The sequence below is a fragment of the Eumetopias jubatus genome, unplaced genomic scaffold, assembly GCF_037043125.1.
Source record: "Eumetopias jubatus isolate StellerSeaLion01/CBP00866 unplaced genomic scaffold, mEumJub1_p1.0 scaffold_5, whole genome shotgun sequence".
Classification (NCBI taxonomy): domain Eukaryota; kingdom Metazoa; phylum Chordata; class Mammalia; order Carnivora; family Otariidae; genus Eumetopias; species Eumetopias jubatus.
Window position 1 is genome coordinate 29,513,636 of NW_028274811.1, and position 288,358 is coordinate 29,801,993.

General features: G+C 43.5%; 3 protein-coding genes across 6 annotated transcripts; 1 reads left to right on the forward strand and 2 right to left on the reverse strand.

Annotated features, from left to right (window-relative positions):
- Window positions 1-1,191: 1,191 nt before the first annotated feature.
- SMAD5 (SMAD family member 5) lies at window positions 1,192-59,630 on the forward strand. 4 transcript variants are annotated; one of them, XM_028103578.2, is made up of 9 exons: window positions 1,192-1,297; window positions 2,122-2,340; window positions 3,004-3,110; window positions 23,078-23,649; window positions 29,176-29,427; window positions 33,672-33,791; window positions 50,335-50,556; window positions 52,552-52,808; window positions 54,598-59,630. In XM_028103578.2, exons 4-9 carry the CDS (start codon window positions 23,247-23,249, stop codon window positions 54,739-54,741), a joined length of 1,398 nt encoding a protein of 465 aa, XP_027959379.1. In that variant the 5' UTR covers window positions 1,192-1,297; window positions 2,122-2,340; window positions 3,004-3,110; window positions 23,078-23,246; the 3' UTR covers window positions 54,742-59,630. The 4 variants fall into 4 exon arrangements, with proteins under 4 accessions (XP_027959379.1, XP_027959378.1, XP_027959376.1 ...); XM_028103577.2 differs by lacking the exon at window positions 3,004-3,110; XM_028103575.2 differs by lacking the exons at window positions 2,122-2,340; window positions 3,004-3,110.
- Window positions 59,631-68,494: 8,864 nt separating this feature from the next.
- SMIM32 (small integral membrane protein 32) lies at window positions 68,495-68,806 on the reverse strand. The gene has a single exon (XM_028103506.1). The coding sequence runs from the start codon at window positions 68,804-68,806 to the stop codon at window positions 68,495-68,497; it is 312 nt and encodes a 103-aa protein (XP_027959307.1).
- A 21,829-nt stretch (window positions 68,807-90,635) lies between these two features.
- TRPC7 (transient receptor potential cation channel subfamily C member 7) lies at window positions 90,636-228,403 on the reverse strand. Its single transcript, XM_028103442.2, has 11 exons — window positions 227,633-228,403; window positions 186,582-186,764; window positions 147,307-147,471; window positions 138,899-139,115; window positions 126,050-126,283; window positions 121,876-122,140; window positions 106,417-106,612; window positions 100,484-100,705; window positions 99,718-99,798; window positions 93,048-93,123; window positions 90,636-90,805 (listed from the first exon to the last, which is right to left on the reverse strand). The coding sequence occupies exons 1-11, from the start codon at window positions 228,383-228,385 to the stop codon at window positions 90,636-90,638; spliced, it is 2,562 nt and encodes an 853-aa protein (XP_027959243.2). The 5' UTR covers window positions 228,386-228,403.
- Between the last annotated feature and the right edge of the window lie 59,955 nt (window positions 228,404-288,358).

A 288,358-nucleotide genomic window follows, 5' to 3' on the forward strand; every position in this document is an offset into this window, starting at 1 on the left:
CCCACTGCACACCCTGGCCCACTGCACTTCCCCTGTCCCACTGGAAATGGCCACCTCTCATGCAGACACTTGTGCAACATCTACTTAGTCTTTTTTACTGTGGGAACAAACTGCTGGAGCCCCGAGCAAAAGAGCAGTTGTCCATTTGTGTGAGAGGACGCTGGCTCAGGCCGTGGTGGTGATAATAGAAAGCAGTGAGAAATCAGATTTGGCATATATTTTGAAGGTACATTTAATAAGATTTCATGATGGATAGAATTAGGCTATGAGGGAGAAGATTTGGAAATGTCTCCAATTTTGATTTTTACTTAGAGTAATTGACTGAAAAAGGAAACCTACCGTGGAGTACTGGAAAACCTGGGTTGAACTTTTAAAATGAGAACAAAATTATTTAAAAGTTTTCTTCACTAGTACTCTTCAAACTGGACACCCTACGTGGTGCCACTATCACGTTCTGGGAAATGCTGACGCTTTGGGGGAATTTAAGGAAAAGAGCAAGAAGATCCCCAAACACTAAGGAAGAGACTTAGGTTCTTGCCAGAGGAGGCGGAGTGGGGGATACCAGCCTACAGGTGAACTTTGGGCACCTCAGTGGCCTCACCTGTCCAGAAGGGTGTGTGTTATCTTGAACAATTGGGGTTGATCTCCCAATACATGGACAGTCGTAATTCGGGGAACTCCAAGTGCAGGCCCTGCCAGAGGGGTTGGTTGGGGAAGAGCAGAGACTCCAAGATTACCATACAGAAGGGGTTCTAGGATTGCTGCTCAGAAGTTTGTTTTGAAGCGAGTTTTCATAAAGAGAGGATTCTCTCAGAGTTATATAGTTACCCCAAAAAAATCAGTAAAAGTAGCAAACTTGTGTCTGAAGATTTTTCTACAGTTTTTATATGATTGAGAAAATGCGCAGTGGTCCCTATCAAGGGCAATAGTTTTACTTTCTTACAACGTGGGTTGGCTTTGGTTAGTGGACACTACTAGTGGCCATCGTGGCGGTGGGAGCTCACCGACTCCCACGCCTGGGCCTGGCCATTGCCACAAGTGCCTCTGGCAAATCGGAAGCTAGGCTTGGCCACACGGAGCCGAGCGCCAGGGCTTCCTTCCCACCGGCTCCGCAGCGGTCACTCGGCCTCTCGCGCGCATGCGCGGACTCCGGCAGCGTCCTCCCCGGCTCCTTCCCTCCCTCATCCGGGTCCTGGGCGAGCGGGCGCCGTGCGCGTGTCCCGCGGCCAAGCTGCTAATAAAGTTGCACTGAGGGGAAGCGCAGCGACGGCGCCGGGGGAGTGCGTCCAGCCGGCGGGTGAGTGAGTGTGGGGCCCCGGGGCGGGCGAGCCGGGCCGGGGGCTGCAGCTTCTTCCGGGACGCGGCTCGCCCTCAGGCCCCAGTGGCTGGAGTCGGGCCGAGTCGGGGGCGTTGGGCCGCGGGCGGAACGGAAACCGCCCGGGCCTGCGGGGCGGGAGGTAGGCCGAGTCCCGGCCTGCAGAGGTTCGAGCGGCCGAGGATGGGGCGTCCCGTCCGGCTGCGGAGGCCTTACTGCGGCCGGGGGCGTCCCGAGGCTGGCCTTGGTCCCTGCGCTGCAGTTGCCGCCCGGACTGTGGAGGGAGGCGCTCCGGACGCCCTCGGGGCGGGGGTGGGGTGGGGTGGGGGTGGGGGAGATTCCCGGCCCCGCTTGGGTCGGGAGGAGCGGTTTGTTGTACCTCATCTAAGCACCACCCTCAGTCACACCCCAGGTAGGATCGCCGTGCTGGGTCGAGCCGTCTGATCTGCTACCCTGCAAAGCTGTCCAGTGGCTTGATGAATCCGTGCCGCCGTCGCTTTGTGTTTCAGAGATAAGGATCCACGCTTATCGGTGGGAATTACACTCTGGGCACTTGTGCCTTGCTACTGCACTCAGCTGGTAGTTAGACCTGGTTTCTGCCACTTGCCGTGCTAGTTTTCACCATTGCAAAGATTTCTTGTTCTTTCTTGTAAACTTATGCATTGGTGCAAGGAGAATGCCAAGCCGTCCCTGTTTGCCTTCATCATATTGGGTCTCTGCCCGGTCTTTCACTTTAGTATCAGTACTCAAATTCATATTCCGGTCTTTCCCCTTCCCCCTCCCTTTTCCCTCTCTTCCCCTTTCAGCTGCTGTTATTACGTGGAGTTTGGAGCCTAAGCTTTGAAAACTCCCATGTGGCGCCTGTCTTAAGTTGGAGCATGCTCAGTAGCCAAAAACGGATTTCGGTTGCAAAAAGAACTGGGGCGAGGATAGCCCGGGTATTTGGACGTGTGCCCGATTCCTAACAAATGTTCCAATTCTGGTTTTGATGGCATTGAAGAATGGAGCTGTAGGCCATCCTGGAGGTGAGGAATGCCTGAACACCCTGGGCCAGATCACTATCTTGATTGCAGAGACATTGTTTCCTGACCAGCTGGAGGTCTAGAAGGGGGTGAAAAACATTCCTGGCTGCTTGTGCGTTTAAATGGGTGTGGTGCTAAGTATATCTTGTTTACCTTATCTTTCTGTGGAAAAAGTTTTGAAGTCTGGCTGGGTTTGTCACATCATGCGTGTTGCCTGGCACTACCAAAAGTGTTCTTATCTAGCAACAAATGCTGGGTAGGTGGAGGTTGTGGCTTGGCTTCACAGAAGTTGAGAGGAAAGGGTGCTTGAGTTGCTGTTTTAAAAATTCAATTTAAGTTCTTAAAAACCAGAGTACTTGCATTTCCTTAGAGTACCCGAATTGCCCAGAGTGAGTTTTGAATTTTAATTTGAAACCTAAAAGGCTCAAAAACCTTAGTCCTAGTAAATTTAGTGACATTGCAAGTAGGGGAAAGTTTCTGCTAGATGTCACTCTGGTAGTGGCTGTTGTAAGGAAAACAATACCTAGACACAATGTGACAGTTTCACACGTATTGATCAGAATACTCTTAGGAAATTTGTGTGTTCCAAATTTAGTAAGTAAGGGATTATTTACAAATTTGTACAAATTCTTTTTTTTTTTTTTTTTTACACACCTTCTTTGGTAGCTGTTTTTTCCCTGTGCGGTGAACCCTGAGATTGCAAGAACCCTGGGATTGCAAGAATACGGAACAACTCATAAGAGACAATTTAACAAAATTTAACCTTCACAAAGGTGGTACATAATACCTTTTAGGTTTTTAAAATTTAATTTTTGATTGTTTGCGTGGTTACATTCCCCTTTCTTTCCCTCTATATTGCGGATCCCTCAGTCAGCATGCCTTTTTCACATAGCTGTTTTTATTGAATAAATGTTACTGTGTATCTTGGTTAGAAAAATTCACTCATCATTTATCCTTCCATTTCTTTCGGATCTGAAATAGCTAAAATAGACAGTAAAAGTTAGGTGAACCTCCTCAGTTCGCTTTCCTCTTAGATTTTAAATGCATCCATATGATACAGTCTGGTAAAAAGGAGGAAAGCCAGCAGTGAACTGGGGAAAAGAGAAGAATAAAATATTTTTGTAGATTCTGTGCAGATTTGGTGGTATTATCTACTTGTCTGGTTCACCTAGGTAGGCGCCACAGAAATGGGTAGATTGATATGTGTTGCATTTCTTTTCCCCCTGGCAAAGTCAGCTATTAATTTCAGTGGGACACAGTGGCAGAATGTTGTTACTAATGAGGTTTGAATCAGATTGTTGTTTACTGTTGGTTATGTAACATGTTGCTGGAAGTATTATTAAAAGTTCCCTTCTACAGCAAGGTAGAGGCAAGTAAATTCTGCTTACTCTTTCTTCACTGCGTTTTAATTCTTGGCTGAACCTGAAGGCACATTACACTATAACCATAATTATACCTGGGCAGCCTGTTTCCTGTTTTCATCATGAACCCAAACATTATGATTTGCAGTGATGATCTTTTTTGTCCTTTGCCTTAAACAGAGGCAATATGTTTTCTCTGTCTACTGAAAACAGATTTGTGACTTGGTCAAATCAAAGATACTGGCTTCCTAGTGTTTTGAAGACTAGGCAGTAAAATACCAGTTTTTCATCTTAGTAATTTCAGTTGAAATACAAATACTATCTAAAAAAAATCTGTTTCACACATATTGTTTGATAGTATTTTATGTAAATTTTAATGTTACCAGTAGTTTCTAGAGTTTTTGAATTAAGAAAGCCCTTTTTGTTTATGACTTATCAGTGTTTATTATTACCAGATGTATATGTTGGTTTAGGCACTGAGCCACACATTTGGGTGAATTTCAGAGCCTGCTTTGAGTATACTTTAAGATATAGCCACCTTTATTCCTTTGGTTTATCATTCTACACTGTTTTCTTCTGGAGCGCCCGTGTTCCCTCTCGTGTGTGTGTGTGTGTGTGTGTGTGTGTGTGTGTGTGTGTGTGTGTGTGTGTGTGTGTGTGTGTGTGTGTGTGTGTGTGTGTGTGTGTTTCATACTAACCACAAAGAAGAAACCAAAATAGTTTATTTCTTCAGATGTTGCCACTGCCTTATCTCGTGTGTGTGTGTGTGTGTGTGTTTCATACTAACCACAAAGAAGAAGCCAAAATAGTTTATTTCTTCAGATGTTGCCACTGCCTTATATCCAGTGGATTAGCTGGTCTACTCATAAGGTCTTTTACTCATAAGGTCAAAGACGGTGAAGAAAATTTCCTTTTATAAAGGAAGTCGCAGCCTGATAGATGATTTTTATCTCTACCAGTCCGAATATTCTGGAGAAGAGAGTTATCTGGAAGGATAGGACTCAAGAAGGCTGCACAGAGGTAGGGTGCTTTCCCACCAAAAGAGATGATGCACGACCCCAGGAAGCCTGTCCATGTCTTCTCATACCTTGTTTTTATTCTTCCAAAGCTAATAGAATAATAGAACTGGAATTTTTAGTGCTAGATTATCCAGTTTATTGCCATTGTCTAGAACTGTGAATCTGAGAGGTATGTTTACTAGTTGGAAGTTTAAGATGTACAATTCTTTTTGAAGAATTGTTAAGATTTAGATTGTTAGGACATCTCCCATTTTCATATGTTACCTTCATATTCTAAAATTTTACTGTTTTACAAGTTTGAGAAGATGGTATAATTACATAGTAGGTTTTTCAGAAATAGTCATCTAGTTCCTAACTTTTTAGTTTTGGTGGTTTTTTTGTTTGTTTTGTTTTTGTTTTTTTCTTTTGTTTTGCTTTGGGCAGCTAGGTGAGAAAATTTTGGCCCTATCATAGTAGAGAGGTGGTTTCAGTGACTTTTCTTTCTGCTTTTATTGTAGTATTCCCTAACCTAGTTGTGATAGTATTTTAGAAGAAAGAATTTTTTTTTTAATGTTTTATTTATTTATTCATGAGAGTCAGAGAGAGAGAGAGAGAGAGAGGCAGAGGAGAGGGAGAAGCAGGCTCCCCGCCTAGCAGGGAGCCCGATGCGGGACTCGATCCCAGGACCCTGGGATCATGACCTGACCCGAAGGCAGACGCTCAACCATCTGAGCCACCCAGGCGCCCCAGAAAGAATTCTTTATTAGACAGTTCTATATGGGCAGTACTATAATTGTAATTGACTTTTGGAAGCTAGTGTTAAAGTACATTTTGTAAACAGATTTTGCTCTTGAATTCTGTGGTATACCAGTCTCTGTCTATAATGTATATACAGTTTACAGACTAGTATGCTCTATGAAAATTTGACAATGGTTTGATGTGTTATGAGATTCTAACTAGATTTTTCCTTTTGATTTCTGTGTATCTTTTGTTATTGCTGAAAATAACAGTAAGAAAAAAACTGGTGTCACCATCCCACCTTTCTCTGAGCGTAGCACCTGGGGTTCTGAGAAGTGTCTTACACTTTTCAAATTTAACTATGATCTCAGAATATGACTGATGCTTTCAAGGCAAGTTTTGTTTTGTTCAGTTCTGTTTTCATGATGTGTTAGGATATGTCTTGCATCCTATCTGGTAGGCTGTATAACTTGAGATCTAGTTATTCTGGTTTGTATGTTCCCAGGAACGGGGGTACTACAGAAATATTTCAAAGCTAGTCTTATCTTTCCCCTTATTTACATCTCTGTGCCCACTAAAGCGAGTGCCTGCTTAACTCACTGACTATTTCCACTTTTTTGAGGTGGAAGTGTGTAAATGAGTGACAACAGGAGCCAAAAAGGTACCCAGAGCCATATTTGCTCCCTTTTCTTCTATGTGACTTGAATTCTGGGGTGCACATGAGGTATCTTGAGAACATCTTCCTAAAGCATCGTATACACGGGTTAGTGCTTTGTGCTCCTGAGACCACTTTATAGTGTAATGATTTGGTATCTGCCCTTGACGATTTTATAATTTAAAGGAAAGCACTATAATGATTGACCAGCTCTGTGTCTATTCCTGTGCCTACAAGCCTGTACAAGTATACTCCAACACATCTGGTAGTAATATAGGAAATCTTGCAGGCTCTGTGGGGGTGAGTATACATCTAGATCAGGCTCTGCTTAATTAGAGGACTTAGAGGAGCAGGTGAAGTTTAAAGAGTGATTAAAAACTGGGAAACAAAAGTCTGGATGTGGGAGATAAAAAAAGAGAGACTTGTGTGGGCACAAAGAGAGACTATGTAAGATTATTCTGTGAGAAGTGTCAGGGAACATGAGTTCAGCTCCTGAATGGCTTTGAAATCCACTATGAGAACTTTTGATATCTTTGGAAATTGAGAGCCATGATTGGGAGAAGTGGAGATTGAAGTGTTTCTCTACTGAAAGTTGTTTTGGTGCCCATGTAATTGTAGTCCCTTTTCCTTATAGATGTTCCCATAAAGAATGGTATTTCTGAATCTAGGCAGGCTTGTAGGCAAACTTGCTCCTGGTTTCTCTTCTCTGCCTGCTGCCATGGATATGGCTTACATGTTTTAATAATTGTATGTCTGGATCCGGGATTGGTTTGACAGTAGTGGTGCTGATACTTGGTGACTACTATTGATATTAGAACCATAGGGAAGGATTTTTTTTTTAAGATTCTATTTATTTGAGAGAGAGAGAGAGAGAGCACATGAGAGGGGGGAAGGTCAGAGCGAGAAGCAGACTCCCTGCTGAGCAGGGAGCCCGATGCGGGACTCCATCCGAGGACTCCAGGATCATGACCTGAGCCGAAGGCAGTTGCTTAACCAACTGAGCCACCCAGGCGCCCCGGGAAGGATGTTTTTAAAGCTTTACCCCCACCAGCCACAAAAATGTTACCCTTGAAGATATATATATATATTGTATATATATATACATATATATATATATACAATATATATATGCAAGTGACTTTGTTCCATTGCAGGTGATCCTAAGGGCTTTGGTTCTCCAACCTGCTGCAGATCTGGGACTCTTTGTTAAAATGGTGGGAGGTAGAGCCCTAATCTCAAATCTAATGAATCTGAATTTTGTGAGATGGTTATGAGAAATTTCTTTCTTTAGAATCTCTATCCATAATTCTTTTCTACAGGTTTGGCTGAGATTATGGTGGGTTGTGACCCATATGGGCATTTATTTGTGTGGGTTGATATGCTCAGCAGGTTCTGTTTTGGCTAACAGTGTTGGGCGAGATTTTTGGATTGGTTGCTTGCCTTTTATTTTGGATTGAAGCAGTTAGGTGTTGGAGCAGAAAGTGAGGGAGCTGTTTCAGTGAATTGAAAAGTCAAGTCTGGACATGAGCCCTGTGTGTGTGTGTGTGTGTGTGTGTGTGTGTCTGGGGGTGAGTGTGGAAGGTGGTTTGTGTGTGTCTTTATGGGAGTTGGTTAAGAGGTCCTACTCAAGTAGCTTGAGGTAAGAACAGGATCTTTGGGTTTTTGATGTTAATATGATTTCATTTGAAATGGAAGCCTGGTAAAGCTTAATAACATTTCATTCATACATTTAATGTATGTAAAATGTAACACCTGATCTTCCTTTAGCTTTGCTATCAGCCTTCTCCCAAATCAGTTGATGGCAAATCCTGTTCTTCCAGTAGTCGGTGCTGACACCTTGGAATCATTGTTGACTCTTCTGTTCTCACATTCCCCCTATCTCTTCCATCAGGAAACTTACTATTCCCTGAAATGTACGTGAAGTTGTCTACTTCTCACCACCCAACTGCCATCACTCTGGTCTAAGCCATTATCATCTCTCACCTAGCTGACTGCAGCTCTGAATTGGTCTCCCACTTTTAAAACCCTTGCTGTTGATTCTCAGCACATCAGCCAGAGTAATTCTTTAATAGTGTTAGTCAGAAACTGTCATGTCTCCATCAGAGAGCTCTCAGATGGGTCATCATTTGACTTACAGCCAGTGCCCTTATATGCAGGTCTCTTACCTGTTTAACCCCATTTCTTATTTTCCCCTCCTTGTTCAAGGCTATACTGGTCTTGCAGTTCCCAGAGTGTCCCAGACATGCTCCCACCTTGGGACCTTTATATTGCCTGTTGCCTTTGCCTGCCATGATTTTCCACAGATATCTGCTTGGCTTGCTCCTATTTCCTTCAAGTTTTGACTCCGTTGGTGCTTACTCAAGTGAGGACCAGCATAGCCACCCTATTTAAAATCACACCTCTCCCACAGCACTTCCCGTTTACCTTCCTCTGCTTTATTTTTCTCCATAGCACTTTTCACCTAACAAACTATACTAATCACTTATTTGTCTTTTTTTCTATCTCCCTCCACTAGAATGTAATGCCACATGAGGATAAAGGTTTTGGTCCCCTTTATTTATGTGTGTATTCCCAGGTCCTAGAATGCTACTTCAAAAAATATACTTTTGAATGAATTACTTGAATAAATTTAACAAGTTCTCTGAATATGCTTAGTATTGTTTCTTAAAGATTACATTCTAGTGGGAGAGAAAAAATCAAGTAAGTCAAATAATTACACATTGGTTCATAGAGTGAAGGAAATGAACACAGTATTGGATTAGGGATTGGGGAAAATCTACTTTATATAGGATTATGGGTGATCAGGGAAGGTCTCTGGGATGACAGCTGAAGCTGAAGTTTGAATGATGAGAGAGCTTGGAAATTGGTGGTTGAGGCTTGAGGAAAGTGGCTCAGGCAGAGGATGGCATTTGTAAAATCTCTGAGGTACAAAAGACATTCCAGTATAGGAAGATAAATGCTTTTGAAAGATGAATTGGGAGCAGAAGGTGTTTGCCCCTAGTTTGTCATTGATTTTTCTTAAATTTCAGCCTCCAAATTTGTATAATCCTAATAAAGTAGAGAGAATTCTTTTGAAATATGAATGTCTCTTGAAATGTAAATCCCCTCTTTAGTAAGAATTTTAATATGGCTGAAGTGCAGCTGGACTTTGGTTTGAAATTTGTTTTTTCCCCTGACTATACAAGAAATACATTTGTTTTAAGAAGTACTGAATTGTATGAGGCAGAAAGTGAGAAGTACCCCAACCCTTCAGCTGAGATCCTTTCAAAAGCTTTTTAGTACATTTTCTTTCATTAATTAAAACAAATATTTCTTGAGCATATGTATCACAGGGCTTATAGCAATAAGTGAAAATAGGTATGGTTCCTCTCATTTATGGTCTTGTAGAATTTGCACTCTTTCGGGGCTGGACAGTTAAATGTAAAAAATTTAGGTATGTTAAGTGCTACAAAGTAGAGGTATGTGATGCATGCATTAATAATATATAATAGGGGGCGCCTGGGTGGCTCAGTTGGTTAAGCGGCTGCCTTCAGCTCAGGTCATGATCCTGGGGTCCTGGGATCGAGCCCCGCATTGGGCTCCCTGCTCGGTGGAGAGCCTGCTTCTCCCTCTCCCTCTGCCTGCCACTCTGCCTGCTTGTGCTCTCTCTCTCTCTGTCAAATAAAGAAATAAAATCTTTAAAAAAAAAAAAGAGTATATAATAAGGGGATTTTATCTACACAGCAGCGTCTAGGAAGGCTTCCCTGGAGAAGGGATGCTTGAGCTGAAATAGAATTTGTGTGTGTGTGTGTGTGTGTGTGTGTGTGTGTGTGTGTGTGTGTCTGTGTGTCTGTGTTTTGTAATGTGTTAGATCCTTTTGTAATGTATAATGTTTTCTTAATTTTACATTGTTTTCATTTATAGCTAGATAGCACTGCTTTTCTTTGTATTTGTTAAGTACTCTGCATTATTGTCTAATGGATAGTTTGCAGTTTCTCGAAAGAGTTTCAGGGAACTTAACACACAAGGATCTCTTGGTCTTATTGTTATCCTGGTTTTCTTTTCTAGCTCTGAGATCATTTCTCTAAGAAATGACAAAATATTTTAATTGAGAGGGTTATATAGTCAGGTCTTCATAAACCAGAGGTAGACTATTAAAGGCCAAGGTGATAGCAGACAGTAGGTTCATAGTTACATTCTTAAGTACCTCCAGGTTCTGATGTAAGAAGTAGCACACATTCCTGCCTGCTCAATTACTGGCCTTCTGTGCTTGCTGTATATGTATTTTACTCTTTTTAATTTAATTATTATTATTTTTTATTTTGAGAGAGAGCACACATGAGCTAGCGGGGGGCAGGGCGCAGAGGGAGAGAGAATCTGAAGCAGGCTCCAGGATGGAGCTCAACACAGGGTTCATTCGATCTCATGACCCTGAGATCATGACCTGAGCGGAAATCAAGAGTCGGATGCTTAACCGACTGAGCCACCCAGGCATCCCTTTTTTTTTCACTCTATTTTAATGCCCCATCTTTGTTGGTTATCATAAGGAAAGAAAATTAAGTGATGTGCTAAACTAGCATAAGAAGTTCTTTGTAGCACCTTCTCTTTTTTCCGTTATTCTTTAAGATCTTTGAGATTACAGATAGTGTTTTTTTCAGGCCGAGTTCCTGGCTTATTAGACCCAATAAATTGTGAATAAATGAAACATCTATTGTCATAGATTCACCTCACTTCTAGTCATATGATCCTCCAAATCTACATATTCTGTCTCGAGCTTTAATTTCACATCTCCTTGGAGGCATATCAGTGCTTTTACTCCCTTAAAGCCAGCCCTTCACCAACGCTTCTTGCCTCGTCTTGGCTATAACTAGAATTGCCTTTTTTTAGGTAAGTGATGTCTTTTTAGCTTTTAAACCTTTCCCTCTCTTGCTTGCCCTTGTTTCTCTTGTGGGTGGTCACCAAGTCCTATGGATTATTTGTAATGCCCATCACATCTCATCATTTTCTGTCTCTACTGCCGTTGCGGTAATGGTCTTTGTACCCCTGTACTGGTGTGTCTTTCCATCATAGTTGGATTTCTACTGTGTTTTCCCTCTACCTTCTCTGCCCCCCCCGCCCCGAATTAAGTCTCTTCCTTGGTTATTTCTGACTTTTCAGAATTCCTCTTAGAACATACCTTTCTGCTTAAAACTGCACTGCACATAGGGTTTCTTCTAGCAGCCTGACTCTAGCCTTATATTCATTCTTCCCTGTTTGGCATCCCTTCTGTGGTGGTGCCTTTCCCTTTTGTTTCACAGACTGGCTAAGTGTCTTCTTGCCTCATTTGGCTTAATGACACTTTTCCTTATTCTTGTCCTTTATAACCAACTGTATTGTGAATTATAGATTGTCATATTCCTATTTTGATCTTGTGATAATTGTTCCCAAAATTTGTGCCAAAATGATGAGCAGTTTTCCACACCTCATCCTTAAGGCTTTTCTTCACCTTAGTGCAGTGCCTATGGTTGGGGGGGGAAGGACCGTGAGCTAGGCAGAGCTCTGTTTTTTTGTATACTGGCTAAGCCTTCCACTTTGTCTGTCACTAGTCATTTGCAGCTCAGTTATTTTTTTCTTCAGCAATCTTATTAACAAGTATGTAATCTTTTCACCTTCTCCCCCTCACCCCCTATTTTCCAGTTATATTGGGATAATTCCTCTTCCTTTCTCTTATATTTATGATCTCCCTAAATCTCAGTTTCAAAGTGTTTGATCACTAGACTTAATTATATTCACTCAAACTGCAATATTGGTGAGAATTAACTGGCTCACTTTACACAGGTTGTCCTGTGTATTTCCCAATGGGATTTTAGGTTTTGGGGGCTTCTCTGGTTTTAAAGCTAGAAATAGAAATTCCCTGAAAGGTATCTTGGGCATGTTCAGGTTAGTTTCTATTTTTTGTTTTATTAACTTGGGTAGCCCACTCTGCATTACTGTAACAAGATGTGGCTTTTAAGGAAAAGGCTCATTTTGACACTTAGAATTGTAAAAGGTTGGTTTAGTATGGCCCTAGTAAGAGCAAAAAAAGAGAAAACATACTTTGTTTTCTGTCCCTGATTATGCTATTGAAATAAGGCTTTTTATACTTAAGTACTAAAATGTTAAAAATGTTAAATAAATGTTACATGTTCTAAATAGCTTTTTAGGGATGTTTATTGCAAAAGAAAATAATTCTCTGTTAAGTTCCTTGAAGTGTCCTTGTTTTCTTAGGAATTAAATGTATCACCTTCAAAAAATAACAAATATGTATTATTCCCAGTGGTGTATTTTAGGATAGCTTCAGGATTATCCCAATATAACTGGAAAACAGGGGGTGAGGGGGAGAAGGTGAAAAGATTACATGCTTGTTAATAAGATTGCTGAAGAAAAAAATAACTGGGCTGCAAATGGCAGTGTGTGAGATGGCCCAGGATGAGGCTGGCAGAGGCACAAATAGAATCTGCTTGGAAGCCAGGTTTTCATGTAGGGCACTGTCTCACATATCTGGATTGTCAAATGCATTTTCCTTTCTACTTAGAGGAGAGCACAGAGGGAAGCAGTGGAGAATGTGGGAGAAGCTATGCGGAATGAAGAAAGAGGAGGCAGAAGAGAAGAGTCAAATAAGAACAAAAGAGAAAGGAGGGCAACAGATAACTGGTGGGAAGTGATGGGGAGCATGAGAAGGGGCTTTGGGGAGGACAAAAGAAAAAGCTGCATTATTTCCTTATTTCTTCTAAGTCGTAGTTACAGTTTTTTCACCTTAGAACATCTCTGAAAGTGGAATCTGTCTTACATTCAGTGGTATTTGAGTGTTGGTTTTGGCCAGGTGATAGTTGTGATGTAGTTGTCATTGCGTGGGCATACACTCTTGTCTTTGTGTTTATGTTGCTGTCATTTCTCCCATTTACAACCTTTGGGAAGATGAAACAAACACGAGTATCAGAACTTTCAGGATGGGTATCTGGCTTGAATGACAGTCCTGGAGTAATATTGGAACACTCTTCAGACCTACAGTCTTGAGGGCAGAAGGATGATAATGTGAAGAAAAATTTTAAGCGATAAGCACTGATAGTTAATTTGCTGCTTGTTCTTTCTTCAAGTTTAATACAGTAATGGTACCATTTATGTAGATGGCTTTGTATATTTGTTGAAATAAAGTAGCTCAGCTATATTTTTTAAAATCCTTGGCCTGATAGCAAGATGTTCATGATTATTACAACAGTAGTAACTACGGTACAGAGTACGCACCATGCCAGGCATTAAGTTAAGTGTTTATCTCATTTAATTCTCAGAACTGATATTTATTATATAAAATAGAAAAAATAAAGTTAGGTGTAAATGTTAGATGCAAAATGTGATTAGACTTCAAGTCTGGTGTTTTTATGTGTTACAATGCATATATTATTATCCCTGTATAGATTAGCCTTATTGTATATTTCCAGCCAGTTTAATTCTACCGCCTATGTTCTCGCAAACTGAATTTAGTATTTTCTCATCCTGGTAGATAAAAACTCAGATTTTGTGTCTTTACCCACAATCGCTTTTATGCCTATGATAAAGCTGCTTCACCCATCTTGTCTCTCCCCCTCCTCCCTTGCCCAAAGGGCCATCCCCTGAATTTCTTTTAGCACTTTGTACACCCTTAGGACATCTGTCATTCTCCATTGTGTATTGTAGGTATGGGTATATTTTAATTATCAATTTGCCTGAGATGAACTTTAGCACTGGTTATGTATGTGCCTCAGTAGACTCTGAAAGCATTGAAGAAAGGGAGCACAGAGGAGGACCTTATTTATTTATTTATTTATTTATTTATTTATTTATTTATTTTTAAAAGATTTTATTTATTTGAGAGAGCGAGAATGAGAGAGAGAGAGCACATGAGAGGGGGGAGGGTCAGAGGGAGAAGCAGACTCCCCGCTGAGCAGGGAGCCCAATGTGGGACTCGATCCTGGGACTCCAGGATCATGACCTGAGCCGAAGGCAGTTGCTTAACCAACTGAGCCACCCAGGCGCCCGGACCATATTTAACTGCCCAGCAATATGTAACCTCTAAAGACTGAAGTTACTAAATACAGCCTTTTGGGACCTTTCTCTATACTAGGTTAAGTTTAGAGATACTATGGAAAGAATCATATGAATGGTATGTACACAGCTGACTGAACTGAGAATGGGTGTTCATTTTATATAGTGAAAGGCAAAACGGCTCTGAAAAATTGAACCAACTTTTTGGTAAGAGATTGAAAATGAAACCTTTTGGTCACTAGAAAACCTGTTTTCAAAGGTATTGCATGTTCTGTTGGAGTTCACATAACATATGCTAATATGTGCAAACTAGAAAAAGTATAGTATCTTACTGTTTTTTTGTATACATAATGAGAAATTCTTTCATAACCAAGGACTTAAGTGAAGATAGTGAAATGAATCTGTTGCTGTATCCCAAGCACTCTGATACTTTCATTTCAGTGTGGATCAAGGTGTCATTTTGAACCTGATATATTCTACAGGAAAGTTTACAGGAGAAAATTGATCTATCATATGGGCTCAATAAACAGTTTTAATCCCAATATAACAATTTTATTTAGAAATCTAAATGTTAAATATTAAGGAAGTGGATGCGTGAAATAGAGTTGGGCTCTTAAAAAGTGTGTGTATGGTGTATACATACATGCACACACACGCATACTGTGTTCTAGTGATTAGTGTGGCAGAAATGTCCTAATGAAAATTTAAAAAGCTTTGGGGTAAGGCTGCCATAATAAACATAAGTTTTTTTACAATAGTAGTAAACAGTTCATATCTATTGACTTATTTAGCTCAGTTGAGAGAAGAAAGGTTTAAAGTAGATGAAGATGTTAATGAGATATGTTAATGGTACAAAAAATCAATTTGAAAATGAACATATTGAACAGGATTATCCTTGGTCTCTGAAACTGTATAATCTTGTGATAACATAATGATTTGAATATTTTGGAGAAGTTAGAGATACGGGGAACAATAGAAAAGATCTTTAAGAGAAGAATAGCCCTTGGTGGGAGGCTTTCTTTGTAGGAGGCATTGTGTAGTGTTTAGGAGTGTAGGTGGAGCTGGACTGCTAGGGTTCAATTCCTGGCTCCATTTCTTATCTATAGAAATAAGCAAGTCACATTTAATTTCCCTTTGCCTGTTCTCTCGTCTGTGAAATGAGAATAATGTAATTTACCTGATATGGCTGTTTTGAGATTTTAATCATTTTTGGTCTCTCAGGGTAAGGTCCTTAACGGTGCTTGACATAGTGTTCAATAAATGTTAGTAGTTTATTACTATTACCATTATTATCATTGTCATCATCAAAGGAACTGATTTTGTAGAAAGGAAGCTGTTGGATTCCTTGAAATAGCTACATTCTTTTAAGAAAGTCAGATGTCTAAAAGTCTATAAGTAACTTTTCAAGATCATTTTTGTGCTTTTGTCTGTATAGTCGGGAACATGCAGACCATGTTCCGTGCTTTGTATAGAGAATTTCCAGCACAGCAGTGGAGAGGTTCATAAGGATAACTAAGTCATCAAGAGAAGCTCATGCCACATGTAGGTTTTCCTGAACTAATGATAATTGGTTCTAAAAAAGCCCATTTAAAATGAAACCATTTAGGGGCATCTGGGTGGCTCAGTTGATTAAGCAGCTGCTTTCGGCTTAGGTCATGATCTCAGGGTCCTGGGATTGAGTCCCTCGTCGGGCTCTCTGCTCAGTGGGGAGCCTGCTTCTCCCTCTCCCTCTGCCTCTCTTCCCGCTGGTTCTCTCTCTCTCTCTCTCTCTCTCTCTCGTATGCTCACTCTCCCTCTCTCTCTCAAATAAATAAAATCTTAAAAAAAGAAACCATTTAAAATTTGATCAATATTTTAAACTAAATTGTGAATAGAAGGTCTGGTTGGGACTTTATCTTCAAAAATTAAAATTTTAGAAAAACATTAGGTTATAATTGTAAACATGTATTCTTACAGTGAACAAAGAATGAATCAAGTTTGATGGATAGGCGTATTTTTAATTTTTTTTTTTTTTTTTTTTAAGAGAGAGTGCATGAGCCAGAGGTGGAGGGCGGGGTGAGGTGGGGGGGGGACAGAGGGAGAGAGAGAATCCTAAGCAGGCAGGCTTCACACACAGTGTGGTTGCTGACGCGGGGGTCGATCTCACGACCCGAAGATCATGACCTGAGCCAAAATTAAGAGTCAGATGCTCAACCAGCTGAACACCCAAGCGCCCCTAATAGGTGTAATTTTTTTCACAGTAATTTAATAGCGTGATAGGGCATCCTTTATGTTTGTCATTTGTGCTACTAAGATAAAGGGCATTTTAATTTTTTTTACAAAAATATCCATAAAAAATAAACATTGATTTTACTAAGGACCAGTGTTAATCCTTTGATAGTGAAGCTCTTCTCTTTTCACAGAGAGGCTTGCTTAATGTAATTGTAAAAGTGGTGAATTCCCCAAGCTCATTTTTCCTCATCAGAGCAAACTCACTGCAGGAGTACCATCCATCTTGGCCATATTTCATCAGTCCCGTGCCTGTGGGTCTCTCGGAGGCAAAGGGAACCGCAAGTCTGAGGCTTAGGCTGCTTGCTGTGCCATGAGTGATAAAGTCCTTTGTCTCTGGCTCACGAGTCTTGTGGCCTTTGTCAGAATCCATGAAACAGCAAATTAACTTGCTTGCTTGTGCGGCTGGTAGGGTAAAATTAAATCCCAGACCCTACATTTTTGGGCACTTTTAACAAACTTTGTGAAATCATACCATATTTTGCAAACTTTGCACTTTCACTGGTGGTTTTTAAGTCATTATGGTGAAGGAGATGGTAGTGAATGGGAACCAGTTTTTAAGTCATCAGTTCACCAACACGTTTTTTAAAGATTTTTGTATAAATCTTATGTGTATAGCTCAGTGAACTTTTACTTGTACATCTGTGTCATCATCACCCAAATCAAGTTATAGAATATTTCTTTCTCCCCGCAAGGCTCTCTCTTGTCCCCACTTAGTAACCTTCTTGTCTCTGATGACATAGGTTAGTTTTGCCTGTTTTTGAGAAGGAATGATATGTAATCTTTTATATCTGATTTCTTCATTATTATATCTCTGTGATATGTCTGTGTGATTCATCCATGTTTTTCATACGTTAGTTCTTTGACATTGCTGTGAAGTATTCTGTTCTTTGAATTTATTACTATGATTTATTGTGCCCCTCCACTGTTAATGGATATTTGGGTTATTTCCAGTTTGGGCCTAGTAAAAATAAAGTTACTCTGAACACGTACTTGTCTTTTGATGACAGTAGCACTTGTTTTTGTCGGATATATACCTAGGGATGGAATTGCTGGGTCATAGGGATTTATGTGTAAATATAGAGTGATATTTCAGTTTTCTTTAAAAATTTTTTTTCTGATAACTAATAATGTTGAGGCTGTTTTACCATCTAATAGCCACTGTGATATTTTCTTATGTGAAATACCTGATCAGTTCTTTTGCTTATTCATCAGTAAATTTTTATGATGAATTTTGTTACTTTTTTTTTTAACTTTGTGCGACTTAGATAATGAGTACTTGGATTGCTTGCTCATACCATTTATGCAGTTTGCAAAGTTATAAAATTTTTGGAAAGAATACCCTGAGAAGTTTCTGAAATTTTTAATCATTTAATATTTAAAGAGTTGAGTACATGGTTTGTCCCTACTCCTTTCCCAGTGCTAGTTTTAAGAAAACACTAATATTGAGTCTTAGGTTTTTGGAATCTGACACCCATTCTTTTTTCTGAAACCAGTCTCTTGAAGTTGAGCTAATGACATCCTCATTCACCAGTCATTGGCCTTTTCTTTGTTCTCATTCTTTTTAAACTCTGCCTTTTCTATGATATTCTGCAATACCAGTGTATCTGATTGTAAGCCTCTCCTTTTAATAATTCAGTGGTAACTTTTTCTCTTCCCTACCAGTGTTCCCTAATATGCAGGTGTTAACATGCCACCCTTTTCTTTCTGTTGAAAACCCACTTTTTATTACTGTTTCAGCTCTTTGTGCAAATCTTAAGTTTCTTTCTCATCTATTCCTTGCTAAACCTGTATCTCCAGTCATGACCTTTTTCCAGTAGAGTTTGCCATCTTCTCTACTGACTAAACTACTTTCTGAGTGTCCTTATTTCTGCAAATGGAATTATCATTATCTTAGTCACCTGGGTTAAAATTTGAAGTTATCTTTAATTTCAAGGTACAGTTGATAGAAAAATCAATGACCATTCATTAAATGCTCCTTTAATATGTGGTATGATAAATGGAATGGTGCCAGGTGCTGAAGACTTCCTCCTGGAAAGATTTTGTATTCCGTTTGGAAAGTTAAGATATGTTCTTATCACTGTTTTATTAATTTTTATGATATTCAGTGACCATAGCCTCTTTAGAATCAGGTGGTGAAGGAATTCTTCACCAGAGGGAGTGGCCTTGAGCTTATCATTAAGAATGACTTCAGATTTCTCTTGGATGGGCAAAAGTACAGGAATTTGGGCTGGATCAGAAAGTGTGTATGTATAGTGGTATAGTGGTATATGTTATGTTAGGTTGGTACTAGATCCAGCCTTTTTTTTTTTTTTTTTTTAAAGAAAGGGAGTGGGAGAGAAAGCGAGAATGTTAAGCAGGCTCCATGCCCAGTGTGGAGCCCGATGCAGGGCTTGATTCCACAACCCTGAGATCAGGACCTGAGCCAAAATCAAGAGCTGGGTGCTTAACCCACCCAGGTGCTCCAGATCCAGCCATTTTTTTGAGTCTTGAATCTTTTTCCTTTGAATACTAATGCCCATAATTCATGTTTGAATAGCACTTTTTAGTTTATAAAGCATCTATCGTGTGTGTGTTGACACATATGTGCACGTATATTTTATTATTTTTTAAAAGATTTTATTTATTTTAGAGTGAGAAAGAGGATGTGCATGTGAGCAGGTGGGATGGGGCAGAGGGAGAGGGAGAGAGAATCTTAAGTAGGCTCCGTGCTCAGTGTGGAGCCCGACCCGGGTCTCTATCTCATGACCCTGAGATCATGACCTGAGCTTTGAAACCAAGAGTTGGTTGTTTAACTGACTTAGCCACCCAGGCACCCCTAACATATTTTATTACTTCAGTTTTTTAGTCACTTAAGAACCATCACCCCTTTTTTACAGAAGAATTAGTAGACTTAAGAGTGATACCTGGTTTTGGTTTTATATCTTGTAAAGGACAGAATCTGATCATTTTCTGTTTTATCACACTACTTTTTAAAAATTAAAAATTTTGAATATTTTGAGTTATGAAATATTCTAACATAGAGAAGAAGAGAGAATATAACATCTGATGACTTGCCAATTTTTTTAAATCTGGTTTTAAAATAGCTGAAGCTTTTCCATTCTTCATCCTTCTTTCCTTTTAGCAGTTGAAACCAGTACTCATTGTCCTGAGATTGGTATGTATCATTTTTATCCATGCTTTTATTCTCTTACCATATCTGTGCATATCCATAAATACAATATTTTGTTTTAACTTTTATACTAGGTTGCTCTGGTAAAGGAATGTATATTTTTCCAAGTTGCTTTTCTTTAGTTCACTCATTCACTACTTCCTTGCTCACTCACTTAATAAATAGGCACTGTTCTCAGTCCAGGGGAATTTGATGATGGATAAGGAAGATGAAGCTACCTGCCTACTAACATGTCAGTGAGGAAGACCTATGATAAGTAAATAAAATTGATAGTTGATCAGGTTAGGATAAACACCATGAAAGAAAAGTGAGCAGGATCAGGGAGGAGAGAATGATGCGGGAGTGTGATGTATGCTATTTTAGATAAAGTGGCCAGGGAAGTACTTTTTCAAGAAGTGACATTTGAGCAGCTGAATTAATTGAAAGAGTAGCATGTTAAATAAGATCAGGGAGAATGCAGGGGAGGAAACATCAAGTGCAAAGGCCTTAAGGTAGAAATGACCTTGGAGCACTTGAGAAATGGAAAGGAGTGGTTAAGTGCAAAGTTAGGTAGGAGAATGGTAAGAAATGACTTTGATGGAAAGCCAAAGGCCAGCTCATGTAGGCCCTATAAAGTGATGTTAAGGAACTTAGATGTGAGTGTAATGGGAAACCACTGAATAATTTTTGAGCAGAGGAATGACATAGTTTGACATGCTTGTAAGATTGCTTTTATACTAGAATTCTGTGTAGTAGAAAAAAGAATGTGGAAGCACTTTCTATATTGGAATGGGAAGATCTTGAGCATATATGGTGCATATGTTTTTCTGTACCTTTTTCTTTTTAGAATACCACTATGTAAAAAAAGGTTTTATGTATATATTTGTATTTGTTTGTATTTGTGTTAAATTTGTCTGTAGGGACATGAAAGACAAATACAGAGGGATTACCTGTGAGAAGGGGAATTGATTGATGATGGGGAGAAAAATGGGAAGGAAACTGAGCACTCTATGCTTTTTTGTATATCCAGAAATTTTTTTAAAATCATACAGAAGTGTGAACACATCTTAAGTATCCCACCAGCTGGATTTTCACAAACTGAGCTCTCCCATATAATTACCCAGAGGAGAAGCAGGACTTTACCAGGATGGCAGAAACTCAGTTTTCCTTCTAGTTAATACCCTTCCTTTCAAAGGGAAACCACCATCCTGACCTCTAAGATAGCATACATTAGTCTTACCTCCTCATTGTACTGGCACTCATAACTCCGTTCTATTCACAATTTGTTTTAGGTTATTTACTATTTTTATTTTAGTATTATGCAAGTAATGCATTAATAGATTCCCTTTGTGAAAAGGTTAAAATAATACAGAAATATATAAAACAAATCACAGGACCCCTTTCTCTCGCCTTTCCCCCATTCCATGCCTCTCCCCCATTCCATGCCTCTCCCCAAAGGTAACTGCATGATGAATTTAGTATGTAGCCTTCTAGTCCTTGTTCTTTGTGTATACGCAGAAATAACTCCCCCCGCCTTTTTTTTTTGGTTAATGTATAATATGGTTAGTACTTGATGATGATGATGACGATGAGGATAGTGAGATTAATAGTTAACATTAAGCACTGTCTAGTGGTTAACTACCATCTAGTGTCTGGTCTTCAAGCTTCTCTCCTCTTGTCCCTTTCCTCAACTTAATCTCTCCATTGTTCATATATTCTCTCTCCCACACACATGCACTACCCCGTCTGGTCTCCATTATGTTCCAGTGCTCAGTTAGCCAGACCTATCTATTCTCTATTTTAGGAAATGCTCTATTCATGTCTGCCCACATATTTTGTTGTTGTTGTTTGTGTCCCTGTGCCTTTGAAATTTCTCTTGTCTTAGACAAGCCAGTGATATTTTGGTTTACTTTGTTACCTTTACTCTCTGGTCCATATGGCTTTTATCCTATGTCCTTGATGTAGCTACAGCTGAGCTCAGCTCTTTTAGCACATAACACTTCACAGTCTGTGACCTGTTACTGACAAATACACTTTCAGTCTTTACTTATTTTCTTTAGTTTAATGTAGCCAGTTTTGCCTACCTGACAAAAATTATCCCATGTAGCGTTGGAAATCCATCCACACAGAAGGAGTATTACTTTACTTCTGTGCACCTTTGCACCCTTGGTTCTAGGTTCTAACCATGGTTCATAGCAGTCTGGATAGCCAGAGCTGGTTGATCAGCATCCAGAACAGTGCTTGGCATTTACTAGGTCTCAGTAAGTGTATGTTGAATGAATGAATCAGTTGGCTCTTAACACGAAGCATCATTTGGTGTGACTTTTTTTTTTTTTTCAAGCACCATCATGACAGTTCACAATGTATGGCACATAGCAAGCAATTAATTCTTATTTGTTGAATTTAACTCAGTTTTATTTTAATTTATGTTTATCGGGGTTTTAACTGAACACAAGTATTCTTTTCTGGGAAGATGGATCCCAATCCAGAATGGTCTTGATGCCAGAGTTTGGTAGAAATTTGTCAAAGGCAGAGCTGCAGCATTATTTGCAATTTTAGGCCCAAGAAAAGAAGCCTCTTGGCTTCTAATTTGTTACTGACATCCTTTTTCCAAACATTACTCCTGCTGTTTCACTAGCCGCTCATTGTCTGTAGTTGGCTGTGTAGTGACCACAGGGAATTGTACCCGTTCTTATCAGTGCAGTGCCTCTGCACATCACTTCCTCTTGTCATCATCTCCAAGAGCTTTGTAAGGGTGCAGTGAGGTGGTCTGCCTAGAGCAGGTTCTTTAACTTAACATGCCTAAAATACCACAGAAGGCAATAGCAATTATAAAATTAAACTATCCTTTTCTGGGTTAAACTTTGAATTTATTCTCTTTAAATCTATTCAGCATTTTTAGTTTTACAAATAGATACTTCCCATTTTTCTGGCAGTTATGTGTGTTATGATTTATCTGAGGATTTGTTATCTCTTATGAAAAACCTAATATAAAATTTGATAAAATTTGCATCTACTAATGTGACTTAAATAGGACTATAGCTTTTGTCCAAACCTTGTAAGTCTGCGAAACACTTTACGGAGAATAATGACCTTAGGAAAGAGTTAGATTTCTCTGAAGACTGTTGACATTAGAGGACATACTGTGTTCAAAATTGACAGGGCATGTGACATGGGTTTCAGTGAAGAGAAGTACTTCAGAATCAAACCTTAGAAGGGCATTTGGGGGCTTATTGGCCTAAGGAAAGGAAATGAAAGTCTAGAGGCTTGTTAGGAAAGTACAGAGGAGGGGAGGTAGAGCAATCTGTTTTTGCTTTTGGTGGTTATTTGGCATTGCCAGTGAGTTACTTGTTCATGTTAGGAAGAAAGGAAGTAAGTGGTCACAGGACTTTAGGGAAAATTTCTCTTTCTAGACTTAGGTTTTTGTTTTACTTTGTAATACTTTTCTGCTCTTATTTAAAAATAACATACTTTCCAATTATATTTAGATGTATGTTAATTGCATTCATTTAAGTTAGGGGTCTTACCCTTTTCCCTCTTTCTCTTTCAGGACTTGAACCAATGAAAGAATCTTATGGCACTTATGAAGATAAATGTCACTCCTCCCTTTTTAATTGGAACTTCTGCTTAGAACCTGTATGTGACTTTTCATCTGTGAGCTGTTCTTTGAGTAGCCACTGACTTTGAGTTGCAGGAAGGTCTCTGAAGATTTATATCAAATGACGTCAATGGCCAGCTTGTTTTCCTTTACTAGTCCAGCAGTAAAGCGATTGTTGGGCTGGAAGCAAGGTGATGAAGAGGAGAAATGGGCCGAAAAGGCAGTCGATGCTTTGGTGAAAAAGCTAAAAAAGAAGAAGGGTGCCATGGAAGAACTGGAGAAAGCCTTGAGCAGTCCAGGACAGCCAAGCAAATGTGTCACTATTCCCAGATCTTTAGATGGACGCCTGCAGGTTTCCCACAGAAAAGGCTTACCCCATGTTATATATTGTCGCGTTTGGCGCTGGCCTGATTTGCAGAGTCATCATGAGCTAAAGCCATTGGATATTTGTGAATTTCCTTTTGGATCTAAGCAGAAAGAAGTTTGTATCAACCCATACCACTATAAGAGAGTGGAGAGTCCAGGTAGGTTTTACCTTGAGAAGAATTACAAAACCTTGTCTCTTCCTGATTTACATTTCAGTGGATTTAGTAATTAAAAGGCTGTATTAGCCTTGTGTTTCCTTCTTAAAGATTTTAATCTTGGAAAAAATAGTGGATTTTGAATTTAGCTTTTTATATAGCTCCCAAGTATCTAATTCTAATTCATGTTCACTGTAAGCAGTCAGTCCTATGTATATGAATCAGTCAGTGTCAGTCGTATGCATGCTCTGCCTTTCCCATGGATGACATGTCTCTGTTTTATCTAAAACCCAAGTTTCAGGGGCGCCTGCGTGGCTCAGTCGTTAAGCGCCTGCCTCCGGCTCGGGTCATGAACCCAGGGCCCTGGGATCGAGCCCCACGTTGGGCTCCCTGCTCAGCGGGAGGCCTGCTTCTCCCTCTCCCACTCCCCCTCACTGTGTCTCTCTCTGTCAAATAAGTAAATAAAATCTTAAAAAAAAAAAAATAAAACCTAAGCTCCATATGTGTGCTACATCCCACTCCTTTTTGTGTACTCAAGAACTTTGTTCCTACAGTTACCACCCCTCTCCCCAGGATTACATTTTCCCTCTCTCTTAGACTATTTCTGTCAGCACATAAGCATATCATGCTACTGCCCATCCTAAAACAGAAGTTAAAAAAGAATTCTGGTCCCGACTTCATTCACATCCCCTCATCCCCAGTCGGCTGTACTGTGTCTTTGAGTCCTTTTATAGGAGTCTCCATTTTTTTTGTCTCTGTGTTACTTTCCTCCTGTTCTTTCTGTACACCCCTCCTCTTAGTCTGTCTTCCCTACCCTTTGACTTGTCAAGATCACTGGCGACTGCCTTCTGGATGGAGTGGTCATTCTCAGTCCTCATTTCACTTGCCCTCTCACCGTCATTTGATACGCTTTCTTTCCCTCCCACTCACAACTTTTTCTTTATTGGCTTCTGAAACACGACACCCTTCTGGTTCTCCTATTTCACTGGCTCTTTTTGCTTAGTCTCTTCGTTGGCTTCTTTTCCTGTTTTCACGTGACTCAGTCCCTAGACCTTTTCTACATCCATATTTTACCTCTATGGGCTCTCATGCTGTCACATGTAAAACTAAGCTCATGCTCACATTTTGAACTCCAGAGTGAACTTCTCCTTTGAGTTTTAGACTTCTGTATTCAGTTGCTCACTTGACATCTTCATTTGAATGTCTCATAAACATACCAGATTCAACATGTCTAAATAGGGCTTTTGATTTTTTTTTTCCCCCACCAATTCCTTTTTACCTCCAGTTTTCCCTGTTGAGGTAAATGGCACCAGCATTCATGTAATTGCTACCTAGAAGTTATTTTTTATTTCTCTCTTTGAAGTCCTCATTTGAGCTATGAGCAAATGGTGTTTGCTGTACCTTCAAAATACTATCTTAATAATGTCCCCTTTTACCATCTCTAACACCACTATTGTAGGACAGACCATCATCATCTTCCGCCTTAAGCAGTGTTCTAATTGGTCTCTCTGCCTCTTTTCTTTCCCTCCAGCCCATTCTGTTTTCTGCACAGCAGCCAGAGCGCTCTTTAGAAAATAGCAAATCATGGGGTGCCTGGGTGGCTCAGTCAGTTAAGTATCCCAGCTCTTGGTTTCAGCTCAGGTCATGATCTCAGGGTCATGAAATTGAGCCCCGTGTCAGGCTCCGTGCTCAGTGGGGAGTCTGCTTGAGATTCTCTCTTTTTATCTAAAATAAATCAGTCTTTAAAAAAAGAATATACCAAATCATGTCTGTGCCTGCTCAAAACACTTAAGACTTTTATCACACTTAGAACAGATTTCTAAAGACCCTACATAACCTCTCTTCAGACTTCCTCTGTCCCATGGACTTGGCCTACTCCTGCATCTAGACTTACTCCCTTCCTTCCTTCCTTCCTTTCTTTTTTTTTATTTCTTCTACCTAACTCTCTCCCATGATCTTTTCATGGTACATTTTCTCACTCTGTTCAGTCCTTGCTCAAATACCCCCATCACTACTTGATGCTGTGTTCGATATTTATTTTTTTTTATTTTTTATTTTTTAAAGATTTTACTTACTTATTCATGAGAGACAGAGAGAGAGAGAGAGAAGCAGAGGGAGAAGCAGGCTCCCAAAGAGCAGGGAGCCCGATGCGGGACTCGATCCCAGGACTCTGGGATCATGACCTGAGCCGAAGGCAGACGCTTAACCATCTGAGCCACCCAGGCGCCCCTGTTCGATATTTATTTTATTTATTGACTCATGCAAGCAGGAACTTCCTCTGTCTCATTCTGTAGTGCATCACCAGTGCCTAGAATAGTAGTATGACCTGGCACTTAGTAGGTGGTACACAGTAAATATTTTTTTAATGAATGAATTATATAAGCTGAGATACTAGTTGGGTGCATTAGTTATCTTTTGCCGCATAACAGATTAAGTAAGTGGCTTAATACACATTTATTATTTCACAGTTTCTGTGGGACAGGAGTCCAGACGTGGCTTGAGTCCTCTGCTAGGCTATATTTAAGGTGTTGGTCAAGGCTTGGGTCTCATGTAAGGCTCAGCTGGGGAAGGATCTGCTTCCCAGCTCATGTGATTGTTGATGGGGTTCAGTTCCTTGTGGGCTGTTGGACTCTTCTTGCTGGTTGTTGACTAGAGGCTGCCTTCATTTGTTTGCCACCTTTTTCATAGTAGCTCACATTCATGGAAGCTTACTTCTTCAAAGACAGTAAGAAGAGAGAGGGTCTTCTTGATAGAAGGGCATTATATTCTTATATTGTATCATCACATAACATCCTATCACCTTTGCCATGTTCTATTGGTGAGCAGAAAGTCAGAGATAATACCTTGAGAGGGAGAGGATTATGCAGGGGTGTATACTGAGAAGCAGGAATCATGGTGGCCACCTTAGAGAATGTCTCCCATGCTGGATTTCACATGGAGATAATAAGAGCCTGGTATGGTAAAAAGGCTCTGGAAATAACATTGGGTATGGAGACTAGCTAAAAGAATGGCAGTGATGGTGCTATCAGGGATAAAAGACCCATGAATAAAATTTTAGTGTATCAGGGTTAAAAAAGATTCTGAAGGCTCCCAGAGAGAAAAGACAGGACATATAGAAAGGACTGGAAGTGAGAATGTTGAGTTTCTCAGAGCAGTTCTGGATTCTAGAAGACAGTGAAGCAGTGCCCCTAAAATTGAGAGAGGAAAAGTTTATTCTGGAATCTGTCTGCAGACAAACAAAAGACAAGATATTTTCATATATGCAAGGACTAAAAATTTATCTCTGACCCTTTTTTTTTTTTTTTTTTTAATTCTTATTTGAGAGGGAAGGAATCAGCAGGGGGATAGGCAGATAGAGAGGGAGAAGCAGGTTTCCCTCTAAGCAGGGAGCCCGATGCGGGGCTTGATCCCAGGACCCCGGGATCCATGACCCGAGTTGAAGGCAGATGCTTAACCTTCTGAGCCACCCAGGCGCCCCCTTCCTTTTACCCCTCTTAGGAAACTAATAGAGCATGAGGTCCAGGAAATGGGTTCCAACAGGAGAGAAGAGAAGGGAAGTCTAAGAACTTGAGATCTCTAGGAGACTTAAGGAGCTACCGGTCTGGATTATAGAAGAATGAAGGGCCCAGGGGAAAAAATGAGTTAATAGATTATTTATTTGTGGCATCTGGAAAATAGTATTGATAGGAATTTAACAAATCTGTTAGACTTCTGGAATTATTAGTTGTGTGTACTTAAGATTAAGCAAATGAAGTAACAAGTCAATAATCAGCTTTACTTAAAGCACTGTTCAAGAAAAAATATAATCATAGTACATACTTGGCTCAAGAATGAATAATATTTGTACATGTAATAAACATCAGATATTGATTTAACCAACATTTTTTATGTAACTTTTTTGAGGGGAATGGGAATGGGAGTGGGTAGAACGATGTAAGAAAGCTACTTCATTTGCCACAATAGCAAATCGGCAAATGATGTCTTGGCAAATTAATAATAGCAGTATAAGCATATTATCTAGCAATACACAAAGTAAGTGTTAGAAGAGGTGGCTAAGAGTTTAAATTTGTTGTTTCTGGAAGCAGTATGGGAGGAGGCTTAGAAATTGCTCTGTTATCTCTTGTAGCATCTGTCTTTTTAAACTATGTATTTTGGAGGAAAATAGTCTTTAAAAAGTGATGTGTATAGATAATAGACAAGAGAGAAGTCAGTGATTTTAGCTCTGCCTCTAAAAAAAAAAAATAAAGGAATTCTTAGCTGGATTGAATTCCTCATTAGTTATTTCATTTAGTCTTTCAGCTTGCTAGCCAGCTAAACATAGAAATTCTTATTGTCTCATGCCTTACTTTCCAATGGCAGCTGTCCCATCATTCTGTAAAGGGAACAGCAGTTGGTCATACACAGTAGAAGGAAACAATTGTAATCAGATGTTAACCACATAATTACAACACTGATTCAGTACAAAGAAAGACAAAAAAACAGTACAAATACTGACTTACAGAGCCTCTCATTCCTCAGGTACATCCCTAGTTCAGGCAGGGAAGTATGACCTAGTTAACTTAAAAACAGATTGATTTTGTTGCTGCTGAATGATGTGAGAGTCAAAGTGAGATTTTTGGAAGTAAAATTACATTGACAGATATGGGAAGGTTGTAAAAGAGCTGAACTGATACAGAGTTTAAAGAAATCACGTTGGCTTCGATTTCCTATAGGGAAGGGTAGTCAGACATTTCTATGTGATTGGTCATTTGGGAGATTGTCAATGTTTGAATAAAGTTAACCTTTTAAAAAATAGGTCTCAAAATATTTAGGCCTTGTTGGATATATTTTCATTATGATCATGTTTAGAAAACTGATTTTGAATGGAAGACTTCTACCTAGGAAATGTTATTTTTTTCACTAGGGAAAAGTTGACTGAAGAACATAAAATGTGAAATGTCTCACACTAAGGAAGATGAAATGTTCAAAATTGGAAACACAGAGGCTTTCAGGGCATCTTAGTAGCTGACCTCAGCGTCACACTCTAATATCAGCCCCTAGTTCAGTGCTTAGGCCAGCTGTGAATGTGCTTTCTTATCTCCCTCCTGGAGTCTCCCCATGTCCTTCTGTAGTATCCCTGCACCTGGCATTCCTTGTTCTTAAATGTCCAATCAGTTGTAATCTTTTCCAAAGTGTTTTGTTTGATTCTTGCTAGCTGGAAGTGCTCACCTCTGTTGAACTCTCACTACATTAAATTCTCTGTGTTATGATTGTGTTTAAATATGCCTTCTCTCCTACAGAACAGGAGTGGTATCTTTTCTGGATTTTCTATTTTCCAGAGCTCTTTACACAGGCCTAAATCCTTAGAGTGCTTTTGGTTTAGTTATTATGTATATATGCATTCAAGGTTCTACAAAGCCGCCCTTCCTGAAAGTAAATTGTTTTAATAGGTTTACAATTTTACTGAATCCTTTCTGTCTACCCTTTAATATGTATGGGATATTTGCTTTAGTCTTTGCTGACAGATGACTTTTGATTTTTGTCTTTCAGTCTTACCTCCAGTATTAGTGCCTCGTCACAATGAATTCAATCCACAACACAGCCTTTTGGTTCAGTTTAGAAACCTGAGCCACAACGAGCCACACATGCCACAAAATGCAACGTTTCCAGATTCTTTCCACCAGCCCAACAACACTCCTTTTCCCTTATCTCCAAATAGCCCTTATCCCCCTTCCCCTGCTAGCAGCACATATCCCAATTCCCCAGCAAGTTCTGGACCAGGAAGTCCATTTCAGCTCCCAGGTAAGAATTTATTTTATTGATTAAAGAAATGACCCTTGAGAATCAGCAGTTGTTATACTGCTGGCCCTCTGGGTGAATTGTTAAATGCTAAGAGGTAGCTATTTTTGACTCTGTGTTCTTTGGTAATTATTTGATTTCCAGAAGAGTTTTGGATTTTATTTTGCCATATACCATATGTTTTTTAAAAATGAAAGTAGCTGTATTTTTCCACAGCAATAGAAAAAACAATCCTAAAATTTGTAAACAACCATAAAAGACCCAAGAATAGCCAAAGCAATCTTGAGAAAGAAGAATCAAGCTGGAAGCATCACACTGCCTGATTTCAAACTGTATTACAAAGCTGTAGTAATTTTTTAAACAAATTTTTAAAAATTGAAGTATAATTAATTCATAGTTTTAAAGATACCATAGGTAAAACAGTGTGGGATTGGCATTAAAACAGACCTGTAGGGGCCCCTAGGGTGGCTCAGTTGCTGAGTGTCTGCCTTTGGCTCAGGTCACGATCCCAGAGTCCTGGGATCGAGCCCCACGTCGGGTTCCCTCCTCGGCAGGAAACCTGCTTCTCTCTCTCTCCCACTCCCCCTGCTTGTGTTCCTTCTCTCGCTGTCTCTCTGTCTGTCAAATAAATAAATAAAATCTTTAAAAAAAAAACAAAAACAGACCTATAGATAGTGGAGCAGAAGAGAGAGCCCAGAAATAAACCCACACTTAGATGGACAGTTAATTTATGACAGAGGAGCTAAGAATATACAATGGGGAAAGGAGAGTCTTGTCAATAAATGATGTTGGGAAAATTGGACAACCACATGCAGAAGAATGAAGCTGGGCCACTATCTGACACCATAGACAAAAATTAAGTCAAAAGGGATTAAAGACTTGAACATAAGACCTAAAACCGTAAAGCTCCTAGAAGAAAACATAGGCAGGCAGCTCCTTGACATTGGTCTTGGCGTTGATTTTTTGAATTGACCCCAAAAGCAAAAGAAGCAAAAAATAAACACGTTTCACTACATCAAACAAAAAAATTTCTGCACACAAAGGAAACCATTAATAAAATGAAAAGGCAACCTACTGAATGGGAGAAAATATTTGAAAATCATATATCTGATGAGGGGATAATATGCAAAATACATAAAGAACTCATACAGCTCAATATCAAAAGCAAACATTCCAATTAAAAAATGGGCAGAGGGGGCACCTGGGTGGCTCAGTTGTTAAGCTTCTGCCTTTGGCTCAGGTCATGATCCCAGGGTCCTGGGATCAAGCCCCACATCTGGCTCCCTGCTCCACAGGAAGCCTGCTTCTCCCTCTTCCACTCCCCCTGCTTGTGTTCCCTCTCTCCCTGTGTCTCTCTCTGTCAAATAAATAAATAAAATCTTTAAAAAATAAAATGGGCAGAGGACCTGAATAGGCCTTCTTCCCAGGAAGACATAATACACATGACCAACAGGTACATGAAAAGGTGCTCTCCATCATTAATCATCAGGGAAATACAAATTGAAACCACAATGAGTTATGTGTCACCTTATAATTGTTAGAGTAGCTATTATCAGAAAGACTAGAAATGACAAGTGTTGGCAAGGATGTGGAGAAAAGGAAATCCTCATGCGGTTGGTGGGAATGCAGATTGGTACAGCCACTGTGAAAAACAGTATGGAGTTTCCCAAACTGAGCGTTGCTGGTGGGGAGGGGGTTGAGGGGATGGGGTAAACTGGCTGATGGACATTGAGGAGGGCTCGTGATGTAAATGAGCACTGGGTATTCTATAAGGCTGATGAATCACTGACGTCTCCCTCTGGAACCAATAATATATGTTGAATAATTGAATTTAAATTAAAAAAAAAAGAAAGTATGGAATTTCCTCAGAAAATTAAAAATAGAAGTGCCACGTAATCCAGAAATTCCATTTTTTGGTAGTTATTTGAAGAAAACAAAAACACTAACTTGAAAACATATGCAGTCCCAGGTTCATTGCAGCATGATTTATAATAGGACACAGAAGCAACCTAAGTGTCTATCGATGGATGAATGGATAAAGAAATTGTGGCATATTCAGCCATAAAAAAGAATGAAATCTTGTCATTTGTGACAACATGGCTGACCTTGAGGGTATTAAGCTAAATGAAGTAAGCCAGGGAAAGAGGATTTTTCTTAAATGTGAAATCTAAAAAAAAAAAACCAAAAAAAACAAAAACCCTGATCATAGATACTGAGAACAGGTTAATAGTTGCCAGAGGCAAGGAGTAAGAGAAATGGATGAACTGGTTTTGTTTTGTTTTTTTTTTTTTTTAGTTGAAATTAATTGAATGTTGTGAAAAAAGCAAACAGTTTTGGAGAGATGATCCTTTAAGAATAATGAAAAAAAATTCACTTTCTCTTTTCATCCTTCTTTCTCTCACTGCTTGATTTTTCTTGATAGCCTATATTATAGTCCAACAGATTGTTTGTATTTATATTCTTTCTTTTCCTCCTCTCCCTATCTTGACTATAAACTCCATGAAAAAGGGAATTTTAGCCTCCTTTTTTTACTGCTACATCCCCAGTCCCTGTATCAGAGCCAAGCATACAGTAGACCCTCAAGAAAATTTGTGAAATGAATGGGTAAACTTATAGAAATCCACACATTTACAACTAGCTATGTAAAGTGGCTGCCACTGCAACTTGAGAGTGAAGCCAAATGGTGCTAACTGGAAAGGTTTCGTAGGGAGTCCTATATGCGTGAAAGGCAGAGTGTTCTAATAGGTTATCAAAAACCTGAAGCCAGAAAAAGACTATGTGTTTGATGACTATGACGTGGAGTATGTAATCTGAAAAACTGGAAGTGTATTTAGGTATCATTCGATCATTTATTGACCCAAAAAACTAAATTATGTATTTCCAGGCATTAAAAAAAGAAGCAGCCATATTTAACTTAAATATTTTCATATAATTTATAATACAAAGTACCATTTATTAAGTGCCTTTTGCATAACTGGTACTGTGATGAAAGATACTGCATTAAATTTAATCTTCAGAACAACCATGTGAGCTAGATAGTACTCTGATTATACAGGTGGAGAAAGAAATTGATACTCGCTTCAAGAGCTTAAGTACCTTGCCTGAGGTTTCCGACCTAGGTTTCTCTGACTCTAAAGTCTGTGCTTTTTTAACTTTACTTCTTGTTACATCATTATAGACTGGAAAGTTAAAAGGCACCCCAGTTATCTTTAATTAGGTAACTGATGACCTGGTTTGCCTGGAGAAAGTTCATAAGTAGATTTTATAAAGTACCCAGATTTCATTAATGGCATGTCATACATGGATGCATCATTATGTCAGTTTGTCAAGAAATATTTGAATGCCTACTGTTGTAGGTGGAGTCATATGTAAGTATATTGTTTCTGGTTTCTTTACGGCATCAGTTGATGTGTTTTTTAATTTTTTTTCAAGGAGAATTAAGTATCAGCTGTTTAACTTGCTGTTAGGTATTTGTTCCAAAACTAATTTTTATCCGTTGCCCTAGATTCAGTCTGATTACAGTTCTGTGTCACACTATATCTTGTACAAACCTTGGAGTGAAAGATACTATATTCGGTATTTATAATTACTGAGACAGGAATATAGCTGTAGCTTTTGCAAAGATTTTTAACTAGGAGTGCTGGAACTCAAAAGATTTTCTAGTTCACATTCAAATTTCCTAAGAATTAACCTAATCATTTAGTAGGGCATGACAGCCATTTTAGGATGTTGAAAAGAATTAGATGTCTAGCTGCTGTTCATGTTGGTACATTTTGTAGGAGTACAGTTTTAATTTCCAGTGTTAATTATCAACATACAGTGTGTGATGATCTTGATACTTTAAAAGTGTCTCTGTAGAGATATACTCAAACTAGGATAATCTGTGTCCTTCCGATTGGTTTGTAATTGTTGCAGTTTCTCCCAGCATATGACTGTAAGTACATAAAGACAAACTTCTTGATCTTGAATTCTATTTTAGTGAATTTTAGCACTGATCTTACTATCCTGGTTTGGACCGAATACATGCAGACCTTTAGCAGGTTTTCAGTAACTAATGGGTATGCTGTCTTTTCTACTTTTCTCTTGGCTCAGGTAGCATCCTACATTTTTCTTTGTCTGTAATGTTCAGTGACAAACCGTGCTGGTAATCTTAGGACCTTTTTAATGCTTTTAGAATACATTTAAGCAGGATGAAGATACCAACTATTCTTTTGGGACTTTAAGTTGTCTCATTTTCTTCTTCTTAGCTGATACTCCTCCTCCTGCCTATATGCCACCAGATGATCAAATGGGTCAAGATAATTCCCAGCCGATGGATACAAGCAATAATATGATTCCTCAGATTATGCCCAGTATATCCAGCAGAGGTAAGAGAGATTCTCATCACAATTTGTTGTTGCTGCTCTTTTGTGTTTAATTTCTTACCACTCTTTAAAATCAACTTTTTATTGAAAGAAAAAGAAGAAAATAGCTGAGGGGAAGAATGAAGGGGAGTAAGTCAGAGGGGGAGACGAACCATGAGAGACGATGGACCCTGAGAAACAAACTGAGGGTTCTAGAGGGGAGGGGGGTGGGGGGATGGGTTAGCCTGGTGATGGGTATTCAAGGGGGCACGTTCTGCATGGAGCACTGGGTGTTATGCACAAACAATGAATCATGGAACACTACATCAAAAACTAATGATGTAATATATGGTGATTAACATAACAATAAAAGAATGAAAAAAATCAACTTTTTATTGAAGTATAATTTATAAACCATAACATTTATCCATTACAAGTGTATGATTCAGTGATTTTTAGTAAATGTATAAAGTTTTGCACCATCACCACAATCTAGTTTTAGAACACTTTCATAATCCTTTAAAAAGATATGCTGTGTGTATTTGCAGCCTGTCCCTGCTGCTGTCCTCGGCTTCAGAGACCCTCTAATCTCTTGTCTGTCTGTATATATAGATTTACCTTTTCTGAACATTTCATGTAAGTAGAATCTCATAATGTGTAGTCTTTTGCATCTGGCTTCTTTCACTTAGCATAATGTGTTCAAGGTTCTTTCATGTTGAAACGTATCAGTAGTTTTTTCCTTTTTATTGCTGAACAGTTGTCCATTGTATGGATGTACCACAATTTTTTAGCCATTCACCAGTTGGTGTACATTTGAATTATTTCTAGCTTTTGGCTAGTATGACCACTACGGTTAGGAACATTTGCATATAACTCTTTGTGTGAGTTTTGTTTTTATTTTTCTTGGGTAAATACCTAAGAATAGAATTTCTGAGGCAATATGGTGAATTTAACTATTTAAGAAAAACTGCCAAATTTCTCCAAAGTAGCAGTGTTGTTTTATATTCTTACCACTAACATATGAGGGTTCCAGTTTCTCCACATGGCTCTTACTTATTTATTTATCTATCTATCTATTTATTTATTTATTTTTTTAAAGATTTTATTTATTTATTTGAGAGAGAGATAGAGAGCACGAGAGGGAAGAGGGTCAGAGGGAGAAGCAGACTCCCCGCCGAGCAGGGAGCCCGATGCGGGACTCGATCCCGGGACTCCAGGATCATGACCCGAGCCGAAGGCAGTCACTTAACCAACTGAGCCACCCAGGCGCCCCTTATTTATTTATTTTTTAAAGATTTTATTTGAGAGAGAGAGAGAGTGTGCACAAGCAGGGGAAGCAGCAGAGGGAGAGGGAGAAGGAGAAGTGAGGTGCTCCATTCTAGGACCCTGGAATCATGACCTGAGCTGAAGGCAGACACCTAACCGACTGAGCCACCAGGCACTCTGTCTCCACATGCTCTTGATACTTGTTATTGTCAGGCGTTTTGAATGTACCCATTTTAGTGGGTATGAGGTAGTGTCTTATTGTGGTTATAATTTGCATTTCCATTTAATTTGCATTTAATTTTCCATCATTCCCATAATGAGTAATGATGTTGAGCATTTTTCATGAACTTAACTAGCTGTTCATGTATCTTTTTTCATGAAATATTTAAATCTTTTGCCCATTTTTAATTGGGTTGTTTTACTATTGAGTTGTAAGAGTTCTTTATATATTCTGGATAGAAATCCTTTATTAGATGTGTGATTTGCAGATATTTTCTCTCAGTCTGGATTGTTGTTGCATACAGAAGTTTCTTTTTTTTTTTGGTACACTTTTATTTTCTCTTCAGTAAGTTGAAATCCTTGAGGGGTACAGTATCACAGATTCTGTTACAGATGGCTTTAGCAGGAAGGTTGCTTGGGAATTTGGCACAAACCATGCTACTGTTTCCATGAGCATGAGTTACTTTCCCCCAGATTACTCTGGTTTTGTACAGTTTGCCACCCAGCGTCAATGTATTGTTCTTTGCTTTGTACATAGAAGCCCATCTCTTGTCTAGATAAGAGTTCAGTTTCATTTCGAGCATAAACATCTTCAATTTAAAGAAGAGCTGTGTGCTGCTCCCTCTAATTCTGGAGACCTCCCTTAGAGCCAGCAAAAATGGCCCTGGACCACAGCCTTCCAGACATATTTGTCATTTTAGGAGTCCTGTTCCCAGCAGGCCTCTACAGGTTGCAAGATGACAGAAAGAGCTGAAAGTTTTTAATTTTGACGGAGTCTAGTTTATCACTTTTTTCTTCCCTTGTTTATGTTTTTGGTGTTGCATCTGAGAAATCTTCATCTATCCCGAAGTCATGAAAATTTTCTGTTTTGTCTTCTAGAAATACTGTAGCCTTAGCTTTTACATTTAGGTCTGTGATTTATTTTGAGTTAAGCTTTCTGTATGGTAAAGATCTAAATTTGTCTTTGTGTGTGTAGACCATCCATTTGGTTCTAGCCCTATTTTGTTGAAAAGAGTATCCACCATTTCTCCATTGAATTGCCTTGGCATGTTTTTCAGAAATCAATGGAATAAATATAAGAGTTTATTACAGGACTCTCAATTTGTTCATTTATTTGTATGTCTGTACTTCATAGTCTTAAGATACTTACTAAAGCTTCATAGGAAGTTTTGAAAACGAGAAGTGTTATTCCTCCAACTTTATTCTTTTTCATAGTTGTTTAGCACTTCTGCATTCTTTGCATTTGCGTTTCATTTTAGTATTGGTTTGTTAATTTCTGCCTCCCCAAAATGCCCTCCTTGGATTTTGATAGAGATCACGTTGAATCTCTAAATCAGTGCGGGATGTTTGCCATCTTCCAGTGCACAGGTGTGGTGTGTCTTTCCATTTATTTAGATCTTCCAGTACTCGATATAAATTGTTTTACTTTGCTGTTCCTAAGTGAATGGAATTTGGTTTCTTCTTAATTAAATAGATTGAAATGCAATTGATTTTCATATATTAATCTTGTAACCTGCAACTTTCCTGAATTCATTTATTAATTCTAGTAGGGACTTTTTGTGTGGGCGTGTGTTTATCTGGATTCCTTAGGGTCTTCGAAATACAAGAACATGTCAATAACAAACAGCATTTTTTTTTTCACTATCCAATCTGGATGCCTTTAATTTTTTTCTCTCTCTCATTATTAGAGGGCATGTATGAAAAACCTATAAAAATTTAAAAAAATTTTTTATTGTTATGTTAATCACCATACATTACATCATTAGTTTTTGATGTAGTGTTCCATGATTCATTGTTTGTGCATAACACCCAGTGCTCCATGCAGAACATGCCCTCTTTAATACGCATCACCGGGCTAACCCATCCCCCCACCCCCCTCCCCTCTAGAACCCTCAGTTTGTTTTTCAGAGTCCATAGTCTCTCATGGTTCATCTCCCACTCCAATTCCCCCGCTTCATTCTTCCCCCTCCTGCTATCTTCTTCTTTTATTTTTTTCTTAACATATATTGCATTATTTGTTTCAGAGGTACAGATCTGTGATTCAACAGTCTTGCACAATTCACAGCGCTCACCATAGCACATACCCTCCCCAATGTCTATCACCCAGCCATCCCATCCCCCCACCCCACTCCAGCAACGCTCAGTTTGTTTCCTGAGATTAAGAATTTCTCATATCAGCGAGGTCATATGATACATGTCTTTCTCTGATTGACTTATTTCGCTCAGCAGAACACCCTCCAGTTCCATCCACGTCGTTGCAAATGGCAAGATCTCATTCCTTTTGATGGCTGCATAATATTCCATTGTGTATATATACCACATCTTCTTTATCCATTTGTCTGTCGATGGACATCTTGGCTCTTTCCACAGTTTGGCTATTGTGGACATTGCTGCTGTAACCATTGGGGAGCACGTACCCCTTCGGATCCCTACATTTGTATCTTTGGGGTAAATACCCAGTAGTGCAATTGCTGGATCCTATGGTAGCTCTGTTTTCAACTTCTTGAGGAACCTCCATACTGTTTTCTGGAGTGGTATGCACCATCTTGCATTCCCACCACCAGTGTAGGAGGGTTCCCCTTTCTCCGCATCCCCGCCAACATCTGTCGTTTCCTGATTTGTTAATTTTAGCCATTCTGACGGGTGTGAGGTGGTATCTCATTGAGGTTTTGATTTGGCTTTCCCTGATGCCGAGCGATGTTGAGCACTTTTTCATGTGTCTGTTGGCCATTTGGATGTCTTCTTTGGAAAAATGTCTGTTCATGTCTTCTGCCCATTTCTTGATTGGATTCTTTGTTCTTTGGGTGTTGAGTTTGATAAGTTCTTTATAGATTTTGGATACTAGCCCTTTATCTAATATGTCATTTGCAAATACCTTCTCCCATTCTGTTGGATGTCTTTTGGTTTTGTGGACTGTTTCTTTTGCTGTGCAAAAGCTTTTTATCTTGATGAAATCCCAAGAGTTCATTTTTGCCCTTGCTTCCCTTGCCTTTGGCGATGTTTCTAGGAAGAAGTTGCTGCCGCTGAGGTCGAAGAGGTTGCAGCCTGTGTTCTCCTTTAGGATTTTGATGGACTCCTGTCTCACGTTTAGGTCTTTCAACCATTTGGAGTCTGTTTTTGTGTGTGGTGTAAGGAAATGGTCCAGTTTCATTCTTCTGCATGTGTCTGTCCAATATTCGCAACACCATTTGTTGAAGAGACTGTCTTTTTTCCATTGGACATTCTTTCCTGCTTTGTCAAAGCTGAGTTGACCATAGAGTTGAGGGTCCATTTCTGGGCTCTCTTTTCTGGGTTCTCTATTCTGTTCCATTGATCTATGTGTCTGCCATACTGCCTTGATGATGACAGCTTTGTAATAGAGCTGGAAGTCCGGAATTGTGATGCCGCCAGCTTTGCCTTTTTTTTTTTCAGCCTTCCTCTGGCTATTCAGGGTCTCTTCTGGTTCCATAGAAATTTTAGGATTCTTTGTTCCATTTCTTTGAAAAAAGTGGATGATATTTTGATGGGGATTGCATTGAATGTGTGATTGCTCCAGGTAGCATTGACATCTTCACAATGTTTGTTCTTCCAATCCATGAGCATGGAACGTTTTTCCATTTCTTTGTGTCTTCCTCAATTTCTTTCATGAGTATTTTGTAGTTACCTGAGTACAGATCCTTTGCCTCTTTGGTTAGATTTATTCCTAGGTATCTTATGGTTTTGGGTGCAATTGTAAATGGGATTGACTCCTTAATTTGTCTGTCTTCTGTCTTGTTGTTGGTGTATAGGAATGCCACTGATTTCTGTGCATTGATTTCATATCCTGCCACTTGACTGAATTCCTGTATGAGTTCTAGCAGTTTTGGGGTGGAGTCTTTTGGGTTTTCCACAGAGTGAGAGTTTGAGTTCCTCTTTGCCGATTTGGATGCCTTTGATTTCTTTTTGTTGTCTGATTGCTGTGGCTAGGACTTCTAATACTATGTTGAATAGCAGTGGTGAGAGTGGACATCCCTGCCGTGTTCCTGACCTTAGGGGGAAAGCTCTCAGCTTTTCCCCATTGAGAATGATATTCGCTGTAGGTTTTTCATAGATGGCTTTTATGATATTGAGGTATGTACCCTCTATCCCTATACTCTGAAGGGTTTTGATCAAGGATACTGTACTTTGTCAAATGCTTTTTCTGCATCTATTGAGAGGATCATATGATTCTTGTTCTTTTGTTAATGTATTGTATCACGTTGATTGATTTCTGGATGCTGATCCAACCTTGCAGCCCAGGGGTAAATCCCGCTTGGTTGTGGTGAATAATCCTTTTAATGTACTGTTGGATCCTGTTGGCTAGTATTTTCATGAGAATTTTTGCATCCATGTTCATCAAGGGTATTGGTCTGTAATTCTCCTTTTTGATGGGGTCTTTGGTTTGGGGATCAAGGTAATGGTGGCCTTATAAAATGAGTTTGGAAGTTTTCCTTCCATTTCTGTTTTTTGGAAAGTTTCAGAAGAGTAGGTATTAATTCTTTAAATGTTTGGTAGAATTCCCCTGGGAAGCCATCTGGCCCTGGGCTTTTGTTTGTTGGGAGATTTTTGATGACTTCTTCAATTTCCTTAGTGGTTAGAGGTCTGTTCAGGTTTTCTGTTTCTTCCTGGTTCAATTTTGGTGGTTGATACATCTCTAGGAATGCACCCATTTCTTCCAGGTTATCTAATTTGCTGGCATACAGTTGCTCATAATATGTTCTTAGAATTGTTTGTATTTCTTTGGTGTTGGTTGTGCTCTCTCCTCTTTCCTTCATGATTTTGTTGATTTGGGTTATTTCTCTCTTCTTTTTGATAAGTCTGGCCAGGGGTTTATCAATCCTGTTAATTCTTTCAAAGAACCAGCTCCTGGTTTCGTTGATCTGTTCTCCTGTTCTTTTGGTTTCTATTTCATTGATTTCTGCTCTGATCATTATTATTTCTCTTCTCCTCCTGGATTTAGGCTTCATTTGCTCTTTTTTCTCCAGCTCCTTTAGGTGTAGGGTTAGGTTGTGTATTTGAGACCTTTCTAGTTTCTTGAGAAAGGCTTGTATTGCTATATACTTTCCTCTTAGGACGCCTTTGCTGTATCCCAAAGATTTTGAACAGTTGTGTTTTCATTTTCATTGGTCTCCGTGAATTTTTTTAATTCTTCTTTAATTTCCTGGTTGACCCATTCATTCTTTAGTAGGATGCTCTTTAGCCTCCATGTATTTGAGTTCTTTCCGACTTTCCTCTTGTGATTGAGTTCTAGTTTCAAAGCATTGTGGTCTGAAAATATGCAGGGAATGATCCCAATCTTTTGGTACCGGTTGAGACCTGATTTGTGACCTAGGATGTGATCAATTCTGGAGAATATTCCATGGGCACTAGAGAAGAATGTGTATTCCGTTCCTTTGGGATGGAATGTTCTGAATATGTCTGTGAAGTCCATTTGGTCCAGTGTGTCATTTAAAGTCCTTATTTCCTTGTTGATCTTTTGCTTAGATGATCTGTCCATTTCAGTCAGGGGGGTGTTAAAGTCCCCCACTATTATTGTATTGTTGTCAATGTGTTTCTTCGCTTTTGTTAGTAATTGCCTTATAGAACTGGCTGCTCCCATGTTAGGGGCATAGATATTTACAATTGTTAGATCTTCTTGTTGGATAGACCCTTTAAATAGGATATAGTGTCCTTCCTCATCTCTTATTACAGTCTTTGTTTTAAAATCTAATTGGTCTGTTATAAGGATTGCCACCCCAGCTTTCTTTTGGCGTCCATTAGCATGGTAAATGGTTTTCCACCCCCTCACATTCAATGTGGGAATGTCTTTGGGTCTAAAATGAGTCTCTTGCAGACAGCATATTGATGGGTCTTGTTTTTTAATCCAATCTGATAGCCTGTGTCTTTTGATTGGGGCATTGAGCCCATTTACATTCAGGGTAACTATTGAAAGGTATGAATTTAGTGTCATTGTATTGCCTGTAAGGATGACTGTTACTGTCTATTGTCTGTGTTCCTTTCTGGTCTATGTTGCTTTTAGGCTCTCTCTTTGCTTAGAGGACTCCTTTCAGTATTTCTTGGAGGGCTGGTTTCGTGTTTGCAAATTCCTTTAGTTTTTGTTTGTCCTGGAAGCTTTTTATCTCTCCTTCTATTTTCAATGACAGCCTAGCTGGATATAGTATTCTTGGCTGCATATTTTTCTCGTTTAGAGCTCTGAAGATATCATGCCAGTCCTTTCTGGCCCACCAGTTCTCTGTGGACAGGTCTGTTGCCAATCTAATGTTTCTACCATTACAGGTTACATATCTCTTCTCCCGAGCTGCTTTCAAGATTTTCTCTTTGTCTCTGAGATTCGTAAGTTTTACTATTAGATGTCGGGGTGTTGACCTATTTTTATTGATTTTGAGAGGGGTTCTCTGGGCCTCCTGGATTTTGATGCCTGTTTCCTTCCCCACATTAGGGAAGTTCTCTGCTATAATTTGCTCCACTATACCTTCTGCCCCTCTCTCTCTTTCTTCTTCTTCTGGGATCCTAATTATTCTAATCTTGTTTCGTCTTACCGTATCGCTTATCTCTCGAATTCTGCCCTTGTGATCCAGTAGTTGTTTATCTCTTTTTCTCAGCTTCTTTATTTTCCATCATTTGGTCTTCTATGTCGGTAATTCTCTCTTCTGCCTCATTTATCCTAACAGTTAGTGCCCCCATTTTTGATTGTACCTCTTTGATTTCCACTTGGTTAGATTTTCGTTCTTTTATTTCTCCAGGAAGGGTTTCTCTAATAACTTCATTCTTTTTTCAAGCCCAGCCAGTATCTTTAAAATCATGGTTCTGAACTCTAGGTCCGACATCGTAGTAATGTCCGTATTGTGTAGGTCTCTGGCAGACGGTACTACCTCTTGTTCTTTTTGCTGAGGTAATTTTTTCCATCTTGTCATTTTGTCCAGAGGAGAATAGATGAATGAGAGAACGAAATGCTAACAGGTTAACACCATCCCCAGATAATATACTCTAAACAAATCAGAAAAGACCTGAAACCAGGGGAAAAGAAAGGGAAGGAAAGCAAAAAGAAAGAAAAAAAGAAAAAGATAAAAACAAAAACAGAACAAAACAAGAAAGACAGAATATGATCAAATATGAGCAGGCTAGTGCATAGATCAGTGCCACACACTAGATTTTGGGTGTATTTTGGTCTGTTAGAAGAAAGTGCCTCCTAAAATTTAAAAGAAAGAAAGACTTGTATATGTACAAAATAAGAGTTGACACAATGAAGACATGGAATATGACTGTAAAGATGAAAATTATAAAAGATTTTATAAAAGGAATTGATAAGATAAGTTGTTTGAAAAAAGAAAGAAGATTTAAAAAAAAGAATAAGGGAGAGAATGTGATCAGGCAGGAGACTAGAACAAAGCCATACACTAGTGATTTAGGGTATATTTTGATCTGTTAGAAGAAACTGTATCTCAAAATTTTAAAGAGAGAACAACTTATATATACATGCCAAAAATAAGGGTAACTACTATGAATGGATAGAATAGGACTCTAAAAATGAAAAATAAAATTTTTTTTATCAAAGGATTGATAACACGTTGCTTGAAAAAGAGAAAAAGAAAAATTGAAAAAATAAAACAGTTAAAAAAATTAACTTTGAAAGACTAATGAATCATTGTAAAAAAAAAAGCCATGAATTCTGTGTGCAGTATTCCCCTAGCGCTGGAGTTCTCCCTTTTTCCTTGATTGGTAAACTTGGTCTTGGCTTGCTGGCTGTTCCTGCTGATCTTCTGGGGGAGGGGCCTGTTGCCGTGGTTCCCAAATGTCTTTGTCGGAGGCGGAATTGCCCTGCCCTTGCCGGTCCGGGCTAAGCAATCTGCTCGGGTTTGCTCTTAGGAGCTTTTGTTCCCTGCAAGCTCTCAGTGCACCTTTGGAGGACGAGAGTGAAAATGGTGGCCTCCCAATCTCCTCCCGGAGGAGCCGAGAACTCGGGACCCCTCTCCTCAGTGCGCCGCCAGAGAAAAGCAGTCAGTCACTCCCGTCTCCCTGGTCTCCGGCCGCACTCAGTGCTCACCCAGCCTGTGACCGAGCGTTTCTATCTCTGGCACCCGACCCCGTGTGGAGTCTCCAAACCCAGCAGATCCCTGCGGTGCGCTCCCGCGCCGCTCCTCCCGGAGGAGGAATGGAAGTCTCCCCGGATCTTCTGCTTGTTGGGTCCCTGCTGGAGGAGCAGTGGCCCGACTGTGCCGCGGATCACGGTGTATGGCAACCGCGAGCTGAGAGCACGCTCCTTGGCCCCATCTCTGCAGCCGGCTTCCCCGCTCCGATACCTGGGAGCTCTGCCGCACTCAGGCACCCCTGTCTTTCTGTGACCCCCAGAGGGTCCTGAGACCACACTGTCCCGCGAGGGTTCCACCCCCCCGCTTAGCCCCTGGAGCAACGTCCCTCAGGGAGCCGACTTCTAAAAGTTCCGATTTTTTGCTCCGCGGCTCTAGCACTGGCCAGAAGCAGCGGAGGCCCCCTCCCCCGCCGTCTATCCTCCCGAATATTGCCTCGGATTCACTTCTCCGCAAGTCCTACCTTCCAGGAAGTGGTCGCTTTTCTGTTCAGAGAGTTGTTGCTATTCTTTTTTTCGATCTCCTGTTGAGTTCGTAGATGTTCAGAATGGTTTGATCCCTATTCAGCTGAATTCCTGAGACCAAACGAAATCCAGGTCTCCTACTCCTCCACCATCTTGCTCTGCCAGTTTCCTCTAGTTTCAATCCTATTTTGTGTGTTTTCTCTCTGTTTTATTTTGACAGAGAGGTGACAAAAGGGACATTAGAGTTAAACTGCAGCACCTTGAATTGCCGGTTGACAATATGTCCTTTGCCTTGAGTAGAGGCCGAGCTCTTTTTCTTTTCTCTGAACCAAAATTGTCTTTTTAGCTTTGCTTAGCAATTTTTTTCTTGACAAGCTTCTGCTCATTTTTGGCTCTAGCTTTCCTGACGCTATTCTTATAACTGCTTGCAACTCATTTGTATATGTCTTGGGTTGTGGGCCCCTCCCTGTTCCATCTTTTTATATAAGCTTCTTTATATTCTGAGCCCTTAGGACTTCTCTTTATGGGTCCACATTGTTTTATTTTTTTATGTTCCTCCTTATCTGAATTCTTTGCAATTGAATAATCAGAACTGAGTCTTAAAAGTTAACCAGTTATTTTGTACTGCTTACGTAGGCCACATAGCCACTTTTGAGGGTTTTTTGGACATTTTTAATTTCTGCCTTTTTTGAAAGGAAATTTGAGGGTTCTTGACTTTTCTTTCTGATTTCAGCCCCAAGAAAGATAATCTACCAGCGCTGGGTGAAAAATTTACATGTGTCCTTCCCATCCATTACATCCATTATGAATTGTTCAGTTTTACAATAAGAAGAGTTTGGCTGGTCGTTTATTTTGTGTATGTATCTTTTTCCATCGGCACTTCTGGCATTTAACATTAGAATGTATACCACCTTTTACCCAGAGTTCATGCTCACTTAGTTGTGTTTTTTTTCCTTTTGTGTCTTTTCTTTTTTTTAAACGGACTCTGTTTTTTATATGAGTTTTAGGTTCACAGCAAATAAGAGTGGAAAGTACAGAGATTTCCCACACACCCCTGCCTCCACACATGTACCCAGCTACCAAAACCCTATACTGGTACATTTATTACAGTCTTACCTATCTTGACATATCATTATCACCCCAAATCGATGGTTCACATTAGGTTTCATTTTTGGTGTTGTACGTTTTGTGGATTGGAACAAATGAATAATGACAGGTATGTACCTCTCTAGTACTGGTAGTATACAGAAGTATATCTACAGTATACAGAATAATTTCGCTGCCCTAAAAATCCTGTGTGCTCTGCCTGTTCATTCCTCACTCCTTCTAACCTGGAACCACTGATACTTTTACTGACTCCATAGTTTTGCCTTTTCCAGAATGGCATCTAGTTAGAATCATACAGTATGTAGCCTTGTCAGATTGGTTTCTTTCACTTAGTAACATGCATTTAAGTTCCCTCATCCCTTTTCATGCCTTGATAGCTCATTTCTTTGTAGAGCTGAATTAGTCCATCAACTGGAAATTATCACAGTTTATCCATTCACCTGCAAAAGGACATCTTGGTTGCTTTCAAGTTTTGGCAGTCATGGGTAAAGCTGCCATAAACATCTGTGTGTAGGTTTTATGTGGACATAAGTTTTTACCTCCTTTTTGTAAATACTGAGGAGCATTTTTGTGGATAATATGGTAAGAGTATGTTAAGTTTTGTAAGAAACCACCAAACTGTCTTCCAAAGTAGCTGTACCATTTTATATTCCCACTAGCAGTGAATGAGAATTCCTATTGTTGCACATCCTCACCAATTTTTGGTGTTCTCACACTTTTGGATTTTGGCCATTCTTATGGGTGTATAGTGGTATTTTATTGCTATCTTAATTTGTATTTACCAATGACACATGATGTGGAGCATGTTTTTATATGCTTATTTGTTATGTATATATCTTCTTTGATGAGGTGGCTGGTTATGTCTTTGACCCATTTTTTAAATTGGGTTACTTATTTTCTTGTTGAATTTTAAGAGTTCTTTGTATATTTTGGATAGTAGTCCTTTACCAGGTATGTCTTTTGTACATATTTTCTCCCAGGCTGTGGCTTGTCTTGTTATTCTGTTGATAGTGTCTTTTGCAGAGCAGAAACTTTGAATTTTTAATAAAGTCTGGCTTATCAGTTCTTTCATGGTTCATGCCTTGATGTTGTATCTAGAAAGTCATTACCATATTCATGGGTTATCTAGATTTTCTGCTATGTTATCTTCTAGAACCTCTTACGGTTTTGTGTTGTACGTTTAGGTCTTTGACTTTGAGGTAATTTTTGTGAAGGGTGTGACGTCTGTGTGTAGATTAATTTTTTTGCCTGTGGTTGTTCTTGTAGTATTTGTTGAAAAGACTATCTTTTCTCCATTATTGCCTTTGTTCCTTCATCAGAAATTGGTTAACTGTATTTATATGGGTCTTTTTCTGGGCTCTCTCTTCTGTTCCTTTGATCTGTTTGTTCTTTTGCCAGTACCATACTATCTTGATAACAGTAGCTTTATGGTAAGTTGAATAGTGTCAGTCTTCTGATTTTGTTCTTCTTCAGTATTGTGTTAGGTGTTCTGGGTCTTTTGCTGCCCCAAATAAACTTTAGGATCGGTTTGTTGATACTCACAAAATGATTTGCTGGGATTTTGATTGGGATTGCATTGATACCTATAGATCATGTTGGGAAGAACTGACTTCATGGCAGTATTAAGGCTTCCTTTCCATGAACATGGGCTCTCTCTGCATTTATTTAGTTCCTTTTTGATGTCTGTCTTTAGGGCTTTATAGTTTCTTCATATAGGTCTTGTACCTATTTTGATTTTTACCTAAGTATTTGTTCTTTTGAATGCTAATATAAATGGTCATGAATTTTTATTTTCAAATTTCACATGGTCATTGCTGGTATATAGCAAAGTGATTGACTTTGTATATTAACCTTGCATCTTGCAACCTTGCTGTAATAGCTTAATTAGTTCCAGGAGTTCTTTTTTTTTTCATTTTTTTTCAGGTTTTTTATGTAGACAGCCATGTCATTTGTGAACAAAGATGATTGTATTTCTTCCTTTCCAATTTGTATACCTTCTATTACCCTTTCTCTTAACTGTATTAGCTAGGACTTCTAGTACAGTGTTGGAAAAGGAATGGTGAGAACATACTTAACTTGTTACTGATCTTGGCAGGAAATCTTCTAGTTCCTCACCATTAAGTATGAAGTTAGGTATAAGTTTCCTGTAAATGTTCTTTATCAAATTGTAGGAGTTACCCTCTGTTCCTAGCTTGCTTGGTTTTTTAGTTCATATTTTTGCTTAGAATAATTTTACAAATGCTGGTATAATTAAGTATTTCAGGTTGCTGATACAGAGGCTTGTTTTACAAATTTAAACCTTGATTAGACTGTGCTAGAAAAACAATTTAAAATGTGAAAACACACTTGTTGAAAAACTTTGGGACACAGCAAAAGTAGTTCTAAGAGGGAAGTTTATAGTGGTGCAGGCCTACTTCAAGAAACAAGAAAAAACTGAAATAAACAGTCTAACCTTACACCTAAAGGATCTAGTAAAAGAAGAACAAACACAGCTCAGCGTTAGTAGAAGGAAGGAAATAATAAAGATCAGAGTGAAAATAAATGAAATAGAGACTTAAAAAGCAATAGGAAAGATCATTGAAACCAAGAGTTGGTTCTTTGAAAAGATAAGCGAAATTGACAAACACTTGGACTCATCAAGAAAAAAAGAGAAAAGGCCCAAATAAAATCAGAAACAAGAGAGAAGAGCTCAAACCATAGAAATAAAAAGGAATATAAGAGACTATGAAAAATGGTATGCCAACAAATTGGACAATGTTTCCAAAACTAAATCAGGAGGAAGTAGAAAATCTGAACAAACTGATTACTAGTAATGAAATTGAATCAGTAATCAAAAAACTCCCCCAACAAGCAAAAGCTCAAGGCCAGATGGCTTCAGAGGTGAATTCTATCAAACATTTAATGAAGAGTTCATATCTATTTTTCTCAAACTGTTACAAAAATAGAAGAGGAAGGAAAGCTTCCAGATTAATTCTGCAAGGCCAGCCTTTCCCTTACACCAAAACCAGATCGAGACACCACAAAAAAGACGACTATGGGTCAGTATCCCTGATGAACTTAGATGCACAAATCCTAAACAAAATATTAACAAACCAAATTGAACAGTAAGTTAAAAGGATCATTCACCACACAATCAAGTGGGATTTATTCCACGGGTGCAAGGGTGGTTTAGTATCTAAATCAACCAGTGTGATATATTACATTAGTAACTTATGAAGGATAAAAATGGTAATAATCATCTCAGTAGATACAGAAGCATTTGACAGAAATCATTATCTGTTTATGATAAAAACTCTCAACAAAGTGGATTTAGAGGAAACATACCTCAATATAGTAAAGACGATACATATGACAAACCCACAACTAACATCATACTCAATGGTGAAAAGCTCAGGAACAAGATAAGGATGGCCATTCTTGCCACTTATTTGTATTCAACATAGTACTGAAGTCCTAACTGCAGCAATCAGACAAGAAAAAGAAATAAAAGGCACCCATATTGGAAAGGAAGAAGTAAAACTATCATTATTTGCAAATTACGTGGTGTGTGTGTGTGTGTGTGTGTATAATCCTGAAGACTGCACCAAAAAAACTACTAGAACTAAGAAAGGAAATCAGTAAAGTTGCAGGATCAACTTTAGATCAATTGAACAGGATAGAGCGCCCAGAAATAAGCTCACACTTAATATGGTCAGGTAATCTGCGACACGGGAGGCAAGAATATACAGTGGGGAAAAGACAGTCTCTTCAGTAAATGCTGTTGGGGAAACTGGGCAGCTGCATGTGAACAAATGAAACTGGACCACTTTCTTACACCACACACTAAAAAAACTCAGACTAAGGACCTAATTGTGAGACCTGAAACCATAAAACTTCTCGAAAAACATAGGGCAGTGATCACTTGGACATCAGCCTTAACAACATATTTATGGGATATGTCTCCTCAGGCAAGGAAAATAGACAAAAGTTAACTATTAGGACTACAAAATAAAAAGCTTTGTAACAGTTAAGGAAACCTTCAACAAAAGGAAAAAGCAGTCTGCTGGATGTAAGAAGATATTTATAAATGATATATCTGATAAGGAGTAATATCCAAAATAAATAAGAGAACTTACACAACTCAACACCAAGAAAAAAACCCAAACCAAACAAACAATTTGGTTAGAAAAATGGGCAGAGACTCTGAATAGGCCTTTTTCCGAAGAAGACATACAGATGGTCAACTGACATATGAAAAGATGTTCAGCATCATTAATCATCAGGGAAATGCAATTCAAATCACAGTGAGATGCCACCTCACACCAGTCTGAATGGCTAGTATCAGAAGGACAAATAAGTATTGACAAGGATGTGGAGAAAAGAGAATTCTTGTGCACTGTTTGTGGTAGTATATGTTGGTGCAGCCACTGGGGAAAACAGTATGCAGATTTCCAAGAAAACTAAAAATAGAAATACCATATTATCCAGTAATTCCACTACTGGGTATTTACCCAGAGAAAGCAAAAACACTAATTTTTTTTTTTCAAAAACACTAATTTGAAAAGATATGTGCACCCCTGTGTTTGTTGTAGCATTATTTACGATAGCCAAGATATGGGAGTAAGCTAAGTATCCATCAATAGATATAAGTGATATATATACACAATGGAATATTATCCATCAATAGATATAAGGAGATATATACACAATGGAATATTATTCAATGATAAAAATGAATGAGATCTTGCCATTTTCCAACAAGATGGATGGACCTAGAGGGTATTATACTAAATGAAATAAGTCAGACAAAGAAAGACAAATACCATATGATTTCACACATATGTGGAATCTAAAAAACAAAGCAAATGAAAAAATAATAAACCACAAACAGACTCATAAATACAGAGAACAAACTGGTGGTTGCTGGAGGGGGCTGGTGTACAAAACAGGAGAAGAGGATTAAAAGATTCAAAATTCCAGTTACACATTAAATAAGTTTTGGAGATGAAAAGTACAGCATAGAGAATAATATAATAATATTGCATAGTGTTGTTTGGTAGATGGCAACTACGTTTATCGTGGTGAGTACTGAGTAATACACAGGATTATCTAGTCGCTGTGTTGTACACCTGAAACCATTATGGTATTGTGTGTCAACTCTACTTCAATAATAAAAAATTAAGAAGAAAAATAAAAAAATAAAATAAATGTGATACTGCCTATCCTTATACTTGTATTTGGATAAGTTTTAAAATATTCATTTTCAAGACATTACTGTTTTTCTTTTTTTTTGTAAGGTAATAGACTCAAAGCCAGGGAGGACAGTGATACTTAAGTGAAATATCTGAAAATATTTTTCATAGAGTGCTTGTGTTGGCTTAAAGGAAACAAAGAATCTGGGGTTTCTAATTCACTCATTAATCGTTTTTTTGTCTGGTTTGTTTACAGACGTTCAGCCCGTTGCCTATGAAGAGCCGAAACATTGGTGTTCAATTGTCTACTATGAATTAAACAATCGTGTTGGGGAGGCTTTTCATGCATCTTCTACTAGCGTGTTAGTAGATGGATTCACAGACCCTTCAAATAACAAAAGTAGATTCTGCTTGGGGTTGTTGTCAAATGTTAATCGTAATTCAACAATTGAAAACACTAGGCGACATATCGGAAAAGGTAATTTTGTCATTTCCCTGCGTTCAGTTGAAGTCAGTCATTTGTTGTGCTCACTGTGTACTGTGAGTTGTGTAAGGCGCTGGAGTATACCGCGAGCCTGAGGCGTGGGCTGTACCCTCAAGTTGCAGATGCTAGAGAATGTATTAAGTCAAGACCTAATCAGGCCTCTTTTCCTTATCGTGCTTAGTTTTTCGTCATAGTACTTAGGATCTGAAATCATACTATTTCTGTATCTATTTTTTGAGTGTCTTCCTGACTGGAATATAAGCTTTACAGAAATTTGCTTTGTTCACAGCATTATTTTCAGTTAGAACAGTGCCAGGCTCATAGTAAGTACACGGCAAATATTTGTGGAATATATGAATGCTGGTGAAGGATTAGAATTTTTTAATTACGGTATTTTGAGTTGAGGTGCCTTGTAAGAATTTCTGTTATGTTGGAGGAGCTGGGTTACAGGTAAGAAGTCCAGTTTGAATGATAACAAGTTTCCAGTGGCTTCACCACCACCCCTCCTGCCTTTTAAATTCAGGTAACTAGGTTTTATTTATATTTCATCTCACAAGACAGTTGCCACAACAAACAAGGAACTTCTCCCACCTCGGTGGAATGTCCGAGTCTCATGCATCAAGTGGTCAGGAAGGAAGCCTATCCCAGGTAGAGTGTATTGCCTGTCTTGTGAGTTCAGTTTTTACCACTAGCTCTGTTTTGCTTCTTGGACTTGAGGGAAGTCTTAGTCCAAGTTAGAACCAAAGGTACACTTACACCCTTTACCTATAAAAGGTAAACTATACTTGTACCTACAAAAGGTATAATTGTAATTGTAATCTCATTTCTTATAGAAGAGATTCAGCAAAATACTATGGCCAAAAATAAGTTGACAAGAAAGCTTCCATTCTCTTTTGACTGTTGCCAACGTGGCATTGATTTTGTAGGTGAAATGCCTCACTTCTGTGTATTGGTTTTCCCACTACCGTAGGATGATTTAAGAGAAATCTACCTGTGGAATTCTTAAATTCTAGACTGTTTTCCCATTTTTCCTAGTATCCAGTTCTGGGATCCCTTCCTCCATGGGTCATTTTATTTGCTCAGAAACAAAACATAGTTTTTCGTATCATAGCCTAATATAAGTCTTTGACTCACATGTGTATGAGGTATGAGTGTACAAGGATGGTCTTTTTAGCATTGTTTGTGGTGGTGAAAAGTTGGAAATAACTTCAGCTTTAGCTATATAATTTGAAGTTTTAATATTGAAAGTATATTCACATTATTTACATATATATTTTTAAAATACCAAAACCATTCTTTTCAAGGGAACTAAAATAAATCTGCCATTTAAAGTCTCTTCTTGTGACCTGAAATTACATATGTGACTTAGGGTCTTTTTTTTTTTCTAAAGATTTTATTTATTTATTTGAGAGAGAGAGAGCACACTCAGAGGGAGAAGCAGTCTCCCCACTGAGCAGGGAGCCCGATGTGGGACTCGATCCCGGGACTCCAGGATCATGACCTGAGCCGAAGGCGGTCGCTTAACTAACTGAGCCACCCAGGCGCCCTACTTAGGGTCTTTTTTAATGCTCCTGTACTCTCCATTAGTAAAAAAGAATGCAGAGCATTTTGCCAATTGACTGTTTGTGATAGTTAAATTAGCGCCAAATGTTCCTTTGAAAGGACTCATCATAGGTGTTTTTTTTCTTTTTGTCTTTGCTTTCTCTCATAGAGATAATAAATGATTGTTGGCAAAGAGAAAAGAACTTAAGAACTGATAAACCTAATAAGCTGCCAACCTGGGGCTTACATTTTAGTTATTTAAGGACCATTGTAGACCTCTTGATTATCTTCGGCAGTGTAAGGCCCTCTAGTGGTAGCTTCTGTCTACAGACTGTTGGTCGTTTGCTGTAGGTTAGCGGGTATTCTTGATTGCACTCTAGACAACCGCTTTGGTTTCGTTATGCTGCGGTATATTAAGGTGAGTCTTGTAATGCTCGTCTTTTTAAGGTGTTCACCTGTACTATGTTGGTGGAGAAGTGTATGCAGAGTGCCTCAGTGACAGCAGCATATTTGTTCAGAGTAGGAACTGCAACTTCCATCATGGCTTTCATCCTACCACTGTCTGTAAGATTCCCAGCAGTTGCAGCCTCAAAATTTTTAACAACCAAGAGTTTGCTCAGCTTCTGGCTCAATCTGTCAACCATGGATTTGAGGCAGTGTATGAGCTCACCAAAATGTGTACCATTCGAATGAGTTTTGTCAAGGTGAGTGGGTTGTAACCTGTAGCTTAATTTGAGTCACTGTAAATATGTATATTATATTTCTATAGGTTATGATTTTAAAATGTCTTTGTGAAATGAAAGTCAGTATTTACTTTTGACCTGACTTAATAGGTTTTTAAATGATATTCTTGAGTTTTAAAGCTTTAAAACCACACGGTAGGTCTAAGTTTTAATTTTATAATCCAGACATAAAATGCATGATACTGATTTTGATACTGAATAGGGGCTGAGTTTATAAAGAGCTTCGGTTAAAGACTGAATTGCTAGAAAGCATTTAATATTAAAATTGCTTTTGAAGTTCCTTAGCTTCGGCAGTTTCAATTATTGTTAGATCCCACTGGAGTGACTTAAAAAATTCTTTAGAAGACTAAAGTTAGCTTCCTTGCATTTAACCTCTGTTATTAAGGATTTGCAGAGTTGAAAGAACTTTTCAAATTTATCACTTGCTCTTGGCCTGATTTTACTGGCCTTCCGAAGATGATGGTTTGTGAGTAAAAATAGGGAAGAATTTTAGTGACACATATAAGCATCCTGTACTCTATCCACTCGGTCCTTAAGGTTTTAACCAAAGAAGAACAATTGTGAAATGCTCCGAGTGGGCTTTTTCTTTTTGACATTCAGACCCACAGTTCAGTGTTGCCTTGCTGCTTTGCTGTCGGTCTTTTCTATGCATCAGTTTATCAGTAGCCCCAAAGGCATTCCCCCTCCATAGAAACCTAACTTTTTTTTTTTTTGAAGATTTTATTTATTTATTTGATTGAAAGAGAGAGAGTGTGTGTGGGGGTGGAGGGAGCAGAGGGAGAGTGAGAAGCAGACTCCTCGCTGAGCAGGGAGCCTGACTATGCAGGGATACAGGGCAGGGATACGGGGCTCAATCCCAGGACTCTTACCAACTGTGCCATCCAGGTGCCCCAGAAACATAACTTTTATGTGTTTAATCTCTACTCCCCATCTCCTCCTCCCAAGCCTCATTTTCCTGGGCCAGCACTACTGTAAGCTGTAAAGCAGAGAGCTTGGTGAATCCAGGCAAATAAAAGTGAAAAAAATTTTAATCTTTATCTAGAATTTTAGGCTAAAGTGTTCCAGTGTAATTCATCCCAGCTACTTTAATTACAGTTGTGTGCATTGATCAGATCTACAGTGTCTTACCTCAGTTAAAAAAAAAAAAAAAAATCCCAAACCTGAAAACCAAAACTTTTTCGCAACAAAATCTGATGTGAACTTATATGAGGCTGTTTGTGGGTTTTATTTATCCCATTAAGTGAGAATGTATCTCACTGCAGAAATAATAGTGTTTTAATTATGAGCTGTTGTACTGTATTAACTTTCTAAACTTCAAAAAGAAAAAGAATTCTGAAACATATCTTGCCCCAAGGATTTCTGTTAAGGGAATCCTATCTCTTTCAGTACTGCAACTCTGTTGCTTTTATTTTTTATTTTTTTTATTTTTTAAAGATTTTATTTTTTGAGACACAGAGTGAGCGAGTGGAGGAGGGAGGGGCAGAGGGAGAAGCAGACTCTCCACTGAGCAGGGAGCCCGATGCGGGGCTCAATCCCAGGACCCTGGGATCATGACCTGAGCCGAAGGCAGACGCCTAACGACTGAGTCACCCAGGCGCCCAACTCTGTTGCTTTTAATTCCATGGTGAATCCTGAGATTGGTTTTGTGTCCTCCACTGTTAAAGTATCTCTTTGTTAGTTTGTTAAAATTGTTTTAGGCTGATTGACAGTTTAAAGAGGTATTTGCTATGATATCTTTTCATTTTCTTAGGGCTGGGGAGCAGAATATCACCGGCAGGATGTTACCAGCACCCCCTGTTGGATTGAGATTCATCTTCATGGGCCTCTTCAGTGGCTGGATAAAGTCCTGACTCAGATGGGCTCCCCTCTGAACCCCATATCTTCCGTCTCATAGTGCAGAAGTAGTCTTTTCAATTATATTATTAATGGACTTGTTTTAATTTTAGGGAAACTTTCAGTACAGATACTGTGAGCTTACATGGAAAACAGATATTACAGCTTATTTTTTTTCTACATAATTGTGACCAATACATTTGTATTTTGTGATGAATCTACATTTGTTTGTTATTCATGTTCATGTGATTAACTCTCAAAAGTGTTGTGAGAAATGTAAAGTAAGTGTTGTACCCCAGTTCACAAGTTTGGCATTGATTAACTTAAACTGGGACATAATTTTGCCTTCTTGTCCCAACCAACTTGTTATTTGTTCAGTTTTTTTGAAAAAGTAATACATCACGTGATGACAAATTATAACAGTGTAAGAAGGTGTGCCGTGAAAAGTCTTCCCTTCTCCTCTTAACCCTACAGAAGATCTACTTTTACCAGTTTCTTTGTCCTACCAATGTGAAGAAAGTGTAATTCATTGTTTTGTAAAAGCATATGGTAGAGGCTGAAAAGAAACTATAAAGAAAAATCACCCTTTTATTTGAAGGAACACTATGCTGCACTGCTCTAACAAGTAGTGTTCAGTAAAAGCAAAGTGATAGTTTTCTAGGTGATGTCATAAAATTTACATTTAATACAGCTAAATGTTTGTCAGTCTGTTGTGACTTCACTCAGTATATCTTTTGTAAAACATTTCCTTTTTTTAAAAAAAAAATTTATTGTAAACAACAGATCTCCATTATATGTCATTTACTCAGAATCTGTCATAAGTACTACTTTATAGCTAGTGACAGTGCACGCACGGCCTTGTTCAGCTTTGCTGCTTTTGGCCAATGTTGTAAGAACTCTAATTTTGACATGCATTAATCTTTTATTTTGCACTTTGATGGGTGACAGTTTCTAGTGTAATCTTTTGTGAAACACACTCAAGTGACTTGGACTTGGATGCTCATCCTTACTTCCTTGGTACCCTTTTGTATTAACAAACACTGCAGTTTATAGATTACAGTTGTAGGAAGTTATACTTTTTCTAGCTTTTGTTGTATTTTTCAACCTAGATTATAAGACTGTTATTCTATAGCTCCAATTTAAGGTGCCTTTTTAAGTCCCTACCGCTTTATGGGTGTTATCCATGTTGGAAAATCACATACTTAATCCCATTGCTCTTACTGGCATCAGTTGCCCTGAGCAAGGAACAGACCTGTGTCCTGTAGCCAGAAGAGCCTCTTCAGTCTGGCCCCAAGTTGAGGCTACTGGTCTGGTACTTGAATGAATAAGCAGTGGTTGTGGAGATAGTTGACTTTAAAATATTCACATATCAAAGACTGCAGACTGTTCTCAGTTACCATGCATGCTGGTTTTTTCCTCTTCTTTTTTTTTTTTTGCACCTCTGTGGTTGCTAATCTCTCAGAGCACAGTCCTCAAGAGAGGAAAGACATGGATACTCTGAAATACCCGTTCAGTCAGTCATTCATGCTTGAAGGCTTTGGGTAAAGAACTTTTAACCTCTTTTTCTAGAGAGCAGTCAAATGGACACTTTGTTATGGCATGAGAACAGAGACATTATTTTGAAAAAAAAAAAAGACTTAATTTACCTATTGGAGAAAGCTATTTTCTGGTGCCTTTTGAAAGTATATGGAGCCATGTCAGTCTTCTATTTAAAATGTCAGTTTGGTTTGACTTTCGACTTTGCCCTTTCTGCTTTTAAGAGAAGAAAAAAATTGCATTTTTTGAGGAAAGGAGAATGCAGTTGGTTTTGTTCTCTGTGCCATTATTTATTGCTTTTACAAAGTGCAGCCGGTGGGTGGCTTTAGTTCTTTCAGGTGACGAGCCATATGTGTTTCAGCTTGCGGTTCTTTGCTGGGTAAAAGGATCCTTTCTGACCCTCGCCTGAGTTACACATAAGTTTTACATGACATGCATTCTTCATCTTCCAGAGTTGTGTCAGCCACAGGAAAGAGAATTATTTGCTTCGTGTTCAAACGCAGCTACTTACATTATTCTTTTACTTCCCAGGTTTATGGCACAATCTTTGGAACAAATTTATAGGAAAAAAACCATCCAGGTTGAATGACAGATACACGTAATCAACTTCAGTGGGCTTGAACTGGTGGAAACTATTGAATTGTTTTATTGATGTTTTCAATTGAGTTAAGTAAAAATTGTTTTTATTCATGTTACAGCCTTTAGAAAGTTGGCAGAGTTTTATGTGATTGGCCTTTTCTGTGTTTTCCCTAAGGAATTTTATCTCATGAAGGGCAGTACTGAAGCTCTTAACTGTTAAAAAGTTTCATGGAAAAGTATAAGCCTGTTGTATTTCCTAAAAGTGATTAACTCCCCATCCCTGGATTTTAAGTGAAAATTGTATTCTGTGTAGCTGCTTCTCTAATTCCTGAGGGTGCCCAAAATCCATGGATGGGAAATAAAAATTGCCAGTGACCAATGAAAAGAAGACACTTCTGAAAGAAACCTTTTCAGAAAATTACACTTTTAAATTTTTATTTAATCTCTAGAATGGTTTATAGTCAAATTTATGGAAACATCAACACCACTGGAACAATCGCGTTTTATAGCTTGTATAACAAATTAACATATGTGAGCTGAAAAGACTAGAGTCTGGAAATAATAAAATGGCAACTGGTTTGGTAAATGCAAAAAGAGAAATGGAAACAAAATTAATCTGAGTAATGAATTAATGCAACAGAAAGATGATTGGGAAAAAAATTTAAGAGTTGCATTTGATCAGCATCTCTTTATAATAAAGTATTATGGTCTTTTTGGTATTGCTTGGCTTAAGTTATGGAATGTCAACTAGTAGGCATGTTAGTGATCTGAAGCTAACACTTTTTCCTTAGCGATTAAAGAAGACATCAAACAAAATGTCAAGTCATATACATCAGAATATAAATCATTTTTCACATTTTATTGTTATATAAGGAAACTGTGGTAGTAGAATTGGCTGGGTTTCTGAGTTGAAATCCACAGTAAGATTACTAGGTAGTTCAGTGAGCTATATACCTCATAATACAGAAAGAGGATATAGCTACTTTATACTTTTCATAACATTTGGGAGTAGGATATCCTTTGAAGATGTAAAATGATCAATAAGTGTTCGGATCTGAAATCTCTTGTCAGGATGAGAACTGGGGCTCACATTATAAAACCCTTGAGGGTACCTGTGGGAAACAGTCCTCCTGTAATAGTATTCTGTTGAAGGAGAAGGTTTATACAAAAAATAAAATCCTCCCAGTAGCAGAGAACCTCCAAAAAGTCTGATAGTACCTGTTTAAGTACTGTCCTTTACAGAGAGCATCTAATACATCAGCTTAGATCAATGTCTTTATACTCTTTGTAGTTGCTTGCTCAGTATTACTTTGGATTGTTACCACTTTCCCACTTAAAATATTTTGGTTATCTTTCATACTTATTGAAGAAGGAAGGCTCTTCTGATAATTTTGAATTCAACTTCCAGTGATGACTTCAGTTTTAGATCTGTGAATAGGGTCTGAGCCCTTCTTTGTCTTAGCAGTTAAATCCTCACTCCCTCTCCCAGATAGGAATATAGATGTGTGTCCTCATTATAGCAAGGAGCTAGATAAGCAAGGATCTTTTAAAGTGGTAGATAGAGCATGGTGGTTTCAGGCATGTTTGGTGATTTTTGTGGGAGGGAGTTTTCCTGAACATTGGTTTATGGGTGGTCTCCTGAGATACTAAGCAGGGCAGCTTCCTGGGGGTAATCTCAGGCTTGAGGCCTGTTTCCTCCAGAGCAGCACCCATTTTCCCGGGTGATGCCGGTGGGATTTGGGGAAGGTTTTCTCCTCACAGCAGATGCATGTATGGGAAGTGACAGTTCAAGGCATTTCTTCTGCATAAACTGGTGCCTGCTGGACTTAGGAGAGGGGACAGTATTTATCCAGCCTTTGTTCTGTTGGATTATTCCTAATTGAAGCTTCTCTTCTAAAATACAACTGTGTTACAACTGAAGTGTTAACCTGAAATTGGATGGTTTACAAAAACCAATGAGAAGGAGTTCACATAGCAAAAAAATATTTTTTTCAAATAAGAGCTTATGATACAATACTTGCTGGTAGCAGTTGCTGTAAAACAAGTAATGGGACGTTTTGGTGAAAAGATGCAAGCGCAGGATTCTTCTGTCATTCATGGCAGAATGAAAAAGATCTGTGTGGTTCTTGTCCAAATAATTCAATTCTGAAAATTCTTGGAATCATCATAAACCATTGTCCTTTAAGGATTCATTTGAAGGTAGTGTTCTTAAAAAGTTCAGAATTTTGTGTATGGGTAGGTTCTTTTCCCTCAGTAAGTAGTGCCTTGTTGATACTAGCCGGTATTGACTATAATAAAACGACAGGCCAAACAATTCTACGTTCCTTACTTTTACAAGGAATTTTTTAGAATCGGATTTTTCCCTTCTCATGTCATTGGAGATGATGTTGCCTTGATTTATTCATGAAGTATTTTATGTGTAGGGACTCTTGAAGATAATAGTTGGGCAAGTGATTTTCTTCTTAATCTGGTGGGTTAAAATTGCATTTTGAAAATCACTTATTTTAAAATTGGATAGGATTGTAATCAAGAAAACTGGATGTTTGTATGTACCGGCCCATCTTCTCTTAAAAAGGTTTTGCATATGCAGATGATAAAGACCAAACCAATGGCTGCACTATAGATCTGCTTCTTATTTGTACTTGTTCTGCTTCCGTTTTTGTTGTAGAAAATGAAATTCTAGCAACATGTTTCAATTCTGTTGCCTTTTTGATACTTATAAAAATGTATTAGGTTTTACTATATTGTGCTTTTCAAAGCCATAGCTCTTAAGAACTTTGTTTTTGCATATTGTTTGCTAATACTTTATTTTAATAAATCTCGAAACCTGCTTAATGTGTGTGTGTGTACTGTCTTTTGACTTAGCGTGTTTGAGTGCAGTTATAAAAAGGGTTGAGATGACCAGTTGCTCTGACCGGCTGTGTTATATCTGTGTGTGCATGGGAAATAGAAAATGGATATACCATGCCTTTCCACTCAGCAGGTTTGCTCAAAATGATCAGTGTTTTTCCGTTCTGTTTGTAAGAGAGTTGATGTATTTTTCTTTGTTTGTTGAGTTTAATTTAGTTGTGTTGTGAAGAAGTATTTAGATCTAGTCTGGGGTATTTTTGTTTAAACACTAATTTCCCTTCTCTTGGTCTTAGCTGTAAATGAGTGGTGTTGACCTGATGATTAGGATATAGAGTAGCTCTTAGCAGAACTAGCTTTGAGTTCTGCCTGCCTCCACGGGTTCCTGGGTCTCATAGGCTCTCTTAGCTCTGTGCCCTTTGGCAAGTTGCTTAACCCCTCTGTATCTCAGTTTCCAGTCTACTTCATAGTATTTTGGGGGAGATTAAATAAAGTCGTACAAATAAAAGTACTTAGAACAGTGCCTGGCACACAAGAACTCGTTTTTATTCTTACTGTCTCTTGCATTTCTTCTGCTGCTTTGAGAGGAATTATTTCTGATGCTACTTGACTTTAGGAGATCCACCCTTGATTAGTTTTCTTCATTTTCTCCTTAAAAAAAATTTTTTTTTAAGTCACATTAGTTTTATCAGCCCCACCAAGTACATACTTTTACCACTGCTGTGTTGTGTATAGGAGAAATGCAAACTCATTCTCATTAGGAAGGGATGGTGTAAAGCTATGTGCTCCCCACTAGAAAAGGAGGAAGACCCAAACTAAACGTTTTAACCCAAAAGAATGAATATAATAAAGCTCTTATTACTCTTTTTGGAGACAAGACTTCATCAAAAGAATCCATTTCTGCAAATCAGTTCCTTCTTAACACCTTTTTATTTTAAGTGTAAGGTATTTAGTAGTGACTTCAGTGGCTGTTTTAGAAGCATATTTTAAAAAACATTTGTTCTAGCACAAGATTTCAGTCAACAGAGGTGTCGGCTTCTCTCTGATTTAAGATGATTAGTTTTCAGATTGCTGTAGCCCAAACAGTTCAGGTGATGAGGGGATTGGCCGTGACATCTGCTTCGGTTTTCTTTCAGACAAGAGACTCAGTAGTTAATGCTCCTCCACAGCACAGCAGTTTTGATGCAGCTCAGATTTTATACATATTTATAAGAAGGCTCTCGGCAGGCTAGGGCAAGCTTTTAAGAAAGTACTTCTTGAGAGCTCTGTAGTGTATAGGGTTCAATGAAGGAAGCATTTTTAAATTCCTCCATTTAACATGTTAAATATTACTGTGTTTTTGTTGCATTTGTAAGCCTATTGTTAATAAAGACTTAATTTATAAAAAAAGGTTGTCTGTCTGACTAAATCACTTTGTGATTATAGTTTAAAGAAAGGAGGCTGGGACTATAGGGAAAGTATAAGGAAGAGTTGTTGGTAGCTTCCTTAGCCATCCTTGTCTTAAAGTATGTGGGCTGGACAGCGGAAGGGGCATTTAGACTCGTATTACCCATATCGTAACAAGTGGATTTGTGTAGAATTTCTGTGAGAGGCAGTCCCTGGGGCAGTGTTTTGATGGCCGGGGATGAATTTTGAAAGCATCCTTATACTTTTGTTTTAATCTGTTACCCCCTTCCCTATCCAATAAAAACCTCACGTTTTATTTCATTTTAAATAATACTTTTATCTGAGCTAAATGCTGAAAATTCTAACAGTACAGAAAAGGATAAAGGAAAAAAAACCCAAGCTGCTAGCTAGCCATTGAACCTTCCCATGTGTAGCGTGTGTTCCCGTCTAACCTGGTGGGTAGTCGCTCTACATTAGTCCTTTCCTTTTCTTTGACAAAAATTTTGCTGTTTAGTCGGAGTGGAGCTATAGCTCCCTTTTTGAAAGCACTCAGAGAAATTGGTTCCAAGTGTTTCTTGGATTTTATATACCCAAGAGAACATTGTCCACTCTTCAGTGTCTTCTTTTGTTGAATGGCAGACTTTCCAAAATGTACAACATCAAGCCTTGCTATCCAGATATTTTAATGAGATTGGAAATTAAGGAGAAAGAAAAAGGTTTTCATTCTTCATGGCATCTATCCCCATTTGACATACTATAGGTTTTATTTCTTTACCCCGTTTACCGACTGTCTCACCTCATGGGAATGTCAGGTTTCTGAGGCCAGACCTGCGTTCCCACTGCTAGAGCAGTTCTTGATAAATTGTAAGCACTCCAGTATTTGTGGAACGAATGAGGAGACAGAAGTCAGATGTGATTTTTTTTTTTTTAACTAGAATTCATCCTTTGAATTATGTAATATGGCAGTTCTTAGTCGAATGGTTTATAGCTCAGCACTTTAAATATTAGATCTCTTTATTGCTTGCCTCATCAGAGAAGGGGAGACTCAACTAAGAAATTAGGAGACCAGTATCTGTTCTTTCTCCTTGAACTTTGAGATCTTTGTCCAGAAGTTATCAGGTTCCTGGATTTGTTAGAGAACCTACAAAATTAACAATCAAGTTGGAGGTTTAGCCTGTTGATGTTTAATATTTTCCTCAGAGAAAGTCGAAAGGCACAGTTTACTTGATGTGTTTGACCAGAAAAATAACCAAAGAGTACTTATTTCATAGCTTGCATGGGTGGTGGGGTTAAGAACCCTGCAGTCAGTTTGACTTGAGCACCCTGGTTTTCGATCTAATAGCATCCCCAGTTGTGCATGAGGGACAAGCCTTTAATTGCATTCAGGTAGGGCACCGCAAGTAACACGTTTGAGAGACAGAGCAAAGTGACCATGCTTGTACTTCCAAATACAAGATTAGTTTTGCTGAAGAGTGTGTGTGGGATTGTTGTGGGTAAAAAAAGCACAGAAGAGTTTGAAGGGCTATCCCTTTGTTAAGATTAATAATCGACATTCCCTGATTGCTTTCTTCACATAAAATTCTTTTAAGTTTTACAGAATTCACTTCAGGCTACTTATTGATAGCAGTGAGGGTGAAGATGATGAATGCAAACACAAACTATGTACAAATGGTAAGACTGGAAATGAAAAGCAAGGTGCTTTGCTTTTATTGTCTATATAATAAACTGCTAGAATTTGACCAATGCCCATCCTCCCCTTCCTTAATTATAGAACATCTATTTCCAGCTGCATACCACACTTCCCAGCCTCCCTTTCAGCTAGATAATGGTCATGTGACTAAGGACAGGAGCAGAAACGTGCCATTTGGTGTAATGCTCCAAAGAGGAATGTCTCCTTGCCCCTTCCCAATGGCTAGAATGCAAATATGGCGGCAGGAACTAGAGTAGCCACTTTGAAATGGACGTGGAAGCCCAGGGATGAAGATGACAAAGCTGTGCTGCTCCGGGAAGGTTATGAGAAGAAGAAACTCAAGCGGGGAGTATTCTTTGTTATGACAGTTCAGACTCATTCACTCACTCTCACCAGATCTTCCCTGAGTGCTTATTACAGGTCGAGCTTCGTGCTAGACAGTGCAGTAGAGCTAAAGCAGGGGTGTCAGCTGTTCTTGTGGAAGGCAAAACTGTTAACAGTTGAGTGTTTTTGACCCCTGTCTAGTTAGGGTTATCCGATCAGTTTGGAAGATGGAGAATGAAAGAGACTTGAAGAAATAGACTCTGCTCCTATTTTCTTGAATGTATTTTTTTTTTTTTCCTGATGTGGAGCAGTATCCAGGTGGTTTGCTCATTCAATCAACTAATAGTAGATGTCAGGCATAGGGTAAACTGAATAACAAAAGTTCTTTCCTTCAAGGATCTTCATTCTGGTTGACGGAGACACAAAACAAGAACAATAAAATATATGGGGTAGTGGGAAGTTTTAAGGAGAAAATGTAGGAAAGGGAGTTTTAAAACATCGAGGGTTGGGGGCAGGGGGGAAGATAGTTGGAAGTTTTAGATCAAGGATCCAGGGAAGGTCGCATTGAGAAGGAAATCTTTGATCCAAGTTCAGGAAGAGCTGAGGAAGTCAATGCGTGAAGCAGTGATTTAACTGATTCTTAGTCAAGACAATCCAGAAAGCATGAATGACGTTACAAAGGTCTCTCCTTCCCTGCAGGAAAAAGAGTGATTCAAGCAGAAATAGCTAAGTGTACAAACTTAAATTGCATGTTCTTTAGTCTCTGCAGGAGACGTGATAATAACTGAGGTGTTACATAGATGGAGACAGGAAATGTCAGCTGCTAACAACTTTGTGGATTACCACCTCCAGGAAAGTGGCCACTTGAAGGGCCAATCAATAAGGAGAGTTCAACTCAGTGTTTTATCTGATACTAGTTTAGTTTAAGGCGGAAAATCAAAGGCAAAGTGTTCAGATGAAAAACCCGCAGGCAATTCACCTTAAACCTCTAACTCTGTTTTCCCACTATATTTCATTCAACCAAGACTCAATGTCTCTTTTGTGTTTAACACTTCGCTAGGCATTGGGAAAGCAGCAGTGACCAGGGCAGATGTTGTCCCTGACCTCCTACGACTTACATGGTAGTAGGGAGAGGGGCATTAGGCTCCGAATTGCACAGTTCTTTAATAGCTGTGATAAGGCTGCTGACTGGGGGGCTGTGAACGAAGAGAACTTGTCTCTGAGGACTCAGCCAAGTCCTTTTGAGGAGGAGATCTGTCAGTTACACCTGAAGGATGAGAAGGCACTAGCAAGACAAGGGACGGGAGATAAGGAGCTCAGGCAGGAGACCTTAGGGCTCGAAAGGCCCCCGTTCCTAGAGCCTGGAGTACAAAGGAGTGTGAGGAGATGAGGCTGGAGCGGCTGGTGGGGCCACATGGTGCTAGGTCTTGAAGGCCAAGGTTAGGGCTTTGTTTTAGATCCTGAGGGCAAGAAGCCATTGGAGTATAAGCTGGAGCTGGAGGCAGGTACTGGGCTCGGATGTCGCTCTGGAGAGAGGCAAACGTGAGTGTTGGGCTTTGAATTTGGGTGGCAGTGGTGGAGGTGGAGAGGAGTAGATGGAACGGAGCTGTATCTGGAAGGTGATGGATTACATGTGGGAGGACAAAGGCTTAGGGGTAAAGAGCGACCACAGCGGCTTTCACTTTGGGCCGTCAGATGCTGGTGCAATTTACTGAGCTGGAGGAGACTGGAGGAAGATGTGCTGTTATCGAAAGGTGACGATCCTCAGGTAAGAGTCTGAGGTTCCCCAGGAGCCGTCCAAACAGAGCTACGAGGCGGGCCCAGGGATAAGGTCTGGAGCGAGTCATTTGAAACGCCCCTGAAACCATGAGAGTGGATGAGCTAGTTTAGCGAGAATGTGCAGAGAGAGGAAAGACCCGGGACAGTTGCCCTCCGACTCTGGGCAGGCCTGCCGCGGAAAGGGTCAGGCTTTGGGACTGCAGGTCCTTGAGGGAGAGCGGTTAGGTTAGTGCTGCTTCAAACGCCTCTGACACGGTCATCCTGGTTAACAAAAAGGAGAGCTTCCTCTGTGGCACACAGGAGCCAAACACATCACCTGCAGTGTCTCACGCCATGTTGAAAACCCTGGGAGCCAGGTGCGCTCCATTTTACAGGTGAGCAAAGTGAGGCTCCCAGAAATCCAGGAACACAATCAAGGTGTAGCATGGGTGGCCCAGGTCAGGTGACCACCTAGTGGCAGGACTAAAGCTCTTGGTCCCTACACTCTGCTGCTTCTCCCTGGTTCCTGGCACCTGCAACCACCTTCCCTAATTTCCACCCTACCGCCCCTTAAGTCCCCATCAGGGAGGTGTGCTCGGCCCTCTTGCTGCTCCCAGTGGCTGGTTATGGAAGAGCAGCCCCATCACCTATGTCATGGGTCCTGTTCTTAGTTTTAGCCTGCCCTGTCCAGCTCCAGACGTGGTTCCAAGGTTTCATGGGATTGTTGGGAGAGCAAAGGGCAGAAGGATGTGTGTGTATGGACCTACCTCCCTTATATCCATCTACATGTCCAATTGCCACATCGTAGTCCACGCACCCTGCCCATCAGTAGAGGGTAGACACGAACTCAGCCGCATTCCTGCTTTTCAGGGAAGAATCAGGGGCTAGGTCCAATATGAGAAAGGCCCGTTACTGCTCAACTAGTCCGACACTAGCCTAGAAAAGGGAATGAAAGTATTCAGGGTCACAGTGCTGGCAAAAGCAGAGCCCCAGTCTAGTTCTTCTCATGGAACCTGCCTGGTTCCTACATTCCATCTCTGCATAGGCCCTATTACCTAAGAGTTTATTTCAAAAGGATCTGTGTATTTGAAGTGGCCAAGCCATTGGCTTAGGTGGCTGACGCGGCTGCAAGCCTGCAGACGCAGAGGGATGCACTCCAGGCTGTCTCCATCTTAGCACTGTTCAGTTTCCACCTCTCAGTTTCCACTTCTTGAGGCCTTGGGCCAGTATTGTATCGGGAGATCCTAAGAGCCTCCTGGATCGCCCGGGCTGTAGCTGATTCTGGCCCCAGAACTGCAGGTGACCTCTAAGCCAATCATATTTCCCCCTGCAGGGACCAGCCTTTGCACTGGTTTGTGGTCACAACAGACCATGATTCCTAGTGACAGCACATCCTGTTTGGGAAAGCTTCACCTTTCCGCACTGGTGCCTCCAGCCTAAGGCTCGGAGTAAGCGCTAACATACCGGGGCTAGCCAGCCAGCATGTTACAGCTGTTACCACGTTTCAAACCTGTAGAACTGGGCGACAGAATACCCATTTCACAGATGAGGAAGCAGCCTGAAATAGATTAAATAATGTGCCTAGAGTTGCACTGCCAGTGAGCAGCGGCGCTGGGATTTAAAACCAGTCAGACTCCAGAGCTTGTGCTCTGACTGCTTCGCATACCGCCTTTAGATCTACCCACTGGGAGATGTGCACAAGGAGTAACCTGTCTCTTTATAGTCTCCCACTCCTCACAGCCCCCACATCAAGGCCAAAAACGGGTCCCCCTTATCAGCAGTGTGCTGTTTCATCACACCAGTGAGGGGGTCTTATATCTCCTTACATTTGTTTCATTTAATCTCTGCAACCAAGGGTCATGCAGATTAGCGGGGTTACCATTACTATAAGCCGGAGAGGTTTGGCTATGTTTCCAAACACCCAACTAAAATGTTCTGTGAGGTCTTCATAGAATTAGCACCATTAGCACAGAATGAAGACCGCTGGTGTTTTCTAAGACCTGGTTAATCCAGCCCAACGTGAGACCTTGTCTCCTGCTCATCTGTCCTGCTTCCTGGGGTGGGAGCCAGGAGGCTATCTTGGGCACTCCCTGGCTGAGGTGAAACAGCAGTGGGGAGCCCTGGGCGAAGATTCCATCCCGCCCTAGCAAATCTTCCCCACCCCCGCACCTCAGCTTGGGTCCTTAGGCATCCCTTACAAAAGGTTTGCAGAATTGTGTGTCTGTCTGCATTTTGCCTGATGCAACATCCTAGCATTCTTCAGATTCTCAAAAGCTGAGTGACCCCACAGACGGTTTGGTACGACCGAATTAGATGATCTACCACATTCTCTAAGCTCGAGTGCCCCACTGAGCCAGGTAATTCCTGAAACTATTTTAAACGCCCACAAAGTAGACTCCCTAGAATTAGGTTAACTTTGAAAATGGTCAAGGTTATCACGTATCTTTCTGTTTATTCCCTCTCAGGTTCTCTATGATCATCCCCTATAGCCGGCTTTACTCATGCACTGCTTTCTCCCCTGTGCTCCCCAGAGCTGGCCTCTGCCTACTTTGGGAAGAAGTGCTGAGCCGCTGGTCCCATTGCTGGACCTTCAGGTCCTTCCATCACCAGATGGTTCTGGTCTGGAACTGGCTCTTGGGAGGGTTCAGGCCCAAGAGTCTCTGAGAGCAAAGGAGAGGACCAGGTGGAAGGAAGTGCCTGGAGGAAGGTCTCCATGGAGCCTTCACGGGGAATTTTTTTTAGCAGATGAGGCAGCAGTTCCTCTTTGAGACCGGCTCTGAAAACACTTCCCAGAACAAGGAACTGACTGAGGCTGGGGAAAAGCTGGAGAGGAGGAAGGATCATTAAGACTGACCTGGGTCAAGGCGAAGTAGGAGGCAGATTGCGCTCGAGTGTCCCTGGGCCGGCCCTAATCCCCGTTTCCAAAGCGGCGCAACCAGAGAGCAGAGCGTTCTCAGCACTGGGTCTAATTCGGTGAGGTTTTATTGTAGAGTGCGGGACGTGGATCCCCGACCACGGGGTGCTGCCGGTGCGACCCTGTGCCTCTAGACCAGCTTCCCCTCCCCCCGTGCCCGCAGAGAAAACTGAGCCCTTGGACCCAGGCGGGACCTACTGAAACTCGGCATCCCCTCGCTTCCCCCGAGGGACGCAGCCCCCAAAAGGCATCATTTCCAAGTCCGGTTGAGTTCACGCTCGAATTCTAGGGGAGGCCTCGGTGCCAAAGCGAGGAAGCGGCGGTAGCAGCTGCGGGGAGACAGCCACGGGGCCAGGGAGTCCGGACAGGCAGCTCCGTGCTAGTTGCGCGCCCGCTCAGCCGTGCCTGCCCCTTCCTCGTGCAAAGCAAGGGAGTCGGCGGGCGGCGGGGAAGGCTCCTGCGTCCGGGCTGGCTCGCCGTCTCTCAGGAAGGCTCCCCGGCTAGACCCGCTGTCCGGGGGGCAGAGAGACTCCGCCAGGGGATCGGAACCGTGGTAGCGCGCGGCAGCTAGGATCGCGCGCGACCCTGCGCAGCCTGCTAACGCCGGCGACTCCCTTTACGCCCCGGTGGCCGCTCGAGGTCGTAGAGGGTCTTTGGGTCAGCGCGCGGCGTTCCCAGGGGCCGGCGACCTCCGGCGCCGGGCTCCTCCGGCCCGGCTGCTCCCGGCGGCCGGCGGTGAGACGGGGACACTGCGTCTGCCGGCCCCGGCTCACCCCGCCGCTACACCGGCCGCGACTTCCAGGGCGCGCGGGCGTCGCGCAGCGAACGGTCGTGGGGCAGCGCGGCGAAGGCCGAGTGGCGCAGCTGGCAGCCGATGAAGAGGACGACGAGCGCCACGGACAGCAGCAGCAGGAAGAAGAGCAGCAGGTAGGTGGGCAGGTCGGGCTTTGTGGCCGCGCCGTCCCGCATGCCGCGCGCGGTGGCCAGCTCCAGCGGCAAAGCGCCCTCTGCCTTCACCGTGGCCGCCAGGGCCAGCGCGCCGCCTCCAGCCGCCTCGGGGCCGGCCGTGGCGTTGAACACGTCTCCGTACATGGCCCGCCGACCCCGGCCGGACCGCCTCACTCGGTGTCGGGCCGACCCGCGCCGCCCGGCGCCTCCATGGCGCGCCCCTCCCGCCCTGCTGCGCGCACCTGACCGGGAGCCGGTGCCTTCGGAGCAGCCCGGGCCGCGCCGCTCCCTCACCTCCGCGCTCAGCTGTCGTCCCCGCCGGGCGGCGGGCCCCGGGGCTCGGAGCTGGACGGCCCCGCGCGCTTGACCCTCAGGCTTTCCCTGGGTCCTGCCGTCGCCCCCCGCCGTTCCAATCACCCGGCTCGCGGCTTTGGAGCCGCGCTCTGGGCTCCAGCCCCCAGCTCCGGTCAGCTCCGGGCTCGGGGCTCCCCTCGGCTTCGGCGCTGGCGAGAGGTGCCCGGCGAGTGCGGCTGCAGTTCGGGTGTCTGCTCAGCGCCGGGACGCCAGGTGCACCGAGGGCGGGTGGCGGGGAGTCCTCCGGCGCCGCCGCGGCCGCTGCGTCTCAGAGCAGGCAGTCCTGCAGCTGAGAGTCCCTGTTCAGACGCCTGGTGTGCGGCGAGCCTGTCCCCACTCGTTTTGGCTGCTGCGCTCCTGTCTTGAGCAAGAGACTGCGCTCCGAGGCGGCTCCGAGCGCGCTCAGGTCCCCGGCGGGGGGCGGGGGGGGGCGGGACTGACAGCGGCTGCCCCCCTGGGGAGCGGCTGCCAACCAATGGGGCGACAGAGGACACGCGGCGACTGCCCTGGCCTGGCCTCACATCACTTAAGGCCACAGGGACACCTAGAGAGAAAGGGAGGGAGGCAAAACAGGGTCACAGAAAGACTGACGGACCAAAGAAATGGTTACAGACCTATGATCAGAGACATAGGCAAAACAGAGACAGTAGTGGACAGCAGACCGACTCGGAGGCAAGGCTCAGCTGGACGTGGACACCTGCTTCCATTCTCCTCCTTGATATTCCCCCTCCGGGTGGAGCCGCGTTGGCCAGTTGCCCCACTGGCTGCTGGGTAGTGCAGGCAGGGCACACTGCCTCTGGGGTGTGTGGTGGGGGAGCGGAGTGGGGGGCAGTGGCAGAGGTGCTCCCCTGACAAGGCCAGGCCCTTCTCTAGCTGTGCCCTGAGGGCGCATTGCTTCCCCCACTGTGAGCTCACTTGCTCAGCTCTGGTTGGGGGCAGGAGGGGCGTGTGAGGGCGTGCCAGCCCTGGCAAAGGCTAGGTGGCCAGAACAGAGGTGACCCGTCAGTGGGACTGAGGGGTTCTCCTGGTCCAAATTCCTCCGTTCGTCTGAGAAACTGTCTAAGCCCCCCAGACTAGACTAGGTACTGCTGCCCGGGATGCCGTAGCCCCTGCACCTCTCTGGAAGCACTGTCCTCCCAGGGCCGTCACTGTGTGACCTGGCCAGAGCTGGGGGGCAGCGAAGCCCAGGGCAGGAAACTATGGAGCTCCCCGCCACCTTCCATGTCCTACATGTGCGTAGTCAGCGCTGAGTGTGCCTCCTTCCACTTTGCACCCTAGATACCTCACCCCTCACCTTAGTCTCCATTCTGTTGCGGGGTCACTTGTCTGAGATCCCTACAAGGTCAGCCACGTTCATAGCTGTGTCTCTCATCCCGTCCTGGGGTGCAGTGCATGGGGAGAGTTTGGTGAGCCCTGGCTGAATGAGCAGGAGGAGAGCTAAGTTAGTTCTTCCCCCTTGCCCTCACCACACCTGGCCCCAAGCCTAACGTGAACAACCGAGGTAGGCAGGCCAATCTTGGCCAAAGCTCATTCCCACAAATCCATCTCAGCCCAGGAGAAACACCTCTGCAACCTCTTTGCCTAACATTGAAGTTGGGGTCCAAGGCCTGACTCTCCAGAATGTTTGCCTGCTTGCCAGGTGAGGCCTCCTGCTCCGCAGGCTCTTGGCGGTGCTTTCCTCTTGGAAAGGGTGGGCTTGAGGGGGCCTCCCTGGTGTGGACAGCAGGACCTAGCAGGATGCAGCAGCGCCCCATCTACCCACCTTGGTTCTGGGGAGCTGCCTGAGGTGCTTCTAGGGCATAGGGTGCTGAGCCCCGAGGCCTGGCGGATGGTTCGGCCAACCCCTCATTTTCCAGTAGGGGGAAGCTGGCTCTGAGAGGAGCAAGGCTTACCCATATTAGCACAAGACAGCCACCACACAGAGTGATACGGTAGCCACGGGAGGGGGCTGCTCGAATGCGGGGAGGTAGTCTCGTTCTCTGAAGGCCTGACCTATTTTGGATGGCATTCTTTTCAGCCAGCAGGATCCCGGGGGACATTATGTGAAATCAGAGCAGGCTTCCTCTTGGACACCTGGAGCCTGGGGGAGGCTCAGCATGCGGATTGGATGGAAGAGATTTTGTCCAGACGAAGCTGCTGCTGTCATGGTTCCCTGGGTCTGGGTGAGCCTTGAATGGTAGGGCTTGAGTAGCTGGGTTTGGGATTTTGCCTGGGGTTTCCTCTTTGGGAAGTAACATGGCCCTACTCTCTCCACTTTGTCTCTGCCCGACCCATGAGATCAGGTAAGAACACTAGGTGACGGCAGGAAGCGGGGGCAGCTCAGCTGGGAGGTCCTCAGTGGAGTCTGGGGTAGGCTCCAGCCCTTTGGGCTATAAAATGAGGGATTATGGTAAGTGATTTCTGGTCGTGCCCTGGAAATATGCTGTAAGCATCCAGGAAGTGGCCACAGAGCCGGGGAGTCTGCAAAGGTTTGGGTGGGGATGCAGGGTCCCTGCAGTGCCATTGCTCATGAACAGGGGCGGGGAAATCCCTGAACCTGGGGTCCCTGGTGCTCCCATTCCTTCCCTGCAGCTCCCGCTCTTCAGCATCAGATTGTGTTTGGCAGAAGTGACCCATGCAAGGGCTGATAAGCCTGTGAGTGGCGGAGCTGAGGCTGGAACCTAGACAACCAAGGCTCCAGAGGCCATGCCCTTCATCACGACCATGACCGCCTCCAAGGGCAGAGCAGCGCTGGTAGCTGCCACTCACGGACCTCTTCCCACAGGCCAAGCTCCAGCTCGGGCCTCAGCATGGTCTTTCCCCTCGCAGGGACCTGGGAGATAGGCCCTGCTGTGTCCTCTCTTTCCCCAAGGAGGAAGCTGCAGCCTCTCGGAGTGGTGTCACTTGCCAAGGCCCACACAGCTGGGTCAGGATGCCAGGGAGCCAAGATTCTGCAGCATGTACTTGTCCACTCCATCTCCAGCAGCTGCTTCTCACGAGCAACTCAGCAAAGAGCATGTGGTCCAACTGCCTGGCATTTTGGTCAAGTTGGAGAGGGATCTTGCCCTTTTTTGGGGGTCTTTTGGTCTCGAAGCAGGGAGGGCACTGTTTCTTTTCTGAAAGATGTTCAGAGCCCCAGGAGGGCAGTCACGTTCCCCGAATGTCCCTGGGCAGGAAAGTAAACAAGGCCGGTGCTGAGTGAATGCAGAGATGAAGTTTACACAGCTTGTTACACAAGCCAGAGCGACCTTCCATTAAGGGAGCTTTGTGTACTCGTACATTTAAGTCTTGGAAAAGATTATAAAGGGGCTGTGAGTTGGCTTTGACAGGCAGGGGTCGCAGGGCCAGGACCCCAGAGTGCCCTCTTCCCCATTACGTGGTTGCTGAGCAGCGACGTGCGCTCCCTCCCTGCTGGCCTGTCTGTGGAGGGACACGCAGGCCAGGCAAGGGTGCCTCTCCTGCCACGCGGGCCATTTGGCAGCTGCTTAATGGAAACTGGGGAGCCTAGGAGCATTAGAGCCCCAGGATTCCATAAATTGTGCTGCATGGCCCGGGCAGCTGGGTGAAGCTATTTCTGTTTCTCCTGCAAGTGAGGGGAATTGTTGTTAAACAGCTCTGAGTTGGCCTTGACAGGCATCACCAAGAGGCTGGGGTGCAGGTCAAGGGTGAAATGTTGCGGTCCGGGGTTTGCTACCGCTGGGGTGGTTTTCCATGTGCGTCGTGCGCTGTGATTGCGGGGGTGGGCTTCTCTGTGAGCGCTGATGCTGCCCTTTGCTTGCAGACCTCTTCATTTTAACGAGGGCCCCCACCAGTGGTTTAGTGGGTTTTTGTGTTTTTGTTTTTGTTTTTTTTTACAGATGGCTTCAGCAACCACCGTGGCTGGTGTGCCACTTTGCATTTTAGAATGACCATTTTAAGAACCAAATAGCAAGTAGGCTAAGCCCAGCTCTGAAATGCAGGGTTTTTTTCCCAAGGGGGAAACAGGCAGTAGTGGGCTTGGGGAATGATCAGGCTGGACCTCGTGAGGGACTGGTCTGTGGCGCAGGATACCTGGGGAAAGGCTGGGGTGTGAGCATGAGGCCAGCTGCAAGGGGGATGCTCACGAACGCCCTTCTCCCAGAAAGGGCGTCTCCACCGCAGTCCTCTGATGCCATGGGCCTGCAGCTTCTCTTGCTGGATCAGAGGGTGGGATGGAGGGAGTCAGTGACAAGATTTATGGGGCTGGCTGGGGCTGGGTCTGGAGACACCTGGAAGCAGGTGTAAGTAAACTTGGTCTGCAGGTGGTGGGTGGCTCTGTCTTTGGTGATGGGATGACCCTGCGGGTTCCAGTTTTTGGACAAAGTCTCACTGCGTAGTGCCTTGATACTCTTCTCTTTGGTTCCGACAACATGTGACCTCAAATGCCTCTCTGAGTCCCTTTAGCTGTGTGGCCTCTAGCTAAGCAGGCCACAGAGACACAGAGCCTCCAAAGCTGTTGAGACCGATGGTGACCAGTTGCCGCCCCCTGAGCTGGATCACTGAGACTTTTCTGGAAAGGACAGAGGTTTGCATGATGGTGAAGCTTGCACTCCCCCCTGCTGCCGGGACCCGACCAGTGTGGCTGGTGTGGAGTCACGAATGGGGTCGCTGCATGCTAAGGAGCAGGCCACCCTTCTGGCCAAGAATGGGGGAGATAGGCCAAAGCTGGGATAGAACCAGCATGTACCAAAAGGGGCAGCCAGAGCTTGGAACAGGGCTGGTGTTTGCAATCAGTAGCCAGGCTCAGGGGCCCCTGGGAGTCTGGCTGGGTCCTCTGGTCCTGCCTTTGTATTTCCAGGTGTGTGTGTGGGGGGGGGGGGGGCTGGCTCGTGAGGTTACACTGGGGAGAGATTGGGCACCAGAAGTAGAGACAGGCAGCAAGGTGAGGCAGAAGGTCTGTTCAGCCAATTAGGAGGCCCCCACAACCCGTCCCATCTGCGTCATTAAGGGAGAACTACTTCATGGAAAGATCTGGAACTTGGTGGTGACACCAGGGCACAAGAACTCATTCAGGAAGAGGTGGTTCTTTTCTAGGATTGTTTTTCCTAAGATTGAGTGTGCATCCATCAGGTGAGATGCAGTAGTATTTTAGATAGCCCGTTGGTAAAGCATTAAACATCACTGAATCACACCATGCAAGAATTATTGGCCTCTAGTCTCCTTTAATTATTCTGCTTATGGCAAGAAGAAAAATCCAGTTGGGCCCTGTGTCAGTTTGGGTCCACCAAGAAGCAGGAGCCAGAGATTAACTGGCGGAAATGCCTGTGGCGGATCAAAGGTGCAGAAGGCAAGGTAGGCAGGAGGGCTTTCTGATCGCAGTGGAGCCTGGGGCTCGTGAGAACAGAGGGGAAGGAAGGACTTGGCAGGGAGAGCCTCCGACTAAAACTGTCTCAGTCAGGCCGGGGGTCGCCTGTGAGGCAGGAGGTGTGCAGCTGTGGGCAGGTTGGGCTCTGTGGGTGGCCAAGAGTGGAGTCCCTTTTCCCCTTCCCCAGGCTGGGCTGGTGGCCTTTTGCAGAGGGTCATGGAGGCCGGGAGGCAGGGGCATATGCCAGGGGTTGAAGTCCCAGCAAGACTCACCTCTCCTCAGAAGCCCCCTCTGCTAGCCCCGGCCCAGGCTAACCCTTCCTCCTTCCTGGGTGGGTGTGAGCCAGGCGGTCTCCAGCTGTTGCCAGTTGGTTTAGACGGCAGGCCTCACATTTCCGAGTCTTCCAGGGCTGATAGTCATGCCCTTGGGTTTTGGTCCACGAGTCTGGGCCAAGGTCAGAGCCCCGGGTCTCCCCTGACCCTCCCCCCACAGCCAGGGCCTTGTGTCTGTGACCTGCACTGTAAGGTCCATGAGGGCCCCGGGCTGTGTGTCGTGGCTGGGTCTTCTCTTCTCTCTCTCTCCTTTCCGTCGGCATTTCCATCTGGACTGCTCCTGCCCCAGGGGACAGAGCCCCACTGCCAGACTCTGATGTTACAGCAGCCTCCTGCCCTCCCTCGTCCCTCTGCAGCCCGTCCTCACGGGCAGAGCAAGGTTTGGTGCAGCCCTTGTGCATCTGAGGGGCCCTCTTGGAGAATAACACCACAAAATTAGGTTTTCACGTGAGTATTTATGTAGAAAGGGAAACAGAATCTAAATAAATTACATATTGTAAAAAGCTGACAAATATCCAAACGTGGGAGAACAGTCCAGACTTCCTCAGTTCCCTTCCGTAGCCACGTTGCCTGCTACCAGGTGTTTAGGAACACCTCAGTAGGGGTCCCCCACCCCTGACCCTGCACCAGGGAGCCCAGAGAGCAGGTGGTAGGCATGTTCTTGGGAATGACTAGGGGGTAGTGGCGGGGGAGAGGGGGGGAGTTGTAGGGGAAGACAGTAGTCTCACCTGGTAAAATGCCTTACCTTTGCAAATATACAGAAACGCCGGACCAGGTGAACATGAGCTGGGGCCCACAAGCTCAAGCTTTGTTGACCTCACGGTAAACCCACCTCCATCCTTCCTGGGTATGCTCCCCTGCCAGCACGAGCCCAGATCACCTTCGGGTCACTGCCTGGGTCAGTGATTTACAGTGCCTCCCACCGACCTTTTTAAAGTAAAACCCGTTTTCTCTTATTTTTATACTGGTTATAATAATAGTATTTGGTCATTATCTGGAAAATATAGACAAGGGTAAAGAAGGAAATAAAAGTCATCCTGGAGATGAGCAGTAGCAATTTAGAATTCTACTCTTCTCCCATCCCCTGCTAGGAATGTGACATGACACCGATGGCAGAAAGGTTGGAATGTGCCACATCAGCACATGGGCTCGCATTATGTTCCTCCCTTCAGTCTGGTGGGTTGTTCTAGAACATTCCTGTTTATCAGCCTCCATGATTGTTTCTACCCAGAGTCCTTTAGAGCTCAGATGAAGGCCTGGCCAGTAGATGTAGCGCTTTTGAGGCCTTGATAAGTGAGACGCTGGCTCCAGCACGTTTGACGCAGTGGGAAGGGGTGTTTCCATGCTTGCTGACCGGGATCGGTGAGGTCGAGCGTTCCCAAGAACAGACAAACTGAGGGACTGGTTCTGCTTCCAATGGTGTCAGGGCTGCCAGATGTCTGGGATATGGGAACTAGGAGAGGCAGAGGGCCTGCCCCAAAGGAAGGACCGGGAAAGGCCATTGGGCTCAATCTTCTGAGGGTTCAGGTACGGCTGGACCTATACCTGGGAGGTACAGGGAATGGCCCAGGTGGCCTGCAGCCCGACCCATGGGGGGTTGGGGAAGCTCTGTGGCGGGGGACCTACCAGCAGGAAGGGGTGTCACCAGCTCCTGTCATCACTACAACCTTCTCTTAGCTGCCTCTAGAGTGAGCACTCTGAGTAGCCTTTGGGGAGCTGGGCCAGGTCAGGGACTGCAGCAGGCACAGGCCTGTGCTCTGCCTTCAGATCCTGCCCCTGAGCTGAGGCTTGGGTGGACAGTTAGAAGCCCGACTCCCATCTTAGGGGATTAGTCCTGACGCTGCAAGGACAGGTACCCCTTCCCTATTCACCTCCCTCCCCAAAGACCAGGCCAAGCCGGCAAAGCCTGTCCTCCAGAGAAGGCTCTTGCTGGGGTCCCTGACAACTGGTCTGCGCCCCTGGCAGCAGGTCTGGGCCATCTGCGGACCCTGTCTTCATGGGCACAAATCCTCAAGTCCCTTTTGTAAGTTCATGGGAAGGCGGGGTAAGGAGAGACAGCCTTCCGACAGCATTCCATTTTCATGCCCTTCCCCCCACCTATACTTAAAATATAGGGAAGGGTTTCCATCCTTGACTAGAAAGAGGGAGAGAAATCAAAATTCACGAAATGTGGGATCATATTCCTTCAGGGTTTGAAATTACGTTTTCTTTTTTCCCCCGAGGTTTGTCTGTTTTAAACAACTTGGTTTCTTTCCTATAAAAGTGTTAGGGGTCCTGATCATTTTAATTTTGGGTAAGCTCCTCCCTCCAGCCAGTCACCCCTGCTCCCAACCTGCCCCTTTGCCAGTGTCTGGGGGATAGCTCCCTCTTCTGGCCTGGTCGTTACTGCACTTCTGCCCCTGGGGGTGCCATCTGCCCCCACAGGGGAGCAGCTGGGTCCTGACCGATCCAGAGGCCCCCCCCAGGCAGAAGGGACCACGGATGTGGGGGAGGAGCAGGAAAGGCCTCCCAACCAAAGAGGCAGCAACTGATTATGAAAAAAATCTGAGAAAATACCCTTTTTGTTCTGTCAGTTCCTGACAGGGACGGAAGGACAGATATGCCCACGGCCTGATTCATGAGGAAATGTGATTATTTAAAAAAAGTTTTAAGTGAGAGAACTGAAGCTGTCCTTTAAGTGGCATTTTAAAACCTAAATTGGAAACTGCATTAGCATTGCCATTTTGTGCTGAGGCCTCAGAAATCCAACCTGCTCTTCTACTGCCCTGGGTTTTCGGGTCCGAATTTTGGGGGTCTCCCTCCTGGAAGGTGTCCTGCAGGGAGGCACATGTGGACCCCGCAGCCTGTGTCTGCTGGGGGAAGGGGCTGCTCCCATCCTCCCCCCATCCTGGAGGAGGCTGCCCATGAGCTCGCTCTGCTGGCTAAGAGAAGGGGGCTGAATGACTCGAATCGTTTGGTCCTTCTTTATGAAAGCCTTTAAGATGCCGCTCCCCCAGAAATGGTGTTGTGCGGATTTTCTCAGCATCTCAACTGGAACCAAATAGGGGGAAAAAGGAGATGCTTGGGGGTGTCAGGGGCATTCTGAGATAGGACCATCCACCATCCAGCCCACCTGGGCCCTGAATTCGCCCAATCTAGGCAAGAAAGGCAATGGCCTACAGCCCACCCCAACCCCACCCCAAGGGGAGCTGAGCGCTGTGGGGCAGGGTGCTCCCAGGGACTGGGTCTCAGTTTCTCCTCATGGTACCTCTTCTCCCCCATCCCCTGCAGGCCCACCTGGGGGAGCTTTTTTAAATTTGGGTTCTGGCCCCAGACCCAAAGATTCAAATCAGCCTCGGGGCTGGGAGCATGCGTGTGGGTGTGCACGTGCGTGGGTGTGTGTGATCTCAGGCGTCCCCCAGCACCCACGGTGCTCCCTTGCAGACAGAACACAGTCCCACATTAATTGCCTCGGGAAACAGGGCAGGACTCATTCACACGAGAGTCGGATGACTGGCTTTTGAGTTTCAAAAGTCTGGGTATAAGGTTCAGAACAAGGCGTCCTGAGTAAGGGCAGAGCTGTGCCTGGCACATACAGCACCTTTGGGGGACGCACACAGAGGTGTCTTTCTCCTTGGCGGAGCAGGTGTTAGCCTGTTGTATCCTCACCACGCAGCAGGGCACTTCTGTAGAGTGTGTACTCACCCTTATACGGTAGCCCCGCGTGAGGGCAAATTTTCCCATCCCTGACATCCCAGGAGACCTTCCTGCTCTCAGGGCAGGGTGACGTGGGAAGTTGCTTGGGACGCAAGGAGACATCTCTGCCATGAGAGGGGTGGCAGAAACATGGATAGTTCTGGGGATCAGGGGGTAGGAGATCATCAAAACCTGTCTTGGGTAGAGCCCCGGGGAGGCAGAAGTCTTTGGACGATGGGTGGGGGGGTCCCCCAGCTGCCCCGGGTGTGAGAAGGTAGAGTGATTCCTGCAAGCCCACCCGTGCAAGTGCCAAGGCCCACAGCTAGCTTCCTCCAGCTCCAACAGTGGTTCGGAGACAGAAGAAGAGCTTCTGAGCCTGTGCTCCAAGAAGGGCATGCAAGCGGAATGGAGGGGTCTGAGGATGTCTTTTGGATGGATTTAGGATCCAGGTAACAGCGGCCTCCAGGACTGACCTTTAGGAAGCAGATAGGACAGCAGGTGCTTGGCGGACGCCAGTGCAGAGCGCTGTGGGTGGGGAGACCACCCACCCCCTGGCAGCCTGCGGAATTTAGCACCGTGCCAGGAGAGTGGGCGTGGGCCTTTTCGGAGCTGAGATTTCTACCACCTCAGGGGAATAGTAGGGGCACTCCTCACGGAGATCGGCTAATGGAAAAATAATGTGACAGTCCTTGAGTTACTTGAGCTTGTGGATTAACATTGATATAAATATGCAAAGAAAACCACAAATACCCCCAGTAACGATCTCTGTGCAGTGGGGATTAAAGACAATTTTCATTTGCTTCTGAGTGCTGAGGTTTTTGAAAATTTCTCCAGTGACTACCATTTACTTTTGTAATGAGAATAATATTTTTTTTTAAAAAAACCATATAAAATGAAACAGCAAAAGTAATTTGCTTTTTTATTTCTCTGCCCTTTCGGGGCTCCCCTCTCTGGGCTCCTTACCCAGCACGCTTCCCTCAGCCCTTTGGGAGCCCCTCTTCTCCCCGGCCCTGCAGGCTGAGGCTGGAGGTAGGGCTGGGCCCCGGAGAGAGGAAGGGAGTGGGCCCAGCCCGGAGTCTTGGAGCCAAAAGCTCTGATTCACAATGGCACTGACAATGATGTCACCAGGGCCACTTTTCCATCCTCTCTGTACCCACTGGAAGGGACAGCTAGGGTGGGAGAGACACTCGCCATTTTTGGCTTCAGGGAGAATGTCTCTCCTCCTCCACAGATGGGAGGGGTCCTGGCTGGGCTCTGCTGAGCCAGAGAGTGAGTAGGCTCGGCCTTTCCACTGTCCAAGCTCCCAAAATAGCATCCTTTCTGGGAATCTGCTTCTCTGGCCCCTCTGAGCCCTTGATCAGAGCCTCCGTCTGAATCACGAGGAGGACAGGGTCCACCCTTGGGGTCTGTTAAGGCCATCTGCGAAGAAAGGGAAAAGAGGGCAGACCTGCGGGGCCCCTTTGAGGAGTCCCCACCTGGGAAGGCCAGGATGGAAACAGAGCAAAGGTGGGAGGGGGCCTTGGGGAGCTGAGCGGGAACCACGCTGATTATTAAGGAGCAGCTTACTCGCTCCAATTATGAGCGCACTTAAACAGCACGCTTCCTCCTGATCCAGATCCGAAGTGGCTGTGATTCCATCACAGAGTGAAGGAAAGGGTGACAGAAATGAGATGGGTCTCAAATAGGAGGGCCCCAGTTGTGATGAGAAGAGGAGAGGACACCCCCATGCCCACCCCATGCCCACTCTCTCAGCCTGCTGGGAGCTTTTCTTGGGCATCTCTGTCTCCATGGGCAGAACCTGCCCACATGGGGGACGAGCGCCCCGCCCCGAGGAAGTCTAATGCCAGGGTGCCCAGGAAGCGTACTGTCCCACCCAGGCAGGCTGTCTGCCTGAGGGCTCTGCTCTCTGACTTCCGGGGAGTCCCGAGACCCCAGGACGGAGTGGAAGGGGACCCTGCCCACACCCCAGCGCACGAATGACATTGCCTCACCTCCAGGAAACAGGAGACAAGATGCTAGAGAACGTTAGGAACCCAAACCCTTGTTTGTGTTTCCTGTCCCTTTACTATATGAGTTTTCGCTTCACAATGATGGAGGTTAATAATGGATATGCAGTATAGGGTTGAGTGGGATTGAATCATTCACCCGGACCTTTTCTTCCCTTGGTGCCTCCAGTGCTTTAATCCTCCGTCTTTCCCGTGTGCCCAGATCTTAGCGAGCCTTTTCAAACTGGAACAGTCCCACCTTCTTGGTGAAGACCGGAGAGTTAGCTCGAGCACTGGATCATGGGTCCCCAGTCCCATTTCCGCTCTTATCAGTTAGGTAACCTGATAACCATGCCACCTAGCAAAGGGACCTCTGGGGCAAGAGTGCTCAAATATGGTTGACCGCTAGAGTCAGCTGGGAGCTACTTAAATACAGATTCCTAGGCCCCACGCCCAGTCTGTAGATCTACATTATTACTGAGCGTCCCAGGGCAGGAGGACCACTGGCCTCCCCAGGCAGGAGGTGCTAGGACCACAGTGACAAATACTCTGCAAGAAGCACGCCTCCTCCTGCAGGCCGCCTCCCATGACAGTGCTCCCACACGTGGTGTCCAGTCTGAGGGCAGTCTTCCCATACAGCTGTGTTCACGGGCACCCACCCTGCCCTCGGGCCAGTTCACAGGACTCAGGGGCCCAGGGGTTGAAGTTCTAGTTCATGGGGGTTCTACTCAATGCCCCCCTCCGCCCCGCCACTGCGCCACTTAAATTCTTTCTTTGCAAAAGCGGTAATGAATCCTGCTCCGCGCCCGCTTCTTCGCTGGGTTGTTGTTTTAATTCAAAGACGTCAGGGACATGAAAGAGCTCTACCTATAAGGTTGGAGACCTAAGGGCATGTTCTCATTGTCCGTGGGGCAGCGATTCACTGACTGCTTTGTGACATCACGCCCTTGTTGTCCACCACTCTTATTAAAATCTCACCGATCCACTTAACTGTTGCCGGGCTCGCCTCCTTTCTCCCCAGTGAGCCTGCAACCTGCCCAGCACCCCAGAGTCCACGGCACCCTTTCAGTGGCCATGCACCAGCTGAGGGGATGGCTGCACCCCCTGGCAGCATCCTTCCGCCAAGAGGCCAGAGCTGTTTTGGGAGTTTTGTTTCGTTTTTGTTTTTGATTTAAGATTTTATTTATTTATTTGAGAGAGAGAGAGAGAGAGAGAGAGAGGGAGGGAGAGAGAGCACAAGCAGGGGGGAGAGGCAGAGGGAGAGGGAGAAGCAGACTCCCCACTTGAGCAGGGAGCCCGATGTGGGGCTCAATCCCAGGACCCTGAGGTCATGACCTGAGCCAAAGGCAGACGCTTACCCGACTGAGCCAGCCAGGGGCCCCTGTTTTGGGGTTTTCTGTTGGTGCACAGAGACAGGGTTTCTTTCTGGGTGAAGCCAAGCTGGCCTAGGTCACTGGGAACCCTGCCTTAGTGGAGTTGCACTGCTTAGGTGTGTTAATTGGGGCACTTGGTGTTAAGTCACCCTCTTGGGGCGAATAGATGAGATTCCTCTCCTGAGGTTGGGCTGCGCATGGTGTGCAAAGTTTCTGGACCACCCGTCAGTCCCTCGGTTAACCTACAGCTTGGGTCGTGTACCGCCTCCAAACACTACGTCCCACGATTCCGTGGTTGACAGGGTTCCGCTGGGCTGCTCTTCACTGAGTGTGTCCTGTGGCTGCACTCAGCTGGGAGCTTGGCGAGGCTACAATGGTCTAGAGGCTTCTCGTGCTCCAAGGCCCCTCCCCACGTGGCCTCGAACATTCAGTAGCCCAGCTTCTTCAGGACACAGCCTCGGCTTCCTAGAGGACAAGCCCCAGGGGGCACGTGCTTATCAAGCCTCTGCTGGCTCCAGGCTTGCTAATGTCCCCCTGGCTCACGCTGGTCGCTTGACCAAGCCAGCGTGGACGCGGGCCAGGAGTAAGCAAGGGCTGGAGAACCAGGAGGCATATTTCGTGGGGGCCACTGATGTGTTCATTCATGGAAGCCTCGTTTTCCTTTCTTCCTTAGGAGGTCACCCAAACACTTCATAGAACAGGACAGTGGCCATGCCCGGCCTTGGTGCCCCCTTGCTCTCTGTGCGCTGCCCACCCCCCACCCCCGCCCCGTCCCGTGCCGCTGGCCCTGCCAGGTCCCGGGCTGGGAGGCCTGTGGTGTGACTCGGGGAGCTTACCCAGACCCCTGATCCTCTGCTCCGTGCCGATGGAGGTGTCTGCCCCTGGGTGTTGGAAGATGCTCCGAGTCTTGGCAGGTAAGCAGGTTCTCTATTCTTCTTTTCTCTGCAGCCGCGTGGATTTCTGGCCTCCAGAGAGACCCAGGGAGTCCCTGCACATGGCACCGCCGGGGTCGCCCTCCTCATCTGCTTGGGTTGCCTCAGGTCTCTGCGGCCAGGTGGACCCGTGTGGCAGCGTGCGTGGTTCTGCCTCCTCTCGCCTCTTGCCGGAGGGCTGGGGGCTCGGGCCGGGGTGCCATTCTTACCTTTAGGTCCCTCTCCTTCTCTCTGACCATGTGGTAGGCAGCAGGGGTGACTGGCAGAGCCCTTGGGCTTGGCACCTCTTGGGTCTTTTCACCGTTCCACAGGTCCCTGCCCCGTGACGCTGTGGGTGACGCACGCCTGGGCTGTGTGTGGAGGGACAGTCCCCGTGGTTTCCGCCCACACACCTGTGCTCTTCTCTCAGACCGTCAGCTCCGTCTTCCTGAAGAGGTCCCTTATGTTTCACCCCAGGCTATCTTTCATGTCCTGTGTCTGTGTGGGGGAGGACAGACTGGGAGGTCTTTAAGAATCGGGAACATGGTATTTGTCCCCTTTGGGAGAAGAACTAAAAATCTGTCTACAGTGACTGGAATACTGATCTCTACCGTCCTGTCTCTGCAGCCTCAGTAGGATGGAAATCAGTCACCCTGAGCTGGTGCTCGGGGACATAGAGGTTGAGGAGTCCCAGGACTCAGCAAGCACGGCTGTGTATCTTTGGAGGGGAAATGTCATGAGAAGCAGCCCAGCTCCAGCCCCCATGGCCTTTGCTGAAGTGCAGAATACACATTCTGTTCACGCTGTTGGTGACAGACAGTGATGATGCTCTGAGCGTCTTTATGTAGAGATGTGTCTAAAAAAACAGCTCGGCTCTCAGAAGTGTTTACCTTCAGCAGGGTTCAACAGGCTGTGGGGGCTTCTTTTTTTTTTATTTTTTATTGTTATGTTAATCACCATACATTACATCATTAGTTTTTGATGCAGTGTTCCATGATGCATTGTTTGTGCATAACACCCAGTGCTCCACGCAGGATGTGCCCTCTTTAATACCCATCACCAGGCTAACCCATCCCCCCACCCCCTCCCCTCTAGAAACCTCAGTTTGTTTTTCAGAGTCCATCGTCTCTCATGGTTCGTCTCCCTCTCTGACTTACTCCCCTTCATTCTTCCCCTCCTGCTATCTTCTTCTTCTTTTTTATTTTTTCTTAACATATATTGCATTATTTGTTTCAGAAGTACAGATCTGTGATTCAACAGTCTTGCACAATTCACAGCACTCGCCATAGCACATACCCTCCCCAATGTCTATCACCCAGGCACCCCTTCCCTCCCACCCCCCACCACTCCAGCAACCCTCGGTTTGTTTCCTGAGGTTAAAAATTCCTCATATCAGCGAGGTCATATGATACATGTCTTTCTCTGATTGACTTATTTCACTCAGCATAACACCCTCCAGTTCCATCCACGTCGTTGCAAATGGCAAGATCTCCTTCCTTTTGATGGCTGCATAATATTCCATTGTGTATATATACCACCTCTTCTTTATCCATTCATCTGTCGATGGATATCTTGGCTCTTTCCACAGTTTGGCTATTGTGGACATTGCTGCTATAAACATTGGGGTGCACATACCCCTTCAGATCCCTACATTTGTATCTTTGGGGTAAATACCCAGTAGTGCATTGCTGGATCGTATGGTAGCTCCATTTTCAACTGTTTGAGGAACCTCCATACTGTTTTCCAGAGGGGTTGCACCAGCTTGCATTCCCACCAACAGCGTAGGAGGGTTCCCCTTTCTCAGGCTGTGGGGGCTTCTAATTTAGTTCTGCCCATTGGGAAAGCACCAGAGGCTCTGTTTGGCTGGGCTGTCTCTCCTGTGATTGATTGGAACTGAGCATAAAACCTCAGGGCTCTGTTCTGTTCTGTCACTGAAAGGATCCGAAGAGTTATTTCCTCTCTCTCTCTCTCTCTCTCTCTCTCTCTGAGACTACCCCAGCTCAGGTCTGCTCCCCCTGGCCCCACCAGCCTGAAAAACCTCTGAGTCAGTGGTACGGATGCTGGGATTCGTGCGACTCTCTATGTTCTGTGCTCCTGGAAGGCAGAAGCAGCCCCTCACATCCAATATTGAGTTGTATTTATGCAACTTGAATAGTCTTCTTCACTGCCTGTACCTACAAAATAAGGTAGGGCTGGGGGCTCGGGCCGGGGTGCCATTCTTACCTTTAGGTCCCTCTCCTTCTCTCTGACCATGTGGTAGGCAGGAGGGGTGACTGGCTGGAGCAGGAGCCTCACCTGCAGAAATTGGTCATCCTCAGTGTGTCTCCTGGTTATTTCTAGAGTCTCCTGGTAATTTCTAGAGTCTCTGAGTAGTGACCCCCACCTCCAACAAGAATGATATGTCTAGTTACCAGCTGGCTGCCTTGTCCCACCTCTCTGACTCCCCACTACTTGCTGCTGGCACAGCTGTTGACAGGGGCCTCGCTGGGGCCACTGACCATCCCACAGGTGCCCAGGGTGCCAGTTCTGGATCCTTCAGAGCTGGAGCCTGGGCAGAGCAAGGAGCACCCTATCGTCCCCATCCTGAGGAGCCCGTGTCGTCTGGGCCCCTGGTAGCCCTCCTGTCCAGTGTCTTGTAGATTTGCTCTTGATCAGCTTCGCCAGCTTGAGGCTATCGCCTATTGTCAGAACCTCATTGAGTCTCAAGAAAAACAGAACCCTCAGTTTTTGGCCCTGCTCCTCTAACCACAGAAACAGCAAACAGCCCCAGGGGGAAGTGTGGGGCAAAGAAGTCCTGGTGTCATTTCTGTGTCCGTCAGGACTCCGGGCATGTAAAGGATGTCTAGAAACCCAGGGCAGACGAGCTTCATCACCAGCAGGGTTTATTTGCCTGCGCAGCTGAGAAGGTTTCTGGAACAGGTCCCCGCTGTAAGGAACAGCTGTAGGAAGAAGGGCGCAGGGGTGAGACTGCACTGCTCCTTCCTCCACCTCTCTCCTCCTCGGCCTCTCTCCTCCTCTCCCTTCCCTTCGACCTTGGCTTCTCCCCTCTCCTTTCCTCCTCACCTCTGTCTGGCTTCCTTCCCGGGCAGTCCCTGTCTATGAGGCAAGGAGGGGTCTCTTGGTGTCTCAGATTCATATTCTCCTGTTCAGCGACCCCAGTAGGAAAAAGGTTTTCTCTTTCCCAGTGTCCATAGGCGTATACATTTCAAGGTGGGAATGCGATCGTCCTGCTTGGGGCCATGTTGGTTTCTGGGGCGCTGGGTACTCTGGCCGGTTAAGTTGGGGTCAGGGGCCAGCCTGTGCCTGGGAGATGGTGGTGGGATGTGTTTCCAGCCATGGGGTGGCTCACAAAGCCTATGCATCCCATGGCCTCCCCGTCTTCCTCCCCTTTGCCTCTGCCTCCCCTCTGCTTTATCTGTGCTATGCCCAGCTGGGGTTGGGGTGGACACGGCCAAGCTGGAAATGTTGTCTACTCTGTGAGGGTCCATATCTGCCCTCAGATGCCCGAGAGTGTCGTGATGAACTTTTATTTGGCTATAAGTTGCCTTTTTCTGCCTTCTACTTCCAAGTACACTGCTGGGGCAGGTGGGCCATTGGCCCGGGTGTGTGTGTGGGGTCAGCACCACAGGACCCACGGGCCTCTCTGGTCAGTCGGCACAGCTGACCCTGCGTCCCTGTCCAGACACAGCAGGCTCTGTTGGATCCAGTTATTCCTGACTCACTCTGAGGACGTGGAATCCACACTTTTCAACTGTATCCTCATGAGAGTGCACTTGGCCCTTGGCTGGGCTGGGGGAGCCCGTCCTTCTTCCTCCTCCTGCCTCCCTGGGCGTGGATGGGGTCCCGCTGGGCTGGGTGAGGGTGCGGCCTTCCAGTTGTGGTCCCCATGTCTCTGGGCGTGGATTGCTTTTCCTCCACAGGCAGGGCCCGGCTGCCTTGACCTTTGTTTCTCAGGACCCAGCCTCGTTTCCTGTCCCACCCCCGTCGCAGGGAAGCATTTCCAGGTAGGGGAGAACCCTGTGCTCCTCAAACGCCATTTCTTTCCAACTCTGTGATTCTTCCTCTGTCCTTTCCTTTCCTTAAAGACTCAGGGCTCAGGAGACCCCAGCTCCGGACACTTTAATCCTTTCCCTGTGTCTGCATCCTTCCTTTCCTGAAGCAAAGGGAGAAATCCCCAGCGAAGAGTGGGTAGGGCTTCCTTCAGGAAGAGCCGGCTCCGGTGGCCTCTGCTCCCGAGGGCTGGGATGAGCCTGGGTCAGCCTGGGGCCTTGCCTTGTCTGCAGGTCAGGGGCCGCAGGGGTTTTGCCGCCCGAGCTGATGTACATTCCCTCTGTCTCTCCTGGAGGCCCTTCCCTCCAGCATACTCACTCTCCAAGGGATGAGGCGAAGACATGGGATAAACATAGAATGGGGGCGTTGCCTCCCTGCCTCAGATGATCCAACTCCTAATTCCTGTCAGCCTCTGGGAGCCTCAAACTCAGACTTTACATAAGCCTTAATGAACCCTTTGAGGAGTGACGGCCCGAGGCTGCTTATTTTTAACCAGACTCTGGGTGCTCCAAGCAGGGCAAGGTGTCTTGGCCTCCTGGGGGCAAGCGGACCCAAAGATGTTTCCCACGGCCTGCCCCTCTTGCAGGAGCTTTCGCACAGGGGCCCTCGCATGGGGGAATGTCCCCGAGCCCGGGGTTTGGGGTTTTTGGTTGGTCCCTGTTTTGTCTTCTGGCGTCTGTGGGAGTGGGGGAGATATTCTGTGACTACCGGGCACAGGATACCAGCCGTGCTTTCTCAAGTGTGTGAGTGCACGTCCTTTAGCAATAGCTCTGGGGCCTAATTGGGGGTTTTTGCCCAGGAAGTGTCACTAGGATTTGTCAAGTTCTCTTAGGAGCCATCAGGAGGTGACAAGTCGCTGGAGAACTGGCTGCTTAACCGCTGGCCCCCCCGGAACCGGGGCTGGGGCCACCATGCCCGAGTCCCCTGGTGGCCTGCACTGTGGTTGCATGCTCCCGGCCCTGTCTGAAGCAGCTCCGTAGGGACAGAGGGTGCTGGAGCAGGGGCTCCTTCCATGCCATGGCTGGGAGGGAAACGTGTGTTTCCTGCAGACTCACCAGATTTTCAGAGCCCAGGGGTGCCAGCTGAAGGAATTCTAGAAAACTGGGCCCCAGCCATGGTTTACTCAGTGGCTACTCTCCGGCCCGGTGCCAGTGCACAGTGGCCATGAAACAGACCCAGACCCCCTCATGGAGCTTCCTGCCTGCAAGCAGTGAAGACAGATGTTACAAGCACACAGGAACGTTACAGACCGACAGATGGACAGCTGTGCGGCCTGCTCCAAGGGAACGGATAGGGTGCTTGGGAAAGCATAGAAGCCTGCAGGTCTGGGGGCTTTTCAGGGAGGGCCTGGGCTCTTTCTTCTCCCCCTCTGTCTGTGAGCCCCTCTCAGCCTCCACTCTTCACTCTCCTGCTTTGTCTTCTCTCACCTGGTTAATTCAACAGGAGCCAAGGAGATGGGGTGAGGGAGGGAGGCTGTCAGTGCCTGGAAAATCACTAAGCTCTTGCCTCAGCTCCAGCTGATAACTCTGCCAGCCCTCAGTTCCAAGGCCTCTGCAATGGCTTTCCACGAAAGAGGGGTCCCTTTCTGCCTTACTTCTCTCTGCAGCCATGAGTCCATTCCTGGGCTGCCTTTACCGCCCAGACACGGCATCCAAAACCTAATGGATGATGCCAGGTTTCCTTTTCAGTTTTTAATTACTCAGTGGGACTTGTTTTTCTTTATCTCCGTAGAGGGAAAAGTTGAGGCTTAGGTTTGAAAAGAAAAGGGCACCCCAGGATTTGAAAATGGGGTTGCCACCTGCCTCTGGCTGAAGGCAGATAGGGAAATTGAATAATGCATCTTCCAAGTGTTTATTAGCATTCTGATGAAGATAAGTGAGGGATCCGAAAGGAAATCTTCCAGAAGTGCTGGTAATTTGTCCCCTGGATAAATCAATTGCTTTTCCTACAAAGTACATCAGCTTTCTTATTCAGAGTCCAGGCTTAAAAAGGAGCCCCCCTGGATGCTGATGTGTGTCATCCCCAGCACTTGGCAAGGGATTCGGTAAATATCTGCAGAATGAATTCTGTCATCATCTGCAGGCTTTGGGGGTCCATGGGTGAGGATTTGGGATAAGCCAGAACAACATACCATCACAAAGACAAGCACATGATCTGATGGGCACTTGAGGATTTGCAGGTGTTTTGAAATTCATCTATGACCCCTCACAAGGACCCCAGGTGAAAAATTCCCAGACTGTGAGTATACGGTATGCCCCTGGCACCCATCGGGCACCTCTGTTTCCCTCTTGTTGGAGCTCTGGACGGTGGTGCCAGGACAGCCCAGGTGCATAGCCACATTTCTTGGCTGCCAGGGACTCAACAAATATGGGCTCCCCCCGCCCCGAAATTGGGAAGATTTGGCAAAGCTGGGCCTGTATTCTTTATGGCAACAGTTGGCTGGGCTGTCTGCGGGCCAGCTTGGTAGGGCTCAGCTGCTCTATGTGTCATGGCTCTCCCCCCTTTCTCCATGCCAGCACCAACTTCACGATTTATTACCCCATCTCATCTGCTCTTTTCTTAGAGCAGTGTTAAGTAAACAATGTTTGATCTCTGAAGATGCACTGTGTATCGTGAAACACAAGCCCCCTCATACGTATACATGTACGAGACATACACACACACATACACACATATTTTGCCCTCTCGGTGTGTCTGCAGGGCATCTGAATTTGTGACCCTGAGCCTCTTTCTCTTCCCAGGGTTGCCATGAGGGTTCAGTGGACGGATGCGGGCAGAGATTTCAGCACTGTGCCTCGCACCCAGCAAGTGCTCACTCAGTATGTCTGGCTAGTGTTACTAGTAAGTGTCCCCTTGGGGCCAGGGGCCTCTCCCTGAATCCAGTGGCATCATCTCCAACCTGCTCTGAATAGGTGTTGTTTGGGACTGGGGCTCCCTCTGGTGGCCGCTCTCCCCACTCACACGCAGTTGCTCCTTGGAGAAAGATGTGGGTGGGTTGGTTCCCCGGCACCCCTTCCCCTCCCACACAGGGAGAGATGGCGAGAGGTGGGTGGGAGGAGATGTTTTGCTTCCCTCACCTTTTTCTAGACCTCCTTCCTGACCTCGGTGAGGTTGGGCTCCGTAGGTCTGGAAGGTAGGGGTCCTGGCTACACGATCTCGGTGGGGGGTGGGGTGGTTGGTAGCTTCCCCGCCTCACACCTACCCCATTCTCCTTCCAGAGAAGTCCCGGGCCCCTGGGCTTCTGAGACCACCTCCAGACAAGCCACGGGACAGCAGGAGGGCAGCACATTGACAGAGGCTCCCCAGGCTATTATGAGGTAATTTTATTTCTTCCCATTTTAGGTAAAAATAGTAAATACAAGATAATCATAATAAAGGTAAAAATACATCATTTGGATTTTGTTGTTGTTCTCTAAACAGTGCTACCTACAGTACAATTTTTGATTTAGCATTTTTAAATTTTTTTTTTATATAAACAAATAGAACTATTTTGCTATTAGGCTATCTGTGTTCTCGTCTGGCACTTAAGAATAGATCACAGGTCACCTCCCGGTTCTGTCTGGATGTGGGTGGGTGGTGGGGAGGGAGTGAGAAGGGGTGCATGGGATGAGGTGGTTTGTCTTCCTGGGACACGGAGATGGACGCGGTCCGTGTGCAGTGGGAGGGCACGACACGTGTGTGCATCCAAGAAGGCCTCTTCCTCACGTGTGTCCCTGTGACTGGACCAAAGGTCTCACACGTGTCAGAGGGGCATCTCCTCCCTTCCTCCTGTGCTGGCCTTTCTTACCTAACAGCCTAGATTCACAACAGTTCTGGGTCAAGGCAGGCCACGCCGGGGCACATGTCAGCACGTCTGCTCAGGATGGAGCCAGTGGGCCCCCTTAGTGTTCTAGAGGAGTGGGCCCAGGACCCTTCCCTGAAGGCCTGGTGGCTAGGAAATCCATCCTGGCCTGGGGATGCTGGTAGAAGTCACAGATGCCGAGGGGGGCTGCTAAATGTCTTTGCCCTTGTTTACCCTCAGGTGGTCTTTGTTTAAGTTCTTTCCAAATTTCTCACTGAGCTGTTGGATCAGGTCTGCCAGCTCCCCGGTAGCTTGAGATTTCTCTTCCAGAAGCTCGTAGCGCAGGCTGGAGATATCTTGCTTGATTTCCTTCAGTTCACCTGCAAGGACAGATGAACTTTTGGTGAGCATGAGCAGGCAGAAGGGGCTCATTCCACATACGTTTGGGGCGCGCATCTTTCCAGCACAGCGTCAGGGTGCTGGGCTGGCCCACGAAGGGTAGAGGTGAGGGGACCCGAGTGGTGTTTTGGCCTAAGTCCCACCCACCTCCTGCCACTGAACGACACATCCGTCCATTTAAAACCCTCCTCTGCCCCTTCCTGGTCAAGCTCTTTGTGAAGGGGTTCAGATGATGGGGGAGTCAGGAGCAGGGTTGTGCCTTCCCAGCGCCTGTTTCACACCACGTTAGAATGTTGGCCTCGGAGCCATTAAAGGCAAGACTCCGAGCAACACCGTCATTGACTGGAACAATCATTCTCATGATGCTCCCTGTTGTGTTCCGTGGTTGTTATCTGCAGAGGAGAGGCTTCCAAGCGGAAGGGACGGGCTCGGCACCATGCACGCGGTAGCCTGACAGGAGAAGGGACTGCCCCGACCACGCCACACCATGCTCTGTCACTGAGGCCGCCGCCTCCTTCCATAGCAAAGGGCCACCGCGGGGTGGGGGTGGGGGTGGGGCTGGGGTGGGAGGGGGTTTGCCCTTGTTTCCACAGTGAACCACATTGGTCGAAATCCACCTGGGCCTGGGCTGGGCAAATCTTTTAATGAACTACAAAGAGGACTCAAAAACATTCTTTTCTGATATTATAGATACTGGACTTGCCTCAAATGAGAGTCCGGTGCCCGGGAGTACGTTATTCCTCTCTTTTCTCCGTATGTGTTGGGGACAGAAAATGCAGAGATCTTAAAGGTAGAGGTTGGCCAGTTTTGACAAACGCATACATCCCCTGTTTCCTTTTCATGGGGTGCTTTCCTGAGCCCCGGTTGCAAGGTATAATTCTAGTGGCATGAAACCTGGCAACCCCACCATCGGTAATCAGTTATGTTCCTGTCGATCACAAGGACGCACGTCTCGAGGTGGCTGGCAGGCCACCTGGTGGTGCGTTCCAGACCCAGCCGCAGGGGTGTCTGAACAGCTGCTGCTCAGCCCCTGGACAGCATCAGCCTAAGAGTGAGTCCGGCCGCTGGGGATCTTCAGGCTGCCTGCTGGAGGCTCCAGAGGAAGCAGAGGGTCACTAAGGGACCGGGCTCTTCCAGTAGGCCCCTGTGGCCCGAGTGAGGGGGACACTGAGTGCCTTCATTCATGGAGGAGGCTGTTTCGAGGTAGCAAATATTTGTCCTGTGTGTCTCATGAAGATTTATGACCTGGTATAAGGTAATTTGCTGTTCACTTAAGAGTGACTGCTTAAAATGGACTGGAAAATCACCCAAGCAGTGAAAATGGTGTAGTCTGCAAACTTCAGCGTGCATCAGAATGACCTGGGGCTTTTACCAAAATGCATAGCCCGCCAGGCGCCACCCCGCAGATGCCGATTCCTTAGGCCTGGGTGCGGTCCGGGATGGGCGTTTTTAACACACGATTCTGAGGCGGGGGAATACTTCGAGAAACACGGTGGCCTGTCAGGTTCTGAGGGCCTGGGAGTGAGACAGGGTGGTGGTGGCAGGATCTGAAGGAGGTGTCCCTGTCTGCTTACAGCTCTCTGTATGTGCACCCATAGGATGAGGAATTCCGGGCCGTCCTGCACCCATGGGACATGATGGGGAATCGAGGCAACCATCGCTGCACTAGGCAGGATTATTACCAGCCCCCTGCCTCCAAAGAGATGACCAGGTCTGAATCCCTGGTGTCCTGTCTGAGTATGGTCAATTTACATGGCAACAGGGGATGAGGGTCACTAATGGAATTAAGGTTGCCCGTCAGCCAGGTTTGAATAGGGAGATGATTTTGGATTATCCAGTCTAATCGTGAGTCTTTACAAGAGGAAGAGGAAGGCATCAGGGGGTCAGAGAGAAATGAGGACAGAACAGGAAGGAATGTGGCCGCTGGAGAAAGGCTCGGGGCCGGGGTGGGGGGGGGGGCTGGTTCTGGGATGAGGCGGCTGTAGGCAGCCGGCGGGGCGGGGGCGGTGGCGGTGGTGGCCCCAGCCCACAGCCAGTGAGGGGACAGAGGCCATCACCTGACAGCCGCACGGCACCTCCTTCTGCCCACACCCGAGCCAGCAAGGAAAGCAAGCGCCCTCAGGGCCTCCAGACAGGAACGCAGCCCTGTCCACACCACCTCGATTTTAGCTGGGTGAGACCTTGCCCCACTGCCGACCTGCAGGAAAAGAAACCATCACTCACCCTCGTTGACTTCGTCACTTTCTCTATCCACCTGGGCCTTCAGGACGTATCTTTTTATGAGCCGCTTCATGATTTTCTGAAATGGAAGCACAAGGAAGGGGTCAGACAAGCCTGGCCAAGGACAGAAGCAGCTGGCATGGTATATGTGTGCGCCCCCCGCCCCCCCGCAGAGCGCCCGGTCAGCGGCTGGGAGAGCCTCCATGCTCTCTTCTCAGGGTGCCTCGCCTGTTGGGGGAACGTGGGCCTGTGTCTGTTTAACCTCGCGCCTAGGATGACCCTGCCCCAGGGACGTGAAAGCAGGACACTCAAGGGTGGGAGGCCAAGCCAGGGAGAGCGAGAGACCATCACCTAGTGCTACCGGAGGTCCTACGCCCAACTCCACCCTGACCTTCTTTGTGACCTTAGTCAGTCATGTCCTACTGAGTCAGGACCAGGCTGGACAAGTCCACTGTACCTTGGAAAATTCCTGCCAGAGGCAGAAACAGATAGAGCCGAGCCTCGGGAGGTTTTGCCAGCACCCCACTCCCCTGAGAGCCCACACACCTGACGCTGGGCTGCGGGTCGTGCTGGAGGGGAACGGGTTGGCCTGTAGCTTCCGTGTATTACGCAGATATAGGTTCTTTAAGCAAATGAGGAGGTAGGAGTAAACACTTCAGAGACACCAAGAATAGAGCCAAATGTGAGAAAGACGGCAGGAGGTGAACTTTGGGTTTTGCCAGCTGGTCGTTGGTGGGTTCCTGGGCAGTCACACGATTTAGCAATACTCAGATAGCTGAGACTTCTGAATCTTGCAAGGGCTGAGCAAATGGCAGAGAGGGAAGGATTCCCTGCTCCTTGCTCATCCCTTCCTATCACCTGCTCACAGCCAGGGACTCAGGGGACCGAGGCAGCTCCCTCCGACTGTGTGGGCTCAGGAAAAGCTTTTTGTAAGCCAAGGGGAGTGGATGGCTGGGTGGCAAAGGGAAGGATTTAGCACCTTCTTGTCATCAGCTGTGGGTTCTTTCAGTGCCTTTGATGGCGAAGACCTCAGCCCAGTGTCTCCAGGCTGTGTGACTCCAGGACTCTAATGGAACCCAGCACAGGCTGTCTGGGGTGAGCCCTGCGTCACCTCTAGGCCGCTGCTGCCCCCCCCTCAGCCCTCGGGCTGCTGGTCTCCTAGGCTCTGTGCTTTGAGTTGTGATCTTATTTCGGCCGAACCATGAGTGAACAAGTTGTCCTTGTGCTGCCCTCTGTCAGAGAGGCCTGGGTCTTGCCATGTTAGTGGTTAAACTGCACTGCTAGATTTCTCCTTGACATTCTCCCTAGTCCCTAAGGCAGGTTACCCAAGTTGTAAGAATAGATGCCTTTCACGGGACTTGGTAATGCACTTTTCACTTTGAACTGTAAAACCCACACAAAACCAACATTGTCCCGAGCCAGTTCTCAGGGAAAAAGCACAAAACCCCAAAACCCAGACACCCAGGTATCTGAAATTCTTCCTGAGTATATAGAATTCAGAAGTATTCTGCAAATTTTCAGGCTGAGGCCAGTCAAGGGGATCTAGTTTTAACTAGTTGCCGTTTTAGGGAAAACCTCAAGAATTAAGGGTTCTTTAGTTTCTGGATTCATCAGCTGAAGAACCTTTATATGTGTGGGGTAAAAGTATAAGCTGGAGGTGGAAAGTGGAGAGTTCACTTTTCCGCAACGGCACTGAGTTGAGACCTACAGGTGTGGCAGTGATCGCTGTCTCTCCCTGTGTTGGTAGCGCAACACGACTCAACCCGTTATTTTAAAAGATTCCCCTGTGTGTTTATTATTCATACACAGTGTACCCCCCAAACTCCATTTGTTTTGAATAGGTGAGACCCCACTCACAAGCCCCCTTCAGTGTGGATGGGCCTCTGGGAGGAGGGGAGAAAGGATGAAAAAGAAACAAAGAAACACACGTATTGAGTATTTCCAGCAGACCAGGAGTCCTTTTAGCATCCTGGACAGAATAACCTCACTGAATCCTCCCAGAAACCAGGTGAGCTTGGGAAGGTTGTCTCCATTCATAGAGGAGAACACCAACGTTCAAAGAACGAGGTGACTTCAAGGTCACACAGCCTGGAAGTGGCAGATCTGAGATGTAATCAAAATGGAAACCAAAGCTGGGGCTTCTTCCAACCTTCAGGAAAAGGTTATGTGCAAGATGCTTTAGGGGATGAGATGCAGGAAACCGGTTCCCATTGATCAAAGGGGGTTTGGGCTGCTCCTAGATACCTACTTGTTCTTTAAAAATGTTTTCTATGCAGGAGGAAGCCTCACTTAGATTTCAGAGGATGGATGGCTTTGTTCAGTTGTTACCCCTTGGGATATTTCAATAAAAAAAGCTGTTACCCTTGGAGAAGAGGGTCACCGGTATGTCATTTTCATGAGTGCTCATGGACCCTTCTTGAGGGCAGGCATGCCTCATCTGAGCTAAGGCTTGCACATCTGTGGCTCCAAGGGGAGAGAAACAAACGTCTGAAATTAAGCCCCTCATCATGTGTCAGGATTATAGAGGCTTAATATGGAAGCAGAATCTCATGAGCACTGCAGACAAGCAGGGAGCCTTTACCCTTCCTCCCACCCCCACTTCACTCCCAGGAGTGACAGATGCCTGACAGGAGAGCAGTGTGACCGCCTAGCATCCGCTTAGAGGCTTTGTGTCCCGATGGGCACCTGGTTCCCCTGTAGTGCGTACATTAGTTAGACAACCTGAGGTATGTCAGAGAAGATGCCAGTCTTGTCCCCAGAAATGTGGAAGTGGTTAGAAACTGCCCAAAGTTCTCTTTAACACAGATGCTAGAGGGGATATCTGTTTTCAGAAAAGATGGACACCAAAAGTCTCCCCTCCTTCACTGTGTTTGGGGTAAAAGAATGGTCCTTTGTGATGGGTTTGAAACGTCTCCTTGCTATCTTTCATAGAGTTCTTTCACTTCAAGAAGATAAACTGTCCCCAAGTGAATGTGTCCCCACTGGTGTCGATTCCTCCAACCTTGTCCTCCTGCCCTTAGCAGGTGCTGGAGATGAGTGTAGCTAGTGACATAACTCAGGCCAAAGAACTAACACTGGAAGGGGACGAGAATGAGATGCACAAGGGATCTGAATGGTCATGACACTGAGATCCAGGGAAGGAGCCTTACAGTTCTCCCTGCCCACATTCGCAGGGCTGCTGCTGGTGCTGGGAGGACATAGAAAGACTTTCTATGGAAGAGAGGCATCTCTCTGTGCAGCCAGAGTAGCTCAAGATGTAAACAAAGAGGACACAGATGGGACGCTGAAGATGGTCAACAAAGCGGAATCCAGAGGGAAACAGTGTTGCCACCCAGGAAGACAGAAATCGAGGGACACTTGGAAGGAAGGGGACAGAATGCATCCCAGACATGCCACTTGTTAAACTAGGGTTTATCAGACACCAGAAATAGAAGGAATCAGTGTTGGCGAGTTGTCTGTCCTGTTTGCTTTGGTCTCTACAGAGAAGGGCACCTAGAGCATGAAAGGGAGGACTCCCCACTGGGTTTGGGGAAAGGATTGCACCCTGAACACTGGGGCTCGCGTGAAGAACCGACCACGCCTGGATTCTGCGGTGCATTTGGGATGCGGCTTGTTTGCTTTGCCCAAGAAGGAAATGCAGCTCTCAGAGTGGGAGTAGATGAGTCTGCACGCGCCCCAGCAGACGGGCACCCTGGATTTTGGAACGGGTCACAGAACAGTTCTGACGGGAGGAGTACTCTGACCCCCTCCCTCTCCGGTATCTTGGTTTTGTTTCATTGTTTGGTTTCATACGATGAGCCCAGATTGGAAAAACAAAACAAAACCAAAAAACAACATTATAAAAGTAAGGGGCCGGTTTTGTGAAAAATAGCCTTCAGACCCCTGGAAGCCTAAGTTAAAGCAAATCACAGAGAGCCTCTGGCCTGAGGGAATGGCCTTCCCTTACACTAGAGAACCCTCAGAAGTCGAAGGATTGACAAGCTTCAAATAAACATCTCAAGCACTAAGTTTGATCTACTGAAAAGACACAGAGGCAACGAGCTTAAAAACTCCATGTGTATGAACGACGGGGCTTTTGTGTTATTGGGAATGCTACAGAATTTCTCAGAGCCCTGACAGTGTAAGGGACTGTGGTTCTGCCACATGTCCTTGGGGAGGTGACCGCTCTGGGTGCGGCCAGGAGCCTAAGAAAGAGGAAGCGTGCCGGGCTCCTTCTGATCTCTGCACGTTTGGAGGGTGCTTTGGGAAGAAAGTAGTGCAACTTGGAAGGCCACCAGTGGGCCCAAGAAAACAGAAGAGGCTTTGCCAGACCCTTGCCCCAGTCCTTCATTCTAGAAGCTCCTCCTATACCTTGCCCCCTCCCCTCATGCTCCATAGGCTCAGACGGTTCTCAGGCAGGCAGGACAGGTTCTCAGCAAGGCTTGGGTGCCTAGGAAGTATGATGTAGTAAAAGAGGGGCACCCTTGTGAGTCAGATAGATAGTTCAACCAGCTGTGGGCCTTCACCCCCGAGCCTCAGTTTTCTCTTCTGTTTAATGGGGTTAAGGCTACTGCCTCTCTCACCGGCCTTGGGTGAGATTACATCTGGGCTAGTGTCTAGCCTGCACCCCGCTGTCCTTCATGCTGTCTATTGCTTTACTCCTGTCTGAGCAGGTGATGGCTCAGGAAGGTGCCCAGACTTCACCTTGCAGGGCTAAGCACAGGGCACATGGGCAAATGCAAAGGGCGCTCCAGTTCTTTGTGCCCTCTCAACCCTTTCCCTCTGATGCTTACTGGCCCTGGGGTTTCCTTTCTTCTTTTCTGTGACAACTGTTTGAATAAATAGCCGGAGGCTTTTCTTGGTGGAGTCTCAAAATACAGGGTGAGCAGGCTGCCCAAGGTCATTAGTAGCCTGAAGCCCCATACCACCCAATCTCTGTAATCACAGCAGGAAGCTTTTGGGGATGTTGATGGCCACAGGGACTCAGCCAGTGATGAGGGAAGACAGAAACGGAATCACCTCCAGGCTGCTTTTGAAAACAGTCTTGCTCCGAAAGGATTCATTCTGGGTAGAGGACATTCACCATATCATCAGTCTTCCTTTATCTCGGCAGCTGATTCTTCTTGAAACCCATCAGAGATTTGACCCTAACTCCTGAGGGTTTTCTATCTCTTTTGTGACACAGATAATCTATACTTTTCTCTGACGATCTGAGAAATAAAAATCCTTCCACTGACCGAAGGATTTGTGCTGTAACATAACTCAAAGCAGATCAAACTGGTCGGGCCCAGTTTTGTACACGATTAAATACAAGATTTGCCCGTCTCCAGTTTTTAGCCTGTGTCATCTCATCAAACTCTAAGTACTTTGAGGGATGAAATGTTTCTTAATTGCGCACTTAAATCCTCCTACCTGCATAGCTGGCTTCTGAAATATGGGCGGAGATACACTTAGAGACCTGCGTCTGGAACATGCTAAGTCTAATTTGCTCCCTCTGGGATGGGGACACCAGGGGCACTGCACCTCCACCCCACGCATGCTCAGGGTGGCTTCAAGTTTACCTCTGATAAGAATTGATCAGCATAGGGGCTCCTGGGTGGCTCAGTCATTAAGCGTCTGCCTGCCTTTGGCTCAGGTCATGATCCCAGGATCCTGGGATCGAGCCCCGCATCGGGCTCCCTGCTCCGCGGGAAGCCTGCTTCTCCCTCTCCCACTCCCCCTGCTTGTGTTCCCTCTCTCGCTGTGTCTCTCTCTGTCAAATAAATAAAATCTTAAAAAAAAAAAAAAAGAACTGATCAGCATGGATAGAACTGCTGATCACTGAGAAGGGGAAGGCAGGAAATGAATGGCCTGTGCTTTTATAATCAATAACCCATAGTTGCCTTTATCACTGGCTCAGGGGCTGATTCAGATAGACACAGAGAAGTGGCATTAATTTCCAAAAGCAGCACAAAGGGCTGTAAGCATAAAAAGTCTTCTAAGCTTTATGTACAAGAACAGACTTTGGCAAGCTGGCGGTCTTAGGTCAGGTGCTCTGTGAGGACACCCATGTCCACCGAGTCGTGCTGGGTACCCTGTCCCTGCAGAGAGGCCTCATGTCCCATTGCCTGCATGTCCAGAATGTATATTGAATCTGTCGGCTTTTCTCCATCCCCCTACTCACACCCCAGTCCAAATCTCACTCCTTTGCACCTGGACGACTGTCCCCTGCCCGCTGAGCTCCAGCTGCTTTGGACCTGCCAAGGTTCTCCCCTCTGGCTTTTGTGGATGCCTTTCCCAAGCCTTGGAGGCCCCACAGGGCTGCCTCCTTCTTTGAGGTCTTAACTAAACTGTCCTGTCCTTAAAGATGCCGCCCGTGATAAGCACACCTAAGCAGGGGCTCTCTCTTATTCCCCATTTTTGCACCCTGTTGTTTTCTTCTTTCTCCTTTTATCAATTTGAGGTTATGTATTTACTTGTGTGTTACTTGTACCTTGTCTCCATCCCTCACTGGCCTGGAGGTGCCACTATGACAGGAACCTGTCTCCATCCCCAGGGAGTAGTGCGGTGCCTGGCACATCGTTGTCACTCGGTGCGTATTTGTTGAAGGAAGGAAGAAATGAAGCTGTGTGCTGGGGGGCTGACACAGCCCTGTCACTAAATCCATGTCTGGATAGTGTCCACTTCTGCCCATACCTGGGAAAGGTGTGGTTACCTGGTATCGGGTGGGCTTGCTGAAACTGTTATTTGCTGTCAGGTTTTCAGAATTCCTCATGCCAGCCTGGTAGCGAGTCTTCTGGGGGAAAAAAAAAAAACAACATCATAAATACTACAGACACACACACACACACATGTTCATATAACATATATGACAGCCATCTATGAACAGCACCCATATATGGGACTGTCCCTAAAAAGAGGACCCTTATGAAGCTGATATACCCACTGCTGCTAGGCTTCTTAGAACACTGTTCTTGGGACCTTAGTTCTGTAGGATGACTACAGGTTATAGAATATAGTTTGGTCAACTTTGGGAAGCACTGAGTTAAAGTTAGTAGGGGGTGTCTTTCTTCCAGGACTCCTGAGAGATTTTCATATGCTACTAAACCTTGAGAATCTTCGGGGGGGGGGAGATAATAGGCAGGGAAACTTTCTTCCCAGAGATCATTCTTCAGATACCTTCTGGAAAGAGCCATTCCTCTTTGGGGGCCACTAAGCGGTTGCCTCCGTGGGCGCATGGCTCAGCCCACAGCCTGCAGGCCACCTCTGCAAGGAACTGTGGGGAGAAGGGCACCTACCACAGGCAGCCTCTGCGGGGGCTGCAGCTTTGCCGATGTGCCCGCAGATTCTGAAAAGCGGGGGCCCCTCACTGACTTCCCTCGTACCAACGGCACCCGTCTGAATCAAGCACGCCGGCCCCCCTGCCCCTCCCCCGCCCCCTCCCCCGCCTTCTCTTGCCCCATAAACCCCATGCCACCTACCCTGAATTTGGAATTCAGCATGCCCATTTCAAGGTCATTTTCACAGCTTTTGGCCTTGGATTTGCAGAGTTTTATGAGGCACATCTTGATTCTCATTATGAGATAATAAAATGATTTAGGACTTGGCACTAGATTGAAAGGAGCCGGAAGAGTTCTTCCTTCATCAAAGTAAGACAGCCAGAGCTTGGCTCGGGCAAACTTCCACTCCACATCTGCGTCCTCCTGTGGGACAAGGGAAACAACGCACCATCAAAGGCCACAATCAAACAGCGGGGTTCAGTGTGAGGCGCGGGGTTGTAGGCTACACCTTCTGATGGCAGACTTCTGAACAGGACTGACTGAGGGTCTCCGGATGTTCTCCCTCTTTACAACCTCCCTCACTCTCCGCTGGGTATTTTCACAAACATTTCTCCACTTGCCACAAACCCGAGAACTTTTCTCACTGCCACTTAATCCTGTCAGCCACCGAGGGCTCTGCTGATTCACGAACCACCACGGGATCAGGATGTTCATGTTCCAGAGCATTGCTGCCCAGTAGAAATATCAAGTGAGCCACAAACGTGAACCACGGAAGTAAATTTAAATTTTCTAGTAGCCACAGTATAAAAAGGAAAACGGAACAGGCGGATTTTTCTTTTCTTTTCAAATTGTTATTTAAATTCTAGTTAGCTAACATATAGGGTAAAATTGGTTTCAGGTCTAGAATGTAGTGATTCATCAAAGATTACATTATTTTAAAGTGTTGTTTATTTATTTTAAGTAATGTCTCCACCCAACGTGAGACTCAAACTCACAACCCTGAGATCAAGAGTCTCACATCCTCCTGAGTGAGCCAGCCAGAACAGGTGAAATTAATCCCAGTGATACCTTTTATTTAATCCAGGAGATCCAAAATGTTATCATTTCAGCGTGTCATCATAAAAATTCTTCATGAGGTAACTCACATTTTTTTCCTATTGGGTCTTTGAAATCCATGTGCCTTTTATACTTACAGCACATTTCAATTTGGACCTGTCACATTTCACGTACTTAACAGGTGCATGTGTTGAGCAGCTCCCATATTGTATTGTATCACTGCGTATTTCTAATTAGAAAGCATATTTCTGATTGGTCAGAGTGCTGCCACAGAGGATGTAAAGAGATCCTGCACGTGTCACTTAAGAGAAACAGACCTGACTGTAGTTCGCATGTGCTAGTCCAGCCATGCTCTCGTCCCTCACATCAGTGCTCGATTTAAAACCCACATCTCTTACGTCTGACGTGATGTCAATGCCAGACTGCTGAGTGGGCCCCCTAACAGGTAGCAGGTGTGGTTTTTTTCTTTTAATTGGCAGGCTCTTTAGGCTTCCGTCCTAGTGGGGTGGTTTGAGAGCAGCAAAGAGGCATGGGATTTGGAGTCAGACAGAACCTGGGCGCGAAACCCCTTATTAGCTGCATGACTTCAGCAAGCGCTTGGGTCTTGCTCATCCGGAGATGGAGAAGATGCTGCCTCCTTCAGGTAGCCCTGAGATTGGCACTGAGGTACGTGCTCCATCAGGGGGTGGGTTCCAGTCCTCACAGACACTAGCTACACTTCCAGGGACCGTGAATCTAGCAGGGGCCGAGCTGAGGCTGCTGGGAGGTGCCGTGTGATACAAGGCTATCGCCTGCAGGCTTGGCCATTTTGTTTGGTTTTGCTGAGGCCCCATCAACACCCAGCCTGGTCTATGGGCTATCATATCGGAGTCATTTAGCCTGGAAGCTTTGTGAGGGCAGGACTTGCCCCCATCCTCTGCTGCTCAACAGGGAGATGTGACAGGGACACTGTGATCTGAGAGGAACGGGGGTGTAGTCATGACAGCATGGGCTCTGGAACCTGCCTCGGTTCCAGTCCTGCCTCTCTTCCTCCCTAGCTGTGTAGCCATGGCAGGTGGCTTAGCTGCTCTGGGCCTCAGTTTCTTCATCTGTAAAAGGGCGACAAGAAGGCCTACCTCATAGGGCAAATTATGAGAATGAAATGAGTTCATTTAATGTCAGACATTAGTAGGCCCTCAGTAAGTATTATTTTCATCTCCATAACTTAACACAGTGCCTAGAGTTCAACCTGTAGTCGTTCAGCAAACATGTATCGAGTACCTACTATGTGGCTGGCCTGGGCTGGGTAGGCACTGGGGTTGATCGTCCGTGCCCTCATGGAGCACACAGTCTGGCCCATGACATGAATATAGTGAACTGCTCATCACCCAGTCTTTCGCCTGGAGTTGTGCTAAGGGCTACAGGGTCCCCTGGGTGTAGAGCTCCTGACCTGGCCCGCAGGGCTGAGGAGGCTGCCTGATGGTTGGTGTGGGAGCTGAGCTCCACGGGGTGACTAGTTCTCTACCAGGTCAAGTGTGGGTGGGGTGAGAGTGGAGAGGAGTGGGAGTTAACGAGTAGAAGAGGCAGTGAGAAGTATAAACAGCTTTTCTGAGAAAGTTGGCAGGAAAAAGCAGGAGAGAAAGAGTTGGAAAGTGGGATCGAGGGAGGATTTTTTTAGTTACTTTTTTTTTTTTAAAGACCCAGAGTCTCATTTAAATGCTGACAGGAAGGGTGAAGATAGTGGTGGAGCAGGGATGACATGCGGTGGCAGCTCCTGAGGAGGCGAGAGGGCAGGGAGCCAGGGCACATGGGCAGAGCATCTCAGATGGAGAACCCCTCCCCGCCCCCAGCAGGAGGGCAGGCGGGGGCGTGGCAGGTGTAGAGGCAGGCAGGTCTGTGGATTTGGAGAGTAGGTGCTCAAGATCTGTTGGCTGAATAAATAAGTGTCCTCGTGGAAGATTTCACAGATGGGTACTTCATCGAAGTTCAAGGTGACCGGGGGTACCAGGCACTGTCTAGCGGCCTCGTTGGGCTTCTCAGGGCCCTTGCTCATGCAACACTGGGGAGGTGGGAGGGGACACGTGCTCTCCCCTGAGGAGAAGCCCAGAGCCCCGAGGGGAGGTGTGGGCTGCAGTGGGCTCTCTCCACCTCAGGCACAATGCTGTGCTGGGGTAACTCAACATCACAAGCCCACGTGCTGTCCTGGCTGTGCCCAGTCCTGCCCCAAACTATTGGGCATCTCTCCACACTAATCCCATGGTTTCCGTGCCACATTCATTTGGACCAAAGCACGAAGTGCTTGCTAGGATGGGGCCCAGCGCCCTCGGTGAGTGGTACAGAGACCTGCATGTTATCCAGGCACCATCTGGTTTCTCTTACATTTGGGGAAACTGAGGCCCAGAAGGGCAGGGAGGGCTGGTTAGCAACAGTTCATCCACATAACTGAGCAAATATGTACACCATTAAAACATATGCTTATCCATGGACAGAGTGCTGCATTTTCCTGTGGGGGGCAGGGCGAGAGCAGGGACAGGGCTAAGGCTGCATGCTGGCTCACCTCTTGCTTCTTTCCCTGGTGCAGTCTACCATCTTGCAGGCCAAGAATACCACATTATTTCACCCCTCCTGCCTTGGCACATGTTGTTCCTACTGTTTCGAATACTCTATTTTGGGGGAGGTGTGTGTTATGAACCAAATGTGTCCCCTAAAACTCATAAGTTGAAGCCCTAACCCCCAGTGCCTTAGAATGTGACTGTTTTTGGAAATAGGGCCTTCAAAGAGGTAAGTACAGTTAAATGACGTTGCTAGGGTGGGCCCTGAGCTGACATCACGGGCGAACTCATGCAGAGCAGAAGAGACGCCAGGGACCCGCTCGCAGGGAGCAAAGGTTGTACGAGGACACCACGAGAAGGCAGTGGTCTGCCAGCCGAGGAGAGATGAGTCAGGAGAAGCCAGTTATGCCAACACCCTGATCTGGGACGTCCAGCCTCCAGAACTGTGGGGAAATCCTTTCTGTGTTTCAGCCACCCAGTCTGTGGTGTTTTGTTACCACAGCCCAGCAAACTAATACCTAGAGGTCTTTAATTTCTTCCCCGTGAGAAATACACGAGTGCTCGTTTCTTTTCTTTTTTTTTAATTTTCTTTAAAAAAATTTTTTTAAGATTTTATTTATTTATTTGAGAGAGAGAATGAGATAGAGAGAGAGCATGAGACGGGGGAGGGTCCAAGGGAGAAGCAGACTCCCTGCTCGGGGGACTCGATCCCGGGACTCCAGGATCATGACCTGAGCCGAAGACGGTCGCTTAACCAACTGAGCCACTCAGGCGCCCCGAGTGCTCGTTTCTTATAAAAGATCCGAGTACAAAGGTTTGACAGTCCCCTTCCAAAGCTCTCTCCTTTAACTCCCTTCCCCAGAGGATGCCCCGGGTCAACTAGTCAATGCTCAACGGTGCAGTACCTTTTCTCTACCTTTCTCTGCTTTTTCTTTCTGTATATGCACATTTGTGTTGTTATGTAAAGAAGATTTTCCTATCTTGTGTTTTTCCACAACTTGCATTTTTTTCCCACTTAACGGTATCATAGAGATTTTGCGATATCCGCACAAGTGTTTTTCTCTTTGTATATGCAGTGTTCTAAAGTCTCCGTCAGAGTTTATTGAAACCCTCTGATGTTGATGGGCTATTTGCACGTTTTTCCCTTAGTGAACACCTATGTAAAATCATACTTCTGCCTGGGTCTATTCCTAGAATTGCGATTGTTGAATCAATTCAAAATACGTTAGTGCATTTTATTAATCCTTGGCTTATTTATTTTATCTTATAATAAGTAAAACAATAATAAGATTTATAAAGCATGAAAAGGCATAAAGAGAAAGGCATTCCGGCCCCATGCCCCCACTGCCTCTCCACAAGTAGCCCTGCTGTGTGTTCCTTGTGGACCTTTTCAGAGATTTCTTCCTTTTCAAAGTCTTATCGAATTAAAAGTGAGTGTGTATGCCCTTTTCTTCCTCTGTTACACAAGGGAGAGCACACTATAAACACTGTTCTTCAACTTGATTTTCTTCACTTAGCACTATAACTTGCAGGTCTGTTGCCAAGTGTATGGAGAAGGTCTTTGTTCTCCTTTCTAAAGTCGAGCAATATTCTGCTGTTCAGATGCATCATAGTCTCTTCAACTAAATGCATCATAATCTATTTCACTAGATTCCTATTAATACTCATTTAGTTTGTTCTTAATTTCTTGCTCTTCCGAGCAAGGCTGCAATCAATAGCTTATGGCTTGGGCTTTTCAGATTTTGATAAAACTCCCTCCTGAGACATTCTCTGGACTCCCTTAGCCATTTGGCAAAATTGTATTACTCTTCGGATGGACTTCAGGCCTCACCTCTGGAAGCTTCTCCACTTTGTACCTCATGTACCTGGTAGGATTTCTCTGGGTGTGCGGGGCTCACGGCAGTGGAGTGAGTTCATTGATGTATCTGTTTTACTCAAGGAACTGAGTTCTTACAGGGCAGGGACTGTCTTAGTCACCTCTGTGTCACCAGTGCCAGGCATGGGAATTACATACACTAGGTATTTAATAAATAACATGTGAGAAGCAAAGGGAATGTTAGCTGAAAAATACAGTCATTCCAATTTGCCATGGGCCACCTGCATGCTGTCTCGAGGGGACACGTGAAAGAGGATTCACCATCCTGATTCTCTTGGCTCTGATTGGTGCCCACTTTGCCATGTGTCAGGTTGGCCGAAAGGGCTCCTGGGGGCAGTGTGGTAAGCATGCTGGTTGTTTGCTGTTCTGACTTCACTTTTTTTTTTTTTTTTTTTTGAAAGAGAGAGAGAGAGGAGGGGCAGAGGGAGCGGGAGAGAGAGAATCCCAAACAGGCTCCATGCCCAGTGCAGAGCCTGACGAAGGGCTCCATCTCACCATCCTGAGATCATGACCTGAGCTGAGTCAGATGCTTAACCCACTGAGCCGCCCAGGCGCCCCCTGGCTTCACAGTTAATAACACACGAGGTGCTAATGTCATTACCCTCATTGCTTCGAACAGCCATGTAAATTAAACCAAGGGAGAGAGAACAATTTCAATTAACTGGTCTTACCTCAATTTCCTGGTATGAGTTGTTGATCATGGCTATTAGCATATTGAGCAGCACAACCACCATGGTGACGTTATAAACGCCGTAGAGAACGTAGCCGATGTTCTCGATGAACTTGTGATCGTATTTCAGCACCACCGAGATCACTTCAGACAAGCCAAAGATGGACCAAAATAAGGTTTTAAAACTTTCTTCAACCCTGTAAGGAAAGACAGTTCCTTCAGGCAGTTTGCTTCTGCTGACACTTTACACATGAACGTTCCCATTACCCAGACTTCGGTGGTTACGTGGGGCTGGGCTGGCGGCGGTGCCTGTCTTCTGAAATAATGGCATGTTCCGATTTCTAAGAAGACTTCCAAAATTACCCTCTTTCTTTTCCTTTTGGCCCATTTATTGGGACTCCTGGATGTGGTATCACTTTTATCTTATAATTAATTAAACGTTTAAAATTAAACAGCAGGACAAATGTTTGTTCTTGTACATTATCAACCACACTCTTCCTAAATTAGTCTCTTGAGTGTCTCAGACCATCCTGCCCCACATGCGGGGTTGGGGGAGGGGAGAATGGTGTCCACGGATGGAGGCAGCATCACTGGTCACAGGGCAGCTCCTTAAGCCTCATGACCATCTGTTGGGCTCGCTTATTACCTCCCTTTACAGATGGAGACATGGACACTCAGAGCTTTATCCTTTCTAGTGGCATCTGGCTGGAAAGTGGGGTGCAAACCCAGGCACATCTGAGGTCTCCCAAAGCATGTACTTCTAACTACTACGCTTCCCCACCTCCTGGGTCTCGGTAGTGAGGCCAGTCACACATCTCATGTCCTCTCAACTAGAGTTGAATTATGAGAAGTGTGAGTTTGGTGTGTCCGTACTGTTCACGTTCAGCAGGCAGCTGTCCACACCTCGCCTTGCAGCTCCCTCAAGGTAGATACTGTGCGTGCTTGGAGGGCATTGTGGGGAAAATCTGGCTTTTAGGACACTGCTCTTTTGGCTCTTTAGAGCCTGTGAAGTTACCAGGATACCCTAGCTTTAATATGAAGATCCAAGCATGTTTCACCATCTGTACTTTGTGGCTAGGACCCCGCATCAGGTTTACAACAGAGAATCCAATCAGAAAGCTGGGTTTTGGTTGGGTGGTTTAGAACACCCCTGTGCATCCGATAATGTCTGAATAGTTATATGCAGTGCTTTTGGTATGCATCCAGATTTGGGGTACATGATGAGAAAACACTTTCTTTTTTCTCTTTAACATTTCAGATTTTCAGCACTCACCCACAAGTGGCCAGGATTAGCTAGATCTCAAAAAAATATCAGTGTTTCTTAAGGATTGGTATTTATTTGACATGATGTACAAAAATACTAGTACTTGTCACTTTGGCTAAAAAATCCAACTCTGACTTGCATGGATTTTCGACTCTCCTGTGTGTGAGTATGTGTGGGTGTATGTGTATGTGTGTGTCTAGCCAGCAGTTTGACTCATTCCCTATGCATCCCAGAGTCTGAAAACTGAAAATTGAAGTGGGTTTTTGTTGTCATTATTTGTTTCCAGTTTCTCTGAAAACTGTGAGTTTGGAATATTTAATTCCTTTTACTTTTAATAAGAAGGAATTTATTCGGGGATCTGAATGTAACGACTGGGTATCCAGCATTGCTTTATAGCCCCAGCTCCTGAAGCTATTCTGAGAAAGAGGGGGACACACTGCTTTCTTGGGCGAGATCCCATTTGTGTGAAAAAGATGCCATTCAATCAACGGCCATGATTCTCTGCAGGTATTGCCTTCCACTAAGAAGTAATCTTTTGGTTATCACCCTAGTGGAAGGGGACAGTGGCAGAGAGACTCCAGAACCACTGCATGAGCCCCCAATCCCAAACTGGAAGGAGACAGCAGGATGTGATCTGACAGTTGTTCCTAGCTGGATCAGCGGAAAACTGGAGGACATATGATCCGAGCAAGGGACTGGGCAGGCAGGCACTGGTCCCAGATGATGCACTTACCATGAACACTCTACAAAATGGCTAATATATGCAACTGAGTGATGCCTTACAGAAATTCATCTTCCCTTGCTTCCCTTAGAAAACCCCACAAACCTTTGGCTGACACAAATGAAGAAGCAATTAGAGAACATTCAGGGAAAATCTCCTGAATTTTGATTAGGGAAAATGGCCTAGATTCAGAGTGTATTTTTTTTTTCTCATTTGCTTCTTGCTATGAATTTTGCCACTAAGCTCTGACTTATCCTTGGTGCGTGCCTTCACTTCGGCATTCTGTGCAATAGAATAATCTAAAGGAGGCAGAGCTAACCCACTAAGCAGTGTGTATTGTAATAAAAGAATATTTACAGGGGTGCCTGGGTGGCTCAGTCGGTTAAGCGTCTGCCTTCGGCTCAGGTCATGGTCCCAGGGTCCTGGGATTGAGCCCTGAGTTGGGCTCCCTGCTCCGCGGGAAGCCTGCTTCTCCCTCTCCCACTCCCCCTCTTGTGTTTTCTCTCTCGCTGTGGCTCTCTCTGTCAAAGAAATAAATAAAATCTTTTTAAAAAATTAAAAGAAATTTAAGATGGAGATGCAAATTTGGAGACACAAATATAGAGATAGCTTTTGAAGCCATGGGCGTAAAAGAGACTTCCTAAGAAGAAGAGGTGAAGGGAAGAGGGTACAGGTTTAAGTCTAAAGAAACACCACGGGGGCGCCTGGGTGGCTCAGTCGTTGGGTGTCTGTCTTCGGCTCTGGCCGTGATCCCAGGGTCCTGGGATCGAGCCCCGCATCGGGCTCCCCGCTCCTTGGGAAGCCTGCTTCTCCCTCTCCCACTCCCCCTGCTTGTGCTCCCTCCCTCGCTGTGTCTCTCTCTGTCATATAAATAAATAAAATCTTTAAAAAAATTGTTTACAGATCCTAAATTCATGGCTTAGCTCCTCCTCCATCAGATCCTCTCCCTCTCAGCCCCTTGTGGAATGCTGATCCTTTAGGTGTGTTATCTGGCTTCTAGACAATCTTTACACCTGTTTCATCTCTATTCTATAGATCAAGGATTAGCCTCTGGGCCCGAATTTGGCTCTGACCTATAGGAGTATCTAATTACAAGAGGCCCAGACACACTGGGATTTCCAGAGTGAAAGTGACCCCCTCCAGAGCAGTAACACATGTACCTGACTGGGCAGGAAGGGGTCTTAGCCAACGTATGCATTTTTAATAATCTCTTGTAAGCTCCTTCAGGACTATCCATAGCCCTGTGTCCTCTTATTATGGGGCAAAATGGGTTGTCGTAGCAAAGACCTCCTTTAAGGTAAAGCCGGGTCCATTGGCTTAAATAATCCACAGTGGCTAGATCCACCATTGGCTGGGTCTTTCATTTATATTTACCCCTCTTGACATGATTTAGACTAACCAAATAGACTAATTTTGTTGTCATTGTTTCTCAGAAGGGACCTCATGGGCTGAGATATGTAGAGTTAGCTGGGCTAAATGGTAGGCAGTATAATATTTTATCCATAGCTCCACCTATATAACTCAATTCTGAGTGGAATTGAAGAGTTCAGGGTTTTAAAAATGACACAATAAAAAGTTAGAATAAAATATTGCTATTTATATAATATTGGGCTGGGAGAGGTTTCAGAAGCTAGAAAGGGAAAGATGGAGGGATTTGAGCACATAAAACTTTACTCGTATACAACAAAGACATAATAACTAACAATGTAAGGTAAGAGACTAAAAAGAATTTGTATCTGCAATAAACATGACAAACACTGAGTGTCTTTCTTATATAAAGAGATCTTAGAAATCAATATGAAAATGACAGACATCCTAGCAGGAAGAAAAAGGGGGGAAAGAAAGTTCTATGAAAACTTGGTGCTTTTTATGGTGACTAGGGCTCCATAATTAACTTGAAGTGCCATGCCAGTGGCATCTTCTGGTTTAATATTTGGCAGGAAATAAAGGAAACTTGTCCTCGCTGCCCTGAGTGGGAAAAGGCTGTGTTCCTTTGACCTTGGAAACCTACCATAATATATTCTTAGAAGTCTGGCCTTGGAAAGGAGCCAAATGGTACATTACTAAAGCCAAAAGCTTGGGCACTGGAGCAGGCCTCAATGTTTTGTGAGGTCACGATGCTCCCTGAGTCATGTATTAATCATCACCCACAATTTTCAGGAGCTATGGGACCCGGGGCATGGGACAGAAGGCCAGTCACTGTGGAGGCTGGGGGCTGTCTTTCAGGAAGAAAGTATCTTGGAACTGGCTTAGCTGATAATCACCATGAAGCCACTTGTCTCACAAAAAGCCTCTAGTGTCAACCAGTTGGTCTCAAGGCTAAATGTGAGGTTCTTTACTTAAAGGGAGAGTGGTCCTGGGCTCCACATCCTCCTAACCACTCTGGCTACCTACAGACTTAGTCACAGATTCCTTCAACTGTGTCAATCATGGGAAGCTTCACAGACATAGTTGGAGGGGTGAGAAGAGCAAAGGTGCATGCCTTGGTTCAAATCCCAGCTCCACCACGTACTGGCTATTTACATCTGGGCATGTTACCAAAACTCTCTGAGTCTCCGTTTACTCACCTATGAAAGGGGATAGAGGTGCCTCACTAGGGACGTTACTGTCAAGACTAAATGAGCAACCTAGGTCTAGGATATAACGCAAACCCTATAAATGGTAGCTAGTATTTTCATTCATTTATTTGTCTAATATCCACTGAACTCTATGTGCCAAGCAGTGTACCAGGTGCCCATTTGCTGGTGCCCAGACCTTGCTTCTGCCCTTGTGGAGGTCCCAGGCTAAAGCAAACCCCGCAGGGCGACAGAACGCTACAAGGCCAGAGTAGGCAAGTGTGCTCTGCTGGCCTGGCCTCACCCAGGATCACGCACAGCCCCATCGGCCCCTCCAGTGCCGCCACTCGGGGCTGAATGGAGCCAATCATTCATAGGCCTCTGCCCTCTCCGAACAAGCCTATCTTCCTTCCTACCTGCAAAGATAATCACAAACCCTTGATTTCATGCAAATCCTCTTTCTGACTTCTCCAGCCCGGGCTGTCTTCTGACATTTGACTCTTCGCTTGTCGTGGACGGGACTGGAAAGTTGAGTCAATAGGCCACCCTAGCCTAAGCAGTGCTCCTAGTGAAGGAATGGAGGGAGACCTCCTGTGAGTGATGCTGAATAGGGCCGTGATTCATGCTGCTCCCACTGTGTGGGTGTGTGTGTGGGGGGGAAGGTTGGGACTGACTTGTCAGGCAGAAGGCAGGGGCATCGTAATCAGCTCTCTCCCAGGCCTGTCTCGCCTGGATAATGGGGCTTTAATAACACGTTGCCTCAAGAGGCAGTTGTGTATGGGTCTCAGAGAACAAACTGATCAACACAGCGAGGGTTTGGGGGCAATTGTTAGTAAAATTGCTTCTTCTTCAGAATGCCATGATGCCCTCCCCCGGTGTGGGAACTCTGCCTCCCCGCTTCCCCCCAAAACAGTTCAGTTCAATTACCTACCCCAGGCTGCACATAGCAGGCTAAAATTAAGCGGGAGGCTAGCTCCCGAAAGGCTGTTTCTCAGGTTCGGGAGACAAAAGCTGGTGCTGTGCTAGAGGCCTCTTGAGGTAGATGCAATGCCTACCTCCCGTCCAGGCTGGGGTGATGGAGGATGGTGCATGGGACATACAGAGACCCCGCCAGAGCCCTGGGGTTCTCTAACGCCTGAACCTGCAGACCCAGAGCAGCTGGGCCAGGTTCGAAGGTCAGCGAAGAGAGGCAAGTGCCTGGGGAAGTCTGAGCCTCGGCCCTCGTGCCCCGCAAGCTTGTGTCCCCTGAGTGACCTCTTGATTTATCCCCGTGTCCTAAATGAGGAGTTGGGTTCAGAGTGTCGAGAAGGAGAGGAGGCTTGCCCCAGAATCAGTGTCAAGGAACGGGGGTGCACAAAGCCTGTGCGGCCCAGATTTATTCCTACAGGGATGCCTGGGAGCCTGCTTGTTCCTTGAGGACAGAGCTGTGTTTTCTTCACCCTTGAAACTCCAGACCCTGGTACGCAACGTGGCACCACTGAAAGCGCTCAGTAAACTCTGTCTGATGAATGAATGAATGAATGAATGAGGGAGTCCCTGCTCCAAGTTCAGGGTGGGGCTCTGGTGAGGCCCTCAGAGCACAGTTTCTCAGTCAGGCAAACCTGGCTTTGCATGTGGGCTTCTGGCCACATCCCAGCCTCTCCGGGCCTCTGTTTTTCTAGCTGTAAAATGGGAAAACTGCAATCTCTCCTTCACAGGGTTGTTGTGAGGATTCAAGGAGTTAACTGAATGCTTGGGAAGTGCGTAAAATACTGCTTGGCACGTAATAAATATGCGATCAGTGTTACTGGTCTTATTATTAGTGTTAGTGTTTTCTTTCTTAACTGCAGGAGGCTCCAGCATCAGGCTGAAAATCTCTCATGGCCTACAGTCAACTCTAAGTACAACCCTTTGAAAAGAGCACTCAGATCCTGCCCCTCCCCTTGAGCGGCTTTCCCAGGGTTGACAATCTTTTCTGTCACCTGGGAGGCCTCAAGGCCCCTTCTGGTTGGACTCCTGGCCCCCCACCCCCACCCCGTTCACAGATCCGCGCTGGCTCCCTGGCTGCCATGATCTCTGCTGTTCCCTCAGCCTGGAAGGCCCTTCCCCCTTGTCTCCACCTGGTCTCCGCTCCTCGTCCTCCTCATGCGCTGGCTGTAAACTCGATTGTCACCAGCTCAGATAGGGGGGGCTGCCCTAGTTATTCTTTCGCTCAGCATTTTTATTTCTTTCCTAGCCCTCAGCACTTAATCCTAAATGATCTTCTTTGTCTCTTTGTTTAATTCTTTAAACTGTCTTTGTGTGTGTGTGTGTGTGTGTGTGTGTCCCTCTTTCCCTGTTCATGGAGGAATGTGACCTCCATGAGGGCAGGGCCTGCTGACTCGCGCACTGCTCTGTCATTGGTAACAGACAGTGCCTGGCTCATAGTAGGGACTCAGTCAACATTTTTGGTCAATGAAGGATTGAATGCTGGGAAACTGAGCCATGAGGTGACTTGGTCTTAGCTGGCTGGCTTCAGACCTGCCCAAGAACTATACTTCTGATAGTATCTCTAGAGCTAACCCTGGACAACCCGGTCTCCTGTCACTCTGTCACTTTGAGGAAGGAGAGTTTGACCCCATTTCTAGAATCGAATGTTAGTGATAAAAAGGGAGGGCTTCCTCCCCGTTGAGGTGGTGATGATTAGTCTGAGAACAAGATGGAGGATGTGGGGCAGGGTCTGAAAATGTGCTGGGAAGACATCATCGAAAAGAGCACATTTTCTGTGTACCAGCAAGCCTTTCCCTCATGCATTTGTGGGCTCTCAGCCTGTTTCAGAAGCTTAAAGGTACCAGGCTTTTAAAATTTCATGTCATGAATAAACATGAGGCGAGGGCATAAATAAATATTATATGATAGTAGAATGCTTGCTATAACAGGCGTAATCATTCTTCTGAACTAGTCCAGGGAAAGATGTATATTTTTATCACTTCCTGGAGAATTATGCAAAGATGAGGACTTATATTAGACTCAAACTCCTTTTTGGACCCATAATGGTCATTTCCAGATGCCCAGCCTCTCTGAGCCTGAGCTGGACCCCTTCAGTGACCACGGCTGCCTGGTCTGCCACGTCTGAGGACCTTCTTCCTACTGTCTCCACGTGACAGTGGCCGTAATAAGCTCCCTCATCCCCCCCAAATCCTTATACCCAGCTTGCATTTAAAAGATGAAAGGCGAGATTATAACTTTCAAAATACGGTAAAATATGACGTAACACTTCTGTATCAGAGATGCCCAGATTTCAACACTGACCCGGTGTCCCGGGAGAATCTGTCCCCTCTGAAGCCCAGTAGGCCGGTTCCATTCCTGGTTTCCCCCAAAAGACACATTTAGCATGCTCTGCCCAAAGAACATGTAGTCAGCCACGGTCCTGGGACGCCACCCTGTGACCTTTCCTTGGTTCCTCTTACCTAGCCCTTGGTTATAGTGAGTTTTACGCGGGCAGGCAATAGGATCCAGCCTCTGCTGCCCTAGCAGGACCTCCTCTGCAGCCAGATCCTTCTTGGCGGTATGGCCCCTGGCTCTCGGAGGCCCCTCTGGCTCGTCATTCCCTTAGAGATAACTTGGGGCTTGTATGGCTCATCTCTCTCCCTTTTTTCTCTTCTGTGGGCCAGGGAAATTTCAGAATCTTTGTTTGCAAAGCATAATATGGCATTTTTAGCTGAAGAGCCCCTGTTGCTCCTTTAGCAAGTGTGGCTTGGCCCCTGGTGCTGAGCCTGGGGCCTTCCTTCTCAAGCCCTCCAGGTCCTCCATCCCTTAGGACAAGGACTTCACCCAAGACACTGAGTGTGCATCTGGATCTGAGTGTTTGCCTTTAGCTCTGCTGCGTATGGGTCCTGCAGAAGGTTGAAGCCCCCGTTTCTCTCCTGAATCACCAGGGACCTTGGCTTTCTTCCCATAATATGCTCCTCCAGATTGTCTCCCCCAGATCCTTCTAGGGCCTTCCCAATGTCAAAACCCTGAAAACATCCTCCTTCCCTCTCAACCCCCACATTCAGTCAGACACCACGTCTTCACTCCAGACTCCCCAGTGTCCCTTCTCCAGCCACTGCCACGCCTCAGGGCCCTGTCCTGTCTCACGTGGCTCCCTGTCCCAGCCACCCAACAGCCTGTGTTCAGCTCTCTTGGGAGCTGCCTGTCTCTCAAGTTCCCTTCTTTCAGAGCCTCTCAATGTATAAACATGCCCTCGTTCCTGTGATTTTTTTGATTAGCGTCTGTCTTCCCAACCAGTCGGCAAGTTCCATGAGGGGAGGAGCCGTGAGGAGCTGTTTTTACTCATGATAAAACCCTGCACCGCTTCCAGTCCATCCTTCACACAGTTGCCCCCGCACATTCCCCAAAGGCAGATCTTCTTTCTTTTAAAAAGGTCTTAGCAGAGACTCTTAACACCTTATCAGGACCCTAACACCCTTCAGAATCTGGATCCTCCTGGATTGTCTTATGTAATCTTCCCTTGTTTCCCCCAAACTCTTCCTTACTGGCAGTTCTTCACAAATCCTCCGCCCCTTTTATACCTTGCACAGGCTAGAATACCCGCCTAGTCATCCTCCAAGACCCTCCATAGCCACCTTCTCCATGAAGCCTTCCCTGACTCTGCAGGGCAGAGTTCAGTGCTTCTTCCTCACTGTGCTGCCCAAGTACCCTTTGATGATGATCATGTGGTGTAACAATTGATGCTACTTTTTTCTGAATCCCCCACTTGTCTATGAATTCCACAGGGAGAGGAGGATTGTCTTACTCATCTCTGTGACCCCAGGGCAAACACAGAACTCGGTTTGGCGTAGCTCCTCCATAATGGTTGTCAAACAAATGAGTGTACTTTGGAATAGAAGCCTACTTTACCCAGGGGGCAAACACAGTCTGTGTATTTAGAGTTGAGCTACATCTAGCCATCAGGTTCTCAGCGATAACCACATCTGAATTCAGTATGCTCTTCTTTAGAATTTGGTGCCACAGGAAAGTGACCCAATTTTACAAGAGACCCCCCTCCACTTTAGAGCAGAGGCTCCACTGTGGGAGTGGGGATCCCACTCTTGGGAATTGCAGGTCAAAAGGTGGAGGCTAGGAGTCATGCAGATCTGGGTTCAAATCCCCTCCTTGGCTCTGGGATTTGGGCCAGTTTAGTGTCTCTCTGAGCCTTAGTTTTCTGGTGGTAGGTGTCTGTCATTCCACGGTTTGGAGGATAAAGTGAGAGGGCAGATCATGTGTTTGTTCAACAAGTTGTTCAACAACAGGGTGATGCAGCATTGCTGGGTGGGGTGGACCATGTGTGGGCAGGGCCTGCAGGAGCTTCTCCCCCAGCCCCAGGGGCCGCCCTCCCCCCCCCCCCCCCCCCCCGCCAAGTTCACGGGAAGGAGGGGCTGGCTTTTCAGTGGCTCTGTGATGCTGGGTGAGCTGAATCAGCGCCTCCTGCCCCTGGTGGCCTTATGAGTCTCTCCCTTTATAGAATGTGCAAATTTTCCATAACTGTCAAGGAAAACGGAAGCTTCTAATTTTGCTTAGCACTGCTGAATCATTAAAATGATTCCTGGGGAGACAGAATAACCTTAGGAGAGGTATTATTTTTGATTAGAAAAGTCTCAACCCAGCTGTGCTATGAAGCTGACTCCACAACAGCTTGGCAGAAAAGATTGGCTGGCTCATTTTTGGGGAGGCAGGCCCCACATTTAATGTCCAGTCAGAATGAAGTAGGGGAGGCCAAGTTCACCCAAAGGGGAGACCAGGAGCCCATTGTGAGTCGTGAGTGGCGCCAAAGAGCCCTTACGTCTTGGCTCTGGGTCACCCTCACCCCCTTGCCCCCAGACCCTCCTGTTCTTCTCTGTGGACCTGCCCTGCCATGGACACAATCAGAGTAGGGAAGCCTACCCCTCTTGTGTGCATTCTTGCCTAGCTGTATTTCATTCATGAGCCAAGGATTTTTTTGTCTCTCTCTTTTCTTTTCTTTCTTTTTTTTTTTAAGTAGGCTCCATGCCTAGCACGGAGCCCATCCGGGGGCCTGAACTCATGACCCTGAGCTCAAGACTTGAGCCGAGATCAAGAGTCAGACGCCCAGCCGACTATGCCAGCCAGGCTCCCCTGTCTCTCTTTTTCTAACACTGTAACCAGAGGGCTGGGACCCCACGGCTTTCCTAGAGTTTCTAGGCTGAACATCTCAAAACAACCCCCTCAAAAGGCAAATCCTCTTTGCCTACGGACTTCCATGATAAAGTCAAAATACGTTCCTAATAAGAACAAAATTCCGAACAGAATCAAAAACTTTTCTTCAAGACTTTCTTCAAGAAAGAGCTGTCTCTGGTGGCTTGCTCAGCTTTCTCTCTGCTTCCCGACCCCTGTCGTGGGATACTTTGATTTTGTACTCTGAGAGCATAAAACTCGTCTGAGTGCCGTCTCTTCCTCCTCTTTGGACATTCACAGTTTCTCATAGAAGCGACTTGGAGATAATGAGCTGCTGGCAGGTGCACAATCTGTCATGCCCAGACAGGCCCAGCTCACCAGCCAATGACCCAGGCACTCATGTCCCTGCCCCCCTTCAGCTAGGCCCCGACACAGCAGCGGCTGAGAAAAACAACCCAGATCTTTGAGAGCACCCTTGGTTCTGAAGTGGACGGAGGCTGACAAGTTGGGAACTGTTCACAGACTGTCCGGAGCTCGCTCCTTGCTGGATCTGGCTACCTGTTCTGACTTGAACCTACAGAAACAAATCCCACCTGCAGAGCCGGAGAGTCTACCCAAAAGACACTCACTTAAGTTAACAAGCCCTTTGTTTTTGAAATGCGCATAGCTGAGAGTGATCTCTTTCTCTCCCTGGAGGCATGAGGTTGGATAGCATCAGCATATGTCTCCCTGTAACCCCCTGGGACCAACTTCACAGAGCCCTCCAGTGGCTTGTTAGTGCAGACTTCTGGGCCCCACCCTAATTATTACAATGAGACTCTCAAGGGGGTGAGGCCTGGGAAGTCCCCAGTTTAGCCATTTCCCCAGATGAGTCTGGTGCGGTTTGAGAACCACTGATCTCAGGTAAGACTGCTCATCCTGTGTGTTTATTTATACCTGAGCAGAGTTAGTTCAATCTATTTTCTTCTAACCCTCTCACTGAGGTCTGCTGGGTGGAGGGATTGGGAATTTGGGGTGGGGAGGGAAGAACTGGAACATGTGGGGGGTTAGAAGAGGGCTGGGCTTCGGGCTTCGGGTCTGCAGTTGGTAGAGAGACTTTTCCTCTTTCCTTTGGTCCCAGAATGTCCCCACCTCTCTCATTTGGGACCCTGCTGTAACTTGGGATTCAGGTGGGCCTGGCTTTTGCAATCTGAACGGGGACTGCGCTCCTAGGGTGAGCAGGGCTCTTATGGAGCAGCAGTCTCTTAGTTCCTAACGGCTGACTCTCAAAGGGGCCTCCTGAACAGTCTTTAGGAACCCCAGCTGTCCTTGAACATGGCAGGTGTGGGGTTGGGGGAAGGATACCTGACCTGCAGTGTGCTCCAGCCCAGATTTCTCTTCTGGAGGATTGAGTCTTCTGACTCTGTAGAAACAGATAGGGGACCCATCTTACCCTCCAAGCTCAAAATTCCACAGGAGAGATGCCCCCCACCCCTGTGGGAGGGCCAGAGGGAAGATCCCGAGCTAGGCAGGGCAGCCTGGGGATGGGCTGCTCTGAAGCAAACATTCACCTGAGGCGGGTCATTCGACTTTATCACCAGCGTAGCTGGCATGCAGAATAGTTCGGAGTCCCCTAAAGCACACATCTCATTTATCCTAACATGGCTTTTTGCTCATCAAAGATCTCTTAGGGGGACATGCTCCGGGGAGCAGTCAGAAGGTAAAAGATGACATTTACAAAAATCCATTCTTTCCCCTGCACTTCACTGCTCTACTGACTGTTTCCCTGTCCAATCACACTGCCTTGCAGTTGCACGTCCTGTTTTAGGAACCGCTAAGGCCCTAAATATCCCATTCTTTCTCTACCGTGCTCGCCGCCGCCGCCACCGCCACACCTTTTCTTCCCTTCCCTATCCTGGGGGTCCTGGGTCCTCTTTGGTTGGGTCCCTCCTGTCTAGGAGGTCTCCATGTGGTTCCCAGGACTTGGGACAAGCCAACTGTATTGCCCCTCTCTTCTGCTTTCATCTTTTCCCGTGGCTTTTCCTGATCCCAAAGCTTCTCTCTCTAGATTAGCTGCATCCAGCTGAGAATTGTGGTCGGTCCAGCCCTGCCCTTAAGTCATGATCTTTTTCATTTTCTCCTATGTCCTGGCACTGACCTTCTGAGCAGCTATGGGCCAGTAGGGCAGGCTCCCCGTGAGGAGCAGGAAGAGGGATTGCACAGAACACCCAGCCCAGGAGAAATGGAACCCAAGTTCACGTGGTCAGATTCCCTCCCGCCTTGAACCTGGCTTTGTTTCTCCTGTTCCTTCTGTCATTCATGTTTGTGAAGAGTTTAGTGAGCCCTACCGTGTGCGCAAGGCATTGTGCTAGACTGGAAACACAGGAGGGACATCGAGGCCTTGGTTTGTTGACTGACAGCTTGACTGTCCTTCAGTCACCATGCCTCCCATGCTGAGTGGCTACATCTAGCAGATCTAGAGCAAATTGGCTTTTGGGCGATTCAAACTTATCTCATTCCCCCCACAGCTAATCACTGAGTATGGGAGCCATATAAAGTAGTCCAGCTAATTCGATGATGTATCTGGCCTGATCTAGACCACAGTTTGTTAGCGAAGCCACCGCTCAGAAAGGGTCCCGTAGAGCCAGATCAGTACCCAGGTATCTGTGCTTACAGCTTCTCCTCCCTCCCCTGTCCTTATTCACCATTTCCATGATCATCACTGCCATTCACAGAAGCTTCATTGCATGCCACGCATGGTATTTAATACTGCGTCTTCTTACGGAGTCCTTACAACAATCCTGTTAGGTTGGCCATCTTAGTATTCTTACTTCTGAGCTGCAGGGGACATTGAGGCCCAGGGGATTTACACACTTGCCCAAGGCCACACAGCCAGGGAGAGGAGAACTCAGATTCACACCTAGTGTGTCTGGGCCGTGGGCTGCTGTGGGCTGAGGGCACAGCCAGACACTTCTCAGGTGCATCGCTCTGCTCTGGGCCAGGCACCTGCTCTGTGTAAACACACACTACTTCTCTGTCCCATAGAGTAACAGCTTCTGTGGTTCAGCAGCACCAGGGTCCCATGCTTCTAGGTGGTTCCCGTGGGTGGGGCAGCGTAGTCCATGATTCTGAGCTGAGGGGGACAATGCTCAGGGCACTGGGTTTGGGTTCTCAGAGTTAAGCCTCTTCCCCTGATGGGCGATTTCTCAGGAGAAGGAGAAAGGGAGGCTGTGCTGTGAGCTGGGAATTGCTCAGGAAACCTGGGTGGCTGGGCTCAGGCATTTTCACCTGCTGGGAAACAAATCCCGGGCCCCTCGGTTCCTGGGGCCCCATGTCAGCAGTACAGCCCTGTAGGTCCCAGCTGTCAGGCTCGTGCCTGGAGGCATGACTGTCCGTCCCTCAAGATTCTGGGCGGGAGCTTGAAGAAGGCAGGGAGGCGTTCTGAGCCTGGGTGGGCCGGGGGGAAAGACCTAGACTGGAAAGACTTCGGTGCCGCAGGCCCTTTACATAACCCCCTCATTTATTCCTAAGGGTATTTATGAACAAGGTTAGAGAGTCATTTCCATTTTGTAGGTGAGGACAGAGAGGCACGGATAAATCAAGTGACTTGGCATAAGGTCATCAGCCAGTAAACGCCTGTGTTGGGATGGAAACTCAGGTCTGCCTGTCTCTTCTCCTAGACCACCGCTCAGTGCTACTGACGGCCCTCCAGGACACTGTCTGGCATCCCCCATGGCGGGGAGCCCTAGGTCTGCGTGGACACAGGCTTGGGAGCTCCAACACCACCTCCACGCGGGAGGCTCTGGCACCGGTCTTGCTGTGCGTGTGGCAGCTACTTCTGGACCCTGATGTTAGTTGGCCCGATGGTGCCTTTCTTCAGGCTGGTGCACGTGCCTCTTCCCTCCCTGCCTGAGCCTTCCCCACTGCTGCTGAGGCACGTGATACTGCTGGACTTGCTCGGTGTCCACGCCCCAGAGCCGGCCGGCCCAGCCAGGCGTACAGAGCTGCTGACCTGTGCGCACTCCCACACCTACCGTTCGTGCTATGTGGCCCTGGCTTCCCCAGGGCTATCCTGGAACGGTAGGGGAGTTCATGTCCTCTGGAGTGAATCTGATTAATGGAAGACAGCAGATGGGAAGGCTCTGCCTGATAAATTGTCTATTCCTCATTCTGATGGGCTATTCGGAGATGCGGTGTTTCCATATAATCTCCCCAGAGAGTGTGTCATGACCGAGTTGTACATTCTGATAGATGGTGGCCAGGTCAGCATCCTGTATCTGCTCTCCCTCGTCCCCCGCTTCACTTTCCTTTTTCCTTCAGTCTTATTGCATTTGGATTGCAACTGCCTTTCTCCAGTAAAGTGTTGGCAATCAACATTTGCCCAGGGCTCTGTTTTCTAGGTAGCACAGGTGAACGCAATGATAATAGTAATAATAATTCCTTTCACGTATTGAGAGTATACTGTTTGGCCACTGTATCATCTCCCTGAATCTTCATACTATCCCTATTAAGCAGGTATTATTTTTATCCTCATTTTAAAGATAAGAAAATGGAAGCTCAGAGAAGTTAAGGAACATGTTCATGGCTGCACAGGATGTAAGTAGCAAAAATGAAGATTTAATATAGCTTAAAAAATGGATTCTTTCAACTCCAGGACCTGAACTCTAAGCTACCCTTAAAGAAAGTTGCCTCTAACTTGTAGAAATACCAAGGAAACATGAGTCTCTGCAAGGAGCTGCCTGCAAGAGACTCCTAAGGATTCCCGGGGAGCCCACAGAGACCCTCCGAGGAGAGCCCTAGTGTACTCACGTTGTAAATGCTGGGTTGTACTTTGCACCTCGGTAGTAGGAGTAGAGATTGAACATCCCAATCATGAAGGCCACAAATACCATGATGAAAATGACCATGAACTTGAAGATATCTTTCACGGTTCTCCCCAGTGAGATCTGCAGGGGCCCAAAACTCTCGTTGGCTGGCAGGATGTACGCGATTCGAGAGAAGCTCAGCACGACAGCGATCGCATACAGCCCTTCTGATATGATCTGAGGGTCTGAAGGCCACCACTTGTCCCTGGCTGAAAGAAAACAATCTGGGTTACTCACCGCGGGGGGACAGGATCTGCTGTGCTGACTTGTCTCTGGCAGAGAAACCAGTTAGGCATCTTTCGAGGTGGCTGACCTCATCATTGGCATTCCTGCCCTTGTCTCGAAGTTGATCCCAATATACTGAAAGTGTCACCCTCCCTCTGGGAATGTGCTGGTCCATCTGCTGGGAACACCCTGCCCTCACTTCAAGGCCGCTTCATTCATACTCATCCTTTAAGACTCTGGTCAGGTGTCAGCTCTCTCAGGAAGCCTTCTGTGACTCCCACAACCTGGGACAGCTCCCCATTCCTCTCTGCTCCTGCAGTATCCTGTGCACCCTCTGTCATGGACCTTTCCATGCGGCTCACTCTTCTGTCCTCCTTGCCCGTGTTTGAGCTCCACCAGCCGAGGATGTCCCATCCACTGGGGAAGCAGCATGGGGAAGTAGTGGCAAGGAGCATGGGCTTGGAGTCAGACAGACCCAAGGGTTAACAGTGTGGCTGTATGATTGCGAGCAAGTCAGTTAACCTTTTGGAACCGGGTTTTCTCCATTTGTAAATTGGGGATAATAACATCAACCTCACAGAGCTGTCATGAGGATGAAATGCAACCCTATATGTAAAGTGCTTAGCATAGGGTCTCACACACAGCAGGTATTGCTAAATGTTTGTTAAATGACTGACTGAAATACCACAAGTTTGGACTGGCCACAAATCAGAACACACGAGCCCACACAAGGGCCAGGAATCTGGATCTTGCCTGAGAAAATGCTCTTGGGTTTTGTTTCTCAAGCTGTGTATGTCTGGAAGAGTTGCTCTGGGTTTGAGCGAAGGTCTCCAATATGGCGACCGGTCATCCAGGTTTGCTATGACAGCCCTGTTCCAGGTGGCAAGAGTCCTGGGGCTGGTCCTGGGCTGTGGAGTCTCTGCTTGTGGCCTACTTGTGTGGGTCTGAGCTGTTCAGAGTGTATTCCTACATCAGAACAAAGCTGTGAAGTGTTCCTATGGCACAAGGAATGGCATCCATCACTAGTAAGGCTCCCTGCTATGTGTCAGGACACACAGTTGTTCTCTGGTGAGGGCAGCATCTTCATCCTCGGGAACTGTATGTGGGTGCCTGCAGTTATCACAATGCTGGGGCAGGAATATTACTGAGATGCTAATACCCTGCAATGCTCCAGACAGACCCGTGCCATGAAAATTGCTCTGCTGAAAAAGCCAAGAGTCTCCCTGTTGAGAAACGCTAAGTGAAACTTAAATTGAGAAACATTGAGAAACTGAAATTAGCCCTTACATATACATTAGCTGTAATTTTAGTGACAGCCCTGTAGAGTAGAGGATATTATTGCCATTTTCAAGATTGGATTAGGGGTATGGGGTCCTTGTCATAGCCAGGTAAATGCAGATAGCAAGGAGATTACATAGCAATTCTTGGCACCCCAAGGGAAATGAAGGAGGAATTTTATCCTTTATTTTCACGGCTAGACTGTGTTAAACAATTATAATAATAAAAAGCAGCAAGAAACCTTTAGTAAGGGAAACCAGGCCTCTATTTGCTACAAAGTTTCATGTAGTGTATTCTAAATTACATGTGGAAATACAATAAAATTATAGACTCTATGTTCTCATCAAGGTCATAACTCAGAAGTCCAGGAAAGACAAGTAAGGAGAACAAAATTATGTTTTTCCAATATATCTGTCACCCTCCAAGGATAAATAACACATTTGGGTAACATGAAATAAGACTTGGCTTCTACAAAGAGACACCAAAAAGGAATTTCTTTTTCTCCCCTGTCCCATAATTTACCATATTAAACCTCAGCTGTAATAATAAAAGCCACTTCTATTATCTAGTAAGACAGATTTAGCTGTCCTCAGACCCCAGTGACTAGGTCAGGACTTCTAGTGAAAAAGTGTTCTACTTGGACTGGCTTGTAAGAGTTACCATGTGTGTAAAAGCAAAGAGCAATGTGATGGGTCAGACAAAGGGATTTTCTTCTTTTTGGAGCTCTTTCCATGAGAAAAATTGCCCTCTCACAACCTGGAAAACTGGAATCTGCCTATTTGGAGCTGTAGAGGTTGGAAGGCACCACTGTCTTGCTGGCCACCAGGGGGCTCTCTTGCTCCACAACTGGAGCACAAGGGACCATTATGAGCCAAAAGATTTCCAAGGGCACAGGGTGAACCTCAAAGGAAGGGCAACAATGTGCAGTACTTTGCAGTTGGGTGAGACTTTAACACAATCCTTAATAGGAACAGAAGTCACAAGTGGACAATACTGCAGCCTGAATCAGGGCATTAAGAAAATTATCCAATTTAGTATCAAGATTCTCTCATCTTTCATTGATGAACACTGAATGGCCCAGAGGGGAAAATATACAAGCCCATTTGGCCTTTAACAAATCTGAATTTGCTAAACCAATCAACAAAGAGTGAATGGTTTGTAATACGAGAAGACTCCCCATTTCTCAGGAGGTGTGTCCTTACCACATTTACATGTGACATAATCTGTGCAACATGATCTATATAGAACATGGGTAGCAACTACTGTGGTAAATGGCCAGCCCTTAGCAGCTCACTGCTTTACCTGACCATGAACATTTTGAGGACACAGGAGCCATGTGACTTCATCTAAAAGGGACTTTTGACACTCAAACCCTTCAGATGTAGCAGCGGCCATTAATGAATGCCTAAGTGTCCAGCTAGTTTACTGGGAACAATAAAAGAGATCTGTTTCTTCACTCCTCTTTATCTTTTAGAACAGAAGGTACCGTGTTAGAGCAGGAAAATGAACCAATAGGCAGTATTGATAATAACTGTTATCATTTAGTGAACATTTAATATTTTCAGAGCACGGTGCAAAATTCTTCATATGCACTATTTTATTTAATCTGTAAAACAAACTTTTTGACTCGGGTATTATCCTGGTTTTACTTAATGAGAAGATAAAGGCTCAGAAATGTTAAGTAAACAAAAGTCTCAGAGTAAGCTATAGAAGTGGGGTTTGAATCCCGTGTAACTCCAAAGCCTGGGGACATAAGTACTGTGCCATTCTGCATGGTTTTCAATTCATGCTGGGCCAGGATCCCTTGCTATCTAAGGCATTCCTGTATTTCTGAGAACATTGTGAGTCCTGAAATGGAAACCCATTTCATCATCTGTAAAATAGGGACAGAAAAGACCTTTTGCGAGGATTGGAGTTTATAGTATAATATGTCTATACAGTTCCTGGCACCTAGTAAGTCCTCAATAAATGGATGCTACAACTCTTACTCTTCCTAAATTTTCAATCTACTACCTCACACTGTATGGCCTTGTCGTTTGAAAGAATTAAGGCATCTCCAAAAAACTACTTTGGCCACGAGAAAGGAACTTTTGAATTGGGGAGTCGAGGGCCTATCTTTGCACGAAACACAGGGATCCAATATAGAAGGACATTTCTTCCATCTCTACATTTCCCCTTAGTGTTCCTGGATCCACACCAGAAATGAGATCTTTGGGGATGCCTGGGTGGCTCAGGTCATTATCCCGGGGTCCCAGGATCGAGACCACATTGGGCTCCTTGCTCAGCAGGGAGCCTGCTTCTCCCTCTGCCTGCCACTCCCCCTGCTTGTGTGCTCTCTCTCTTACAAATAAAATCTTTTAAAGAAAGAGATCTTTGTTTTAAAAAACAGAAAAAAAAAAAACCTCCCAGAAACATTCCAAGATCCTTTCCAAAACAAATCCATCCTTCTTAACACAAAAAAAAAGTCACTAATTCCACGTTCTAGGAAGCTTGCTGTACTGCACGGAGCAGGACTGTTTGGGAGGGGGATCTGCACATGGAGTGGCGCTAAGAGCCCGTGGCCACGCCCCGGGAGCGTGGGGCGGGACACGGCGGAGCACCGCCCTCTGGCTCACCGTAGGTGAAGTACGCCACTTCCGGCGGAAGTGAGACGTTGTGCAGCGTGTCGTCCTGCACGTACTGATCCACGTACAGCTGGGCCTCGCTGGCCTTCAGGAAGGCCATGAACCTGGCGGTGAAGGAGGCCACGAAGATGGACAGCATCCCGAAATCCAGCAGGTTCCACAGGTGCAGCACGTACTCCCGCGGCCCCTCCTCCCAGATTTCCTTGCATTCGGACCAAATCATTCCTGAGGGAGAATGAGAAGGTCAGGCTCATTTTCCAGTTCCCTTGGCATTTGTGACCACAGCGGGGCACGGAGAGAACCAGGAGACGAATGTGATGATGTGAGCTCTTGAGAGCTGAGAGTGTTCATAGCCAGCAGCAAACGGAAACCTCTCTTCAAAGGCAGATTTAGAAACAGGAAATTCTCAGACCGTGTGAAGACGTGTCACCTGCCCCTCTGCTTACAGATAAACCATCTCCAGAAGTGAGGAGAGGGTTCTTATCCTCTCATAGATTCTTGGAGGTAATGTAGGAGAAATAGAGTGTCCAACATTTGTGCATTTTAAGAACTCAGATGTCTTAAGGAATCGTCCAGTTCTAAATGAAATGTAAGGAAACAGGTCTGAAAATGGGAAAGGGCTTTTTGAAGGTCCCATATGTGACCTAGAACCCCGTTCTCCTAACTTCCACATTCAAACACTTTCTATATTTTGGTGATCGTTTCAGTGAACATTAGGTTTGGGTTGTTAGTTTTCTTAACTTGCTGGATTTTAAAAAACATACGTCTTAATTGTTACATATTAAATAACGTAGAGGTATGTAAACAAAATGTTGCTAGTTCCGCCACCTCATCTCTAAGCCAGCCTTGCGAAGTGACCTAGAGTAACCGTTTGATGTGTATCCGTCTATACCTGCACTGCCAATATGGTGGCCACTAATCACATGTGGATTTGAGCACTTGAAATGTGGCTGTTTGAATGAGAGGTGATGTGTAAGTGTAATATACCATACCAGATATCAAAGACTTCATAAAAAGTAAAATGTCTAAATTTTTTTAGATCAATCACACATTGAAGTGACAATATTTTAGACAAATTGGGTTACATATTAATTTTACTATTTTTATTATGAGTCTACTAGAAAATTTAAAATTAAATATGTGGCTTATGTATGACTTGCACTATATTTCTATTGAATACTGCTATTGTCTGTCTTCATCTTAATTGATTGTTAAAAACTAAATGATTTAGATTATTAAAACGTAATGATTCAATAACATTTTGAGCACTTCCTATGTGCCAGGCACTGTTTTGTGTATGTATATATTAACTCAGTTAAATCTGCAACAATACCGTGAAGTACATCCTGTTATCTCAGTTTTATAGCTAATGTTTCATTAGGTACAGATTGTTGTTCTGTGCCCAGCTAGGAAGCAGGAGATCTGGAATTTGAATCTAGAAGGTTTGCCCCTGTCGTCTGTGCTCTTGACCACTATGTTATTCATTCTCTTCAGGAGATAAAATTGGATTCAAAACTGGTAATATGTAGAAAAGATTCTTGATTGCTTTGTAAATGACATTAAGGAGTCTCTGTAGCTACTCAAACCTGGGCTTTGGTTCTGCCTTTTTGATGCAGAGCCAGCCCATGCTATGCACTACACTTAAGCCTGCATACTTAGGAAGTTAATGTAGTAAGAGAATGGCTAAGTGGTCGGTGAGTGAAATGGTTTCCCTCACCAACTACTCATTCCCAAAAAGTTAACACTGCCTGCCTCTTTTGGCACTCCCCTGGCTTCTGTGCATCAGACATGAGGGCTTGCCTTCCCATAGCCTCTTCCCTCTCTCACTGGCCCTCCTCATCCTCCTTTGTTGCTTCTCATCCTCCAACCCCCCATCCCTTAAAGGCTGTTGCTTTCCAAGGTTTCGGCCATTCTCATTTTCCCCTCTGTCCTTGAGTAAGGGTGTCCACCCTTGCAGCTTTGTCCTTCATTTCCTTGCAGATGTCCCACAAGTAAATAATTTCCAATTTTTGTTAGGTGCTTGAAAGCTGTATTGCCACTATACAGAGAGCCTGCTCTAAGTGGATGTCCTGCCAGTGCCAGAAATACTCCATATCCTAAGTTGGCCTCCCCATCCCTCCCTACCTCCGTCCCAGCATTGCCCACTACCCCCTCTCTTGCAGTCCTGACTCCTCAGGCTGTCCTCATGGATCACTGCAGTTCTGCAGATCCTCCTCTGGTGGACTCCCAGATCCATCCTACTCTCTCACTTTTCACTTCTTTCTCCTTACCTCCTCAAGTACAGGTTGGATCATGGTCACTTCCCCCGGCAGTGTACTCCTCAACCCTAAGATAAAGTCCAGACTGCAGAGCTGGGCTGTCAGAGCTTCCTGTGATCTCTGTCTGTGTCCATCGTCCTGGATTTCAGCAAAGGAGGTCTCCCCAGTAGTCCCCCAACAGTTCCCACCCCAGCCAGTTGCTGGTGTTCCTTTTCTGTCTCCTCCAGACCTCAAGCCCAAGCACACGGGCAGATGACCACATTATAATACAGTGGCCTTTGAGGACTTAGCTGCCTACAAAGCCTGGAGTCAAGGATACTAGGAGCCGACAAACAGTCATGGGCACAGAAGCATGGCTATCTTGGTCACAGGGCAAGTGTGACTTGGTCATCTGGCCACACTAGATCGTCTCTCCTCTGCCCAGGGACAGTTTTAATCAGAGTCTTCCCTTTTCTGGTGAAAGTGGTCCATTATATAGGAGGAATTGAAACTAAATGTTTCTCTAAGGAGAAAAGTAATTTGAGAGCATCTGTTTAGAGGAGTTGTGGCTTTGTTTGATGAAATAGATTCTAAGATCAGCATGTCTGTATCACATCAGAGTCTGCACAATAGGAAATATCCCAAAACATTGCAGATTTGTTTACAAGACACCCCCACTTCCCACCTTGCCTTTTTTTTTTTTTCTTTGCAAACCACCCTTCTCAAGCTTATCCTTTCAAAATTTGTATGGTAATTCAGCGAAGTAATAATTTTCTCAACACGGAAATTACTTTCAGTTGGGCCAGTTCGAATAGATATTTTAGAAATGTTTTTAGAAAAACCATTACAGGCTGGAAGAAGTAATGTTTATTGCTCTTGGCTATCCTCAAATTAAAATTCCTGATGTCTTCGTGGAAGTGCTTTTAGCTGGGCACTAGGACAGTTGCAGGCTATGACTTAGGGCTGTCACTGGCCTTAATTCAGGAAGCCCTGGGTTCAGGTTCTAGCTTTGGCCACTTACTGGGTATGTGACCTTAGAAAAGTCCCTTGATATTCTTGGAATTTAGGGGTAATTTCAAGCACCGAAAGTTCTATGAATCTGAAATGCAGATTGCTTATAGAAAACTGACTTTTTGGACCAGTATAAGTAGCTGCGCATTGGGTATTGCAAATCATTTCCTCCATAGTCAAATGCCTTTGTCAGTTTCACTAGATTTAAATATTGACTCACTCAGGCTAATTTAAATTATTCTAAGGCCTTGAGTAAAAGCATGGGCCCAAGGGTTTGAGCAGCAGGAATGCTTAATGAAGAAAGAAACATGTGAAATTAAGTACTTTAGTGAGTGAAATTAGGCCCCTTACTTCCAAGGGGCTGAGGGTAGGTCAGCATTTTCTATCCAAAGCTGAGTATGACAGTCTCTTACCTCCAGCTTGTCAATCAGAGGAGTGTTTAGAGCCCAGGGCCTCAGGGGTAAGGATGCTCGGCACTGGCACCTCCTTCAGGCAAAATCCCCTTCACTCAGGGATGCCCTGGAGCCCGGAGAACAAGGTCACCGATAATTAATGAGGGTGGCTGACAGTGGAACAGGCTGAGAAGCCTTGGGGGAAAGGAGTAGCTTCATTTGGGCAGGTTCTGAATGATGGCCTGCAGGCTGCTGAGATGGAGCTTGTCAGTTCAAAAGGGGGTTCACTCCCATCCCTGCTTCAGATGCTATTTTGAAGGGAACCCCCGTCAGAATCCTGTGAGACTTTAAATATGCACATTCCTTAAGTGGTCCTGACCCCAGGGCATCCTCTACTCTGTCCCAGGGTCCTCAGCAAAGCAGACTTCCGAGACCACCTCCTGGGGGGCCTGTCGGTCCTTTCAGGTCAGCTTCTCATTATTGGGCGGTTGTTCTGTGAACTCACAGGAGGGAGAATATGCCCTCAAGCTCTGACATCCAAATACTATCTCAGTGGCAGGTCGTTTGCAACAAATCTGGGCCTCATACATATTTGGGATTCAGTTGATGATACTAATAGATTTAAAAATTTCTCAACAAAGCTCTTCCTCTTTCTCTTCTCTCATTTTAAGTGCTGTGCACCTGCTAGGTGCCAGGCCCTGTGCTCAGCACTTGAGCAACAGTAAACCTTCCTAATAGCATGATAGCTGGTTAAACTGTAATTATCTCCACCTTACAGGTCAGAAAACTTATGTATGCAGATGGCAAGTACGTTGTCCAAAGGCACACAGGCACTGCAGGACCTTGCTCTCCGCTGGGCTGTCACCTACCATGCCCTCTACGAGGCACAAGCTTACTCTTACTGGTTGGGAACTCATCCACCCACTTAATAGACGTTGTTGAGAGCTGACTCAGTGCCAGCCACCATTCTAGGGACACCACAACTAAGATGAAAGCCCTTCCCTAGCAAGCTCAGCCTAGCACTGGAGACAGATGTATCACAAGCAATGATGAATGCTCCAGGGTGACAGATGCTGTAATGAAAATGCCCAGGGATTGTTTGTGGAGACACAGGGATAAGAGCAGTCAGTGTTATAATCATGAGACCCAGCAGAGCTCCCGGAACAACTTGTATTTGTTCACTGATGGAGTGAATTCATGGAGGAGGTGACACTTGCTGTGAGGAACCAGGAGTTAGGTCAAGGAGTAGGGGCTGGTATAGTGTTCCAGATAGTGGCCTTGGGAGTGTGGGAGGACAGGCTCTTCCAGGGGACTTGAAGAGGCTGAGGATTGGTAGCAGGGAAGGTTAGTGAAGGCCCAAGTACATCAATAGGCTTCCTTCAGGCCATGAGGGGGAGAGTGGGCTTCACCCTGAGCAGCTAGATAATCTGTAAAGGTGATAAGCAGAGCAGATACCTGGTCTCACTTGTTGGGAGCAATTTTGGAAAGATGACTGGAGTGGTCTGCTTGGAAATTGATCTGAATAAGTGAGGAGACCATCAAAAGAATGAATTAGGTGAGGAACCCAGCCCATAGGATTTTGTAAGTTCATTCTTGACCAAACCTCGCTCTGTGATCCTGGAGCTAAGACTTAGCACTGTCCTTGGAGAGTTCATAACCCTGGGTGGGTGGGGTGAGGGAGAGCTTGATCCTCACATTTTACACACGTGAAAACTGAAGTTCAGACAGGCAGGCCACCAAGGAGAAAGGGACACAGGACTGGGTTCTCTGACACCCAGTCCCAAGCTCTTTTCTGCAGCCCTTTAAGTGTATTTTCCTACTATGCTGGGCATTTACAACTCCACTCCACTTGCAATGCTGCGATGTCTGTTTAAGAAAACACTGCCATGGTCTAAGAGTGGTGCAGAACTCATCTTCGGACATGAGTCTATTCCTAGATGGAGAAATGGCATGCATTGTGGAGAGACTTCCTGCCCCCCAAGCCTCATGGCTTTCTGGGAACTGCTCGTGTGGTTCCACAGTCCTCTGATGAGTGTCTCTAGGGCCACAATGTCCCACCAAAAAGCCTTATTATAAGCTCTTACAGCTACCCCAGGGTTGCTGTTGATAACAGGCAAGAAAGAGGTTCCTGTGGTATGAACTGATCCTGGAGGTTCTCCAGGCGGCAAGGAGTGATGGTCCCGGTTTACGGAGTCCTCCTGAAAGCAGCTCATTTGACTGCACTACAGAACACATGTCTACTAGCAAATTTATCCCTCCTTCCTCTCATACTCTTCTCTTGCTTTCCTTAATACTGTGTCCTGGCTTTTCTTCTGTCTCTGGGTGTGTCGTCTTAGTCTCCTTGTGCCTCTCTGCTCCCATGCCTTAAATCTCTTGGATTGACAATCTAGGATTTCCCCCTGAATCCCATTGGTAATCAACTAAAGCATCTGGAGTGAAGGAAGAATATATTTCTAATTGGTTTTGACCTTTCCACAGAACTGTACAGCAGAATAAGAACAAACCTGCGTGCCTAGTAGGAGGAGAGACTTGGGGAAGTAAGTTGGAATATTGTCACCTGATGTGGCCATTGAAAGTGGTCATTGGGAAAACCACATGGCCACATGAAGAGAGGGCTAACAAAAGATGAAGAGAGTCAACTACAGATTTAGATGATTACAGAAATGTTAATATTAATAGCGACAGGAGGGAACAGAGGAAAGCATGTAGTTTGGTCAGAGACGTTAACTGTTAGGGAGAAGAGGGGCATGGGGAGTAGGGCAGTCAGGGTGGAGGGACTTGCGGCTTTAAAGAGGTTGGTTTATAAAGGCCTCCCTTTGAAGGAGATTTTTGAGCGGAGACCTGAGGAGGTGAGGGAGAGGGCCATGCGCTATCTTTGGGAAGAGCTCTCAGGCAGAGGGGACAGCCCCAGCAAAGGTTCTGAGGTAGAAACAGCGTGCGGCAAGGAAGCCAGTGGGGCTGAAACAGAGCGAGTGAGGTGGGGAGGGGCGGGAGATGAAAGCACAGAGATGGGGTGGAGAGATGGAGAGGTGGAGGGCATTGGAGGCCATCATAATGGCATTGGTGTCACTCTGAGGGAGATGGGACACCACTGGAGAATTGCGAGGCAAAGAGGGACAAAACCTGATTGAATTTTAAATGGATCACTCTAGCTTCTGGGCTGAGAATGTACTGAGGCCTGGGGGTGGGAAGGACAGAAGCACGCCGCCTGGAGAAGGCCGTTCACCTCTTTGTGGCCGCCGTCTTCATCCATGAAGGCCGCCGTCTTCAACCAAGAAAGCATCCATGCTAGGGTCCTAAGGTTCTTTTTAGCCTTCGGGCAGCTTCTGGTAGAGAGGGAGTGATAGTGTTCTTATAATCAGTCTGTCCACGGTCCTGCATTTATGAATATGTTACGTTATGGGAGAAAAGATGGTGCTGCTATGTATCTAGCTGATCACGGGCTGCCTGGCAGTGTAGAATTTGAAGATTCTGTCGGTAGGGGCCTCATGCCACTTCAAGCCTCTCCATGTCTGAGCAGAGGGTAGATCAGACTGTAGACTTCAGGGCTTGCCAGGAGTGCACACGGTGTTCAAGAGCTTTCTCTCAAAGATTAGTACTAACTTGTAGTAAGTAAAGAGCTCCAGAATGTATTTAGGGATAAGAAAATGTTAGTCAGGGGCGCCTGGGTGGCTCAGTCGTTAAGTGTCTGCCTTCGGCTCGGGTCACGATCCCAGGTCCTGGGATCGAGCCCCACGTCGGACTCCCCGCTCTGTGGGAAGCCTGCTTCTCCCTCTCCCACTCCCCCTGCTTGTGTTCCCTCTCTTGCTGTGTCTCTTTCTGTCAAATAAATAAATAAAATCTTAAAAAAATTAAATTAAAAAAAGATAATGTTAGTCATATTTTATAGCGGCTTCCCCAGTGTCTGGCACACTGCCTGATATTTAGTATAATGCCTAATAACTAGAAAATATTTATTGACAAAAGAATTGAGAAAGTAGAAGAAATTTCCGAAAACTTCCACATTGCCCCCCCACTGTTATCTAGTGAGCCACCTGCTCTGTGGCCTCACCTCCAGCTTCCTTCCTGGTACAGTGGGTGAGGAGTCCATGGTCCTGCTAAGGCCGGGTCCTCCACTTGCTTCCTGGATCTCATCCCCTCTGGCTACTTAGGGACTTAGTTTCCAGATTCAGTGGTGAGGTCTCAGGCCTCATGTTACCTGATCTGTCGGCATTCGACGTAAGTCATCACTCCCGGCTTCTTGACCTAGTTACTTTGATTGGCTTCAACACCACTCCCTTGGGTCTCCTCTTACTAATCTTTGCTGGAAACTTCTCATCTTTCTGTCTTTAAGTATCCTTGTGCCTGAGGGCTTGGTCCTCAGTTTGACCACATTTGCAGTCAGGGTGATTGCACACTTAATTTACTTTAAGTACACTGACATGCTCATATTTATGTCTTCAGCCCCAGCCTCTCCTTATGTCCTTACAGACTTCAGATATGTATATCCAAGTGCTCCTTGACATTTCCACTCGGATGTCTAATAGGTATCAAACTGAACTCTTGATTTCCTTCTCTCCTTCCTCTCCAAACCACTCTTCCCCTGGTCTTTCCCTTTGCAGTGAGTGACTCTCTAGTATACCATTACTTGAGCTAAAACATGTGGAATTTTCCTTGACGGCTCTCTTTCTCTCACACCCCACACAAAGTCCAATAGTAAATATTGATTTTACAGAACGTAAGTCACCATCTGCCTCCTCCTAAAACAAACCATTTTCTGTCTGCATTATTGTAGTGGCCTCCTGACTGTTCTCCTTGCTTCTGTTCTTTTTCCAGAATTCTCTGTCCTGTACATAGCAGCCAGCAAATCATTTAAAACTTCAGTCAAATGATGTCACTTCTGTGCCCAGAACTTTCCAGTGGTTTCTTGTTGCAGTCAGAATAAAATCAAAAGTGTGTACCATGGCCTGCAAGGCCTTGCGTGATCCAACTCTCCCTGTCCCTCTGAGTTCATCTCTGTTCTCTCCTCCTTATTCTCTCCCTGTCCCTCTGAGTTCATCTCTGTTCTCTCCTCCTTATTCTCTCCCTGTCCCTCTGAGTTCATCTCTGTTCTCTCCTCCTTATTCTCTCCCTGTCCCTCTGAGTTCATCTCTGTTCTCTCCTCCTTATTCTCTCCCTGTCCCTCTGAGTTCATCTCTGTTCTCTCCTCCTTATTCACTCCCTGTCCCTCTGAGTTCATCGCTGTTCTCTCCTCCTTATTCATTACACTTCGGCCACACCAGCTTACTGAATCCAAGCCTTTAACACACACTGATCCTTCTGTCTGGAATGCTTTTCACCCAGATGTCTATGAAGCTTACATCCTCTTCCTTCAGGTCTCTGTTCAAATTTCACCTTGTCAGAGTAGGGAGATGGGAGTGCACTTTCCTATTGCTCAACTCCTCTGAGAAGGTAAACTTTGACCAGAGACCTGAAGGAAGAGAGAAAGCAAGCTACAACTGGTCTCCTCAATCAGAGAAATTTGAGTACTGACCAGAAATTTGAAGGTATGAAAAAATTATTATTTTTTTTATGTTTGTGGTTCTGTTTTAGAAAAGGAGTTCTGGCTTCAATTACCAGCCATGATGGATAATAAACTGAAAAAGAGAAAAAGAAAAAAAGAAACCATCCTCAGACATTGAAAACAGACATTCCTTCAGGAAAGGGAAACCAGCACGGTAAACCACTTGAACACCGTATCTTTCTTTATGGAGGCACATTCCAGTCTGCAATGTATGGAGAAGAATTCCAGAAGCCTGAAAGGCAGTCCCACACAGTTGAAGAGACAGAGACTAGAATGCAGGAAGGCAGAGGTGATTAGATGTTGTGTGGCAGAGTTCCAGAGAGAAGGGTACTATGCAGACCAAAAAAAAAACAAAACAAAACCACAAATGCAGTCCAGGAAATTACATAGGTGTCCTTTTGAACATTTCCCAAACACTGTTATAAATGCCCAGAGTAAAACTCCACAAAGAGCAGCCAAAGCGCTGCAAGCTGAATAGCTTCCAGAGCTCTCACGCACAGTGGAGAGAGATGTTTGAGCTCACACCATCCACAGTTGAAGTTCTTTGTTGATTATCCAGGGCATTTAGTAGAGACCGCCGATGTGTATCTCTGTAGTACAAGGATAAACAATCCTTATGGTTAAATTTCTCCAGATTCACTCTAAGAAAGCTCGAAAAGCCCTGAACTCATCTGCAGGTAATTTAACAGCTTGTCAGAATAAAGCCAAATACTCTTTCAAGGAAGACAGCAAAATCTGGGTGCTCAACAATATAACATATATAGTGCCCATCGTTCATTCAGAAATCACTAACACACCAAGATGCAGGAAAATGTGATCCATGTCAGGAGAAAGATTAGGTAGTAGAAGGTAACCCAGAAATGACAGAGATGATGGAATTCAGAGTGAAGGATTTTATAACAGCTACTATAAGAATGCACAGTATGTTCAAGGATTTAAAGGAAAATGCAAGCATCATGAGGAAGGAAATGAAAGATAAGAAGAGAGCCAAATGGAACTTCAAGCATTGAAAAATATAATATCTGAAAGGAAAAATTCGCTGGTTGGGGATTAAAATCACAGACAATGCAGAAAAAATTATCTGTGAACCTGAAGCACAGAGGGAAAAAAGATTGAAAAAAAACATTTTTTAGTGATACACATAAAAATGTTTATGGATGAAATACGGTATCTGAGATTTGCTTCAGAATAGTGTCAGGGGAAGGGAACTAGGGAAGGTAAAGGTGAAACAGAGATTAGTCATGACTTGCTAATTGTTGAACATGAGAGATTGGTCCATGGGGTTTATTATTACTCTTGTCTTGGTTTTTGCATATTCTTGAAATTATTCGTAATAAAAAGTTTGAAAAAGTTATCTAAATAAGAAAATCTTTCTTCCACCTGAAATATAACAGGAAATAGGTCAATGAGAAATAAGTCCTCCCCTCCCCCGTCCTTTTCATGTAACGGTCTTAAAACCTCAGCTCTGCTTTGATGGGCAGGACCTGGGACCAGGCTATAGAAGTTGGGTCCCCTGTGGCTGGAGAGAAATGCCTACTCCTGGGACAGGCTCTGACATCCAGGAAGAGAAATAGGGGTCAGGAGGAAGTCCTGCTTTAGTAGAAGCCATGAACACAGGGTAGCTCTGCCACTTAAGGGCAGGCATGGTTGCACTCACCACAGTCTTCTCCCTGGGGGCCAGGTGGGGGAATGAGGTGGGTGAGTGATTGGGGCCATAAATACTCAAATTTTAAGTTTTTATCCATAAACCCAACATGTGAGTTATGGTTTTTTTTTTTTTTTTTTTTTTTTTTTTAATCTGTGTCTTCGTCAATCTGGGCTGCTCTAAAAAAATACCACAGGCTGAGTGGCTTGTAAACAAGAGAAATTTATTTCTCACAGTTCTGGAGGTTGGAAGTCTGAAATCAGGATGCCAGCATATTTGGGTTCTGGCGAGAGCCCTCTCTGGGTTACAGACTGCTTGTTGTACCCTCACATGGCAGGGAGAGAGTGAGAGAGCTCCCTGAGACTCTTTTATAAGGGCACGGATCCCATTCATGAGCATTCTGTCCTCATGACCTAATCCTTTTGCAGAGGCCCCACCTCCTGACACCGTCACATCAGGGTTAGCATTTTTCCATATGGATTTGGGCCGTACAGACGTTCTGTCCAGTGCAGTGTTAAAGTGCTTAGTTTATCCACAGGGGTTGGGGGGATGCACTAGGGAGGATTGGGGTAGACCCTGAACTTGGAAAGTTAGGCCACAGAACTCACTCTGCCACAGGCTTTAATGTCTCTTTACAACTTTAGTGCCAGTGACCCCACTAAGTGAGCTTCTGGTCGGAGACCGGCTGGTTGATGAAAAGCCTGTGGGAAGCGTGTTGTGTTCTCCTGCTTCTTTCTTTTGGATCAAACCATTCTTCTCATCTCTCTCTTCCTATTTAGAGACCTAGCTTAGAGACCATAGCTCCCCTTGTTCTCAGCGTGGGCATCTAGGATGTTCTCACGTGGTTCAACTGCTGTGGCTCTCAGGCTCTCTCATTTAACTATAGCACGCCATGTGTTGGCTGTTTTCAAGTACTTGTTCTTTTGTGATTTTGTTGATTGATGGCACAGATACTTTGACCCTGTGTACATTTTGACTCAATGTTTGTTCACATGAACATAGTGAAAATTATACCATTATTGAATTTTTGTGAAGAAAGCAAAATCTGGGGTGCATACCATTAGGGCAGTTTAGTTAATGGAGTACATGTTGATACGCCCAGAGTTAAATTTTTCAGTTCTCTTTTCAGTTTTGTTTTGTTCAAAACATTCTCATCAAATTCATATCTTTTTGATGTAAATATTATCTATTGATCAGGTTTTAGTTTTGTGCAATGTCACCGATGATATCTGACAGTTTTTCATTTTTTCCCACCAAGCCTAATGTTTTTTTCTGCCAAATTAAGTTTTGCAGTTTTTAGTATTAGAAAAACCTATATCCCATTTTGCCTATACAGTTTTAGCTTTTACCATTTCAGTTTATTTTGTTTGTTCCTCTTAATAATAGTTCTTATGAAGTGGGTAAAAGAGAGATGGTCTTTCTTAGCTAATCAGTGGGGAAATTGGGAAAATTTCCTCGGCACTTCTAGTGGCAGACCTTGGCAGTACAAAGCATCACCACAAAGAGGAATGTCACAGCTTCATGATGTTCATTAATGCAAATAATGAGAAAGTGTAACTCCCCTAATTTTTAGATTTCTATTTATCATCTACATTCTACTTATACATTAGTATTCAGTGATAAAAAATACCATATAAGCTATGCAATTTTATACTCTTTCCTAAAAGCAGACCTTGATTTCCTAAGGCTTCTGGTAGACCATAGTTAAACGATCAAACTATGTTTTCCCATGCAAGGCTACTTTACAAGCATTTTCAATACATGTGTAATGAAGAGCATGCAGCAAATTTCCTCCAAACATCTCCTTCCAAAATTGGGATTCCTATTAAAGGCCTGTGCATCTGACACACCAGCAGATATAGAAGTTGACTCTGGCTTCTTTTTTGGTCATCTGCTCACCATTTTGACTGCCAGAGTGCACTCAAGAGGAAAGGAAGAGGGTCAGAAGTCAGAGTTTAATAATGTGCTATTATTAGTAGGGAGGAGAGAATAAAGGACAGAGTGACTGCTTACCTAAGACCCACTTCATGATGAGCATTTCTGTCCAGGAGAATTGTGTGGTTTTCACTCTGAAGATCTGTTTCGGGTAGTCTGTGAAGGTTTCGTTGGGCAGGTTTTTAACGCCTTCAAAGCGGTCTGATGCATTCACAACTAACAATCCCAAAAAGATTGTAAAAGAAACTGCATGGGCTACAAATTTCATGAAGGGGCTCCTCAGGGTTCTTCCTAGCTGGAGACAAAATATGTACAAGACATGTTAAACTGGCATCTGTAGGCGGGTGCAGGTCTCTCTTTAAAATGCTTTTGCCAAAGTTTAACCAGAGAATTCTCCATCATGGACTGAAGTTGCTAACTGAACCCAGACAGCCTTTTCTCTAGCACTCTCATGTGAGTTACTGCTTAGCCAAATGTATTTCCTATTGAATTCAGTTTTTTCCTATTTAGGCGATTCAGTGGGGGTGGTTTAAACAGGAGTAGAACACATTGACGTATCATTATGCTGTAATCTGCACAGCTTCTCCCAACCACGTGGATATGGGTCTTAGGCCATTCACATCTGGAAAAAAAAATAATCTATCTCAGTGGAGTTCAGAATTTAAAGAAACACATGTTGGATATGCTTTGTTGCTCTTTGGTCCTTTTTCTTGAGTTTTTTTTTTTATGATTTGTTTTCGCTGTTTCTTATATGTTGGTAAATTTACTTAAAGCTCTGCACTTCCCACTACTTTAGCCATATTACAAGAAATTTTGACAGGTAGGGTGTTCACTGATACTCAGTTATCAGTATTTTATAACTTCTCTTTGGATTTCATTTTTAAATCACAGGTTAATTTCCAGACGTAGAGGACTTTTTCCTTGTACTTCAAAAAATTCTCTTTTTATTGCTGCATGTGTGTAGATCATAGCCTCTTTGATACTACTCTAAAACTTCCTGAGGTTTCCCTTGTGGCTCTAGCGCATAATTGAATTGTGTGGTTGTTCCATGTGAGCCTGAAATGATCCAGAAGATGCCCCGTTAGGGAGCAAGTATTGGCCACATCTTCTCTGGCCCTGGTGTGCTATCCAGGGGCTACTTTGGTCTTTGAGGACTAAACTGTGGGCCACCTGGTGAGTCCGCTGACCCCTGTTAATGAACTCATGTGGGTCCCTTCTGGGTCACTGCTATCACTTGCACCTAAGTACCAAATGTTCACCTTTCGCCTCATTCAGGACTCCTAGAGTGAAATGTCACCCGGGACACAGAGTATTGGTTCAGTAGACGATCAGTTACAGGGGTCTTTGCAGGTAAAATTTCTCTAATCGTGACTGTGTTCAACGTAACATAAGTCAGAAGGCTTGATAATGTTCTTTTAGTATGCTTCAGCATGGTAATCATCCACTTTAATCGTTCTCATTATTAGTGTAACGTGATTTATTATGATTTTTTTTTGAAGATTTTATTTATTTATTTGACAGAGAGAGACAGGGAGAGAGGGAACACAAGCAGGGGGAGTGGGAGAGGGAGAAGCAGGCTTCCCATGGAGCAGGGAGCCCAATGCGGGGCTTGATCCCAGGATCCTGGGATTATGACCTGAGCCGAAGGCAGACGCTTAACAACTGAGCCACCCAGGCGCCCAATTTATTATGATTCTAATGCCATAGAACCTATCAATTGAAATTAAAAAATGATACAGTAATTTTTTTTAAAAAAACAGCATCTCAGGTCTAGACATTGGGAATCCCTACTATGCTGGAAAAAAACTTATTTCAATTCATTGCATTGTCAGATGTCATATGGCACTAAATCTAGTACCTGAAAACCTGAAATTCTAGTTACCTGAAAACCATGGAGTTTACAGACATTGTATAAATGGCCCTTCTTTGTAATGTTTAACTTCATTATTTACAAAATTGGACTGCAGACTAGTTTTGGCCATAGGTAGATACATTAAATTCAGAATGCATAGGTTAAGTGTAAGGACAAATAAAACGTCTCATATAAATTCAGTAAGAAAACTGAATTCAACCATGTCTCATTTTGATTTATATATCAAATAGCTAGTTTGCATTTTTCAGCATTTTAGTTGACTCTCTTCAGATCTTGAAGCCCCATTTCCCAACCAGGATGCTGGCCTACCCAGGAGACATCCTTAAATAGTCCCAGCTTCCTTTCTCGTCACCGTGTCCTAGTTGGGGCCCTGGTGTGAGGCGGGGGAAGATGGAACCTGACCGCAGGGTGGGGAGGGGGGAAGGCTGAGCAGAAGGAAAGGGATGCTAGATCTTGTGTGTCCCAGCAGGGTTCTAGAAGTGTCAGAAGAAGCTGGGGACCATGAAGATAGACTTAAGTCTTAAGGGATTGATGGCCAGGTTTCCCATCCTTTATCAGTGGGCTCTACATAGTATCTTCCGGTGACGACCTGGATGAGGATACGGGACACTGCTCCTTTCTTCTCACCCATGGGAGGCACCTGAGGCAGGAAGCTGCACGCAGCTGAACCTGAGCTGGCCCTGGGATTCCCCAGAAGATGTGATTTGAGGCATTTAATGTTCAGTTTGTTACCTCCTTCAGGTTGTTATTGGCCGGCAGAAGAGGAGTCTGTAAAAATTACTGTATCTACTGCAAACATAAGACAAAACCCTGATAAGACCCTGTGGTCCTGTGGAAGGTGACCCTGGGTTCAGTCCTCACTTGATCTGGCCCATAGGGAGGAAAGCGAGGTTAGGTATTAGTGTGCCTTTCCTCTTTTTTTTCTGGGCTTGAAGACTTTTTTTTAATTGGTCCAACTTTGATAAAGGTCAGTTGAGATCAAATCATTTCAATAGCTTTTTTTTTTTTCCTTTTTTTGGTGACGTTTCCCTTTTGTCTCACAAAAATAAGTTTTGAAACAAATTACACCTGGGGAAAACTTCCTCCTTTTACAAGGCCACCAGGTGAACTAAAAGGAGAAAAGTCAGCCAATATATGCCAACAGCTCTTAGCTGGGGAATCATTAAAGCTGGGTCAAGGACCTGCGTTTGTTGTAAAAAAAAAAAAAAAAAAAGCTTTGGGAGATGGAGACCTTGGCCTGCTTGGCTCTTTGCTCACCAGTGCAAAACTGGTGAGTCTGAATAATGGGCTAAAGCACTTGTGTCATTACTTGGACCTTGTGAGCAGAGAACTGGTATCAGTTGTATATCAATGTCTGGCTTACCCCAAACCTCCTGGGTACTATTCTTCATCTCTGGGAAATATATGAGTATGAGAGCGACTGAGTAGTGCTCTTGAATTAGCTGCAAACAAACGACATTCATGAGCAATCAGAGGTGGCCTTTTACTGGTTAGCACTCCTCTGTGTTCCGTGCTGCTGGGCTCTTAGCCCTGACCACCAGTGTAAGCGTCTAAATGGGGACCTGGTGGCCACATGCTTGTGAGGTAGGTCATATCTGCAGGAGAGCCACAGAGAGTGTTTCCACCTTCTCTCTGCAGTCTTATATCACCAGATGCCACCGTCAGTCGCCACCAGGTGCCAGTGGCCTCAAGGAAGACCTCAGTGTAGATGTTGGAAAGCTGAGTGGAAGCAAACTTTGGATCAAGTGCTCCAAAAAGAAACATGCACATCCTCAAGGCCAGAGTGGTTCTCAAATGTTGGAGATCCTGGTTAAATTAGGGGTGGGTTTCTCCGTATGCTCCATGTAAAATTCTTATTCACAATGTCTAATGCAGGGCCCAGGAATCTTCCTTTTTTTGGGTGGGGCAGGAGGATGTTCACTGGGTGTCTCTAATCTGGGTGTTCTCACATTGCCATGCAAATCGACCCTTTGTCCTGTGGACTGAAGAGGTGCTGAGTGATAGTGGATTCTTGAAGGTAGGGTTTCTCGGGAAAGAAGAGGAAAGAATATAGTTTGTCAATCGTGGTTTTTGACTCCTCCCTTCTAGAAAAGTCCTGCCACCTCTAACTTTCTGAACCAAGTCCATTGCAAAGTGAAGTAGTCAGCAGTTAAGATGTTTACATTCAGCATTGAAGGTTGTAATGCTGCTGATGTATTAGAAAGGGTAGAGGGGCAGGCGTGTATATGTGTGTGTGCACGCGCGTACACACACACATGCGTGCGCACGCGCAATGTTTAAGGTCGGGTCTCCTGAGCCAGAGATCTTAGGTGTAAATCACACCTCCATAGTTTGCGGCATTTACTTAATCCCTTTGTGTCTTAGTTTCTTCATCTATAAAATGGGGATAAAATATAACTTGTCATGTAGGGTTGATAGAAGAAATGAATAATATACACAAAACAGAGCAGCTCCTGGCACACAGGAAGCACTTACTCTGTGGCACCAGAGAGCCTCAGGCAATTCTAAGGGGAAATTTAAACCCAACTGGCTCTTTTAAAGCTTATAGGCAAGGCTTCAGAAAGTGGGAGCTACACAGAGTCCTAATGTCATGCATGAGCCCTTTGGGTACTGTCTATGTGCAACATGATCCTGGGCACTGGAGGGGATAGAATAAATAAGCCGTCGGAGTTGGCCCTTTCTTTCAAAGTTTCTGACTTTCTAGTGGAGAGAGAACAGGCCATAACCTGTGCTAGGAAATTGATAGAGAGTTGGGGAGAGAATGTCACAGGGCTCAGACTAGGCTCAGTATGGAAGTGATCAGCCTTCTGGTACTCTTAACTCCTGTCCCAGCAGGGTGACAGGTGATGGACTCTCCTTTTGGATTTGAGGGCAGATGCTTTTGTAACATAGGAGCAAAATAGGCTCTCTTTCCTGGCACGGATTTCCCCTCCATGACAATGCTTCAAAAATTACAGTATGATTTTCTTTAATCTAGTGCTCTCTGGTAGAGGCAGATGAGGGGGACACAGAAGGCTTTGGTGGCATTGTCCTCTCCGGCTTGGCTCTGGGCCTCATGGTGTGAGGACCCTGGTTTCAAACCACTTCAACTTTGACAAGGCAGAGCAGGGATCTTTCAAAGCTGCAGAGTTCCTCCACCTCCTCACTTGGTGTTTTGTTTGGCACGGGGCTAGGGGTTTGGGGCATGGTAGCTATCACTTTGGCATTCTTCATTTGGGAGTTATGTGGCAGTATATGGACCGAGGGCTTGTCCCCTGTAAAGATATCAGGTAGGAGACTGAAGTTGTTTACAGCTCTCCCTTCCTGAGTCCTGGGACTGAGTTATAAGCATAATTGAACCATCAAGGGTAACAGGCATGGAGGAAATAAGTCACCTTTCACACGTTTACAGTTAGAACTTGTGTTGTTCCTCAACACTTTCCCCATGCTGACTTCCTCCTCAATCCACCCGCTGTAGAGACCCTGTTTGAGCCCTTAAGGATGACTGTTAACTCTTTCAGCTCTCAGATTTTAATAGGCAAACAACCTAAATTATGAATCAGAATGGAATAACAAAGGATGCAAAATAGGCCATTGAGCCATAAAGGGCCTTTGACATCAGAGCCCCCCTTGAGAGGATGAAGAGCTCTGTGGGCAAAGATCTGTCTGAGAGCAGCCATGAGGTGAGGACTCACCGGCCTCCCAGTGGGCTGCATGACCTCAGCCATGTTGGTGATTAAGATGAGAAATGATAGAAAAATATCTCTGTTCTCTTTATTGACCTTGAGAGGCCTGTCCCAAGATCCAGACCTGCCGTTACTATCTTATGTACACATCTATGACTTGGTTACCCTCTTCAGCCACCATATTAGTAAGCTGAACTTCTGTTGACCTCCTTGACCTTATACTCTCCTTATTTAGCTGTCTTTCTTAGGGGCCCTCAGAAATTTAAATAAAAGTAGAATTGACAGCCATGGGGATTCAGTGGGAAATAAATGAGATCATTTTGGCAGGCCAATCAAGTAATTTTGGTATCCCTAGTGGTCTCTAAATTAGGACAGCAACTATTCAATAAATGGACCATTGAGTTGGAAATAGAAACTTCAACATTTGTTAGACATTGATGGACATTAGCTGGTTGATGAGGTTTAGCTGGTTATGAATACATTTAGAAAAGAATATCAAGTTCTAATTTCTTTGAGGCAGGTGTCAAAATGTGGTTAGAATATGAAGTTGCTGGGATGACGCTGGCTTTTTCATAGATTTATTAGGTATAAAGTGATCCCGTGGGAGGAGGGATGCGACACATTAACAGATTTCACCACTGGGCCACTTTCCCTGGGAGGACCTTGTATTCTGGGCCTCAGGAGCCTTTGGCGAGGGCTGGTTTCTTCACATGGAAGATGTGACCCTCTATAATCCCCAGTAATATAATGTCTTTGCCAAACTTGAAAAGATTTCTTTTGCAGTGGTGAAAGGAAAGACTAAAAATATCTTGATTGTTTTAGCTGTCCTTTGGCTGCTTCAGAGCAACTTTGACAACTAAAGTTTCCCTCCTTAATGAGGAAATCTTTCCTCAGAATGAGCAGTGTGCCACCAAGAATGATCTCATGCCACAAAGATTTGTCATTCCAATGTGGACACACCCTCCAATGTGTTGAACTGAGACTTGCAGCCCAGAAAGTGCCCAGAAGGCACAAGCGGCTTAATGGCCAGCTCATATTTATCTGTAGTGCTCTTTTTTTAGTCTTACTGGAAGCTCCATGAACACCAAATGTCAATCAGACATGTATCTGAACAGAGGAGAGGAAGTCTCAGCCATTGGGCTAAATTTTCCTGCAATCATTCCTTCCAGAATGTTCTAGAAGACTATTATCAGTGTGACCCCTATTTTTCATGGTGGCATCAGTCTCTTGGACTTACTGGACCCCAAGAAAGTCCAGAACTCCCTCCCCCTCCCATGGGTACTTTTTTTTTTGGCGGGGGGACATCACATCTGCATGATATTGGCCAGGATGGTTCTTCTTAGACCTACTGAAAATCTAAAAAATTTAGTCAACAACTGGAATATCATTTCTTCCTGAGTATTTCCCCAGGCGACCAGGTAGGCAGAGGCAAACCAGTTTGCTGGTATTTGGCTAGTTCCCATTTTCTGGTAGCTGTCACGTTTGGTTTTCAAAGTAAAATTGAGGCTTGTCAGTGTTTTCTCTACCAAGTGGCTATTATTTCAATGACTGACTGTCCTGAAAGTAGTTTGGGGCTCTCAGAGTATGGAGGTGAGTGTCCCTATCCATTGAGGCTTTGAATGAAGGCAAGGCTCTAACCTGCGGGACGGACTAGATGCTTCCAGTGTGAAAACCTATGCCTAGAACCAGTGACCTACTCTAACCCAGCTTTAAATCTGGTTAGGTTTGTTTTACTCACTGTACTTTTTTCAGCTCATAATGAAAGGCAGAAAAAAATGCCTTCATTTACATGTGTATCATTTGGGGAATTCTGATTTAGAAATCCATGGCATGGTAGACTGTCAAAGAAACAAAATCCTCAGTAGATGTAAGGTTGAACACCACAAATACTCAGTTTGAGGACTTTTTAATACCACTGTGCAGAAGAAGGAGTCTGAATCCTAACTTGTCTCTATGGCACGCATCTTACTCGAAGGCAGTGAGTTCATTGCCTATCTGGTTAGGTGGCCTCATCAGCAGCCCTCAAGTCTTGGGCCCATCATCCTGGCATGAGGTCCCTCTTACTGGAGTTGACAAGAGGTTCCATTTTTTGGTAACCACATTAGCTGAACAGATTCCCAGTGGAATCATTTCTCCACGATTTGGCCCTGCAGTTGCTAACTCTTGCCCGAAGCTGGAGTGAGTGCCGAGGCTTTCTGTGGCTGGATCAGATGGCTGGGCTGTAGGGATGATGGGCGGGAGGTGGGGAAAATTCCATTCCCTCCGTTAGCAGCTGGCACCCGACACTCCCCTTCCCTGTGAGCAAAGAACCCAGCTCTGCACCTTTCCAGCTCTCCTTCTCTTTCCTTTGTCTTTTCCTTCTTGTGACCCAATTAGCCACCCGTGTGGCCCAGAGCTTAATCAGGGAAGCCAGGGAAACTGGGACGATGTGGAGATGGGGCTGCAGAGCCCAGCATGAGCTGCATTTGACTCTCAGCCTGTTTGTTATTTCTCTTTTCGAAACTACTTCATAAAGTATATGCGTCATAATGTAATTGAGGGAGTGAAATGAGATCTTCCATGAAAAGAGCTTAGCCAAAAGAAAACACTCAGTCAATTTGCTTATTCCTGTGACCATTATTATAATGATTACTGTGAGTGTAGAGGATGTGTCTAGGACATGGCGTAATTAGAGGAGCAAAAATGCCTGTCTTCCCTCTCTCTTCCATTATTGATCAGATTATGCCTCATGTATTTTAAATGTCCCAGATTATCATGCCTCCCTGTTTTAGAAAAATGATGGAAAACAAGCGGGTCTGTGTGGTTTTCTACTTTTGCTAAGTATCTCAAAGCTCTTTTCTCTGAACACGGGAAACGCTCAGCTGTCCCTTCGAGCCAGTGGCCTCCAGGTCACGCTAAGGAGAGAGAAGAGATCACTGCAGACGACATGCACCTCAAGCAGTCTGTACCTTGCTGCACGGAGCAATCCAATAGGCTATGGCGAGAAAAGGGAGGCCTAGGGAGACTCCAAAGACAGCCAGGAATTTCACAGCGATAGACTGTTGACGTAAGCCTGAGAGATTTTCATACCACATGGTAAGCAATTGCTGCTGACAGTTAGGATGAGCAACGAACTGTAAAAACAAAACAAAAACAAAAACAAAACGCAAACAGGAAAATGGCATCGGTAGCACTTGAACAGTATACGACCTACGAGTAGCTAGGGGCTGAGGTGTTTCACCTGGGGCGTGGCTGGGGCGTTAGGGGAGAGCTGTGGGCAGGTCCCCGCGGGGCCCTTCCGGCCTGAGGATGCTGGGTGTCATGGCGCTGAGGTCAGAGGCCTCACAGGACCGGCTGCATCAGGGCTTGGCACTTAGCTTAGGCAGAGTGTTCACTTGCGAGGCAGCCTGAATCATGAATGGAGCATGAATGGGGTTTTGGAGTTCCAGTGGTCTGAAATTTGCTTCTCTGTTTTCTACCCAGGTGACCTTGGGCCACTTACCCAACTACTGTGAGCTTCAGTATCCCGTTTGCAGAACAGCCTATTATTGTCTTGTAGGATTAAATGAGTTTGTAGAAGTGTTCCCCTCTCTTTTCCTGTACTGGCTAAGGAAAGTGCTTGCAGTGTTTCTGGAGGACACATGAAAACTGAGTGTTTCCCCACTGGGCTTTAGCGGCGTTGGCTTGGATGCATAGAACCTCTTGTGGCCTACCAGAGCACTGACCCGTGGTGTCCCTCACACAGCAGCTTCTCACTGCTACCTCCCTCTCTTCAAACTGCCCTGTCCTAATGCCTGGGCTACAAGACAGACCTCTTGTGGCCGTTTGGTATTGTGTGACCTCATCCCTTCTGGATATCGCTTATTGGAGTAGGCGTGGTACCCTGACTTCAACTGGCCTATCATGTTCTCTCACCTGGGCCTTTGAGACTGATTGAGAGAGGTAGTTCCTCTATTTACCGGGAGTTAACAAGTGAACTTGTTAACAAGTTAACAAATGGTTAACAAGCAACCATTTCCTCTGTATGGACTAAGTGGCAAAATGAGCCAGTTAAAAAGAAAGAAGAATGAAAATGTGCAGAAAGAGGCTCAGATAGTGTGTGCCCTCTCTTGGGCCTGGCTCCGCTCTGCCCATGTGGTACATGAGACATGCTTTTATTCATATAGGGAGTCTTCCTCGTTCTGCTCCATCCAGCAAGTTGGCTTGAGCTGCTGCAGCCAAACAGCCTTTTCCTGCAAATATTTGGTGCCATTTGGCCATTTGTTTAGTTGATTTTGAGTCCTGGTCAGTGGAAATGGGTAATAGGCAATACTTAAGTAAGATTTATGGGAATGAAGTTGACATGTAAGAAAATTTTACTTATTAGTTTATGTTCCCCTATCAAGGAAGCTGTTCAGTGCTTTTGGTAGCCCTACTCTTCAGCCCTACTTAGAAGAGCCTTTCATCCATGGACTGGAGCAGACACACTGGGCATTCTTCAAAGGGTCTGACTTTTCATCTGATTACTCTGGAGCATAATACAACAATTTTCATCCCATTTGCCTCATTGGTGTTAAGGGGACATGTGCAATGATTATGAAGAAATGTAAAAACAATTCCCTTTTCATTATAAGAATAATATAAATACAAGTTTTAAAACAGTCTCAGTGCACATGGCAGCATGTTCTTGTTTCTAGTTTCTGGGAATGCAAGGCAGCAGCCAGGCAATGTGTGAAGACACTATCAAAGGTTTATGTGGCCATGCGGCAGCCCCCGATAATACTATTCCTCAAACATTAGTGAGAATGAAGCTTTTTTGGTAGCGTTATCGGACCCACAGCAACCACTGTGGTCTTGCCCTCTAAGGACAAGAGCAGTGGATTCTTCTCAACCTAGGGTACGATTCCTCATGCCAGCAGGTGATAGGCTTTTCTGTGCCCTTTCTGGCTCACAGCAAAGTGGAGCAAGCAACAGAAACTCATATGGGTGTTTTAGTAATTGTCAGCTTTTTGGGAGCTGAGGTCCCTCAGAGGGCTGGTGGGTGGGCATGGGGGGCAGTCAGTTTTGTTTTTCAACAGCAAGCCTTCTCTGGGTGCCGAAATGGATCTGCCCTGGGGAAACTCACAGTCTGATTAGAAGGTGGGATGTCTGCTCATGAAATAGCAGAAGGCCACTTGGCTCAGCCCCTGGCTCCCTGCAACTGTAGCTGCTCTGGAAGGACTCCAGGGCTGATCCCCTCCATTGGTCTCTCTGTACCCCGGGGGGAGAGTCCATCCAGGCTTTTACTACCGCCTTCTACAGATAAGTTAGCACAACAGACGGAGCAGCAGAGCTGGAGGGGAAGAAATGCTGAGACAGAACACAGTGGGGACCGTTCCCACTCTCCCTTGCCTGCTTCAGAGGAAGACAGTGTTCACAACTAAAACAAGGGGGCTCTCTTGAGACTCTGTCTTCTCTGGTTAGACATGTGCTAATTTTTATAGCTGCATTTCTTCCCCCATAATAAAGCAACCTAGCTCCAAACGTATTAATTTGTGGACAGAGTTTATAGTATATTGCTCCCAGAAAGCTGACAGCAAGTAATAGCTAAAGCCCAGATTATTTATCTTTCTATGGGCACTTTTCTGAACTTGGGGTAGGCTTTTGAAATTCAGTGTGTAGCAAAGGAATTTTTCCACTGTGATTTGAAGCATAGAGAGAGATCATCTGTGATCCCAGGAAGATGAGAATAACATGAGCATGCCATCAGGACACAACAATCTAAACAAAAGGACACTCAGCTAGGGAACAAAGGAAGAATTCCTGCAGGGTGAGGTGAGGGTGAGGTGTGGGCAGGGGAAGGATTTTTAGAAGTAGAGTCAGGAAGGAATGGATGGAAGAAAAGCCCACAGCTAGAATAGAATGGGATCACAGGATATCAGTGTTGTCTTGGGTTTGCTTTCTTTGGCATCTGTCTCACAAAAGGATGGATGACACTGAGGGCTTTGCCCAGGCCATGCTCGCCCCAAACCATTGTGGACTGAGTGTGGTACACTTTTTATGGAAGTCCTTCACAGGAAGAACTGATGAGAACACCTCAGTTTTCCCAGCAGTGTGATTCTCACTCTTCATAGCAGGGAGTTCCTGATGACTTGGAGTTGAGAATCTGTTACCGGGGGCTTACATGGAGCTGAGCAGTCTCTTCAGAAAAAATCAATCCAGCCACGTCCGTGTTCGGACACATGCAGAGAAAATCAGTCCAGCCAACCCAGTGGACTGTACAGAGAACTGGGGCAGGAAAGGGGAAGCCGAGGGAAGTAAAGTTGTAGAGATAATCAGGAGCTCTGAGCCAGGGTCCCTACGATGGACTGATGGATTAGGAGATTGGCTGGAAAACAGGACCTGAGAGTCCGGAGGGACCAGGAATCATGCTGCTCGTTTTTGAGTCCATCTCACGCCAGTTATCCTAGTGGCTCGTTTGACCAACGTTCATGGTTAACGTAACAAGTTACGCCCAAAGCTACTTTTCTGTTAATATCTTGCCTAAACGTCTTGTTCCTCCTAGCCCCTGGTGACAAAGTGAGAATACAGTGGTGGTGTATGGAAACTCTTGGGAATATTAGCTCAGTCTTGGCTGTTACTCTGCTTTTATTTGATCCGTGGGCTGCTCTTTTTCTTTTATAGCCCAAAGGAGAACCATCCCCTTCACTGTTTCCCTGCTTTTTATTCATTCACAAGGAAATAGCTGATGTGATAAGAATACATAATTGTTGAGAGATACAAACATTCCTTAACTATTTTTGGGGCCGTCTCATGGGACGCTTACGCCCTTGGGCCAGCTGCTCCCATCACAACAGGGTCGAAGACTTTCCTCATGCCGGATGGATAAGGGCATGGACTGGTGCGTGGCTTTCTGGGTTCAGGTCCTGGCCCTGTCACTTGCTGGCCGTATGCTCTCAAGTCATTGACTCTCTCCATGCTTAGCTTCCCTCTTCTAGAAATGAAGCTAATCATGAGGATTAAGTAAGTTAGTATTTGTAAAGTGCTTAGAATAGTACCCGGCCAATAGTAAGCACTGTATTAGTATGCAATAAATAAAAGTAAGCCCATGACTCTGCTTTCCTTGCCCATTTTCTCTGTCCCTCTTCCTCTTTTTCTCTTCCTCCCTCCTACTCTGCAATTCTCCCTCACCCTCCTGTTTTTATTCTTGTCTCCACCTTGTGTGAGCAGACAGATTCTTGAAGGGTTGGTGTCTCTGGAAACGACGTGGGTGAGGCCACTCCCTCTCTACCCAGTCCCTCCTGCCCTGTGCTCCACTGAAAGTGCAGCTTGATTTACCCATGCAGTTGGTTCAAAATGGGCTGGTCTCTGCTGGGTAGGCGGGGTCACTATCCAGTGTATTCTGCACCCTGATGCCTGTCTACCAGTTATGGAGCGCTCCATCCATGAGGAGCAGTGCGGGTCCTTGAACCTGTGGAAAGCCCTTCTCCTCCCTCCTCAGAGCCCCTCCCCCTCCACCGCCTTAAAAGCTTTTCAGTCCTGCATTTTGCACTTTTCGCAGGGAGGAAAAGAGGACTATGTTTGAGCTCAGGGGCTTTGAGACTGTGTGGTTTCCGTATCCTTTAAGCACAGGTTTTTCCCTTGGACACTAAGTCTCATTTACAGAATGATGAGATGTGGGAAAGCGTGATTTGATAAGCTGAAGAATAACTTAGCTGGAACAAAATTTAGAAAATCCAATGCCTATAGATAAAATGACTTTCTTTTATACAGATAAACCATCAAAGGGCCCAGTGATGGCTGATGTGACTGGTCAAGATTTTCCACTTAGCTCAACACCAGCATTTGCTTATAGAAACTGTTTTCTCTGGAAACTGTCTATGTAGGCAAAGGGAGGCAGACACTGTCTCAGGCTGCAGTCACCAAAGGGCTTTTCTTAGTGTAGACCATCCATCGGAATTAGAATAATTCTGTGATGCCATTTCCTATTTGGAGCATCTCGTGGGATTGGGTTCATTGGTGCTAATGTTTTTCCTTCCCGTTTTGTCTTGGGAAAGCTCTCAAGTCTGGGAAGTTGGGGAGGGAAGAAGAGAAATGGAAGTGTCATTGACTAGTTTAGTTTAGTTTGTTGGTGGGTCATTTGTTTGTTCATTCATTCACTTTGCAGACTTGTGCTCAGTGCTCCCTCTCACCGGGCACTGTGGCCAGCACTAGAAGTACAGAGAGAGCTTGCAGTCCTGGTCCACCTGCAGCTCTCAGCCCTGTGACTCTGGAAGTGGAATGGCGCCTTGGAGTAGGCCATCCCTCATGGGTGAGCAGATAACACTGAACGATCATCCTACCAGTGGGTACACTTGGTGGGCTTTCTCCGTGAGACAATACTGAGAGCCCCACAGCCTCGGCACAGCTAGTTGCTTTGTTTCCGTGGATGACCTTCAGGTTCCTCTTCTCTGTGTCAGCAGTTAGCAGAGCGGTTGCACTCACAGGCTCTGAGGCTGGCCCATGCAGGTTCAAGTCCCAGATCTGCCATTTCCTAGCTGTGTGACCCTGAGCCAGCCAATTCACAGCTCTTAGTTTCGTGATGCAGGAGAGATGGATTAAGTGTTGGGTGCTCCGAACATGCCCTGGTGCTTAATGTTACAGGTATCATTGCTAGTGCTGTTCTTATTACCACTTCTGTTCCTCCCCAGGGAGGTCTGAATAGTTCTCTTGGCTCTTCTTTTTGAGTTTATGCCATCAGCAGAGGATTGAGTAGCCATGGTGTTTTTCGAGTTAAAAATTCCTGAAGAATTTAGTATGCTCGATTACGATAAATAAAGCAGAAATTGCCATTGTTTTATTAAGTTTTAAATCAGTGAAGCATTCTGGTATGGAACCAACATTGTCACCATGCTCACTGAACCTATTTATTTAGCCATGCTGCTCCCAGGTGGCCACCACACGAGGATAATCCATGAAAGTTCTGGGCGGTTGGTGATGGGAGTGAGAAAAGAAGGGTATGGGGCTTGGAACTCTGGATGGGGAATCCAAAAAATTATGCCTCTTTCAAGGAGCCTCTCAGCATGGGCACTAGACAAAGTAAAAAAATTTGAAGTCACAGCTCGAGTGTTTCTGGTATTAATTATTGAGGACCTACTACATGAAGGAATTTTAGTTGTGTTAGCTATTATCTTTGTAATAACTTCTCCAAAAAATGGATGTCTGTACATCCTTGTATACAAATGAAGATGCGCTTTCCTCCTTATCTTACAGATGAGGGAGCTGAGGCTGAGTCACCTCAAGTTGCCCACAATCCCACAGCTAGAAATTGGTTCCAACTTGGGTCTTTCTGACTCCAAAGCCTGAGGTCTTTGTATTCCACTAAGCTCCCTCTGGAATGCTCTGGATCTGGTTAGCTTGGACTTTAGTCCTTCCTGGTCTTAGTTCTCTGTCATAAATAGAGTAATAAAAAACTGACATTTATTGAGCACTCGTATGGATCGGGCCTTGTGCTGAGCACATTGTGAACATTTTCTCATTTAATCCTTTTAACACAGTAAGGTGAGAAGTGTTCTGCTCATTATAAAGCTGATGGTACTATCACTGTTCATGTCTGACTCCAGAGTCAACATTCTTAACCACTTCCTTATCTTGCCTCTCCTGGGGGAAGTTTCCTGCATCTCTTCTGGGTCAGGTCACTGTCTCATTCTGTCTGCCAAGCAGGAGGGCATCTCTGTGAGCCTCCACATTGCAGATATGCCCCAGAGATGTGCATATGGTTTTCCAGCCAGGGTTCTGGGTGTCTCCTTTCACTCTGTGGCAGTGGGCTGTGTCCTCTGGGGTGGGGAGGCAGTTGATCTCTGACTGGCTTCTTCAGAGCACTGGATGTTCTGTGCTAGTCCCCTGTTCACTCCATTCGCACTGTTTGGGATGGATGGAGCCATGGAGGCATAGATGGAGGGGATTTTAATTGGGGAGAAAGGAAGCAAGTGGAAGGAAAGGAAAAGAAGAAAAGGGAAGCAGAGAAGAGGAGAGCAAAGGAAGGGAGAGTCGGGGTTAGGGTTTCAAGCCCGACTTCCAGCTGCTGTTCCAACTTGACTCCGACTATTTTCCCTCCCATCCCTAGGCTCTGGCCTGACTTTGGCAGCCCTCTTCTTAGAACCTGCCCCAAGCTTGACCCTCGCTGAGCCTTTGCTCAAGGTGTCTCTGCTCCCCAGCATGCTTTCCCTCTCGTCGCCACCGTCCAGGTTTTGTTCAGCTCACTCTCTTTCCTGAAATCTCACCCTGCCCGCTCAGGTGAGAATCTCTCTTTCTCTCCTCTCCTCCAATTCTTAGTCTCTCCCATTTATCATAGTTGTATGCCTGGATGATCCTCTAACAGAGAAAACTCCTGGATGGCTCCGATGGACCTTTAGTGTGGTGCTCAGTGGATGGGTACTCAGGCAGTGCTGTTTGCATGAGTAAATGGCATAGCTAGAAGTTGTGTTCAGACTGCAAATCTGGAACCATTTACAGGACCAGAGTGGCCTTCCTTACTCATCGTTCCTGTAGTTTGGCAGATTCCCAGCACTCTGGCTATGTCACCACATCTGGAAGAGGCTCATGGCTACAAAAGGCTGAAAGTTTGCTTGTTCTCCAAGGAGGCATAATGAACAGATAAATGACTGAACTCATGTCTTGATGACCGAATTTGTGTTCACTGTATAAGTGCCAGGAGACAGGGAAACAATGACAACAACAACTTGCTTTATTACCAAAGGCAGTCGAGATAGGAGTTTAAAGATCTTATCAGGAAAAAATTCATACCATCATCTGGAGGGGGTGGGGGCTACCCAGGAAATGAGCCAACGAGGGAGACAGGTATGGGAGCTCAGGTCGAGGGGATTTTTGCTTCTTTGTTTCATATGCATTGTCTCAGCACGCTACCTCCCTCTTCTCACCTTTTTTGCAGTACCACCTGCAAAATTCTCCTTTTTTGGACTACTCGAGTGTCTTTCAGACCTCCCCCTCATTTCTGGGAGAATCTAATTGGATGCCTGTACGTGTCTCTCTCACTCCATTCTGGCCCCACTACCTCCTCTTCCACTTGTGGGCCCACAAGCTTAACCAGCCCGGGTGTGCTTCTTAGTTATTCCTACAGCTGGGTATCCCCCCAGGCAGCTAGCTCCGGCCTGAGCCATCCTGCAAGTCTGCTGTGTGGCACGGCGAGAGGACTATGGCTACTTCTGAAGGCTCTTCCCTCCTGGGAAGATTTGTTAGCATCCATTCAGTTGAGTAGCTTGCTCCACTGTTCTCTGTTCCTGTTGTCTAGGGACAGCAGGACACAAAAAACTCTCTCCCACCTCAAAATAAGCAGTCCTCCAATTTTATAGACCAAGTGGAATGACACAAATGGTGAGTTACCCTGAGCACTCAGAGCACTGTACCTGTGACTTAGCAGCCTGTCTCTTACCAGAGACAGAATGGTTTTCTCATGGAGACTATGGTTCATGAACAGCATATGCTTTAGTCTCTGGGGTGCAGAGACCTAAACAAATGGTGCTGGACCTCTCCCAGAGCTGTGGATGAGCCTTTTCCTGAGTGCAGGTGCAATGGCCAAGGGCCTTGGCCACCCTCCTAGAGGCGAGTGCTAAGTACATGATTTGCCGGCGCTCACCAGGGGTCCTGCCACAGCACTGAGCCCACAGGGTGCTGACGAGGTCACTGGGTTTCCAATCTGACTTCACTCTCCTGGCCAGAGTCCCACTGCGGGCTCCAGATGACTGCCTCCGTATACCTGGGCGGGGACTCTGGCCTCCCCACTTAGGGTTATGCCCCAGCCTGAAATCAGAGGAGAAATGGAAGCAGTGTCTAGCAGACCTTCTTGGATTATCTTCTTGGGCTTTCCTCTCCAGCCAAGCTGCTCCACATACTGTTCCCAAACATGGCCTGTATAGCCTACCTGCCTCTGTTCATCCCGCTCCTCCGTGATTCACTTCCTAACCAGACTTTGAGACCCAGCTTTCCACTTTCAAGTCCTACCAAGTCCCTCAGCCCCCTGAGACGTCTTGGACTCCTCTGGGTCTTGTTCTGTGGCCTACTCACTTGGCAGTCATGGCTGAAGAGTCAAGTTGTGAAGAGCTGTACTGTTGCATTTACATCTTATCTCTTCTGCTGTTTCTAAGCTCTTTGAAGGAAGCAACTGTCTTTGGATCCCCAAGGGTGTGCAGCCTTATGTTTTACACATAATAGGTGCTCATAATAGTAACGTCTGTTGAGTGATAAATTGCATGCTCTTCTGGAGCCTGTAAGATTTGCTCTGTGATTTTCTCTGTGACTCATCATTTCAGAATAATTTCTAAATATAACAAATTCTGTATTACTCAGGGTCTGATGAACTGTCTTCACATCTTTACTAGAAGGCAAACAGGGAGAGGTGATACCAACTAAACCAGGCTTTTGTTTTCTTGGGCAGGAGAGGACTAAAACATGAGACTAAAGTAGGGTTTGGGGATTATCTTTTGGATCGGATGAGGATTGTTTAATTTCTATGTATGCCATTACCACTGTAAGCTGACATCAACTAAGAAATATTCACAAAATAATAATAATTATTATTTTAATAAAGAATAGTCGATGTTTATTGAGCATCTATTCCGTGTCAGGCTTTGTTCTTAACAGTCACCATATTATTTAATCCTCACGTTGCTTCCTTGAGACGGCTACTGTTAAATATGGAAGTATGAGACACAGAAATTAAGTCATTTGGCTATAATCACGAAGGTGATTGTGACATGGTCTGGACTTGAGGCCAGGCCAGTCTGACGCGAAAGACAGTGTTTTGAACTGTTTTCCTGTATTTCCACAAGGTAGATTTTCGATGAGGCAGATGTGCCAAAGCATGAGGGACCATGGTGATTTCTTCAAGCCCACAGAGGCCAGGGGACCTCATGATTTAAGATGCTGTTAGAACCCTTCTCTCTCTGTGCTTGTGTCAGTGGGCCAGCCAAGTCCCAGTGGAGATAAAAAGAATACACAGGGGGAAGGGCTCGAAGCCAGTTTCCTCGACAGCTCTATCTTCTTAAAAGGAGCGAATCATCCCACTGTGGATAAAATCCTGGGTGCTCTCTCCTGCATACACACAGGGGTAGCAGCAACTGATTTAGCAGTGGCTCCCTGCCTGGTCACCACTTTGCCAGGAGCTAGGTTTATGTGGAGGCCACCTGAGTCCAGATTTACAGCCTTGAAAAGTACAGACTCCAGTCATAAAACCGCTTTGCTGAGGACCTAATTAGTATCTTGGGTCTCTTGCCAAGTCCCACCTGACACTGACATCTTACTAGAAGTGCTACAGTTTCAGATAATTTTCTGTGCCAGAGTTCTGACTGAATAATGTTCCCAAGTTGAATCCATAACTCTGCAGACCTTTGTTGGTGGCTTTGCTGTCCCTTGGGTGCAGAGATTCACGGGGTCATGGAGCATGCACAGGTTTTGGGTCAGCCCACCTGATGCCAGTCTTGGCTCTACCACTGACTGGTGAGGAACAGAGTGGCTTACCTTCTCAGGTCTGTTTCTCTATCTATAAAATGACCATAATCATGCCTAACTCAAAGGAGTTTTCAAGGTTCAGAAAATGCGGTTCAATTTTTGGTTTATAGTTCAATTTTTAAGTGCCAAAATTACTGTTTTTTTTTTTTTACTGGGATAATATTTCTGTAATAAAAGTCAGAAATATAAATCATGTCTATGTTAAGCCCTGTCCAAAGAATTTTATCAGGCATTAATTTTTTTTAATCAAAGGTATGCTCACTTACAGAATATTCATCTACAGTTTTCATGGTAACAGGGAGAAATTTGATTTAAGTTTTTCTTGCAAGAATGATTCTTACTTTAGTTCAAAGACTTTATCAACAAGGAGAACATATATTTAAAGGTATGGATATTGATATAGGAAATTTGCATCTATATTTAATTAAATAAAGGAAGACAAAGACTGGACATACTTTCTTGAAATAGAAAACACAGCTTTTAACCAAAACAAATATTCTAGTCCTAGGTTGATGGAGCCTAGTGGTAGGTGGTAAATTGGGGTGGTCATACATTTTTCAAAAAGCTTTTATCAAATTATCTACTAAAATATTAGGTCAGTTACGGATGAATGAATCAGGGAGCTATTTGGAGTTGACTTACGACTTGGTGATACCAAATTTTTCAAGTTTGTGTTGCAGAGAAGTGTGCATGCATATAACTCAGCAATGATGTATTTGATATGCTTACCTTTTTCAAATCACACTTTACATTTTACCTTTATGTAATGATTATTATTATTTTTTTTGAGAGAGAGAGAGCACATGCTCACATGAGAGTGGGGGGGAGATGCAGAGGGAGAGAATCTTAAGCAGGCTCACCGCCCAGTGTGGAGCCCAATGTGGGGCTCAGTTTCATGACCCTGAGATCATGACCTGAGCTGAAATCAAGTTGGATCCTTAACTGACTGAGCCACCCAGGCGCCCCGCTTAATGTAATTATTTTAAAATCACACTTTAAAGTTGACTTCATCTTTTATGAATTTATATTATAATGCTTATGTATGTGTAATGTATATTTTGCCCATGTTTTATTTTTACTTGGTGCTTTTATTCATATACGCGTTTTACATTTAAAACATACTCAGGATTTAATTTCTTTTAAATTCAAACTTTTTAAAATTTAAACTTCTGACATTTCAACACTTACAAAATGTGACTAATACCAGTATCTTGATATAAGACATGAACCTTGAAATAATAGCACATAAGTGACCGAAATGTTATAGGCCTTGTCAGCTGACGAATACAGCCCAGCCCCATGGGTATCCATCCATGCATCCATCTATCTACCCACCAGACAGATAGTAAATGCGGATTGCTACTGGTGCCAAGCATATAAGGCCTGGAGAATACAGCAGGATGCAAGGTGGTCAAGGCCTTTGCCTTTGGGAAGCTTGTGAATTCCCAAATCCTGATGTTTCAGAGCTGGATGGCAAGAATTTTCTTATGATGGCCCCCTCCTATGTATTTCTCCTTGATTCAAATACTAAATGTTTTCTGAAATGTCCCCAGGTTGCTGATCCAACACACAGGAACTGCTAATGTTGCGTCTCTGTGGTCCTGCTCTGGCTGTCCCTCTGTCAGCTCCCCCTTCTGCTGTCTGCTTGCGTTGAAGGCTCCTGGGCCGCTCCATGTGTCTGTGGAATGTGTCTAGCCCTCTGCTCTTAGGGGCTTTCTCCTGCAGTTCTGCTGCTGGCCTCGTGGGCTCCCACGTGGTAGTGGGTGCTGAATTCTTCAGGACCTTGAATACCTCTTTGGTGTGTGGGCCATCCATTTTCTCAACACGTATGGCCACTTGCTCACCATCATGCCTATCTCCACATCTCCATCTGTCTACCCCAGAAATGCCTGTATCTTCTTATGCCCATCTTTTCTGGAGGGCACTCCCCTGATAGAGTCGCTGGAATTGATACCCAGGGTGAATTAATGCCTTCCATTGTTCCACAGTTTCTCCTTCTCCATGTTCAGACCTGTGTAATCCTGTTGTGATGACCCCAAGTGGAGGATTACTTGTCTTATTCATTTTACCTCCATTTGACTATATGAGTTAGCCTCCCAAAAGCTAGATGGACAGAGGTGTGAGATCCTGAGCCAGTACTCTTAGTTCCCTACTTACAGCTGGCTCCTGGCTCATCTTGGCTTGGGGGGAGGTCAGGGAGGATCTGAGGACTGCCTCATACTGAACTCAGAACTCCTCACCCCTTTTTTCAGGTTTTGACCAGATTTTCCTAACTTCTGGGAGTTTATCTCTCTGTCTTTCCATAACATTAACCTTATTTCCTGCTCTTCTTCCCAGCACCAACCTGACCAACAAAGTTAAACCTAGTGTAGACAGTGCTCAAGTTCCTTCTCACATACTTCTGGGCCCTGTGCGAGCAGTAGGGGGTATCTATGATGAACAGCCCCTCCCCAATAACTACCATAATTCCCTAGAATTATGAGCACACAGACAACTTTTAAGGGGTATTTCCTAATTCTCGATGTCACACTTCCCATTTCTGTCATCTCATACCTTAAGGGACATTGTTACTTGACAGAGAGCCTGGCATATACCTTAGCCAGTTACTTAGTACAGGTTGCTTTCTTTTTCTCTTAGTTGTATCAGTGCTTGCTCTGTTACCCATGCTTTCAGCCTGGACATCCTCAGTTGCTCCTTTCACTTCTCTGGGAAATGTGGAAATTTATCATGCTCTAAACACTGGGAAACATGTAATGTTTATTTCTAGCAAAGGCACGTTCTGGTCATGCAGGTGACTGCTGGATGTCATTCTTACATGTCAAAATGATGGGCATGAATATTCAGCAACCAATGCAAAGGTCCTCTTGACACTTCTGTTTAGTATTTGAAGAGGCAGTAGTCCCCCTTGTCATTCAGGGGTCAACCCCCAAGACATTATATATATAGATATATATAAAAGTTCTTGATGGGTTGAGTTAATTTTGGTCTTACTTTGAGTGCTGGTTTTTAATCAGCCCATGGCAGTAACACTTTTTTCCTTCTCTCAGAATGTTCATGTTCTTCAGAAGTAGAAACTGAGTCTTATAAGTTATTGTGATATGTTTAAGGTTACATCTGTGTATGCATAAATTTATATCTATCTGTCCATCCATCCATCCATCCATCATCTATCCGTCCATCCAGGAAATACCTACTGAGCCAGATACCAGGAACACCAAGTTTAAAAATAATTTTCTGGCTTTCATGGCCCTCAAAGTCTAGTCAGGAAGACAGGTCAGCAGGAAAATTCATTGTAGCTCAGTCAATGCTATAGCAGGGGTTAGATCAGGATGCCATGAAAGAGCAGAGAAGAAGCATCCATCCCAAGAGGGGACGTGGAGGGACAGTGAGGGAAGGCTTCCTAGAGGAGGAGGGTTTCTTGAGCTGAACTATGTAGTCTATTAGCAGACATCAAGAGAGTCAGGAAGGGCATGCTGAAGAGAAGGAGCTGTAAAGATTTTGGAGCTCCAAAGTCAGATAGACCCTGTTTTAAATCCTAACTCTGCCTCTCAGCCAGATCTATTTCATTGGAAAGTAGGGATGACAATATTGAAGGTGCCCTGATTGAGTGCATTGAAGACACTTGGTATGGTGAAGGGCACAGATTAAGCACTTAATAGATTGTTGTTGTTATTATTAGTGATGCTTTAGAGCCTGGTGTGTCAAGAGAAATGCAGGTAGCTCAGGGTAGGATGTCCTTTGGGGAGCAATGGGAGATGGGAGCCACTCAGGAGTCTAGCATCACCCTAAGATGAAGCCTAAGCATGCCTCAGAGAAACAGGGTGCCTTAGGAGCTGGGAGAAGTTGTAACAGTCTTCTATTTTTAGATGCCCATGATGTAGATTGTGTGTGCATGCACTTGTCTCTGCTTCTCCCTATGCTGCATTCTAACTTACCAAGAGCAGAACAACATCATTTAAATTATAGCATCAGACAGTCTCAGAAAGCTCCAGAGGCACCTGATTCATGGAACCTGCCCAGTAGACAATGATAATTTATTGCAATATCCAGGATTCTGTTTGCAGCTTCTTTAAATGTTAATGATCAATAATGTAATTATTGGGGAAATGATGGGGAAAGTTTCTGGGTCAGTTGTGAGTTTAATTTAATTTATAAAGCCATCTGGAGCTTTGCAGAATTCTTTTTATACTTTTTCCGGACCAAATTTGGATAGCTTCTAGTTGCTACAATGTCAAACATATAGCAGAGACACTACCCCAAGCTCTGAGAATCCAGAAGGGAAGCGTGGTGACCTGAGGATGAGTCAGAGGGCACAAGGATGATGGTGGATTCTGTAATCTCCCCTCTCCTCAACTCCCCAAGAACAGAGAAGGGGCTGGTGAGGATGGGTTTCTGCTAAGAACTGAGCCACCTTCATCTGGACAAGAGGCCAGACCAATGACTACCCACTCTGGGTAGAGAAAAAGGACATTTCTTCCCATGTCTATGAGATTTTTGATAATCTGGTTCTTGAGTACTTCATATCCTGACCCTCTCCTTTTTTCTCAGTGTGATGAAGCTCCACTAGCCTCTTCATTCTTCCTGAAACATACTAAGGCCTCACTTGACCATCCTGACCAAAATAGAAGTCTTCCCTCTGCCTACCAAACAGTCCTTTGCTCTCTCTCTCATCTTGCTTTATTTAGCTTTATATCACTTAGCAGCCACCAGAATTTTTATTATGCATTTATTGTCTGTCATTGCCCTAGAATTTCAGCTCCATAAGGGTAAATAATTTTTTTATTGTATTGTATCCATAGTACTCAACAGTGTCCAGTACATAGTAGGTTCTCAATAAATATTTGTTGAGTGAGTGAATGAATGAATCTTCCAGCTCATCTCCTTAACTCTACCATGTATCCCCACAAATAGGAACGATAACTCTTTTTTCCACCTGGGGTATATGGCATTTCTAAAGATGGTGACAGTAATATCTCGCATCTCACATGCTCTGCAGTGTGACTGAGGTGGGGTCTCTTTCTACTGCCACTGAGGTTGGGTTAGTTCTTGGTGATCTATTTGGATCAATAGAATGTGGCAGAAGTGGAGCCACAGAACTTTCCAAGACTGGACCTTGGAGATCTTCAGCATCTCCCCTCACTCCTTTAAAGGCAACTGTGTTGTAAGAGACCAGCTCCCTAAGAACACTGTGCTGTAGGGAGTGCAACATAGCCATGTGGAGTGGGGGGGATGGGGAAAGAGAGAGAAGGAGAAAGGGAAAGAGAGAAAGAGAGAGACAGACAGGGACTGACCAACCGACCAAGACTATAAAAGGGCATTCATGTGCCAGACATTTAAGTGAAGCCTTCTGGAATCTTCCATTCCAGCATAACCACCAATTGAATACAGCTGAGCAAATGACTCTAGCTGATGTACTATGGCCATAAGGACTTCTCCCTTGAGCCATGCCAGATTTCCTGACCCACAGAATTATAATCAGATAAAATGATTTGGTTTTTTTGAGCCACTAAGTTCTGTGAACCAGAAGATAAATTGAACACCTATATTCACTTTCAGCCCCCAGCACTCTGTCTTGCCTCCTTTTCCATGGGGCAGTTGGGCAAGAGCTCCCTCCACTACTTTCATCTCTTCTCTGCTGGGATGCTCATCCTCTCTGCTTCTCCTTCCCAGAGGAAGAAGTGTCCCTTCTAATCACAACTGGCTCTCACCCGTGTTCTTGACCTACCGTACAGCCGTTGGTCTATCTGAAATCTGGCCCCTGAACTCTGCTGTAATTGCTCTCTCAAAATCATATTAATTTCCTTTGCTTATCAGACCCAAGAGTTCGTTCTGTGTCTTCCTTCCCTCTGACAGCTCTGTAGCCCAGATGCCACCTCCTGCCCACTGAGCTTTAGATGTCCTTGCCTTGATCCCCTCTGCATCGCTGGGTGTCTGAATAACCTGCCTGGAAGATGAGCCCATCATGTTTTCTCAGCTGGAGTGTCATCCCGAGAGAATGAGTGGTGTTTTGCCTTCTACCTTCTGAGGAGGAGGCCAGGAGTGTTGTGTGAGAGCAGTAGTCCTGGCTCAGGAGGAAGGGCACAGTTTCTTGGGGTTTTAGCAGTGGTTCCAAAGGCCACATGGTGGCCTTTTTGGGGGATCAAGGAGAGGGGCTGGAGGAGGGTACCTGGTATTGGAGAGACGCTTCCTGAGACTAGAAGAAGGAAGTGGTCTCTATGAGTTTTCTGTGGGGTGTAGACATCAGATTGCATTTGAACTCTGCCCCAGATGTAGAAAGACCCCCAGATAGGGTCATTCCAGAGTACTAGGGAGATTGACCCAATGCCAAGGGGCTACTTTGTGGAAGGGGAGGACCCCAGCAGTAGTCTGGTCCACAGATCCTACTTCATTGGAAGCTCCTTGAGGAAAGGGACTCTTGTCTGTTTTGTTTTATTGTATTCCCCACACCTATTATACTATTTGGGACAGAGAAAGTGCTTAAACAAAACCAAAGCAGTATGGTTCAAAACCAAACTGTTGAATGAATTAGATGGAGGAGATACAGCTTGGGCAGATGGTGATCATTGCATGCTAGGGACAGCAGGTATCCCCAAGGAGAAGTGGACAGGCCAAGAGCTCTCCTTTGGGTACACAGGTGAGTTTTCAGGACTATGGTGCGACAGAGGAGGATGCCCCAGAGCGACTGAGATAAGATTTCCTGGCAACCTGGGTAGGAGATACTGAGCCAGATTTCACATGGCTTAGAAAAGTAATGTTAGGAGCCAACACTTACTGAACTTTTAAGATGCACCAGACATTCTAAGTGATTTCCCTGAATTAATTTAATTCTCATAATAATCCTATGACATAGACACAGCTATGTCTTTTCTTAAATGGATGAGGCACAGAGGGGATAAATAACTTTTCTAAGGTCACACAACCAAGATATGAACCACCTGGATACTCTCCATATACAAGATTTCTTACCCCAAGAGTCATGAAGCAAATTCATACTGGTTATACCTGTTTCTCCACTAATTACATGTTCAGTATTTTATATATATTTTAATTTTAATTGTATAATAAAATGACATTTCTTATAGAACAGATGATTAAGGTTAGAAATAGAGAATTATTTTTCTAATAATAGAGTATAATACCTTGGAGTGGGCTATGCTTTGCTTGCCACCCAGATAATATGTAGCCAGTCTCCTAACTACTACCTGCTACGGGTCAGAATAATTCCTGAAAGGTAACATTTGTAATGTGCTAGTAGCCCACATTTATCCGGTACTTATTATGTTCCAGGACTTTATAAGGCAAGTATTATTGCTCCCACTTTAGAGATTAAGGAAAAGAAAGGTTAAGTGATTTGCCTAAAGTGACTCCAGGGTGTCTCACTCCAGAGCTCATGATTCTAACCACTACTCCACACAGAAAAGATTCAGCATGATCCATGTCATGTTGAAAGATCTGGTTTTCAGAAGAAACATGCATTCTTTGATTTTCTGGGAGGGAGTCATTTATTTCAGGAAGAAGGCTTTAACAACCATGTTATATGGTTGTGCATGTATGTGCAATGTTTATAAATACACTAACCAATTATAATAGAACATGTATATATATGTGTGTCCCCCACCCTCATTGTACACTGTTTTCTTGGGGTAGTGGTTTATTATCAGCAAAGGATCTGTAACTGGTGCTAATAGATTAGGTTGCTGGAACTTCGTCTTTATAAATCCTCCCTAATGGACCTTAATATCACTAAATTTCAACCTGATGGTTACTGAAAGCAGCTTCCAAATTAACGAACAGTTTAACATCTCCTTTTTGCTCATTGAATAGTCTTTATTAGAAGATCAAGTACTGTTTTGCATCCACCGAAAATAATCTGGGGAAACTAGATAAGAAGGGGTTGTTGAGGACCTGGTGAGAAGTTATGTATCTCGGAGGATCTTGGCTGCCTTAGTTTCTATAGCCAGACCCCTTCTCTGCCTTTGTGCACAGGGCTTGTGGATTGAGCAGGAGCACTCAGCTCTGTGGGTTCACTTGCCCCCTCCACCTCTTCCCTTGGAATTCTTCTGGCAACCTGCTAGGCAGGGGAAGCTGGTCTTAACCCCCCTGGTGCCAGCACAGAGTGGTAGCTAAGAACAGAGGCTTTGAGACCAGGGAGGTAAGTTGGAGTTCCTCTTCTACTACTTACCAGTTGCATAACTTTTGGAGAGTTGCTCCCTGTCTCTGGGCCTCGGTTCCTTCATCAGTAATATGGGGACACAGGGCTGAGGCTATGAGGTGTGGCACGCACATGAAGAGTGGGGACAGGGCTGGCACTCTGAGAGAGAATTACTCTCTGTGTGTTCTTTCTGAGCATCTCCCTTGAGTCCTGATTCTTTCTCTCCATGTCCTCTGCCCAGTCCTTCCCCAATCTATGTGCGCCCAGGGCTCTACACTGCCCCATCCTGCCACAGAGTCCCCCAGGCTCCGAAATGGCCTCCTGTACCCTCTGTCCCCTAAATGAAGTCTCTGTTAGGGCAATTTAGGGATCCCAGTAATACAGTTTGTCCTGTGGTTCGTAGGCCAGACTCCCACAGAATCTTCTAGGTTGAATTTGTGCCCTGGACTGCAAAGTCGTATTTTCTACATGCAGAACAACCAGTTCTGCAGATTTCTACCTACTTTTCATGAACACAGCTACCACCTTACTTTAGGCTCTCATCACCTCCCACTGGACTCCTTCAGTAGCGTCTTAGCTAGTTCCCATTCTCACATACAATATGAAACCCTGCTACTAGAAGCAAGCCTACCTGCAGTCTTGACATAACACTGACTTGGCCCCAAATATGTAAAAAGTTCTGTATTGCACAAGAGCCATTCATATCAACATGGATAAGGTCAGGCTCCAATATGCACATGCTGAAGGATATTGGTGGTGGTGTGTAGTGAGTGGCCATGGGTGGGGGGGATTTCACATAGAAAAATCTCATCTGCCTAATGACCAGAGGAATGCATTTTAAAATATGTGTAAGACAATATTTTACATCTACTAAATCAGAGGAAAAAATCCTAATAATATCTGATGCTTGCAGAGTACTGATAAACCAGTTCAGTTGTATAAAACTGTTGATACTAAAAAAATAGTGTAGCCCTTTGGAAAAATAATTTTGCAATGTGTTTCATAAATATTTGTCCTTTGATCCAGAAGCCTCACTCTCAGAAACTCAATTTTAGGAAATAACAAAAAGAAGGAAAGAAAGTGATATGTATGGAGATAATAGTAAAATACCAATCTATGAGAAAAGCTAATGTTCATCAGTAGACAAGATATAAACAATGATACATGAGTCTTATCCTGGCATAAAAATAATATAGACAAAAATGGAAAAATGTTTATCTTCTAATGCTAGGTGAATCACATCACAGAATTATTTATCACATAGCTGTAAGTATATAAATACATGTCTCCATATGGGAAATAATTGGAGGAATGTAAACAAATGGAAACAGTCGACATATGGACATTTGATTGTAGATTATTCTTTTCCTTTAAAAAATTTTTCCATTTGTTATGCTGTTTGTATAATAAATAAATAAGATTATAGAGGCAAACTGTAAAGACAACATCATGGATTTCATTTCCATTATGGAATGAAGGCCATACATTTCAGCACATCTCCACAACCCAGCAGATCTGACCCCACATCCCCAGCAGGTCACATTTCCTACGACCCCAGGCTCTTGGTCCCCAGTCCCCACCCCCACTTTGTCCCTTCCTCCCCAGCCTCCTCTCTTCCCAGATGCCCTCACCCTGACCATCTACGTGTTCTCCAAACATTATCATACCTTTGTGCTTTCCCCCCATTTCCTTGTCTGGGAGATCTTCATTCCCCTTTTATTTTGAGCTCTGACCCATCTTTTACAGTCTGACACAGAAACTACCTCCTCTTCTTCCTTAAAGGCTTCCCACATCATTTTTGCCTGAGCTAAATCTTTCCTCTCTTTGTTGGTTAAAAGTCTGGATTCAGGTCTCTGTAGCCCTTTACGATGTAAGCTCCTGATGGCAGGGATTGGGTCTTACTTTCTAATGTGCACAAATTTAGCTGATAATAGGTGTCACGTGATTATCTCCTCCTTCTTCAGTTTGTAAATCTGCCTGTTCAGAAAGAACTAATACCTATTAGAAGGGGAGCAAGCAAACAGTCAAATGATACATCAGATGGGGTTTTTTTTTTTTTAATACTAAGTGCAAAAATTGATAATTTCTTCAGGATTCAGTTTTGGAGACCAAAATGTTACTCACTTTGTTAATCAAACAGTGGTATTTTATATTTAAGTGATCTTTCTTTTCTTTTTTTTTATTAAAATAAGGCTTTCAGTAATGATCTGAGTTTCTCCACGGACTCAGTGCTAATAGTTATAAGAGTTCAAGAATGAGACAAATAATAACTGATATCCAGGAGCACATTATGGGCTACTTTTCTCTTTATATCATTTTGATCCCCAAGAGAACCCTTAGTTTTTAGGAACACATCTCATCTACAACATGAGATTTTATTGTATTTCAGAAAAATAAAAGCTGGAAAAAAACTGAGGCATGTTGTATTCATTTATTCAGTCACTTTATCAGTAAATAATTTTGAGAATCTATTGTTTGCTTAGGTCTGCTGTAGGCTAGGGATACAGTGGTGAGCTGCTTCCACAGAGTCTAGTGTGTTGGGGGAACTAGACAGTAAACAAGTAAACAGATACTAACTATAAAAGAGAGTACTAGGATGAACAGTAGCCAGTGAGGGATGGAGCAACATGGTGACCACATTCAGATAGGATGATCAGAAGGGTCTCCCTGAGAAAGAGATAATTGTTATAATTATATCTGAGTTTTGAACAATGAGGAAGATCTAGCCAGCAGAGATTTTAGGGAAAGGGATCGATAAATTCTCTGGGTTGGGCACTAGTGTGGAGTGTTGAAGGAACAGAGAGCCAGGCAGTGTAGTTGGAGATCAGTGAGCAGGAGTGAGTTTGGTGCAAGGCGAATTTGGAGCAGAAGGCCAGACCATGCAGCACCTTGTAGGCCATGGTTAGTAGTTTGGATTTTAAGTACTTTAAGGGCAAGAAGATGTTGTTGGTGGCCTGCCTGGATCCCTTTACCAGTTAGGCAGTTGACATCCTCATCTTCTGGGGGTGTTGGTTGCTGAGGGCTCACTGATACATCCTTTTCCAGAAATTTGCCTCTACCAGTGGGAGCTGCTTTGCCCAGAAACACCTGGGAGGTTATGCCTCCCCCTTGGGGGCAGCCTGCAAGTAATGACTAACTGAGACAGATGCCCCTTGCTTCAGTATGGGGCATGCATGTAGTGCTACTCATACTCCACAGCTCCCCCAAGAGATCAAGCTGAAGTTAGGCTTCACTGAAACGACTTCTTAGCGTCTTCTCCAGCTTCTGCCCCTCATGGCAGGATTCTCCTGAGATCACTCACTTGCACAAGGACCTTTGTCTCAGGCTCTGCTTCTTGCAGTGCTAATTATTAGACTGTGAGTTCCCTGAGGGCAGGGACTGCACCTGTCTTGTTCACTTTTATATGGAAAATGTGAGTGGGGCATAACACAATCTGATTACTTTAAAAAATTCTGTAACTTTAAATTGTGTGTGTGTGTGTGTGTGTGTGTGTGTGTGTGTGTGTGTGTGTGTAGGAGCAGAGGGAGAGAGCAGAGGTAGGAAGACCAGTTGGAGGCTATTCCAATCTTTTAGGTACAACATGACTATGGCTTGGATTATTTAAGTGAAAGGATCTCTATTTGGCAAAGATTTTCATCCACAATTATACCTACAAAACTCTGCTTCCATCAAGGAATTTGCAAGTGACCTTAGGCAGATGAATGTTAATAAAAGAATAATGCATTATGGTACATAATGGGAGGAATATATAAAAGATCAAATGCTTATTAAGACTCTGAATCCATATATGAGCATTTAGTACAGAAATAATTAGAGTTGGTCTTTAGCTTAATTACTGGAGTTAGTCACAGGTCCTTGGGGGAACTATAATTTCTAAGATCTGTTTGACTCTGGGATAAAAGTGACAATTTGAAAATGGCTCTTGCTATTCTTTCCACTTTGGGCTTATCTGATTTGCATCTATTTCTTGGAGGCATTGGGGATTTATGTTTCTCTCTTGAATGCTCCTCAAATTCCTCTCTTCTTGTTAACAACCAAATCAGGATGTAATAATAATCAGACTCTGACTATTTTAACAAATGCAGCACGTGATGAATATCAGGATAGTTAGAAAAGCTAAGGCCAGGTAGCCTAGGAAACATGATAACCAGGAAGAAGAAAATGCTTTAAAGGATTATCCTTTCATGCAAATATTTATATAGTGAAAGAGCTGAACAAAGGCAGCAAAATAACCAAAAGGTAGTAGTTTTCTATCCTGTTGTGATAGCCATGCTTTGAGGATCTGAAATCTCTTTTGCAAAAGCATAGTGGTATCTGCTCTTTAGAGGAAGTTGTGTCAGACGATTCACAGCAGACCTGAGGAAGGGCAAAGAGGAGGCTTCAGGTGCTCTGCTTTTCCCTCTTAAAACTGAGCTGGTCAGGATGTGGGGGCAGGCCAGCAACCCAAGCTGGTGAGTGGAGGGAGCAATCCTGAGATCCACTGTGGAACCGTCAGTGATATGAGCTCCCCTTTGGAGGACAAAGGCCCCATGGTCTCTCCCCATCAAGGGCATCCTGGCAGCCACCCATCTCTCTGCTCCATCCCTAAGACTGCCAGGCCAGAACCAGTGTTAGGGTTTCTTTAGATTGTAAGAGTTCTCTTGCAGAGTTCCAACCCCAGAGGGACGGAGGTCATCAATAGAAAAAATGGGGGTGGTGGCCTCATACTTCGAGGCCAGCGTGAAACATCATCTGAATTCTATTATGAGGACTTTTAGTCACAAGGGGAATTACAGTTGGTTGGAAAAGGATTAAAGCCTATGACTTTGCATTTTACATCCATCTATTCATTTACTCAGCAGGAAGTAATACTCTGTGTGTATACATAATATGCAGTGTGAGTATTGTTTTCTGTCTTCAGAGACCAACATGGATGAGGAGGGGTCCCACCTTCCAGGAGCTCAGTTTTTTTGAAAGCTAGAATCATGAGAGCCTTTAAAAAACACATTTCCTGGGCTCCCACCCAGAAGAATTGGATTAGAAACTCTGTGGGTAGGGCACCGAAATTGGTGTTTTCTAATAAAGCTCTCAGATGATTTCACTGTGCAGCTAAGTTTGAGAATTTAGTTCTAGAGGGATATCGTGAGTTTGAGTTTGATCTAACCTCAGGTTTGGTCTACAGAGATGTAATACATCCTTGGAGAACTATAATCCCTGCCCCCCAGGATTTATAGTTAAGGGGTTATGGCCTACATTCTGAAAACTATCCCAGAGATTCTCAACACAGGATGATTTTGTCCCCACTCTTACCCCAGAGGCATTAGAGACTATCTGGAGACATTTTTGGTTGATAAGGCATGGGGGGAGAGTGCTACTGGCACCTAGTGGGTAGAGGCCAGGGATGTGCTAACTATTCTATAAGGCACAGGATGGTGCCCCTAGCAAAACATCGACTGAAAATGTCAATAGTACTGAGGTTGAGAAATCCTGGTTTAGTCTTTTTGTTTTTAATTTAAATTCAAGGTAGTTAACATATAGTGTAGGATTGGGTTCAGGAATAGAATTTGACGATTCATCACTTACATATAATTCCCAACAAGTGCCCTCCTTAATGCCCATCACCCATTTAGCCTATCCCCCCACCCACCTCCCCTACAGCAAGCTCAGTTTGTCTGCTATATTTAAGAGTCTCTAATAGTTTGCCTCCCCTCTCTGTTTTTATCTTATTTTATTTTTCCTTCCCTTCCCCTATGTTCACCTGTTTTGTTTCTTAAATTCCACATGAGTGAAATCATGTATTTGTCCTTCTCTGACTGACTTATTTTGCTTAGCATAATAGCCTCTAGTTCCATCCATGTCATTGCAAATGGCAAGATTTCATTCTTTTTGATCACTGTGTAACATATATATATATATATATATATATATATATACACCACATCTTCTTTATCCATTCATTAGTTGATAGACATTTGGGCTCTTTCCATAATTTGGCTATTGTTGATAATGCTGCTATGAACATTGGGGTGCATGTGCCCCTTCAAATCAGCATTTTTGTATCCTTTGGATAAATACCTAGTAATGCAATTGCTGGGTCGTAGGATAGTTCTACTTTTAACTTTTTGAGGAGCCTCCATGCTGTTTTCCAGAGTAGCTGCCCCAGCTTGCATTCCCACCAGCAGAGGAAAAGGGTTCCCTTTCTCCACATCCTCATCAGCCTCTGTTGTTTCCTGAGTTGTTAATTTTAGCCATTCTGACCAGTGTGAGGTGGTATCATTGTGGTTTTGATTTGTATTTCCCTGATACTGAATGATGTTGAGCATCTTCTCATGTGTCTGTTGGCCATTTGGATGTCTTCTTTGGAAAAGTGTCGATTCATGTCTTCTACCCATTTCTTAACTGGATTATTTGGTTTTTGGGTGTTGAGTTTGATAAGTTCTTTATAGATTTTGGATACTAACCCTTTATCAGATATGTCATTTGCACATACCTTTTCCCATTCTGTTGGTTGTCTTTTAGTTTTGTTGAGTATTTCCTTTGCTGTGCAGAAGCTTTTTATCTTGACGAAGTCCCAATGGTTCATTTTTGCTTTTGTTTCTTCTCTTGCCTCCGATGGTATGTCTAGTAAGACGTTGCTGCAGCCGAGGTCAAAGAGGTTGCTGCCTGTGTTCTCCTCCACGATTTTGATGGCTTCCTGTCTCATATTTAGGTCTTTCATCCATTTTGAATTTATTTTTTTGTGTGGTGAAAGAAAGTGGTCCAGTTTCATTCTTGCATGTCACTGTCCAGTTTTTCCAATACCATTGGTTGAAGAACCTGTCTTTTTTTCTGTTGGATCTTCTTTCCTGCTGTGTTGAAGAGTAGTTGACCATACAGTTGTGGGTACATTTCTGGGTTCTCTATTCTGTTCCATTGATCTGTGTGTCTGTTTGTGTGCCATTATCATACTGTCTTGATGATTACAGCTTTGTAATACAGCTTGAAGTCCAGGAATTGTGATGCTTCCCGCTCTGCTTTTCCTTTTCAACATTATTTTGGGTATCCAGATTTTTTCTGGTTCCATACAAATTTTAGAATTTTTTGTTCTGGTTCTGTGAAAAATGCTGGTGTTATTTTTATTGGGGTTGCATTAGATGTGTAGAGTGCTTTAGGTAGTATAGATATTTTAACAATATTTATTCTACCAATTCGTGATTATGGACTGTTTTTCCATTTGTGTCTTCTTCAATTTCTTTCATAAGTGTTCTAGAGTGTACAGTGTAGTGTTCTTCAGTGTACAGATCTTTTACCTCTGGTTAGGTTTATTCCTAGGTGTCTTAGGGTTTTTGGTGCAGTTGTAAATGGGATTGATTCTTTGATTTGTCTTTCTTCTGCTTCATTATTGGTGTATAATAGAAATGCAACAGATTTCTGTATGTTGATTTTATATCATGTGACTTTGCTGAATTCATGTATCAGTTCTAGCAATTTTGGTGGAGTCTTTCTGATTTTCTACATAGAGTATCATGTCGCCTGCAAAGTGTGAAAATTTGATTTCTTCCTTTCCTTTTTGGATGCCTTTTATTTCTTTTTGTTGTCTGATTGCTAGGCTAGGACTTCCAGTACTATGTTGAACAACAGTGGTGAGAGTGGACATCCCTGTCATGCTCCTGACCTTAGGGGAAAAGCTCTCTCCCCATTGAGAATATTAGCTGTAGGTCCTTCATTTATGGCCTTTATGATCTTGAGGTATGTTCCTTCTATCCCTACTTTTGGATTTTTGAGGATTTTTATCAGCAAAGGATGCTGTATTTTGTCAGATGCTTTTCTGCATCTATTGAGCGTTTCATATGGTTCTTATCCTTTCTTTTAGTAATGTGGTGTGTCATGTTGATTGATTTGCAGATCTTGAACAACCCTGGCAGCCCAGGAATAAATTCCACTTGATCGTGGTAAATAATCCTTTTAATGTACTGTTGGATTCCATTAGCTAGTATCTTGTTGAGGATTTTTGTATCCATGTTCATCAGGGATATTGGTCTGTAATTCTCCATTTTAGTGGAGTCTTTGGTTTCGGAATCAAGGTAATGCTGGCCTCATAGAATGAGTTTGGAAGTTTTCTTCCATTTTTATTTTTTGAAAGAGCTTCAGAAGAATAGGTATTAATTCTTCTTTAAATGTTTGGTAGAATTCCACTGGGAAGCCATGTGGCCCTGGGAGACTTTTGATTACTGATTCAGTTTCTTTGCTGTTTGTAGGTCTGTTCAAATTTTATATTTCTTCCTGTTTCAGTTTCCAATTTATATGTTTCTAGGAATTTATCCATTTCTTCCAGATTGCCCAATTTATTGGCATATAATTGCTCATAATATTCTCTTATAATTGTATTTCTATGGTATTGATGATCTCTCCTCTTCCATTTGTGATTTTATTTGGCTCATTTCTCTTTTCTTTTTGATAAGTCTGGCTAGGGGTTTATCAATTTTGTTACTTCTTTCAAAGAACCAGCTCCTAGTTTTGTTGATCTGTGCTATAGTTTTTTGATTTCTATGTCATTTATTTCTGCTCCAATCTTAATTATTTCCCTTCTTCTGCTGGTTTTAGGCTTTATTTGCTGTTCTTTTACCAGCTCCTTCAGATGTAAGGTTAGGTTGTGTATTTAAGACTTTTCTTGCTTCTTGAGGGAGACTTGTATTGCTCTATACTTCCCTCCTATGACTACCTTTCCTGCATCCCAAAGGTTTTGGACTGGACTCTTGTGTTTTCATTCTCATTTGCTTCCATGTATTTTTTAATTTCTTCTTTAGTTTCCTGGTTATCCCATTCATTCTTTAGTAGGATGTTCTGTAACCTCCATGTATTTGTGGTTTTTCCAAATTTTTTCTTGTGGTTGACTTCAAGTTTCATAGTGTGGTGGTCTGAAAATATGCATGGTTATGATCTCATTCTTTTTGTATTGGTTGAGACCTGACTTTTGACCCAGTATTTGATCTTTTTTGGAGAATGTTCCATGTGCACTCAAAAAGAATGTGTATTTTGCTGCTTTAGGATGAAGTGCTCTGAATATATCTGTTAAGTCCATCTGATCCAGTGTGTCATTCAAAGCCATTGTTTCCTTGTTGGTCTTCTGGTTAGATGATCTGTTCATTGCTATGATTGGGGTGTTAAATCCCCTACTATTATTGTATTATTATCAATGAGTTTCTTTAAGTTTGTTATTAATTGATTTATATATTTGGTCGCTCCCATATTGGGGGCATAAATATTTAAAATTGTTAGATCTTCTCGTTGGATAGAGCCCCCCTTCATTATGATTTAGTGCCTTTCTTCATCTCTTATTAGTCTTTGGTTTAAAATATAGTTTGTTTGATATAAGTATAGCTACTCCAACTTTCTTTTGAGGTCCATTAGCATGATAGATGGTTCTCCACCCCTTCACTTTCAATCTGGTGGTGTCTTTGGCTCTAAAATGGGTCTCTGGCAAGCAGAATATTGATGGGTCTTGGTTTTTTATCCATTCTGATACCCTGATTTGATTGGAGCATTAAGTCCATTTATATTCAGGTAATTAGTGATAGGTATGAATTTAGTGCCATTGTATTACCTGCAAAGTTACTGTTCTTATAGATTGTCTCTATTGCTTTCTAGTCTTTGTTGCAAAATCTTTCCTGCTTAAAGCGTCCCCTTTAGTATTTCTTGCAGAGCTGGTTTAGTGTTCATGTATTCCTTTAGTTTTTGCTTGTCTTGGAAACTCTTTATCTCTTCTATTTTGAATGACAGCCTTGCTGGATAAAGTATTCTTGGCTGCATATTTTTTTTGCATTTAGCATGTTGAATATATCATGCCACTCTCTTCTGGCCTGTCTTGTTTCTGTGGACAGGTCTGCTGCTAACTTATGCGTCTACCCTTGTAGGTTAAGGACCTTTTATCCCTAGCTGCTTTCAGAATTCTCTCTTTATCTTTGTATTTTGTAAGTTTCATTTTGATATGTCTTGTTGTTTACCTGTTTTTGTTGAATAGGAAGGGAGTTCTCTATGCCTCTTGGACTTGAATGCCCATTTCCTTCCCCAGATTAGGGGAGTTCTCAGTTATAATTTGTTCAAGTTCTGCCCCTTTTCCCCCTGCTCGTGTTCTTCTGGGACTCCTATGATATGGATATTATTGCGCTTTGTAGAGTCACTGAGTTCCCTAAGTCTTTATTTGTGATTTATCTTTCCCTCTTCTTTTTCAGCTTCATTATTTTCCATAATTTTGTCTTCTGTATCACCTGTTGTATCCTCTGCTTCTTCCATCATCATTGTGATTACATCCAGTTGGTTTTGTATCTCAGTTACAGCATTTTTTATTTTGGCCTAGTTTTTAGGTCTTTATCTTTGCAGCCAGGGTTTCCCTGGTGTCTTCCATGCTCATTTCAAGCCCAGTTAGTATTCTTAGGACTGTTTTTCTAAATTCTTGTTCAGATATATTGCTTATATCTCTTTTGAGCAAATCCCTGGCTGTGATCTCTTCTTGATGTTTCTTTTGGGGAGAAATCCTCCTTCTTTTCATCATGTCTAGGTTTCTGTCTTTCTTATATTAAGAAAGCTTGTTCTGTTTCCTGGTCCTGAGATTAATACTATATTAAGAAGGGGTCCTACACTGACCAGGGCCTGGTGCTTCAAGGAAGTGTTTGTTGTGTATTCAGTGTGCACTCTGCTGTTGTGTTTTGGTTGCTCTTTCCCACAGGTCAGTCCTCTGCAGAGTTCCTCCTTGCTTTCAGTGGGGAGTGTTTGGACCTTAAACTAGATATGCTTTGACTTGTTTGTTAAGGTAAACCTGATAAAAAAAAATTTAAAAAAGGAAAGAAAAAGAAAAGGGAATAAAAAAGCAAGTAAACAAAAACTATAAGCCTGATTCTAAAGAATGAGAAAGAAAGAAGGGAAAAAAAAGAAAAAGAAGCCTGATCCAAAAAAAACAAGAAAAGGAAACAAGCAAACCAACCAACCAAAAACAAGAAAGTCTAAGCCTGATACCAAAGGAAAAAAAAAAAGAAAGAAAAAAAAGAAAAGAAAAAGCAAGCAAGCCTGGTCCTATCCCATCAGAACTGAAGCTGACTCTTGGGTGTGCTCTTTGATCAGCAGCCCAGGTACATGTGGAGGGTCCCATGTTGGTCTTCTGGGGGAGAGGCCTGCTGGGCTGGCTCACAGTCAGACCTGCCCTTGTAAAGATGCCCCTGCCAGGCAGGGGGCTGGGGTTCCTCCCCTGGAAGTGCTGTGTTTGTCTCTGAAGTCCGACAGTGCTGGTGGCCGGGGGTGGAAGATGGCGTCACCCCATCCTCTTGGCCGCAGGTAGGGGAACTCATGGCCACCGCTCTTCAGGAGGCCCTCACAGAAAAAGTCTCCTCTCCTGCGTCCCAGGCTTTCATCAGATCCTTGCCTTCAACCTGTCTGTGCCTGGCCGTCAGCATGTCTGGCGCCACAGTTCTCCTGTGTTTGTCTCTGGCTGGTGGCTGGGATTTAAAACTCCAAATCTTAAAGGGCCTGGCAAGGTGCGGACCCCCTCCCCTCCCCCAGAGAAGAGCCTGGCAGTGCTGTGCCAGACACCATTCTGTCCCAAGGAAGCAGTCACACGACGTGGGGCCCAGGCATGGTGGCTGGAGTCTGTTGTGACACACAGTGAAAAGCTGCAGGTTATCTGCCCTCTGAGCACCTCTCTGGCCCTTGCTGCTGAATGGCTGCTGGATGGCTCCTGGCAGGCCTTTTGTCCTTGGAGAGGTAAAATACCCTCTTACAAATGTACTTCAGGAAGGGGAGCGATCTCTCCCAGTGCGACCCAGGGGATCCCCACACCACGGCACCTCGTGTGAACCCTATGTGCTGCTCTCTCTCGCACTCTCTCCCTCTCTCATTGACCTCACTTCGCGAAAAGTGTTCCCTCCCCTTTGTGGGTCTATGGCTTTTCTCTCCCCCAATTCATGGCCCGGAACCTCCCATCTACCATGTTCTCTCCCTCCAATTGTGTAGATTGTTTTCTTAATCCTCAGATGATTTCCTAGTTGTTCAAAATGATTTGATGTTATCTAGCTGTGTTTGAGGGACGAGGCAAGCTCAGGGTCCCCCTACTACTCTGCCATCCTAATTCCTCCCTCAGTCCTGGTTTAGTTTTTAAGGATAGTTCTACTTGTAAGGCCAACATGGCAAACAGCTTCCATTAGCTAACATTTATTATGCACTTACCATGTTCTAGCTGCATTATGTGTGTTAAGAAACCCTGATTATTGTTTATTAGGTTTTATTTGTGCTCATTATAGAGATAAGGAAACTGAGCACCAGGGATGAGATAATTTGTCTGAAGTCACATATCTAGTAGGGGAAGGATTTAGGACTTGAACATGCACAGTCAGGCTTCTAGACACAACATTGTACTGCTGCCCAACAGGTTCTATTTTTCCTCTGAGAGTTTTTCCAGGCAGAAAAGGGGTACGTGTGTACTTGGATTAGTCCTTCTTAAGATTTGCTGCTTGAGAAAAACAAAACTTCCTTTTCCTATGCAAAAGATAGCCCCTCTGGGCTGAGAGATTCATGGACATTGATAATTTTTGTGCCATGTAGTCAGGCTAGGGCTATGGAAATGCTGAGAGGAATCCACAAAGAGGATGCTGATTGATGCTTTCGACACCGATGGATTCCAACAGTGTTTGGCAGTTACTGGGCATCCTGCAGCACAGTTTGGGGTAGTGCCTGACCAGCCAGACTGTGTTTTTGACAACTCTGATCTTCTTAACTCTGAGCATCTGGTAAAACGATGCCTCAGCAGGAAAACACAGTGGGAGAATGTCTGCTTAGAGCATGTGAGTGTCTGAATGGACTCTCAGACGTCCTTTAGAAAGCCCTGGTGTCCCCAGGTCCCCTTTGCTCGCTGTCCCTATGCTCTATGCAGACAGAAGAAATGAGACAGAACCCCAGGCAGAGGTCATCTTCCCTCTCTCTAGTGTCCCTCCCCATGGTCACTGCATTTGGGTGAGGGGTTTCAGCCAGCTGTGCATCTATTGCTGAGCCTCGTTGTGTCTTTTAACACAGATTTCATCCAGCAGGCTCTTGAGCATCAGGGTTCACCTTCTCTGGGAGGCTGCTGCAGGCCAGCAGGCTAAGCAACTTAATGCAAGCCACATACTTAGTAACTGGAGAATTTGAGCAGGCAGGCGCTCAACTGTAACACTGTATTTCTACCCAACACATTCTGTTTTCTTCTGGGAGTTTTTCCAGGTAGAAAAATGGGTCCATTTACAGCATGGCTGTAAAATGTGCACAAGGTGGAGATTTTTGGAAGAAAAAAGCAAAGGGACTTCTGCTGTGGTTAGAGGTCCTGGCCCAGCTTTACACAGAATGGTGATGTGTGGAATCGCCCCCTCCCCAGCACACCCCGCCCTCCTTGGCGTTATGCTTTGAGAGGAACCTGTGGATACATTATGTACTTCTGGGCCTATGGATACATTATGTACTTCTGGGCCCCATGTCTATGAAAAAATCTTGAAATGAAGTTGACAGCATGGAATTGAGGTTCATGGAAGACATTGATTTTGTGTGTTATCGTTTTTATGTTTTTGGTCTTGGTAGAGATTTTCTATTTTTATTAAGAACACTGGCTGTTGGCAAAGAATTTACCACCTTCCCTCTTGGCTGGGCTGTTGGCTCTACTGCTCAGCTCTCTATTCCATCTCCCGCGGAATTTTTCCTCAATTTTTTTTTTCACTTTTTTTCAGGCTGCTTTCTACCTCAGAGGGTGATTCTGCTTCCTATTTATAGAGAAATTGAGGCTATTAATATGAATTCCTTCAACTTTTATCCTTTTGGTAGTTCTTAGTGCTATTTGCCAAATAGCTTCATTTTTCTCTCCTTTCAACATATGGCAGGGTTATACTTCCTGGCTTCTCTCATGGTGTTGTGGGTGACGTAACTAATTGTTGACGGTGAGTTGTAAGTGGGAACAATGTGTGTCACTTCTAGGTGGAAGCATTTCCTTGCTGGTGGGGGACTCTCTGTCACTGCTGTTCCCTTTGACAGGGTGGGACCATTGGAGAGGGTAGCTGTCCTATCAGCCTGGATTCCTGAGTGAATTCTCTTCCAAGATGGAAATAGGATGAGCAATAAATAAGCCTTCTTTCATTAAAAGCCACTATAACTTTGGCTTTGCTTGTCAACAGAGCTTAACGACGCCTGTCTTTATTAATATCACGTCCCTCTTCCCCAACAACTGTGCTGCATCCATACCCACCCTGTTTGCCTTCTAGCTTTTCTCAGAGGAAAAACTGTCTCTGCATCTTTTCTCATCTCTACAACTACTTCTCATTAAAGTTCTCCAGTGGCTTCCTCTTATTCTTGAAAAAAGAATGAGAACAAAATTCTTTAGCATGGTCAATGAGCCTTTCTGCATGGTCTGGTCCCTGCCTGCTTCTTTACATTCATCCCATACCCCACTCTTCCCCATGCCTTCCAGCTCAGCCACATTCACCTTCTTTCAGTTTCTCTTATATGCTATGTTTTCTCTTACCACAGGGCCTTTGAATATGCTTTGAACATGTTCTGTCCTTTAGAAATGTCCTCCCCACAACTGGTTAACTTTTTATTCTTTAGCTCTCAGAGCAAGTATGACTTCCTCAGAGAAGCCTTCATTGCCCTCCCTGATTAGGTGACAGCTAACTTTAGAAGTTATAATATCATGGTCTTCTCTTTTGTAATACTTCAAATCCAACATCGCAATTTATTGGTGTGTTGTGTTGATTAACATCTGTCTTTCCCATGATGGCTGACATCACATCCTTTTTATTCAGCACCACATCCCCAGTCATTAGCACAGCATGCTTTGTAGGCACTCACTGAAAGCTTGTTGAAGGCATGAGTGAGGATATACAGCCATACTGTCCAGTGTGGTACCCACTGCCCATAATCAGCTTTGATATTTGAACCAATTCATTTAGAAAATACTAAGAATTCAGTTCCATAATTACCTTAGCCACATTTCCAGTGCTGGCTAGCCATGCACAAGAAGCTAGCGTCTACCGTGTCAGACAGCAGAAAATAGAGCATTTGCATCATCACAGAAAATTCCCTGGGATAGTGCTGCCAGGACGAAGTCCAAGTGGCTGTGTAATGAAACGCCCTCAAGGATTTGGTTCTGCTCCTTTCCCACAGTGATACAGCCACAGGGAAACACTTGTCCCCCTCTAAACATAGCCCCATCCATGCCACTCTTCCTCAGGTATCTGCGACTTCTCAGCTTCTGCCTCCCTCTGCCTAAATTGTCCTCCCTTGCTTCTTGGCTAAATTGACATCCCGTCCAGCACCTCTTATCCTTTTAGCCTTGTCTCAAGCATTTCTGCTTCTGGGAAACTTTTCCTGGGGTCCCGACTGAGCTGGTCACTGCTTCCTCTGGCCTCCACGCTGCCACTTCCTGTTTCTGTTTGTCCTGCTCAGACAAGATCGCAATGGTGGTTCACACTTCTCTCTCCTTTGCTGGATGAACACCTCAAGGGTAAGGCCTAGGTCTTGATCTTCTAAGTCTCCCCCGTGCTCAGCGTGGAGTTGGTGGTGTAGCAGACACAGTGAATGTTTGTTAAATGATGCCTAAGTAAATGAATGGAAATTATCGGGGATGTTATTTCCTGAGTACAATGGTGTGGAGAAAAAGGGAACTGTCTTAGAAGGGTTAGTGAGGGCCCTCTTTTCACTCCTTCTCCCTCCCTTTGTCCTGTCCCAGGGCTTTGTTTCATGTGAGACTAGCCTTCGGAGCCAGGAATCACCTAGGAGCTTGGTGGAGTCAGGAATGGGCACTGTTTCAGAGTCTGGAAGGCTCAGCAAAGTGAAGCTGCTCCTGCAGGAGAGTGGGGAGTCTCATCAGTTGGGAGGAAAGATGGCCAGTGCCATGCTTAGTTTCCACAAACCAAGCTGCAGGACAGGGCACTAGAGAGCGGGGTCCACCTGCAAGTCTGAAAGTGACTGTTGTGAACTCTACTTTGCTCAGCTAGCGAGGTGCAGAGGCTGCTGCTGCTACGGTCATAGCATCCCTGTCCCCACCTTACCTACCCCCTGATGGCTCTTTGAGGACAGGACTGTCATACCCCTCTTGGGATGCCCAGCAGGCTGATCAGTGTCTATAGAGCCCACAGGCTGTGGCCGAAACAACTTGTCAGACTGAACTACTCCCTTACTGGTGATATTGCCTGATAATAGACATGCTCTCTGCAGTGGCACTAATGTAATTTTGGACAAAATATTCATGTGTTCTCCTTTTTTTTTTTTAAATAATAGATCTTTGCTTAGTTATGTCCAAAGGAGCCTCCACCTCCTCTCTAGGTAGAGTTAAGGCTTCTGCTGTGCAAAATAGGACCTGCTGGGTCCCTTTGTCCCGTTCTCCTGTGGCATTTGAGCTTGAGTGACACATGTCTACAAAGTTCTTTCAGTGACTCGGAGATTTATATGACCCCCATAGAGACAGACCTGGAGTCAGGAAGAAGCAAGGGACGATGTAGGGAAAGGAAAGGAAAAGAACATCCCTGTGAGCCTAGAGGTGAAGAAGCAATCAAGAGGAGAGAGAGGGAGGGATGAAAGTAAAGGGTTCAGATGTGTGTCTTCAGTTAGTCAAGTTGAAGAGAGCACCAGGGATTGAGTCTGGATCTCTGTGACCAGCCACTCAGCAATGACCACATGCTGGACACTGGGCTCCCTTTATGGGTGCAGCCTGGGTCCAGCTGAGCCCAAATGGATTTTGAGACTGATTTTGACTCCCTGTTGGTGGAGCTGGAAGTCCCCTAAGCTTTTATTTAGAGTTGGTATGCAGAGGGAGAGGAATGCCTTTAAGAAAGATATTAGTTAAATGATGCCTAAGGGGTTCCATGGGGCCAGAGAGAGAGAAATGGAGAAGACAGCAAGATGTCTGCTAGTCACATTGGCCCTGAAGGAGAAGACCAAGGCCTATATATGGCGGGCTGCAGGCCAAAGCTGGAGGGATTGGTTTCTTTATCCATGAGGCCTAAGGAGAGTTGCTTCTGAGATTACATGTGACTCAGCATGGGGAGAGAAGCCCCCTTGCTTCTTCATAAGGCAGCCTTGGCTTCCAAAAGGACCGTAACCTGTTAAGGCTGGGATGGACTGAGATGGGTGACAGAAATGTGTTAAGTAACATGAACATGGGCTCTAAGCCAGCACAGTGTGTGTAGTGTACTGCTTCATCTATACCCACAGGCTGATGGGCCCGACGCTGTTTGAGGCACACTTTATCCCATTTGATTCTTACTGTAATCCTATGAAGTAGGTATTATTATCCAAACTTTATAGATGAGATAAGTGAGAAGTAGAGAGGCTAAGTGACTTGCTCAAGTGACTCCATTAAGTGGTTGGACCAGGATTAACCTCAGAGGGCACCTTCTGAGCCACTTTTCCAACACTTTCTTCTAAACACAACGATTAACATTTCAGATGACACATCTGCCTGGGTTTTGGGGGAGGCTGAGCTACTCTCTTAAAACAGAAGTCATGGAGAACAACCATATCCTCACAAGGCCTTTTGTCTTTTCTGGAAGGATTTTAGGCTATAATGACAATGTCCTTACCCAAGGGGAATTTTCTAGCATTTTCTAGGGAGAAGACAAAGGACAAACTAGGGAATAGCTCTGGAAATAGAAAGACCCCCCCCGCCCCCCAGTTACAAGGAAGGGGGACATCATTGAATCACAGCAATGATGCTTCCCTGTGGAACTCCAGAGAACTTTACAGTTTGCAGAGCCATTTCCTCTCATATGAATTCATTTGAAGGTTCACAGAAAACGGAAACAGAGGCTTATACGCTGATTTTGCAGATGCGCATGAGACTCAGAGCTTCAAAGACTTGCCCAAGACCACATGTGTAGTAAGTGAAAGAATCATGCTAAAAATCTGGTTTCCTGACACCTACTTCATGATTCTTTTCTTTTTACCAGGTGGTGTCTTGTGCAATGGTGGGATAATTGTCTTGAGCTAATGGAGGCTGACATTATAACTGAGCCAGCCAGAGGACCAGACATTAGTGTGGTGCCTGAAGAGAGGCAGACATTCAGGTGAAGGACACGATCCAGGGCTCATTACCAACAAGGGCGGCACCCACTTCATTTAGATCTGTGTGTTTCATAGCTCATATAGGCTGATTCTACATTAGAGTTGCCCAAAGACTTTTACGTGGAAAATGAGTTTCATCAATCTTCTGTGAAAAAGAGTTCTGTGGTCAAATGATACATATTGTACGCTTTTTCTTTTAATTGGAGTAGCAATGCATATTAAAGCTCTGTAATGTCTTTAAGCAAAGAAATCTGTTTGACTCTACTTAATTCAAGATCTCCAGATTTATTTGAACAAAACACCATTTTTTAAGGTCTTACTTAGTAGCGGCCCATGAAACTGCCAAGAACAACTAGTTTGCTTTAATTACTGAATTAATGGTTTGATTTGATACCATGTGGGCAGAGACTTAGGAATTTTTTATGGTTCTATATTGTAGCCTTAAAGCTATTGTATGTATCAGGTGTAAAGGCAGTGTATTATAAATAGGCTTGCATGCTAGTCATTTCATAACTCAATGACCCAGGGTTAGATTGTGCCCATGGAAGAATGCTAAAGTTCAAAATTAAAAATGAAATCTAATTATAATATTAATACATCTTTTTAATATTAGGTGTTTTCACTACAATTCATGATAGAATAAATGTCAAGGAAAACTCTGTCTGTCTGCTGTTACATAATGATATACATGGTTTGAGAGAATTTACCCATTGGAGGTCTTTAAAATGAGCAAGGCTGACTTTTTAAGCAGGTTGTTTATCATCTTCCCACCTATGGATTGCTGCAGACACTTGACATTCATGAGGGATATTTCCTAAGACCTTTATGACTCTCCTAATTGGCAAATACCACTAAATAATTTCCCTCATAAAACCTTTTGTGTCCCGAACCATCATGTTCATGGAGTACTTTACTTTCTCTTCTCATTCATCACCGGGGCTGTTTTGTACTTAGTAGTTGACAACAAGAGGGAACACGTAGCTATGAGGTGGTGGCCAGACTTCTGGACTAGCTGACTGATCTACCCTCACTGACAGTGTTGCTAAGAGGTTTAGATTTGTTTCAGAAAAATGTTGAATGCTTGCATTTTATGGGCCATTAGAATTGCTCGTGAATGGCCGAAACTGCAAATATAAATGTGTAGATGCCAAGCATCTCCTGTTGTTTGGGTTTTCAAAGACATCTTCACCTCCACGCTGTGCTCCTTCCCTGTGCTGGGAGGCAGGAGGGTATCCCGGCTTTGGGAAGGAAGGAAATACTTGTAGCTCTGGAAACTCAAGCTCATCTTTACCACTGCTAAACAGTCTCCATAGCAGGGTTTGTGTGAACTCCAAGGCCATGGGTATCTCAGCAGCTTCTGGGTTAGAATGCTGTACTTTGATGAAAAGCCTCATTGAGCTCTTGGGGTTGGTGAAAAAATGAGAGTTTTCCTGAGCCAAGAAAATAGGGTTGTACTTGAAGCTATAGCCTGTTCCCTCTCTTTTCATAGCCATGTGCTTTTGAATGGTAATCAGAGGCCCCATTTCCTATGATTTGTCCACTTTGCCTTTGGGACCCAGAGTCTTCAGACAAAGCTATTTTTCTTAGATTTTTTTATTATTATTAAAAGTAAGAGGGCAGGAAGATTTTTTCAAACTTGGAAGCTCTCACTAGATGAATTCCATAAATACATGTGGTTTGTTGAAGGATGGTTCCCTCCACACAAATTGAGAAAAGTATGAGGAGAAGTGCCCAGAGGTCAGTTTGGGGGCATTGAAAATATCCCCAGTATTGACCCTGTGAAATAGCTGGAAAAAAATAAAAAGCCTTAAAGGCTAATCACCCATTTTGCCTACGTGCAAAGCACAGTGATGTTGAAACACATGGATCTTTGGAGCTCTGCAGTTTTCATAAGGTGGATGCCATCATCTAATGTAAGGGCAGATTCTAAAGAATCCAGAATATATCCAAAGTGGAAACATAATTGACTTTTGCTGCTTAGGACTTCAGTCTGACCAGCCACTGTGGGCCTGAGGGCTACTGGGTGCCTGTGGCCATTAAAGACACCTTGAGGTTGACTGAGGAGGTGGGACGAGCCTACTCCTGTGACAAGTCTCCTTGAGCTTCCCACTGAGTACTTGCATAAGACTTTGGAGTGAAATTCCTCTAAGGCTCCCAGACCCATGGATCCCACAAAGCCTCCACACTAAAACATTTTCTACACAAGTCCCCAGGCACACAGAGCTCAATCAGTGCTATTGACAGACCGGAGTGATGTGTTTCTCGAGAAAACTGGGGAATTGGCCTCCTCACTGATGTTAGGTCACGTTGTCCCTGCCAGTTGTTTGGAGGCTGAAAAGCTCCTTTTTTGTTTTCCAGCCTGAAAGCCTGTTCCTGGAATTACAGTCATGCTACCTTTCCCTTGGTGGGCTGGGGAGTGAAGGGAGGGGTTCGCTGAGGAGCTCTGAGCAATCCTGCAAGTCTGGCCATTCTTTGTCTAGAGAGTAGTCAGGTGATTGGTGTTTTCATGGTCACCTTGTAGGAACGTAAAATACGCATGAGCCCAAATCGAGGCCAGCCGCCTTGCAAGGCAAGAAGGCCTGGAGAGGTGGGGAAGCTTACCTTCTTGACTTCATATTTAATGGCGAGTTTGATCCGGCTCAGACTTGGACGGTGGTGGTCGGACCAGACTTGGAAGTTCACATCACCATTTAAAATCGCTTCCACCTCTTCCGTGTCTCGGCATAGGTCCAGCACGCCCACCACAAAATCCTTGCATTGCATAGATAACTTCCTGTAATCGTTCTAACAGAATAAAGAGAAATCAGGGGGTGTGTCACAGGAGGCCCACAGATCGGCTTGCCCAGCACAGCAGCGTGGATCAGTGACTGTCCACCAAGTGTGTGCTTACGGAGAGCATTGGAACCAGGGCTGCACTGTGTCCAGAAGGCACAGCAACCTAGAGGGCCTCTTCTAGGGATTGGTCAGGGTGGGCTCTGCAGGCTACCTGCATCTGAGTCACCGTGGGTGCATGCTAGAGCTGCAGATTCCCGGGGCCTCTCACAGACTGACTGAGTCAGAATTCCTGCGGAGGACGCCCAGGATTTGTCCTTTCACCTTGTTCTCTAAGTGATTCTGATGGCCGCTGACACCCATCCTGGCTCTTTCAAAGCAGCAATTCTTTGTGCCCAGTTCTGGGAGAGGGGGTGATAAAGAAATGAACTTTGGAGACTGGAAATAACCCTTCACTCATTTGCTACCCACGTAGAGTGGTAACTTTTCTATACAGGAAGTTTACTGGAAAGATATGGCTGATAGGCTAAAACTGGAAAAAAAAATGTACACAGGTGTGCTTTCTTTTTAGGTGCTGGAAAATCTGCTTGTAAGTGATAAATTTAAAAATCAAATGTAATTTAAATCTAACAGGATCCTTTCTTACCACACATCCTTATGTATGGCAAATTTTGGCTCCTTAAATTTCTTGCCTGTTGAATAAACATTTTTAGACCTTGACCTCTGTTTTGTTTCGTTTGTTTTTTTTTTTTTTTTTAAATGAGTTGCCTCTGGAGTCCTGTGTTCTCTTCCCTAGGCATACCTTTCAGAATTATCTTTGAGAGGCTGCAGTTCCTTTCCGAGTGACATGCCAGCTTCCCTCTCCCCCAAGCAGATTGCTTCAGTTCCAGACAGTGATCCAAAATGGACAAAAAAATGTTTCGGGTCACCCTCATACCACTACTCCCCCAAAATATCTTCCTCTAGAGGTTTCCTTGTTCGTTTCTTAGTTGAAACAAGTTCTATTCAGAAAGGACACCGAGAGCCAAATGTCACTTGTAATGTTAATCAATGTCAACAGCCTTCAGACTGGTAAATAGTGGTTGGTAAATAGGAATGCAGGTTTGCTTTTCCAGAATTTGGATTCCTGAGTAAATAGGTGGGAGCCTCGCAAACTGTAGAAGCTTGGCCATTTTTCTGAATTAGTGATTCATGTCTCCTTCCAGCACTACTGCATCAAAATGTCACTGTGTATTAGAGAAAGAGGACGGTAAGTGTTTGTTTGCTGGGAAGAGGATCAAGAAAATGTTTTCTGACAAGAGTGGCCACCCTTCATTTCCATATATAATTTAAGGAGAAGAAGGGAAATTCTGGGTAAGAAGATGACTATTCAGCTCAGGCAGACTGTCATGGAGAAAAATTCAGTGAAGATACTTGGAGTCTTCTAGGTTTTGACACAGGGCTGGGTGGTGAGATGAAGAGCTGTATTCTGTGCTCCTCCATCCTTAACACCCCTCCCTTCCTCCTTCCCTCCCTCTGTTCCTTCTCTCCCCCATTGTTGAGGGCCTGCTATGTACTAGGCAGTGAAAAATTGGCAATGAAAAGGGCAACTGTGGTCTCTGAGTAGTGTGGGGGTAGAGGCTAGGGATCCACTGTCTGGATTGCATAACAGTAATGCTAGGTAAAGCTTGCTCACAGCATATTCCAGATACGATATTCTGAGAGCCCTGATGAACCAGGGGTGGAAAACTCAAGGGACTGGGCTCAGCAAAAGGGACCTGTTCAACTCTGGCAGTCCTGCTGCTGCAACCCAGGTGTCCTAAGCCTCTGGCCCCCACTCCATCGCCTTTCTTGTCTCTGTGTTGAGAAGAAGGAGTCTCTGAATATTGTTGCCTGTTCTTGGTAAGACAGACACTTCCCTGTTAGTTAGACATGACCTCATCCCTTGGTAGAAACTCCCGTCTAGAACTGAGTGCATGGATAGATAGAGAAAAGAAGCGGGAAGGGCCTGACCCAGTCCGTGGCCCAAGGTCCCCATCCTAGGAGCATCAGATTGTACTGCCCTAGAGCCTCGGCACATTTCTGGGCTCAGCACAGTTCAGAACACAAGATACCATCCTGAGATTTTAGCTTCCCTGGGCTCTTTCAGCTAGCTTGGCCATAAAAAGGGGGGCCCACCAGACAGAGCAGCCAAAGCATGTAGTTTGCTTTTGCCTTCTGCATTAGACACTGAGGCTGGGAGGCAACAAACCTGGTGTCTGCAGATAGCTGGAAGAGTCAGAGAGAACCGGGGCCTGCCGGGAAGACAGATGACATGGATAAGGACAGCTGCAGGTGGTGGGCGTGGTCATGGCCAGGCCCAGGCTTACCAGAGAGGACCCCAGGTGAATGTCTCTAGGGAATTAGGAGGATTGTGACTTATTGGGTCAACCCTGAGCTTGGTAAGCCTTCTGGGTCATACTCTCCCAACTTCAGTTAGAGGTAGATGAGACACACACCCAGGAGTTCACAAGTGCCCTTTTAAAAAAAATTTAATTTTCCAGTCCCAGTGGGTGACAGATGTTCTGCCTGCAACATCTCCCTTAATCCTTATAAAAATCTCATGATGGAAGGACTGTCAGCATTTCCCACTTAAAAATGAGGAAACTGAGACCCAGAGAGAGAAGCAGACAGGCTGAATCCACTTTTCCTTCTATCTGTAACTTACTCATCTCTGGATCACTCTTGGCTTCCCTGAAGATTTCAGCCCCTGTCTCACTGCCACTCTCCCAACATCGCTGTTGTTATTCGTGGGGGTTTCAATATCCAGGAACATGACCCTCCCGTTACTCTGCCCTCTCATTTCCTTGACAGTGTCTTTCTTAGTGACCTCCTCAACTCTTAACTCAGCCACTCATTCTCTTACTTACTCGTCATAACCACAGCTCCTTCGTGACCCCACTTTCAACTCTCCCCACTCTGACCACCGCCTTTTGTATGTTGAGCTCACTCCCTCCGGGACCCCAATCCCAGCAATCCTTTGATTCTACCAGAGCTACAAGGCTTTGATTATACCTCCCTTTCACCGGTTTTTGTGCCCTTTAAGGGGCCTGTCTCCCTCTTTGCAGTGCTTATCCTTCACGGCAATTGTTAAAATCGTCCCTATACATATCATCAACTCTCTTGTCCTCCTCTCATTCATCCTTCTTACTGGACAGAAGCCTGAGCTTAGTTGAGTCTAACTCTCCACTGCCCTGTTCCTGCCTCTGCATAGTAGATGTGGCTGCACAACACACAACCACGCTGATCAGGCATGCTATCAACTACCTCCGACCTCGGGTACCCTCCCTCTCTCCCAACAAGTATTGCATACCTTCTCCTCTCTTCGGTCTTCTGACACCTCCCCTTCCTCCTGACTCTCACATGAGGACCTTGTCTCCCATTTTGCTTGGACAATAGGAGTCATCAGAAGAGAAGCACCACATGCTGACAATCTCACATATTCTACCTTCATGCTTCTGCACTCATGGACTCCTCCCTCTTTTGGCTGTGGATGAAGTGCTCTTGCTCCCATCTAAGGCCGTCTCCTCCACTTTGGTGCCGGATAGCAGCCCCTGATGGCCTACGCAAGCACAGGGCTCCTGGAACCTTCCTTTCTTTCTCCTGCCTTGTCAGTTTCTCCCTTTCCCTACTGGCTCAGTATAAAACATGCTGCTATTCTCTCATCTTAAAAAGGAATTTCTCTTGACCCCACTTTCCTCTCCAATTACAACTACAATTTTCTGTTCCATTTTATAGCAAAGCTCCTCAGTTGAGTTGTCTACACTCATTGTTTCCAGTTACCCTCCAGGCATTCTTTCTTATTCCATTCACTAAGACTTTCACACCCACATCCACTTTCTCCACTGAGATTGTCTTATCAGGGTCACAAGTGACTTTTATGTTCCCAAATCCAGTGGTTGCTTCTCAATCCTCATACTACATGACCTATCAAGAGCTTTGACATAGATGATTACTTCCTCCTCTCTGGTACACATTTTTCATTTGGCTTCCAGCCTAATATGCTCTTTTGTGTATTTTTCTTCCTGAATGACTTTTTATATTCTTTCTGAATTTATTCTCTTCTCCTTGATAATCTTAATTTTGGAATGCCCCGAAGATGTGCCCTGTCCTTTGAATTCTCCTTTTATCTATTTATACTCATTGCCTTAGTGATCTTATGTAAGAGCATTAGATCCCATCCATATGCTGATGACTCCAAAAGTTATGTTTGGCACATCCTTCTCCTGAACTTGATTCATATATCCACTTGCCAAGTTGATATTTCCACTTGGATGCTAAGTTGTCACTTCAAACTTAACAAGACTAACTCTGGAGGTAGTCTTCTCCATCTTACTTAGTTTCCCCCACCCTTTCACTTGCTTAGGACAAAAAAAAAAAAAATCTGTCGTAATTTGCTATAGTGTATTCTCCATATATCAGTTGGAGGGATACTTAGAAAAAGTAGTCAGATCATGGCACCGCCCTGTTCAAACCCGCCAACAGTGTCCCATCCACTCAAAGTGGAGTCGTTATGTCATCCTACAAAGACATGCATTTCTAGCCCCTCCGTTCTCCTCCTGATTTTATTTCCTATGGTTCTCTCCTTCCCTTAGTCTACTCCAGCCACTCTCACTTAATTGCTCTTCTCCCAGTACATTCAGCATGGACAAGACCTTTGTACTGGCTATTTTCTTTGCTTGGAATGCTCTTTCTCCAGGATCTCAATGACTAACTTCCACAACTCATTCAAGTCTTTGCTCACATGTCACTTTCTCAGAAGCCTTCCTTGACTGTCTTTTTAAAAAATTGTAGCCCTTCTCAATTTGCCATCACCCTATCGTACTTCTTTTTCCTTCATAGTACTCGTTATGACCATATGACATCACATACTATATATTTTATCTATTTGTTGTCCCTGTCCTCTCTTGGAATGTAAGTTTCTCGAGGGTAGGAAACATTGCTGTTTTATTCACAAATAGAGTCTAGAACATATTTTGAAACATGATAGACGCTCCATGAATGTTGAGTCAATCAGAGCAGTTTACTTGTCTAAGATAACATAGCTACTAAGTGGTTGAGCCAAGATTCAAAACAGGTAGATCTGACCCCAGTGCTGCAGTCTTTCCTCTCACTGTGTTGCCTCTTTGAGCAGGATATTCCCTTCTCCTTAGCACACCATGGAAACCAGAGGCTTAATTGGGGCTGACTCTCACCTAAGTTGGGGAAATAAAGGGTGGGCTGATATACGGAAGTTTGAACACCTAACAGATTCTCTAGGATAGTAAGTGAGTATACAGGTTTTCAAGTCAGGAGGACCTACAGGGTATTATTCTAAGTGAAATAAGTCAGACAAAGACAAATCCCATATGATTTCACTCATATGTGGAATTTAAGAAACAGATGAACCTAGGGGTAGGGAAGGAAAAATAGACCAAGATAAAAACAGAGAGGGAGGCAAACGGTAAGAAACTCTTAACTCTAGGAAACAAACTGACGGTTGCTGGAGAGCAGGGAAGGGGGGATGGGATAACTGGGTGACGGGCATGAAAGAGGGCACTTGATGTAATGAGCACTGGTGTTATATGCAACTGATGAATCACTGAATTCTACCTCTGAAACTAATAATACACTATTGGTTAACTAAATTGAGTTTAAATAAAAATTGAAAAGAAAAATAAAATCAGGAGGACCTGGAGTTTGAACTTCTATTTTACTACTTTTAGTTGTGGGAAATGGAACAAACCATTCACCTCTTCTGCATCTCAGTTTTTAATCTGTAATAATATACACATCATATAATCATTGGGAGAAACAATACCAAAACAATGTAAAATGCTTAGTGTAGTTAACAATAAATGACACCAATAACAAAATAAGTCAACACCTAAATAAATAAAAATTTATACTAAAGCCTACAAATGGCAACTTAAATCTTTTTATAGTTGACACGAAATGTTACATTAGCTTCAAGTGTACAACATAGTGATTCAACTATGGTTAGGCAATTTTTATTATTGTTACCACTTTATTTTGACCATCGATTTCAAACCCTTGACCTCTTGCTCTTTGTGGTTTTTAATTATTGGAGTGAGAGCAAGACTGGCTCATGGGAAAGAAAACATAAAATACGGGAGAAACCCTTGATTTCTTCTCTCTCTCTCCTTCCAGATCTGATTCATATATCAAAAATATACTCTGAATCTGAATTCACTTTTCTTTAGCTCTGGTGATCACACCAGTGCTGTCCTGGTTAACACCTCCAGGCATACACAGGTTACCATTGTTGAACATGATTAAGTCTGTAATCTTACCAGTTCCCAAATCAATCTGAATGAATTTGTTCTGCTTGATGAGATCAGGGTTGTGGATAGTGTCAGCATCAGACATCACTAGATAGGAGATTTCTTGTGTGGCCGCATAGATCTTTCTCATTTTGCACAACTTGCATTTGGTCTCTTCAGGAGTAATCTCATGAACAGTAATACGATTCTTGGTGTCATAGTGAGATGGAGGTTGTCTCCAGTCTTGTCAGTGCTGATGACTTCCATTAAACCAACAATGTGGTTTAAATCATTGTGGACCTTGCCATCTATCTCAGTGAACTGCTATATGCAACTCTTCTCTACCTTCTATTAGGGCATACATACTCAAGTCTGTCCTTAAAGGAAGTGACAAGGGGGAACCATTTTGGCTTGTGGGCACTGGTGAATGGACAGAGAGTAAGCATCCCAAGTCCATTTGTCCAGATTCAGCTCTTTGAAGCTGCCTTGTGTGACAGTGGCTCTTCGGGTCCATGAGCTGTGGCTGTGCTGGGCAGGAACCAGGAGGCCCTAGAGTTTTGAGTTTTCCAGAATGTCATATTAAGGGAATCATATATTATGTAACCTTTTGAGACTGGCTTCTTTTACTCAGTATGATTCCTTTGAGATTCATCCATGTTGCATGTATCAGTAATTCATTTCTTTCTATTCCACATTCATGCCTGTACGTGTCGGTTTGTTTATACATTCGCTCAGGGAAGGACATGTGGGTGCTCCTAGTTTTTGGCAGTTATGAATAATGCTTCTATAAACATTCATGTACAATTCTTGTGTGAAGATAAATTTTCAGTTCTTTAAGGTAAATAGGAGTGGGATTGTTGGCTATATGGTAAGTGGTAACGCGGATAAGTTGCTCAGTGTTTGGAATGGATACTATTTTACATTACCACCAATGAATTGTGAGAGTTCCAGCTCATCCATATTCTTACCAGAACTTGGTATGGTCAATTTATTTTCTGTGTAGTGGTATCTCATTTAATTTGTATCCCCTAATGGCTAATGATGTTGAGCATCTTTTTATGAGCATCTTTGTATCTTTTTGGTGAAGTGTCTGTTCATATCTTTTCCATTTTTTAAATTGAGTTTATTTTCTTATTATTGAGTTTTGAGAATTCTTATATATATTCTGGATACAATTCTTTTATAAGAGGGTTTGTAAATATTTTCTCAGGTCTGTGACTTACAGTTTCATTCTTTTACTATCATCTTTCAAAAAGCAGAAATTTTAAATTTATCATTTTTTTCTTTTTTTAAAGATTTTATTCATTTATTTGACAGAGAGAGACACAGGGAGAGAGGGAACACAAGCAGGGGGAGTGGGAGAGGGAGAAGCGGGCTTCCTGCCGAGCAGGGAGCCCGATGTGGGGCTTAATCCCAGGACCCTGGGACCATGACCTGAGCTGAAGGCAGATGCTTAATGACTGAGCCACCCAGGTGCCTCCTGTTTTTTTTTTTTTTTTTCTTTTATGATTATGCTTCTGGTGTTAGAGCTAAAGAATCTTTTTTTTTTAAGATTTTATTTATTTATCTGAGAGAGAGCACAAGTTGGGGAGAGGGGCGGAGGGAGAGGGAGAAGCAGACTCCCTGCTGAGCAGGGAGCCTGATGCAGGACTCGAACCCAGGATCCTGGGATCATGACCTGAGCTGAGGGCAGACACTTAAGTGCCTGGGCCACCCAGGTGCCCCAACTAAGCAATCTCTTTTCTTAGACACAGTGTGTTCTCCTCTGTCTTGCTCTAGAAGCTTTATAGTTTAGGTTTTATATTCAGGTCTATGAACTGTTTTGTGTTAACTTTTATATAAGGTGTAAGGTTTAGGTCAAGATTTCTTTTCCTGCGCATAGGTATTCACCCTTTCCAGCTTCAACTGTTGAAATATTCTTTCTCCATGGAGTTGCTTTTGCATGCCTGTCAAAAATCATTGATCACATTTGTGTGGGTTTATTTCTATGCTCTCTATTCTCTTTCCTTGACTTTATATCTATTATTTCACTAGTATTTAGTATTTGTATTTTTTGGCTTTATATTGTGGGAAAATGAGGTATGTTGAGTCCTTCAGGTTCATCATTCTTTTTCAAATTGTTTAAGCTTTTTCTCCTTTCTTTCCTTTTCATATACATGTTTGAGTAAGCTTGTTCATATCTACAAGAAGTTCTGCTGGGAGTTTTACTGGAATTATGTTAAGTCTATAGATCAGTTTGGGGAAAACAGACATCTTAACTATATTGAGTCTTTGAACTATGAACATGTTCTGTTTCTCCATTATTTAGGTCTTCCTTCACTTCTTTCCTTAGTGCCTTATAGCTTTTGACATATAGATTCTACATTTGTTTTATAAGAATTTTATCTAAGTATTTTTTTTTAGCTATTGGAAATATTTTTTTAAATGTTTAGTTTCTAATTGTTCATTACTGTGTATAGAGATACGATTGATTTTTCTGTGTTGACCTTATGTCCTGTGCCCTGGCTAAACTTACTTACTGGTGCTTTGTAGAGTCTCTGTAATTTTCTACATAGACAAGCATGTTGTCTGTAAATATGGATTGTTTACTCTTGAATGAACACTTAGCTTAGATCCATTTATTAATATGACTAGTAAAATAGTCAATTACATGCTTTTACATTGGTTTAAAGATTTATAAAATATTATCTTTTAGAACAAAATGTTGACAACAAAGTTTTGCTGGCTTTCAACCCCAGATTACTGGCTCAGAGGTTTTTACGTGGTTAATGTATTGAATAGTTTTTACAGTATTCATCCACCATTTATTTCTTGCATTCTCCTCAATGCGGATATTAATAGAGATTCTTTGATTTTCAACTGGTCCAGAATTTCTTCCCTTTCTTTGGGTCCATAATTTTCACAAACACACTTATTACTGAGATGAATCTCAGTCTCTAACACATAATACGCAGAATACAAACCCAAACCATCTAACATGGTATGTTCATACCTTGAATTTTTAGGGCTGAAGCGATTGTTTTGGCAATACCATAGTTTCTACTGCACAACAACACAGATGACTACTTTGCTTGACTTTGGTTAAAAATCCCAACTCCAAAACTTTTTCAAAGCTACTGACAAACTTAGAAGAGAGAGAGAGAAGCTTATTACACTGATCGGTCAAAAGTTAAATGAATTTCTCAGACTGATGTTGTGGAGACGCCCACACAGTACAAGATAATTAATACTCATTCCTCAACGGAGACCTTAGACATTAGATGAAAAAGGGTGTGGGCCTCAAATCTACTCCCCCTTCGCCTCCCTTCAGGGACGCAGTTATTGGGCAGGAATGTTCATTGAAGGCTCCAACTGAAATACAGTTGGAGATAAATCACCATTCGTGTGCATGCTGGGAGACTTTCTGCCTTTGATATTTAGGCAGAGTTTGTTTAAGAAATGATTTTAATAGCAGTTTATAATAAAAGTGTTCTAAACATTTTAGTATTTCATTAGTATTTATTTAGTATTTCATTAAGTGGTAACACCCTATAAAGCTGGTGGTAATATTATTCCCAAATAAGAGGGGGACTGAAAATTAACCACTGGATTTAACAACTTGGAGGTCACTGGTCACCTTGATGGGAGCAATTTTGGGGGGAGTAGAGTAGTATTTCCCTAAATACTCATGAAATAATAGATATAAAGCCAAGAAAAGAGAATAGAGAGCATAGAAATAAACCCACACAAATGTGATCAATGATTTTTGACAGCCATGCAAAAGCAACTCCATGGAGAAAATATTTCAACAGATGAAGCTGGAAAGGGTGACTACCTATGCGCAGTAAAAGAAATCTTGACCTTTAATCCTCCTGGTGAGGATTAAAGAGTGTGAAGAGAGAGAATTTGGGCCAACAGTATAGACAGCTCTTTTGAGGAGTTTTATTGCAAAGGAGGGCAGAAAAATGGCAAAGTAGCTGATGTGAGAAGTAGGGTCAAGAGAAGCTTTCTTTTTGCCCCTTCTTTTTCCCTCCCTCCCTTCCTCCCTCTCTCCCTTCCTTCTCCTGATGGGACAAACCATAATATTTTGTATATTATTGGGAACTTTTCAGTAGATAATTATACGGATCATTGTATTTGATATCAGTAGATCATCGTATTAATCCTTAGTTCAATAGCACATAAGATGACAGAAGATGAGATATTCAGATATAAATGAAGGAATAGGTTTAGACAGAATCACATATGGTTTATCTGTCATAGGAGGGAAGGTCAAGTGTGTGGATAAGCATGCTAGTAGGTAGACATCTTGGTGGTGAGAATCTGTAGACATTTTCTTTCTGTTGTTTCACTTTTTTTCCCAGTGAAATAGGAAGGAAAAACTATCAGCTGAGGAAAAGAATGGCAGGGGGAAGACAATGGAAGTTTGAGGAGAGGAGGTCTGAAATAGGTTTTAGGAAAATTTCAGCGTGAATGGATTCAGGAGATAGGATATAATTGCTGGAGGACAATGAGAGTCCATTTGAGGTTCATGGTCAGAGATTCAAAATGAGGCCAGCTAATGTGGTTGATTTTTTTCTAACCACATTCACCTCCCTGGGTGCCTGCGTGGAGTAGGTAGAGAATTAGATTTTACGAGGATTGTCTTTTTGCCAAGGAAAACTGTAGATCAGGAGAGGGGCACAGGAATGGAGGCATGTGTGTGAGAGTGATGATAATGACAGTCCATGGAACTGAGACTGGTTATGAAGAGAGACAGGGCTTCCAGGGGAGAAGGAAAGCGGAAAGGTTAGGAAAACAAGATGCAACTGCATGTCATCTACAAGAGACCTGCTTTACATGTGAAGTTGCCAGTGTCTTATAAGACTAACTGTAATCTTCCCATACAATCTTAATGTTCAGTTTTCTCATCCGTCACCTGGGTGGGGGGTTGGATGTGCAGGAGGGAGTGCTAGGGGCAGGAGGTGGCTTTGAAGTCCTGCTCGGCGAAAAGGTACTGAGTGTGACCTGTGTGCCCGGCACCATGCCAAGTGCTTGAGCTTGCCTCACCGAATCCTCAGCGTGTTGTAATGCTTCCTTATGTTACCGCCATCCCCAGGTCACTCCTCAGAACCTGTACTGGATTCCCCGCAAGGCTCCTTCTAGCCCCCACTCTGTCCTCAGACCCCACAGAACTTTCATCTCCAGATAGCCCCCACTTCACCCTCTGGCAGTAATAGCTCCTCCAGAGCAAACCCCCCCCCCCAGGTCCCTGCCCTGCCCCCCCCACCCGAGATGCATCACCATCTCACTCTTAGAAAAGACAGGCTCCCTAAGGACACACTTCCTTGGTATTTACCCAAGGCAGTTGAAAACTATGTCCACACAAAAAGCTGTGCGTGGATGTTTACAGAGGCTTTATTCATAATTGCCAAAATATAGAAGTATCCATGCTGCCCTTCAGTGGGTGAATGGATAAATAAACAGTGATGCATCCAGACAATGGAATATCATTGAACACTTAAAAGAAATGAGCTATCAAGCCATGAAAAGACATAGAGGAAACTTGATTGCATGTTGCTAAGTGAAAAAAAGCCAATCTGAAAAAGGTACACTGTGTGAGTCCAGATGACATCCTGGGAACCATGACTATGGAGACGGTAAAAAGATCAGTGGTTGTCAGGGATTGGGGGGTGGGATGGTAGAGAGGGATGAATAGGTATAGCACAGAGGATTTTTAGGGCAGTGAAGCCACTTTACTTTGTCTGATACTGTAATGGTAGATACATGTCATTATACGTTGGCCCAAACTCTTAGGACATACAATAGCAAGAGTGACCCCTAATGTAAGATATAGACTTTGGGTGATAATAATGTGTCAGTGTAGGGTCATCATTTGTAACCAGTGTCCCAGTGGGCGATGTTCGTAATGGGGGAATGCTATGCATGTGGGAGGGGGGATATATGGTAACTCTCTATACTGTCTGCTCAATATTACTGGGAACCTAAAACTGCTATTAAAATAAAGTTATGAAAAAAAAAAGAAGACGGACAGCTTACTGAGTTGCCCCCTTCTTTTTCCCTCCCTCCCCTCCTCCCTCTCTCCCTTCCTTCTCCTGATGGGACAAACCATAATATTTTGTATATTATTGGGAACTTTTCAGTAGATAATTATACGGATCATTGTATTTGATATCAGTAGATCATCGTATTAATCCTGTAGTTCAATAGCACATGTGACAGAAGATGAGATATTCAGATATAAATGAAGGAATAGGTTTAGACAGAATCACATATGGTTTATCTATCGTAGGAGGGAAGGTCAAGTGTGTGGATAAGCACACGCGACAGAGTTGGGATGTCAGAGGCAGATGGAGGAGTTTAAATGAGTAGTCAGAGACGGTGAGTATGATGCTGAGACTATGGAGAGTTTGCATTTTTGGTCCTGACAGGTATAGGCTCAGGTAGGCTCATGGTGACTATTGTAAGATGGCTGGCGGAGGTGAGCTCAGGAAACTGAGCCAGGCTATGAAAAGGATCGTCTGTGTATGTAGTAAAGTGCCAGGAATTGAAGCCCAGGGACTAAAAGTGTGGAGAAATGACAGAGCGATCCATTGTTGCCGGCAGCAATGATAAGGGATAACGGGTGATCTAAGCTGATGAAGTATGATTCAAGGGTGAATGTTCATAAGGAGGAGAGAAGGAGGAAGGTCTGGAAGTGGTAAGGAGCAGCAAGAGAGATACGCCCACCCTCCTTTTCCCGGCCCAGGGGTATTCGGACTGTGGGAGCAAGAGCTTGCAAGGGCTGCAGGGAAGTGTGTCCTTAGGGAGCCTGTCTTTTCTAAGAGTGAGACGGTGATGCATCTCTGGGGGGGGGGCAGGGCAGGGACCTGGGGGGGGAGGTTTGCTCTGGAGGAGCTATTACTGCCAGAGGGTGAAGTGGGGGCTACCTGGAGATGAAAGTTCTGTGGGGTCTGAGGACAGAGTGGGGGCTAGAAGGAGCCTTGCGGGGAATCCAGTACAGGTTCTGAGGAGTGACCTGGGGATGGCGGTAACATAAGGAAGCATTACAACACGCTGAGGATTCAGTGAGGCAAGCTCAAGCACTTGGCGTGGTGCCGGGCACACAGGTCACACTCAGTACCTTTTCGCCGAGCAGGACTTCAAAGCCACCTCCTGCCCCTAGCACTCCCTCCTGCACATCCAACCCCCCACCCAGGTGACGGATGAGAAAACTGAACATTAAGATTTAATACACATGGCTGAATCCTTATTAATTGTAGCTGGGATCACTGAAATAATTAATGGATGTGAAATGCAGGGTAAGAACCTGAGCCTGGTGCTCATTATTGCAGATGAAAATTGAAAAGCTTCAATCCATGTTTTAGCTTTCATGCATACACTTAATTGGTTCATTAACCTTTACCATATCAATAAGCCCATGCTCCAAAGGATCATAAAAGACCAATATTCTTCAGCATTTAATCTCCATTTAGGAATGCAGATCCAAGGAAGGTAGTTGAAGTTTTGCACATGAGTCAGATAGCCAATATTTTTTTGCCTTGACTGTCCCAGGAGCATTTAGACAATCCCTAGATCCTCAAATCCAAGGTTGTACCCTGAGGGTAGGGTGGGGTGGGGCTGGCTCCCTGCTCCAGTGACCTGCTCAAAGGCCCTACTCTCTCACTCCGCCACTGGTCACCCACTGTCTCCTTGAATTTATTATTTGCCTTGGCAGGAGGCCTTCCTTTATCCCAGACTTAATCCCTGAGTTTCCCAGTGGGGTCTCATGTGCTAAGTGTTTCAGGCTGTGGGAAAGATGGTTTGTACGTGAGCCATTGGTGATCTCAGAATTTTTCAGCACAGTCCTGATCAGTCTTTGCATGAGAAGATTGCCTGTGTGGTTAGTGCTTGTGCTCCGGAGAATCACAGTGTCTTGGGTTCTGATCCCACCTCTGCTGGATACTGGCTGCGGGATTTTGAGTGTATCCTCAATCTCTCTATGTGCTGTAGTTTATTTGGTATAATGGAGATGATAATGCTGTTTACTTTTTGCTGCAATGTGTAAGTTAAATAAGGTAATTTATAAAAGTTGCTTAACACAATGTGTGACAAGTATTAGTCAGTATTATGAGACGCATGCCTTGTAGGTTAGCAGCGAGCATGGAAAATTTGTCTCCTTTGGGGTATTGATTTTCAAGTGCCTTTTCTAATAAAGCTGACACACCCCTCACTGGATTCAATCCCCCAGCTTCACCCTGTGTCAGTGTTCAGGTGGAATGCACAGGCAGTGCATGGATGCTTGGAGCACAGGGTTGGAGCAGAGTCCTTGATAATTCCCAGTGGGTGGTGAGCCTGAATCCTCAGGTGACTGGACCGCCTTTCTGAGTCAGGCATTGTTGACAGTACTTCTGTTGGTACTTTGGTTTCCAACCTGATTTTTGGTTTACTTAATTGGCAGATTCTGACATTGTAAGGGGCTCCCTAACCCATCACCATGACATTGTGAAGTCCCAGAAGTCATGGATAGCTCTGCTTGTTGATTTTGTACCAAGTCCCCTCTGATGGATTTAGAGGCTTGCTTAAGAAGAATAGTGGCTGAGGAGTAATTCAAGTATTTTATTTACTATTTCAGCAAGTATTTTTGAGCACCCACTGTGTGCCAGGTACTGCGGATACAGATCTAAATGAAACACAGTCCTTGCCCTTGAGGAATGACATATAAGCACGTATGGACCACAGGGTGACCTAAGTGCCTTGCTGCAGATACGGAGGACTTCGAAGAAGAGGCAGAGTATAAACTGAGACCCGAGGCTGAGTAAAGCTAGGGATGGCAAGGCAGGTCGGGGAGGAGAGGTAACAGGGAATGGACACTCCAGGAAGAGCGACTGGCAAGTGCAGAGGCCTGGAGGGGAGAGAATATTCACTGATGTGTGGACTGTGATGGGGATTAGCTACTTTAACCATCACATGGCCGTGTGCATAGGTTATGCACCTTATCCACTGTTTTCTATAACTTCATGTAATTAAATAAACATGATCATGCTTAGGTATCAAAAGAGGAATTCATGTACACTCTGTGCACATCCTTATTATACAGATTAAAGATGCTACTTGGTTCTCTCTTGGGGAACTCCCAGAAGAGCCTTTTCTCTGCTTTCTGCTTTTTATACTGGAACCACAGGGAACTGAGACTGGAAGGCAGGTCTCCCTATGTGAACCTTGTTCCATCCTCACACCTCACACCTCACACCTCATAGCCACCTCCTCCCTCCTCACCTCCTCTCTCTCCCTCCCTCCCTGTCCCTGTCCCTCTCTCTTTCTCTCCCTCCCTCCATCCCTCTTTACTTCCCCACCCCTCCCCTGCACACACCCATCACTCTGTCAACCGTTCAGTCAGTGCTTCATGGTAGGGTGGTTGCTCTAAGCTATGAATCAGGACAGTAGTCAGGATGGGTGAGTCAAAAGAGGAAGAGGGACCCTTGGGTTCATTTACAGAGAAGCAGCCCCACCTTTTCCCCTGCCTTCCTGCCCTGCCCACATCGGGTTGGCCGAAGCATGATTGGTTGATCTTTGTATGCAGTAGAGTGGGAGACAATATAAAAACGTATGACAGTTACTATCAGTTAGCATTTATTGAACGCTTACTATGTACCAGGCCTCAGAATGCTTTACGTATTTAGCTCATTGAATTGTCATCACAAACCTAAGACATAGATGCTGTCATCAGTCTTCTTTGATAGACCTGGGAACTGAGGCCCAGAGACTTCACTGGCACCTGGGATTTCGACCTGGATGTGGCTGACTCCAGATTCCATAATGCTCATCCTGGGAAGGACTCAATCTGATAAAAATACTAACTTCCTTGGCACGTGCTCTAACACCCTGAGCACCACCCTGAAGGGGGGTGGGTTCAAGGTCCTTCCTGGTGAAGAGAAAGAGAGAGATGAGGGCCTGCTGGATAAAAACCAAAAGTGCTGAAACTGAGTAAGGCATTATCCCACGCATGCACATCGGAGAAGCATAGGGAGCTGAGTTTGGCCTGCAGTCTTAAGTTACCAGAAGATGTGTTGGCAATCAGGAAGTCAGGGTGGAAGTCCTCACTAATTCCTATTGCTCCCAAGGCCCTCAGCCTCTCATCAGAGTGCTCATCTAGCTACACCCCCCCACCGATCTTTCTGGTGTTAGGACTCTCAGCAGGATGTCATCTACCCCTGTTCTGTAATATGTCCCCTTGCCCCATCCAGGATCGCTGTTGACATGGTGAGTTCTGGGAATGAGTGGGAAGCCGAGGGTTTGTAGAGTTTCCCCCCCTGCAGTGACTGGGGGCCCTTGTTGTTCATTCCTCAGATAGGCAGAGAAACAGCACAACGGGATAAGGCAGCATTGCTTGTGCTAGGTTAATTCCAAAGAGGGCAGCACGGTCACTGTGGCTCATGGAGGCAAGCGTATTTTTTGGGTCTGTTTGGAGTCTTGTTGGAGCATACAGTATAGCTGTGGAGTGATGCTGAATTAACAACTCCCTGTTCCTGGATCCTTGCAAAGCTTTCATCCACAAGCACACCTGAGTCTGTGGATTGGCTCATAGGAGAACTTGCATAGTCATTCATATGTTCATTTACTCCACAAAAATGAATAGAGATCTCCTACATGCTGACCAATGTGCTAGGGCCCTGGGGATGCACGGAAGAGCGAGGCAGGCGTGGTTGCTGCCTTCATGGACCTGACAGACCAGAGGGAGATAAGGGAGTAAGTGAAGGGAGATAGTGAAGGTCCTGCAGTGAAGTGTGTCAAGGAGCTCACCTTTTTGCGCAAACTAGACCTGAGTTTCTGTACATCTGATCTCACAGTAATTCCTGGGAAAATATTTCCTTACAAATAAACCCAGCTGGTAAGCAGTAGAAACAGTATGAGTCTGTTAGCTTGTAAGCTTGAGGGCTTTCCAGTGATTGATTCTCACAAAGATGTTCCACCCAGTTCAGCATGTGCTTACTGAGCCTTCTCTGTTCTAGACATTGGGCCCAGCACTGGAGATGCAAGAAGGAACAAAATGCAGTGGCTGCCCACCCATGGGAGAAACAACACATAACCCAGTTGTTTCAGTACGAGGCTGCAGTGCTAGTCATTCACTCCAGAACTACTCATTGAATACCCACTCTGTGACATGCACAGGTCTAGATCATTGAGATACAGCTATAAGCAAAGCAGAGGCCCTGGCCTTGAGGAGCTTATGTTTTACTGGGGGGCATTGGAGCTGTAGATCGCTATTTTATACAGATGGTGTGAAGGTTTATGCAAAATTGCCTCCTCAGGGAATCCTGGGGAGGTGATTTTGGATAGACAGATGAAGTTGGTAAAGGAGGGAGCTCTGTAGATATACAGGGAAAGTGTTCTAGACAGGGGGTCATCTGTGCAAAGATGGAGGAAAGTGCAAAAGCAGAAGAGGGGGGCATCTGGTGTTTTTGAGGCATAGCCAGTTGAGGCCAGTTCCTGGGGGAAAGTGGGTGAGCAGGACAACAGGAAGGGATGAGGCCAGAGGAACAGCAGGGAATACTGGTCAGGGCTGTGCTTTTTACTCTGGTGAGGTGCGGAGTCATTGGAGGGTTTCAAGAAGCAGTTTCTATGATCTGATGGAAGCTTGAAGAGCATCACTTTGGCTTTTGGGATGGGATACATTTTAAGGAGCAAGAGCAGAAGCATGAAGACCCATAAAGAGGCTGTTGCAGTTGCCCAGGGGAGAGATGAAGGTGGCCTGGCTCAGAAAGGCAAATGGTCAAGGAGGTGAGAAGTGTAGATGGAATTCTGGATATCTTTGAAAGACAGAGCCAAGAGGATTTATTGAGGAGTTGCATATGAAGAAAGAAAAACCAACCAACCAACCAGAGGAGAGATAAGGGTGACTGAGGTGTCTGGGCTGAGCAACTAGAAATATAGTCACCATCTTTGAGCTGAGCACTGTCTTAGATAAGCTCATTGTTTAGCAGCTATTTCCCCCTCTATCCCCACCTCCCTGAGACCAGTATACTTCCTCCCACATGGATGTCTGCTTGGTCACGGGACTTGCTTTAGCCCAGGACCTGACAGTGTGTGACATCCAAACCTAGGTCTTAGGAGGCAGCACATATTTTCACTTGGCCCTGTGGGAAGTGTGACTTCCACCAAGAGAAGAAAGCACCACTCCCTATCTACCCTGGGCCCCAGAATGAGACATGTAGAGCAGCCTCCTCCCCTTACCCTCAGACTTGTGAATGTGACAGTAAACATGGACATGGAGACATTGAGGTTTGGGTGGTTTGTTACACAACAATCTTGTGGCAGTGATGGACTGACAGAGGGACAGATGCAGGCTCACTGCTTTGGGTGGGACATCAGTGTCAGAGACTGGCTGTTAGCTCCATCTGGGTATTCAGGGAAGTTGTCCTGGAGGAAGGCAGTCATAGCTGAATCTTATTTTTTTTTTTAAATCCAATTAGACTTTATATAGTACATCGTTATTTTCAGATGTAAAGTTCAATAATTCATCATTGCATGTAACACCCAGTGCTCATCACATCATGTGCCCTTCTTAATGCCCATCACCCAGTTATCCTAACCCCCTCCAGCAACCGTGTTTATTTCTTATAGTTAAGGGTCTCTCATGGTGTTTCTCCCTCCTTGATGACTTCCATTCAGTGTTCCCTCCCTTCCCCTATGATCCTCTGTGCTGTTTCTTATGTTCCTCATATGACTGAAACCATATGATAATTGTCTTTCTCTGATTGACTTATTTTGCTGAATCTTGAAGGATAAATCAGAGTTACAGTTCAACAGGTGGGGAAAGGGCATTCCTTGTTGGGAAATAAACAAAAGCAAGGAGAAACAAAACCCTGCTATACAAACATACGCTATACAAACATATTCAAGTAGAGGTAGAGGGTGGCAGAAGACATGAATCTGGAGAAGGAACAGGTGCTGGGGCATGGCAGGTTTTGTATTCCCTGATAAGGAGCTTGGACTTTCTCCCAGGGGCAGTGGGCAGCCATGGACACTTTTTAAAGTGGGAGAATGGCATGGTTTGGTTTGCACCTCGGTGGGATCCTTCTGGCCCTGTGTGAAGGACAGCCTCAGTGTTGGGGAGTATTATGGCCTGGAGGTAGGATCACGGTTGGAGCTGGTCAAGTGCAGGTGGTAAGGATACAGGGATGGAAATGGATTGGGGTAACATTTCAGTTTTAATACCAATGGGACTTAAGGGACAGAGAGAAAATGAGTCTATGTGGCATGTTTGGGACATCAAACACTAGAAGGAACTTCTCTAACATGTTAATACTTAGTGGGATTATGAATGATTTTTTCCTTTTTATGCACAAATCCATTTTCTACGTTAATTGTTTATTACCAATATAATCAGAAAAAAATGTTGAGGGCACCTGGGTGGTTCCAGTCATGATCTCAGGGTCATGAGATTGAGCCCCACGTTGGGCTCTGTGCTCAGCATGGAGTTTGCTTGGGATTTTCTCTCTCCCTCTGTTCCTCCCCCAGCTCGCAAATGCCCCCCCCAATAAATAAATAAATAAATAATGAGAAACCCTTAACTATAAGAAAGAAACTGAGGGTCGCTGGAGGGGGAGTGGGTGGGGGATGGGGTAACTGGATGATGGGCATTAAGAAGGGCACATGATGTGATGAGCACTGGGTGTTATATGCAATGATGAATTATTGAACTTTACATCTGAAATTAATGATGTACTATATAAAGTCTAATTGAATTTAAATAAAAAAATAATAATTAAAAAAAAAAAGATTCAGCTATGACTGCCTTCCTCCAGGGCAACTTCCCTGAATACCCAGACAGAGCTAACAGCCAGTCTCTGACACTGATGTCCCAAGGCAGTGAGCCTGCATCTGTCCCTGTCAGTCCGTCACTGCCCCAAGATTGTTGTGCAACAAATCACCCAGTAAAATCCTTAGGGGGAAAAAAAAGAAAAAAAGTTTGAATGTGTTACGGTGTTTAAACAAGTCCCTAAACTTCAGTGTTGAAAAGGGCTCTGGGGTATCCAGGCTTGGTTCTCATCTTGGCTAGGGTTGCAGTCTCTCTACTTGATAGCTCATGGCTTTGTTTCTTTGTTTAATATCAAATTAGAAGAAGATCCAAAAAGAAGTTCAGAGCAAACATGACCTACGTATCTTATTTGTACTAACTGTATATTGTGGAAACATTTCAGAGAAACACGAATTTCGAATTGGCATCACCAGATAACATACCCTTCCAGAGGATTATATCATAACTCACCTGATTATGGATTCAGAACAGTAAATGTTCATGAGGCTCGTTTTGAAGAGTAATTATAGCACAGTGTATGTATAGAAGTAATTTTTAAAAATTTGCTTGTGATTGCTGAAAATGCTATTAATTAAGAGGGGCTAATAACTAGATGGTGAAGTAGCAATTAAAAAAACTGCAGAGCCCTGTTAATTATAAAACAAAAACTAAAAACCAAGTTAGGCAAATTAGTACTTTTGACTTCTCCATGTGGAGGCTCATACTTCATTCTTTTCACTTTGGTGCCTCTGTCCCTTGTGCTCCCATGCCTGGGCTGCACTGCTCTTTGCTTCCCCTGAGGTTCCCTATATTCCCCTCTCAAGATTGGCTCTCAGGTACCTCCAGGGTGGTTTTCCTGATATCCCCAGGGAGCTCCACTGTCTCACGCCTGGGACCCCGCTACATTTTCTTCTTGGGGCCCAACAGCCCTGAGCAAGTGCTCTCTGTAGTTTTGACAGTTTCATCCTTAACACATCAACTTCGGTCATTTGTATATTCCAGCTCAGGGCATGCCACATGACAGGAATTAATAAATGCTGTATAAAATGACTTAATACATATAAAACTTTATTTATAGGAACTTGAGGAGCAAGAAAGGGCTAGTGTGTGGCTACCAGGGAATTGACCTAGGAGCAGCGATGGGGGTGGGGGACTCTTGGCTCTTGAGATGGTCTTGGAGCCAAAGCTGACTATTACGGGCTCATTATCTTGTGCATAGACATCTGTGGTGAGTTTCTAAAAGTCCCAGAAGACATGGGAAAAAGATGAGTAAGTGATTGCATTTAAATAAGTTCAAATCTAATCAGGAAAATCAGATTCCAGTTTTTCGCTTGAAACTAATTTATCCAGTGAATGACTAAATAACACTCAGAAGTAGGACCTATATCTATTTTGTAAATATGAAAAAAGAAGACCGAGGCTTTGATATTATTCCATTTATCTCCACAGATGTTGCTGTCACCTCTGATGATTCCCAGGACCTCCAGCCCCAACCTATATTCAAAGGAGCTGATTTACGTATTCAACTGCCAGGTGTCATCTACTCTGCTAAGTTTTGCAGACACTTCAAACTCTGCATGCTCCAAACTGGACATGTGGGTCTTCCATGTAACAAGCAAAATTGATCTCCTGCTTTCTGTTTCAGGAAGTAGAATCCCCATCCACTCAGCTTCCTGAGCTAGAAACCCTGGGTTCATCTTTGTCTTTGCCAATCAGTTACCAAGAGCTATGGATTATGATCCAAAGTATCCCTGTATCTGCCCCCCATATCCATTGTCATGATCTTCATTCAAGTCCTTGTAATTTAGTGTCTGGACTTTTGAACTAGCTTCCTGATTGGTCTGTTTACTGGTAGTTCTTTCTGCCAAAATGCCAGCCCATCATCCCCTTGGCTAAAATGCTACAGGATAAAATCCCAGCATTTTTATTATCATACTTCAACATCCTTCACCAACACTATACCCATTCTATAAGCCCACTCTCCTCTAGCTACACCTGTCCAAGTAGTACACTAGGCCTTCCATGCCTCTGCACACGCTCATTCCTCTGCCTTTATGCTTTTCTTTCTCATCTCCATTTGCCAAACTTCTCATCCTCCAAGAACCACTTCAAAATACCGTCTCTCTGGGAAGCCTTGTCTCACATTACCAGGCCATTCGTTGCGCTCTCTGTGTGTGCTCTCACAACATTCTGCTCCTATTCTACCACACTGTGATTATCCCTTAACTACTCCAGTCTTTCCTTTTGCATTGAGAACAGAGTCTGGGTCTTATCCACACCTATAGTCCAAGAATCTAGTATAGTGCCTGGCACACAGAAAGAAGACTGCCCTTTGTTGATAAATCACTTAACCACTCTCAGTTGTTTACTCATCTTAAAATGGGAATAACAATCTCTTGTTAAATCTCAACTTAGATGCTCTGTAGAAAAATACAAATTTGAAGGGATACATGCATCCTGATGTTTATAGCTGCATTATCAACAATAGTGGAGAGAGCCCAAATGTCCATCGACTTTGAATGGATAAAGAAGATGCGGTGTATATGGATACATATATTCCACATAGTAATATTCCATCATACATATATATATGTATATGTATACACAGACATATGCCACATCTTGGAATATATATATTGGAATATACTGGATGGATAGATGAAATGTACAATGGAATATTACTCAGCCATCAAAAAGAATGAAATCTTGCCATTTGCAAGATATGGATGGAGCTAGAGTATAGTATACTATGCTAAGCGAAATAAGTTAGAGAAAGACAAATACCATATGATTTCACTCATATGTGGAATTTAAGAACAAAAACAGATGAACAGGGCACCTGGGTGGCTCAGTCGGTTAAGCGCTGCTTTTGGCTCAGGTCATGATCCCAGGGTCCTGGGATCGAGCCCCGCGTCGGGCTCCCTGCTCCGCGGGAAGCCTGCTTCTCCCTCTCCCACTTCCCCTGCTTGTGTTCCCTCTCTCGCTGTCTGTCTCTGTCAAATAAATAAATAAAATCTTAAAAAAAAAACAAAAAAAACAAAAACAGATGAACATATGGGAAGGGTGAAAAGAAAAAAAGGAGAGAGGGAAACAAACCATAAGAGACTCTTAGCAATAGAGAACAAACTGAGGGTTGACGGAGAGAGGTGAGTGGGGGATGGGCTAGCTGGGTGATGGGCATTAAGGAGGGCACTTGTGATGAGCACTGGGTATGTTGTATGTAAGTGATGAATGACTGAATTCTATTCCAGAAACCAATATTGTACTTTACGTTCACTAACTGAAATTTAAATAAAATAAAGAAAATGCTCTGTAGAAAGGAGAAGCAGAAAGGGCTTCATTAAGGGGTTATAAGCACCTGGCTTTGTAATTGAGGAAGATGAGTAGCAGAGCGGTGCAGTGCCTGAGCCTGAGTCATTCAGCAGGTCGTGTTAGAGCCCTGGGTCTCTTCACTCAATGCCTTGCCTTTCTGCCTTTCTGCTCTGGAGTCTGACCTGTCAAGGCCCCCATCCTAGCATTGCCTTAAGGATCTTCTTTTATGACGTCATATCACCCGTTGACAGATGCCATGTCCTGGGGAGAATGTGACCAAGTCTCTCAGGCTATTTGGTTTCCTTGAGTAATACCTGAAAACCTGACTGTCCTGAGAACACACCTCAAATATTTGTTTTAGGTGAAGAAAAGACCCAAGTCTGTGTTTAAAGTCTGGTTTCTGAATTTGTGATCTTAGAGGAATTATCACTTAGGGAAATAAACGCTTGCTCCTAATTTTGTCAGCCAGATTAAAACGTTTTTCCTTTTCCTGCACATTTCCTGGAGCTCATCTCCATGTTTATGTTAAAATATCCATTTTAAGTATATAAAACATCAAGTTTCTGATGTTCTGTGTGAATTCTCTGGAGTATGAACTTTTAGCAAAATTAATAATCACCAGAGAAGAGAAATTGTTATCAGATAGATTCTTGGGCCACTGTTTTCAAAGACTGTGGAGGAGAAGCTAGAGAGAGCTATTAACTCAACAGGCAAAGCCCCGGTCTTCCTCATGCAAAAGGCCAACAGCTTCATGCTGCCGTTCCCAAGAATGCAAACATGAGCTCTGAACCCCGGCTTTCAAGCGATTGTATTATTAGGAAATGTGGCATATGTTGTATTTCCAGGATGTGTGAGAGAGAGAGAGAGAAGAGAGAAACGGTGTTTAGCATTTCACCGTGGCCCTTCTTAATTTTCCAAGTGTTGACCCATCGGTAATTAGCAAGCCTGCTCTGAAGCCCAAAAAACCGGGCCATTGTTATTAACTTCACACTGTAGGTATGAGGGACAGAGTGATCATAATAATATGTAAGATAATTTTGCTGCCAAGCATTTGGGGAACTTTTCTGTTTGAGAATTGATAGTATTGAGAAAATTTTAGCCTCAGTCATTCTTACATCCCTGTAATTTTAGGACTAGGTGTACAACTGGAGCTTCCTTAGTTTTCCTGAGTCTGATGCCATTGTGCTCCACCTGTGACCAGAGCCTGTTAGCCCCCCAACTCCTCCAGATGTCTTGGGGACAGCAAAGGAGTGCAGGTGCTAGAATACCACTTGGTCTGTTTCACTGACAGTTGATGGAAAAGTGCATTTCCTCCATGTGCTCAGGTAGTACATGTTTTGAAAGGAAGCCTGTGCTAGGATTTCAAAGAGTATTTATTGCAGTTTCCTAACCCTACACTGTGTTTGAGTACATAACACTTAGAGTAGCTACTGATCACATAGGTTATAAATGGGAAAGAAGGAGAGACACTTAATTTATCAATGCCAAATGAGGTTTCTGAATGATAGAGACTTTTTTTCCCACTTTGCAGTCAAATGCAGTTCTCTCAATTTTCTTGATTGGTATTAAATGGAACTTTGCCTTGTATCCAGGAGCTGCAGTGGCATTTGCCAGCTTCTTATAATTCACGGGCTTGAAAGGCAGTAGAATATACTACCTCCATTGTGCAGCTTTGGCAAAAAGATTATTTTGAACTGAAGACAATTAAGAAGAAGCAGATATAAGAAAAACCCTCTGCGTTCCCTCTATTTGACCAGACGTGGGACATACATTTGTAAAGTGTTTCCCCTCTCCTCTCTGTACCAAGAAGGGCAGAAGTTCATCCCAGGAGTCAGCTCTAGACCCCCATCAGCCCAGAGACAGCCCCAGAAGAATCTACCTAACACAGCTTGCTGAAACTAGCCCTCCTCTGCCATTCGGGCCCCTTTCTATTTACCTGCCCTGGATTTAATGCCCCTGGAAGTTCAAAGTCCTTTTCCTTTGCTTTGTTATTTCTCTCTCTCTCTCTCTCTCTCTCTCTCTTTATTAAGATTTTATTTATTAATTTGAGACACAGAGATACAGAGAGAGAGAGAGAGCACAAGCAGGGGGAGAGGCAGAGGGAGAGGGAGAAGCAGGCTCCCCGCTGAGCCGGGAGCCCAATATGGGGCTCAATCCCAGGACCCTGGGATCCTGACCTGAGCCGAAGGCAGACGCTTAACCATCTGAGCCACCCAGGCGCCTGTTACTTCTCTAGAAGTGTCTTCTTTTGTTAAGATCCTGTCTAAGCCCAGCTCCTACCCATCCCTTTGAATGACTCATCTCTGACTTCTCTCATCTGTTTGTGGGATGCACATGTTAGTAAAACTTGTATTTGTTTTTCTCTTGTCAATCTGACTTTTGTCAGTGTCATTTACAGGGCTCCAGCTGTGCAACCTCAGAAGGTAGAGGCTGCTTAATGGAGAAATAAAAGAACCATGACTTTTTACCATTATATAGCCTAAAAACCAAACACTAAAATAATCCAAATGCTGGGGGGAAAAAAGCTTTTTAAAAAAATTAAAAATGACCTGAATGTGGCTTTTGGCTGTTTCTTTTTATTTATTTCTTTTAATTTTTTTATTATGTTATGTTAATCACCACATATTACATCATTAGTTTTTGGTGTAGTGTTCCATGATTCATTGTTTGTGCATAACACCCAGTGCTCCATGCAGAATGTGCCCTCTTTAATACCCATCACCAGGCTAACCCATTCCCCCACCTCCCTCCCCTCTAGAACCCTCAGTTTGTTTCTCAGAGTCCATAGTCTCTCATGGTGGCTGTTTCTTTTTAAAACTTATGGCTTAAATATGTATATCTGGGGTTTGATAAGCAAATGTTTAGTCACGTGCACTGGCTACCACCTTCCTTCTGCTTAATTATATGAAGTTCCCTTGGTTGATCCCAGCCAGGGGTCTTGGACTATGCAAATGGAATCGAATCTTGGTGACTGACTGGAAGGAGCAGAGGGATGTTGCTGTCAAGAAGGTGAGGGAATTTCTTCCTTATGCCAAAAGCAATTCCAGATGGATGAAAGAGTTAAATACCCAAAAGTGAAATTGTAGCAACTCTAGGAAAAAACACAGATGCATTTTTCTAATAATCTGGGTAGGGAGACCTTTCTGATTCTGACAGGAGACTGAGAAACCCCCAACCGAAAGACTGGCAAATAAGAGCATGTAAAATTTGAATAACATCGCTGTTCAGGAAAGCATACCCTCAGAGATACAAAAAGACAACAAGCTGAAAAATAGTTGCAACACACAACCTAGAGAAAAGAACTGATTTCTTCTTCATAAAAATAATTTTTACAAACTAAAAATCAAATGAGGAATGAACCAAGAAAAAAACAGAAAAAGACAGGAAAAAACAATTCATGGAAAAGAAACACAAATGAACAATAAACAAAATTTATCTATTGTTTAATTTTACTCAAAAAACTCGAAGTCACGGAGTACTGAGTGACCATTTCTCACCTGTAAATCCCACAGTGAAGTGTGAGAACCCTCACTGGGGGCCAGGGAATGTGGGGAAGACATTCTCATAAGCCGTTGGTGACATTTATAATTTTGGACTATCCTCTGGGAGGGCCATTGTCCATCCGTAGCACAATTTTAAATGTCCGTGAGTTCTGGGACCCAGCAATTCCACTTTAAGGAGTGCAGTGGTCATTAAAATAAAAGCTGTAAGTAAGCTAGAGGTCCATCCATAAGGGAATGGTACATGAATTACAGTATATCTGTTCTGTGGAGCACTTCTCTAGCTCTTGGGGAGAAAGGGGTAGACTTGGAGATGCTGATATGGAGAGACTGCTCTGCAGATTTTATTATTAAGTGAAAACAAGCTGGGAACTGGGAGTATGTCTTAGTACACTTAAGGCAAAAAGTGAATGAATACATATATATTTACATATACATATCAACGTATGCCTATGTATGAACAAAAGATTTATGCCCAGATATAAAAGAAATTTTTAGTAAGTCAGTCTGGGAATCGAGATTGGGGCAAGGGAGAGAGTTAAGGAAGGGGAGATTTACTTCTCATTGTATACTGTTGAGTGCTATCTGAAATTTTTTTTAAAGATTTATTTATTTTAGAGAGTGAGAGAGAGAGCACGAGCTGGGGAGGGGCAGAGGGAGGGGAGAAAATCCCAAACAGACTCCCTACTGAGCAGGGAACCTGACGTGGTGCTCAATCCCAGGACCCCAGGATCATGACCCAAGCCGAAACCAAGAGTTGAACACTCAACAGGGCACCCCTGAATTATTTTTTACATCATACATTCCTTTGATAAAAATTTGAGAATAAAATGGATGATTTCTCTCTTTGTCCCTTGTTCCTGTGTGCCACTCACTGTAAAGGGAACCTCAAGGAGAAACCAAACTCTTGACTGTTCCAGGTCGAGCTGCTGCATCTGACAAGGAACTTCCCTTTTCTTTCTTCTCCTTCTTCTTCTTCTTTTCTTTTTTTTTTTGGTTTCAGATTTTTATTTAAACTCTAGATAGTTAACATATAGTGTAGTATTGGTTTCAGAAGTAGAATTCAGTGATTCATCCCTTACATAGAACCCCAGTGCTCATCATAACACGTGCCCTCAACCAGTTTGGGACACAGCAACAAGGCAGGACGGTGTTATCATGGTTTGGTTCTGATCCTCATTGTGGCTTAATTCAGTGGAAATAGATTAAGCCTATCTGGGGCATGTTGCTGAAGCCATTTGGAAAACAAAGCTGTGATCTTTGTCCTCTTATCATTGATTTTTAATTTTAGCTCCTTCTTGTTGATTGTTAGGAAATGACAGAAACCAGACTTCACCTTTCTTGCCTGATAGCCCTGCAGGCCATCCACTCACAGTCTTGAGGCTCCCACCAACCAAGTTCCACTGCTTAGTCTTTCAACCCTAATGTGCAACTTCCAAGGGCCTCCTGAGTGTCTTTTTCATATACCTTCAACAGAAATGGTGAAAGCTCTACTGGCAGCTGGCCGTGAAGCTGCCTGGGTCCCCACTGCCTGGTCCACCTACTGGCTGGGCTGCACTGGTTGGTGGATGGATGTGAGCTCACAAACCTCCTCACCAAGCCAGTCCTACAGGGCCATCTGCAGAATATCAAGGGTTTCAGTGATTTGTCTTCTGATTCTGCTCAGGGCTGCCAGCTGGTGGGTATAGATAAGAAGGAGCCTCTCAAAAAATAAGGATCTCCCCTTCTCCCTTGTAAATGGATTGTCACCTGCCCCTGGGAGCAGTGGGTTCTGTTTTGGAGAGAGTGACTGAAGAAACCAAGTCTGGGTGCAGATACTACCAAGTAGCCAGTGAAGGATAACAGAATATGCCACCCCAAAAAATGATGGTAGGAGTTTAGGACATGGCAACCCAAAATATGCCCTTTTGGTATATTGATTATTTTGAGCTTTAGGCACTTGAAAAATAGCAAATGAAGGGAGAGGGTTTCTCTGTATGCCCCTTCCATGCCTGAAAATAGATTCTCCAAAAGGAACGTGATTGCCATAAATCCCCTCCATGGGAGCCTCATCCACCCAGGAAGATAGACTCATCAGAGGAGAGGCCCCACATCCAAACTCTGTCACAAACTATCATACTTCCCATCTCTTCTTCTAAGGACCCATTCATCTTTCCTAAAAATCATTTACTCTCCTCTGAGAGGTGTACTTCCTCCTACCCTGTCCCTATCAGGATGGTGTTTAATTCTGAATTCTCAGCTACCTCTGAGAGTTACTCATTTTCCCCTGGATGTTTCCCTTGTACACATGAGATACACATGCTGCTAAACTTTTGTTTTCCCCTTATTAATCTGTCTTTTATTACAAAGTTCTCAGCTGTGAAGTCAGAAGGGTGGAGGGAAAATGATTTGTCTTCCCCTACAAAGGCCTATCTGTCTCCTTGGCCAGGGCTGGGTATCCTTCATCACGTGGCCCTTCTGCAGTCCCTGGGGCCCACCCTCTCACCTTATACTGGGCCACAGGAGTTGTTCCATGGTGGGGACTTAGTGAATTGTTAGAGATTGACTTTTATTGATCAGAATGTCATGAAGATTATTTTAAGTGAAAAAAACCTGAACAAACAGCAGCTGAACTTCTTTTACTTCTTTTAAAACTTTTTAGCAGCATGTTCCCAAAATATAGCTGCCATAAATCCTGTGACCCTTGGGCATGAGGGGAGGGTAGCAGCTAGAAAGGAGACTGTCTGCTTGCACCCAATTGAGAACAAACAACACAGACTCTCATGCTTTCTATTTTTTCCCTGAAAGTTCATGTGTTTCCTAAAAGTCGTCTTTTTTTCCTTAAAAACCCTTTTCTCCCCTCTTTTGCCTTACTAAATTGGTATATAAATTCCTGTCTTAACTATTCAGGGAGCCACTTCTTTTCTGCACTTCTATATGCATATGAATAAACTATATCTTTTCTCCTATTAATCTGTCTTTTGTTAGTTAAGTCACAGGCCTTGACCTGTACAACCTAACACAGTAGAGGGAAAGTTTTATTTCCAACACAGGACACTAAAAATTTCCAGGAAATGTTATTTATAAAGTGTTGACATTACATGGGGGCAATGCCAAAGTTACAATATTCAGTAAGAAAACCAGGATTCCAAATTGTTTATACAGTCTTGTCACCATTGCACAAAACAAATCTATGCAGAGAAGAACATCAGTGGCTCTCCATATCAGGTAATGGGTCATAAAACAAAGTCTTAGGAATGAAATTCTGGAGGAATGTGTAGAGGAACGGGCAGAGAGGACACTGGAGTGGGACAGAAGGTCCAGAAGCAGAAACATGTGTATTTGGGAATTCGTGTGTGATTGGCGTGGCATCACAGATCACTGGGCAAAAGTCCGATTCCTGAATAGATGATGGGAAACTAGCTCACCATGTGGAGAAAGGCAAAAATGTGATGCAAACTCACCCTACACATAAAAACAAACTCCAGTTGGACTCAAGACCTAAACGTGAATGGTGGACCCATGACGGTAATAGAAGAAAAACGAGATGTAATGTAGGAGAATGTCCTTGTGACCTTGGTGGGGAGGGGTTTTTTAATAAGACTAAAAACACAAATCATTTCAAAAATAAGTGTTTCTCTTCAAAACAGGGTGTCATAGACAAATGTAACAGTTGAGTGATAGCCTGGGAGAAGATGTTTGCAATGTCTGAAATAGACAAGGGCCTAATATTTAGAAAAGGTGAGGAACTCCTGAAAGAAAATTTAAAAATACTCTGAACAGAAATCCTGTTAAAAAGTGGGTGAAGGAATGACAGGAAGAGGCAGTTCACAGAAGGGAGAGACCCACATGGCTACACAATATAGGAAAAAAGACTCAGCCTCATTAGCAGTTAGAGATATGCAAATTAAAATAACTATATTTTTCATACCAGCAAACATGAGAAGGCAGGATAATACCTAGAAGTATTGGCAAAGCACAGCCCCCAGGGGCAGGCCTTCTAGGGAGGGGGCAGGCAGCCAGGCTGAGTGAAATTTATCATGGGTGTTCCTTCCTGGGCCTGTAATATGAGCACTAAAATAGGACTGCAAGCAGGTACAGGGATGTGTTTTGCAGCATTTGTGGCGACAAGTTAGAGCAATGTAGGTGCCCATCACTCTGGGAATAAGAAAGTGAAAGGCTGCAGATGCACAGAACGCAGTACTGGGCAGCAGACAGAAGCAATGAAGGAGGCTCACATAGAGCGACAAGGAGAGACCATAAAAGAACATGGTGTCGAGTGAAAGAGTATGAAAGGTCATAATTTTGTACCACAATCACTTTTATGTAACTTACAAACACTCAGTAGTATATTTTCCCATTGGAATCTAAGCTCGAAGAGGACAGAGATTATAGGGTTTTGATGGTCTCTAAATGTTCCCAACCTTTAGAACTTTGCACACGGTAGGTGCAAAAGAAATAGTTCTTGAATGAATACGACATATATACCTACAGATGTTCATAATATAAATATATGAAATACGTTATATATGAATACATTAAATACACTTAAGTGGGGCTTTCTTGGGGGTGGGGGAGCATGGGAATGAGGGTAAAGTATGATGGGAAATGAAAATATGATGGTAATGTTTCATCATCTGAGTCATAGTTTTATTCAAATTTTTTGTACCTGGCTATAGGGGAGCACGAGGAGAAAACATACCAAAATACGAATTACTCTTAGATGGTGGGAATTAAGGCTGACATTTTGGTTCCTGCTACTTTTCTGTATTTTCTAAAAATTCTATAATCAGTGTGTTCTATTTTCATTATTCCCAAACCTAACCCTTGAAAATGTCTTTGAGGGGGGCAGTGCCCCAATACCGAGTTTCCCCCATTGCTTCTATCAGTAACCTCCCACTTCCCCCAAACACCACGCATACACACTTTTACAGAACTGCGGTATCGCTGTCTCAGCCTGTGCCTTGGTCAACAGGGAGCATCAGCAAGCTCTCCCTTTTCTTCCAGACTAACCTCCTAGTTTTAGGGCTGTGTTCGGCTTCCCAGAATAGCTGACCTCTGGCCTTCTCTCCTGCCCTGCTCTGAGGGTTTGTTTGGATTCCTGGTCTCAGTCTTCCCCAGTTCATCTCAGCTTGGTGCTCTACCTCACTGTATTGGGTTGCATGGTGTCTCCCCAAATTAACATTGTCCCTGGAACCGGGCCTTGTTTGGAACTAGGGTGTTGCAGGTGTAAGTAGTTAAGATGAAGTCCTATTGGAATAGAGTGGGCCCTTAATCTAAAATGACTGGTCCTCAGAAGAATGTCCTCAAAAGAATAGGATAAGAGACAGAAGCACACAGATGATCACTCTTTGCCAACAGGGGCAGAGATACAAGTGATGTGTCTACAAGCCAAGGATCTCCAGGGAAACTAAAAAGAGGAAAGAAAGGATCTTACCCTAGAGCCTTCTGAGAAAGCAGAGCCCTGCGAACATCTTGATTTGGGACTTCTGGACTCCAGGACTGTGAGAGCATGCGTTCTGTGTGTTAAGTCAGCACGTTGGTGATACTTCATTACAGCAGTGCCAGGGCTAATCTATCCCCCTATACTCAACCGGGGCTTCACCAGGGAGGATTTTCAGTGCTCAGAAAAGCCTCGCCTGTCCCCAGTCTCCTCCTGCTCTGGTATTCTCAACACCAAAACCTCGGAGGAAGAGGTCGACTTCATGCCTTTATTGATGCTAACACGAGCTCCAGTTGAAAAAAAAAAAAAAGAGATAAGATTTAGTCATTTTCCTCTAATGAAATGTCACTACAGCCAACAGAGAAAGATATCCTCAGAATCTGGAAGATGCACTGGAAAGATTAAAATCCAGTGGAATTCTTTCTCTTCTGGGGATGTCACTGCTGAACCCACTTTGCAGTACGTCTGCGGCGGCAATGAACAGTTTGGCCTGGGCCACACCCTTCTCTACTTGCCGGGGCCAGGGTGGAACGCTGGAATCCTCATGACGCTCTCGCCCTTCTGCTATTCCACAGGCCTTCCACAGTGGAGGAGAGAAGGAGCTGGCTCTTTTCTGCCTCCTTCCCTGTGTCTCTCCGCTGCCGGAGCTCCACTGGGCAGCACTGAGAGGCCCCAGAGACCAAAGAAGCAGCTCACAGACAAGCAAGCTGTCCTGGAAGCAGCCAGGAGCTGGGCACCTTTTTTGACTGTGCGATCGATGCAGCTGTCCTGAGCCACCTGCAGGTTGCGATCTGCTGGTTCTTCTGCCCTGGGATGCCACTCACCTCTCTCCTGGGAGGACCCCTCTTCCCACAGCCGCTGCCCAACTCCTTCGCGTCTTGTCCCCTCCAGTCCACTTTCTCCCGCTGGTGCAGTGGATGTTTCCAGACTGCACACACGAGTCACTTACTCATCTGCTGAGACCTTCTGGGGGCTCTTTATTTACCCGGAAATGAAGTCCAGCTTTTTATGTGGGCTGGACACACCCGGCTGAGGTGGCGTGCTTCAGGGCCCTTCTCCCCTGCACCCCTCCCTGCCACTCCCTGTAGCGTGGCGCTCCTCACAGGTCTTTGCACGGGATTCTTTCCCCTCTCTGCACTGGACATTTCATGTGCACTTTTTCTGCCTAGCATCATCCTTCCCATTCCCTGCTGGCTCCTTATCTCTCCCATACCCTCAGGTTTCATTTGAACACTGTCTCCTTAGAGAAATCTTTTTTGTTTTTTAAGATTTTATTTACTTATTTGAGAGACACGCGAGTGTGCGTGTGCAAGAGGAGGGGGAAGGAGGGGGAGAGGGAGAAGCAGGCTCCCCACTGAGCAGGGAGCCAGACTCAGGGCTCCATCCCAGGACCCTGAAATGATGACCTGAGCCGAAGGCAGTCACTTAACCGACTGAGCCACCCCGGTGCCCTTCCTTAGAGAAATCTTTAAACACATAGACACACAAGCACATGCACACACACATAGGGTCAGCTGTCCCACTAAGTCAACTTTAAAACCACTATTTTACTGCTTAGCGCTCAGCATGATTTGTAAAGCCCCATTTATTTTCATGATTATTTGAATAATGCCTGTCCCCTCTCCTGGACAGTCAGGTCCTCAGGGCAGGAACCTTGTTTAATCTTGTTCATCATTTCATCCCAGCACCCAGCCTAGAGCCCTGCTCATACTAGAGGCTTAATGAGTGTTTGTTGCAGGGATGCCAGATTTTCAGATAGCTCTGTAAGTAGGGTCCACCCAGTTGTGGTATTCTCCGGGTCTCCAGACCATACTTCCATCCCGTCCCCCTGACACAGATTTTCCACATTTAATCTGTGAGTTTGCTGCTAGTAAAGTACATGCCTGCATGTTGATGGTGTGTGCAGTGTACTTGATTAATGATACCCTATGATGGTTAATTTATATAGCATTGTAACTTTCTTTTCAGAGTAAAGTCCTTCATTTCCATCATTTCCATTTGAGGTAATTTGTGCCGCTACTCATCGACTAATATTCTCTAGAACTATCTCCAGTTTCTCCATATCTCTGATACTTCACGCTGATAGTTGCACTTGTAGAGGAAATGATTTTTCCCCCATTTTTTTGTGTGTAGTGATGAATCTTTTCCACGGAGATATTTTTCAAAAAACAATCTCTGTGTGTATTTGTCAGGAGCTCTGCCTGCCCAGTTCCTTCCTCCTCCTCCGCCGCTCCTCTCTCTTTCCTGCCCACGCCATTTCTTTTCACAGCAGTGTTTTAGCAACACTCCAGACTTAAGCATTCTCAGTGGTCTGTGCTTTTCCAACTGGAACTATTCCCTTGGCCTTTTTTTTAAACCACGGAGCTCGCCCATACAGCCTATAGTTTTTCTAATTCTAGAAAGATCTTCAAGGGGTGGGGGGCAGGGGGTAGGGAAGCCTAGCAGAAATCAGGAAGACTGAGTAGAGGAGGTGCTGAAACTTAAGTTGTGTTCATTGGAGGGAATATTGTGGTGTTGAAAATCTAGTGGGCTCATTCCCACTGAGCTCTCTGAGGGAGCATTATTCTGGGTCAAGTTCTCTGCAAAGAGTTTTATATTCTTCATCTAATCAGGGTGCTGGTGAGGATTAGATTAGATGAAGAATATAAAATTAGATGAAGAATATAATCCTCACCAGCTCCCTGTGAGGACATTGTGATTAATTCACTCACTGACTCATTTATTTCTTTACTGAGCTAATATTCACTGTGTACCTAATATGTGCCAGGACTTTCTGGAGGTTCATTGGGATGAGGCATCTGAACAAGTGGGTGAATTGTGTTTTCATTTATAGAGATTAGGGTAAGAGCCAGTGTTTGGGTGGGGAAAACAGGCATTCCATTGTGGACATGTTATAATTCTAACACCCCAGTTTTCCAAATAAGAAAACTAATTTCCAGTAGATGCTCAAGATTGCATGGTTGCCAGGAGATCGGACTGGAAGCCAGGTCAGTCTGATTGCAGAGCCAAGCTCTTGGCTCTCCATTCTACAGCCTTGAGGAAATGCAGCACGGCTGTGCTGGGCGCTCACTGGAGCCTGTCTCCTGCCCTTGTCCTCGTCTAGCAAATGGCCTCCTTTATCCCACCTGAATTCCTCTCACCCAACGTACACTGTCTTTCTGTATTTTAGAGGCTCATATTCTTGGCATAAACCCTAGAAGAAGACAATCACATAACTTTAGGCATCGGTTGCGACCCAATGAAAAATTGTCATTAAAGGATATATAATTAGCTCATTTCCTATGATGACTCATTAATGAATGCCCTCGTGAAATGTCCTCTGGATGCTTAGGTAGGAAAATAGAAAAAGATGGAGCTAGCATTGGGAGAGGTCACGTCTGTCCCTTCTCCTGAGATAAACCAGTCCCTGGATCTTGCTGTCAGACATGGAAGCCAGTGATTCTGGCCTCAGTGTGCACCTGTTGACTGGTATGTATGCTCTCACTGCACCAGACCTGCCCATGCTCAGGTGGGGGGCATCCCATAGTAGCTCATCCCCTGACATCTGTGACCCTTCTCTGCTTATATTCTGTCTCATCAGATGCTCAAGCAGAATGCTTGGGGCACAGAGTTAGATCCCTGAAGGTATACTGGGGATTGATAGATAAGTGAGTGCTTTGGGGAGTTTTCTGCCAGGTTCTCTTAAGAAAAAAACAAAAACAAAAACAAAAACAAAACTCCTGACAACTTGCTTTTAAGACCTGCAGACTTCACAGCTTAAAAAATATTTTCCCGATGGTAAAAGAAACGATTTTCAAGTCATTTCTTGCATGTTAAGTAGGCATTTGTTTATACTACCAGCCAGGCTTTCAAACTTCACGGAAATGTATTTTCCCCGGGTGTTGGTCTATAAAATTTGAAAATCCTAAAAATATTCAAAGCATGAGAAACAGGTGCAAACGCAGATTCTACTGGATGCTGGGAGCAACATGCTTATTCAACCTTCCAATACTGCCTCAGGCCCAGGGTGGGCCTTTACTCAAGCTTTTTGGCTTCCTAGCCACCTGGCTCCATACGGCCTGAGTCCCTATGTGCTTGGAGCTCTCCCTGCCACAATACAAAGACACTCCTTCTCCCCTCCTCTTTCCTCTTCCATTTTGGTAAGTTTGCAAGCAGATTACAAACTGTCATCTCAACATCTTTACCTTCTACAATGGGATCTCACTAGAGATCATAGCAGGTGGCAAATTGGTCTGATTTATCAATATTTGCATTTTTAATCTGTGGTATTTTAGGCCCAGAGAGGTTTTTTTTTTTTTTTGGTTTTTTTTTATGGGTCTTAAAATGGCAACACAAACACTGATACATAATTCATTATCTGTTTTTTCATAATACCTGTGAATACAGTGAAGTCATCAACACTTTAAGCAAGATGAAGCCACAGCTTTAGCTTTCTTGCCCCCTACTCTTCTCCTCTCTGGTTTATTAGAGTCAACTGCACAATCAGCAGCCTCCATGTTTATACTGTGTCAACACGAGAAGCCTTCTTAGTTGTAGATTTGTTATTATTTGTTATTATTCCAATGACCAAGTGTTTAGTAACTAACTAAGGTAAAGTGTTTCTTGGGCTTCCATAACCCCTTGACTTGGGAACAGGGGGTACTTTAAAATTTAAGCAAAAGGTGAGAGAGCAAGAGGGATACCTCCAGTCCCTGCTCTGTTTTCTCTTTCCTTCCAAATCCCTAAATCTCACTCCACGATTTTCTGATTTTCCGTTGTCCTTTCCTTCTCCACGTCTTCCTGCTCTCACTAGGTATTGCTGCTAGCGTAACTCTGAGTTGGAAGAAGGATTAACACCTGTAATCCTTTTGAAACAACAGCTCTATAGATAAGCAACGCACGTAGACAGGATGCCCTAGAGTTTGGCAAGATACCAGCAAAATAAGGGGATCCTCAGCAGTTTTATCAGAAGGCCAATCAGTGGAGAAAACCAAACAGACTAATTCAAGAGAAATGTAAAGACCTTATTGTGTTCCTGGTGGCAGAGACTGGAACTCAACCTTATTTTTTCTATATACAGAGAGAGCCTCCATCAGGATGAAACACCTCTGAATAGCCCATCCCATATGCTGATATTCCCTTTCTCTGTCTCTGTCTCCTCCTCTATAGATAAGCCAGTTAACCAAAATGTCACTTGTGGGTGGTGCCCTCCAGGAGTTTAGTGGCCACTGGCACCATACAATGCAGCATATGATTGGTCTTCTGTTATTTAATGTGTGTTCTTTTGATCCCCTTAACCACCTCGTAACCTTCTGTAGAGCTTTCCCATCTCACTGTGTCTATCAGATAGCTCTATTAGATTCATACGTGTAGGAAGAGTTTAAATCATAGATAAACATAATCACTTGCTTCATCAGTTGAAAGGATTATGCTTTCAGGATTTCCTTCATTCCCTTCATCAAGAATTTATGGAATGCTTACTCGATTACTGAGCACCAGTCAAGGCATTAAGAAGGTCTCACTGGCCACACTGAGTTTTCATATCTTTTTAGACCCCCAAAATGAGAGAGGCATAAGAAAAATCTTTGAAGAGATGCATCATTTCCAAACCAAAAATACTGGCTTGCTAGCAGGCATCTGACTTTAGCCATAATTTACTGGAGACCTGGACATTGGCTGTACATCTTGCTAATGACTAGACTCTATTCTGGTGATAAATTACAGTGACTCAAAAACAGTAGACTAGACCACTGAATCTAGGTTTCCCTGCGTGAGCTTTTCTAGTCGGGAGCAGCCGTTCCCAGAGCGAGTGTCTTAGAGGATCTGGAGGATGACATATGACACCTCCAGTCAGGACTGGATACCTTTTTTTATACAGCTGATGTCACTGGGTCATCCACATACACGTGGCTACAGTCAGCCGTGCCTAGTCCCTTTAAAGCAGGATAGACTCTCAAAGAGTGCATTTTAGAACACACACTTGCTCTTTATTCTTTTATTACAAATTGACTTGTCTTTGGCTAAGCTGATCTCTTCTCTGAGACGATTTAGAATATCAGGAGCACACATACAAGGATAGTTGAATAAGTAATAAAGTTCTAAAGGAACGCTTGTGTTAATTTATAATGTGCCATTTATCTACAATGTGAAAGACGTTATTTCAAACAAAGGTAACTAGGGGGATGTTAATAGCCAGCAAATGTATTTATGTTAGCTCTTATTTTGAGTAAGGCATTGCAATTGTAGAACGCATTTGTCATGTTAGTAGTGCTCTTAATTGTTTCTAATTTTCATAATTTACTTTTTAAATCAAAATATCATGCTTTCCACAAACTTCCAGTTTTAGATATTATACATACTAAAATATGCCAGACTTGTGATTTTAGTAAAGGAAACAAATGGCTCAGATGTAATTCCAAATGTTAGTCTAGCATCGTTTTATTTATTGTGCAATTAACCAGAAAACTGAATCCATTTTTTTTTTTCTGGAAATGTCCCCCCCCACCCCCCCGCCTTGGGCCAGAAATATCTAAATTAGTTGGATTAGCCATTTATTTACATGGCCTGTGAAGATTCAGTCTGAGACTGAGAGAACAAGCCCAACTCCACCAGCCTTCCTTGGGACTTCATTGACTTTCTTGCTGGTTGATAGAGTTTCTTGTACAGAAACAAGGAAAGAACAAGCAATAGCTACATTCCTTGGGACCTCTTTGGGTAATCCCCTCATCTACGCCCATCAATTTTTTTTTAGATGAGGCTATGAACAATGCAGGATTAGGGAAGTTTTTCCACTTCAGTAGATGGGTCCAAGATAGGGGAACAGATAGCTTAAAATTACTTAATTATAAGATTCTTCATCTATTCACAGTCTGCAGTGCCCCACAGCTTTTTGTGAGCCTGGCTCTTCGGTCTGTGGCTGTGGGTGATCCATTCCTTTAGAGAGGCTTCCATGGTCTCATGCATGCACACCTAAATTGTCCCCCCTTTGGTCCCAGTGCCTCATACTCCAAATCCTCTAACTCAGCTAACCTACCGGTGAAGTAAATTTCTAAGACTCTAGCTTTCATCATTTTAGTCCCCTAATCACAAATTTCAGTGGCTCTTCATGTCCTACAGGAGAGCATCGAAAGTGTTCAGCCTGACACACAGAGCCCTCTGACACCTGACCCCGAGCCATCTCTGCAGCATTCTTCCTGTGTGCCCCTAAAGGAAGTCTTTGTTCTAGTCCTATGCAGCTTCTTGGCAGTCCCCTGCCTGCTCTGGGCCATTCTGGACCTCACCTTCACTTGCCTCCTCCAAATCCCCACCTCTCTCTTCCCACTGATCCAGTTCCTCCTGCTCAGCAAGGCCCAGCCAGCCCCATTCTGTTTCCTTCTTTGAGTTCTCCCTGAACACCATGGTCCATGGGGCCTCCTTTGGCTGAATTGGTACCCATCTTTGGCCACCTAATTGTGTCCCTTACAGGGGCAGCTCTTGCAGGGACATCTTGTTTGGACAATGAACTTTTCTCCTGCAGTTAACATCCTTTCCCAGCTCCATTGTCAGCCTTGCACGTGACACCTTTTTATATGCTCCAAAGCATCATAGGCTCTGACTGAATAGCAGGTTAGAAATGCTGAGCCTGTTGTAGTTTCTACTCTTCCAGGTGTACCTTCCGCAGTGGGGTATTCAATACCTTCATCATTCAGATAAAGACTAATGAACCTTGAGAAGCCCATTGCATGAACAGTTTTCCCAGAATAGCTAAGTGCTGGCTCTGGGCTCTGAGCGCCTAGATTAGAACAGTGGTTTCGCTACTTACTAGCTACATGATATCTCTTTACCTCTGTGCCCTCATCAAAAATGAGGATAATAATGGTACCCATATTAATGGTTGTTTTTAGACACCTCCTTTAAAGAGAAGTGTCAGTTGACAGTAAAAGCACAGGATCGATCACTCCACTATTGAATAGTGGACTTTGGAGATGGGTCTCCATTCCCTGGGCTAGTGTGGTCATCTAGGTATTCTCAGGGGGCCCGATTACAGGGTTTTGCACTGGGTCCATCTACTGAGGTAAGAAGCCCAACTACACAGAGACAGTTTTATTTTCATTTCCACATACCTTTCCCTCAGCCCCTTGACAGAACAATAGTGTAATAGCTTGCTAAACTGAGAAAGACTGCAGGCAAGACTTTCTAGCATTGGATAGGAGACTGAATCTAGGATCAACACAGTCCAGGATGGGATCGAGAGCTGGACAAGACAAATCAAAGCCATTCAGGTGAGACAATCAAGAAGTCCCAGACCTGGTCTAGGAAACATCCACAGGTGTCCTAGACACTCCTGAGCTCCCTGGGGCAGAGTAATATCATCCTGCCTGTGTGCTGCTTGTCTTTTCTATGTAGACTTGTGCTTAAGTCACCTCTTGTTCACATTTAGGTGGTTCCAAATATTTCATCTAATGGGCTGGTTTTCCTTCAGGCCTACATCTGGCAAGGTTGAGGAAATCCCCTTCTTCCCCGTGGGCCGGCGAGACCCCAAGGCCCTCACCCTGGGTTAGACCGGAAGACAACCCATTTGACTACTGGACACACCTGGAAGAGCCCTCTGGGCAATCTGTCTGCAGAGTGGTGAGTGAAAGAGTTACCTTGAATTCAGTCTCAATGTTGGCTAGTCTGGCCAATTCGTTGCTTAGCTCCAGCGCGGTGAGGACAGGGTCTTCACTGGACAGAGACAAGTAGGCAGCGCTTGCCAGTCCCTTGTAGGCATTCATGCGGGAGCGCGAGTGGCTGAACGAATCCTTCCGCTGCTTCTCGGTGCACTCGTTGCACTTGCAGAAGTAGTCGTGTGGCCGCTCGATGCGGGCGCCCTTGAGCAGGAGGATGTGCACGATCTCATACTCCTGGCAGTGCGCCGCCAGGATGATGGGCGTGATGTCGTGGGAGAAGCGCGTGCCGTCCTCGTCATAGGCGTAGAAGTCGTCGTCGCGCAGCTCCTGCTCCAGCGGGCTGAGGGTCAGGCGCTGGCCCTGGGCGAAGGCCGGGTGGTTGAGGATGGCCTCCACGATGCGCACGTAGCCCTTGCTGATGGCCAGCAGCAGCGCGTCCCCCACCCGCGCCAGGTTCTCCTTCTTGAGCAGCAGCTCCGTGACCTCCAGGTGCTCGTTGCCCACGGCCAGCTGCAGCGCGTTTTGCCCCATGTAGTCCACGCAGTTGAAGTTGAGGGTCTTGGACTCCTCCAGCATTTTCCTGACCACGGGGATGTTGCCATACTCGGCCGAGTCCAGGAAGCGCTCCTCCTCGGGCGTCAGGCTGGTGCCCTTCTCGTTGAACATGTACGCAGGACCCCGGATGGCCTGGCGGCGGCCCTTTTCCCGCAGTGTCGTGTGCCGGCGCTGCATGTTTCTGAAGGTACCGCTCCCCAACCTGTCGGGGTACAGGGCAGAGATGCTTGGTTACTCTCCCAGGGACCTGCAAGGTCCCCAGGGGCAGAGCAAACCCAAATTGTCGAGATGAAAAAGAATCTCACGATTGGGATCTTACGAGAAACTATGAAATCTTATTAGAAATCATTCTCCTGTCACTGAGTTGAAGATGGGTTGGCTAACCTGAACTATTCCTATTCATATAGAGGAATATGGTTTCGGTTATCCAGCATCTGTACACCTTGGGTGGAAGGAATGGTGGCAGACTGAAATGTGGGTTCAGGGGGAGCATAATGGGAGATAGGGAGGGTGTGGGCTAGGAATGTGGTCGAAACAGGACAAGGACTGTGAATTTTCTTTCCATTTGTGCAAAGTTCAGCATATCACTTAACTTCCCTGGGCTTTGGTACCTTGCTTCTCTGTGAATTTACCTGTACAACGTGGATAATTTTTTGTGTGCCATACGGTCCATCGGGGGAGTAAGTAGGTGACCTGTATTAGAAAATCGTGTTGGTTTTATTCTGTACCCTCCTGCCTGTTGGCATGCCCAGTCCCCCCAGGGCTCTGGTGTAGACCTGGCCACCTCGGATACTTCTGCCTTTGCTTTGGGTGCATTGCCCCCTTGAGCGCCCTCACCGTGACAACCCTCCTGCTCCACGCAGGCATATGGCTACACGCCTCTGCTTCCATATTTGGTGCTGTCCAGGTGGCTCTTCTTTATGGGGACTGTGCTTGCTTTCTGGTCCCCGTGCACCCTGAGCATCAACGAAAGGGCAAGACGTGGCTGGGAGTGGGCCTAGACACATTGCCACTTACTGATGGCCACTGAACTGTCTCCCCTGAGGAAATTCAGCCCTAGCTTCCTCAGATCAAACCTGGATTTTTGTATGGATGGAAGAACAGGTCAGTTTAGATGCTGGGTTTATTTTTCACTTGCTCTTTGCTATTGTGGCAGAGTATAGAGGTTAATGCTAATACTACTGGTAATAATGGTTAAACATTTATTAAGCACCTATTCTCACTATACTAAGAAGTTAATAATTTCACATATATTACTTGTGCAGTTCTGGCATTGATCCCGTCACAGGTGATATTATCCTTATTCCAGGGCATAATGCTGACACAAGTAGGACTGAGAGACAGGCTTTGAAGTCAGAGGGCTTAGAGTAGGAGTCTGGCCTCCACCTTTGAACAACTTGGTAACTTTGGGCAAGTGACCTAGTCTTTAGTTTGCCAGGGTTTTAAAAAGGTCAGACTAGAGAAAATAAAAGGTATTGTGTCATTTGAGCCTGAGTCAGACACCCCACCTTCAGCTAGCAGTGAGACTTTGAATGGACCCTTGGCATAGGATGCTTTCACTATAATATAGAGTCTGGACCACATGATCCCTAATTCTCTACAAACTTGAATAGCTGATTCTCCAACTGGCCCTACCCATACTTTCCATTCTTTTTTTTTTTTCTAGTCTACCCCTACTCACATTATTCAGATAATATTAGAATGGCATACATTTCAATAAGACAGTATGTATTCTAAAGTGTAAGTACTTGGGGATTTATTTTGAACTATTTTCTGGTTTCTGGTAGTCTTTTTGTTATTGTTCATGTCTCCATACTTTAAGAATACTCATTACTTAAGCCATCTATTAAAAAAAAAAGTAATCCTAGAAGAAGGCCTTTAAACTAAATCTAGTGTTTTGAGATTAAAAAAAGTGGCAATCTTGTGATTTTTAAAATTTTGGGCTCCATTTGGTTTTCTGCTTGTTCTACTTTTTGACCTGCTCAAACCCTTTTACTGTTAGCTCCTTTAGGGTATCCTATCTGGCATAAGGCAAAAAGACTTGGAGGTCAGAGCTTATGCTCTAATCTTGCCTAGGGCTGAGTCACGCACTTTCTTTTGGAAGCTGCTAAACTATCAGTGGAGTAGCTTCTTAATCTGCAAAAAATTAAAAGGAATAATTATGGGTAACTCCATCAAAAAGTAACTGTGGGTGATAAATCCTAATAGAGAGCTCTGCGTTCCTTTAGGAAGAGATCTGAACTGCCATCCACTTTCCTAAAGTGCATTTGGATAAAAGATTTCTGGGGAAAAGGTTCTCAGGATTCAAGTTCACGAGCTTCTCTGAGCCCATTTCTGTCAACAATCCCATCATTCCAGGGGGAGAGGCTGCTTATTGATGCCAAAACAGACTGTAGATTGGGAGTCCTCTAGAGACCTCTATAGGAGACAGGGACTTACAAATAGGGTGCAGGCATTTATTATTACAGGTTTTTCGGAGGGAAGGAAGAGACTGAGTTGAAAGCTAAGCAGTCACCTCATTTGTATCCCCAAAGAGCCTTGTTTCAGAGGATGTTATGAAGTCAGTTTCAAGGTCTGTCATCTGGGTACACACACACAAGTGGGAATTGAGCCCATTGAAGACTAATAGTCTTTCTGATGGAATTACTTAGTGTGTCCTATGATGAGGCTTATACTGCTCTCAGGAGCACGTCTCTGGATTTAACCATTACAGCTCAACTTGAGAAAAGGTAGTTTCCACTCAGGAACATCTGAGTGGTGTGTCAGAGATGAGATGGCAGCTGTCCTAGAAGGAGCAAGGGCTTCAGCTTGATTCCATGCCACTTTTCCATTAGAGGTCTGCTCAAGAGGGAGAATAGGTCAGACTCCAAGGTCAAGGATATACAACTAATACACAGCAACAAGCCATGGAGAGATTAATTCAAAGGAAATATAATAACTACTGAACCAAGTCAGAGCAGAGAAACATTTCACAAGGAACATGTAAGTACCCAGTCTAAATTCAGAGTCCGTATGAATGTCATAGACACTGCAGCTTAAAAACTTAAGGGATGTTAAAACATTCTTGATAATTTCCCTCATTAGACAAACAACGAACAAACATAAAAGCAAGGTGTTAGCATTCTTATTTTTTAAGTGAAGCAGAAAGACTAAACCTTAGGGCAAATAATTTCTGCATAAGAGTAGAGTGTCATATAAATCTCGATGTTTCTATAATAATTATGTTTTATCAAGGAAAAAATATATGTGTGTGCCTAGTATTTGTCAGAATGTCAAATGTTCTCCCCATTTGACATGCGTTTTTCTGAATGACCTTGAAAGCAGACACCCAGATGTAGTAAGAAATAAATAAGCCTCTCTTTCCCAGCTTTTAAAATCTCAGCTTTGAGGTACATTCAGATGCTTACAGAATTGTCAGTTCTGCTATTTTCCTAGGAGAATTTGGCCTTGATGAAACCTTATTGGCCCTCAAGTCATGTATGCATACAAGGATATACTGGGGCATCCTATGAAGTGAGGTTGCTTCCAACGTAAAGGGTTTCACAGCAGACCCTGGAGCCACATGAATTCGTTCAGATATTGGTGGGGGCCTTTTTACCTCACTGGGGGCTGCTTATTAGTTCTGACTCCCCCTCTTATCCTGATATCTCTCGAATCAGGCTTTTTAAACATTTATTTTTTCAACTTTGTTAAGGTATATTTGACAAAATTCTGAAATATTTAAAGTATAAATTGTGGTGATTTGATGTAAGTGTGCATCGTGGAAGGAATCCCACCATCTAGTTAATTAACACATTCATCACCTCACATGTATATATTTGGTGAGAACATTAAGTTCTGTCTTAGAAAATTTTGTTTATGTAATACAGTGTTGTCAACCATTATAGTCTCTGTGTTGTACACTAGATCTTCATCTTATAGCTGAAAATTTGTACTCTTTTACCAACCTTTCCCTGTTTGCCCAATTTTAGCATTTTTATACTTGTGAATATATTTAGCCTTACCAATAATCTTGACATTATGGATAGTCAGGTTTTAGCCATACATTTCACATGGGTTGGAAAGAATCCACAAAAGATGATATGTCAAAAAGATAAAGTCATTTGGCTCACAACAGCTGGTGGCCAAAACTCACACTCATGAATCACCTGTGCTGCTCTGCTGGAGTACGGGGATACTGTCACAGTTTCAGGACCAAAAACGAGCAAAATGATTCTCCTTAAAATCCAATTAGCATTTCATTGCCCTTACTCTAATATTTTTCTTAAAAATGAACTTTGAATGCAAATGCCTTTTTATTTGCATATATTATTGAGATAATGAGTGATCAAACTCATCAAACATCTCAATTAGGGTACTGTGTTTTTCATCTTTCATAAATGCATACATTGACATTTGATGTCTTTGAGAAGAAGGGTTTCAGTGGAAACAAAACCATATTTGAGAGGAGGACTGATTATTAAACTCCATCTTGATCCCTTGGTTGCTATTTTTATCAAACTGCTTTTACAGATGCATCAGCCAGTCTGAAGAAAGCCAGATGTCAGTGATCCATGAAAAGTACGAATTTTGCACCCTAAATCCAGCTGCAAGTAAGCATGACCATTAAGCATTTTGGAGACAGGGATTGTGATTAATTACTGATGAAGAAAAGGACACTTAATCATAATGTCTTTTTGGAGATATTTGTTGCCTTTTTTGTAAAATTGCTCCATGCACCATAGGTTTCTGTGGAAATCACCCAAGCCTGAAACTAATTCATTCTGTAACATTCCACAATTGAACATAGGATCAAACAAAATCCAGGAGTTCGACTAGTTACCCAGGAAAACCCAGCTCTGGTCTGTGCATTCTCTCCCTAGTGTACATAGTCTGAGTTTTAGTCCAGAGCAACAGTGATGAAATATTCAAGTGATTTGGAATCTTCTCCTAAATCTCAATTCTCTTACCAAAGTAAGGGAATAGTAAAATCCATCCCCCATGCACCTCAAACACGGTGAAGATGCAGTAATGTATATCAAATGTCCTGGGTACAGTGAAGCCTTATGCAAATGTCCACGACAGTAATGATCAAAACTTACATACCAGTACACTTAAGTAAATGAGTATAAATTGGCTTACGTTTTACTCTCCACAGATACTGTCAGCTTAGCGACAGTATTTTTCTAAATGACTATATAATAGTGATAGCTAACATATTACACATTTGCCATGTGCCAGACACTCTGGTAAGTGCTTTATACGAATTATTGTTTTAATTCACACAAATCATATGATAAGCTTAGCTGTTTTCCTCAGTGACTAATCATAATGATTAACATTTATTACACATTAACCATGTTGCAGGCACTATGCTGAGTACTTTACATGTATTATCATTTTAAATTCTCATAAAGTACTACATGATACAGATGTTATTGTCATTCCCATTAAAGAGATGGTGAAATGAGGCTGAGATAAATTAACCGCTTTTGTTAAGGCTGTATAACTTATGAGTGGTAGATCCACTATTAGGAGTCTCATCTGTTTGGTTTCAAAGCCAGGGCTTTGGGCTGGTATGCTACTGTCATCCCTCTTCCTCCTTCTTTTTTTTTCTAAATTTCTTTAGACTGTGAATTTTTTCATTAGAGTGCAGGACCCTTGAGGACAGGGGAATTACTTGTTTATATGGCGTATGTACCTGGTGCCTCATACCCCTGATGCTTGGCATATGGTGCATGGTCAAATAACGTAACCAGTTCTTAAATACTTGAATTTGGGTTGGTCATTAAAGAAGACCAATAAAATAGAGGTGTTAATGTTTACAAATATAGGAGCCATATGATCCTGTAACTATTATTTCCTTTTTGTGCTGACAACTTTTAAAATAAGGCATGAGTTCCAAAGCCAAGTTAGTTTCCAGCTCCACTATAAATAATGGTCCATAATTTGCTAGAGGAGACCATTAACATCAGAAGTTGAGGTGAGATAGTACCTATAAATTATAGTGCCCAGTAAGTGCTCTAGTAACATTGGATACTACTAACTGTCTTAGTTTAATATGATCATAATTATTATGGATCTATAGCATTCAAGTTCTTACCTAAGTTAGTGGCAATAATATATTTTTTAAAGATTTTATTTATTTATTTGACAGAGAAAGACACAGTGAGAGAGGGAACACAAGCAGGGGGAATGGGAGAGGGAGAAGCAGGCTTCCCGCTGAGCAGGGAGCCCGATGCGGGGCTCGATCCCAGGAGCCTGGGATCATGACCTGAGCTGAAGGCAGACGCTTAACGACTGAGCCACCCAGGTGCCCCTGTTAGTGGCAATAATTTGCTTGTAGAATACATGCATTTTGAATAAAAGGAAAGTTCACCACATCAAAAACTAATGATGTATTGTATGGTGACTAACATAACATAATAAAATTAAAAGAAATAAAAAGGAAAGTATCCACCTAGTTTTCCCATAAATATACATGAGTTCATATACCTTACCATTCAGGTCCTATGGGAATAGCAAAATATCTTTCTGTTACTCATTATAATACATTATATTGAGATATACTTTCCAAACAATTCTGCTTGAGATATGCTTTCCAAACACAATAATGTGTTATATTTTTCCCATTGCACCTTGGATTGAAAATATTATCTAGATTCCTGAATGCTAATAAATGATTTTATCAACAACTTATTTTCAACAAATAACATCATTTAGAAGTTATTCTCTGTATTTTCAAACTACCTTCTATATTAGCCATACAAATATAACTAGTGCGTTGTGTGTGCTTCTTTTATTTCTTCTTTCTTTTTAATCCTTATTTGTCTATTTGGAACTGGGGAGTTATGAAACTGGATGTCTGCATCGCACTGTGTATATTTCCAGATAGAGCTGAAATGATAAGTTCTTACAGGTACATATTTTTCCTCCAAAGATTTGTCTTGGTATAAAATAGTTATGTGTAACCTTTTAACTGTTACATTAACCTTTGTGATGGGAGAGCCTGAAATTATCATCTACTACTATGAATATAAGAAGGGCCCTTAAATTGTGAAATGACAATACTGAATAAAGTAACATGCTGAATATTTATCTGGGGGCAAATGTTGATTGCCTTTCCTGAGCAAGAAATCCTGGCAGCTGTCATCCAGGATACCACATGTATCTGAAATTAGCTTCAGTAAGGCTCCACATAGTCCTCATTTTTTTTTTTCTGGGTTAATTACTGCCTGAAGGAGTTAGCTAATCTGTATGCCCCTAAGCTTAGGCACAAGTATTTTTGGAAATAAATTGTTATGAAATTATAATTGTGATGTAGAACCTTGGTAAGTTGTTAAATAATTACACCAATGCCATTGTTTAAAAGATCTTAGAGAGTGAGTTTGTATCATATTCATAATGAATATTCTGGATTTAATGTGTATTCATTCATAAATCTGATGCGTGTCCAGTGGTTCAGAAACAGGACCCACCAGCAGGTGGCATTCTGAGGCAAAAATTCACTGAGTGCCTCCGGACAGGTTCAATCATTATTGCCTCGTTCAAATCTACCCTGAATTCATTAAGCCTTTAAATTACAATTAATGGCAATAACATCTTGATTAAGTCTATTCAATCGCACTAAATTGAATTTACAACTTCATATGTAAAGGAGATTCTTTGTTACAGAGTTTCAAAGCTTGAGTCAAAGCCCTGCCCAGATTACATCTCTTTTATTAAGAACATATTCGTTATGTTGAAATGGACATCTAAAGGACATATTTTCCACAAATAAAAGGAAAGAAAAAATAACAGCTTCTTTATTCCCACCTGTAGTTCTTTAATGGTTGCTACTTATTAGAAGATAGCCTTCTTCCTCTTCCTATCCCCATATTTATGTTAAGATAAATACAGTCGCAAAAAATATCAAATTAAAAAGCTGTCAGTAGTGAAGTAGGAGAACAGACAACACATATACTCTCTTCCAGGAATAAAAGAAAAAACTGCACTCTAGCACAAAAAGACTGGGTTACCAGGATGAGTTGTCTATTTTAAATGGATTTTTAAACTTAGACTTCCAAGGAAAAGTAAAAAAAAAAAATTTCTCTACCAACCCAACAAATAAGAAAGATTTCAGATCCGGATTTACATCTAAAAATCCAAGCAACGCACAGGAGAGAGAAGACTAATAAATAAAAGTTTAATTCCTTATTTCAGCAAGAAAACAACCTATGTTGGAAAAATCAATATGAAAGAATCATCATAGTTGCTTACATCAAGGGAGAAATAAGCAGGCTGGTCCCTCCTCTCTAGATGACCAGAATCCGGTGTTGAGTCGTGGGAATCTGGCTCCCCATGGGTGGTAGCTGAGGAGATGTCGCTCTCCGTGGTGCTGAAGTATAGAGCTGGTCAAGTGAGCGGAGTTGGGAAAATGTGAAAGCGCGCTTGTCTGTCCTTTGTGCTGCAATGGTAAAAACTCGCCTTCCGAGGCAGACTCGCCTTACCGTTCTTTTCCTAATCTGGGGGAAATTTCCCAGGGAACATGACGGAGAAGGATCTGTGTGTGAGACTGGCATGTGGAGTGCTGATGGGTTGGTATAGTTCCCACCCCTTCTCCCAGACAGTAGCTTTGAAAGGGAGGTATCACCTCTGCCTTCCTACCATAGATCCTCACTATTTCTACCTGCCGCCTCTCACATCCCAGAACAGTGCATAACACACACACACACACACACACACACACACACACACACACACACACACACACAGAGGCATGCACATACCTCAATTATGTAAGGCAGCAGGTTCTGGCTCCTGAGGCAGAATATTCATCTGTTTAAATAAATGAAAAATGAGGAATGAATTGATCTCCTACCTGTTGTGTCTGTGGTGTTTACACAGGGAGGGAGCTAAAGAAAACTAAAACCAGAAGAACTTGAAGAATGACAGAAGTAGTTTTTTTTTTTCTTAATAAGCTTTAAGGTCACACCCCACTTTGTCTTCTGTGAGTGATGCATCTCCTAACTTTATTCTTTTGTTTCATGACCTTTTAACATTGTCTAAGATCAGGAAGAAGTCAGTGGTATAGAACAAGTCTGAAGTTAAGACTTTAAAAGGATTAGCTTTCATTTGTAACTTTCCATTTTTTTGTAAGGAAATTCCTAATGCAGAAATCCATTTCCCCCACAATCCCCACTCTCACCAATTGCCTTGTTAACAAATGGCCTGTGATTCTTACACACTAAAGTATTTTGATGGCCTCATGAGAGAGAAACCTCCTTAATTGAAATAATGCCTGTCTGCAAAAAACCAGGATTACTCCCAGGATCCACCTCTGTCACTGAACAATAAATCAGAATGCTTATTCTTTGAAATCAACTCATGGATTAACAACTCACAGTCTATAAAGACAGTCTCTGTGTGTAAACATAATACTTAGTGTTAAAGAATTGGCTTATAATATAATGTATTTTGCACAATACCGTTCTGCATTTATATGCACATCAGATTGCATTAGTTCATGAATATGCTACTACCATTTTCTCTGGAAGTAACATGGTGTATGGGGGAAGACCCTGGAATTTTGATTCACTTATTAACTGTGTGACTTTAGGCATAATACTGAACTTCACTGAACCTCTCTCTCCTTATATGTAAATGGTGGGTAATATTATGGGGGCCATAATGCCTTTTTCCAAATGCATGGTGATAATTAGTTGAAATAACGTATAAAAAGCACCCAAATGAGTTAGTTAGCATTTAAGAGGTACATAATAAGTTTGAGTGTTTTCTTCCCCTCTTTACTCAGAGAAGTTAAATTCTCTAGTTACAACTCTCTGAAATGCCTGACAACAAACTAATTTCATTCCTGTAAGCCTCTCTACAAGCTTTCCATTGTAAATGATTGTGTTTTATTGGATAAAATACCTTTTTAAAAAGAAATTGTCTTAAAATTAAGACCTTTTCTTTTTAAATATTTAAATCTTGAAGAACAAGGGAATTTTATTTAGAATCAGGAATGAATACATTGAACTCATTTGAATAAAATGTTAATGAATTAAGAGCTATTTAATATCACTTTGAAGTGTAGAGCAGAATATATGAAGACAACAAAAGTGTCTTACACAGCTATGACACTGGAAATATTCTTTTGATTGGGATTCTCGTCGTCATGATTAGTGAAGCAGTATAGAATAAGATATTCTTAATTATAAAATACTTTCTTAAGAATACTGGGTTGTGGCTTTTAGTTGATAATGCTGGAGATGAAGTCTTATATTCTGTTTTTAATAAATAACCAAAAGAATATTTTCATGAAATTCTGACATGAACTATGTTCTTGTTTCCACTCATGATGAGCTCATTAAAAAACAAGTCATATTTTAAAAACTGTGACAATGACAGTACAACAGTTATATATATGGAGGAAATGAGCTAATTATTTTATAGATATATTAACTGAAGACAGGTCAGAATCAGGCCAGATAACTCTTCAAAAGTGATAGGTTAAGATGACATTTGTGAAGGATCCAACCTTCAGTATTCCACATTGTTAGAGAGCTTTAGCACTTCTAGAGAATCTCGTTTTGAAACAACATTTCATTCAGTGGGTTAGTACTTGTAATCTAAAAAATGTTACATACACGTCAAAATATTTTCAGTATGTAAAATACAGAAGTAATTAGGTCCTTTCTATCAATGGTGAAAGTTCAGAAGAGTATAGATGCCTAAGGTTCCTGTGTAAGGTCTTGAGCTTTGTTTTCTCCTTGGCTCACAGTAGAGTTCATACCATTCTAGTCAAACTTCTTATATTTTAATTTCAAATCTTCCATTCCCCAAGTGTGTCCCTCAGTTTTATCACCTGTAAAATGAAAGTAATAACAGTCTCTCACTTGTAGAGTTATAGTGAGGATAAAATGAGACAACTCACATAGAGTGCTTACAGCAATGCCAGGCACATAGTCAGAGCTCAGTATACATCGGTTTCCATTAGTGGCTTAATAGCTCACTCTGTGACTGAATAGTGAACATACTATTGATCTGTGGTTCTCAGACTTTGTGTGCTCTATTGTCACCTAACCAGCCTGTTGAAAATATAAAAATACAATTTTCTGGTGCTCCTTCCCTAGGGAATTTGCATTTTTTTCCTCAAGAACTTTTGGTCATTCTGTTGCAGGAAGTTCATAAATCACACTGTGAGGAAGCACTGCTCTTGTCTATTGGAAGAGTAATTTGTTTTAGAAACTGTAGCCATGAGTATGAAAGGCTACTTCAAATGACTGAACCCCATGCTACTTTGTTTGGTTATTGGACAGACCTGGCTCTTTCTCCTAGATAGAAGCAGCAGTATAGTAATCAGACATCTTCTTACACTTTTTAAAATTTAAATTCAATTAGCCAGCATATAGTACATCATTAGTTTAAGAGGTAGTGATTTAAGAAAGTCATGCCAAAAAAAAAAAAAGCGATATAAATCAGTCCCATAGGGAAAAAAAAATCTGGTTGAAATAGCCAGAAGCCACTATGTTAAACTCATACTCAAAAAGAATAGGCTATCTATCTCATCTTGGTTGATGGAGGTATCACTGCAAAACCTTTCCAGAGTGAGCACAGATCTGATAAAAATCTTGTGCTCTAGACTCTTCTCAAGTCATGAAAAATTGTGTCTTAAATCATGAACAAGTGAGGAGTGACTAGAAATGGCACTGTGTCTCAAAGTGATGATAAGAACAATGCTAATTCAATCCTATTCATTTTATGGAAAATTATTGATCTTCTGTTTTGGGCTGTAAACTTGTAGATTTCAGTGATTGGGCCTTTAAGGGATTTATATCAGCTATAATTGGCCACTAATCTATTAAACTTTTCTTTAAAAAGCAAGCAGAAAGTAATATGAAATAAATAATTATTTATACAGGTGGTCCCCTTTCAGGGAAGGACTTGCACAGAGGTGACAGACAGCTGGCAGACCCCAGCTTTCATATCCTTCAGGGTCTGCCTCAGCTGCAGAGAGCCCCTTCAGGGTCTGCCTCAGCTGCAGAGAGCCATCTTACCTGACATCACACCATTTCTTGGGCAGCCTTTATCTGGTGACTGAGCAAGGTTGGAACAAATAAGCCATTTTAGGGACACTTTTATAAGGAACACTTACTCCAGAGCTCACAGCCATATTGGCCCAGTTATCAAAGTTTGATTTCTTCCTCTGTCCAATCTTACTTCCTCTTTCTTCCTTTCATAAATGTTGATCCCTAATAAGTATTTTTCACCTCAAACTCTGTCTCAGTTTCTGCTTCCAGGGAATCCAACCTGCATTAATTGGTAGTAGGTGTGGTTTGAGAAAGTAGGTGATAAGATGGGGTTTGAAGCTGGACCACTATCTAGATGGCAGTGCAGATCCCATCATTGATCATATGTGGAGCACAGACAGCTCCTGGAACAAGATGATGGTCAAGTTCCTAAACTTTCACCTGTGTTGAACTGGGAAGTTATACTGGTGGAAGAGAATACATTAGCAGGTGTGATATATCATGCATTTGAAACTTACAGGAGAAATAATAATGGTAAGCATAGTGGTATTGGATTGCTATTGTTAAATGCCACTGGTAACCAAAGAAAGATAATGAGTAGTTGAGTCTGTATAATAGGCAATTAAAATCCAGGTGTAAAAGCCAGAGGACCTCTTGGTTGCATATAGAGAAACTCTTATAAAGTCTAGGGGGAGGATAAAGAAGGTCAAGGTCTAAGCCTAGGAATTAATATTCAGAGGACTGAATTCAGAGATGACAAATGCCCAACCAAAGTAAGTCTATCCTGCCAAGTACTTTTGTTGGGATAATCTAAGATTCTGATGGGATGAGGACATCTACATGGATGTCTCTCAAGATTTTGACTTCCCATATACCTCTGAATCTTTGAACCTGCAGACATGGTCCATTCATCTCTATTAAGAGTTAGTACCCCCCACCTCCGCCGTCTCACACTGGAAGGCTTTATATAGACCTCTCACCCATGTAGTATCATGTTTCTGTCCCAGGACCCATACCGCCTTCCCTACTGCCAAAGGTCTATAACTAACTAGGTTGTACACAGGCTGTGAACTGACATTAATATCTAGAGAGCTATAGTATAGCTGAGGATGTTCTGAGTCTGATAAGGCAGGAAAGGGACAGTGCTCCAAAGGAGCTACAAGAACCAGCCAACTTTTGCTGGAAGGAGTCAGGGGAATAAGTGTGGGCCTGGATTCTAAGGATGCTTGATCAAGGAGGCCTGAAATAAAATGTGCATATTGAAGAGTTTATTGACTTGGAAATCCTCTCTTGAATTACTGGATTTAACATTTTGGCAAGGATCCCAGGGAATGGTATGAACTTACTACTAGGATGACCCCTGAAAACATGAAAGAAAACAAGGGCTCACATACACAAAGTTGAAATGACAGAATTTCCATGGCAGAGGAAAAAAGGAAGGGAATAAAAAGCTTAGATCTCTGATTGATCTAAGCTTTTTATTCCCTTCCCTCTTAGGAACTTATCAAACTCAATACTCAAAGAAACAAAAAAAATCCAGTCAAGAAATGGGCAGAAGACATGAACAGACGTTTCTCCAAAGAAGACAGACACACGAAAAAATTCTCAACATCACTCGGCATCAGGGAAATACAAATCAAAACCACAATGGGACACCACCTCACACCTTTCAGAATGGCTAAAATTAACAACTCAGTTAAAGGAGAGATGTTGGTGAGGATGTGGAGAAAGGGGGAATCCTCTTCCATTGTTGGTGGGCATGCAAACTGGTGCAGCCCCTCTAGAAAACAGTATGGAGGTTCCTCAGAAAGTTAAAAATAGAGCTATCCTATGACCCAGCAATTGCTTTGCTAGGTATTTATTCTAAGGATACAAACATAGTGATTCAAAGGGGCACATGCACCCCAATGTTCATAGCAGCAATGTCCACGATAGGTAAAATATGGAAAGAGCCCGTCAACAAATGAATGAATAAAGAAGATGTGGTGTGTGTGTGTGTGTGTGTGTGTGTGTGTGTGTGTGTGTGTGTAATGGAATATTATCCAGCCATCAAAAAGAATGAAATTCTGCCATTTGTAATGATGTGGATGAAACTAGAAGTTATTCTGCTAAATGAAATAAGTCAGTCAGAGAAAGCCAAATACCATATGATTTCATTCATGTGAAATTTAAGAAACAAAACAGATGAACATAGGGGAAGGGAAGGAAAAATAAATAATATGAAAACAGAGAGGGAGGCAAATCATAAGAGACGCTGAACTTTAGATAACAACCTGAGGGTTGCTGGAGGGGAGGTGGGTGGGGGGATGGGGCAACTGGGTGGTGAACATTAAGGAGGGCACTTGAAGTAATGAGCACTGGGTGTTGTAAGCAACTGATGGATCACTGAATTCTATCTCTAAAACTGGTAATACAGCATAAGTTAATTAAATTGAATTTAAATAAAAAATTTAAAAAAATAAAGAGCTTATAGATGTGGGAATGCTGGAATAAATTTTTTTTGCTGGAAGGCCCATGAGCCAATTATGTTCACGGGGCCTAGAGGACACATCTTTTACCAAAGACATAAAAAATGCACTGGTTATAGAGCACCAGTATTACCACAGTTTACAGTGTAGTTCTTCTTTGTAGGCCAGGGCTGGCAGTAGCACAGTCTGTTACAGAGCTTGGTTCACAGACTGCAATGTGGATAATAGAACCCTGAAACAATGGAGGCCAGATGGTGGTACTTAAACATCCTAAACCAGGCTGTTGCAGTGCTGTCATGACCAGCAAGAATGGAGGAGCAGTCACGAGCCCACAGAGTAATGGAAATGGTTATTAGAAAATAGTATCTCTAAGGTGGATAACTGATTAAGGTACTATTCAGTTTGTGGCCATAGAAAAATCAAGAAAAGATAACTAGTAGGCTGTGGGTATCTTACTTCAATAAAAAGTCATGATACTAAATGCATATTACTTAGTGACAGAAGGCTTTCTGAAAAGGCTGCATACTGTATGATTCTAACTATATGACATTTTTGAAAAGACACAACTATGGAGACAATAAAAGGATCAGTGATTGCCAAGTGTTGGCAGAGAGGGAGAGATGAATAGGCAGGGCACAGAAGGTTTTTTAGGGCAGTGGAACTCTTCTTAATGATATTATAATGGTGGATACATAGCATACATTTGTCAAAATCTATGCATAGAATGTAAAACACTAACAGTGAACCCTTATGTAAGCTGTGGACTTTGAGTGACAATGATGTATCAATGTAGGGTCATCATTTGCGACAAATATACCATTCTGGTGGAGGATGGTGATAGTGGGGAAGGCCGCACATATGTGGGGGCAGGGGATATAGGGGAACTCTCAGTACTTTCTGCTTCGTTTTGCTGTGAGCCTAAGACTGCTTTTAAAAATATAATCTTCATAAAAAAAGTCATGATCCCTTGTCCAGTTTCTGGATCTGATCTAGTTTTCAGTTCTGGAAGCCATTATTGAAGTGGTGGGCAAATTCCTAGGAGAAAGAGTATCTAGGTTCTTTACATGGTAATGGTTCCTCTAGCCCTTCTCCATAGGGTCCTACAGTCATTTACTTAAATAACTTTTCATTAGGTAAAAGGGAATGCCCAGGCATTTTGAGATCTGTTGGACGCAGGGTCTGAGTTGACATTAATATCCAGGGACTCAACGCTTCATCATGGTCCCCTTGTTAGAGTTGTGGCATAGAATGACTAGGTAATAAATGGAGTGCTGGCCAGCATTGAGCTTGAAGGAGGTCTACCGGGTCCATGAACCCACTTGATGGCCATTTCCCTGGTCCCAGGATATTAAGTGACTTTGGCATACTTGGCGATTGGTGCAGCCTCCACATTGGGTCTTAGTCATGTGGGGTAAAAACTATCACAGCAAGGTAAACAAAGTGGAAAGTTTTGGAAATTATCCCCCACACTGCCTACACAGCCAAGACAGTAAAGTAAAAAACAGTATGACATCCTGGAGAAGGAAAATAGTGAAGATTAATGGTACCCTTTAGGATACAGAGGTTAGAGTCTCAAGGTATCTATTTAATTGGTCAGTCTATGCTTGCAGAAGCCAATGTCCCCAGGGTGATAAGTGTAGACTACTGCCAAGTTGAAGCTAATAGTAGCCCCAGGCACAGGCACTGTACTAGATGTAGTATCTTTTTGGAGTGGATTAATAGGCCTCAAGTATGTTGTAATTATTTTAGAAAATATGTTATTTTCTATCCCAAAGCATAAATGAGGATCAGATATTCACATGGAATAGAGTTTTGCTTGAGGACTTACATTAACTGTCATACTCATTGTCATAATATAGAATAAAGAGATCTGAACTGCCTGAGCATACTGTAGAACATCATATTAATTTATTAAGTTCACGATGATGATATTGATTGGACCCGATGAGCAAGAGGTGGACAGCATACTGGAGGTCCTGGTAAGACACATGTACTCCAAAAGATACGAGATGAAACCTGTGAAGATTTATGCTTTTTTTACAGCTATAAAATTTTTTAGGCATCCAGGAATGAGGAACATGCTTGTGCATCCCTCCAAAGTAAAAGACCAGTCATTGTGTGTTGCAATCTCCTACCCCAAGAGATGTGTGTATTTTTTTTCTAAAACTGAAAGCATGTATTGTGTCTTTTGCATGGTCATCTGGATTTAATCTGAGATCATAGCCTAATTTTTATGCATAAGCCAGTTTTTCTGCACTGAGCAGGGTACTGCTACCTCAGCCATTATTTTTTGGTTTGCCATTCCCCTCACCCCCTCGGCCCCTGTTCACCCCCACCTCCACCACCAGCCCCAGCCTGGCTGCTTCTCCTGTAGGTCTCCTATGGTTCTGTTTACATCAGTCTTTTTTTTTTAATTTTTTTATTGTGTTATGTTAGTCACCATACAGTACATCATTAGTTTTTGATGTAGTGTTCCATGATTCATTGTGTATAACACCCAGTGCTCCATTCAATATGTGCCCTCTTTAATACCCATCACCAGGCTAACCCATCCCCCCATCCCCCTCCCCTCTAGAACCCTCAGTTTGTTTCCCGTAGTCCATAGTCTCTCATGGTTTGTGTATCCCTCTGATTCACCCCCTTCATTTTTCCCTTCCTTCTCTTATGGCCTCCATACTATTCCTTATGTTCCACAAATAAGTGAAACCATATGATAATAGTCTTTCTCTGCTTGATTTATTTCACTTAGCATAATCTCCTCCAGTTCCATCCATGTGGATACAAAAGTTGGATATTCATCCTTTTTGATGGCTGAGTAATATTCCATTGTGTATATGGACCACATCTTCTTTATCCATTCATCTGTTGAAGGGCATCTTGGCTCCTTCCACAGTTGGCTATTGTGGACATTGCTGCCATGAACATTGGGGTGCATGTGGCCCTTTTTTTCACTACATCTATATCTTTGGGGTAAATACCCAGTAGTGCAATTGCTGGGTCATAGGGTAACTCTATTTTTAACTTTTTGAGGAACTTCCACACTGTTTTCCAAAGTGGCTGTACCAACCTGCATTCCCACCAACAGTGTAGGAGGGTTCCCCTTTCTCCACAACCTCTTCAACATTTATTGTTTCTTGTCTTGTCAATTTTTGCCATTCTAACTGGTATCTCAATGTGGTTTTGATTTGAATTTCCCTGATGGCTAATGAATGATGTTGAACATTTTTTCATGTGCCTATTAGCCATTTGTATGTCTTCTTTGGAGAAGCGTCTTTTCCTGTCTTCTGCCCACTTTTTGACTTGATTATTTGTTTTTTGGGTGTTGAGTTTGAGAAGTTCTTTATAGATAGATCTTGGATACCAGCCCTTTATCTGTAGTGTCATTTGCAAATATCTTCTCCCATTCCATGGATTGCCTCTTTGTTTTGTTGACTGTTTCCTTTGCTGTGCAGAAGCTTTTTTTTTATTTAATTTAATTTATTTTATTATATTATGTTAATCACCATACATTACATCATTAGTTTTTGATGTACTGTTCTATGATTCATTGTTTGCATATAACAGCCAGTGCTCCATTCAATACGTGCCCTCTTTAATACCCATCACCAGGCTAACCCGTCCCCCCACCCCCCTCCCCTCTAGAACCCTCAGTTTGTTTCTCAGAGTCCATAATGTCTCATGGTTCATCTTCCCCTGTGCAGAAGCTTTTTATCTTGATGAAGTCCCAGAAGTTCATTTTCGCTTTTATTTCCCTTGCCTTTGGAGATGTGTCTTGAAAGGAGTTGCTGTGGCCGATGTTGAAGAGGTTACTGTCTATGTTCTCTTCTAGGATTTTGATGGATTCCTGTCTCACATTGAGGTCTTTCATCCATTTTGAGTTTATCTTTGTGTATGTTGTTAGAGAATGGTCCAGCTTCATTCTTCTGTATATAGCTGTCCAATTTTCCCAGCACCATTTATTGAAGAGATTGTCTTTCTTCCATTGGATATTTTTTACTGCTTTATTGAAGATTAGTTGACCATAGAGTTGAAGATCCGTATCTGGGCTCTCTATTCTGTTCCATTGATCTGTGTGTCTGTTTTTGTGCCAGTAGCATGCTCTCTTGGTGATCACAGCTTTGTAATTTACAATAGCACCAAAAACCATAAGATACCTTGGAATAAATCAAACCAAAGAGATAAAGGATCTGTACTCTAGAAACTACAGAACACTCATGAAAGAAATTGAAGAAGACACAGAAAGATGGAAAAACATTCCATGCTCATGGATCGGAAGAATAAACGTTGTTAAAATGTCTGTGCAGCCCAGAGCAATCTATACTTTCATAGCCACCCCGATCAAAATACCAATGGCATTTTTTCAGAGTGCTGGAACAAACAATCCTAAAATTTGTATGGAACCAGAAAAGACCTCAAATTGCCAAGGAAATGTTGAAAAAGAACAAAGCTGGGGACATCACGTTGCCTGATTTCAAGCGATGTTTACATCAGTCTTAACAAGAGGTATGCGTGTTCTTACTTGTGCAGAAAACATTGTTCCAGATTCAGTCAACTGGGTTCATGTTCCCCCACGTAGTTTTTAAGGTTATTTATTTAAATATCTGATGTATTTTATTGTAACAGACATTGTTTTGCCAACATTGCCTATTTCAGTGGCACTTCACAATCTAGTTTAAAAAGGAAATTGGACATTTTAAATAGAAAAGAAAACAAATAAAAAAAAAAAGACCAGAAAACAAACGTATTATGGTTCTGAAATCAGCAAATTCTGCAGCGAAGGGTTCTGCTCCAGCCTGTATTGCAGGAAACATGGAAGTTTGCCAGCTTTGAGTGGAGCCCAGGCAGGAAAAGGATCTATATTAGGATCAAGTTGTAGTGCAAACGGCACTGTTCTTGGGCCACACGATCTGGCAGACCAAAGAGAATTAAAGGTTATCACTGGTGGGAAAAGATGTCATGTATAGTTTGTGTTAAGCATCAGTGAAAGCATCGTAATGTGGGCCATTGGCATTCTGGAGTATGATCTTAACCATTTGCAGTGGGGAATTGTATACCTTTTGAAAACAACTTCTGGTACCAGTTGAGACCTGATTTGTGACCCAGTATGTGATCTATTCTGGAGAATGTTCCATGTGCACTTGAGAAGAATGTGTATTCTATTACTTTAGGATGGAATGCTCTGAATGTATCTGTGAAGTCCATCTGGCCTAGTGTGTCATTCATAGTCCTTCTTTCCTTGTTGATTTGCTTAGATGATCTGTCCATTTCTGTGAGTGGGGTGTTACAGTCCCCTACTATTATTGTGTTATTATCAATGTATTTCTTTAATTTTATTATTAATTGGTTCATATAATTGGCTGCTCCCAAGTTAGGGGCATAAATATTTACAATTGTTAGATCTTCTTGTTGGATAGACCCTTTAAATATGATATAGTGTCATCTTCATCTCTTATTACAGTCTTTGGTTTAAAATCTAATTTGTCTGTGTATCATATGACCTTACTGATACGAGGAATTCTTAATCTCAGGAAACAAACTGAGTGTTGCTGGAGTGGTGGGGGGTGGGAGGGATGGGGTGGCTGGGTGATAGACATTGGGTAGGGTATGTGCTATGGTGAGCACTGTGAATTGTGCAAGACTGTTGAATCACAGATCTGTACTTCTGAAACAAATAATGCAACATATGTTAAGAAAAAAGAAAAAGAAGAAGATAGCAGGAGGGAAAGAATGAAGGGGAGTAAGTCGGAGGGGGAGACGACCCTGAGAGACGATGGACTCTGAAAAACAAACAGAGTTCTAGAGGGGAGGGGGTGGGGGGATGGGTTAGCCTGGTGATGGGTATTAAAGAGGGCACATTCTGCGTGGAGCAGTGGGTGTTATGCACAAACAATGAATCATGGAACACTACATCAAGAACGAATGATGTAATGTATGGTGATTAACATAACAATAAGAAAATTAAAAAAAAATAAAATCTAATTTTTCTGATATAAGGATTGCTACTACAGCTTTCTTTTGATGTCCATTAACTTGATAAATGGTTCTCCACCCCCTCACTTCCAGTCTGAAGGTGTCTTTGGGTATGGTCACCTAATCTTTGACAAAGCAGGGAAGAATATCCAATGGAAAAATGACAGTCTCTTCAGCAAATGGTATTGAGAAAATTGGACAGCCACATGTAAAAAGAATGAAACTGAACCATTTTCTTACACCATACGTAGAGATAAACTCAAAATGGATGAAAGACCTAAATGTGAGATAGGTATCCATCAAAATCCTAGAGAACTCAGGTAGCAACCTCTTTGACCTTGGCCCATAGGAGCTTCTTCTTTTTTTTTTCTTTAAATTTTTTTATTCTTATGTTAATCACCATACATTACATCATTAGTTTTTGATGTAGTGTTCCATGATTCATTGTTTGTGTATAACACCCAGTGCCCCACTCAGAACGTGCCCTCTTTAATGCCCATCACCAGGCTAACCCATCCCCCCACCCCCTTCCCCTCTAGAACCCTCAGTTTGTTTTTCAGAGTCCATCGTCTCTCCTGGTTCGTCTCCCCCTCTGATTTCCGCCCCCCTTCATTCTTCCCCTCCTGCTATCTTCTTTTTTTTTTCCTTAACATATATTGCATTATTTGTTTCAGAGGTACAGATCTGTGAATCAGCAGTCTTGCACAATTCACAGCGCTCACCATAGCACATACCCTCCCCAATGTCTATCACCCAGCCACCCCATCCCTCCCACCCCACCCCCACTCCAGCAACCCTCAGTTTGTTTCCTGAGATTAAGAAGTCCTCATATCACTGAGGTCATAGGATACATGTCTTTCTCTGATTGACTTATTTCACTCAGCATAACACCCTCCAGTTCCATCCACATCATTGCAAATGGCAAGATCTCATTCCTTTTGATGGCTGCATAATATTCCATTGTATATATATACCACCTCTTCTTTATCCATTCATCTGTCGATGGACATCTTGGCTCTTTCCACAGTTTGGCTGTTGTGGACATTGCTGCAATAAACCTGGGGGTGCACGTACCCCTTCGGATCCCTACATTTGTATCTTTGGGGTAAATACCCAGTAGTGCAATTGCTGGATCATATGGTAGCTCTATTTTCAACTGTTTGAGGAACCTCCATACTGTTTTCCAGAGTGGATACACCAGCTTGCATTCCCACCAACAGTGCAGGAGGGTTCCCCTTTCTCCGCATCCCCGCCAACATCTGTTGTTTCCTGACTTGTTAATTTTAGCCATTCTGATGGGTGTGAGGTGGTATCTCACTGAGGTTTTGATTTGGATTTCCCTGATGCCGAGCGATGTGGAGCACTTTTTCATGTGCCTGTTGGCCATTTGGATGTCTTCTTTGGAAAAATGTCTGTTCACGTCTTCTGCCCATTTCTTGATTGGATTATTTGTTCTTTGGGTGTTGAGTTTGATAAGTTCTTTATAGATTTTGGATACTAGCCCTTTATCTGATATGTCATTTGCAAATATTTTCTCCCATTCTGTCGGTTGTCTTTTGGTCTTGTGGACTGTTTCTTTTGCTGTGCAAAAACTTTTTATCTTGATGAAGTCCCAAGAGTTCATTTTTGCCCTTGCTTCCCTTGCTTTGGCAATGTTTCTAGGAAGGAGTTGCTGCGGCTGAGGTCGAAGAGGTTGTTGCCTGTGTTCTCCTTTAGGATTCTGATGGACTCCTGTCTCACGTTTAGGTCTTTCAACCATTTGGAGTCTATTTTTGTGTGTGGTGTAAGGAAATGGTCCAGTTTCATTCTTCTGCATGTGGCTGTCCAATTTTCCCAACACCATTTGTTGAAGAGACTGTCCTTTTTCCATTGGACATTCTTTCCTGCTTTGTGAAAGATGAGTTGACCATAGAGTTGAGGGTCCATTACTGGGCTCTTGATTCTGTTCCATTGATCGCTGTGTCTGTTTTTGTGCCAGTACCATACTGTCTTGATGATGACAGCTTTGTAATAGAGCTGGAAGTTCGGAATTGTGATGCCGCCAGCTTTGCTTTTCTTTTTCAACATTCCTCTGGCTATTCGGGGTCTTTAATGGTTCCATAGAAATTTTAGGATTCTTTGTTCCATTTCTTTGAAAAAAGTGGATGGTATTTTGATGGGGATGCATTGAATGTGTAGATTGCTCTAGGTAGCATTGACATTTTCACAATGTTGGTTCTTCCAATCCATGAGCATGGAACATTTTTCCATTTCTGTGTGTCTTCCTCAATTTCTGTTGTGGGTATTTTATAGTTTTCTGAGTATAGGTCCTTTACCTCTTTGGTTAGATTTATTCCTAGGTATCTTATGGTTTTGGGTGCAATTGTAAATGGGATCGACGCCTTAATTTCTCTCTCTTCTGTCTTGTTGTTGGTGTATAGGAATGCCACTGATTTCTGTGCATTGATTTTATATCCTGCCACTTTACTGAATTCCTGTACGAGTTCTAGCAGTTTTGGGGTGGACTTTACTGAATTCCTGTATGAGTTCTAGCAGTTTTGGGGTGGAGTCGTTCAGGTTTTCCACATAAAGTATCATATCATCTGCAAAGAGTGAGAGTTTGACTTCTTTGCCGATTTGGATGCCTTTGATTTCTTTTTGTTGTCTGACTGCTGTGGCTAGGACTTCTAATACTATGTTGAATAGCAGTGGTGATAGTGGACATCTCTGCCACGTTCCTGACCTTAGGGGGAAGCTCTGGTTTTTCGCCATTGAGAGTGATATTCGTTGTAGGTTTTTCATAGATGGCTTTTATGATATTGAGGTATGTACCCTCTATCCCTATACTCTGAAGAGTTTTGATCAAGAAAGGATGCTGTACTTTGTCAAATCCTTTTTCTGCATCTATTGAGAGGATCCTATGATTCTTGTTCTTTCTTTTGTTAATGTATTGTATCACGTTGATTGATTTGCGGATGTTGAACCAGCCCTGCAGCCCAGGGATAAATCCCACTTGGTCGTGGTGAAGAATCATTTTAATGTACTGTTGGATCCTGTTGGCTAGTATTTTGGTGAGAATTTTTGCATCCATGTTCATCAAGGATATTGGTCTGTAATTCTCCTTTTTGATGGCGTCTTTGTCTGGTTTGGGGATCAAGTTAATGGTGGCCTCATAAAGCGAGTTTGGAAGTTTTCCTTCCATTTCTATTTTTTGGAACAGTTTCAGAAGAATAGGTATTAATTCTTCTTTAAATGTTTGGTAGAATTCCCCTGGGAAGCCATCTGGCCCTGGGCTTTTGTTTCTTGGGAGATTTTTGATGACTGCTTCAATTTCCTTAGTGGTTATAGGTCTGTTCAGGTTTTCTATTTCTTCCTGGTTCAGTTTTGGTAGTTGATACATCTCTAGGAATGCATCCATTTCTTCCAGGTTATCTAATTTGCTGGCATAGAGTTGTTCATAATATGTTCTTATAATTGTTTGTATTTCTTTGGTGTTGGTTGTGATCTCTCCTCTTTCCTTCATGATTTTGTTGATTTGGATCATTCCTCTTTTTTTGATAAGTCTGGCCAGGGGTTTATCAATCCTGTTAATTCTTTCAAAGAACCAGCTCCTAGTTTCGTTGATCTGTTCTACTGTTCTTTTGGTTTCTATTTCATTAATTTCTGCACTGATCTTTATTATTTCTCTTCTGCTGGGTTTAGGCTTTATTTGCTGTTTTTTCTCTAGCTCCTTTAGGTGTAGGGTTAGGTTGTATATTTGAAACCTTTCTTGTTTCTTGAGAAAGGCTTGTATTGCTATATACTTTCCTCTCAGGACTGTCTTTGCTGCATCCCAAAGATTTCGACAGTTGTGTTTTCATTTTCATTGGTTTCTATGAATTTTTTAAAATTCTTCTTTAATTTCCTGGTTGACCCATTCATTCTTTAGTAGCATGCTCTTTAGCCTCCATGTATTTGAGTTCTTTCCGACTTTCCTCTTTTGATTGAGTTCTAGTTTCAAAGCATTGTGGTCTGAAAATATGCAGGGAATAATCCCAATCTTTTGGTACTGGTTGAGACGTGATTTGTGACCTAGGATGTGATCTACTCTGGATAATGTCCCATGGGCACTAGAGAAGAATGTGTATTCCGTTGCTTTGGGATGGAATGTGCTGAATATGTCTTTGAAGTCCATTTGGTCCAGTGTGTCGTTTAAAGTCTTTATTTCCTTGTTGATCTTTTGCTTAGATGATCTGTCCATTTTAGTCAGGGGGATGTTAAAGTCCCCCACTTATTATTGTATTGTTGTCAATGTGTTTCTTCGCTTTTGTTATTAATTGCCTTATATACTTGGCTGTTCCCATGTTAGGGGCATAGATATTTACAACTGTTAGATCTTCTTGTTGGATAGACCCTTTAAGTAGGATATAGTGTCCTTCCTCATCTCTTATTACAATCCTTGTTTTAAAATCTAGTTTGTCTGATATAAGGATTGCCACCCCAGCTTTCTTTTGGTGTCCATTAGCATGATAAATGGTTTTCCCCCCTCACTTTCAATCTGGGGGTGTCTTTTGGTCTAAAATGAGTCTCTTGCACATAGCGTATCGATGGGTCTTGTTTTTTTATCCAATCTGATAGCCTGTGTCTTTTGATTGGGGCATTGAGCCCATTTACATTCAGGGTAACTATTGAAAGATATGCATTTAGTGCCATTGTATTGCCTGCAAGGTGACTGTTACTGTCTATTGTCTGTGTTCCTTTCTGGTGTATGCTGCCTTTAGGTTCTCTCTTTGCTTAGAGGACCCCTTTTAATATTTCTTTTAGGGCTGGTTTTGTGCTTGCAAATTCCTTTTAATTTTTGTTTGTCCTGGAAGCTTTTTATCTCTCCTTCTATTTTCAATGAGAGCCTAGCTGGTTATAGTATTCTTGGCTGCATATTTTTCTTGTTTAGTGCTCTGAAGGTATCATGCCAGTCCTTTCTGGCCTGCCAGGTCTCTGTGGATAGGTCTGTTGCCAATCTAATGTTTCTTCCATTATAGGTTACATATCTCTTCTCCTGAGCTGCTTTCAGGATTTTCTCTTTGTCTCTGAGACTTGTAAGTTTTACTATTAGATATCAGGGTGTTGACCTATTTTTATTGATTTTGAGAGGGGTTCTCTGTGCCTCCTGGATTTTGATGCCTGTTTCCTTCCCCACATTAGGGAAGTTCTCTGCTATAATTTGCCCCAATATACCTTCTGCCCCTCTCTCTCTTCTTCTTCTGGGATCCCAATTATTCTAATGTTGTTTTGTGTTATGGTATCACTTATCTCTCGAATTCTGCCCTCGTGATCCAATAGTTGTTTATCTCTTTTTTTAATCTCTCAGCTTCTTTATTTTCCATCATTTGGTCTTCTATATCGCTGATTCTCTCTTCTTCCTCATTTATCCTAGCAGTTAGTGCCCCCATTTTTTATTGCACCTCATTCATAGCCTTTTTGATTTCGACTTGGTTAGATTATAGTTCTTTTATTTCTCCAGAAAGGGTTTCTCTAATAACTTCCATGGTTTTTTCAAGCCCAGCTAGTATCTTTAAAATCATGATTCTGAAGTCTAGTTCTGACATCGTACTAATGTACGTATTGAGTAGGTCCCTGGCAGATGGTGCTACCTCTTGTTTTTATTTTTTCCGTCTTGTCATTTTGTCCAGAGGAGAATAGATGAATGAGAGAACAAAATGCTAAGAGGGTAACAACGTCCCCAGAAAATATACTCTAAACAAATCAGAGAAGACCTGAAACTGGGGGAAGAGAAAGGGAAAGAAAGAAAAATGAAAGAGAAGAGAAAGAGAAAAAAAAAAAAAAGAAAAAGATAAAAACAAACAAAAACAGAACAAAACAAAAAAAACAGTATATGATCAAATATGATCAGGCTGGTGCATAGAAAATTGCCACACACTAGATTTTGGGTGTATTTTGGTCTGTTAGAAGGAAGTGCCTCCCAAAATTTTAAAGAAAGAAAGACATATATGTACAAAATAAGGGTTGATATGATGAAGGGATAGAATATGACTGTAAAGATGAAAATTATAAAAAATTTTATAAAGGGAACTGATAAGATAAGAAGTTGTTTGAAAATAGAAAGAAGAGGATTTAAAAAAAAAGAAAGAAAGAAAGAAAAAAAAAGGGGAGAGAATGTGATCAGGCAGGAGACTAGAACAAAGCCATACACTAGAGATTTATGGTATATTTTGATCTGTTAGAAGAAACTGTATTTCAAAATTTTAAAGAGAGAACAACTTATATATATACATACCAAAAAGAAGGGTAACTACTATGAAGGGATAGAATATGACCCTAAAAATGAAAAATAAAAATGTTTTTTTAAAAAAGGGATTAATAAGATGTTGGTTGAAAAAGGGAAAATAAAAATTCAAAAAAAAGGTAAGAAAATTAACTTTCAAAGACTAAAGAATCATGGTAAAAAAGCCATGAATTCTATGTGCAGTATTCCCGTAGCCCTGGAGTTCGGCCGTTCTCATTGATGGGTAAACTTGGTCTTGGCTGGCTGTTCTTGCTGATCTTCTGGGGGAGGGGCCTGTTGCCGTGGTTCCCAAATGTCTTTGCCGGAGGCAGAATTGCCCCGCCCTTGTCGGTCGGGGCTAAGTAATCTGCTCGGGTTTGCTCTTGGGAGCTTTTGTTCCCTGCAAGCTCTCGGTACAGCTTTGGAGGACGAGAGTGAAAATGGCAGCCTTCCAATCTCCACCTCGGAGGAACTGAGAACTCGGGGCCCCACTCCTCAGTGCACCCCCAGAGAAAAGCAGTCAGTCACTCCTGTCTCCCCGGTCTCCGGCCACACTCTGTGCTCACCGGCTTGTGACCGAGCGTTTCTATCTCTGGCACCTGACTCGGTGTGGCGTCTCCAAACCCAGCAGATCCCTGCGGTGTGCTCCTGCGCAGCTCCTTCCAGGGGAGGAAGAGGAGTCTCCCTGGATCTGCCGCTTTTTGGGTCCCTGCTGAAGGAGCAGTGGCCCGACTGTGTCACCGATCACAGTTTATGGCAACCCCGAGCTGAGAGCCCGCGCCTCGGCTCCGTCTCTGCAGCCGGCTTCCCCGCTCTGTTACCTGGGAACTGTGCCTCACTCAGGCACCCCCCAGTCTTTCTGTGACCCCAAGTGTCCTGAGACCACACTGTCCCGCGAGGGTTCCACCTCCCGCTTAGGCACTGGAGTGACGTCTCTCAGTGGAGCCGACTTCTGAAGGTTCCGATTTTGTGCTCCGATGCTCTCTCACTTTGCCAGAAGCGGCCGACGGAGGTCCCTTCCCCCGCCGTCTATCCTCCCGAATATTGCCTCGGATTCACTTCTTTGCACCTCCTGCCTTCCAGAAAGTGGTCGCTTTTCCGTTCAGAGAATTGTTGCTATTCTTTTCTTCGATCTCCTGTTGAGTTCGTAGGTGTTCAGAATGGTTTGATCCCTATCCAGCTGAATTCCTGAGAGGAGACAAAATCCAGGTCTCCTACTCCTCCGCCATCTTGCTCTGCCCCCTCCCCCCCATAGGAGCTTCTTGCTAGACATGCCTCCAAAGGCAAGGGAAGCAAGGGCAAAAATGAACTATTGGGACTTCATCAAGATAAAAAGCTCTTGCACAGCAAAGGAAACAGTTGAGAAAACCAAAAGACAACCTACACAATGGGAGAAGATATTCAAATGTCTTATCAGATAAAGGGCTAGTTTTCAAGATCTATAAGGAACTTGTCAAAGTCAACACCCAAAAAAACAAAGAATCCAGTCAAGAAATGGGCAGAAGACATGGACAGACATTTCTCCAAAGAAGACATACAAATGGCCAACAGACGTATGAAAAAATGCTCAACATCGCTCGGCATCAGGGAAATACAAATGAAAACCACAATGAGATACCACCTCACACTAGTAAGAATGGTTAAAATTAACAAGTCAGGAAATAACACATGTTGGCAAGGATACAGAGAAAGGGAACCCTCCTACAGTGTTGGTGGGAATGCAAGCTGGTGCAGCCACTCTGGAAAACAGTATGGAGGTTCCTCAAGGCGTTAAAAATACCCTACAACCCAACAATTGCACTTCTAGGTATTTACCCCAAGGATGCAAACATTGTGATCCAAATGGGCACCTGCATTCCAATGTTTATATAACAGTGTCCACAATAGGCAAACTATGGAAAGAGCCCAGATGTCCATCAAGAGATGAATGGATAAAGAATATGTGTGTGTGTGGGTGTGTACAAAATATTCCATTATATGTAATGGAATATTACTCAGCCATTAAAAAGATGAAATCTTACCATTTAAATCAACATTAAAAGTCTGCCTTTGGCTTAGATCATGATCTTGGGGTCCTGGGATTGAGCCCAACTTTGGGCTCCCTGCTCACTGAGGAGTTTGCTTCTCCCTCTTCTCCTTTCCCTGACTTCTGCATGCACTCTGTCTTTCTCTTCTCTCTCTCAAATAAATAAACAAAATCTTTAAAAAAAAAAGATGGCCTTGAAGGATAAGGTAAATCCTCTCAGTGCTCAGAGGATTGGTGGGCCTTTTTATTATTCCTTTTGCATAGAAAGAGAACTAACCTGAGGTTAAATATATATAAACTCATGGACAATGATGAATGGCTTGGCCAGCTGATCAGGAACCTGGAAGAAGAAAGAATGGAAGATTATTGACAAGAAAGTCTGGGTTAGAGACATGTGGATGGACATATGGGAGGGATGTGAATGGTTAAGATCATTGTACCACGTGTTTATGTCCACAAGATAGCATCCACCATAAAACTGATACTTAATAAAGAAGTAAACAAAATTACCTATCCAGCTGATAGCAGCCTCTCTCTGTTATCATCCACCACAGTGGTGGCACAGTGGGCACATGAATGGTGTTGGCAAAGATTAAAGATAGACAAGACCCCAAGAGCCTGGACTCCCATTTACCAAGACTTATTTATCTATGGTCACCACTGAATATCCAATATGCCAGCAGCAGAGAACAATGTTAATATGACACCATTACTCAAGAAGACCAAGTAGCCTATAGGTGGCAGGTTGACTACATTGGGCTCATTTCATCCCAGAAGGGTTCATTGTTTATTTTCTTATGTCTTACAGGAATGGACATGTATTCTGGGTGAGTTTGCCTTTCTTGTCCATATGGTCTCTGCCAGCAGGACTATCTGAGAGCTTATAGAACATTTGATTCATTGGCATGGAAACCTGTGTAATGTTGCATCAGACCAGGGAACCCATTTTATAGCAAAAGAGGTTCATGAGTGAATCTATGACTGTGAGATTCACTGACCATATCACATTCTCCTCCACCCAAAAACTGCTAGCTTGATAGATCATTGGAAGCTCAGAGGCAATGGTCTACACACATGGGATGCCATCTTCTAGAATACTGTATATGCATTGAATCAATGACTTTTATCTGATGTGTCCTCCATAAGAAGAATACATGGACACAGGGATCAAGGGGTGGAAATAGTAAAGACTCTACTTACCATCACTCTCAGTGACTCACTGAGAGTCATGTGTTTCCTTTCCCCATAATTAAGGGTTCTGGTCAGTTACAGGTCCTGCTGCTCCCCATGGGGGGTACATTGTCTTAATGGGACACAGAAAAGTCCCATTGAATTATAAGCTTCAGTTGTCACTTTTCACTTCAGTTGTCAATCTCTTTATGTTTGGGGATCAAAAATAAGATGAGTCACTATCTCAGTGAGGTAATTGATCATTTGGAGGACATAGGGCTGCTATTACACAATGGAGGCAGGAAGGAATGTAGTATAACTCAATTCACTTGGGCCTATCTTAATATTCCCTTGTCCAATTGTGACTGTAAATGGACTGGTATAGTGATCCTAGCCAAAGGGCATGGTGACCCCAGGCTCAGATCCTTTGGGCTAAAGGTCTGGGTAACACTAACAAGTAAGTAGCCAGGCCAGCAGTAGTGGTAGCTAATGATTAATGGAATCTAACGGGGATAGCAGAAGAAGAAAATGATGATTATTAGTGGGGATTCTGAGACCCACTTTCTGTTTTAGGCAGTGTGGTTATCTCACTAACACCTCTTTTCCAAGCTTGTTTCATCAAGAGAGGTACACCAGACACATGGAGGAGCTTCTCTGCATCCTTTATGGAGAAGGAGACTGACGTAGAAAAAGAGGTGGATGGGCCACTCAGTTTGCTGTCAAGGAAGGACTTGCTGCCCAGCTGAGGGTATTCCCATCAGCAGACATATTTCAACTTCTTCAGAGGCTACATCAGTTCTAGAGACCCACCTTGCCTGAACTCACATCCTTGTTGGGGAAGCCTTTGTCTGGTGACTAATTGAGGAGGGGAATATACCAGCCAGTATGGCTTACCACAGAACCACAGTCACTTCAGAGTCCCCTGCCAGTTTGGCAGAGGTTTGATCAGGCCTGCATTTTTCCTCTGTCCAGTCCTAACTTCCTTCCCTTCACAAGTGTTGATTACATGTAAATGTGTTGCACCGTCCAAACTCTATCTCTGATCTGTTTCTGGAAAAGTCAGCCTGTAGCAGATAACTTACAGGAATATATAAAATACAAAACAAATTGGGAGATAGGCAAAAAATAATAGGACAATAATAAGGATAGGGGCATAAACTGCTTGATTTAAGCTAATATGCAGATATTTCTTTTGAGTTCTCTCTGGAGGATCTAGAGAGGCTCCAGATTTTCTAGAAGCCAGACTGAAATAAAAACAAGCCAAGTAACTAGTGGAAACCATGTGTTCAGGGGGAAGACAAAATGTCCTCATCCTAACAGCAGAGAAATTCTTTTTCTTTTTTTTTTTTAAAGATTTTATTTATTTATTTGAGAGAGAGAGAATGAGAGATAGAGAGCACATGAGAGGGAAGAGGGTCAGAGGGAGGAGCAGACTCCCCGCTGAGCAGGGAGCCTGATGTGGGACTTGATCCCAGGACCCCAGGATCATGACCTGAGCCGAAGGCAGTCGCTTAACCAACTGAGCCACCCAGCGCCCAAGAAATTCTTTTTCTGAGAAAGGACACTGTGTAATGAACAACCTTAACAATTACAGTTGTGCTGCTTGGTTAACTGGATGGCACACTGCCATTTATTACATTAATTTCAAATGGAATTACAATCAATCACATTATCCTAAGCGGGTTTATTGTTTTTCATCCACAATCCACTGGCTCTGGATCAGTGGGCATGTATTAGTCATTGGAAGCAATTATCCAAGGGTGTCTGGTTAAGATGGTTTAATTGGAGACGGAGTATGCAGAACCACAATGACTAATGGTGCCCCCCACACTATTATTGTTTGTTTCATCCTCCTGTGCACTAGGATGTTTGCTTGAGCTGATTTATTTCTCCTTTTGATTCTTCCCCCAAATGGTGATGTTACCCAGTGCAGAAGAGGACACTGACAAGTAGGCAAAAGGAAGAAAGAGGTAGGGCAGGAAGGGCCCAGAGAGTCTTCAGTCTGAAAAATTCTTTCTTGAGTACCTGAATCACGAGTCAGTAAGGTGTCTGATTTTTGAGCCCTTGATTTTCTAGGAAATTGAAGAGAGGTACATTGTTCGTTTCCTTATGGGAAAATGATCTTGTTTCATTGGACTAATTCTGAAAATAAATCATTCCTTCAAAAAATCAAAATATTGGTTTTATGGGAACTATCAAACCTTCAAAACTGGGGTTATATTTGGATTTTGCTAGACTAGGATGTATAAATAATAACTGTAATGGATTTCTTAAGGTATAAAATGGAATGTTATATTTATTAAAGTTAATATTTCTAAAAACATTACATTAAAATGTAGCACTGTGAGATGAAAGGATTATTGAATATAAACTTTATTCCTTGGATCCAAGTGTTTGAATTTTAAAGCATTATTTGTTCTTTTGAGTATGTCATACAGTCTAGATTTTATGTTATGATTGGTAGGTACACATGTATCTCACATTCTAAGACATATAAAATGTGTTTTAAAATCAATATTTAATAAAGCTTAATAACTTTTAAAAGTAAAGCAAATCACTTTCTTAAAAAATGCAGCATCTAGAGGAATTATAAAGGATAAAAAAGAAATTTTTGCTTCCCCTGAATATCTATAAACTCCTGCATTTATTGTATATGGCTTATAATTTTCTTGTTTTTAAACTTGGTTTTAATGTTTTAAAATAAAATTTAAATCTCTTTTGTTCACTTGTTTCCAGTTATGTTTGATCTCAATTTCAGTCTCTTGGATGCTTCTAATTTCTCTAGGGCTCATTCTGTTTTTATAATCTTTCTAGTTCCATCTCTGTATTCTTAATTTCCTCAGTTCTGCTTCATGCCAAATACATACATAATAATTTGCTCACTGATCCAGATTATTTTCAGGAGAGATGATTGAACTATAAGAAGATTGTATTACAGTCCATCTTTAGATCCATATATACCTTTTAAATTTTACTTAGAGGAATTTGGCTACTGGAGTGTTAATAAGTTACATGATATCTTCTGGGAATTCATTGTAATAAAAGATAAAGAATTTTTCTTAATTTTTTTTTAGGGTACTGTGTTGCCCCTTTGTCCTCAGAGCAGCTTTTTTTTTTAAGATTTTACTTATTTATATATTTGAGAGAGAAAGAGAGAGAGCACACAGGGAGGAACAGTGGGAGAGGGAGAAGCAGACTGCACTGAGCATGGAGTCATACACAGGGCTCATTCTCACAACCCTGAGATCATGACCTGAGCCAAAATCAAGAGTTGGATGCTCAACCGACTGAGCCACCCAGATGTGCCTATTCTTAGAGCAACTCTTGCCCCTCTTCCATCTCTGTTCTATTTTGCAAGAGAGTTATACTTTGTAGGATGCATGTCCCAGGCTCCCCAGTAACTGAATTTCATCTGGATTTGGCCAATAGGAACCACTGGTGGGAGACTGGGCATGAAGAAGGGAAGCATTTCTCTACCTCTTTCTACACTTAGGCAGCAAGTGCAGTTCCTGGAGGACTTCAGATCTCATTTGACAGACAGCCATGATTGCTGCATTTGCTTGGTGGCCCTAAACCTGGGCTTCAGGAACATTTCCTTCTCTCTTTGATACTTCAGCCCAGGGCTGATGGTGGTTTCCTGTGGTGGTCAGTCTCTGAGCTTGTTTGGCTTCTCAGTTATCCATCACTCACAAAATGAATTCTGTGCTTCACATTCTGTCTGTTTTGGAAAATAAGTTTTAAAATAAATGGTTTTGGGACAACTGGATAGTCATTTGAGAAAAAAATTAGTTTCATATCTCATAACAATTGCTAGATCAAATTCCAAGTGGATCAGATATCTAAATGTAAAAAATGAACGTGGCTGATTTATCTCTTGACCCGAGCATGAAGAAACTTAGAAACTATAACCCAAAATCCAGAAACAACAAAAGATTGATAATATCAATTGTACAAAAATAAAGAAAATACTTTTTATATGGCAGAACAACATATACAAAGTCAAAAGACCAGTAAAAAAATCAGGAGACTTATATGATGGTCAAAAGACTAATTTCTATAATAAATAAAGAATTCTTAAAAATAAAAAAATCACAAAATATGATATATAATAAACAAAACCTTCAAACAATTCACTAAAAAATATAAAAATGGCCTTCAAATACAAGACATGATATTCAACTTTACTCATACTAAAATGTCAATGAGAACTTTATTGAGAGACCATTTCTCATCTATCAGATTGGTAGAAAGTCCAAAATCTAAATAACACTTTTGTCAAGGCTGTGAAAATTCAGATATTTTTATACATTTCTGCTGGAAATGCAAAATGATAACAATTCCTCTAGAGGGAATTTGATGATATTTAACAAAATTATACATGCATTTACCTTTTAAACTGGAAACTCCACTTCTAGAAATTTGCCCCAAGACACATCTCCACAAATACAAAAGAGGAAGGTTTTCATTAAGGAATAAGTTATAATAAAAAAAATTGCAGTCATTCTAAATGATGGCTCAAAGAAGAGTAATTGACTTAAATATAGTGCTCCATACAATGATGTACAATGTAGCCAAAGAGGAAGAATAAAGAAGCTCTCCATGAGTCCAGGATATAATGATGTGCATACCTACCCATCATGTAAGAAAGAAGGGGAAATTGCTTATTTTTGCAAAATGGAACAGGATATATCAATCAGAAATTAATGAAAATGTTTACTACAAGGTATGCAGGGATAGTGTGGAGGATATAGGGAGGAATGTAGTGGACCATTTTTATGTACTTTTAACTTTGAACCATGTAAATATATTAAATGTTAAAAAATATAACAAAAACACAAAAAAGACAGACATTAAATTTGAATACAAACAGAACAAATAACCCAGCTGCATGTCAAATTGATGATAATCACAGAGAAAAAATATTCAAGTAACTTTTGAGTATAGGGCTTTGACTATACACCCTAAATAGAATATATTATAAAGTCAAAAAAAGCTGCAAAAAACGATTAACATTTGCTTATTAGCAGCTTTGTTCTTGGTGGTGTTATGGGTGATATAATTATTCAACTGTTTTGTGTATATAATGGGATATAAAAAATGAGGGGCACCTGGTGGCTCACCCTGTGAGCTCAGGCTCTTCCTGAGCCTTTGGCTCAGGTCGTGATCTCCAGGTCCTGGGATCGAGCCCCGTGTCACGCTCCCTGCTCGTCAGGGAGTCTGCTTCTCCCTCTTCCTCTGCCTCTCCCCACTGCTCCTACTCTCTCTCTCTCTCTATCTGTCTCAAATGAATAAATAAAAAATTCTTAAAAAAGGATATAACAAATGAGTAAATAGGTTGATGTTTTTGGGAAGTAGGGTTTTTATATTCCTAGGTGAGGACAAAGAATATTATGGTAGGATTTCAGTGAGAGGTATCAATATGAGCTCATTATATATGTATATAGGTTGATAGATACCATGAACACACATACACACTTCCTAGCTCTGTTCCCTGAAAGAGCTTTAGGCAAATCCACTTTAGTAGCATTGAGTACACTTGGTGCTTAGATCTGGATTTCTAAACACTGATCACCACTAAAGTGCTTCTTAGAAAAATGGTTATTTCTAGGCCCAGAGCAGGGAATTTACAAGGTAAGCCTGAAAAATCTCATGTCAAAAAGCAAGTAAGTGCACAAAGACTAATGGGTTCATTAAAAAGAAAAGTACAAAAGCTGGCTTGGTACAAGTGACACATTAAAAAGAATGATGATAATTGATTATAACATGTTGAATAAAAACTGAATTCATGAGTTCATAGTGATGAGATTGGGGGGGAAGACATCAAGAGAGAGAAGAAAAGCTATTTTTATAAAGGAATGGTAGCCAAAAAATGTAAAATTAGAAAATCTGCATTTTACCTCATGTAATCAGCTAAATATCAGTTATTTTTTAAAGATTTATTCATAAGACAGGAATTCAGTGAAGTGGCAGTCTATAAAATCAATGCACAGAAATCAGTGGCATTCCTATACACCAACAACAAGACAGAAGAGAGAAATTAAGGAGTCGATCCCATTTACAAATGCACCCAAAACCATAAGATACCTAGGAATAAATCTAACCAAAGAGGCAAAGGATGTGTACTCAGAAAACTATAAAATACTCATGAAAGAAATTGAGGAAGACACACAGAAATGGAAAAACGTTCCATGCTCATGGATTGGAAGAACAAACATTGTGAAGATGTCAATGCTACCTAGAGCAATCTACACATTCAATGCATCCCCATCCAAATACCATCCACTTTTTTCAAAGAAATGGAACAAAGAATCCTAAAATTTGTATGGAACCAGAAGAGACCCCGAATAGCCAGAGGAATATTGAAAAAGAAAAGCAAAGCTGGCGGCATCACAATTCCGAACTTCCAGCTCTATTACAAAGCTGTCATCATCAAGACAGTATGGTACTGGCACAAAAACAGACACATAGATCAATGGAACAGAAGAGAGAGCCCAGAAATGGACCCTCAACTCTATGGTCAACTCATCTTTCACAAAGCAGGAAAGAATGTCCAATGGAAAAAGGACAGTCTCTTCAACAAATGGTGTTGGGAAAATTGGACAGCCACATGCAGAAGAATGAAACTGGACCATTTCCTTACACCACACACAAAAACAGACTCCAAATGGTTGAAAGACCTAAACGTGAGACAGGAGTCCATCAGAATCCTAAAGGAGAACACAGGCAACAACCTCTTCGACCTCAGCTGCAGCAACTTCTTCCTAGAAACATCGCCAAAGGCAAGGGAAGCAAGGGCAAAAATGAACTCTTGGGATTTCATCAAGATAAAAAGCTTTTGCACAGCCAAAGAAACAGTCCACAAAACCAAAAGACAACGAACAGAATGGGAGAAAATATTTGCAAATGACATATCAGATAAAGGGCTTGTATCCAAAATCTATAAAGAACTTCTCAAACTCAACACCCAAAGAACAAATAACCCAATCAAGAAATGGGCAGAAGACATGAACAGACATTTTTCCAAAGAAGACATCCAAATGGCCAACAGACACATGAAAAAGTGCTCCACATCGCTCGGCATCAGGGAAATCCAAATCAAAACCTCCATGAGATACCACCTCACACCCGTCAGAATGGCTAAAATTTACAAGTCAGGAAATGACAGATGTTGGCGGGGATGCGGAGAAAGGGGAACCCTCCTGCACTGTTGGTGGGAATGCAAGCTGGTGCAACCACTCTGGAAAACAGTATGGAGGTTCCTCAAACAGTTGAAAATAGAGCTACCATATGATCCAGCAATTGCACTACTGGGTATTTACCCCAAAGATACAAATGTAGGGATCCGAAGGGGTACGTGCACCCCGAGGTTTATAGCAGCAATGTCCACAACAGCCAAACTGTGGAAAGAGCCAAGATGTCCATCGACAGATGAATGGATAAAGAAGAGGTGGTATATATACACAATGGAATATTATGCAGCCATCAAAAGGAATGAGATCTTGCCATTTACAATGACGTGGATGGAACTGGAGGGTGTTATGCTGAGTGAAATAAGTCAATCAGAGAAAGACATGTATCCTATGACCTCAGTGATATGAGGACTTCTTAATCTCAGGAAACAAACTGAGGGTTGCTGGAGTAGGTGTGGGGTGGGAGGGATGGGGTGGCTGGGTGATAGACATTGGGGAGGGTATGTGCGATGGTGAGCTCTGTGAATTGTGCAAGACTGTTGAATCACAGATCTGTACCTCTGAAACAAATAATGCAATATATGTTTTTTTTTTTTTAAGATTTTATATATTCATGAGAGACAGACGGAGAGAGAGAGAGAGAGAGAGAAGCAGAGGGAGAAGCAGGCTCCCAAGGAGCAGGGAGCCCGATGCGGGACTCAATCCCAGGACCCTGGGATCATGACCTGAGCCGAAGGCAGACGCCCAACCATCTGAGCCACCCAGGCGCCCAATGCAATATATGTTAAGAAAAAAAGAAGAAGAAGAAGATAGCAGGAGGGGAAGAATGAAGGGGGGTAAATCAGAGGGGGAGACGAACCATGAGAGACGATGGACTCTGAAAAACAAACTGAGGGTTCTAGAGGGGAGGGGGGTGGGGGGATGGGTTAGCCTGGTGATGGGTATTAAAGAGGGCACGTTCTGCGTGGAGCACTGGGTGTTATGCACAAACAGTGAATCATGGAACACTATATCAAAAACTGATATAATGTATGGTGATTAACATAACAATAAAAAAATTAAAAAAAAGATTTATTCATGAGAAAAAGAGATAAAGTGCTTGCAAGTGGGAGGAGGGGCAGAGAGAGAATCCTCAAGCCGACTCCTTGCTGAGCATGGAGCCTGACATGGGGCTCGATCCCAGGACCCTGAGAGCATGACCTGAGCTGAAATGCAGAGTCAGCCACTTAACCGACTGAGCCACCCACGTGCCCTAAGTATCAATGATTAATAATCAGTTTTTCCAGCTAGGATGATCAATGACTGCTGAAACCATTGGGTGAAACATTGTTGGGGAACAGAATATTTACATGGTCTCAAAGTATTACCCCAGAGATTAGTTGAGGTAAAAGGAAAATGTGTTTTTATAATGGACATGTCCAATGTTCTACACCTTAACCAAGTAATCAAACCTGGCATATCTTAGAGTGGCGTAATCTAATATTATGTGCCTCCTGAAGGAAAGCGGTAGGAAGTACAAAACATCATCTAGGTAGTATATTTGCTAAAAATATTCAGTGTAAATCTTAGGGCAATTTTGGTAAGTTTTGTTTTTTGAGGCATTTGTCCATTTCATCTAAGTGGTCAAATTTGTTGGTGTAAACTCTTTAATTATATTCCCTCATTATCCTTCTAAGATCAGTAGCTTTTTTTTAGTGATGTCACCTCTTTTATTCATAGTATTGGTAATTTGTGTTCTCACTTCTTTTTCCTTGATCATTCTTGGCATTTATCAATTTAATTATTTTTTAGGGAAATTTTCTCTCTTGCTTGTCTGGTTACAGTTTTATTAACTTCTGTCTACGTTTATTATTTCCTCCTTTCTGTTTATTCTGGGTTTGACATGTACCTTAAGTCACTTATTTTCTAATATAAGTATTCAGAGTTATAAAGTTGTCTAGATTAAAAAAAGAAAACTAAAGAGGCAAAAACAGTACAGAGAAGTTTGTGAGCCTTGAGTGGGTCTTGAATCAGGAAGTAAAAAACAAAAACAATAAAAGGCATTTTGGGAACATTTGATGAAATGTAAATATGAACTGAATAACCTCATTTTATTGAATTTTTTGGGTGTGGTTAATGCATTTCAGTTATGTAAGAGAATGTCTTTATTTTCTCGAAATGGATGCTGAAGTGTTTTTAGTGATGAAGTATTTAGGCATGATGTCTGCAACTTATTTTCAAATGGCAGAGAGATGGACAGAGAGAGACAGAGAGGGAGAGGTACAAAGTGTGAACAATTGGTGAATTCAGGTAAAGGGAATGGGGCTATTGTACTGTTCTTTAACATTTCTGTGGGTTTAGAATATCTCAAAATAACCAATTGGGAGAATAAAAAAAGCTCACTCTGGATAGATAGTTAGGTCAATTTTCTTGATTCCTAGTTAGACCCTAGGAATCATAGAAGCGTCAGGCACATTGATGTAATTCTTAGTACAGCCAGCACTATTACTACCATCACTGTTTTGCCGGGCCAGGGAAAAAATAAGGTTAAATCACGTTGCTGCTGTTTCAAGAATAGTAAGAGCAGTGAGAGGTGGATGGAGGGCTCAGACTTTAGTGATCAACTCTGCAGCCTATATTCTAAACCTGTATTCTGTCTTTCTTTCTTTCTTCCTTTCTTTTTTTTTTTTTAAAGATTTTATTTATTTATTTGACAGAGAGACAGTGAGAGAGGGAACACAAGCAGGGGGAGTGGGAGAGGGAGAAGCAGGCTCCCCGCCGAGCAGGGAGCCCGATGTGGGGCTCGATCCCAGGACCCTGGGATCATGACCTGAGTCAGAGGCAGATGCTTAACGACTGAGCCACCCAGGTGCCCCTGTATTCTGTCTTTCTTACAGTTTGGCTCCCTAGGTGCTTGAATTCCTCATTTTTTTTTTTTTTGGTTGGTGCTTTTATCTTCCTTTGCATAATAAATATTTTCTCCATAGGTAGACCAGAGTTAAATTCTGCCCATTCCATAATGGGCTTATGACGGTCAAAGTAAAAATTGCACTGGGTGAAGTTCTGAAGTTCAACAGGTAACAAAGACTCTATTCAAGGCTACTACAGTAAGAGGAGAGACTGGAACCTGATCTGAGTTCTACCGTAGTGACACATGGGGCTGGAACGTTTTTATTTTATTTATTTATTTATTTATTTATTTATTTATTTTGGAACGTTTTTAGCAGGGGATGGTGGGTGGGGAGGATCCTAGGCCATGTGTATTTGCTAACTGGTCTTCCTCAAAGGAAAAGTAAACTTCTGTATCCTTGTGATAGGAGCTAGTTTTACAACTTGGAGTCGGGTGTCCATGGGACGTTATTCTCCTCTCTTCCCACAGAAACTAGGAGATAGGGGTGCTATCTACTTTGATAATTACATTTCAAAGGGATGTCTTTCTCCTTGAGAAAGACATTATAGGATTATAAAACTGGCAAGAAGCTTTTTAACAGATTTACATCTCACAGAAGCAGAGAGAAAGGATTTACAATGACAAGTTTTCTAAAATAAATGCTCTCAGAAAAGGGAAGCCTGTCTAACATTTAGTCAAGCTAGGGGAATGATAGGGCCATTTTGGTCATGACATTGTAGGTTTACTGAGGTCTTACCGAGAGATGTGCAACTTAGGTGTCCCACCACAGTCCTCACTCCTGACTTGATCTTAAACCGCTCATGAGTGTAGACAAATCCTTCTTTTCCTTTTGAAAATAGGAGTGCTTTCCCTCCTCTGCTCATATACTTTGATTCTTCTCACCTAGGTTCTGCTGGGCAGTCCCTTCAGAGACCCATGATTCCCCTTGCTCACTTTCTTCCTGAACTTTTAGTCCTCCTTTTTCCCTTCTCCTTCTTTGTTTCTAGGGATAGACCATCTATTCGATCCCTTCCAGTTCTGTGAGTCTCTCTCACTGTGTACCCAGGAAAAAGGAAGTAGGGCTATACCACTGCACTAAAGAGTCTGGCTCTTCTCAGATTTTCATAAAAGGTGAGGACTGGAAAGATTTTTCTCGAGTGCCACAGGAGTAGCAGAGTGAATTGGTGATGGGCAGGAATTTCGGAATCAGAGAGATGTGGGCCCTGGATTTGCAGTTTGCTGTGTAGCTGTGTAGCTGTAAAAAAACCTGTTAACTTCTCTAAGCTTCAGTGCATTTGTTTGCCAAATAGGAGTAATAAATAGGGTATTAACCCTAAGAGTTAACTAAGGTGATGGCTGTAAATCCACAGTGCCAAGTATTTAGTAACTAATCACTGTTTCTTTGGCGGGGAAAAATGAACACAAAGTTTTGCCCTACTTAACATCAAGAGCTGCTTTGAGAAGATCTAAGGCAACATTTTCTCAGGTAGAGCATCTGAGTACTTCCTTTTTCTGTTAGATCTGCCCTCAAAAATGTGTGTAGTAAATTTCCGTTTTGTCAACTTAGCTAAAACTACATTTCCCAGAATTCCTTTCCCTGAATACTTCCAGGTCAGTTGGACCATAAGAGACATTTTGCAGGGGATATGGCAGGTGGAATTGAAGGAGCAGCCATATTCTTTATGCCCAGGAGGTCAGCACAGGGCACGAGGTGTTGCTGCAGCCCCCTGCACGTTGTCACATGTGTTGGATGATCTGCTGGCTCACCTCCAGCTCCTGCTACATTTCTGCCTTCAGGCTTCTCTGATTCTTGGGTCAGACCTGCGCTTCGCTCTGTGATGAAGGGTGCCAGCTCCCCTGCAGGATACCACCATCATCACAGTAAGAGCTTGGAGGCAGCAAGAGCCTGCAGTGGGCACTAGTTCTTTCTATGCATTCTGATAGTTTCCAGTTTCTCCTTGCTTCCCCCACTGCCCATCTGTCTGCTCTTCTTGATGCCCTTGTCTGCACATTCAGGCTCTACCAGGAGGAGGTGGCATAGTTTCACATAGACTCCTTAACCTGCCCCACCAGTTGTATAAAGTCAAGTGCATATGATTCATCTTCTACTATATCTGATTTGTCATAGTGATTTTGCTTCTTTGATTGAGCCTTGTCAGATACAATATGTAATGAGTTTCAGCAGACAGCTGCATAGATCAAGCTTGATATCTCTTAGTTACTAGGATAATTTCAGTAAAAAAATAACCATTTCCTGGGGAATGAGAAAGGAGGCTCTGTGCCTGGGCCTTCAAGTTCTCCTCCCCTGTGGAGTGTGTGTGTGTGTGTGTTTCCCATTTCTAATTCCTTTGAATCAGACTAATTCGAGGGTGGTGTTTTCATTCCATTGGTGATTGCAAGTTATAATGGTAGCCTTTCCTAATGTGGTGACAAAATATCACATAACTTTGCTGATGTTACTTTGGTAATTTCTAATCCAGGCATTGAATGATTTATATAGTCAGTGTGTGCCAGACTGCCAATTTTCATGTTTTGAAGATAACAGGCAACAGTAGTACCTTTTACAAGATAAGATATGCAGTATAAAATATAATAAAAAAAAATCTGAGTAAAAATGTAAGCTCAGAGAGGCAGCAGATTGTAGTAGTTCAAAATGTAGAATCACCAGACAGCCTGGAGTTTTGATTGTTAGCTCTGAGCTTACTAATCATGTGATTGATGCTGGCTGACTACTTGGCCTCTCTGTGCTTTAAGCACCTCCTCTACTGTCCCAGGTCAGAGTAGGTGCTTGTGGTAATACAGTAATAAAAGTCCAGAGCTTAGAGCCCTGCCGTGGCACAATGCAAGCAGAAGCTTTGGTTTCACTCAACTGGATTCTTTCATATAAAGTAGAAACCATTGATTTCCTCACTCCAGGAGGGCGGGGACAAGGCTGTCTACCCTTGTATCCCTTACCTGCCCCATTGAAGGTGTATGTTGTGGTGCCCCACACAGATCCGCCTCCAGGATGTGGGTTCCTGATTCCTGCCACTGCTGGGAATGTTGCCTGCTAAGCTGGCAGCTGAGTCCCTCCCCAGGAGTTGCCTTGAGCCAAAGGGAGCTGCCAAGGTTAGGCTTCCCCCCACGGGGAAGTCCATATCTAGTGACTGGTGGAAGTGGGGTACACAGGACGGGTTCCCTTGTCTCAGTGTGGTGCGGCTTGTCTCCACATGGGCTTGGCCAGGCTGGGCTTCTGTCCTCTCTTCATCACAGTTCAACCCCAGCCCTTCCTGCCTCCAGTCCTGCTGCCCTGACTCCCGCACGGGTGTTGTTCCTGACAGCACTCCCGCCAGACCTGCGCACAGACCTCCCTTTCAGAGCCTGTTAAAGAGGCGCAAGGTGGAAACTTCTGGGAGTGATGGAGATGTTCATGATGTTGGTTTTGTAGATGGCTAAAAGGGGGATGTGTATATGTCAAAATTGTCATATAGTTCAACTTAAATATTTGGCTAATGATATGTCAATTATACTTCAATAAGGAAAAAAAATTAGAGGGGCAGTGGGAGAAAAAAGTAAAGTGCATTTTGGTCACATTCCATTGTTCATGCTTGGTTCATGCTTGTCTCATGCGCTGTTAGCACTCTTCTCATTAAACTTTTTCTTATGAACCTTATTGCACATCAATTCCTCTTGACTCTATCTATTTGCATAGTCATTCTTTCTTTCTCTTGGACAGATGTTCTCTGAGTACCCTGCAAGCCCAGATTCTAAGTATTTGGGCTAAAATGACAAATTTGGCACAGTCTTTCTCTGCTGTGAGTCCATGACCCTAAGGGGAGACTGAACTACAGGCAGCTCCAATGGTTAACCTTGGCATTCATGACCCCCCATAGGTTGGTTTCAGCCTCTGATGGTAGAAATAGCACAGTTTATTGTTCAAAGTGAGAGAGGTGCAGAACAAAATGAAGAAGAAACTAATGGTCACATTCCAGTATAGTTACTTATTTATCATTTTATCACAGGTTTTCTCCCATATCACTGAATCTCCTCAGAAAGGGATTTTCCTTGTTAGACTTCTTTAGGGTCACGTAGGGACTAACTGAGATGTAGCAGGATTTCTTTTTTTCCCCCTATTTTTAAAATTTAAATTGCTCATCACATCACGTGCCCTCCTTAATGCCCATCACCCAGTTACCCCATCTCCCTCTCCCCTCCAGCAACCCTCAGATTGTTTCCTAGAGCTAGGGGTCTGACATGGCAGGGATTTCTAATCCAAGTCACTTCATCGCTAGTTCATCAGCCTTTCAGGTATCTACAGCTCCACACTCGTCCACAGAGTTCAAAGGATTTCAAAGAGGAAAGGAGAAGGGTGTTAGTCCACATGTTTGGTAAAAGATAATCAAATTGAAATGACCCCTTTGGATGTTTTAACCAGGGAATTGGAAAAGGAGCTTCCTTGGGAGCAGTGAACACCTGGAGAAACCAAGCATGAGAAACTAGAAGCTAGTTGCTTTGCTTGGCCTCCTCTGCTGTGATGCTGTGTTTGAACCTGAAATCCATGGTGCAGATTTGAAAAAGGGTGCCTTGTGACTGGGTGGAAAATCTAAGAGGAATTCACTTTGTTATGTTGAAGAGCAAATGTTAGTAAAATAATAATACCAACAACGAAACAAATGTAAATAAAACCTAAAAAGACAAACATTAGCTATTTCTGTGTGGTCTTGCTTTATGCCAAGTGCTGTGTATGATCTCATTTAATTCTCACACAGCCTTAGGAGAAAGACACTTTCCATTCCAACTTCGAGGAAACTGTGACACACAAAGGTTGTGTCACTTCCTAAGGTCACAAGGCTGTTAAATAATGAGCTAGAATCCCCACTGGAGTCTGTTTGACTCCATAGGCTATGTTGTTAAGTCCTTTTTCTTTACTCCTATGGATGAGGCCCTTCACTCCGTCCCTTTCCAAGAGGCTGGCAGTATATGAAAAACCCTGTGAGAGCTGGACATATGGACTTGGAAAAGTTGCCATTTTGCTATGGGTTTCGAATGTTATTGTCCTGTAGTTGGAGAATTCAGTGTTTGGTATCGATTGCTTGGTGGAAACTTCTTCTATGGTGCAGATCATTGTCAATTGTGAATTATCCACGTGTGCTTGAAAAGAACGTATTTACTCTATTTGTAAGATATGTCTGCAGGATCAATATTGTTTATTTTGTTGTTCAAACTTGTATTGTCTTATTTAATTTATTTTTTTGCCTGCTTGATGTGTCAGTTTTGGAGAGAAACATGTTAAAATATCCCATGGTGGGGCCCCTGGGTGGCTCAGTTGTTAAGCGTCTGCCTTTGGCTCAGGTCATGATCCCAGGGTCCTGGGATCGAGCCCCGCATTGGGCTCCCTGCTCAGCGGGAAGCCTGCTTCTCCCTCTCCCATTCCGTCTGCTTGTGTTCCCTCTCTCACTGTGTCTCTCTCTGTCAAATAAATCAATAAAATCTTTTAAAAAAATATCCCATGGTGATAGATCATTTTCTCCTCTCAACTCTACTTATTTATTTATTTTTTAAATACATTTTGAGACTGTGTGGTTACATTTATACCAGATCGGAATTTTTATATCTTCCTGGTGATTTTTTTTCATCATTAAGTAAGACCCAACTTTATCCCTAAAGGTTCACTTTGCCTTAGTATAATTTGATAAATCATCATATCACATTTCTGTTAATGTTTTTTTGCTTTATCTTTCTTTACCAAATTTTTAAAAACAGTGTAAAAAGAGGTTTGTTACTGTGTGTATGTGTGTGTGATGGTGGTGTTTTGCTTGGTTTTGGGAATTAAGTTAATCCTAAAATTTATGCAGAACAGGAGAAAGGAAATGATACCCAGAACTACCCAAAGGAGAGAAATATGGTGGAGGAGATTGGTCTGATAGCAAGATTCATTTTAAAGCTGTAAAAGTAATTCAGTGAGGTATTAGTATACGGATAGAGAAATAGACCAGTGAATATATATAGGAAATACAGAAATAGGCTTCACATACATGGAAAATTTGATTTTAGACAAAATTGGAATTGCAAGTCAGTGGGGGAAGGGATGAACTTTTCAATAAATGGTACTATATTTGTTTACATATTAAAATATATAATTGGATTCCTTCCTGAAATACCAGAAAAAGTTAGGGTGAAATTCAAACCATATAACTTTAGGGAACAATATTGGAGAATATATTATGACTTTGGGGTAGGAAATGATTTAAAATAGCAGCAAAAATTCTAAACTACAAAGGAACTATAGTTATATTTGACTACGGTAAAGTTAAAAATTTTGTTCGTCAGAAACTGCCATCAACAAAGTGAAAAATGCCCAGAAAATGAGGATATTTACAACACATGTACTTGATAAAGAATACCTAGAATGTATAAATAATTTCTCAAAAACTCAATAGAAAAATGGACAAAAGATAAATTGGTCTGTCACAGAAGAAAAAACTTCAGTGGCCAGTAAGCATATAAATGATGATCAACCTCATTAATAATCAAACAATTGTAATTTAAAAACCACTTTATATGCATCACTTAGTAAAAATTAAAACATCTGCAAATATCACATTTTGTAAACAACTTATAATACCTGATGTTTCAGCAACTCTCCTCCTAGGCAATGTGTCCTAAAAAAATGCTTGTTTTCATGTACCAGGAGACTTTTATAAGATTCTTCACAGCAGCAATGTCTGTATTCATAAAGACCAGAAATCACCCAAATGTCTCTCAGTTGGAGAATGGACAAATACATTTTGTTGTAATTATACAGTGGAGTACTAGACAGCAGGAATCCTGTGTCCCTGTGAGAGCCCTGTGCCATGGGTACCGTATCTTTATCCTGTAGATCTGTGTCCCGTGTGAGCCTGGCTTCCTGAGTGATCTTAAACCCCAGCCCCCAAGCCCTGTGGTCTATGTCTGGTCCATACGCTCTTGATCCACTACAACAGTAGCTTCGCAGTGCTGTTTTCCTGTTCATTTCTGACGCAAATCTGAGGATTTCCTCCCTTCCTTCCTTCCTTCCTTCCTTCCTTCCTTCCTTCCTTCCTTCCTTCCTTCCTCTCTCGCTTTCTCTCTTTCACATAAACTTTGATGTTTGCATTTTATGAAGCATGTTTTATCAAGTATTTCTATGAGTTTATAGCAGGAAAAGGCCTCTGCATCAGCAGTGTCACAAGAAGCCACAGCCTCGTGTTGTTGTGGCAATGACGGTGAACATTTATTGAACATGAGTCTATACGGACTCTGCCTGTTCCAGGATTCAGTGCTTTGCCCAAATCATGTAACTTCGCCCAAGTCCAGCTATCGTCCCTGCCAGTGGACAGTAATCTTCATGAAATCTTTTTGGAGTTCTCTTATTTATAAGTTTGTTTCTCTTACTCCAAAGGAATATAAAAAGTCTACAATTTGGAAACATAATTATTTTCCCTCCTTTTAGACCTCGTTTGTTATTTCCACTTTGTGATCACTCACCATGAAAAAGGCATTTAATGATATCGTCTATCCTGGTGCATCTGAAGAATCATTTCCAGCTATTCTCAAGGGCTGAATGTAGGTATGTGAAAGGAGACTGGGAATGACAGCACTGGTATTCTTAAATTACATGTGCAAAACCAAGATTTTGGAACACGGGCATAAGCTTGAGCAAATATTTCCACTTCCCTTCTCTCACTCTTTCCTCTCCTCCTCCTCCTTTTTGCATTAGGATTTGATAGTGTACTCTAAAACTTTTAGAAAAGGCTAGACCACAGACCACATGCACCTTAGAAGTATGTGAAGTTTGCCAACCCAGGGAAGCATTTTGAGACTTCTTCGATGGGGTTAGTTCCATTTGATGTTTGTCAAATTGCCAAAACTCCCTCATCTCACCATGCCCCGTCTGGTTTTTTTTTTTCCTCCAACCTATCTTTTTTTTTTGTGGAACACAAGAATCTGCCTGAAGTATCTCCCAGTTTTAGAAATACTTATGGTACTTGAAGGATCCCCAGAAAAGGTTTGAGACACTTTCCCCATGAGGCCTGGTACCATCCTTGATTCTAGCCTTTGATCCAGGAGGACTAAAAAGGAAAATTTTCAGATTGGCTGTTGGTAAAATATAAGTTGCCTTATCTTTAGTACCTCTGGATTATGCAAACTGTGTTATTTGAAATTCCAGATTAGATATTCCTCATCTGATAATCATAAATCTAAGAAGCTAAATGAATAGCAGGCATGAGAAATAAATATAAAATTATTACAAGGTACATAATCACATTTCCCAAGATTACTAATAAAAAGAAAAACCTAAAAGCTGAGGAAAATGAAACATTGTGTATAGAGAAATAAAGATGCCAGAGAATTTCTCATCAGAAGCAAGGCAAGTGAGAAGAGAATGGAACAGTATCTTTAAAGGACTGAAAGAAAAATATTGTCAGCATAGAATGTTATAATCAGTAAAAATATCTTTCAAAAATAAAGACAAAATAAAGACATTTTCAAGCATTTAGAAGCTGAAAGAATTTATCACCAGCTTACCTACTTTACAAGAAATATTGAAGGAAGTCCTTCAGACAGAAGGACAATGATACTAGATGGAAATAAAAATCTATACCCAGGAATAAGAAATAGTAATTACACAGGTAAATATATAAGTTTTTTTATTATTTAAATCTCTTTAAAGATAATTGACTAAAGAAAAATAACAATAATATGTTTGACATTTATAATATATACATACATATACAAATTTACAACAATAATAGTATAAAAACCTAGAGGTGATAGATGGAAGAATGCTGTTGTTAGGTTCTTATACTTTGTATGAAGTGATATAATATCACTTGAAGAAAAACTGTGATAAATTGAAGGTGTATACTATAAACCATAAAGAAACCACTAAAACAACAAAGCAAGCTAATCAATCGACAAAGGAAATCATAAAAAAAACCCAATGCAAATAAATGCAGAAAGAAAAGAAAAAGGCAAAAAAAAGGAGAAAAATAGAAAACAAATAGCAAGATGAAAGACTTAAACCTAATATATTAATTATCACGTTAAACATAACTTCTCTAATTAAAAAGTAGAGATTGTGGAGTGCCAAAGTGGCTCAGTCAGTTAAGTGTCTGCCTTTGGCGCACATCATGATCCTAGGGCCCTGGGATGGAGCCCTGTGTCACGCTCTGCCCTTAAGCAGAATAGATTCTGCCTCCCCCCTGCCCCGCTCCTTCCCCCTGCTCCTGCTCTAGCTCTCTCTCAAATAAATAAAATCTTTAAAAAAAAAAAAGCAGAGATTGTGAGATTGGATAAAAAAGCAAGACCCAGTAATATGCTGCTTATAAGAAATATGAAAACACATATAGGTCAAAAGTAAAAGAAGGGGAAAAATATGTATCTTGGTAACGGTAGTCAAAAGGAACCTGGAGTGGTAAAATTAATATCACACAAAACACATTTTATTTTATTTAAAAAAATTTTTTAATTAACATATAATGTATTATTTGTTTCAGGGGTACAGGTCTGTGATTCATCAGTCTTACACAATTCACAGCACTCACCATTGCACATACCCTCCCCAATGTCCATCACCCAGCCACCCCATCCCTCCCACCCCCAACCACTCCAGCAACCTTCAGTTTGTTTCCTGAGATTAAGAGTCGAGTCTCTTATGGTTTGCCTCCCTCTGTGGTTTAGTCTTGTTTCATTTTTCCCTCCCTTTCCCTATGATCCTCTGTCTTGTTTCTCAAATTCCACACATCAGTGAGATCATATGATAATTGTCTTTCTCCAATTGACTTATTTCGCTTAGCATAATACCCTCTAGTTCCATCCACGTCGTTGCAAAAAGATTTCATTTTTTTGGTGGCTGCATAATATTCCATTGTATATTTATACCACATTTTCTTTATCCATTCATCTGTGGATGGACATCTAGGCTCTTTCCGTAGTTTGGCTGTTGTGGACATTGCTGCTATAAACATTGGGGTGCATGTGCCCCTTCAGATCACTACATTTGTATCTTTGGGGTAAATACCTAGTAGTGCAATTGCTGGGTCATAGGGTCCAGCTCGGTGGGCGGCAGGGCAGCAGGGGCCGCTGTGAGGAGGTCGCGCACGCACCGCTGCCCACCACCACCCTCTGCTCCCATGCACCAGCTGCTTCAGCTCCACTTCCTGCGGGATGGGAGGAGCAAGATGGCGGGGGAGTAGGCGACTTGAATTTCGTCTGGTCCCAGGAATTCAGCTAGATAGGGATCAAACCATTCTGAACACCTACGAACTCAACAGGAGATCGAAGAAAAGAATAGCAACAACTCTCCAAACAGAAAAGCGACCACTTACTGGAAGGTAGGACGTGCGGAGAAGTGAATCCGAGGAGATATTCGGGAGGATAGACGGCGGGGGAGGGGGCCTCCGTTGGCCGCTTCTGGCAAGTGCTAGAGCCGCGGAGCACAAAATCGGAACTTTTAGAAGTCGGCTCCGCTGAGGGACGTCGCTCCAGTGGCTAAGCAGGGGGTGGAACCCTCTCTGGGACAGTGTGGTCTCAGGACCCTCGGGGTCACAGAAAGACCGGGGGTGCCTGAGTGCGACAGAGCTCCCAGGTATCAGAGCGGGGAAGCCGGCTGCAGAGACGGAGCCGAGGCGCGGGCTCTCACCTCGGGGTTGCCATAAACTGTGATCCGCCGCCCAGTCGGGCCACTGCTCCCCCAGCAGGGACCCAACAAGCGGCAGAGCAGGGGAGACTCCCCTTCCTCCCCCGGGAGGAGCGGCGCGGGAGCGCACCGCAGGGATCTGCTGGGTTTGGAGACTCCACACGGGGTCGGGTGCCAGAGATAGAAACGCTCGGTCACAGGCCGGGTGAGCACGGAGTGCGGCCAGAGACCGGGGACACGGGAGTGACTGCTTTTCTCTGGGGGCGCACTGAGGAGCGGGGCCCCGAGTTCTTGGGTCCTCCGAGTGGAGATTGGGAGGCTGCCATTTCAGTCTCATCCTCCAAAGCCCTATGGAAAGCTTGCAGGGAACAAAAGCTCCTGAGAGCAAACCGGAGCAGATTACTTAGCCCGGACCTGGCAAGGGCGGGGCAATTCTGCCTCCGGCAAAGACATTTGGGAATGAGTGCAACAGGCCCCTCCCCCAGAAGATCAGCAAAAACATCCAGTCACACAAAATACATTTTAAAACAAAGAAATTATCAAGGATAAAGAAGGTAATTTCATAATGATAAATAGGTCAATACATCAAGAGGATGTAGCAGTCCTAAACGTTTATATAGCTTCAAAATACATGAAGCAAAAACTGACAGAACTGCAAGAATAAACGAAAGCATAATTATAGTCAGATTTTAATACCCCCATTCAAACATGCGAATTCAAAAATTCGTCAAAGACATAGTGGTCTTGAGCAATAGTATCAACCAACCTAACTTGATTGGCATTCATAGAGCTTTGTCAACATTGATAGAACACATTATTTTCAGGTGTACACAGAACACTTACTAATCTGTGGGGCACCTGGGTAGCTCAGTCAGTTCGGTGTCTGACTCTTGGTTTCTTCTTGGGTCATGGTCTTGGGGTCGTGGGATCAAGCCCTGCATCAGGCTTCATGCTGAGGTGGAGTCTGCTTGAGACTCTCTCTCTCTTCCTCTCCTTCTGCCCCTCTCCCATGTGCTCGGGCTCTCTCTCTCTCTCAAAAAAAAAAAAAAAATTACCCACGTAGACTACTGGGCCATAAAAGACGTCTTGATAAATTTAGAAAGATAACAATATGGTGTCTGACCATAATAGAGCTAAAGTAGAAATCAATAACAGAATGATCGCTGGAAAATCCACAAATGTTTGAAAGCTAAATAACATACTTTAAAATAATATGTGGATCAAGGAATAAATCAAAAGAGAAATTAGAAAGTATTTTAAAATTAGTTAAAATAAAAGAATAATGTGTGAGAATTTGTGGGATGCTGCTAAATGGTGTTGTCGTTGGTTCTATTTATAGCACTAAACACCTATATTAGAAAAAACAAAACTCACAAATCAATGTCAGCTATCACCTTAAAAACAGAAAAAAAGAGCAAACTAAATCAAAGTAAGGAGAAAGGAAATAAGACATTGAAAGCAAAAATCACTGAAAGACAAGACAATAAAACAAAAATCAAAATGAAATAAAAAGCATGTATTTTAGAAGATCAGTAAAATTAAACCTGTAGCCAGACTAATCAGGGGCAAAGAAGAGAATACACATATCGGGAATGAGAGGAATGACATTGCTGCAGATCCTGCAGGAATCAGGTGAAAAGGATGCTATAGGAATATTATTAAGCACTTTATGCCTATAAATCTGATGATTAGGTGAAATGGACATTTCTGCAAAAGACTCAAATTACCATTCAGTAAGAAACAAATAAACTTGAATAATACTACCCAAGATATTGAATCTTAAGAAAACTTCCCATAAAGAAAAGTCAGTGCTCAGATGGCTTTCTGGTGAAATCTGCCAAACATTCAAGGGAGAAAGTTTTACTAATCTCAAATAAATTCTTTCAGAAACTGAAAAGAAAGGAACACTTCCCATCTAGTTCTATGAGGCGGCATTCACCTGTTAGCAAAACCAGAGAAAGTCATTACAAGAAAAGAAAACGACAGATGAGTATCCCTTGTGAATATACATATAAGCATTTTAAACAAAAGTTTAGCAAGTTGTATTCAATTTGAAAAAGAGACCAAGTTGGCTTTGTGCTAGGAATTCAAAGTTGGTTTAATGCTAAAAAAAAATCAATGTAATTCATCATATTAACAATTAAAACCAAAAAGCCATACGATCAACTCAATATATGAGCAAAAGCATCTGACAAAATTCAAAGTCCGATCCTGATAAGAACTTTCATCAAAGCAGCAACAGAATACAACCTCCTTGACTGAAAAGATATGTACAAAACCCTATGGAAGACAAATACTTAACAGTGACAGACTGAAAGCTTTCCCTTTGATAATAGGAACAAGACAAGAATGTCTGCTGTTACCAAGTCTTTTCAACTTGGATGTTCTAGCCAGTGCAAAGAGGCAAGAAAAAGAAATAAAAGGCATCCATATTGGAAACAAAGACAAAGCTGTTTTTATTCACATTCTTTGTAGAACATGCATTGGAATATATGAAAAAGCTACTACAACTAACAAGTGAGCTTTAACAAGCTTGCAAATACAAGGTCAGTATAAAAATCAATTATATTTCTGTATTGGCAGAAAACAGTTGGAAATTGAAATAAAAAATACAACTTACAATGATACCAAAAATGTAAAATACTTAGGGAGAAGTCTGACCAAAGAAGTAGAAGGTCCATGCTCCAAGAGAAATTAAAGAAGACTTAAGAAGTGGAGAGAGAAACTATTTATGGGTTAGACAACTCAACACTGTTAAGATAGTACTGCTGGTCATCAGATATTATTGATGAATGACAAATCTCCCAAATTATTTCATAGTATCAATCCCAATAAAAATCCTGGGAGGCTTTCTTTTTTTCTTAAAGATATTGACAAACTGAATCTAAAATCCTAATGGAAATTCAAAGAACATAAAATAACCAAAACAACTTTGAAAAAGAACAAAATTGGTGAACTAACATTACTAATTTTAAGACTTCTTACAAAACTGCTATAATTAATAACATTTGAAATCACTGCAAAGATGGACAAATAGAAAAATGGAATGTAATAGAGAATCCAAAAATAGACCCAGAGGTATATGGAGAACTGATCTTTGACAAAAGCACAAAGACAATCAAGTGGAGAAATAGTACTCTTTTAAAAAAAAAATGGTGCTGGAACAATTGGACATCCATATGCAAAACAAAACATACCAATCAAGCAAACAAAAGGGCTTTGATCCTACCTCACAGATATTCAAAAATTAATTCAAAATGACCATAATCTTAAGTATAAAACCTAAACCTGTAAAGTTTCTAGGAGAATATAGAAGGAAACATTTGTAAACTTGGATTAAGCCTACATGTCTCATATATGACACCAAAAGCGTGATCCATAAAAGACAAAAAATTGATAAGTTGGACTTCATCAAAGTGAAAACTTCTCTTTGAAAAGCACTGTAGGATAATGAAAGGACAACCCAGAATCTGAAAACATTTATTTGCAAAACCTGTATCTGATGAAGGGCTTGTATCCAGAATATAAAGATAACTCTGAAACCTCAAAAATAGGAAAACAGCCCAATAAAAACATGGGCAAAAGATTTAATTATGGACTCCAATGAAGAATACGGCAAATAGGCACTTGAAAAACTGATTAATATAATTAATCATTAGAGAAATGCAAGTGAAGATCACAATGAGATACTACACACTGATTATAATAGCTAATGTTAAATGGATTGAGCGTATCAGATGTTGGTGAGGTTGTGGAGAAACTGGAACTTTCACACACTGCTAGTAGACACGGGAAATGGCATGAGCACTTTGGAAAACAGTTTTTTAGTTTCTTCAAAAGTCAAACATTATCTATACCCTATGACTCAGCCATTCTTAGGAGTGGAATTTACCTGAAAAGTATCAGAGACTTGTATACAGATGTTCAACCCAGCTTTATTTGGAATAGTCTCAAGCCAGAAACAACCCAAATGTCTATCAGTAGCAAAAGGATAAACCTGTGTTATATCCAGCCAATGGAATGTCACAGTAAAAATAATGAGCTATGGATACACACTATTATGACTCTCAAAATAATTATGCTGAGCGAAAAATATTACACAAAAATAGAGCACATACTGTACTCTACAACTGTTGGTTGCCTGAATTCATAGGTTGGGATGTAATGGGAAGGACCAGGAGAGAAGAATTGCAAAGACATATGAGGCAGCATTTTGCAGCTGTTGGATATATATTCATTATCTTGATTGTGGTAGTGGTTTTGTGGGTGTACACATATGTCAAAATTTATGAGATTGTGCACTTGAAATAGATACAGTTTATCATGTCAGTTACGATGCAATAATAGTATAAAACAAACAACCCTGAGAGATTATTTTCATCCTCATATCTGTGAGGAGATTGATGTTCAGGGGTTATCTTGCTTAATGTCACACAGGGAAAAAAAACCCAGCTTAGGCGCTTTATGTATTTTGACTTAATCTTTATAACAATTCACAAAGATATGTTTTACCTGTTCCATTTTACAGAAAAGAAAAATGAGACTGATAGAGTTTAAGTAGCTTGTCCATGGTCATGCAATTTATGGTTAAGCTAGGCTCAGAACCCGTATCTCTGTCCCTCTAAAGCTATGTCTTCTTACTGCTGAGCATCTGGATGTCTTTGGGTTTTAGACATGATCTCTGAGTTCTTACACTTTAAAAAAAAAGAAAAATCACCACTGAGCCTTGAGAATTCCACTTCCAAAAAAATGCTTCTGGCTGTACCCCAAGGATCATGTCTGAGCCTCCCCCACCCCAACACATGACAAATGATGTTATTATGTGTACCAGGCGCTCTGTTTGGTATTCCTGAGATGGTGAGCAGTTTCCCATAGCCTAACTACACTTGCAGCCTTTCCCTGTCATTTGAGAAAGCATTTCAGAATGTGGGTCAATGAAAGAGATGCCTTGTGAATTTAACTTTAGAAAAGCAAATAATTTATAAACTTCACTCATTAAAAATAATAGCTAACAGTTGTTGAGTGCCAGATGCTCTCTGAACATTTTACATGTATTCTATTTAATCCTCAAAATGTGTGAGAGGCAGGTATTATTATTATTTTTTTCTTTAAAAAATGAGGGAACTGAAGCTCAGAGAGGTTAGAGTCATTCCCCAGGTCACACAGCCAGTCAGTGGAGAAACCAGGAGTAAAAATCAAATTCTAGGATGTGCTTATTGTCCATGCTAAATTGCCTTCTAGTATTTTAACTCTTATTTAAAGTATTTCTGGTGTTCAGTGATTTGAAACATACTTGGTTATACGTCATGGCAACCTGTGGTGCTTGATCTCTGCCATGGAAAGAACTCTGGATGGCCCACAACCCCTAACAGTCTTCAAATGGGACTCTGCAAACCCAGCAACAGACTGCAGCCTCCTTAGGAGAAGGAGGTCTGGAACACCAGTTTGATTAAGGAGAATTAGCTCAGCCAGGGGAGGTGAAACATCAGTGACCCCTTTCAGATTACTGATTTTATCACTGTTAGGATGGATTAGGGGAGCACAGCACATGGCATTATCTCTGTAAAAGCTTAGAAAATAATGTCAGCATCTTTCCCATCTTCGTGCATGCTCTGAAGTGAACAGGTCCAGTTCCTCAAATTGGAAGAGGCAAGATGAGCCGGAACTTCTCTGTTAGAATGACACCACCCCCAGCTTCAGCTCCCTGCTGCTCATGGGACAACCCAATTTACAGAACATTTAAAAAAGTTCACTACAATAAATAATTAATACATGGTCTTTAAATACTGAAAATACAAGATAACAATGCCAGAGATTCTTTAGGACATTAAGGATTAATTACCAGATGCATGATGGGAAGCAAACTTTTTCAAGCTTTTGTTTTGTTGTCAGCAGTGGGACCCATTTCCAAACAAGATTTCACACATTTTAAAGCAGATTAAGCTTTTTATTAATACAGATTGATTTTGGGTTTTACCATTCATTTATACATTTCTATAGTCAGTCAATGTAGCTGCTCTGATGAACAGAAATATTTCAAATGGGGCATTATGGTGGTACTCCTGGGCTCACATGCACGTCAGCGTATGAAACTGGAAGCAAACCTTGGTGGGATTTTGACAGCACAAGGTGGAATGTTTGGTGAGAGAGTTTGGAAGCTGCAGGTTGACTGATCCTAACAGGAGAGTGATTCCTGTGGCTGCAGAATACAGGAAAAGTTCCAGAAGGAGTCGGACTCGAATGAGTCTTGGAGGCAAGGGATTGTTGCTGGTGAAAGGGATAGGGATGGGGTGGGGGTCCACATCAATTATCTTGGTCCAGTGTCTACTTCTGTACTTTGCTCAATGCTCAGGACCTGCTTATTCACTGAATAGGGTCCCAGGTGAGGGACAGGGGTACAATGTATGAAGCAAGAGTTTATCTCTTCCCAATTTCAAAAGGATCATTAAGTCATGCCCAAGGCTGCCATGTTCCCTTGGCTAATAAACAGTTTATCAGAACCTCACTGTGAATTCACAGGAGTTCATTGGGACTCTGGGTTTTGTTTGGGAGCAGCCTGGAAAATGGGCAGCACGTGGTCATGAACCACTTACAAAGACTGTCCATGCAGGCACCCTAAAGTGGTTATTTTGATCAGTTGATGTGCTGATTTTCTTTTTTCTGGGGGTCTTTATAATCATTCCAGAACCTTCAAAAAGCACTTTGCTCTTAACTCTTCAAGTCACTACCCTATCTCACGAGATTCTGCAGGTGAATTCACCTAGCTCCTCCTAGGTGCAGATACTGGGCTAGGTGCTTTAAGGACATTCAGGAGTTGGGAGGATGGGGTGAGGACACAGGCATCGAGGAAGGTACAAAGACAGTTCAGCATAATTGGTTTAACTACAATAGGGAGCTGTGACAAGGCACAGAATGATTAATTGCCAAGTGAATTATGCCGACAGTCGATGCTCTAGGGGTTCAAAAGAGGAAGGCAAGAATTGTCAGGGAATGATTTACAGAGGATGTGGGGACTTGGAGCATGGAGAGGCTTTAACCATCGGAGGGTGCACTGAACAGGCCGATGAGAAACTTGGAGGGCAATGCACACTCCCTATTCAGCAGGCAATGGGCAAACTGATTGGACAGAGAAGGAAAAAAAAATTCTTTTGATTGGAGATCAACCATCAACAACACTAGAACAATGACGGTGAACATTTATTGAACATGTAATTCTTGTCATACATATTGCTGAACACATATAATCATAATCTAAGTTAATTCTCACAGAATCTTATGAAGCAATCAGGATTCTGCTAGCCTGTGCAGGAATTTGGGCAGTGAGAAGATAGTCCCCCTCAGGCAGACATACCTCATGTGAACAGGTCTTGGAGTGACTGAACAACTTTGTGCAGTGCACAACTGCTGCACTGTACATGGTGGGAGAAACAATCATTGCATTTGCCCCATGTATTTTAACTTGTGAGTCACATGTATATTAACTTTCTTACTCCTCCTAACTGCTCCATGAAGAATGTGCTCTTCATTTGCCCACTCCATGCAATTCTGCTTTGGGAGATGGTGCTGGTAAAGTAAGTTGAAACCAAATTTGTGCAATGTCTTGACTATATGCTTGGGAAATAGGATCTTATTCTGTGGGCTTAGGAGACTTAACCGCCGTGATTTGGTGAATCTTTGGCAAAGCTGTCCCATTTGCCAAGGCCTTCAAGGCTCAGCTCACACACTTGCCATGTTCTTGCTGAGAGCATGTTCGTGTCTTCCATTCTGTCCCTTCTTTCTGGAGTCCACCTCCACCTCCTGCTTCTCATCAGTGTAGTCATTGGCCTGGCTGGACACCCCCACTTAAGGCCTGGGCAGCGAACTCTTTGGTCACTGTACACAGGAGCCCCTCAAAGGCAAGGGCATTCTCACTGGACCCTCACAGCAAAAACCACAGACCTTTGGACTTAGCAGCATTTGTGTGGACACTGCCCAAGGAAAAACCTTTTTCCTTCCATTTACTCAGTTTAAAGAACTCAACCTTGGGCGCCTGGGTGGCTCAGTCAGTTAAGTGTCTGCCTTTGGCTCAGGTCATGATCCCGGGGTCCTGGGATTGAGCCCCGCATCAGGCTCCCTGCTCAGTGGGGAGTCTGCTTCTCCCTCTGCCTGTACCCTTCCACTGGTGCTCTGTATCTCACTTTCTCTGTCTCAAATAAATAAATAAAATCTTCTAAAAAATACCATTTGGTACCCAACATCTCCCCAAAGTGAATGGCTAAGCCAGAATAGAGGATGTCCTTGTCACAAATCAGCAAATGATTTTATTTGGACTTTTCCTTGAAAATTCCCTGATTTGTTACTTTTAATGCAGTGGCAAGACAAAAGCATAAATATTAGAACCCACAGAGGAAGGTGGATATACCTCTTAGTTGCCTTCTTTGCAACAGGCATTTGGACATTTCATAGATCATCATACGTCTGCACGTCATACAGATATGCACTTGTAATTAAATTCAGCAAGCACTTATTGAACACCTACTAAAGTAAAGGTAGAACCATACCTGGATAAGCAGAGAGTATCTGAAAAAGTCAGATCAATGAAAATTCCCAAAAAACTTCAAAAAATATATTTAATCTCTAGCCCCTTCAGAACAGTTCTAATGTTTTCTGATGCCAGGTTTTGGAGTGCCAGTTATTTAGTGTAGTCTTCATACATATTTGTTGAATGAATTAATTAATAAATGATTAGAGAAGCTGAAAAAAAAGGGACCCGAAGGTAGGAGAATGAGAAGAATCCAGGAGGTTGCGGGAGGTGGGGGGGGGCAGGATAATCTAAACACATCATTGTTTTGGGTCTCTGGGTGACGGGGTTGGCTGAAACTTCCTCAGTCAGGAAGCTTGTTCTCTATCAGAAAGAGCTTTCATACCTTAGGGCCTTCAGGCACCAGGATGGAGGGAAACTGAGCTCAGATAGATATGGCAGTGTGGGACAATTGAGCATGATTTTTTAGCGGTGTTTAGCGTGTGGTTGTATAGTCCTGGCCTGTGTCCTAGACAGACCACCCTTGTGGTTATATGTCCAATCATAGCCCATTTTTAGGGGACAAAACCAGAGGAATCCAGAAATGGGTAGTGAGCATTTGGAAACGTCCTAGGAATGTCCGATGGGATAAAGAGTTGAGGAGGCTGAGATGTTTAGTCTTTAAAAGTGGCTCACTGCTCTGTTTGACCTCAAAGGCCAGAGGGTAGACCAGCAAGCAGAAGTTACATCTCTATTGGATACATAAATAATTGTACTAAGGGGGGTGGGAAGGAACACCAGATCCCAAGGCAGACTCTGTTCTAGGGAGATGTATTTAGATTCTTTTAGCTATTTTATGGCCCAAAGAGGTAGGGCTTTGCGGTAGGATCAAAGGTAATGATGCCTGAGAGGAGGCTGGGAGATAGGAAGACATCCTTACCCAGGGTGTGAAGAGCAGGGATTCTGGAGCCACATGGCAAGTGACTTAGCCTCTCCTTGACTCCATTTCCTTATGTATAAATGGGAAAAATAATAGAACCTACCACATTGGGTTGTTTGACGATTAAATGAGTTAATATTTGTAATC

Coding starts and splice junctions, on each gene's coding strand:
- TRPC7 (XM_028103442.2), bottom strand. CDS start 228,385: ATGCAGCGCCGGCACACGACACTGCGGGAAAAGGGCCGCCGCCAGGCC. Junction 126,284..138,898: donor CATCATGAAGTGGGTCTTAG/GTAAGCAGTCAC, acceptor ATTCTCCCTCAG/GAATGATTTGGTCCGAATGC. Junction 90,806..93,047: donor AAGTGACGAAGTCAACGAGG/GTGAGTGATGGT, acceptor CTGTCCTTGCAG/GTGAACTGAAGGAAATCAAG.
- SMIM32 (XM_028103506.1), bottom strand. CDS start 68,806: ATGTACGGAGACGTGTTCAACGCCACGGCCGGCCCCGAGGCGGCTGGA.
- SMAD5 (XM_028103578.2), top strand. CDS start 23,247: ATGACGTCAATGGCCAGCTTGTTTTCCTTTACTAGTCCAGCAGTAAAG. Junction 23,650..29,175: donor TAAGAGAGTGGAGAGTCCAG/GTAGGTTTTACC, acceptor TTTGTCTTTCAG/TCTTACCTCCAGTATTAGTG. Junction 52,809..54,597: donor TTCGAATGAGTTTTGTCAAG/GTGAGTGGGTTG, acceptor TCATTTTCTTAG/GGCTGGGGAGCAGAATATCA.